Source organism: Phaethon aethereus (genome assembly GCF_964289735.1).
Source record: "Phaethon aethereus genome assembly, chromosome: 20".
In the NCBI taxonomy this organism is placed as follows: domain Eukaryota; kingdom Metazoa; phylum Chordata; class Aves; order Phaethontiformes; family Phaethontidae; genus Phaethon; species Phaethon aethereus.
Window position 1 is genome coordinate 8493410 of NC_138596.1, and position 284953 is coordinate 8778362.

At 51.4% G+C, this 284953-nt stretch overlaps 7 protein-coding genes across 12 annotated transcripts in view; 4 read left to right on the forward strand and 3 right to left on the reverse strand.

Annotated features, from left to right (window-relative positions):
- The window catches only part of DBH (dopamine beta-hydroxylase), a gene marked incomplete at its 3' end in the record, with an annotated part of 11924 nt that extends 5183 nt beyond the window's left edge, over positions 1 to 6741 (forward strand). Inside the window, exons 5-11 of the mRNA XM_082009144.1 lie at positions 330 to 496; positions 1230 to 1373; positions 1486 to 1524; positions 2539 to 2598; positions 3226 to 3353; positions 3980 to 4139; positions 6607 to 6741. Of these exons, the coding sequence (XP_081865270.1) occupies positions 330 to 496; positions 1230 to 1373; positions 1486 to 1524; positions 2539 to 2598; positions 3226 to 3353; positions 3980 to 4139; positions 6607 to 6741 (833 nt within the window). The remainder of the gene's footprint in view (positions 1 to 329; positions 497 to 1229; positions 1374 to 1485; positions 1525 to 2538; positions 2599 to 3225; positions 3354 to 3979; positions 4140 to 6606) is intronic.
- Positions 6742 to 9116: 2375 nt separating this feature from the next.
- Positions 9117 to 34775, reverse strand: SARDH (sarcosine dehydrogenase; the record flags this gene model as incomplete). The annotated part of the gene is made up of 20 exons (XM_082008929.1): positions 9117 to 9865; positions 12062 to 12197; positions 12663 to 12831; positions 13113 to 13275; positions 18167 to 18260; positions 18602 to 18749; positions 20305 to 20418; positions 21038 to 21176; positions 21728 to 21841; positions 22497 to 22580; positions 24254 to 24395; positions 26401 to 26491; positions 26619 to 26705; positions 29957 to 30086; positions 30535 to 30639; positions 32009 to 32109; positions 32299 to 32422; positions 32992 to 33171; positions 33684 to 33862; positions 34460 to 34775. The coding sequence occupies 20 exons, from the start codon at positions 34773 to 34775 to the stop codon at positions 9740 to 9742; spliced, it is 2742 nt and encodes a 913-aa protein (XP_081865055.1). The 3' UTR covers positions 9117 to 9739.
- A 6614-nt stretch (positions 34776 to 41389) lies between these two features.
- VAV2 (vav guanine nucleotide exchange factor 2) lies at positions 41390 to 187143 on the reverse strand (the record flags this gene model as incomplete). Of its 4 annotated transcripts, XM_082008841.1 has the most annotated exons (28): positions 41390 to 41616; positions 42156 to 42310; positions 44444 to 44530; positions 45547 to 45670; positions 45764 to 45851; positions 45951 to 46067; positions 46792 to 46844; positions 47473 to 47547; positions 47785 to 47912; positions 50206 to 50333; positions 50438 to 50539; positions 51152 to 51261; positions 51714 to 51728; positions 52439 to 52571; positions 52815 to 52900; positions 54687 to 54773; positions 57505 to 57573; positions 58074 to 58169; positions 59548 to 59647; positions 63144 to 63244; positions 63869 to 63937; positions 65435 to 65533; positions 66226 to 66240; positions 67979 to 68081; positions 77096 to 77164; positions 91341 to 91399; positions 154521 to 154637; positions 186940 to 187143. In XM_082008841.1, 28 exons carry the CDS (start codon positions 187141 to 187143, stop codon positions 41569 to 41571), a joined length of 2637 nt encoding a protein of 878 aa, XP_081864967.1. In that variant the 3' UTR covers positions 41390 to 41568. The 4 variants fall into 4 exon arrangements, with proteins under 4 accessions (XP_081864967.1, XP_081864970.1, XP_081864968.1 ...); XM_082008844.1 differs by lacking the exons at positions 44444 to 44530; positions 51714 to 51728; positions 66226 to 66240 and adding exons at positions 49205 to 49226; positions 49553 to 49569 and having other exon boundaries at positions 50245 to 50333; XM_082008842.1 differs by lacking the exons at positions 51714 to 51728; positions 66226 to 66240.
- Positions 187144 to 193443: 6300 nt separating this feature from the next.
- BRD3OS (BRD3 opposite strand) lies at positions 193444 to 193713 on the forward strand (the record flags this gene model as incomplete). The annotated part of the gene is made up of 1 exon (XM_082008962.1): positions 193444 to 193713. The coding sequence occupies one exon, from the start codon at positions 193444 to 193446 to the stop codon at positions 193711 to 193713; it is 270 nt and encodes an 89-aa protein (XP_081865088.1).
- Positions 193714 to 200891: 7178 nt separating this feature from the next.
- Positions 200892 to 222059, reverse strand: BRD3 (bromodomain containing 3; the record flags this gene model as incomplete). Its single annotated transcript, XM_082009170.1, has 11 exons — positions 200892 to 203224; positions 203752 to 203880; positions 205750 to 206042; positions 206536 to 206771; positions 207614 to 207805; positions 208227 to 208355; positions 214541 to 214912; positions 216586 to 216800; positions 218336 to 218483; positions 219472 to 219609; positions 221859 to 222059. 11 exons carry the CDS (start codon positions 222057 to 222059, stop codon positions 203109 to 203111), a joined length of 2169 nt encoding a protein of 722 aa, XP_081865296.1. The 3' UTR covers positions 200892 to 203108.
- Positions 222060 to 250057: 27998 nt separating this feature from the next.
- On the forward strand, positions 250058 to 263772 carry WDR5 (WD repeat domain 5; the record flags this gene model as incomplete). 3 transcript variants are annotated; one of them, XM_082009107.1, is made up of 13 exons in its annotated part: positions 250058 to 250138; positions 251022 to 251130; positions 252466 to 252539; positions 253488 to 253577; positions 254248 to 254337; positions 256435 to 256518; positions 257614 to 257669; positions 257824 to 257870; positions 258685 to 258760; positions 260148 to 260181; positions 260663 to 260737; positions 261333 to 261420; positions 262773 to 263772. In XM_082009107.1, 13 exons carry the CDS (start codon positions 250058 to 250060, stop codon positions 262871 to 262873), a joined length of 1005 nt encoding a protein of 334 aa, XP_081865233.1. In that variant the 3' UTR covers positions 262874 to 263772. The 3 variants fall into 3 exon arrangements, with proteins under 3 accessions (XP_081865233.1, XP_081865234.1, XP_081865235.1); XM_082009108.1 differs by having other exon boundaries at positions 256435 to 256515; XM_082009109.1 differs by having other exon boundaries at positions 253488 to 253568.
- Positions 263773 to 268078: 4306 nt separating this feature from the next.
- LOC309412077 (uncharacterized protein) lies at positions 268079 to 270901 on the forward strand. Its single transcript, XM_082008876.1, has 3 exons — positions 268079 to 268249; positions 269478 to 269618; positions 269783 to 270901. Exons 1-3 carry the CDS (start codon positions 268174 to 268176, stop codon positions 269977 to 269979), a joined length of 414 nt encoding a protein of 137 aa, XP_081865002.1. The 5' UTR covers positions 268079 to 268173; the 3' UTR covers positions 269980 to 270901.
- The last annotated feature ends 14052 nt before the right edge of the window (positions 270902 to 284953 follow it).

A 284953-nucleotide genomic window follows, 5' to 3' on the forward strand; every position in this document is an offset into this window, starting at 1 on the left:
CAAAGCACCCCATGATCTGTCCTCCTGCTTTGGGCTCTCCAAAGGCACTACTTACCTCTCCTGGGAACAATTCATCCTCCGGTCAGTGACCTCTCTAGGGGTCCTCTCTAGGCATGTGTTTGGGGCTGCTCAATAAAGACTTGCATGAAAATATCTAGGATTTTAAAACAATAAGAACTGCACACATGAAGAAAGCTGTGAGCGAGAGGACGGAGCACCTCTCCCCACACCCACTGCAGCACAGTGTTATTTTTCATGCCTGACCTTGTCCCAGCAGCCATCACTTCTTCTTCTACAGCGACTTGCAGCCTCATCCTCTCGCCCACCAGGTCGCCACGACTCCTCGGGAATCCGCCTCTACTACACAGCCACCCTGCGACGCTATGACGCCGGCATCATGGAGCTGGGCTTGGTTTACACGCCGGTGATGGCCATTCCCCCAGGCGAGGACGCTTTCATCCTCACGGGGTATTGCACTGACAAATGCACCCGGCTGGTGAGTGCCCATCCTCTCCGCCCTGGCGTCACCTCGGAGAAGAGAGGTTGCAAATGGCTTTTCCCAGGTCCCAGGCAGCGGTGATACGGCACCGAGCTTCGGGCTCCCAATTCCCTGTTTTAAACTCCCTGAACCCCTTACCATGATGTTGTGCTGGAGAGAAAAAATCTGCCGTGTACAGCAAAGAGCGAGCAGCTGGTTGGGACGTGCTGAATCCCCCTCAAAGCCGCTCTCCTGGGGAGCCATCTGCTCTGGCTCCCCGGGGTCCCATTCCCATAAAACTTACTGCCAAGCTGGCTGTGCCTCGGCGCTGCTTTCCCCCACGGAGGTGGGAAGATCGGCCTCTGCTTCCAAGGAGCTCGCCAAGAGCTCTCTCAAGTATGGTTTCAAAATGCCCACCTTGCTCCCAGGGAAGTTTTAGCGGATGTTTCCTACCCAAAAGGAATTATTTGTGCCACCACTAACAAATGCAAGGAAGCAAGCAGCGTCTGGCTCAGCTGCTCCCGCTGACTTAGGGCACGGCAGCGCATAAATTGGGTTTGGCAGCGGCCCGAGCGTCTGTCCCTCTGCAGGGAGCTCACTTCTAGCCTGCCCCAAGGGCACAGCAATCCCCAAAGCCCCGTGCGGGAGCCAGCGCAGGGACGGCTGGTCCCAAGCACGCAGCAAGGGGATGCGTGGGAGGGGAGAGGGATGATGGGGTCAGGCACAGGGGCTTGAGCCGTCCTTCCCCCAGGCTCTGCCCGCTGCTGGCATCCGCATCTTCGCCTCCCAGCTCCACACCCACCTGGCGGGAAGGAAAGTGGAGACGGTGCTGTCCCGGGACGGCAGAGAGAGGCAGGTCGTGAATGCCGACGGTCACTACAGCCCTCACTTCCAGGTATGGGGGTCTGCAGGGGCAGCGGGGGTCGCGGCTGGACGTCACCCACCGGCTGCCCCGGGCACAGCGGCCGTGGCGTGGCTCTGATGCGTCCCCTTTCCTTCCCTCCCAGGAGATCCGCATGCTGAAGGAGATGGTGGCAGTTTTTCCAGTGAGTAGCTCCAAAAACCGTGGTGGCTTCCAAACAACACGAGACCTTCCCCTGAGCCCGCAGCCCTGAGACCCCCGACTCCTTTACGCCACCTCCTCCCCTCCACCGCCGGCAGCGGTGCCCTGCGGGACTCGCCGGCAGCCCCTGCCCACGCGCAGGCGCTGCTGCCGTCTGAGACCTCCCGGGGGGCTGCACAGGAGGACACGCTCCCCGCGGTCCCCGGGTCATATCTGCCACCCCCGCGCAGATGCCTTGGGGTCACCGGGGCTCATCTAACACGGCACAAAACCAGCGTGTGGGCAACCAAACTGTGCCGGGTGCTAAATTAAGCACCCAATTTAGCTGGGCTTCCTCTAGCAGCGGGAGGCTCCTCGGGGGGTAAGGGCAAACGGCGCGCACTGGAGGTGCCCCCTCCCTCCTTTCTGGTGGAAGGAGGGGAAGAGATTCGGCAGCGAATGTGCTGGGAGTAGGTGGTAAAACAGAGGCTGAGCGTGCCCTGGGGCTGTACGGGTGAGGAAGGACCCGGCTGCAAAGCCGAGGGCACCTCCAGAAGCCATCGTGCCCCAAAAGGCTGCTCAGAAGCCTCAGCACGCGCTGAAACCGCACCCGCGGCTGTGCTCCAGGGTGTCCCCGCGGGCCCCGGCACCGACCGCGGAGGGGGAGGCAGTTGTGCCGTCAAGTTGGGTGTAGGTTTGGAACTTCAAAATGTTGCCTGAGCGCATTTTTTTTTTTAGGTGCTTCAGCCCTGTAGAAATTCTTAGAAAGTGAGGAAAGCGGGAAACCCCGTCCCTGGGGTGCGGCCCTAGGGAATCTCCCCAGGGGATGCAAGTTTAGCAAGTGCTCCGGCAGCACTGCGGCCGGTGCTGGCGGGGAAACAGGCTGCCTGCAGGCTGGCACCGCTACAGAGAGCAGAGATTTGCTACATCACAAACCCCCCAAACCCCAAATTTGCTGATTGGAAAGGGGAAACTCCGCGCTCTCACACCCACACGTGTCTGTGTTCGAAACCCCCAGGGCGACGAACTCATCACGACCTGCACATACAACACGGAGGACCGGAGCCGAGCTACGGTGGTGAGTGCTCGCGTGGGGCTGGTGTCTGTTTGCACCCCAGGGTGGGGGGCACCCACAAAGTGGGCACCCGCGTGAACACGCGCTGAATCGCAGCCAGAAACCGGAGGGAGGGTGGTGAAGAAGGGAGCCCGTGAGGCTCTGCTGCCTGCAGCGGGGCTGTTAAGGTGCTAATTGAGAAGTAGCGTGTGTCACCCTAACTCCCATCACAAACTGTTCCACCGGGGATTAATTGTAATTAAAGAGAAGTGGCATTTTTTGACAGTGCGTGTTATTTTCTTACATAGGCAGCAAAAAAAGAGCCTGTCAGAGGTACCATCAACAGGGACAAAGCTAAATATAGCAGAGGGATTATAGGAAATCTGCATTTTAATGTAAACCACACGATCTAGCCTGAAAATCTGTCTTTGCACAAAGGGCGGATGGGCATATGAGCAGAGCGCAGCCGATCCCGTGCAGCTGAAGGGGTGCACGTATATATACGTGTGTGTGCACGTATATATACGTGTGCGTGCACATACAGGCGTGAGCTTTGCGCCTTTGCAGCCCCTCTGCCCTCCCCGCTGCCTGTGCAGCTCCGGCAGGGCAGAGCCGGACCCCGCTGCCGACATGGCTGTGCGTGTGCCGCAGGGCGGGTTTGGCATCCTGGAGGAGATGTGCGTGAACTACGTGCACTACTACCCCCAGACGCAGCTGGAGCTGTGCAAAAGCGCTGTGGATCCGGGCTACCTGCACCGATACTTCAATCTCGTCAACAGGTACAGATCCTCTGCACGGAGGTGCTGAGGGGAGAGGGACCATCGCAGAGCAGATACTGGAAAAATACTGGAATAAAAGGTTTAATAGTAATACTGGAAAGAAAGATTTAAAAATGGGGTTTGAGGCGCTGGCTGTGCAGCGGGTGCGCGGGGCACTCGGGTGGTGCGGGCTCCAGGAGCCGTGGCTGCACGGTCCTGCCCTCCCCGTCCCCAGAGCTGGCGGCCAAAGCCAGGGCTTTGAGGACGGCTGTGCCGTGAGAGCCGCCGGGAAGGGAGAGCGCTCCGGGGGGCACTTCCCCGCGAGAGGCAGCGCGTGGCCGAGCGCTTATGTGCAAAATGCTTCTTATAACCCAAGGCAGACGCCAAGCATCCCTTCCAGGGAAACAGGCTGCAGCTCAGTCACCCACGAGGAGCGGGACGAGACGCCGACCTCGCACAGGGTGTCCTACTCACGGGCAGTCCAGCTGGCCCCAAATCTTCCCCCGTGGGTGCCGGCTGCTCTCCCTGCTCCCAGCGCTGACTTCGGAGCTGTTCCAGGCCGAGCTTTAGGTGGGGATGAGGCAGCCAGACTGAGAGGAGGCAGCACTTCCCTGATGCGATTCAGTGTGGCATTTCTCCTGCCCCAGGTTTAACGATGAGGAGGTTTGCACGTGTCCGCAGGTCTCCATCCCACAGCAGTTTTTCTCCGTCCCCTGGAACACGTTCAACAGAGACGTCCTGAAATCCCTCTACGGCTTCGCTCCGATCTCGATGCACTGCAACAAATCCTCGGCCACCCGCTTCCCGGTACGTATAGCTTCACAACCAAAGCTTCGCGGCAAAACTCCCGGCCGCAGGTAAAAAACAGCTCGGCAGAGCTGTGCCGCGGGGTGACCCAGTGAGACGGGTCAGGTCGCCGGTGCCCAGGACACGGCTGCACCCGGCGGGCTCAGGGCAGGGAGCTGGGGCTGCCTGGGGAAACCCTGCAATCGGCAGGACACCGAGGGCAGCCCAAACCTGGGGCTTAAAACAATACGGGACAAACCCACTGTGGATGTGCTCGGCCAGATTCAACTAGGAGATGCGTTTGCATAAAGCGATTTTGCGACTGCTTTCGCTGAGCGTTAAAAGCAGGGCTAGCTCCAGAACCCAGGAGAAACATGAGGTGATTTTTAGGATTTTGGCAAATGACATCAGGTCCCAGCAGAGCGAGCGTATTACAGACAGCATCTGTGCAGCCTCCTAACGTGGCTATCCAGCAAAACACGAAGGATAAAGGGCCGTGAGATCTTTAAAGAAAAACCAGGCCCTGCCATGATAGTCATGGCAGTGATGGGGATGGGGATTTAAAACCACCGATGGTCCCTATCGCCATCGGCTCCCGACACCGCGCCGTTTATCGGTGTAACGAACTCACATGAGACGTTTTTTCTGGATCCAGCGTTATCCACTGCAGCGCCGGAGGATGCCGAGCCCATTGCAGGGAAGACCATCAGCTCTCTGTCCCGGTAAAACAAACCCCTTTAGCAAAGTCTGCTCTGGAGGGGGCAGAAACCTTTCCAGTTCCCTGGAACTGGAGACCTGGCACCTCTCGGCCATGCTGCAGGGACGGAAATGGGGCAGAAGTTTTGTGCAGCAGCAGAATTGTGAATTAGGACTCTTAATTACGTTTCAGAGAAGTCTGGGCAGTGGCCAGAAAGAGACTTGAGCGGAGCAGAGCTGATGCCGGCACAAAGTGGGTCACGAGCATCACGGTGAGGGCGAAGGAGCCGCGGTGCCCCTCCTGCTCTGCCGGTGTTTTCAGAGCGAGCCTGATTTTAAGACATCTCATTTATCCCACACTCTTTCTGCCAAAAGAAAAGCACCAGCTTCTAATTAAGCTCGTGTTTTTGCAGTTCAGTGATCCCAAACTTGACGAGCTTTCTGGAAGGATTGAGTGCTGTTAATTATTGAGCAAAATCTCAAGGTAACGTTTGTGGGCGGCTGCGGGGATGTTGCTGTCCCCGAGTTCCCTGCACCTGCAAGGGCTCACAGCAAGCTCTCTGTACTACCTACATTCAGATTTCCACTCAAAAGCACTGAAAACAACTATCAAGGCACGCCAAATACCTTTGATCTACCCCAAAAGCCGGGTGCTGGTGAGGTGCCAGCACAGGGTTTGGGACATGTCGGCAGGGCAGGCTGCCGCGGCCGATGGGCTCAGGGCTGGGGCCGAGCCCGGGAGCAGGCGCACCCTGAACACGCTTATCTGCTCTCTTAAGCCGTCAGGGTACCCCTCTCCAGTCACTCCCTGGGTGCTTTGGGAGTGTCCCCCCACCCCCTCCACCTTTCCCCAGGGTTTTCTTGGTGCCGGTGCAGACTCTGGCCTGTTGCACTTCACATACTACAAGGAATTTCATCTGAAAACGTAAACTCAACTTTCATCTTCTCGCTGCTGACTCACAGCTCTACCTCTCCTCTCCAGACCCCCTCCTCCTGCTCACGCTGCAGCTCAGCCTCTCGCTGACGCTTCCGCACGAGCGCGCAGCTGGCAGCCAAACCGTTGCATTGCCAAACCAGAACTCGGCCCACGCCGAGCCCCCCTTCACCCTGCCCGCGTCTCACCCGGCCACGGACCCGCACCAACGCGCCACATCTGAGCTAGACCCTGCCCGGCGGGCTCAGCCCTCGGCGCTGACTCCAGCAGGTTGCTCCTTGCAGGGAGCATCCCCGAGACGAGGTGCCCCCATGCATACATGGAGCCGGGGACTTTGTCCCGGCTGTGGTCACCTTGAGCCCCGATGGCTGTGACAGCCCTTCCCCGGCTCTGCCCCACGGCACCTCATCCAGGCTGCCGCGTCCCTCCCGTTTCGCAGCAGCCGCACGTGGAATCCACGCTGGCACTCTGCAAACGTTGCCTCCAACCTACCTCCCTGCCAATACCTGGTACCGAGCGTTTTTCGGGGCTGGGCTGAGAGCGCAGCGGGTCGGTGGGTCTCCCTGGTTTGAGTTGTCTCCGTCTGATTTGGTGGGTCACGCTTTTTGGGACGGAAACTCCCTGACTGCGGTGGGTTTGTGCAACACGGGGCACCGCAGACGTCTGTGCCGCTAAGGGCGTGTGTAGGTGCTTCTGCAATACAAATAATTAGTAACGTCTCGTAAGAAAACATCCTGGTTTGGGCTAAAAACACTTCAATTACTAAAGGTCGTTTCATTTTTATAAGTAGAGAGAAACGTGGAGTCTCCAAGCACCCGAAACCCCGACTTGGTCTCACGGTGCCGATCTCTCTTGCAGGGCGAGTGGGAGAAGCAGCCGCTTCCCACCATCACCAAGAGGCTGCGGGAGCCCGTCCCTCGCTGCCCGCCCGCCCCGGGGCCTCGGCCTGCTGCCCCCGTCCCCCTCAACCTGGGCAAGCTCAGGAGGGACTGACCCGACGCCCGCTCCCTCCACCACGATGGGAAGCGCCTCCAGGCAGGAGCATCCGCAGGGAACGTCATCCCCTCGCTCTCCTGGCATCCCTGCCCACCCAGCGACGCTGGCCGGTGGCCTGGCCCCTGCCTCTGGAGGAGGTTAGGGCTTACAAGCTAGAGTTCAGAAAGTACTCTGGAGCTGGAAAGCGCTATATTTAGTGTGTTATTAGCAATCCTGGCTCTGAGTAATGCTGCTTTCCGCCCCCAGAATAATAACGTGGAGGTTTGCTATTGTGTCGAACCCAGCACGGCCCCGGGGAGCGGGGGAGAAGCCTGTTTTCCCGCAGGGAAACTGAGGCATGGAGCACAGACCTGCGTGGGAGCAGTGCACAAGCCTTCCCAGCGCCCCACGGTCCTGTCTAGCTCCGGGAGGCTCCGCAGGCGCTCTCCCACGCCGGCACCCGTGGCGGGGATGGAGGGAGGGGTGCCACGACACCCTCCCGGCGCTCACCTCCCCGCTGCAGGGACTGCGGCTCCCTGCCACGCTCCTCCTCCCACTCCCCCGTGCTGGGGATTATTTGTCTTGACACCACCAGATGCCCATGGCCGGGAACAAATGATACCTCTGTGGTGGGGTTTGGAAAGGGGGAGAGAAGAGGGGGAGGGACATGGGGGGAAAGACAAACCTTTTGACAGGAAGAATGACTCCATTAAATACCTACATGTTAAAAAAAAAAAAAAAAAAAAGGAAAGAAAAAATTGCTTTTTGCTGCTGAGCTCCAAAGGGAAAACACTCGGGAGTAGCGGAAAGGCTGGCGGTGCTGCGGGAGAGCCTGTCCATCCCAGCCAGGCGCCTGCCCCTCGCTGCCCGGGGGCGGGTGGGATCCAGGGCCGGGTGGCAGCCAAAATGCATCCTCCTGGCCACCTTGGATTTAAGGAAAAATCTCAGGTCAGAGCTCTGCGGATCAGAAAGGCCTTTTTGAAGCAAACCGTTATCTTCGCAGGCACACAGCAGATCCCAGGCTCGGCAGGGATGCAGCGTGCTTGCTCCCGCCTTTGTCCCCAGGACAAATGGACAGGACTGCAGCCACCCCCTGCTCTGCCCCCCTCCTGGGCAGCCTCAGGGAGTGCAATCACCTCCTATTCCAAGAAAAAATCATCCCAATCTTGTTTTTTAATGTTTCCACTAAAACCAAAGCATCTGAGAGTTCAAACTCTTGCCTGTGGTGCTTGATGCACGAGGAATTGAAATCAGCTCTAAAGAGGGTATAAACCAAGCAAAGCTAGTCAAGGGAAATAAAGTTAAAAGCGTGCAGTGTGATTATTTCTTCAGGCGGGTGAAAGCTTCAGCAGAGATCAGGCCTTTGCTGTGCTGCTGAAGATGGAGCCCAGCAAGGGGACCAGAGCAAGGGATGATCATGGGGACGGGCTGGGAGCATCTGCCCCTTCCCCTCTGCAGCGGGGGGCTCATGGGCTGCGTGGGCGCAATGAAAAACCTCCCCCGGTGCCTCCGAGGCCGGCTCTGCGCTGCCGGAGGCTGCGGGGCTGGCAGCACGCGGCTCAGCCCCCACGTGCATCCCCCTCTCCGGTGGGAGCTGAACGGAGCCACCCCCAAGGTGACCTTCAGGAAGGTGCCAGCAGAGCAGACGCGACCACGGAGCCGCTGGCAGCTGGGGCCAAAGGCAGCCCTGGTGTCAGTGAGCTTACACCACAGCACTGAGCTGGTCCTGCCCATACCGGGAGCAGCCCAGAGGACCCACAAACGGTACCGGCAAAGCAGCTGTGGGCCAAAACATTCTTCAAACTCTTTTTCCTCCTCCTCCAAATCCAGAGCCTACACACGCACGCGCGCGCGCGCGCAGCAAGGAGCCAGATTCCAGCAGCACTTGCCTTCGGGAGTTTCTTTTATTCCCTGGGGCACAGCATGCGAATCTCTCCCCCGCTCAGCACCAAGGGGCTGCACGGCACCACCGTCTTCCTCATTTCAAACCCAGGGGCCGGCAGCGCTCCCTGGGCACCAACGCGCTCCCATTGCCACGGCCAAAAACTGGGACTTGTCTTTACTCTCGCTCTCCCATGAGTGGACAAGGGCATCGTTCATGTCTGCGGAGGATCACCCTTCCCTGCCTTCCGCACAGCCATCGCCCACCGAGGCAGTACTTGAGCACCACAAACCAAACCGAAGCGGGCACTGAACGTTTCACACCCCAGGGTTGATTTTTTAAAGGGCCTTAGGTGCCAGTTGCCACCGAAGGCAAGAGAAGTTGGTGCTTAAACTTTGGAACCACCAGGAAGCATTTTGCCAAAGCAGGACCTGAAGCTCCAGCCGTGAGCGGGGTGAGATGGGATGGAGGGATGAACCCGTGCTTGCAGAGATGGGAAGAACATGCCTGGAACCCCCCCGGGCAAAGCCAATGATTTCACAGTGCAGAAGCACAGGGCAGAGCATCCACAGCGTGAGCCTTCCCTCCACGGCCCCCACGAGCGCTCCCACCCCAGCACCGGGTCCCCAGGGCGCAGCCGGGACGAGGTGACACCCATCAGAGCAGGGACAGACGCAGCAAGGGACCAGAGAAACGGCAGGTTTGGAGGTTACAGCTGTTATTAACAGCAGAGTTAGTTTAAAAAATTGATTTCCAGGCAGTGTGAAACTACATTTTGGGGGAAAGAGTTTCCAGCAAAGTCAAAAACTAAAACCACTTCATTTGCAGTCGAGCAAAACACTGTTTTCGGGCCAATTAACCCATGGAAAAGAATTATTGCTGTAGCGGTACTGCTTCAAACGTAGGAACAAAATCTTTGGACTTTTTGGAATCTCTTCCTCCTCTTCCCCTCTAATTTGAGCCAAATCTGCTTGATGAGTTCACTGCAGACATTTGCCCGGCTCTCCCAGCAGATCCCAGAGCCAGCTGGGGCACCCAGGGGCTGGGAATTTGGCCGGCAACTCCTAACGGTATCTTCCCCCTCCCCGTGCTGGTGCCGCAGCGCCCGCTCGCCGGCCCCAGGCTGCCGCGCTCTCAGTAAAAGCCCTTCACTCGCTGGTTGTCCGGGTCGAACGGGGACTTGGTGTGCGCGCGGGCAGGGTAGGTCACTCCCATCCGCTCCAGCTCGTAGCTGCCGCTCTTCACGAAATCCAGCGAGACCTGCAAGGCCATGGCGAAACCCCCGTTAGGTGCTGTGAGCTGCGAGGCACCGGTGGGGCACCGGTCCCCTGCCAGCGTCCCCGCTCTGTCACTGGGCTCTCCCAGCATGCTGGGCAAGCTCCCACACCACCCCCCAGACCTGCTTTCCACAGAAAACCCGGCTCTGCCCTCCCAGGAGGTTGCATGGAGAGGAGGAAAATAGATTTTTAAAAGCACTCAGCTAAAAAAAATAACAAGAATGCAGTATTTAATTTTTTTTTTAGCTTTTTTTTTTTTCTGGTGCATTTTTTCAGTGGCACCCAGTGCAAGGTGCACTTACAGCCAGGCTGTGGGACCTCACTGCCAGAGGAGTGAGAGCAACCAGGCTGGGTGGGGGACGGCACACCCGAGCGGGGTCAGCCCCAGCTGCAGGAAGGGACCACGGCGACAGCCAGGATGGCACCGCTTGCCGTGACAAGGGCGAGCTGTCCCCTTCACCGGCGGGGCGCACCCAGCGCCAGGCGGTGCCGGCGGCTGAGACACCCCGGCGCAGGGAAGGGCCGGGGGCTCTCGATGCTGGTGTGCTTTTGTCACCTTGGAAATTGTCCATGATTCAGCAACAAAGAGCGTTTTTGTTTCTCTCCTCTCCACCTCACCCCCTGTACCTCTTCCGCTCCTCTGGTCTGTAGCCCCGACGCCACGGAGACATCCCCATCCTGGATCCCCCTTCCCCAGCCCCAGCCGGGAGCGTCAGCTGAAGGGACGCACGCCCGGGAGGGAAAATAAAGGGCCACGTACCAACGCAGGTGGTACCCGAGCAGCCGCTGCGGGGGGCTGGGAAGAGGGGGGCTCTGTGTGCCCTCCTCCAAGGGCTCAGGCTTCGTGGGGGCTCTGGGACCAGCATCAAGCCCCCGATGGGCACGGCACGGGGCAGGGTCCCTGTGCAGATCCCCCGAGGGACCTGCCCTCCCACACAGCAAAGCTCTCCCCTCCTGCAATCACTGCCCAAACCAAGCGGGAACGATCCCAGGGAGCGGGGAGGTGAGGGCTGCACATTACCAGCTGCTTCCCCACTTCCGGAGCGGCCACGCAAGGGAGCTGGCAAGGGCCGGGGACCCCACGGCGTGACCACCCGTACGCGGTGCCTCTCCCCACAGCTGTCGTTTCGGCCCCCGCGAAGCCCAGCAGGCAGCTGCCCGCTGCCAGCCCCGCTGCGCGCTGCCGCGGCAGAGCTTTCCCTGCAGCGGGTGTGCGAGTGGGGAGAGCGGCGCAAGGGATGCACCCGGCGGGGATGCACTCAGTGCCGCTCTGCCCGCATCGGTGCCTCGCTGGAGGCGGGAGGGGACCGTCCCCACACCACCTCCATCCTGCTGCCTCCCTCACGCTGCCTGGGGCAGGCAGGGGCGGCCAGAGAGGGAGAGGTACCAGGGAGGAGAGGGAGAGGAAGAGGGAGAGGGAGACGGAGAGGGGAGAACGGAAAGGGAAAAGGGAAAGGGAAAGGGAAAGGGAAAGGGAAAAGGAAAAGGGAAAGGGAAAGGGAAAGAGAAGTCCAGGGGGGAAGATTCATGGGGAGAAAAGGTGGTCCCCAAGGGCTGAGGAGGCAACTGGAACACAAAACCACTTGACCTGGGAGTCTTACACTGATGCAGGATTAAAAGTCAAGGCAAGCAAGAGGATGAAAGCACGAGCGTACGCATTGCTCTTGGTTTGCAATGGGGGGGTCCCTGGGGACGTCATCCACAACCGCCTGTCCCCACATGGGTTCCCTGGCCTCTGCCTGCAGGACACTGCTTAATGAGGGCATCTGATTTACTATCCAGGCATCTCCCAGGGTTAATTAAGAGCCTGCTGTGCTCCTATTGGCCATTGCTCCCTATAACGTAAGTTAATTAATGCTGCAATTAAATACTCGGTTGCAATTAAATAGTCGGTTGCAATTAACATCCGAGGCAGCGCTTGAACCGGAGAGCATTGCAGGGACCACGCAGAGCGACAGCCGGTGAGGCCGACCTCGCCGCCGAGCCGTGGCATCCCTCACCCTCCGGCCTCCCACGGGGGAAGCACGAGGAGGGGTGCCCCATCTCGCTCCCCAGACGACAGCGGGTTTGCAGCGGGTTTGTGCCTACAGCTTCAAAACCAAACAAGTACTACGCTCCCCGCCAGCGAGCCCCCACCGCAGGGAAGGAGGCGCAGGCGTCCCCGGGGGTCTGTACTCACCGGGCCCCCCGTGGGGTCACGGATGTAGCCATAGGCAATTGTTTTGTCGATGGCAAATCCAAAGTCTGCCCGACGGATGTGGCCGACCACCTCACCGTTCCGCCAGACCGCCTCCAGGCCAAACATCGGCACCTTCCTGCAAAGCGAAGGCAGAGCTGCTGTCAGCAAAGCCCCACGTCGGGACCCCACGAGGGAGAAGGGCCTGGGGGCACTGGATCCCAGCTCTGCCCTGGGCCAGCCCACGTGCCAGCGCTCCCGCTGCCCACAGGTTCATTAACCTCCCCGTGCTGATCCCAGGTGCTGGCAAAGCCCCTCCAGACCCATTTGCAAAACCTCCCGCTGTTCTGGGTGAAACAAGATAAACCCACTCCCTGTCACACCGCTTCCAGCTCCCATTAAACATCCAGCAGGGAATTTGCAGTGGGAATTAAATTAGAGACGGAATTAGAGCATGGAAAACAGCCGAGCCGGCTTGCAACTGAGCTCCACGTGCGTGCCCGGGTGCAGGGGTGGGTGGGGGTGGGTGAAGGTGCTCGTCCCAGGGCAGCCACGGGCGCTGGGTGCTGCCCGGCGCCCAGCAGAGCCCAGCAGTGGTACTCACTCCTCGGTGGTGAAGCAGATGAGGCGGCGGAAGATGCCCTTGGCTTTCTGAGCCTCCACAGCCTCCCGGCCCAGGAATGGGATGCCTGACTTGAGCTTGCAGGTGAAGGCTAAGCCTGCTTCTAGCGGGGTATCATCGGGGCGCAGGTCTGCGTGCCAGTGCCTGTACCCTGCAGAGAACAAGCATGGCAGCAAGCCCAGGGTGAGCAGCATCAGGAGACCAAGACATCACCCCTGGTTCTTGGACACCCCTGTTGCCCTCGATTCACTTGGCCCTGGACAAAGCACCCTCGAGAGGAGCCCATACCGGGGAAGCCTCAGCAAGGAGTGCCAGGACCTGCCAAGACCTTCAGTCCCAGTAACCCGCCCTTGAAGCTGGGGAAAACTCATTTGCCCTGGTGCCCTGGCCAGAGGCAAAACAACGAGCGCTGCTGTAAGGAAAGCAAGAAACCTTTCTCGATGCTGAGGCTGTCGATGGCTCTGTAGCCGGCGTTGGTAATGCCGTGCCGGGCACCTGCCTGCATCACCGCCTGGTAAACCTTCACGCAGTCCGCCTTGGGTACGTGCAGCTCCCAGCCCATCTCGCCGACGAACGACAACCTCATGGCACGGACCTGCGAAACGCAAGAGGCCAAACACGCCTGCGGACACGGCCGGGCTGCACAGTGCGGGAGAGGCTGCGGAGCCACGTGCCGCCGTGGCGGGGGGAAAGCCGGCTTGCCCAGGAGCCTTGTGCAAACGCCCTGCTTTGGTGGAAGGCATTTCTTTGCTCTCCCTGGTGCACAAAGCCAGGGTCAGACTGAATTTCTCGTCTCTGGACAGCCTAAGCTTGGCACCTCAAAGCCAGCTGTGGTCGGCGCCCAGGAGGGGAGGCCAGCGGGCGGAGGGGGCTGCGTTCAGCATCCTCCGGCCACCGATCCCAGGGCTGTCGCACCAACCACGCTGGGCTTGGACATGACGCTCCGGCTCCAGCCGGGCTTTTGTCTCCCTCTGCTGATCCAGCGATGCCAGAAGAAATCCCACAGATACCCCCAGCCCTGTGTCTCCCCAGATCAGCCCGTCAGATGGGGAAGCTGGTCCCCAGCAGGACTCTCCTGCTTTGGGGCACTTCGTGGCTACTGTCGCCCGGGGATGTCCTCCACTTGGGATGGTGCTTCCACAGCAGAGGCACCCAAAGGCCCTACACACCCCCGGGGGATGCCCAGGTTTTCCCCAGTGGAAGCCGTGCCCGAAGCATTACTCTCCGCTGCCAAATTAGCTCCTCACCAAATGCATGAAGCTCCAAAGAGGAACGAGCAGATCAGCACAGGGGACTTGGCGCTTCTCGGGGGGAGCCTCATCCTCGGAGATATGCCTGCCCGCCGGCGCTCCGGGGGGCACACGCCTCCCGGCCGTGCTGGGACTGCCCTGCCCGATTCCCCCCTGCTTCTCACCCAGGCAGGCTTGCCTGCATCCTACTGTTGTCCCTACTGAAACAGTCTGCATTCCCAAAGCTTTCCAGGCCGGCTGGGGCCACCCCAGCTTGGGCACCTTCCCTGGAGATACCCCTTGATACCCCTTGAGTCTGAGCTGCATTTCCCTCTGCTTCATCCCTTTGGAGTTCTCCTACCCCACAAAAACCCCTCTGGTTCATCCTTCTGGAGGCACATCAATGGCAAATGCATACCTCAATTTGGGAGAGAGATTAACTCAAGAGTTTTACGACAGATTGCGATCTGCAGTCTTAATAAAGCAGTTTTCAGCTAGGGAGAGACTTCCACGCTGGTTCTGTTGGCCAGGCACGCTCAGGGGCTGTCTTGGGTGTCTTGCCCGTGCTGGCTCTGGACATCGTTGGGGCAGAAACTGCCTCTTGCCGTTTGCTGAGCTCTTACTACAACCGGGAGCTGGTCTCAGCTGTGCTCTCTAATCCCAGGGATAAGCAATGCCAGACAACAGCAGCCACTGCCCAAAACAGGCAGCAACAGGCACAAGCAGTACCAAAGGGGTGCCCGAGCTCTCGGCTGCGAGGACAGCCAGCGGGCAATGGCCGAGGACCCAAATCCATCCTTGCTTCCCCCAGCATCCTTGTGCTCTACCAGCACTGCAAAAGTAATGTCCTCAAGCAGAGTTTAAGGCAGCTTTTACAACGCCTTAACCTTTACAATAGAAGCGGAGAGGAGGAAGGAACACAACAGATATTGGGAATTCATTTTGAGCCTCACAAGAAGGTGTGCTGGGGAGCCAGCCCCTGCCCCAGCCGCACAGCGAAGCCCCAAGACTGGCAATCACCTTTCGAGGTGCGCAGACACAAGGGGCATGGAGGAGCTTTTCACTCTGCACAAAGGCGTCACCTCGTTAGGGAACAGGCAGAGGTCAAGCCGCTGCAGCCAGCTACAACCCTCATCGCGGCAGGAGATGCTCTAGGGATCGACAGGCAGCTTCCCGGCTCGCTAACCCTGCCTGCGATGCAGCAGTCCGTGCCACAGCTAAAGTGCACTTTACTTTCAGGAGCAAGTTACTCCCGGGAGAAACTTCCCCTCAAACCACTGCTGCTCGGGGAGCGATGGGCGGTGAGGCAGAGCAGGGCACCAGAGAAAACAGGTATCCTCAGGAAAAATGGGGTGCCAGTCATGAGCTTTGCACAGGCAAGGGTTGGGGGTTGCACCCACGCGTGCGTACCCCAGGCGGGGTGGGCACCCCACTGCAGAGGCCAAGGGGGATGTCAAGGGCTGGGCTCAGCTGCTCCAGCCGCCTTTCTGCTAAATTCCTCTAGGAACAGGTTTTCCTGTTAGATTTCAACCGGAGCTATGAAATAGCATCAATTCCTGGGTCTTTCAGCAGCAATTCAAAAGCATTTTAAGTATTCTAGAAAATGAAAACCTGAACTCTACCCTGTATCCAGCGGTGAAATTCAAAGGGGAACCTTCCTCTGCTGTTCAGTACAATGAGAGATGCTATATATAAACTCACAAACCAATCGGTAATTTCCAGAGTCATTAACTCTGCTTGAGCTCGCCTTTCATTCCAGCTGATTCTGTTCAACTACTGAGTTAATGCATCAAAATCTCAGTGATAACTTTTTAAAGATGTTGGGTTCAGTTTCATCCCCCTGGAAGGGGATAATATCAGCGAAGGCTTCAGCCTGCTGTCCTGAGAAACCCTCCTACTCTAATTTTGGCGTGGGATGGAGTCCCCTGTGCTCAGCGTGCAGTGAGGGCTTGAAGGAGACCTCCCGAAGGGTGGACCCAGCAGCAGGCAGGGAGTCCTCCCCCAGCCCAGAGCCCTCACACACTCAAGCTTTTTTCCTACAGTCAGAGTATTTACACCCAAAAGAAGCCACAAAATTTCTGCTAGCGATTTCTTCCTCACAGGACCGGCTTATTTTTTATAAACTTGAAGCAAAATGCAAATAAACTAATGACGCTCTTGAGGACGGGCACATTTATACACCTTTCCCGGGGGATAAGTACATTATTACGAGATGTTACCAGCTTGCCACAGCCGTGACAGGGGAGGACGTGGGGAGGCTTCTAACTCACCGGTGGACAACCTGCAACCATGGATTGGGTTTTGGGTCCCCTGTGCCCTTGTCCCCCCTCAAGGGACACTGGGCACACGGCGAGTTTTCGGTACCTGGAGCACAGGGCTCACTGATGGTGGTGGTTTGGAGAGTTAATCCGAGTTGGGCAAAATCTGCGGCTTAGTTAAACTGCCCTAAACCCTGGATAGGATCACAAATCAAGTAGCCTTAATTTGATTTAGCAGCAATCCCTTCAGCAGCCAGCTGCATTCGAATCAAAGCCACTTTAATTCCGAATGAAAAGTGTCCGCACGTGGCTTAACCCAATTTCACTAATATCCAGCCTGCCTCTGGCTGCCTGCTTTCCTGATGCCTTTTATAAGATTTACCACTGCACCTCCACCCACTTCGTCTCCCATCAGACACCGGCCCGAGAGCCAGAGCAAACGCTTGGCACGGTCCCTCCGGCCAGCCGGCTCCTCCGCGCGGGAGAGCAGTGCCAGGGACCACCGCCTGTTTTCCCAGGGGAAGGCTGGGGTACAATCTCTACCCCCTCTCCCAAAGGAGAGTTTTTGCAATGGAAAGAATATTTCCTGTGAGGCAAACATCAATAAGAAACCAAGGCAGAGCTTCTCAGGCAAACCCTGCAAAACTTCTCCCCGATACCAAAACTTGCCAGCAGCAGGTTTTCCAAGATGTTTCTCTTTTGACAAAACGACACTTTGCGGTCACCACGTCTTCTATTTAGGCTGTTTCAAGCAGGCTACATCAGCAGCTTCACACCTGACAAAACTCCCCAAAGAGCTGCCACCACCACCTTTTCCCCAGGGATAACCTCAGACCGTGTTGATCTTCACCGGGCGAGGCGGGGGAGAGATTTAAGGTGCTGCTCTCGCCCGCACCAGGCGGGACAGAGGAGCCCAGCCAGGCAGACAGCACTGCGGAACCTCACAGCAAAGCCCCGGGACTGATCCGCCTCTTTGCAGCACAGCAAAGGACACCAAACCGCTTTAGGCTGAGCCCTCCTCCCTCGACACCGCCGACCCGTGCCACACGATGTGTTAAACCCATCGCCGTGGGTCCCGGCAGAGGGGCCGGGCTGCCAGCCTGGGCAAGATGCATCTCCTGTGGCTTGCTGAGGACTGTCACACTCAGGACAGCATGCACGTGCCTGCCCCATGCTCTGCAGGCAGGGCTGCAGGCAGGCAGTGCAGGCAAAGTGAGCCCACCTCCGTCTGCAAAACGCCGCACCAGCGCTGCCTCCCCAGGCGACGCGTTGGGGTGCAGGAGCTGGCCAGCACCCCCCACCCATGACTCCCCACCAGGCACCCAAGCCAGGCAGCCGTGCTGGTTGCCACCATCAACCCAAAGGGCTTCTTGTCCCCTCGCTGTGACACCCGGGGGCTTAGCCCGAGGCGTTGGCGCGGGGCATTACGGTTTCTGCGCTTTTCTTGCATAACTGCTGACGTGAGCTCTGAAGTCTGGGCAAATGCAGGATCATCTGCGCTTGCACAGAAAGCTTAAGGTTGTCAGACTTCTCCTGTGATCAAATACAGCATCTCCACAGGCTGCCCAGCCCTCACCGCCAGTTCTTGGCATGCTGTACATTAAATCATCCCTATTTTTTTTATGAGCAGGGGGAGAAGGAGGGGATCCAGAGTGTCAGATAAACCTCTATCACCAGCGCTTGCCCCTAATCTGTCGGAGGTGTCTCTTGCTCTTCCGACAGCGCTGCAAAGCCGTAAGTCACCATGTCCCTTCCCCAAGTTCAGCCCAGGCTACGACACCCATGTGGGCTGGGAGAGCAGGTTGGCACCTGGCAAGCAAACGGGGAGGAAAATACCCCAGTTTTTGGCCTTTTCCAACAAAAAAACCCAACAAAACCTCCCAGTTGCCCGCTGCAGCAACGCTGAGGCAGACGGGTTCCTGGCAGAGGCTGCCGGGCTGCGCAGGTCGCCCCAGTGAACATACAGCCCTGGGGAGCTGGAGGGCCGGCCCCGTCCTACCGTGCATCCTGCGGCCGTGGCGAGTTTGTGGGTGGAGAAGGGAAAAGCCTCGTTGCTGAGGTCGGTGTCGAGCACTTCTTGGAGGACGACGCGGCTGTGGGGAAACAGCAAAGCGGCCGCGGTGAGAGGACGTAGCTTGCCAGCCTGCTCGGGCTATAGCTAAAATGCGCTTTCTCGTCGTGTTGGCAAGGCAGACCTCGCCCTCTGAATGGGCGCTGGCGTGGGTGATATGCCATGCTGTGAGAGCCTCGAAAGAGATGCCAATTCCCCAGCAAACGCAGCTCTGCTCCGGCCAGACCATTGCCTGGTGCTGTGAGGCTCACACCAGGACCTGGCATCCCTCCCTTCATCCCTCCCTGTATCCCTCCACCCATCTCCCCGTGGGCCAAGCATCAGGGTGCAAGGAGGGGGCTGCGGCGCTCTCCCCACACTCACCTCAGCGGGCCCTGGATGCTCATCATGCCCAGCTCCTCCGAGCAGTCGAGGAGTTGGCACTGGAGCTTCATGTCCTGCAGCACGGTGGTGATGTGCGACCAGTTGTGCTGGGCCACGGCCCCGCCGATAGCCAGGTAGTAGCCATCCCCTGGAAGACATCCCCCGGCAGCCCTTCAGGCTCGAGAGCGTTTGGCTGAGGGCGATGCCCAGCTCAGCTCAGGGCTGGTTTTGCTCTCCAGAGGCTGAGCTGAAGCCCTGAGCCCCTCCAGCTTTCACAGCCCAGGGCAGACCACCAAGAAAGGGGAGGGCTAAATAGTGCTGGGGCAGGGCAGGGCTTGGGGGCTCTGCTAACATTCATGCTGCCTTTTACTTGTGGGGCTCAGCACAATGAAAACCAAATGACCGTTAAAACCTGAAAGAAGAAAAGGTAGAAACAGCTGTCCCGAGCCCTGGAGGTGCCTCTGCATGCATGAGCACCACAGGAAGAGAAAAAACTCTTTGTCCCTTGAGACCAACAGCAAAAGCATCTGCTCTGTAGCCCCAGTACAGAGTGGATGCCAAAGTGCAGAGGGAGCCGGGAACTCCAGGTGGGAGCAGGGAGGGCTGCAGCGGCCGGGCCATAACCGGTGCAGGGGCTGCGCTGTATACGAGGAGAAATTTCATCTCGTCAGTAATCCTGGGTGGAAAAATCCTCAGGGATGGGGTTTGGGAGCTGATTAATATGTAATTAATCTTCCCTCTGTCTTTCGTGCCACTGCGAAATTGCTCTCTGATAATCTGTCATAACGATAATAAGTGCAGCCACCTACTGTAATTGGAAAAATAGACTTGCTGCGATTAAACTCCTCCGTCGCCCGACAAACCCTGCAGCTCTGCCATCCGCTTCCCATCACCCTTGTGACCCCGCGAGCGCCGCAGACGAGGGGGATGCAGGATTCTCCCACGGGAAGGTAAGAGCTCACCATCACCCGGCCACGCCGGGGCAAAGGGGGTGAGATCGCCCCCACAACACCCACCACCCCCGGCTGGCGCCGGGGCCGCACCGCCGCGGGGCTGGTCCCGCCCAAGCAGCACCGCCGGGGGTGACGCTGCGTGGGGACGGGGCTCCACGGGCGCTGGGCAGCTCAGTGCAAACCTCCCTTGGGGTGGCAGCCCCGGTGCTGCCGGGCACGGCGCTTGGCAGCGCTGCCGGAGACCAGCTCAGCGTCCTCTTCCTCTGCTGCCGCTGCCTAATGCCGTTTCTGCCCGCGGGGCTGACTGCTCTGCTCCCTTTCAATTCCTCTTTATTGCAGCTGATAAGGACTCGGGGAGAGGTCAGAGCCGCCAGCCAGGGCTGCACAAACCCAATAACGCCGATGAGCAGTGCAGGCCCCCGGGGACAAGGGGGATAATTGGGTTACGGGGACCGCGGGATGAAGGTGGAAAAAACCAGGTGGCTGCCATTAGGTAAACGCAATCACCCCCGCGCCTGCGGCCCCGCGCGTGGCAGGGGTGGAGGAGATGCTGGCAGGCCTCGGACCGAACCTGCCGCCACAGCTTCCCGGGACTGGGAAAGGTCTTTGCGTGCATTGACGCAGCTGGAAAAGGCAGTGGGAGAGGGAGAGGGAACTGCGGGAGGGTAAACCCACCCGGCGGTCCCCCTCAGCCCCACGGCGGCTGCAGGAATGCACCCGCCTCCAGCATCCCCGTGCTCAGGCTTTTACCTTCGAAGGTGGGGGCCAGCGGGGAGGCCGGGTCCCCGGGGCTGATCCGGCTGACGGTCAGGTCGCTCTCCACGCCGCCCTGCTTGTTCAGCATGCAGGTGTACACGGTCGAGCCTGGGGGAAGGAGATGGGCACCACTGCCCGTCAGCCGGCCCCGGCACAGAGCTGCGGCACGGGCCGGGGGAGAGGGGCAGCAGGAAAATTTGTCCTCATCATTACATCAGCTGCCACTGCCTGGGTATGCCCTGAAGGACGCTGGAGGTCCCAGCACCAGGAGAGGGACGGGAGCTGGGCTTTTTCCCCTTGAGATCTGTGTGAGGAGCTGGAGCTGCATCCTTGGAAATGCCATGAGCTGCCCCCAATCCCGGAGAAAGGGGCAGCTTCTCCCCGTGCGAACTGCGGCTGGCAAGGGTTGTGCTTGGTTTGCTCCAGTACCCATCGCATCTCCAGCTGTGAGCCACAGCTGGAGCCAGAGGGCCAGACCTGCCCTCCCTCAGGCCCCAGCTCAGAGCACATTTGGCCCCGTGTAGACGGGAGCAGAACCCAGCCTCTGGGGAAAGCAGTCGCTCTCACACGCTTCCCGTGCCCTCTGCAAAAGCAGCATTTAAAAGAAAAGCCAATTTGGGTCCACCCCGGTTTGTTCTGGTGGAAGATGTGATTTCCCAGGGCATCCCTCCAGGGCAGCGCTCGGCAAAGGCAGCGCGCAGACGAAATAAGGGAGCTGAGCCGGTACCTGGTGCTTTGCTCACATCGGCAGTAAACAGCCAGTTCGCCGCTTTGGTTGCTTCAGGACCGACCAGGTAGAATTTCCCGAAATAAGACATGTCGAAAAGAGCCAGGGCATTTCTGCATGTTAAGCATTCATTCTTGATCTGCAATTAAAGCAAAGAGACCGCTGAAGTTGAGCCGTATTCTTCACTCCACAAAGGGAGGAACACATTAGGACTATTTATGTAATCAGAAGCAATACCAGGACACATGCCTGGTGCCTTTAAAGGCTGTAAAGCTTCAAAACACTCCTGAAAAATCAGGTATTAAATGGAGTAAGTCTGACAGGCCATCCTGTATGCTCAATCCCATTCCTCAGCTCACCAACGCAGTGACAATTATCAATAATAATAGTTAAATTTTACCAGATTGAGTATTTTCCCCAAGCTGGTCTCAAGTCTTTCATTTGGGAAAGCAGCAGTAAAATTTCTGTGGCCGCTCTGCTGAGATTTCTGAGCAGGGACCACGCATTTCTCTTAATCTTTTTGGAATATTTTTCCCAGTTTTGGGCAAAGCTCTCTGCTTCCCTCCCTCTGAGCCTCACCAACTCCACCCAGAGTGGGCATGTGGCACGGGCTCTGCTGCCTCTAACCCCCCCAGGTCCAGATGTGCCCAGCAGTTTTGGCTGGGGGAGGCCTGCCCCCCCCCCACTCACGATGTCATGGTGGGGGGGGAAGTCAAAGGTGTACTCGTCCCGCAGCAGCCGGTTGTAGGTGTAGTCCCTGTGGCGCTCCTGGCCGTACGCACCGTAGTAGTCGTAATCCAGAACCTGGGAGGGGGTAAGTGGGAGGATGGGGGCGGTGAGGAAGACAGCGTGAGGCTGAAGCCAAGGGGCTGCTCCCAGTCACATTCACCCCATGCCAGGAGAGGAGCGGGTCCGTGCAAGACCTGCCCGCGGCGATGGGTCCCCACCCCGGTACCCCTGCCCGCGGCGATGGGTCCCCACCCCGGCACCCCTGCTCATGGCGATGGGTCCCCACCCCGGCACCCCTGCTTGTGGCGATGGGTCCCCATCCCAGTACCCCAGCTCGTGGCGATGGGTCCACACCCCGGCACCCCTGACCGCGGCGATGGGTCCACACCCCGGCACCCCTGCTTGCGGCGATGGGTCCCCACCCCGGCACCCCTGCTGGCTGCTTTTCAATATGTAAAAGTGAGATTGGTCTCTCATTTGGGGTGTTGCAGGCAGATGCTGCCTGTGGCAGAGGGACAGGCAGACAGACAGACACCACACGCACATACGGATCTCCCTCTTACTGCTGTTACAGTGAACTAAAACCCAGCAGCTTTTATGGATCCCCTTTGGGGACAGGCACCTGCTGGCAGCACATCGCACACCCTGCAGAGGCAGGATGCATTCTGCACGCAGCGGGCACGGCGGGTACCCTCCGGCTGAACGCCCCCAAAACGCACGCCGTGCTTACCGGGGCTGCTCCCCCGGGGCTGAACCAGCCAGGCCTCTCCCAGCCTTGCCGCTCCTGGAAAACGCAGCCCTGTCGCAGCAGCTCCTACGCAGGCAAAGCCGGGAAAAAAGCGAACAAACGGTTAAAAAAAAGCCTTTTTGCTGCTTTTTGAGCAGCGCCCACGTGCCCTCAGCTCGTGCTCAAGATCCAGTTTGTGACCCCTTGGCTTTGGCTATCAGCAGCTAAAATCAGCTCTGTGATTTGTCTTTTAAAATAGCAGCAAACTTCCAGCTGCCTGCAAATTGGCTGACGTTTCTGCCCCGCTAAGAAAGGTATTTGTCTCAACGAGAGCCGACGGGCAGGAGTCCGGCAGCCCAGGGGTGCACCCCACCAAAGCTTGCGCTACGGTGCGGGAATTGCTGACCGAGAGATGTTAAATCCAGAGAGCAAGATTCCCCCCGGCGTTTACAAAAGTAATTATATAATAACATTTAAGATTTATATGGCAACCTTCTCATTCCTCCTCTGTTCTCTCAGGAAAATCTCTCTGCACGCAATTAATTAGGGATCCATTAAGATATTTTTGTTTGGTGCCTCTGTTTGGAAAAGAATAGATTTTGTTGAACATTTCAGAAATGATTCAGTGCCTATTTATAAAACACAGCACATGTTCTGGAGCTGCACATATAAATACCAGGCTGTCAGTCAAATGGGCATCGCTTATTAGACATGCTATTAAAAAATAAATTGCATCCTCGGTGACAGAAAGCAACTGAGCTGTCAACCAAACACCGGGCGACGGCGGGGAGGGATGTCTGCTCTACTGCTTGAGCCTCTGCTCTCCGTCAGAAGAGGAACGGTGCGGTATGAATTAACGACCAGCAGAAATGGGCTCGAGAAATGTGGCTGGTCCTTGCTGGGCTGCGACTGGGGCTGGCAGCGACGGGGTGGGACGAGGCACCGGCCCCGGGTCACCCCGAGCACCTCGGCAGCGCTGGGTGTTTTGGGGGGCTCTCAGCCGCAGTTGCTGCAAAGCTGCTGGCGCAGCAAACCATTTGCAGCAAACCATTGGAAACTGGGGTGTTTTTTTTTCTCAAGTGCTGCATCTTGAAAGCGTTCACCTACAGAGATTTGTGCAAGGCAGCGGCTGGCGAAGGCGGGAGCAGGGAGGAGCCCTGGCCGGCAGCTACGGGGAGCAAAACCCGCAGGGACTGAGGTGGTGCCGGCAAAACCGCCGCCATGGAGCCACAGCTGCTCCCCGCTCTTCCCACGTCCCTCCCCGCGCCCCGGCCTTGCTCCGCACGGCGAGACGCCGTTTTGGGGAGGAAAAGCTGCTGCTGAGCTGTGAGCGAGGCACAGTGAGCAGGGGCAGGAGACCGCCGCGGGCATCCAACACCCCACAGCCCTCGCAACCGCCCCCGAGCCAGACTGGCAGGGAATGAAATAAGTCCCTGAGCCCTTCTTTCCACTTTTCCCTTGCCCAGCGACCATCACCGGGCTCTTAAGCCATATCTGAGTTAAAAGTTGTGGGAAAGCTTGGCATCTCTACCATTAAACTGTCCATGGCCCCAGCACCCTTGCAGCATGCACCTGGTGAGCTTTGGGATTCGGCAGGGATCTTCCCAGGGCGGATGGATGGGAGTAAGGATGCGGCACGCTCCTTCGGGGAGCGATACGGCTGCGGCCACCCCTTGCCACCCCTTTTTTGCTGCAAGGGTGCTGTGAGGGTCTCCCAGCGCCCCTCACAAGGCGGCCCGGGTCGGGCTGCGCATCCTCACCTGGTGCAGGGGGTCCGTCCTCGCGTTGCGCCCCGCCAGCGGCTCGTCGTGGGGGAAGACGACAGAGTAGTTCTTGGCGTAGGACTCGTGGCTCCGCTCCCGGATCCAGCGGTTGTTGTCGGTGAGGGAGTGGTGAAACCTCCTGGAAGGCAGGGAGAGGGCAGCCTCCGGGTGAGCCCACCCGCTCTCGGGGTGCCTCCTCCCCCGGGCCTGGCCCTCCTGGCCAGACTCAGATGCGGATGCAGCTGCCGTGGTGTAAAATGGCTATTCCTGCACCCGTTTCATGGGTGGGAGAGCAGAGGAGCCAAGTGGGGCTCGGTGCTGGCCGTGCCGCAGCCCCTCTTGCCCCCGCGGTGCTGCCCACCGGAGCCGAGCGCTCGCCGCAAGCCCCGCCGAGCTTCCCAGCCCGGCTCCAGCCGCACGTACCCCAGAGCAAGTGGGAGCAGAATACAGCCCTGCAGGGGGCTGGAAAGGTAGGAAAAAAGGAGAATGGAGGTTAATTCTGCTTCACTCCAGCGTGGGGCCGGCCTCGGAGCATGCCTTGTGCACAGCCCAGGTTTAAACACAGCCCTGACAAAGGAGCGAGCCCTGGACATTCCTTACATTTTTCATCCAATTCTCCCGAGGCTGAAAGATAAATAAAACCCCAAGCATTTTAAATTTGTTTGAAATATTTTCATCTTTCAAACAGAAAAGCTCCCTGAAGGAATGTGCCAGCTCAGCACATGCTCAGGTTATTATTACCAGAGACCTATAACTCACGGAGAGCAGCCCCGGGTGCCGGTGGCACCTTTCCCGTCCTCCAGCTTCAGCAGGCAGGGGAGCGTGGCTCTCCCAGTTACCACCAGCTCCTCCCCAGCCCAAAGCCCCCAGGTCAGGAGAAAGAAAGGCAAGCAGCGGGCGAAAGGCAAGACAAAATGTCATCTCTGGGGTCTTTTAAAACAGGATTTTCAGCTTCCCTCCCCGCTGCCTGGGTGCAGAGGAGGGTTGGGGTATGGGGGCTGAGCGCTGCGGCAGCGCAAACAGTGCAAGCAACGCTCCCCGAAAGCAGCGGTGGGCTGGCTGTGAGGGCAGCTGCCTCTTCTGCCGGCGCAGGACAGGCAGCAGGTGACACATGGCGTGTCACCGGCGCCCCGGCAGCCCCAGCCCCTTCACCGACGTGCTGAATTTTTGACAGCGGCAAGAGGAGCAACAGCTGCCCGATGAAATATTTACAAGCAAGTGTTTTGAGAGGATAAATATTTAAATGTGCAGAAAAGGGAGTTATATAAAAAGGACCTTAGCAATCGTCACCAAAAGAAAAAAACAAGGGATTGACACCAGCTTGATGGTGGGGCAGACGGGATACCGGGGATGCTCGGGAAATCCAGAAGCAAGGGCTGGAAAGCCCTCGGCCCGGGTCCCATGGCACAGGGGGGGTTGATGGTGCAGCCGTGCCTGCCCAGCCTGGGGATTTCTCCTTCCCGGCGGCGGGGCCGGTGGAGGAAGGCTGCTGGAGGCGTCTGACCCCTGCAGGCACCAGCACCCTCTTCCCTCTCCTCCTGCCCCGAGTCAATGGGGTGTTTACCAGCTTTGCCACTAAAGCAACACAATTTTAAAAGCTTTGTCCCTGACAAGGTGGTTGCTGTCGCTAGCAGCCCTGTAAGAAAGCCCAAACCCAATCAGATATAATCAAGCGAGTCAAAAGCAATTACAGAGCCAACATCTGCACAGCCGAAACTGCCAGCCCGTGTCGTACTGCAGACGGGGGGGGAAAGCTAATGTTTCTCCTGTTGAAATCATCACCCCCAATTATTAACTTAGAGGATTAGGCACGGCACTAATTGAAGAACAAAACCCAGATGTAATTACCCTGTCCTTTCCCATCACCGCAATCTCCTCGTGCCTGATGGAAGCTGTTTGCGTAGAAGTGGGATGAGGCAAATGAGATAAACTCCACGTGTAAATTCATTAAAGCTACTGAGCATAATTGATTCCAGCTCCTTGGAGGGACACAGGCTGCAGCACAAATGCTGCCTGGACACCCGCTCCCAACACCAGCACCCAGCCCTGCCTCGAAACCTGTCCCCAAGGACCACCCGAGGATGAGGGGTATCAGCGAAGGACCCCGCAGCCCGCGGGGATCTGGGGCAGCCGGGGTGACTCGCCTGATGTCGTAGCCGTACATGTCCTTCTCCGGCCGCCCGTGGATGATCCAGTGAGCCAGCTCCCTCCCGCAGCCGCCTCCCAGCATCATCCCTGAGGGAAGAGGCGAGGACCCAGATGAGGCCAGGAGGCCAAGCACGGCTGTGGATGCCGGGCTCTGCCCGGGATGCGATGCCCGCGCTGGGATGCCCGAGGTGTGACCCCTTCAGGTCTCTCCTACCGGCACTGTTGAAGCCACAGCCAAGGAAGAAGCCTCGGACTTCTGGGGCTTCCCCCATGAGCGGCTTGTGGTCAGCCGTGAACGACTCTGCAAGACAGAGAGGGGGGTGTGCCAGCAAGGCCAGGGCGGGCGTTTTGGGGACACATCACGCACTTTAGGAGCAGGGTTCCTACAACCTCCCTTGCAGGCCTGCTCCTGCTGCCAGAGAGCCAGAGTTGGACCCACACCGAGCACTTTCCAGCATCTCGGCTCGGGCATCCCCCAGCTGCGCCTCTCCAAGGGCACCCAGGCAGCAGAGGCCAAAGGGAAGGCTGCCCTGGTACTGGCATGCCCAGCACCAGGTCTTGTGCAGGCTCCTGCAGCAAATATACATAGGTATATATACATGTATTTGCTTCAGAAGCTTGCATGGGTATGCACGTACACACGCACACAGATACACAAGCACACAGATACACAACCACACTGCGCTGCTGGCGGTAGAGGTAGGTGCTGGGGGCACAAGGCAGCTCCTTTGCAGCCCTGTGTGTTGCACAGCCTGTCCCGGCACCGTCGAGACCCCCGGCTCGGGTTAACGGTGCCCTCCATGCCCCCCGGGAGCTCGGCAGCACTCGCTGCACGCCAGCGCTGCAGGTGGAGGACCTCGGGGTTAAGGTTTAGACTGAAAATTTGTGAAGTAGAATGAATCCCCAACCCGAAGGTGCACGAGGCACTGTGGTGGCTGAAGTAGCCTCTTTCTTTCTCCCACTCCGCCAGTCAAGGTTGCTGCACAGACCCATTCATTGCCTCTTCAACATCGGAGCTATATTTCATTTTCATGACTATTTTTCACCTTCATTGATTTCTGCTGGGAAATTTCATGAATTTAAGCTACTCTATTCAGCTGAAGGATTGCTGCTGATGTCGCCCAAGGCTCCTGTGCTAATGATGTCTCGTGCTGCCAGCTCCTGCTCCCCACAGGGCTATCAACCACGGCCCCCGTGCAAATCCCCGCTAGGGAGGAGAGAGCAAGACGCCCTGACAGCGGGAGCAATCTTCCTCCCTATTTTATGATGGCTCATCCATCCGTGTGAAAGGAGAGGGGGAAGACTGGGTTCAGTCTGGTCCTTCCCCCGCACAGCAATGCCCAGCTTGTTTCCCAAGACCTCTGTGCTCAGGAGAAGACAAAAGGAGACTCAGAAGATTATTGCATGCCAATATCCCCATACCAGTATGCCAGGCTACAAATTCACTGAGTTAATGGAGCAATGCCCAGAGCACCTCACCAGCAGTGCATCACCTCACCAACAGCGCACCACCTCACCAACAGCACACCACCTCACCAACAGCGCACCACCTCACCAACAGCGCACCACCTCACCAACAGCGCACCACCTCACCAACAGCACACCACCTCACCAACAGCGCACCACCTCACCAACAGCGCACCACCTCACCAACAGCGCACCACCTCACCAACAGCGCACCACCTCACCAACAGCGCACCACCTCACCAACAGCGCACCACCTCACCAACAGCGCACCACCTCACCAGCGGTGCATCACCTCACCAGCGGTGCACCATCTCACCAGCGGTGCACCATCTCACCAACAGCGCACCACCTCACCAGCGGTGCATCACCTCACCAACGGCGCACCACCTCACCAGCGGTGCATCACCTCACCAGCGGTGCACCATCTCACCAGCGGTGCACCATCTCACCAACAGCGCACCACCTCACCAGCGGTGCATCACCTCACCAACGGCGCACCACCTCACCAGCAGCGCACCACCTCACCAGTGGTGCATCACCTCACCAGTGGTGCACCATCTCACCAACAGCGCACCACCTCACCAGCGGCGCACCACCTCACCAACAGCACACCACCTCACCAACAGCGCACCACCTCACCAACAGCGCACCACCTCACCAGCGGTGCATCACCTCACCAGCGGTGCATCACCTCACCAGCGGTGCACCATCTCACCAACAGCGCACCACCTCACCAGCGGCGCACCACCTCACCAGCGGTGCATCACCTCACCAGCGGTGCACCATCTCACCAACAGCACACCACCTCACCAGCGGCGCACCACCTCACCAACAGCACACCACCTCACCAACAGCACACCACCTCACCAGCGGTGCATCACCCCACCAGTGGTGCACCATCTCACCAGCGGTGCACCATCTCACCAACGGCGCACCACCTCACCAGCGGCGCACCACCTCACCAACAGCACACCACCTCACTGGCAGAGCATCACCTCACCAGTGGTGCACACCAGCCCTGCCGCCTTTGCGCTGGGACGGATGCTGAGTGCTCAGACGGGACCTTGGCCCGCTCAGCTGCAGGGTTGGACCAGCAGCCGGAGCAGAAGCAGCGTAAACCACCGCGGTTCAGTCTGCTTTCACGCCTGCGCCTGAAGCACGGTGCCGTAGCTGCGCTGGCGGTGCAATATTCACCGGGCAGCAGAGAGGAGAAGTGTTTGCTGTTTGCTTCAGCCCAGCGTGACTCAGCTGTCGCGAACCAGCGGCTGGCTTAAACCAAGAAGCAGAAAAGGAGGAGAAGTGCTGACCCTTTGGAAATTACATTACTGTACTACAAATACTAGACACGTATCCATAAGCAGCCAGCTCCCCACCGGAGGCCACCGGCTCTGCTCACACCGCAGTTTCATCAACCCCGCCGTACGCGGGGCCGAGGTCTCCACCTTGTACGTGTCATGTCTTATCTGCTGCGGGGCAGGAGATGTGCCCTACTTTCCCCTTGTACAGCAGCACCGCTCCTTCCCCGAGGGCCTCGGGGGGTTCCCTTTAAGTGCTTCAGCAAAAAGGAATTTTTTTAGATTTTTTTTTTAGCATGCGGTGGATTTTAAGGCCAATCCAAGTGTGCAGGGCTTGGGTTCGACAGCTGGCATCACCTCCAGCTAACACTGCAGCCATGCTGCGGCCTTTAACTCCACACCAGACAGCCTGGGATGTAAATCTGGGTAAATCTGATGTTACCCACCCAGAAGCAATTATTAAAGATAATAAGATAACACTTGGTAAAACAGTGGCCACCGCTCGAAAAAAATCTGCCCCTTAATTCCCCAGCCCAGTGGCCACAACATAGGCTGTAAATCTGCTCTAGCCACCCCCCAGCTCGGACCAAGGCAATAAGGTCCCCGGTGTTTCTCCGGCAAGGCTGAGCCTGGGATGCCACCCCTCGGAAGAGGACACCATTGCAGCCCGACCACAGCCGCCGCCTCTGCCTTCAGCTTTCCTTCTCCCCAGGTTTATGAAGTTGCCCCTTGCCTCCAGCAAGATCCCTGGAGGAACGCAGCCGCCACGATGCCACCGCTGCCACATTACCTGGCCCGCAGACGGTGGATTTAATGCCCGTTTTCTCCAGCACCGGTACCCTGTTGATGGCACCTTCGATGTGTTGCATGAAAACATCCCAGTCCAGATCAAAGAGGCCAAAAGCAAATTTTTCAGATACCTGAATGCAGGAAACAGGAATTGGGACACAAGACAGGGTACAGCTGAGGGTGTAAGAACTTCTCAGCTCCGGCAGCCTCAGAGACTGTAGAAAATCGAGGCTGTTTTGGAGGCTCTGGTTTCTTTGGGTTTTTATGAACAGCTCAGCCCAACCAAAGGCCTGAGGCAGAGCCCGAATTAAGACACCTGCCCCTGGATAAAGGGATGATGCAGCAGGGCAGGGACTGCACGCTGGCCTCTAAATCCCCCCGGCCCAGCCTCTTCATCTCGTTCCTGCTGCCTCTGCACCTCGTGTCTGTGCCGCAGACAGACCCAAAGGGAAGATGCCGTCCTGTGCTTCCCCCCCAGACCCGGCCGGCCGGAGGTTGGTACCCGCAGGAACCGGGGGCTGAGGCAGGGTCCCTGGAAACCTGCCTCGTTCCCCCGGAAAACCTCCCAGCACTGCTCACCTCCTCCCAGAAGATGGGGTTTGACTCATATCCACCCACGGAAAGGGCATCGCCTTGGAGACGGAGATACACCGAGGCGTCATGATCGCGAACGTTTGGCATGTTCTGGAAAATGGGGAGGGGGAGCGGAGGGGTGAGAGGGGGCCGAGAGCCGCGGGGAGGCCCCAACATCACCCCGGCTGTGCCCCGGCGAGGATGAGCCGGGGGTCTGGGGCAACCTGATGAGGCTATGGATGCTCCCACAGCCCTGAAATTTGGGTGCCTGCGTTGTCCCAAGACGAAGGCACCCGAGTCGGCTCCAGCAAACCTGGCCAGACCGCGGGCGAAGCGCCTTACGCAGGCAGCGATGCCGCAGGCAACGCGCCCGTTCACCAGGCCTGAGCCCGGGCACCCGCGCTGGAAGTCCTGCGCAAACCCTGCCTAATCAGCAGCTGGCGAACTCCGGCGCCGCGGGCAAGGAGCCGTGCTGGGGGGGTTGCCCAGGCACCGGGGCAGCCGTGCCTCGGCTCTGCGGCTGCTCCCCCGCGGCACAGGCAGCACCGGCTGCAGTTGGTCCCAGCTTGGAAAGCATCACTCCTCCGCCACCCACCTCCGCAGGACGATGCGACAGCACGAGACGCGGGCAGCAGCGCGCAAAGAATGAGGGATTTGTTCTCGTGAATAATGGATAGAGAAACATTTAGATAGTGTGGAAGTATCGGTGTAGGGCTTCCTGCATTTCACATTGACGAGTGGAATTAAGTGGATTGAACGGGAGGCACCAGGGTCCCCAGGCTGCAGCCTCTTCTTTGAAAAGTCTCTTTCTCACTGTGTTTGTACAGCACAGTGGAGTTACTGGCATATAAACGTAATCCGTGACACCAGCACTTTTTAATATGAGGCACCTTGGACTGAAAATTCAAATGCAGACTGTGTCAGTGGGTTGGAAACTAAATACTGCGTCATCCTTAAAGCCCTGGCACCTGAGTGAAGGAAGTCTCCTTCGACTCGTGAACAATTCTCTGCAGCTGGATGGCAGGAACACGTTTCTTGGGAGAGTTTAGAAATGCTTGGAGAGCTACACCTCTGCCTGCAGGGGACTGGGGCTTGTTTGGCAAGTGTTCAGCATCTTTATGAATGCTGCTATCAGACACGAAACACATCAGAGACTTATAATAATTCTATCAAGAGGAAAAAAAAATTAAGAAAATTATCCTGCTAGTCACAACATTGTTAAATATTAAATATGACTCTATTAAAGGTAGTCGGGTAGCGCTACTAGGAGGAGAAGCTGCTGGGTGTGCACTTCTGTGGGTGCAGAGCCTGGTCTGGCAGTGCAGGCTCATGCTAAAGGCAGGAAGGGGGTGGGGGTGTCCCAAAGGTCTGGGAGTGCCGGGGGGGTCCCTCCCACCTCTCCCTGCTGCGCGCAGGGGGGGCAGGAGCCGGCGCTGCCCTCCAGAGCCGAGGAGCCGATCTGCCGCCGCGCAGGACTGACCTGAATGCCCTCGATGCGCTCAGTCACCACGTAGGCGTGATGCATGCCCACCAGCGGCACGTGCACGCCGGCCAGCCGGCCCAGGGCTCGCGCCCACACGCCTGCGGAGAGAGCAGCCCCGTGCTGAGCACCTCTCCGTCCTCCACACCCCACCGGAGAGCTGCGGTGGTCTGGGGGTGACAGCCAGTTGCGGGGGCCAAGGACTGATGCCGACCCTCCAGCTCACGGCATGCAAAGCCCACCCCCAGCCCCGGTCCCCCACCTTTCTTGCCGTGCTTTGCACCCCGTACCTGCGCAGTTCACCACGCAGGGAGTCTGGATGGTCCCGTGGGCCGTCTCCACCGCATACACCCTCTTCACCCCAAAGTCATCAGCTCTGACCTGGATGCCGGTGACCGGGCAGTTCTCGATGATCTGGTGGCAGAGGAAGGGCAGAAGAGTCGTGGCAGGGTCACAAGGGCGGTGGGACGACCCCCAGATCTGGAAAGGCGACTCTAACCCGCGGTCTGGCACTGGCCATCTCCCCTTCCCAGCTGCCGTTAATTACATGCCTCTCCTTAACTGCAGGCTTAAGCTGCTGCTCCGTGCGCCCGCAGCTGCGGAGGACCTTTATTATTTACATGCACATGAGCGGAGCAATGCCCCAAGGACAGGCTGGCAGTCCCTGCCTTGAGTGTGTTGTGCTACCTGACCCCAAAACCTCCGCTCTCCCAAGGAACCTGCTTTGGGCACTGCCTCGTCTTGCTCATAAAGGTCTTTTTTTCATCCTATGTTTTCCCTGGATCTCATGGCTCCTGCCAGCTTTGTCACTGTGACCCAAACGGCCATCAGAGCTGAAGAGGACAACACCCTTCTTGGGCAGAGACCTGATGCTGCAGGAGCAGCTCTGCTCTGGTGGGAAAGGAGGAGCTGGGGAAGGCAGAGGACGAAATCTCCTCCCAAGGTCAACAGGCAGTGATTAGTAATTACTAATTAGGAACTACCGTAGCGCCTCTGGCAGTTGCTGCTCTGGCAAGAGTTGAGCAGGTACCGGCTGGATCCATGGTGCCATCCTTGGGGACGTATAGCGTGCCGTACAGGTCGTCAATGTTCATCAGCGGGTACAGGTCCTTGGTCTGCGACGGGGACAGGACGTAGGACTCCACGCCGTACACCTTCCCCAGCTGCCAACCGGACAAGAAAACCAGGAACTCAAGTAGGCAACAAAAGCTTTGCTCATCACTTGCTGTTGGAGGAGGAGGAGACCCCCAGGACGTGTTCAGCTCCCAGATGATGCAACTGCTGCGCCAAGGTAAGCCCGAAACCCAGCGTGGGGTGGGATGGTCTGCACAGATTTCAGGGAGTATGGTTCCGTATTCGCATGCAAGCTGCCTGTGCAGCTGGAAAAATGATGCTACCACTATCTGAAAGGGCAAAAATCCACGGCTGGATTTAATTTTGCTGCTTTGCCAGCGTCTCGTCTGCTTCCAGCAGCCTTATGGAAGCCAGGAGGCTGCCCTGGAAGCCCACCCCAGGCCACCCGCAGCTCTCTGGGTGGGAAGGCAGGGAGCGATGGGCCATTTGGAGACCCGGGGGCTCCACTGCCTTGGGACCCCCCAACCCTGCTCCCGTGGGCTAAACACCACCTCCTGCAGCCCACCCAGCCAGGGGCAGAGGCCGAGGGGCTCCTCCCTACCGACATGAGCCTCTTGTACTCGTCGAGGCGCTGCTTGTTGGAGGCGATGAAGAGCCCCCCGTTCTCCACCCAGCCCGTGTGCAGCCCCGTCTCCGCCGGCAGCTCCCGGCTGACCACGTCCCGCGTGTGCGCCAGCAGCTCCACCTCCACGTCGCTGGGACGCAACTGCCACAGCAGACCTGGGGACACACACACACAGCCCGCGGGTGGGGCAGGCGGCTCCGCCACTCTTCCATCGCCCGAAGTGGGATGCGGAGGGGGCCCATGCTGGCCCACGCGTGGCGTGGTCACCCTGCCGCGGCTCTTGCCCCATCTCGTGGCGACGTGGGAGCGCTACAAAGCATCGGTTTCTATTTTCCTTGGGAATTAAATGAATGGGGAAAAAAGGGTTTCTGGAGCAGACTACCCCGAAAGAGACAACCCCTCAAAAAGCGTACGGAATTAACATCTTCTGGCTCCCCGCTCCCTGTCAAACAAAATCGGCTTAAAGAACAAAAAAAAAGGTGTGGAAATAAACTGTTTTGTTTTCCCATGGTCATGCAAAACTTTAAAAAACAGAAAATTGGAGGGGATGTTTTCTTAACAAAAAATTATGCCAAAAGGAAAAACAGAAATTCTGAAATTCTCCACATTTAAAGCCAAAACTCTCCAACGCATCCGGAGCCAGCCTGCACAACGGATCACCTCCACGGACAACGGCACATCCCAGGCCTTGGGCATCCCCGCGCCCGCTGCCCCCCGCCCAGGGAGCACCCAACCGGTGCCCAGCGCCTCACCGGCCGTGTGCCAGGTGGTCCCCGAGGTCAGGCGGTCCCTCTCCAGCAGCACGACGCTGCTGACACCCTGCTTGGCCAGGTGGTAGGTGGTCTGGCAGCCCAGGCTGCCCCCCCCGACCACCACCACCTCAGCTGAGAGCGGCGGGGGCCGGCTGGGCTCCCCGCTCCCGGAGCCTTCCTCCTTCAGCGTTGTCTGGTACGGGACGCTCTTCTTCGCCGTGGGGCCCGTCGCGCTGCTGAAGGGCCGGGGGCTTCTCCAAGGGGTTGGCAGGCGGTGGGGGGCGGCTGCCCGCAAGGCACAGCTTATGTAGGACATCTCCACCTGCAGATCCCAAAAACGCCTCGCTGGCACGGGCAGGGGACCCCCTGCGGAATCTGGAAACCGGCTTTTTTCCTTTTCTCCCTTGTGTTCAGGAGCCTGTTTGGCCGCCGTGAAGGTGCAAGGGCTTGCGCCCTGTCCGAAGAGGGTGGTGCAATGGCTGCTGGTGGGGGACGGGGACAGATCCCGCCTGCAGACACCCCAGCCCCTGCGTCCTGGGCTCCTGCCCGGGGACACGGCTCGGGGTTTGCTCCGGGCACGTGGTTTTGGGTGCAGAAGCAGGGGTGCGGCAGGGGCTCACAGGCCAACGCTACCCCCCACCATGTGAGCCATGGGCCATGGCTGGGAGCTCACCCCACCGAGACCCCGCACTCGCTGCCACGCGGCCTCCTAAAAACTCGCTGTCCCCCCGCTGCCCCCCGCCCCAGCCCAGCAAAGCTGCAAACTCCCGCTCGGGAAAGCCCACGACACCCACAGCAGTTTCTTAGACAGCCCACGGCAGGTTCCCACCCCCCGCGGCCACGACTTGCCGAGGCTCCGCTCAACCGGCGAGGCTCGCTCCGGGCTGGCTTTCCCTGCCGCGATGGCCGTGGGGCCCCTGCCTTCCTCCGATGCTCTCCTCCTCCTCCTCCTCCTCCTCCTCCTCTTCCGTGCACGGCTGTCCCTTCGGCCCCTGCTGCAAAAAACATTAACCAGTGCCGGAGGCGAGCAGAGCCAGCCCAGGCGGCCGGGGACGAGCTCCTACCCCTTCTCGTGGCTCTGCTGCTTCCCAACGAAGAAGAAAAGTCAGGCAGAGCGGAGAAACTCAAAACAGGGAGGAAAATGCTGCTTTTCTCCCTGGCTCAGTGCTCGGCGGAGAACAAACAGCCCAGCTGGGGCCAGCGGGGACTCGCAGCCTCCCGGGCTCGCTCGGCGCTGGCTGGAGCCGTCAGCTGGATGCCAGAAAGCAAACACGGCGAGGAAAGGCACCATCTGACCCTCCTGCCGGAGTTCCCAGCGGTTACATTTTAAGAGCAGAATTAAAATAAATTTACGCATTTCTTAAGCCAGACCCGAGAGCTCAAAGCGAAGGTGGGAACACCAAAAAAATTTAATTTAGAACGGGTAGGAGAATAAACGTTTGATTTAGATCTCCCAACCTGAAGGTTTATTGTTCCTCCCGCTCAGGACTCACCCCTGAAATTAGGGCCTGTTTGGGCAGGATACGCAGGCGATGCACGTTCTTTACAGGCAGCTCTGAAGGGCCGGATTCGGATACCTTGGGGAAGCAGAGGTTGGGGTGCAGCCGGCGTTTGGCCGGCGGTTGGTGGGCTCGGGGTCCGAGCAGCATCGTGGCCCCTGCAGTGTCCCCCAGGCAGCATCGCCCACCCGTGGCCCCAGGGAGCCCCGAGCAGCCCAGGGACGCTGATTCGGGGGGCTTTCAGCATTCAGCAGCACGGTGACCCCGGGAAGTGCTCCCCACCGCCCCACGCCTCTGCTCGTGATGCTGAACACACCACGGTACCCAGCCTGCATCCAAATTCCCCCAGTTTGGGAAGGGTTTGGACAGAAGCAGAGGGGTTCGCCTGTTCCAGCATTAGCCCCTGTGTCGGGCAGCATTTCTCTCCTTCTCCCAAAGATAAAATCGGTTTCTAAGTTTTAAAGAGGGAGCCCCAATTCCTCCAGACTTCTCCATGGACTAATTGCTCAAAATAACCACAGAGATGCAAACAAGTCTAAACTCCTGTTTGCAGTGGGGTGTTTCTGTTTGACAGGCCAGAAACATTTCATCAGCATGTACTAATTATAAATACGACCTTTGGGTTAGACCAGACCTAAAACAATACCAGCCCAAGGATGCATTCAGCAGCCCGAGCCGTTCCCCAACTCCCTGATGCAGCTCCAGAGCAGGAATGAGGACGGTTATCTTTATTGATGGTCGGTCCAACGTAGAGAGAGCCTAAGACAGTTCAATCTTTTCCCTGTAATACTTAGATTAATTATAAAATGAAGGAGCATGGCGGTTTGCATGCGCCAGCTGGAGTTTTCTAGGTCACAGAAAACATTATGGCCAACGCAGGAATGAACGAGCCAGGCGTGCCGCGGCCCCGCGGCTCATCATCGCACGCACCGGGCTGCAAGCGTGTGCCATCACCGTCCCCATCGCCGCCGGAGCCCGCGCGGCCGCGCGCACAGAGCCGGCTGCGTTCTCCCCTGCACGGCAGCCTGAATTTGCTCTCGGGAAAGCGCTACCAGTACGTGACCCCGGACCGAAAGCAGGCTCCATCTGGCACGGTCCTGCTGGCCAGAGCTCTTCTGCGCTCTGATTCCTGACAACCCCTTGCCTCAGTTTCCCCGTCCCGATCGCACAGCGGTTTGGGCCCTGGGTTTGTGGTCCACCGAGCTGGGCAGCGTGAGTGCTCGCGCCCAGCCAACGCGCCAGCCCGCGGCACGGACCAGCCGAGGCGGCAGAGGGAGGTGGCCACACGCTGGCCGGCCACAGGCCACTGGGGCCGCCGGGCGCGCTCAAGACCCAGCCGCAGGGACATCGCGGCGCGGCTGCCGCGCTCTGCGGCACGGAGCGGGAGCTGCTGTTTGCAGAGGGCAGGCAGCAAACACAACCACCCCCGGCGCCGTGTTTGCTCAGCGCGGCGGCAGCGCCCCGGCGAGCCCGGCTAGCGTGGGAGAGTGTGTCAGCAGCTGCTATTGCTGGGGGGGGAAAAAATCATAATAAATAAATAAAAAGAAAACCTGGGTCTGGTGTGTCCCCCCTCCTGGGGTGGGCCAGGGTCTGTGCAGGGCTGGAGCCAGCTGCGCTGCTGGGGCTGGAGATTTATCCTCCCGTTAATGCCCCGGGAATGCTGCTCCTGGTCTGGTTACAGCACCTGGCAGAGGCTGAGCACAGCGAATAAAGGCCCCACTTATCCCCAGGCCCTCATCGGTGCGAACCCCGGGGGAGGTTTAGACACGGAGCTGAGCAAAGCCGGCTGCCGAGGCTCCCAGCTGGCCGAGGCTGCCACGCCGCCGGCCCCAACCACCCCCCGAGGGTTCCATGTCGTCGGCTGCCACCAAGGAGCCAGCCCTGGGGTGGCAGGAACGTCCGCAGGGGCAGGACCTTGCGTGGAAGCAGATCTTTGCGTTTACCCTTTTTTTTGCAGCCACCAGCCGGTTCCCGGCTCCGGCGTGGCATTTGCCCACACCGTGGGCATCCAAGGGCGATGTCTGACCCGCTCAGGGCTGAGCCGATGCACCCCACAGCACCCAAGTACTGAAACCGAGTATTTCATGGTGCACGTCAGAGTTTCCCCCGGGCTGAACTGCCATGGTAGGGAAAGGGCTTATCCCAGGGAAGGGGTTGTCACCTTGGCCAAGGCTTGCTGAGCTGCATCCTTCCGAATCAGCATCCGAACGATAGCGCCCAGCCCATGTCCTGCTTCTCCGAGTAAAACGCCGCTGCTCATTGCTGCTGCCCCTTTCAGCTGACCCTGTGAAAGTTGAAGCGAGAAGAAGCAAGCACTGGGGACTCCAAGAGCAGAAAAAAATTATAAATTAAATGACATGGCAGCTCACAGTGGCATCTCATGTCTCTGCTCTGGTGTGAAACCTCCAGCAATACCTCAGGTATTTTTATAAACTGTGCAATTTCTTTTATTGCTCTGGAAAATGCCGCTGCGTGCAGGGGCGAGTGGGATTCCGGAATATGATACTCGGGAGCGACTAAAAGCTGTGAAAAATCATGCTCCTTTTCTCACCCCGCAGCGGTTCAGCTCGGGCGGGGAGAGGAGCCCCGGGAAATCCGCCCGGCAGGAGCGTGGGACAACTGCAGGCGAGCAGCTGCTCCAGAAACGAGAAGGAACTCGGCAAGCAAGCGGTCGGCTCGGCAAAGCACCGTGCCTGGCACTGCAGGAAGGATTTAGTTTTGGAAGGGGTACGAACACTTTCGGTTCATGGCAGGATCCATCCCCATGAGGACGCGTCTCCCCTGGCCTGGCCCAGCCACCCCTCCGGCCCCAGCGCGGCCAAGGGGGTTGCAGTGACAAGACCCAACCCTCCGGCACAGCAAAAACCAGGGCTGGAAAAAAACCTATCGGCAAAATTACACTTTATTTTTTCGTTGTGGAATTTACTTTGATGAACTGTAACTTAAAAAAAGTCTGGAAAAACCACATGCACAAGGGTTTCTAAGTAGCAGCTAAAGTTTCTATTCCAGCATTACAAGCTATTCCAAATGATTTCCAAATTCCCAGCTATAAACTATTCCATAAACAAACAGTTTTATCTTTAAACCCCCTCCACCCTACCCCAGTTAGTGCAGTGCAAAGGAAAAACCCAAGGAATTTACATATTATTTTCCAACGTATCCCATTGCAATTTTGAATGATCTGTGATGAACTAAAATATATATACAATTTTCTCGCCATCATAAAAAAACATTTCCCTTTCTTATTCACAGATATATATTGTGGCAAATGGCTGAATAATTACTTACAAACAAAACAATCTTTTTAACAAGTTTCTTACAACAGTAAACACACGAGGGAGAGCTCTCCGGAGGGAAGGGGGATTTGGCAGGGCCGGGCAGGGAGCGCAGGGGAGGTCGGGGATCCCTTTGGGGCGTCAGGGGCAGACGGTGCCGTGGTCCCCGCGACAGAGTACGTGCTCTTCCAGGGGGGATGCCCTCGCCGCCTTACAAAATCGGCCACGTTAAAGAGGAGGGTTGCGTAAGGCTTAGGGTCCGAGGCATAACACGAGCCGTCGTGCGTTCGTCTCGGGTGCGCGTGTCTCACCCCCCCTAAATACTCCCTGGGCTCCAGCACAGCTACCGGAATCCGAGTAGGGCACCGCCAGCTCCCCGCTGGCTGCTCCCCCCCGAGCGTACCCTGAGGGGCTGCCCGGGAGGGGTTAGCACCAAACAGTACCTTGGGGAAGCCCCGAGCCCCCTCCGCGTCCCCGTCACAGAGCAAGACCCCGGCTGCACCCACCCCGCTCCCCCCGTGGCACCGAGAGCGGGGGCACTCGTGGGGTTCCAGGAGGAACGGGCAGCAAAGTGGGGCGGCTCTGGGCTTGTCCCTGAGCAACAGGGAATTGCCAAGTTAGTATCTTCCCCTTTTCCTCGAGAGCCCCAAATTCTTCCGTTTTTTATCCTGAGCAGGGCATTGCTGCTCCGTCTGCGGCAAGGCTTCAGACGCAGCCGCGGCACCCCCGCGCCGGGGACCGAGGGCATCAGCACCGCTCGCCCGCCCAACGCTGGCGTCTCCCAGACCTCCGCCAGCGCGATGCCAAGAGCCCGCGCCGGGAACACGGTGCCCCGTGGCGGGACCACCCCAAGTCCCAGGGGAACAATGTCAGGGCATGGAAGCACCAGCTAAAATGTCACTTATTCAGAGAGGCTGGAGGGCATCTCCTGGGGCTCGGGTATCGGACAGAGGAACGTTGTTCCCTCTCACACACCCGCACACGTATTTGTTCGTATTTGCACTTTGGAAGGAAATTCTGGGGCTGGAGAGCAAAGCCAGTGCCTGGCAGAAGACAATGGCCGGGATTTGCACCCGGCAGCTCTGCCCACCAAGCACGGGGGCTGCACGTGGGAAAGAACAGCCTCGGACGGATGGTGCTCGGGACACAGCGGCAATGCCAAGACCTTTACTTGACAGCAGCAGCAGGAACAGCCTGTGGGAGGAAGGGAGGGGGCAACACTCACAGCCCCCAAAAGTGCACACAGCTGGGGAAGAAGAGATGCTTTCACAACTTGGCGAGAGGAATCAGGAGTTGATACCGTAGCCCTTAGGTGGGTTTGCCCCCCTGAGCTCAGCGAGGTGGGACATGTCATGGCTCCCAGAAAAACCAGCCTGGCTCGGGGGGGGGTCCTGCCCACAGCAGGACCAAGCTGGGAGCGAGGGCATGACAGACCCACGGACGCTCCCGTCCACTCCGTGTACCTGGTGCCTTGGTGGCCTCCAAAACCCTTGTGTGGCAAAGCACATCTGCAATGTGCAGAGACCTCCTGCTCACCAGTGGGACCAGTCCGCGCCCCGGACTCCGCTGCAGCAAGGCTGGTGGGACTGAACGTGGTTGTACAAAAAACAGGCTTGGGATGCCAAAACAGCTCTTTTCCCTCCTGCCTGACCTGGAAGTCCACTTCCAGCCTATGTCTGATGGTCAAAACAGGCTCCTGGTTTCACAGCCGGCATCCTTCGGAGATGAGCAACAGCAGTTTCCTCCTCCTGGGTCGGACGTCCCCGCTCTGCCCCTCGCCCCGGCCGCAGCGCGGTGCTGCCGGGCGATGCCGCACAGCTGCCCGGGAGGCTGCCGAAATCCTGACCCAGGGAGCACGCCCGCGCGGCGGGGGGTCCATGGTGTCTCCTCAGGGCTGAGTCGCTCCCTCCCCTTAGAAACCCGCACCAGCCCAGGCGCAAACCTCACCCTCCCACCACCATCGCCGCGGCGGCTTTTAAAACACCTTTACTAGAGGAGTTTGGACCCCACCCTCCGGTGGGCACCGCACAGAGTCTCTCGGCTCTGTCCATGCAGGGGAGCGCGGCTCTCCCGGGGCTCTCCTGCCGCTGCCACACGAACGTATGCGACAGACCGTCAATCTTCTATACACCTAAGAGGAGCGAGGCCGGCGGCGGCCCCGACGCGCGCGCACACACACACTGTACAGAGGAACGGATTGCTAAAGTCTGCGAGAGCAGTCCTGGGCGGCGTCCGGCCGCGTCTCACGGGGAGCCGCAGGCGTCGCGACCAGTGTGCACGGTCTGCAGCGGCTCGCTCTGGGCGCTCGACGACCTTCCATCAGACGTCCCCGCAGTCATTGCACCCCCTCCTCTTCCACGTACGTCGAGGGGAACCAGCCAACCTGCCGGGGAAGCGGAGAGGTGAGCTGGGCACCGGGGAGAGAAGGGACCTCCCGTCCCGCCCCGTCCCGGCCGCCGCGCGCTGCTCCCGGTGAGCCATCCCGACGCACGGTGGCGACGGGGGGGTGCCGCAGCTGTTACCCTCATTTGGGACAGAGCCAACGCCTATACGTTGCCCTGGCCGCATGGGCTGCCCGCAATGAGTAAGGGATCAGGGCGTCCCCGGTGCCCACTCCTGCGTAAATCCCCCACGTGCAGCTTTAAGGAAGGGCCGACTCAGAGAGCGCCCGAGCTGGCGCGCCCGCCGGCCCACCGCGTGCTCCCGTCCGCCTGCACGCGCCGGGCGTCGCGCGTCACTGTCACACACCCCGACGGGCAACACGGCGGCGGCTCCCGTGAGATGGCAGCCCACCCACCAGCCAGGAAAGAGCACGGGAGAGTGGGATGCGTCCCCCTGCCCTTGGCTGCGCTCCGGCTGGACACGTCCAGAGCGGGGAGGACCGCGCGCTGCAGAAACAGGACGTTATCTGGATGCACTCACTCTCCCGTTGGTTTCCCCCTTCCACCATCCCTGGTCCCCGCCGATCCTGCTGTAGATCTTCACCACATCGCCCTCTCGCAGCGAGAGCTCCCGCATGTCCCGCGCCGCGAAGTTGTATCGTGCCACTGCCGTCCCTATGACCCGTGGGGTGAACACTGCGAGGGGACACAGCAGAGGGAGTCGGGAGCTGCCCCACCGCGTGGGACCGGCCGAAGCCTGGGGAAAGCTTGGTGAGGTTCAACCTCGGTTCTCCGCCGCGGTGCTGGCTCCCATTGCAACACCACGACCTGGAGCAGCCGGGATGGCAGGGCTGGCCTCGTCCGAATTGCTCAGCCCTGCACAGACTGGGCTGGTTGGGGTTAAACTGGATTCCTGCTGGGCTTTAAACAGCTCCATGGGCTTGGGAAGCCCCTCTCTGCTGACCAGGAGTCCAGGAGGGGCTTGATGGGGATCGCTGGCGTGAGGGGCACTTTGGTGAGAAGGTGGTAAAAGATTTCGTAGGAATACACAATCATTAACCATGAAATCACCGAAAAATCCTGTTCCACTATCAATATCAGGTCTGGCTGCTGCACAGCTCCCAGCACCTGATGGGATCACCTTGTCAAAAGACTTCACAAATCAACTTCTATTTAAACTACTCCAAAAAATTGAGTTACTGGGAATGGATTCTCCCAGAGATGCTGAGCAACACCTGCATGTTTTGCCATGAGGAGGAACAAGCTGCTAGCCCAGTCTCCTCCCTGCTCCTCTCCCCGCCCGGGAGCAGGCAGGGGCCTTGGAAACCTGGTCCCGTAACAGCCTAAAATGTGCAAAAGCACCCTGCAAACCCTAATGCTGACCAACAGCTTGCGCTAAGAAGCACGGCCCCGCCGGCCGTCCCAGGTCCTGGCCTCCACCAGCACCGGCATGGCCCCAGCACCGCGGATCTCCATCGCTTCAGGCTGGGGATGCTCGGGGAAGGCACAAGGAGGAGCAGCAGTGACGGAGGGAAGGCAGCGGCAGGGCTCAGCTGCCCTGCCCCGGCACCTGGGCAGGGGGAAGGAGGGCTGGAGAGCAATGGTGGGAGGGCTGGGAAGGGCAGAGGAAGGAAAAAATGCACCTTCTCTGAAGTTTGCAAAAAAAAGGAAAAAAAACCCAAACCAAAGAATACAATTTAAACCCCCACCCGGAAGGGACACTGTATTTTGGCGAAGCTGCCCTTTTTGTCCCAGGAGTTTCGAGGATTCATTTCAATTTTAAAAGTTTGCAAACCAAGGTTGAAAAGCTTTGCCCAGGTTTTCAGCTCTCGAGATGGAAGGAGATGAGGATGGCGATGGAGATGGTCCGGACACACAACGTGCAATCACTGGAGGGCTCGTCCGTCCTCGCCAGGCAGCCAGGCTGAGGAACGGAGCGAGAATCACGGCAGCTTTGAACTCTTGTCATCAGGAGCTTGCTCAGAGCCCACTGCTGCACAAATGGATTTCTCCCGTAATTTTTACGCTGTTAGATCCCAAATTCTCAGAATTACATTCTAACACCTGAAAAGTTAAGCGTTCTTCCCAAACACGGCACTAAGGAAAGCACGGGCGCCTTTGCTGATCATTTTCCCCGCCCAGCCTAAAGAAAATACTAAAAGGTAAAAGCTTAATTAGGAAGAAGCGAACCGGCCCCTTTTTGCTGTGATCCCTGCCGAACAGCGAGGAAAACACCACTCTGTAACACATTTAATCGATGGGGTTCAAAGGCCGGAGCACCACTGCACTCTCTGCAGGGAGTCTGAGCCACGAAACGCATTTGGCAGCACAGGTTCCCCCCCACCTCCTCAGCGAGGGGCTCCCGAGCAGCTCAGACACCAGAGCTCAACGACTGCCGGACGCCGAGATGATCTCCTTGTACAGCAAGGAGAAGCGGTCTGGGAGACGGTGTGATGCCGATGCTCGTTTGGTGAAACACACGGGATAAGCAGGTCGAGCTTGAAGTACATCATGAGATCCCAATACGCTAGATTTGCTTTTTTTGTTAATTTTATCCCCCTTTCTCAAATAGCAACAACTCCACCTCCTCCCCACCTTGATTTCAGGGAGAGTGGGGAGTGCGTTTTGCTTCCAGCCAAAGCGTATGGTTAATAATAAACTTATTTCCAGGCTGCGCCCCAGGGCAGCGCTGGGGACCCCTTGAACTGCCTGCGGGTGACGGAGGGAGAGCGGGGACCCCGCAGGTCCCGCTGGCGATGGCTTTCAAGCTGGGGATGCTGCAGCCTGGGGGAGGCGGCAGGTCTCTCCGGCAGGGAGAGGCACTGGTACCTGACCAGAAGGGACTGGAGGAGCTCTGAGAAGAAAAGTTGAGGCCCTGAGGACTGAGAAAAGAAAAGTTGTAGGAAGCGCAGGAGGCTGCAAAGAGGTTAGAGAGAAACAGAAAAAGGCAGAACACGCATTAAATAGGAAATTAAAAAAAAAAATTATAATGCAGAATGCTTTAAAAGCCGATGGAGAAATACAGGGCAAAGCATACAGAAGGTCTTGCGCAGGGGCTCGGAGCTGGGACAACCAGTGGCGGGTCTGTCCGCAGCCCCACAGTCAGTGTGGGGGCTCAAAAGCCATCCTAGGGTTGTATTTTATTGGAAAAGGTATTTAACCAACGTTTAAAAACTATTTTCCTTTGGTATCCTTTTTAAAATGTACCATGGAAAAAGTTTTTTAAAAATGCATTTTTTCTCCACAACACAGTTCTTTCTGCACTCAGGCTTTTAGTGGCGTGGAACATTTTGCACTAATGCACATTTTGCTTTCATTTGTTCTGATTTTTTTTTTTTTTTTCGTTTTAGGCACGGACTTACCATTCCTACCATCATCTCCATTAAAGGAGTCCCACTGGGATTCAAACCATCACAAGTGACACCGGAGCTGGATCCGTTAAAACACATGCACAAACACTCAGGTGTGCAGGTAAGACTCGATAGATCCCGATAACAGAGCGTGGCATCTCTGCTCGCTACCCGCAGGCGGACGGGCTGCCCCTGCGGCCGCAGCCCCAACCCCGGCACGACCGGGGGTGACAAACCCCCCCGAGCACAGGGTGTAAAACCGCAGGAGGGAAACCAGCCTCCCCCAGCAAAAGCTCTCCCTGGGAGGCTGCACCCGCTCTGCGGAGCCGCGCAAGCCCCGGAGAGCAGCCTCAGGTAGCCCCAGCTCAGCCAGACACCCCTGGCCCCCGCCACCTCCCGCGAGACCCGTCCTCAAAATGCCACCGGCCCAGCAGGAGACTCATTTGCAAATTAGGGGGCTCAAGCCTTACAGCAAAGCTATAAATCCCTTCGTCCAGACGGTGCTCCTACGTGTTGCTGAAAGGGGGAGATTTTCCGTGGGGGGTTTAACGGCGCCCGCTCGCCGGCTGAGCTGGGTTTTACCTGGAGAGCGGGTGAAGGTCCTGGAGGTAGAGCGCTCCCGAGACTTATAGGGGTATTTCAGTGTTGTGTCCAGCTGCTTGAAGCTCTCCTTCAGCGAGTGGCTCTGGTAGTATTCGACCAGCTCCTGGGAAGGACGGAGAGGCACCCGGCTGCCTCCGCTGTCCTCTGCGTGACTTGCAGGGACGCACGCACGCTCAAAGGGGCTACAAAAACCTACCAGCAAGCTTTCAAACTTCTTGGCTTCTGTGATGTGAATCCAGTTGTCCTTCTCCACCACCTTGATGTGCTTCACCTCCTCGTTGAACCTGCAAATGGTAGCAAAGGGTCTCAAGAAAATGTAGCCGCGTGCTCCAGCCCCGTCTCACTCTCCACCTGCAGGTAATACTAAATTAAGTATTACTCACTTAATACTGATGGCAAAGCGCTCGGCCTCGGCCGGCCGCTCCCGGATCAGGTAGGTGCCGCTGACGTGAGACTTGAGCAAGTTGTCCGTCTGCTGCCGCTCCATGTTCCCTGCGAACCTGAGCCCAGAGGTTAATGAATTAAATTAACTATGAATTAACGTGTATCTTTAAAATAGTCACGGTTTAGACAAAAAGATACATTTTTTTAAAGGCATGAACGGTGGGCAAGTAGAGAAACAGGTCTCATCCAAAATTTCAGGGGCAGAAAGGAAAAGTGCCCAGAAATATAAAAGAAGCTGCTCAGCCACTAACAGAGAGGATGAGAGATGCAGAGCGCAACCTCTTCCCTTTGAAGTCTCTTACGTTTCCAGGGCACCTAGAAAATCCCAGTAACCAGGAACTGGTCCCCAGGTGAATGAGGCTTCAGCGAGAGCTGGGGAGCGTGGATAATTTAGACTCATGAATTTGCAAACCTGGATGGAGCTGGAGGGAAGGAGCAGGAGGCAAGCCATGGGCAACCTCTCCCTCCAAGGCAGGAATTCTTTCCTTCCTCCCAAAATGTTTTTCCGGGCACAGAAAACAGGAGGAGAAACCAGCATCTCTCCTTTTGCCTCTGACCCTGCAAGGGCTGCACCAGGTTTCAACACCCAAATACCGCTGCAGCGGCTGCCCCGTGGCGCTGGGGGAGGTGGGATGCAAAGCATGGCTAACCTGCATTCGTAATTCATTATTAGAGTGGATTCCTGACGAAGTAACAATTAAAAGGTAAGGTCGATACATCTTTCTGGCCAGAGAAAGGCCGTTTGCAGCACGCTGCCCAGCAGCGGGCAGGGCGACTCACCACGGGTACGCTGTGTAGTCTATCTCCCGCGAGGGCGGCCGGCTGTTGGGAGGCTGCAAAGAGAGCATCGCTTATTACTGACGGGCCAGCATCTCATCAGGCTACAGATCACAAGCGAGACGCTCCTCTCCGTGGGAGGGTTTTCATCTGCCGAGCCGTTTCTGAATTATTGGCTTCGGCGGCGGAGGGCAGGGTTGTAGCTGAGCGTTTCTCTCTCAGCCTCCCAGCTGTGGTGAGCATGCTGCATTTTCTCATTTATCTGAGCGTTTTTTAATTGGGAAGCAGCTGGCAGCATTACAAACACAGTAATAAATAAAAAAAAAAAAAAAGAAAAAAAAAGTGCAGTTTTCCCATACTGTGCCTGATCCTGAGTACTCTGCTCCCGAGTCAGCCCCGCAGAGGAGGAATGGAGTCCGGGCCTGGTCACACCAACCCCAACCTTGGGAATGGTGCCAAGACCAACCTGACCAGACATTTTGCAACCATGGGATGATGGATCCACTCCCTCGCTAATTGGGCCACAGTAAAAGGCCTCATTCAAGGTTCACAGACTTACTGGAAGGACCAAGATCTCAAGCAGAAGTCTGAGAAGAGCAACAGGCACTGCCGTGACAGCACCCACCCCGGTGCTCCCACAGCACCCGCAGGCGCTCCCGGCTCCACCTCCCCTTCAGCACTTACCCTCGCATCAACAGGGCAGGGCTTTACCGACGAGCTGGGAAAATAACCCGACTTCTTTGTCTGCAGCAGCCGCCCCTGCAAAGCCAAGCCTGGTATCAGACCGGGACGCGCATCGGGGCGCAGCATTTTTGCTGTGCAGGGATGGGGACGGTCCCCGCTGCAGCTCCCGGGCTCCACACCACCTCGCAGACCCCCCAGCTCCAAAGCCCCAGCACAGCCCTGCGCTCCGGGAAAGCCCACGAATAAAAGGGACGATGCAGAAGTCGTTGGCTTAAAACTTCCCGGGAATTTCCCGAGGGGAATCAGGCTCACCTCCCACCACGGTGAGTCGGGGTCCCCCCTCAGCAGCTCGATCACATCCCCAATTTGAAACGTCAGCACCGGCTTCCCGGGGGGTGCTGGGTTTCCGTGGTAATTCTGAACCGCCACCATTTTAGGACCTTGAACGGATGCAGAACAGTTTCACCACCTTGCCCCAATTAAGAAAAAGCAAAACAAAAATACCCTCTCCGAAGTCTGTTGTTCCTTTTCCTGTGAACCACAAACCTAAAGGCACCAGCAGGCTGGATTTTGGGGCAGAAAGCATGAAAGCAGAAAGAAACAGTGTCCACAGAGAACGGTCTTGGCTCCTGCAGTTACATGGATGGCTGAGTTCACTGAGCAAAAATAAACCCATGAAGGACCGAGCCAAGCCAAAGCTCCAACTCCCAGCCCTGCAGCTGGACTTGAACCTCGCCATGGCAGACCAGCTCTCGGTAGGCGATGCTGGCCAGCACCAAACCCTGCCGGGCTCAGCGGTGACACCTGCGATTGCCAAAGGGACCAGGGAATACTCGGCTGCCGCTGGATTTCAGCTGGACCTGGGACCCAAACGTCTCCGAAGCTTGCAGTCAAAGTCCAGTTGTCTCGCCAACAACTGCACATTAAATAAGCCTCCCCAACTGTACTAAAACCACAGTGTTTATCCTCAAAACGCTTTCCCACCTCTGCCTCTCCCTTCCCAGTGAGAGCATTCTGTGCTTTCTTTTTTTAACGACCAATTTGATTCAGGTTTTTTTTCCCAGGCTTGGCTTTCCCTTTAACAGAAAAAGCACAAAAACAAATTGTTCCTTCTCCTTTGAGCCAGAGCAGGGGCAGGGCAGGCCCGGCACTCTGTCAAGGCTAGTTTTAAGCAAAGGAAAATAAAAAATATTGCGGCAATCGTTACGACCAACAGCCCCATCAGAGGGCAGCGCCTGGAGCTGCACATCCCTGCAGCACACCGGACACGTGCCAGCAGTACGATGCTCCCCATCACCAACACGCCTCCCTGCCACGACGCGTTTGGTCTGCTTTCAAGGACGATCTGGCACAAGGGAATTCGCCAGGCTCTCCTCAGCCACCGGCATGACATGCCGAAGCCTCACCCGCACGGCAGAGCGGGCCGGGGCACGAACGTTCTTAAAGAAATGACGTGGTGCTGGTGGCCGCAGCAGCGAGGGCTGAGCCCAGGGAGGAGCCGGGTCTTCCCGCAGAAGACCCGACCTGCTGCTTTGGGGAGCAGGGCAAGGAGAGACCTCAGCACCCCCCCACTTGCTGTGCGGGTGGCACGGCACCCTTCTGCAGCTCCTAATGCCCCTTTCTGGCTTCGGAAAAAGCTTCTCCCTCCCACATGCTCAACGTTAGGGACACCTGCAGCCACAATCAAGACACCCTTTCTACTTGCCCTCCTGCAACACCGTAATGCCCTTACCAGGTCCACCACTCAGCGAATCCTGCAAAGAGAGAGGAAAAAGTCTCTGTGAGGACACGGTGGTCTCCTCTCCACGAGCGCCCGCCTGCAGCCATCGGGACAAGAAACCCTCTCCTGAAACCTCCCTGGCACCAGCTGGCACCCGCTGGGCGCCGACACCTCCCAAGGGCCATGGCACTGCCTGGGAGGAGAGGCCATCAGTCTCCAGTCCTGCCCCCCAGGTTACTGGAACTCCCCTGAGGCTGGTGCTGGCTCTTCCCATGAGCTGCCCACACCTGGATCGGGCAAGGATACAGGCTCTGCCCAAGGCAGAGGGGGATGGAGGAAAAGGGCCATCAAACAACGTACCTGGTCTGCTGAAGAACCTGCAAGAGAAATGGTGAAATAAGCGGTTAGTTTAACAGGCAACAAACCCCACTTTCTACCTCTCTTGACGCTGTGAGTATCAATAAACTGGCATCAGTGCTTGATCTTGATGGGGGAAGCACCAGGCAGAGGCTGGGGTCACTTGAGTCATCGCTCTGCACCGGGTGGGCAAGACCCGGCAAGGGACTGGAGCTGGACAAGGATGTTTTCTCACTCGCACCAAGTTCTGTGATTTCGCCCAATTTAGGCCAAGGACACAGATTTTTGCAGTGCTGTGGGGCTTTTGGGATCTGGAGATGAGGTCTCTCCTTCTCATCAGAAACGTGATTCCTGGCACGGACCCTCCTACTTTCATTAACCAACATCTTCTGATGAAGAAGTCATCATCTCTCTTGAATGCCCCCCCAGCACCAGGGCTGGGTGCATCCGCCTAGTACACAGAGCTGCTGCGATCCTCTGGCACACGTGGGATTCAGCTCTTTGGTTTGGGGGGTTTTGGGTGGTTGGTTTGTTTTTTAAACTACCGGCCATTGTGAATTACAGCCCTGGGAGGTGGGTGGGAGCGTACTCGGTGTTTTTGTGCAAACGTTAGTGCTTTATAGAGGCAATTTTTGAGATTGTTGACATGCATTCACCTCCTTGGCACAAGCTGCTCGTGATGGGAAATAACTCACCGATCTTGCAGGGAGGAATGATCTCCAAGCACTCCTTATGAGCACCCGCTCCACACTTGGGGCAAAGATATCCCTGGTAGAAGGTTCCTCTGTGCAAAAAAATTAGTCAGAAAGTCCTAATTCAGCCTCAGCTTTGGTATTTTCTTTCCGTGTTTTAACGCAGATGCAGAAATGCTGGACGGATGTTGCTCACCTCAGGAACATCCTGCAGGCTTTGCAGTTGGTAGTCTTTTCAAATGTGTACATCTGAAAGTTATGGTGATTTGCATTGGCTTTCTCTGGCTTTATGTTGGACCTAAGGAAAAGGACCAGGCGGTTATCGACCTGTCCCTGCGAGCCACGCCGCGCTCGTGACCCGTCACGGCAGCTGCTGTTTGCATTTCAGTCAAAGTCTGGAAACCGCACGGACTGATAAGAGATCAAGTGTGAAAGCTTGACCATGCAGAGGGAGGATTTTGCCCATCAACCTTCCCCAGGGACAACATTCATGGATTTGTCCCTTGCCCGAGTCAATCAGTAGCCCAGACCCGCCGGCGCGGGGCCGACCCCTGCTCTGCGCAGGACCAGGTCCCCGCTCAGGACCAGGTCCCCGCTCAGCAGCCCTCCTCCTGCAGCACCTCCTCCAGCCCCAGCCCAGCGCCTCACGCAGGGCCCGAGGCCGCGGCAGTCGCTGCGGGCGGCGTTTCAGAGATGCACCGCGGGTGCTTTGCTGCGGATGCTCGCGGTAGATGACTTCACGCCAGACCCAAGCTCCCGTTGCACAGGGACCCATCCAGGAAGCCCACGTGAGCCTCCCCAGCACAGGCTTTGCTATCGGAGCTGGTCTCCGGTGACCTGCTGGTCCAAGACGCTGTCCCCCCGTGCTTGGCGACTGCACGCCAGGGCTAGAACCGCCACTCGTGCTCACATTGCCATTTCAAACTGCTCCATCCACTTCCTCTTCATCTCCTCTGTCTTGCAGAAGAACTGGAAGCCCTGCTTCCCCTGAAGGTGAATTAGGTAGAAGCCGTAGGACCACTGCAAGAGAAAGCGAGAGAGCTGATGAGACCACTGAGCTGCCCACCCCGCCGCAGCAAAACGCACCACGCCTTCGCTCGGGCACCCTAAGAACCGCCCTCGGTGCCTGTCCCCCTCCCTGCTTCGGAAGCCCCGCTGAACCTTTGCAAAGGTAACAGCACGGAAGGAGGAAGAGCAGCGCCGTGTTTCGCTAACACATCACCACTAATGATGCCTGAATCAGCTTGGTACCGTGCACTAGGGCCAAACGGCATTTTATGGTGGCAGATGAGAGAACCCAGATTTTTCTGCTCCAGTGGATTTTCCCCAGCCATCTTTTTCTTTTATTTCTCCCTGACAGCAACTGACAGCCCAGGAGGAACATCTGACCTGCCCACTGCACATATGTTCTGCCTCTCTCTCTACAACATTGCACAGAAAAACACGAAGAGAAAATTGTGTGCTTTGCTTACCATTTTTCCATGAGACTAGAAAGCATAGGAGAGCAAAGTGGAAATATATTTCATTAAAACACAAAGCTAGCAGCATTTCTTCAGTATCCAAGTGGTAAAATTGGCTATTCTTACCCAAATGACACTTACCCCACCTGTACCATACCTCTTCCCATTGCATGTAAGTGGATTAAGCTAATGGGTCTCTGCTGAACTGGTAGCTGGGAGGTTATCCTTCACGGCTGCAGACTAAGCCCCAAACCACCAGCAAAATGATGTTCCCTCAGTGGCAACCGTGCTCCCAGTGCCAGTTTTGGCAGGCCGGTCGGCAGCACTCAACGCTGCCTTTCCAGGCTCCTCCACCCTGCCACTTGTGGGAGCGAGAGCATCCGGATGGACCTTCCCTCCCTGCCCTCCTCTCCGCCCGTCTGGCGCTGGCTCCCTGCCGGTCCCTCGCTGCGGGCAGGCCAGAAAGCAGGGAGCAGCTTCCTCTCTCCCAACTCCAATCATCCCAGCTTCTTCAGGGCTGTTTTGCAAGGACGGAGGTCAAGGATCAAGCCCAGCCCCACGTTAATGAACATCTCCCAAATCTCTGTAAGGCTGCCCTGAAAGCTAAGCATTTGTTTTCCAGCTTTTTTGCAAGCTCTGTTTCTATTTTAAAAGGCTAATGGGAACGTACTACCCAAGGACTGGCCCAAACAGCTCCAAAATGCTCGCCAGCAGAGCTACCCCCCCGGTCCACCTACCTTTTTAATGTCCTTGTTGTTCATAGGGTCGTCAGTCATCTTGTGGAAGAGCAGCTCAATAATTTCTTTCAGCTCATAATTGTATCCTTTCCTTTTGCAGACAATCACCACTTTATCAAATAAAAACAAATACCTGCCCAAAGCAAGCAAACAAACACGCAACCCAGTCAAACATCTCATGAAGGTCCCCATTCAAGGGGAAATATTCAGAAAGCTCTGCAGAGCTTCCCAGCCAGCACAAAATACAATTTCACATCGACAGTGATTTCTGTCAGTGCAACTCTTAGGCAATCGCTGAACAAATGAGCACAAGGGGAATCACCAAACGAAGGTACATTTAGTTTGGGAAAACTTTTAAGTGCCATTGCTCACTCACCTGTCCTGTTTGGTGTGGTTGACTATGGAGCGGACCTTCAGCTCGCCATCGATCTTCGGCCTCCCGAACTCCTCCAGCTTCACTTGCTACAGAAAGCAAAGCAGGGCTGAGATCCGCAGCCAGGGCTGGGACAATGCTTTGGCAAGGCGGAAACCCAAACCTGCCCGCATCACACGGTGTGCGGGGAGCATCCCCACCAGCCCCGTCTCGAGCTGCTGAAGCAGCATCGCCCTCACCCAGGGGAGCCTGCGCACGAGCGTGGGAACAGGACCACAGCAGATCCCTGGAGCTCCAGCACCAGCACCCCAGGGAAAGGCTCAGCAGTCAAAGCATTTTTGCAATGTTTGGGATCCAGAAAGCAAAATTCCCCTCCAAAAAAGCTATTTTCCAGGGCTTTCTGCAAAACCAGAACCAGGGCTTTTGTAGTTTTGATTCCCATCCTGAACCAAGGCTGGAGATTTTGGGGAGGCTGGCACCCAACCCAAGGGTTTGGTCAGTTTGCCTTTCAGCTCCAAAGCCCTCGCAAACATTGCTCAGCTGCCGGGCCACGGGAATCAGTCCCCTTGCACAGGACTTTCTTCTTACAGGAAAAAGATATTGTGAAGCATCACGGCTGGTCAGGAAAATTAAGTATTTCACGCAGCTGTGTGTATAACCCGTAATTATTTCCTTGCCATGCCACGCAGGCTCTGTACACGTAACACCAATCATTCCACAACACCCTGCCCGGGGCAAGGAAAGGAAACCCGGAGCAGAACACGCATGGGATCGATCTGCAGACAGCAGTGCCTGCTTTGCTAACATCTCATCTCCCACACGTCAAACCCGCTCTCTGGCTGCTGCAAAGAGGAGAGGTGGCTGCTTCATGCCTGTATTTACATTCCCATTTTTACGGAGCATGACGCCTGATTGTTCGCACAGATCGGGATTATCACGACTGCTTCAGTCAAAACCTGCGAGCTGCAACGGCCCACGGCCCACGGGAGGATTTTTGCAGGTTGCTCAAAAATTAAGGATTTTGTCTCCGTCTGTTAAATAACCATCAATTAAAAGTTCATTGCTTTCAAATGAAGTCAAGGCTTCAAGCCCCCAAACCCAGGACCCCTCCAGGAAGCCCTCGGGGTGGGCAGCCCCCAGCTTCTCCCTCCAGCAGCCCTTTTGAAGCATCTCAGGTGTCAGCCCCGGATTGCATTACCCCAGCGCAAAGCGTGACGGCGGAGCAGCTGCGCCCGCAGCTGACCAGCCCTCCCCGCCCGCCCCCCGCAAATGTGGGAAAAAGCTCATTAGCTTGAAGTTCTGCCAGTGAATATTAAATTAATGGGCTTCTTCAGGTCTCGGGTGATGGGTTGCACAGGGTCGGCTGACGCACAATAATGGGACCAAGTGTTTAACACCTCTGGAGTTCGGAGGATGAGATTCTCCTTAAAACATCTGGTTGAGATTTGGGGATTAGGTGCATATTACACGTGCCCTTCTCCTCCAAATGGTCCTTGGGACACTTTCAAGACGTGAAAGATATTCACTGCAAGAATATTCAGTTAACCTGTCTGTCCTCTTAATAGTAAAAGAAACCCCACTTTAAATTACAAATACCCTATTTGGGGAATTCTTGGGCCCTCTGTACATTAATAACACATGAGGAAAAGTTGGTGGAACATTTCTGGTGTAACATCACCAACAAAAGCCACCCTCCATCACAGCCAAATCGGTTTCGTACTGTCAGCAAAAACATTGTCCATGATCAGGGAGTGTCCAAACACGCAGGGATCTTTCTTGGGTAGCACATCAGATTCAGTAGTAATTGCACAGAAAAAGCAAATATGTTAATAATAATCAAATTAAAGTAGGGAGTGAGAGGATTTTCCAACTTACCAGATTCTCTATAGAGCTCTGAAATTCACTTATTTTCTTTAAAGTCTCTTTGTCCCGCTTTACTTCATTTATGTACATGGCCAAGTCCTTACAAGAAAAGTGAGTATTGATTTTTATGTTCCAGACGAAACTGGTACCTTATCAAAGAAGAAAACACACGATCCCGGCTCCCCAAAGCCGCGCTCCCCTCCGCCCTCGAGCAGGACTCACGCAGCAGCCCGGGGCACCACGAGCGCGGGCGGTTTTGGTTTGCGCTTGCCCCGCTGCACCGGGCAGGCGCTGCAATTTTTACCATTTCCCAGAAGAGGGCAACGCATGAATCCAGTGCAGCACAGCAAACCCAGCCCACGGCTTTCACCTGGCGAGAGCCCGGGCCAGCAGCCAGGCATCCCCTTCCTCCGCACCTCTGCCCTGGCAGCATCCTTCCCTCCCAGGTTTCAGCACCGTAATCCCCTTTACCCCCCGGATACAAGAGCCACGAGCCAGTCTCTGCTGGCGAAACATCACGTCCGTAAAACAACCGCTTCGGACACTCGGCTGCATGTCAGCAGTGAACAGCACTTGACCTGGCTCTGCCCCGCTTGCTTCCAGCTGACCTTCCCGGGTGCTCCGGATCGCACCCGAGCTGGGGCGAGCGCAGGGATGCTCACGCTCTGTCCTTCCCGGGGACACCCTGCGAGAGCATCCGCATCTCCAGCACCTCTGGGCCTGCACCATCTCCCACCGCGCAAAGGAGATGTTGTAAAATAAGGAGACGCTCGATGGAGCTTGTTCTGCCCTGAAAAATTCCCTGCTTACCTGCTTTTGACTCATCAGAGAGAAAGAACCTTATCCCTTCCACTAAAAGAACTTCTGACACACTTCAGAGGGTATTTTCTGTGCCTGTTTGCTTCGTATCTGCTCCCTGCCTTCTTGTCCCCAGCAATAGCTCTTGTCCACTTGGATTAAAGCTGAACGTGGGATTTTTTAAGACATCCCCTCCAGGTCAGACCTCCCTCAGCTTCCCAGCGTAAGAAGGGTTAATCACAGATGATAATCACAAATCTACGTGACAACACTTATAACATCACAAAATACCCCACCAGGCCGGTGGCAGGTTATGAAGAACGACAAAACCAAAAGCCTTATGAAGCGGCATCCTCCGTCACACGAGCGCTGAGCTCGGCTCCCTCCTCTGCACAGGCCGTCTCCTGCGCAAGGGGAAACACAATCCCAGGGTCGGCTGCGGCTCCAAACGGCGACGGCAACGTGCAAACCTGGGCTGTGGGATTTAACCGGGAACCTGCCCGGCCCCCACCCTCACCCCGGGGGCTCGGGTCTGCGCGCTCAGGTGGAGCGGTACCTGCACCAAATACCCCCACGTGCAACTTTTTGGTGCGAATCCTGCCCCTGCTTTGTGCAAACAACTACCTATGCAAAATAAGAGCGAGGTGAATCCCTTTGGGAGATGTAGCTCTAGCTGTAGATATTCACCCCCCGGCACGGCGCTCGCCCCAGACGGCAGCACCCTCCACCGCCCGCCGGCACAGCAGGCAGAAAGGCCGGATTCGCCATGAAAAACGTTACTTGCGAGTTAATCCTTGATTTACAGATCGCTTAAACCCAAGCTGCACGGCTTCCTACACCCCTGCCGAGCCCAGCGCGGTCTGACCTGCACCCACGCTCTCCTGGTGATGAAACAGAGAAACCTTGCTGATGGCTACGGGCAGCTTCCTGCAAAAAATGCCGAGTCTGCAGCGTAGCCAGAGCATATATACATTTATTTATTAGCAGTGGTGCTGGTGGGTGCCGTATTACAAGGCCATAAGCAGGGTTTAACAACTGTCACCAGGTTCAGTGTTCATTTGAGGCCACGGCCATGTGGTGTACAGCAGCGGGCTGCGAATGCAACGTCCTTCAACCAACCTTAACTTTAAAGTGACCTATATATCGGCTGTCGATCCCCAGGCTTGCAGGGATAATGGCCGACAAGGTCACCCAACTTACATAAGCGCTAGGACACGCAGCGCTGTTACAAAAGCTGTGGCCCAGAGGTAGAAAACGAAGTGACCTCAGAACATGGGAGCGAGCCCAGGGATGAATCCTGCAATGCTCTCCAGAGAGAAAACCTGGATTTAATGATCGTGCTCAAGTCAGATTCTGCTGACGATGCTCCTGCAGTGTGTGTGTGTGGACACACACGCACATATATCCAAGTCAGAAAACATTTAGATGATTTTATTTTTTGTTGCTGATGGTTTTCCTGAAATCTTTGGGGTTTCAGCTGAAAGCTCAAAAAAACCTCTAAACAAAGCAAAATTTTGACACCAGAAGTCTCCATTTGTGGAAAGCGCTTTTTTTCCTTAATTAGAAAAAAAAAACCCCTTGGATAAAAGGCTTCCCAGTCAGCACTCGGATAACAGCGCACAGGCAATGCTCCGCACAGACACGGGCTCCCACGTCTGCAATACTCCCTGACTTGCTGATATGCCTGGAGTTCTTCCAGATCCCTCCTAGCAAAAAGAAGAGGCAAATCCGGCACGGCCTCTTTACGCACAATAGTAATTAGTGAAAAGTCGTAACTTGTCAACAAATACCAGCTTCCCCAGCCGCTTAAGGAGGAAGATAACAGCACTCGACTACAGATCTGCTGCGAAGCAATCGCATCCAACGGCAATCAACACAAACACGCCTGTCCGAAAGGAGGAGACGCTGCCTTCTCTCGGGCTGCTGGATGGTTTTTCCATCTAATTTTTTGTTGCGCAGAAGCAGAGGGGTCCTGCACTCCGCTGCGCCCCGAGCCCGGCGCAACCCCGCCGCTGCTCTCGCCCTCCCGTACCTGCATCGCCTCCAGAGCCTCCTTCAGCTGTTGCTTCTCTGGCCGGTCTGACGAATGGCTGAGCAGCTCCTGAAAAAAAAATTTAAAAAAAAAAAAAAAAAAGAGTTTGGATGTGCTTGGAAAGCTGCCCGCACCCTGCCTGCACCAGGCAGGCTACGCCCCACGGGCGATGGCTGCCTGCTGCCAGGGCGGTGGCAGCGACGGTGGGGCCGGCGGCTGCGGCGTAGGAAGGGGAACACGCCGAATGGCTGGTGCTCGAGAGATCTGTTACAGCAAGTTGACGGGAGGAATTTCACACATAATCAGATTATATGCAAGCTTATTTTATATTCATTAACTGCCTCTTGTGGCTAACAAGTGCAGAATTACCCTAGGTCACCATACTTTAAGAGACAGCACAAATATTATGTCGTGTTAAGTAGCCCTGGTAATTATTTCATTTGAAGGGGAAAAAAAACCCAACAAACCTCACTCTGCATTCGGCAATGATTCACTCTCCACTGTAAAAGCTGAAAGATGCTACAGCGAGGATGGCAGCTGGAGAGCAACGCCAATGCTGAAACACTTACTTTTAACAGGAGATGGTATTTCAAAACTCTTTGCATCGGAACCACCAGCAGATCTTGCAATTTAAATTTCCCGTCCTGAACCTTTAGTGTGCATTCCTATTAAAGAGATCAATAAATCAGCAGTGAAGCAGCCGGGGGAAAACAACAGCTTCCCCCCAGAAAAAGCCTCCAGAGCCCCGTGGCTCTTACGTTTTGCTTCTGTAAACTTAAGTTTGGATGAGAAATGGCTCGTGGTCCCTGCATGCACCCAGCCGGTGCCAGGGCTCCCACCACGGAGGTTATCGAGGAGTAAAACCCAGGGGCTGGACCCTGAAATACCGACATTCTCATGGAACTGCGCCTCTCCAGCTTAATGAGATACTGCTCGTTAGGGGAGCACACGGATGCTCTCAGACCTCGGGAAATGTCAAATAAAGCGCATTAGCTCAAACTCGCCTCCTCGATGGTTTGAACTAATGCGTTTTATTTGCGAGGGGCCAGGAGCAAGCACGCAGACAGTTGCTGTGGCTTTGCTGATGAGCATTAAGTCATTAAGATGAGCTAACGTGATCGCAGGATCAGTTTTGCGACTGTTACCTTCGCCCAGACCCATTTAGATACGTGACTCCGCCGGCCGAGACCACCCGCGTGGCCCCCAGGAAGATGAGGGGAGCTGCCACGAGGGAGGGAGAAAGGAAAAGCACCGGAGCAACTGGATGCTACAGCAACTGGCCCTTCAGCAGAGGATGCAATTCAGATCACGATGGCTTGATGCAAAATCCAAGGAACGGGTTTTAAAAAAGTTATTAAATGCAGTTTTATCCCTGAATTGGGTTGCTACTTTTGCAGGGAAAATCAAAGAGCGTTTGCAGAAAATGAGGTAACATGTACAGACAGCCCAGCAAATTCAGATTAGCATCAAGACCAAAGCAGGAATTAAAGCTGGGTAAAAACAGCAGCTCAAACAATGCATCCCTTCTGGGGCTCCTTTGATTTACTTAATATCTGGATCAGCCCCTATTTACACTAAGCCTTTACACTGGGGAAGGAGGACGGGGAGCAATCCGGGCGATCGCCTGGGGACTTGGGTTCGCCTCTGACTGTCCCCGATGTTGCCTGTGACCTTGGAAAGCCACTCGGCTCCTGGCTCGGGGATGCTCGGCGCCTTTGGGTCTCAGTGCGTGACACGAAGATGAATTTGTCCACAACCAGTCCCAAAGAAAGTCACCCAGCTTGTTTTAACTTGTGTGAACTCAGGGGAGGAAGGACAGAGAGCGTGTTTGGGGCGGTGATGAAGGGGCAAGCAGGGGATCAGGACAAGATAACCCCCAGCTTTGCTCCCTGCCCGGGCAGCACAGACTCACCCCCGCACCCTTCCCCTCTCTCGCTAAATCAAACATTCCGGACACGCCGTTCTCAGCTCCAGCAAGTCCTTCCAAAACCCGTGCCAAGGAGGGCGGGCAGCTCTCAGCCCCGATGCCCCCGGCCCGCTCACCTCCACCTTCTGCCTGACGTCCTCCCTGTTGGCGAGGAGGTGGTTGAGCGTGTTCTGGGCGTACTCCATGTGGCTGCAGTACTTGCCGTAAATCAGCAGCCTGTAGAGGGGGAAATCACAGATTTAATCGGAAACACTTGCTGGCAGTTATAACCTGTTATAAAAGATATATATACTTATACACAGTGAAAGGACAAGGCAAACAGCTATTCCCCCATATAACTGCTTAGCAAAGTATTAACACTCTTTAACTGCATGGCTTTTTAAAATATAAATCTTTTGAAGTTTCCAGAGCTGGAGCCTGTGGGGGTGATTCAGCTCACGACGGGGTCGAGTGGCCAGAGGAGCCCGTTTTTGGAGGTACGATGGCTCATCCCTTCACTCCCGAGTGTGATGTATTTAACCACTGCTTCCCAAGAGCTGCGCTTTTGGAGCACCATGACAACAAAGGGAAACCCAGCTCCACACTAAAGAACCTTTCCTAGAGCAGGTTACGAAGTGGATCTATAAGAGGTACCCACATCCCAGGTACGACAGCCCAAATATAAAAAGAAACAGCAAGGAGCTGGGGCCCCATCCCTGCCCAAGGTGCCGGTCGCTGCTGGCGCTCGCCTCTCCCGGGGAGCAGCTCCGACCCCAGCGGACTAAAAACACGAGGAGGGGGCGAGTGCTGAACCCTTGCAATCCAACACTGTGGCTCCTTGGCTGCAAGTCGGCTTTTTCTCATGACTACACCATCGTCACAATTGCCCTGACATCTTGACAGGCACCGTGCCGCCCGACGGCCGCGCACCCGTTTTCCAGCTGTGGCATGTTAGCACCAGGGCTCACGAAGGCAGAGTGGGGATGTGCTTCAAGACCAAACGACAACGCAAATCCATTTCCTGAGAGCATTTCCAAACGCAGCTCGCTCAAGCCCATGTATTCACCTTCCAGAAAGCCTTCATTTCCCGAGTCACAGCTGCTCACAGCCCAAAAAATGATTGCCATCACCGTGGCTGATGTGTGCCCCTCTCCCTGAGGGTTTCTGGATGTTTCACCAAGTAAGGAGGGAAGTAAAGAGCTCTTGATTCTTGAGACATGCCCAGGTGGGATGGACGTGGTGATGATAATTTGCACCTCATCAGAGGATGAGGCTTCAAAACCTCTTAAAACCCAAGGACACATTTTAGAAAGCTCGCTGCTCCTTGCAGGATGGGCCACAGGGACCTAGAGATCAAGAGACTGGGTAATTTGGGAAAAGAAGGTTGTCACAGCCTTTAGAAACACACTGAAGCTCTGTACGGACACCGCGGGCTATACATTTAAACATCTGACACAAACAGAGCAGTTTTGCTGTGGATTGCCCCTTTTTCCTCCACTTCACTCATTAATCCTGCATGACAGGTTTGGGTTTTCCCCTCTTCCTTGCCGTTAACTGTACTGCTGCTGATAAGACACATATTCCATCACACATTGCAACTCATCAATTACTTCAGGGCCTCGTCTCTTGATGGAGACGATCTGGGAGCACCTGACCTGGTGCTGCTCCCTAAACGTGGGACTCCCAGACCCCGGCGGGGAACCGAATAGAGAGATTTATGGGAGCTGCAGTCCCCGGCAAAGCTGCAGTCAGCACAGATTATTCTTTTGCCTTTCCCCTTGACAACTTCTGAACGTGCACAATAATATCTACCTTGCCAGCACTTGGAGAGTTTCAAAGAGGCTTCAGGAGCATAAATTCAAACCTCTGGCTTTCAAAGAGAGAGATTTACAAACTATTTCCTTCCAAAAAAAGCCCAAACCTGCAAAGCGGAGAGGCAATACATCATTTTGCCAGGATGTCTCTGAGGATGCATAGGGAAGCGGGAGCTTTTGTCATGGATATGTTTGATGGAAGAAGGTCTTCTATACAGGGACCAAGCAGGGACTCCGGAGGTCCACATCCCCTTCTTGATGGGGCAACGCTGCGTCCCCAGGTGAGCTCACTTTCTCCTCCTGCACCTCCATTTCCTTGCTGTAAAATGTGGTATCGTCACCTTTCCTGACGCAGGAAAGGACCCTGTCTATTTAGATCAGGTTGTGCCATCACCTTCATCCCCAAGAGCTCGGTTTTAGGGTCTTCTCCAAGCCAAAACTCCCCGTGAGCAGCAGTTTCCCATGGCACTGAGGTCCCCGAGACCCCCACGGGCTGAACGCAGCTTCGGAGCTGCCTTTGCCACCTCGCCAGCCGTCGGTCTGGCTCCTTCATTCGCCTCTCAGGAAGGCTTTTGGGTCCCTTAAAAAGTTGCTTGCAAACTCCATTAGGAACTGGGTCAGTTTGTCCACCCACCTGCACGAAACCCCTCAGCTACAAGGTCTCTGCTGAGCTCCCACCAGCAAATTAACAGAAGCAAACATTTATTTAAAGGCTGTCAGCCCAAAAATGAGCCTCATGCTCCTTCATGGCCACGCAGATCTCCCTGGGGAGCAATGTCACCCCCACAACTCCTCCCAAGTCCCGTCCCCGCTCCTCACGTGCCCAGCTCTGTCCCGAGCACAGTCGGCAGCGGCTCGGGATCGCTGCCCGGGGACGGCACCGGCATGCGGGGAGCGGAGCCAGGAATTAGGAGATCAAAATCACCTAAGTGAGTTTTATGACTATTTTTAAATTATTTGCCTTCTTCTTTGGAAACTTTTTTTTATTTAATCCAGAAAACATTCCCTTTCTAAAACGAGGCACTGTGAATGATGGAATATCTGACCTTAAGGTGTATTATTAATGCAGATGGTATTTCTGGAGTTATTGACTTCTGAATGGCATTTCTGTGTCTAGACACTGGTTTAATCACAGTGAAATAACACCCTGGCATGATTCCACAATGAATCAGGCCTTTGATTAGTATTAAGGATATTAAAGGCTTTTATTAACCTTATCTTTGCGTTCTGGGGTACTCCTGCTTGCAGCTGCCAAAACGCAGAACCTATTACGTTTGCGAAAGCAACTTTTACATTTATTCATCATGCAGTAGGTGCGGGACAACACCGGTGCCAAATACCGATTTTTTAGAGTGAGCAATCACTTTGATCTAACCAGAGCAAAGCCTCCCCTGCAAAGGAGTCACCCTGCCACATCACAGCCCCCCAAAGCCCCGCTGCTGCTTGCAGGAGGAGATTACATTAAAGCCTTGCGGGCGAGTGAGGTTTCACTCCATTCTGGCTCGCCATAATCGTAGCGTTCCCACCTTTATCCTCTCCGGTACGGCCCTGTAAATGCATTGTAGGTTCAGCGTGCAAGACAGCCGATCTCACACGGGGGGCTGTGAGCCCAGCAAAACCCAGCTGCAGACGGGGGCTCGCAGGAACAGGCGTCCACGGGAGCCACACCGCTTTAGCCGGCTCGCTCAGAGAGATGCCCCAGCCCCTGCCCTGGGCAGCCCAGCACGGCCGTGGCTGGATTTGGCTGCTGAAGTGTCGGCACCGAGTGATGTTTCAGCCGGCCGAGAGCATCTACCTGCAGAGGATGCAAAGCTGGTCTGCTCCAACAGGCTTTTCCCAACTCTGAGACGGGCCCTGCAAATATTAACCCATGTCTGTTAAAACTGGAGCTGCCTGAAGACTGGCTTTCCTTTACTTACCTCTCTTTGAATTCCAGAAACACTTTTGCCAGGCTGCTTCCTCCAGACATCATAGAGACATCGATGGCTCTCAGGAAACTGAAGTGCACTTTAATTAGGTCCTAAAACAAAGAAACAATCAATGCTTCAAACGCATCCAAAATAAGTGGTCAAACAGAGCCTGAAGAAACGCACGTTCACTACTTAATCAGGCAGTCATTTTCTCTGCCTTTTTTTTTTTCTTTTCTCTTTTTAACTGTTTTGAAAATAAGTCATTCTAGTGAGATGCAGCCCTAAATGGCCAGGAGTGCAAGGGCTTAATTCCACCGGTGATACCGTGATAAATGCCCCAGGATTTCCATGTGTTAAAGTCACTTTTGCAGGCCTGGAGGGAGTGGAGGAGACAGGCAGGCTCCGACCCAGACCCTGTGCAAGCCACCATTGAAACAAACCCCTTCATCGGGGTGTGCCCAAACCTCTCAGTACAGCTAAAATACACAGTCTCAGCCCTGGAACATCTTCTGTGTAAAATTGTTTCCTTACCTAGAGCTCACATAACCCCCAACTCTAAAACTGAGCGTTAAGGAATATCTCCTAAACCCGTTCAAGCTCCGCAGCACATGAAGGACCGAACCTCTACAGGCGAACGCACAAATCTAACGTGAAATCTGAGTCTTTTAAGCAGGAAGGCAGCTGAGCTGTGGTGAAAAGAACAAAGATTTATGCCACAATGTCTACATCGTTACCTCCAAATTGATAAAAATAGCCTCCATGTCTTGGGGAGTCAGTACCAGCCTCAGTGGGTTCATATAGTTCTGCAAGAGGTAAATGGAAAAGGGATTGAAATACCGGCGAGGAGCGAGCAAGTGGGTTTTTTCTCCCTGCGTCACCAGCGGCATTTGCCTGGGCAGGGAGAAGCCGGGCTTTAATGGCTTTGAGCACGGCAAAGGCAGACGAACGGCAATGTGTTCGCCACGAGCGGGCGGTGCCGGGGAGCCAAGCGGGAGCCCGGGACCCCCGTGGGTGCATCCTCCCCCGAGCTCCCCTTGGCTCCTGCGGCACTTCCAGGCGCGGGAAGGCGCAAGACCCCCACCCACGGGTGGGCGCGGCCCCCTCTCCTGGCAAATCTGCAGGGAGGGGGATTCACCTGCACGGTTTCTTCACCACGCTGCAGTCCTTGCCTGCAGTCGGGAAGAGCTCTGAAAGCATTTTTTCAGCTCTTTGATTATCTCACTAGAATTTTGCCCTTGAAAAACCGCAGATGATGTGATTACATTGGAAATGCCTTTCTGAACAAATACATATTAATAGAAACATCTACATGACTTGTAACTACAAAAAAAAACCCCGGTGCAATGCACCGAAGACAGGACTCTCTACCCATAACACGCTGTCAGAACCTACTAAGCCTTTGGAAGCCTTTTTAATGGACATCAAAGCAATAATTCAACTCTTCCTTTAGACTGAACCAGAAGGGCTGTGGCTGTTGCCCAGGAGCAAGGGCTATTTACATAAACCACACGTACGTTAGGACATTTCCATGGAAAATGGGAAACGTTATTCTACCGTACGGGTTTTGCTCACAGCTTCTTTGCACGCACTTTCAGCAGACAGAGACAAATAATTGCAAAAGGGGAGGAAACAAAAGCGTTAGGGTTATTAGAAATGGCAGCTTGATTTTCATTATTGTTCTTCATTCCTGCCGCTTTCCTCGGAGCAGAAACCCACCTCCAGGCTCCAGCCGTATCCACGACTCCGCTGTCTTGCTGAGGTGTTCAGTTTTATTTTTATTTAAAAAGAAAGGCACAACAATAGTTTATCAAAACCAATTAAAACCCATGAATTCAAGCAGCAAAATGTTACTTTTAATCCAATTAATTTCAATGACAAGTCAGCACAGCCTCAGCACTTCTGAAAAACGCCCAGAATAAAGAAATTATTCCGTAGCAATCAAAGCGATAAGATATCTGCAAACACGGCTCTTATCAGTGAGACCGGCCTGGCTGAGCGAGGAGTGGGAGTCTCCTACCCCAGGGTAGGGGGGACACAGCAGGATGGTTTTCAGCCTATTTCCAATACGCAGCGATCAGAAAAAATATGGGTTTTGGCTCCTACAGTTACAAGCTGCACATTTGCGCTTGTCAGGATGGGTTTTCTGGATCCTCTTTCTCTCCAATTTTACATGTGAATGCATCGATCCTGCCTCGTCACATCTGCCAGCTCTCGCAGCGAGAACTAATACAGCAAGATGAACGCAAGACCGAGCGATGATGTGGAAGGCGATGGTATAGAAGAGATGGCTCAGTTCTTACCTTCTCTATATCTTCAAGTGTTTTGTAGTATTTGGCCTCAGTTTCTTGGATTTCTAGCAAACAGCAATTTCTTTTGTCATCTTCCGTCATTCCCATTTTCTAGAAAAAGGGAAAATAACGTGTGGTCAGATACTCTTAAGAGCGGTCCATCAACCTGCTCAGGCAGAGTGGAGCTCCAGTTCAGCCTTCAGTGACAGCAAACTCAGAACAAGCGCAAGTTTGGAAAGTCATGAGAGTACTGTTACTGGTTTGTGCTAGAGTAAACTATTTTTATCCCAAAAAATTAGGAAGGAACCCTGGCTGTACTATTCAATATGTTGCAACACGGTGAGCATTACATTTTTTGCATTTATTATAGCCACATCACCAAAGGCTATCAGCTAAAGAAGAATAAATAAGAAATAAATGCTGGTTTTCCCAATTTTTTTTGCTTAAGATGAAAGTCATAACGGAGCCTAAGTGGGTTATAAACAATACATTAGACTTATGCAGATCCCCTGCCAGGGTTGCCAATTCTCATGATTTTAGGTCAAATCTGATCATACGTGCTTTTCTCAAAGCCCCAACTCCTGGAGTCACTTCTCTTGCTCTCACATCTGTAAAGCGGAGCTGAAAACACGTCTCGGGAGGTGCTGCACTTCTCAGCGCAGTCTCTGACCTCGGGAGGTGATTCAGCCATCGGGTTTTAACGACCACGCACAGGAACGGACACCCCCTCTAACACCCCCTTCAACTCGCAGCTCGGACCTGTCAGCTGGATGGAAACCAGTATTTTAATCAACGCGTCTTACCTGCATATATCTAATCTGAAGCATGCAGAAATACAAGAAACCAATTAGCATTACACACTTGCTATTGCAACACATCTTTAAAAAAAGAAGTTATTTAGACAGATATGTGGATGCTTATATTAAATGCAGATTATTTTGCTCACGGAAGGGGAGGAAAGGGACTCGGCGCCATTGCCTCCATCACTGCTCAGCAGCGTCTGAGAAAACACAGAACTTTGTGGAGGGAACAGTGAAAAATTGCGAATTCCCGTTGACCCTAATCCTGCAGTACCCAGCTGTGGGGCACTCACACAGTGGGAGCTTTCCCCTGTTTTTGCCCTTTATGCAAGAAATTCCTACCAAAACCTTCCTAAGGGCCACTTCTTGAGCCAACTGCCTTCTGCAGCTGATGGCAACACGGTAGACACTGGTGGCCAACAAGCTGTGCTGACTTTGGCATTGCCACCAGTGTCTGTAAACAGCTCCAAGCGCTTTGGCAGGATCAGTGGGAATATTTTGTGCCCATCTCCTCGATCCAGGTGGGTTTTCGGTGTGCAGGGGCTCCTCAGGCTGCAGGCGAGGCGTGAAGGGATGAAATGCCTCAACCACCATCATGATGGTCTTGGTACCACTTGGAGCCAAGCCCGGGATGGGGGAGAAAACAGAATGCGGGCATCGCTGCCACATCGCTCGGCTCGTTTGCTGGGCTCCGTGGGGTGAAGCCCTGCCTTCCCAGCCTCCCAGCACCTCATCCAGCACAGCCACGCACCCCGCTCCGGGGATTGAACTGGTCAGTGAACGCGTCCGTTGGTCCCACTTTGTTATGGTGTGCACTGCTGTCAGCGCTGCCCGCAGCCAGGAGACAATAACTAACGCCTGCACAAAGCCTGAGGGTGGCAAATATCAGAGGGTGGGAGAAAATTTGGAAGGTCCCGCTCTGGTGGAAAGGTCCCTTCCAGCTCTGCATCAGCAGAAGCCGGGGCAGCCCACCTCTGCGGCGCCGGGGACACGGGCAGCGAGGGTGGCTGTGAGCACCTCCGGGGAGAGGCAAGGGCCACCAGCACCTCCCTGGCTCATCCGTGGAGCGTGGCGCTTGCACCAGAGCCCTTGGAGATAACGCAAGTCCCTCCTCCAGGCTGCGCGTGCTGCACACCCGGCTTTCCCCAGCGCCGAAAGGCTTTTCGAGATGGTGATGAACGGGGTTGGCTGCTTGTCCCTAAAGCCACATGGGTCCCCGCTGCCCCAGAAAGCTCCACTGTAAACCTCTACCTGCTCTGAGACACCCAGGCAGGAGCAACAACGGGCACAAACAAGCGCTGGATGCTCCACGCACAGATCCATCAGCGCTCGCCCGGATCTAAAAATACCCGTGGCAGACACGGCACGTTGGGCTGACGGAGCAGACAGCCGCCGCGCTCCCCCCTCCCCAGAAAGGGCTGAAGTGACACACTCTGCCTTGGCTCAGCGGCAAATTACTATTTTTAGTTTATCTTTTAGGGCTTATTAGCTCTCCCTTTCCCCTCCTCCTCCCCAAACTCCTTCAGGTGACAGGATGGGCTGGGAAACTCCTTGGAGAACCCCCTCTGGCCCAGCACCGTACCGGCTTGGCTTATTTTTACCTCTCACGAGGCAGCTGGGTTTCAAGGAAGGATGCAGAGCGAGTCGCTTCCCCACAGCATCACCTCTCACTGGCAGATACTTATTTATTTAATTGAATCCTCTCCTTTCCCCTCCCATCAAGGCACAGCTTTAAAAAATGCATATAAATTGTTACCATGGGCTGCTGAACTTCCACTCTGATGATATCTTCATAGATATCATCGCCTTCGTCTTCACAGGGGACGCAGTCATAAATATCCTCCCCCAGATCATGTTCGCTGCAACGACAAGGAGAGTGATTTAGCGACGATAAAGAGGGCACGTTTGCTCCCGCCTGACCACGCAAACCCACAACAGCTCTCGCGCCAAGGAGGGAGGATAACGCGACGGAAAGAAAACCCTCCTGGCCCGCAGCATTGACAGGTTCGGTCCACGTTCCCCGTTTGCATCAGGAAGCCATGTTTTCTCCCGGGTCGGCACCTGCTGCACATCTCCTCCCGCTCGCTGGAGGCTGGAAAAGGTGAAACGCCGCTCGGCATGAGCGGGGATGGCGGCCAAGAAGCCGCGGCGAGTGCCGTGCCAGGCACGTCCGCGGTGCCCGGTTCACCGTCGTCTGCCGGCTCTGCCCCTGCGGAGCTTTTGCCGGGCGCTAACGGGCCCGGCCGAGACGGACCCGCCGGCCAAGCACCCCAGCGGGACCATCTGAGCCACAACCAGGTCCAGCTCCGCCGGCCTCTGGAGATGCCCACAGCCTCCCGTTCACCTCCCGCCTCTCCTCTTTAGGACAAGGAGCAGCGCTTCTGTCAGTGACTTTAACCACATTATGCTTAGAGAACACATTTTAATGGGCTGGATTTCGCTGTGTCTAAAGCACTGCACTCGCTCTTGCTCCGCTGTTGCTTTTTCTGGTGAAAAGGCGTCCTTCACAGCAAAGAAACCATCTCCCTTCCCCGCTACTGGGCTGCAAACTGCCGTCGGAGCCCGTGTCCGTTCACAGCAGCGGGCAGGGACTAAATAATCTTCCGATGGCTCCGAGCAGTAGGTAGAAGCGTCCCAGTGCTGCCTCGCTGAGGGGGGAAGCGTGACGGGGCTGACCTGACCCCCTGGGCTGTGCAGGAACCCACAGCAACGCCCCGACCCACTGCCCCGTGCGGGATGGGCACTGCGACCGGCTTTAGAAGCTCTGGATGCAGTTTCACTGGGTGATGCACCGACCCCCATAAAGCACAATCCCTGCCTGGACGGGCAACCGGGTGATTTTTAACCCAACATGTCCCAGAGGATCACCGTGAGGCAGTCCCAGCAGGCGCTCAGCTCGGCGGTGCTCAGCCCCAATGCTGAGCGGAGACCAGTAATAATATTTACATCAGAGATGAATTAAGCAGCAAAAAAGTCACGTTTTCAGAACTGCCCACATCACTTAGGAGATGCCCCTGCAAGCACAGGCTCTAAAGGCATCACCGAGGCACGCTGCCCAACTTGTATTTAAAGGTGATGGTGTTAGGTACTTGATTGTCATCTGAGCCTTTACAACTCCCCCAGGGGCTCCTAAGTCTTAGAACGCTTTTGAAAATTCAACCCATAATAAATAGCAATTAACAGTAATAATCTTAGCGCTACAGGTGCCGATTGCTAACGGCTCCCACTGAAGTCAACCTCATGGGATCAGGACACTGTGAAATGCTGGAATAACAGCGTTCGCATATTTTACGAGCTGTCTCTTTCAACATGGGTATTAATTACATACAAATATATTTAGGTGTAAAACTGTGCTCAAACTGTAACACTCGACATCTCCATATTATATAGCATGGAACAGCAGAGCACATCTGCTTGCAAAACTGGGCGTTATTTCTCTTTTAAATACAGTTCTTTCTATTTTTAAAAACAGATTTATTTAATAAAAGTTTGGGGATTTTAAATAAATACACTGGCACGATGTATCCGTCCCATTCTTCCAGAGTGATGCATTGCAGCTGCTGTAATAATGCCCACTAATAGCTGGTGATCCATCTTCCCCTTCCCAAGCGTCGCCGTCACCGTTATTATCTGTACCAATATTTATATTCTCAGCTCTGCTCCTTATCCAGAGTGAGTAACTCCCGATTCCTGATTAATCTTCCCTTCCCGCCCACACCTCCCGGACTGGTGCCTGTCTCTCCATACATCATTTCCCCGGCTCGAGGGTTGTTAGGAAACGTACGGCTGGGTTAATGTCGCGAGCACGCGCCCGGCTGGGTCTGATACGACCGCGGCGGGTGCCGCGGCGGGTGCCGCCGGAGCGGAGCTCGGTTTGCGTGACGGCTGCTGATCACCAGCAACGCTTCGGGCTACGCGCAGAAGGAGAAGGCAGCGTCCTGGGGCGTCCCCGGGAAGCCCTGCACCCCGAGCATCCCCCGGGCGTCCTCTCCTCCGTGCGAGCGCAGCCGGGCGCCACGTCCAAGCCTCAGACCCCAGCCCGCTGCCGCACGCATCCTGGCGGGACCAGATGCCTCCGCTGCGGCCGGGCGTCTCCGTGAGGAACCCGGCGTGGGATGCTGACCTTTTGCTAAATCACGGGCTGCCTGCACCTGCAGAAGGACGGGTGCCCCACGGACCTGGAGCTCCTCTGGGCCACGAGGAAAGGGGTAGAAACACCTACCGAGGGCAAACACAGCATATTTGCCCACAGAACTGCCAAGAGCCATCTGACACAAACACTGTCCCCATCCGACAGTGCCTCGCCACTCCCACCACTCTACCCAAGGGGCCAAGACCATGCTCCTCCACTCCTTCCTGCCCATCAACACCAGTACAAGCCTTTCTCCTCTCCCATTTCTGGCCTGAGGCAAAAAATAGGGACAATTCCCTTGTCCCGGGGTCATCCAGAAAGGCACCTCCATTTCAGAGCTCAGGGGAGAGGCACTGGAGATGCTCAAACCCAGCAGCTGTGGTGGTATTAAAACGACGATACCTTTGTCCAACGGACCCTGATTTATCAAAGCCCATTCCTAGCACCTCTCTGAGAAACACCAGAGGCTGTCCGTCTTATGGAGAGCCGTAAACCGAGCAGATCAGCCTCTCCCGGAGCAGCCCGCGAGCGGCTGAGCTTTGCTGGTGCGTGTACGGATGTCGCTGCTTTGCGCGTATTGATTTTCACTTGTCTCCACATTTTGTCTGTCAAGAGTTGAAAATACACTCTCTCCCCATCATTAAAAAAGAGAACAGGCACTGGGATGATTTTAGACACTGGCAACCTGAGAACACAATACATTTTAAATGCCACAAGGGGAGAGAAAGCGGGGCAGGTATTTCCCGTGTTTAGCAGATCCCCGGCTGTGGGAGGCAATAAATTCACCATCCCAAGAGTGTCACGCTTAGGCTGAACAACTTGAGCAAGGAAGGCCAGATCCTCACCTTGTTCTTCACAAAGAAAAGCAATTTACTCCTTCAATAAAAGCAGCAGAGTCTGCAAGTTACCCACGGGTATCGGAGCCTACGATCTACTGCCTGGATTAGGAAATTCATTGACAGCTCAGGGTTTAGGAACGGGATTTTATCCACCCTTCGGCGTTAACACCAGCACTTGCAATTACCGTTATTAGGATGGATGTCGCCAGCTTTGGGCTGGCAGCGTCTTGCCTAGCCAGGAAAGCTCATTCAAGGCAAGGAGAATAAAGCTTTTCATAGCTACGGCAATTTCAGGCAAAGCAGTGCTTTCGGCCGAGCTCTTCCTCCCGGCAATGCCCACTCGGTGCAAATGCCCCCCAGCAGGCAGCAGCCATGCCAGAGGCACCGCTGCCAGGCTGCTGCCTTGGAGTAAGGGACAAAGAGGGAGATGGAAGGGGCAAGCTGGGGAAGGGCAGGGTCCCCCCGGGACCCCTGGCACCTCCAGGTGCCACCTCCCCAAATAGGATGCCAAAGTTAAGTTAGTTTGAGGAAGAACTTTGCTGCCCTGGAGGAAGGCACTGGTCCCAGTGTTCCCACCATGTTCCCACCATTATTTGTCCACCAGACAAATAAGCTGCAGCAGGCCCACTACACTAAAGGAACGCAGCACATCACGTTTGCAGTGACACCATGGATGAGGAGGGTAAGTGGGGAAGCTCTGAGGGACTCAAAGGCCACTGAAGGACATCTTCATCCATAAAAGCTGCTCCAGCGCTCTGGGAAGTTGATGTGCCTCAAAAATTCAAGGAGGAGCCCAAGCAAGTCCCTCAGGGCAAACCCACCATGCCAAAACCCCGTCCAAACCACGGCGCTGCTTTTGCTCCACTGATGAAAGAGCCAGAACCCACCAGGAAGAGCAAAAGAAAGAGGAGGAGGAGAGAGAAGGAGCTAAAATAAGACAACCAAAAGACAAACCCAAATTCCCAGCCCTGTGACTGAGGTTAAGAGCCAGAAGACCTCAGAGCCACTGCCGGGTCCAGGCTGGAAGTGCATTTGCAGGGTCCCTGAAACAGCTGCCCAGCAGCTGTGAGGCTCCAGTTCGTCCCAGTAATCCTCCACTTTCTCATTCTTACTCTGCACTTACAGCTATAAATAGACAGTTCATCCGACCAACCCCCTCATTCACGGTCTCCATCAGACGGGGACAGGCAGAGTCCTATATTTGCAGCACATCTGGCAGGCTTAAGTTTCAGGGTGAAGGAGTGCCAAATGTGCAGTTGTTGGACTCCAGACCTTGCAGGGTTTTAATTAGCCAGATTGCACGTGTCTGGAAATAGCAAGAGAAGTCTTTTGCCATCTATTCTACTCAGGTCTTACGTTCTCCATTCAAAGTGAAACATTATAATACCGAGAATGAGCCTCACACAGTTATAGCCACTAACACGATCCTAGAAATGGCACAAGCAGGACATATAAAAATCTTTACTGGTGACAAAAAAGAAAAGACACGTTTACAAGCGCTTGGCTCGAGTGCCTTGTACCACAGAGCCATTTATTTAACTGGCTGGCGTGCGTGGCTTTTCCAACACAGCAAAAATAATGAGAAAAGTGGCAGCTAACTTATCATCTCACCTTGGCTCCTCTATTTATTACTTTTTTTAATGCATTTGAGAAATTCTGCTGATCACATCACTATTTTGGAAGATACGAGGAGGCAACGCTCGTGACAGCAGTGAAAGAAGTAGGAGAAACTTCAGCAAGAAGCTCTTGGCAGGAGACAGGTTGTTGGCAGAGTCTGTGCCCAAAGTAGTTGCATCACTTGAGAAATTGAGGCCAGGCAGGAGGTCTCCCGCAACTCCCCTTCTCCACGATGAAAGGTTTGGAATACACCGCTCTCTCCAATGCTTTTGTTGGGGATAAATCCCTGGTGAGCTGCGGCTCAAAACAAGACGGGGGACACCGACCTGTGGGACAAAGCCCCCCCCGGGGGCAGCCACCAGCTCCAGCGCAAGGTTTGGTGGGGAGCTGCTTTGCTTAAAACACTTTCTTTGTCCTTTTTGCAATGCTACAACTTCTCCCCTCAAAGCAATTCACTTTTAAAGGAAAAAAAGGAGGTAAAAGATATGCAAATCAAATGCTTCCTGTCACATCATTCACAGCACTTCTGCCTGACTGAATTCTTCAAATAGCTACCAAACAGCCTAAAACCCACCCTATGTGTAATCCACCCTCGTGCCAGCGCAGAGGGACGGTGCCGTGAAGTGGAGAGGGTTCATGACAAAGAAGGTTCTGGTGCTGTGAAGAGGACCAGGATTAATTGCCGTCATAAATTTAATGAGACAAAATAAATGGAGAGAGCTTAAGTGGCAGAAGAGAAAATTTAGGTTAAATGTTAAGTATAACTTCTAAAGTACCAGAATGGTTTGAGGCAGCTGAAACGGCCATCAAGAGAGACGGGAAAGCGGTCGGTGGGGAAGATGCTCAGCAGCGAGGTGGAGAACCGCCTACTGCCGCCAGCGCCCAGCAGCGCGGGAGGCGGCGGCTCACGTCCCCGCAGACCCACGGGCACGTCCTCAGGACCAGGGTCGCTTTTTGGGGGGCAGGCGCCGGCACACGTGCCCGCGTGTTGCCGTCGCAAAGCCCTGCTTGTTTCCTGGGCAAACTCCCCAAAAGCTGGCTGCTGCTTGAGGGTCTGGCGTTAGGGCATGGAGAAATAAATCAGGCAGCAGAGGACAAACTTTTTGTTTGTCCCTTTACTGCTCCTCCCAGTATTGATCAGGCACCACTTGCAAACTGGCCAGCCCTCGCCATCTGCCCAGGCTCTCTGCAGGCAGCCATCTGGCCGACGGCAAAGCAAACCGAGGGGCCGGCGGGCTGAGGACAGGGAATTTGAGAACTTTCTAGTTCCTCTGATACCCTTTTAGTTTCCCTTCCCCTTTCCAGCACCAAATATTCTTTTGTTTTGGGGGGTTTCGCCTTTTTTTTTTTTTTTTTTTTAAATAAATAGCTGTTTCCAGGCAATTATCTGCCTTGATCTGCTGGATGGCTGACCCAGCGCTGGGGAGCTGCGTGCAGCCCAGCATAACCTCTGCGATAACCCAAAGGTGAAAGCACAATGGGTTCATCAAGGCATGAACATCCTTTATACACACCAGCACCCTGCGCTTCCACGCAGACAGCTTGTTTCTGCAGTCCTCGTGGCACTGCTATCGATCTGCTCCCAGCCCCGGCGCTGGCTTTTGTCCCCGGCTGCCGTGGCTCCTCCGCACCGCAAGGGACCGCGCTGCCCACCGGGATGAAGGTCCTCACTCTTCGGAGCACCACGGGGCCAACGGGGACAAAGCCTGGTTCCTTCTGCTTCCCAAATCTGCACATCCGTCACAAATACGCGTCTATTTTGAATGCTCTGCAGAACAGGAATTCACCCAAAATCTCAAATGGGGGACACCAAGCCACGCCGTTTAAGCACTTAAGGTTGAAATGAAGCATTTTGAAATTCTTCAAAAAAATCCACTTTTGCTAGCCCCCAAAGTGTCTTGTTAGAACCAGCTCGATGTCTATCCTGAGCTTTTTACGCCAGCAGCATAACAACCAAAGGGAGCTCCCTTTGGGAGACTCCTCTCTCCTGGGGGGTGGCTTGCTGGTGCTGAGCCCGGTGGGGTTGTGCCCCCCCGCCTGCACCCCAGCCCCTCCAGGCCAGCGGGGACAGCGGGCTGGGCCCTTGCAGCAGCACGTTTCACAGTGGTTTTATGGGCAGGACTGTGCACCCCTCCAAAATGATCCAAAGGGCAAAAATAATCACTCGGGTAGCTGCGCAGACGTAGCAAGTTAACGTGGAAAAAAACCACCCAGAGACGGAGGGGTCTCTCTTGAGAAAAGGAGGATTTGCTGCGCTCGGTTGTGCTGTTCGTCGCGGTCCCTTCCACGCGTTGGGCCACTTCACTGCTTGCTGCGAACGTCACTTCCTCGCCTCCAATAAAGCATTTCGGATGCACTCGGACCTCCCCAAGGCTGCTGGATCATCAGCAACATTAAATGCAAAGATGCTGGATGGACTGAATCATTCCCAGCTCGTGAATGATGCCCTTGTTCAGCTGTTTGGAGATCGGCAGCAGCTAAGAAAGAGCTTTCTCATGCGGTCCCAAGGTTTGCCAGCGCCCAGCGTCGGTGCCCAGTATGCACCATTGTGACCGGCAAATTTCCAATGAAAGTTTCCTTGTCAAGCACGGAGAGACGCTCCTTGTCAAAGGGAGAAAGGAGGACTATTGCTGATGTGTCTCCAGGCAGCCGGAGCGGCAACACTCCTGCTAAGGGGCTCTCCGGGGCATTTCTGGGGTTTTTACAGTTATGGGTGAATTATGTCTCCGTTTCGTAGGTTGGGTTTCCACGCACAACCTGGCTACACCGGGAGCAGATCTGGATGAAGGCACTTGCGCAATATCCCCACGCTGATTTACACACGCCCGTCCCCAGCGGTCCTAACTAAAGATGCAAAGAAGAGGATTTTGCAAAGAATGGGAAAAAAAGGAAAGTTAAAAGTTGGAGACAATCTGGGACAGAACAGGGCAATCAATAAGAAATAAACCTCTAAGTCATCTGAGCACAAGACTTGGGCATCTCAGCCCCTCTCACAGAGGGACCAACTCGCAGCCACGAGCAAAGAGACGAGGAACAGTTTTGGGAAGTTTCCAGCCGGAGAGGCTGCGGGAGCTGCACCGCCAGCAGCAGAGCAGTGAAAGCTGGGAACCCGTCTCCAACGCCAAATAACGAGCGCACCGCGCCGAAACCCCCATTTCTGGGAGAGGGCTGCCTGGAGCGCTGCCGTCCCCACCAGCACTCCCGTGCGAGTCCACACACAAACATTTCTTCAATTAAAAGCATGCCTATGTGTGAGAATCAGGAATTTTAAAACCTACTATTAAAGGGATTTTGAGAACTTGGGGGGGGGGGGGGTATTCTTGAAAGGATCCCTTTATAAGTTAAAATTTTATTAAATTGTAGCTGCTGGGAGCAAACTGGGAGCAGGGGATTCCAGGGTACTCCATTCCCTCGACTAGTAATTTATTATTTACTTTTGTAATAACTGAAACCATAAGGAACTCATTGGATTAAGAAATCTTATTATTTATATTGTGGAACAATAATATTTAACTGTATAAAGCTACATATCCACCCATACAGACCTTCCCTGCATATGAAACAGACTGCACTTCATAAGTAAAACCCCAGCCCCGCTGAAACCGATGGGAATGCTGCCACCGAATCCTGACAGTGCCCGTGTTTCACCATATACGTTGTAGTTCAAGGTTGCTTTTAAAAACGTTATATCATCGCCACGGGCAGCAAAACACAGACACCAGAGACCCAGATAAATATAGAAACAGAAATGCCGGCGGCATCACCCCGCATCCCACCGGCCGCAGGCAGGACAGGTCGCCTGCGAGGGACCGCGCTGGGGCCGGCTGGCGTGGTCCAAAATCACTCACGGGAGATGCAGACCCGCGTGCCAGCAGCCGCATGGCCCCAAAAATGCCATGGGGTGCGGGGGGTCCAGTGCTGAGTTAGGCAGTGGGTACCCCAGCCCCAGCGAGCGGCTCAGCTTTGGCCGGCTTGGAGGAGGAATTATGTCCTGGGGGTTTGCAGCTAGCGGCAGGACTGAGCAGGCGGAGGGCCTCCCCGTGGACCTGGACCCCTCGCCCTCCACCGAGCCACTCGTAAACTCAACCTGATTAAAAGTGATGTCTCCCAGGGCTGTACAAGGGAAAAGATGGACTATTGGAAGAGCACAAAGATCTCCTGGCAAGACGACCAAAGCAGCCGGCTCCCCGAGTCCCACTGTCACGTTTTATCCGCCTTTGCTGGGACTACACTGCAACTTTTCCCTTTTCGCATCCCCTCCCGGTGAGACGGCGAGGCCACTTACTCCGCCAGCTCCTCCAAGCTCCGATATACGTCGTCATCATTTTCCGTGGTCTCCTCTGATGGGAAGGGCCTGGGGAAGGAGAGGGATGACAGCATTATTGGTGTGTCTCACCCCTCACAGCAGATCCCCCGCAGCCCCAGCTGAACTCAGCCCAGCCCTGAGCAGCCCGTTGAGCAGAGGGTGTTTCGGAACAAAATATTCATTGCAAATACATTCTTTCCTATTGAGGCACTAGCTCCCAGGAGGACATCATCTCTGCTGCTTCCCGGGGGCAGCGCTGGCACGGCAGGACAAGAAACCAGGTGGTGAGGCTGGTTCACCGCGGGGCACCATGTGAGCACCGAAGCGAGAGCCGCATCGTCTAACAGCATCTCAGAGACCCCCCGTCTGAGCCGCTGCTCCCCGCTGTGCTGATGCTGCACAAACCACTCTGCAGAAACCTTCTTCAAGCCCGGTGCCGGACTCATGGAGACAGAGAAACACCCTCTCCTCCACCCGCCATGGAGCCTTTCTACCTGCGAGCTCCTGCCCCGCGCGGCCGGGGCACACCGAGCCACATCCCGTTGGCGTCTCCCACCGCTGCAAGCAGCCGATCCCAGCAGGATGAATGAGCCCTGACGAACCCTGGGCTTCCTCATCTTAACAACTTTGTGACAGCTGAAAAAAGTTAAAACCCTGGGGATGAGGGAAAGGACACCAAAAGGGCAAAAGGAAGCGGGGAGAAAGCAGATTAAAAGAGAAAGGGAGGGAATGGGGGGAATACAAGAATTCCTTGGCTCGCTCTGAAGTAATAACCAAATAATGTATGAAGGAGATGAAAAATACTGCTTTAATTAAACCCAACGTATTATTGCTGGCACGGGGCCACGGCTGGCTACGGCTCTGCCAGGGCTGGGTGCACCTTGCGACTACGGCTGCGTGGGGCTGGGGCTCCCGCGGTCACAGCAAGCCCTGCTCCAGCCGGCCGGGGCAGCTCGCCCAGCGGCATGGCAGCGAAGGCAGCCGGGGGTCCCCGGGCTACGAGCCGCACGGGATGGGGTGCTGACGCCGTGGGGGAACAAAACTGGACGCACGTGAACTTTTAACTGCCCCCAAGGGTAATTTCCTCCTCTCCCCTCCTGCCCTCCCTATTTCACAGTAGATTGCCTCTCCTGAAAGATTTAATACCTCGCCTGGCTAGCCCCCGAATTTGCTGGGTTTGGATCCCGTCTCTAGCGCTAATTTTTCTTCCCTCCTCCGCTATGGTTCACCCCTCCGTTGGTGAGCAGCTTCCGAGCAAGCGCTTTGAAACAGCGCTCAGACCTGCAGCCGATTCAATTCCAACCACAAGCAGGTGGTGAGACCACGAGGGAAAAGAGCGGCGGTGACCCCAGCCACAGAGCAGGGCCATCTCTCGCTCCACCAGCCGTCACGGCTGCCCTGCCCCGGCTCGAGACGCAAGCCCACGGCACCCCGAGGCAACCCTCAAGCTAAGCGGCAACGTGGGAGGGACGACAGCGATGGCTGGGGAGAGCGTGGCAGGTACCGTTGGGCGACCGTCCCAACACCCCAACATCTGGCACAAACAGCTGCCCGTGCATGAGCAAGATGGGTGGGGGGATGGACGTCCACGTTGGATAGAAGCTTCAAAGCATAAAGGTGCAGCGAGAAACCAGGCGGCACCCGGGACCTTTACAAAACGCACGCGTCTGCGTGCGTTTCCTCTCCCCTGCTGTCCCCTGGGGGTTAGTGACGAATACAAAGGCCATGTGAAGCTCAGACAAAAGAGCCACCAGCTCCTCCTGCACGTGGCTGAGCCGATTGCCGATCGCGGGAACCGGCCCCGCTCCCCGCTCAGACGGGCGAGGGGATGTGGCCACCGCTGCCGCAGGGCTACACCAGCCCACACAGCTCCGACAAGAAAGGAGAAATCGGCGGTGACCTCTGCTTAAACACCACTTGTTCAAATAATTCAAAAAATCCACCACAAGGCATGACCTCTTCTCTTTTACATGCATCTTCTGCTTTTAATCTCTATTTCCTTCTCCAGTGCTCACCATGCCAGAATGAAAGAAGTTAAAGAGCCATAAAGAATATTAAAATCACAAGCACACATTTCCAACCATAAATCTGGGCTCGAGGTGTAATCAGTTCCCGCGATAAACTCCCCCCCATGTAAGACAAGGAGGCAGCAAAGAGAGAAAAATATTTTCTAATGAGATTTTCATGGAGACAGCAGCTCCGTCAGCCCTCCCAGCTTCACCTTGACCATGGGCAAAGCACTGGAGTGAAAGTCAGGGCACAGGAGGAATTAATAACCTGTATCTCCGCAATAGCAGATAATGGCTAAATGAGGATGCACAGAATGCAATTAGCAGGGAAGTCACACCGAGGAGAGGATTCTAAATGGACCAGCTAAAATCTGGAGCTGAAGGACGACTTTTTGGAGAAAGCCTTGGGTTTGCCCTTTGTTCTTGCTTCTCTCCCCTGCTGCCCATGCCTCCAGAGAGGGTCCCCGTGTCCCCACGTCACCGCCGCGGGAGCAGAGCTGCCATCTCCCGCGGCTCCTCTCCCTTTCTCCAAAACAGGGTGCCAGCCCCCAGACTGCAGCACAAGTCACCCGGGACTGGGACCATGCCATGGGCTTCGGGCAGCTCTCGCCCAAAGGGTCCTCGCTTCTGCCCAAAAGCCCTTTGTGCAACAACATAATGTGATTTAGGCCGATTAATTATGGCTGCTGTTTAAAATCTCTCCCTACTTTTGGCTTATGTTCCCTTATATATCCATTTATGTTCTTTTTCTCCGCTGAACACCAGAAAACTTAATCCTCCAGCACTGAGCCGATGAGGATGAACCTCCAGCAGCCAGCTGTAGAAAAACACATTAAATACTCTTCTGCCTCGACTCCCACCCGGGTCAGGGTGGTGCTGGCAGGAGGCATGGGGTGCACTGCCCACCCCAGCTCTGTCCCATCCCTTATTCCCCATGTTACTGGTTTTGCCGCTTCCCATCAGATCACCTTCGTGGCTCCCCACCGCGGGCCGGGCTCCTCTCAGGGCAACATTTTCCACTTGAGCTGGCTGCAGAAACAGATTTGATGTAGTGGAGAGAGGCTGGGGAGGAGAGCTCTGCTCTCGGTCCTGCCCCACCAGATCCACTTCAAGGCAACTCTAAGAAGAGCCAACTGGGTGAACCTTTAACCCAGCGTGTCATGTCACTGGGGTTTCTCTTGTGCACATCCAGATCCACCACAGGACTTGCATTTTGACACCTTCATGTCAACTCAACCCCAGCCATGCTGGGAGAAGCATCTCCATCGGGTTGGGCAATGGTGCTGCAAGTCCTCCAGCCATGAGCTCCCCAAGAGCTACTGCACTCTTTGGGACCAGTTTGTACATCATTATTTAACAAAATAAAAAAAAAAAAAAAAAAAGCAGAAACACTGGAAGTAAAGGGGACTAAAAGCCAATGATTCCCTGAGAAATTCTTAGAGATCTCCAGGTGCATTGCAACTTCATACATAATAGTAAGTCTTACAGCTGGGAACGTCCAACAGTAACGAGTAAAATATTTTGAGTCCACAGAAACCCTACAGGTTTGCAGAGATCCCAGTTCATTTAAATTAATTTGAAAATATCTCTTATTTAATACCCTTAGTTAAGCACTAGACTTTGTTTTTCACTCCAGTGTCATGATAAACCACCGGCTGAGCCATTTATCCTCCCAGCTCGTGCCTGGGCGGCAGCAAGCTCAGTCCCGCTCAGATGAAGAGCAAAAGCCCCAGCAACATCAAACACTGCTGGAACAGGCTCTTAGAGATAATAAGCCTCCCAGAGTAGACTTCTTCACAGACAAACCCCTCAGCGTTCAACAGCATCGCTTCCAGAGATCAAAGAAGAGAATGAAAGTAGGATCGACCCGATGCGTTTGGTTTAGAGCCTAAAAGAGAAGGAAAGACCAAGCAATTTGTTAGGGAGTTTAGAGCGAGCTTCTCCTCTTGAGGACAAGACTTACGGCAGATGATCGCTCTCGACACGCGATGCAGAGCATCTCCTTGATCTTATAAAACATTTCAGCTACCTTCTGGGTTCGGAGAGCTTACACACGCACAGCACACCGTGCCCTGCAAAAGCAACGCGCTCTCGCAAGGAAAGGCAGGAGCAGTTCGCAGCCACAGCACATCGCACAGGGGATAATCAATTAATATTTCAGGAGGCACCTAATGCAAAAACCCTCCCTTGCTCTCAGCAGTTACCCCACGATCCATCGCCCCACACCGCATCCTCGCCAGCGCGCTCCCCTGCTGTAATCCTCTCTGTGGGGAGAAGGCGCAGCTCAATGCGCTGCCGGGCTGCTCTCTCCTCTGAATTATTTAATGGGAAGAGCCAGGTAGGCTGCAATTCTAACAGCAATAAGCAGAAAGATTTATTTATCTATGAACGTATTTCAGCATCTGGGTGCCCGGTTCTAGCGACTGAAGCCAGTTGTTCACCTCTGCGGGACCGTCACAGAGAATACAGAGGGTCGGGGATGGGTCAGCTTCAGTCTGGTAATTTCGTACAGTAGCATCTTAGCCTCAAATCCATCTGTGACAGAGCAGGGAGGATCCAGCATGATTTGTTTTCTATTTTCCCTGTCTCCATCCTGATTTCTCGGGATCAAATGCCAGCCCTGGGAACAGAAAGCCTGGTGAGAAGCAGGCGGGTGGAAGTGTCCCACTCTCTGCCCTCCGTCCCAAGGAGCTGATCCCGTCCGAGGCCGCTCTTGGTGGAGACCATCCATCAGGCAGATCTGCACGGAGGTTCTCAGGACTCGTGCAAACACCCGCAGGGCACTAAAGGAGGTGGCTCATCCCTCACCGGGAGCGGGACTCCAGCCTCCCAATGCCAGCATGATAATCTCCCCCCATTTTCCTGAGTCCAGCGATCGCACTTCAGTGTTTTAAAAAGCAGGTGGAGTATGTGACACTCGTGAAACCTGAGCTGCTCCCATCTGCTGCCCCTTCTGCGAGGGATTTCTTCATAAATGGAAAGGACTAGAGCCTCAAGCTGGTGCCAAGGAGCTTGTACAGCTCTGCTGGGACGGATGGGGCTGTGCCGAGTCTTCCTGGCTCAGGATCTGGCAGAAAACCATCTCCACACTATCTACAGGCGTAATTACACCTTGCAATAACTCACAAAACCCATATTGGGTGTACAGTTCCTCCGACAACCCCTTTTGAAGACAGCATCGTGGCAATGCAAAGAAAACCTACTGGAGTCTGCGATTTCACCAAGATTTTGGACTTCGGGCTGTGCTTTCCGTGCGAGTTTGGGTAGAGGGCTAGCAGCCGGCTTCAGCTCCCGTGCTTCCAGGGGAGTCCGTCTGTCCCACTGCCGAGGTTTAATGCTGCTTCAATCCCAAAATGTATTTCTCCAGGGGAAGCGCTCAGACTTCGGCTGTTTGTAGCACGTCATTTTGATAGCTCCAACCTTCCCCCCTTTTTGTTCACTCCTCTCTTTCTCCAGGATGGCAAGCCACTCCCTGAGCACGGGATCTCCCCACGGGTCCCCCATCAGCCATCGTTTCTGGCACCCGGGAGCTGTAGCGGGTCCCCTGGGCATGCCGTCATGAGCACAGCACTCCTGGAGCGTCCGAAGAAAGCCGTGTGGTTTTGCGAGACGTTTACATGCAACGGAAAATGCATCCATCACCGGCTTCGGTGGGACCAGGCAGATTAAAGCAGCATTTAAATTTACTGATGTACCAAGAGGTGGCTGTGAGCTGACCAGGGGCGAGCAAAGAGGTGACCTGAAGCTGCTTCTCCAGCCCCACTCTCAACCCGGGCAGCACCTCCAAGCTTTGGTTCCCATCTGTGAAATGGGAACAAATGTCGGGGAATGATTTTGGTAAAGTGCTACGAGATGGATAAAAACCATGCTACGAATGCCCAAGAGCCATTTTTATAAAGCAGAATGGAATCAGTTCTCTCCTTGCAGAACAAGACACATCGTAGCATACCAAAAGCTGCTGAATTTAATTAAAATCGTACTATTGTGTTACATTACTCATCTCTGGAAAGAAGCACCTCATGCTGTGCCAAATTTTAGACACATCCTCTAAAAAATTATGATTTGCTTTTATTTGTGGTCTGGAACTTGCAAAAATTCTCACAAGATTAATTCTGATAGAAATTCAGTGGGGAAACAGCAAGCTACATCATCAGATAACACAAAGATGATAATTTTGCAGAAGAGCACTTACAGCATTCAGCGCAGCGCACTGCGCAGTGCCCAAGGGTTAGCTGCATGCCCTGTTTTATCTTTAGCTCAAATCTGAACCAAATATTTCTGGAGACTGTAAGACAAGAAAATAACAGCTCGTATAATTTTATGTTTCAACACATTATCGCATTTTTAAAAAATTCTCATGTACCAATGCTTCACTCAAGAAAGTGATATGATTTTCTCCTCACTTCAGCTCCATGTTGACAATAACAGATGGATAAAATCAGAAGGGGAATCCAGAAACATCATTCTCAAAAAGAAAGGGAAAAAAAACCCCTCCTCTGGGGTAACAGTGCAACCAACCACGAGCAAACTATTTGGCCCAGGTCTCCGACTCAGAAGAAAACTAGATTTGAAAATGCTGTGGCTGAAAACCAACGTCAAGCAGGGGCACTGGCAGCCCTCCCTCCCAGCGGGACATCCCCGTGGCCCTGGTTCCTCCGCGGGCAGCAGGTCGGGAGGAGGGAAGATGCTCTTGCAGCTCACACACCGGCTTGAAACCGCAGCAGTGCCGCGCCGAGCCCGGCACCGGGGCGGGGGGCTGCACCCACCACGGAGGGAAAGGAGCCCTCGCCCCGGTGAGGCAGAGCTACTAACCCAAGCTCAGGGCACGCTCACCCTGGGCGGATGGCACCCATCTCCCGGGGAGCACAACTATCCGTCGCTGCCAGGACGTAAAGACCCGGGACGCACCCCGCGGTATTTAACAACGTCCCCACACGGCTCTGCAGTTGCCTAGCTTTGGAAACCACTCGTAAAAACCTTGAAACCCCCATTTTTAACTTGTAGCAAAGTAGCACAAAGAAATCTTTTAGCAGCCTGAGCCGCAGTTTCTCTGCTGTACCTGAGCAGCTGCAATCCTATGCAACGCATGCCAACAAAAACAAGTAACTACCTAAATATCTCTTTCTGCCTGCTTCCAGCTCAGTGCCGGCACTGCTGGCTGCGTGCACGAAAGCACTGCCAGCACGTCCCAGCCGAGCGCGGTCCTACCGTGCAATGTAAACCAGACCTAAAGAGACCACCTGGGCTGAGCAGCACCTTCTGTGGTCCACCCGGGATAGAGACCTGGGCTTTCCCCTCCCTGGTGGGGTGCAAAGAGATGCGGTTTGTCCCGGAGCAGCCGAGCACGCCCCTCTCCAGGCACAGCCCACGGCGGTGCCTCCAGCCCCGAGCCCCCCGTTTTGGCCAAGCCAAGCCTGAAGCCCTTCTCCATGCTTGGGGCCAGGGCTGCATTTTATAGAGACCTTTGAGGCACCCTTGATTGTCAAGCCGTGCGCTGACCCTGCACAGGAGAGAAAGCTGTTTATGCCTTGCTGTGGCACCCAGAGGGGAGACGGTGGCCAGGGAGGCAAGAGGGAGCCCCGAGGGAAACACCACACGGGCCAAGTCGATGAGTCGTGACAAGGCAGGTACACCCCCAAAACCAGCAACCCCCACACGTGACAATTAAGCAGAGCTGTGCACATCAGAACAGTATCTTCATTATGCAAACCTGCTGGGCGAGAGAAACTGCCTTTGCTTTTGTTAGCAGATGCTTACGGGGTGACCTCAGCATCTCCCAAGCCCACAAAGCAGCCGCGCAGGAAAACATGTCAATGATATTTTTCAGACTCTCTTAGGAGCAAGTCTGCGAGGACACAGACTTGCCAAAATAAATGTGTTACAAACGTTTTTAGCTGGAAAGGAACTGCTTTTAGACAAGGATCCTGCTTACTGACAAAGGATGGTCACTCCTAAAGAAGGTCTCTCCATATGTCACAGGAAACCATCTCCACTCGACCTCCCGCTGGTGGGGTTGGTGGCTGAACCCCTGTGGATTTGTGCTGGTCAGGACTGGTGGTCAGTCCCAGGACTGGTGCCAGTCCCAGGCTCCGGAGCACAGGAGAGCGCCGCACAACAACCGCACACATTTCCAGCTACGGGTTCCTTCCGCAGCCCTCTATACCCATTTTATAGCAACATTTACAGGGCGTACGACGGATACACACCACCAGTAAAAAACAAAAATAACGGGCAGAGCGCAATTAGAGAGAGCGCATCGGCAATGATTAAATCAGTCCTTGTAAAACCAACCTTACTGGAGAAGGGGTCCCATAACTACCTCCTCACCAGAAGACGCTCGGGACTTAATCGTTAGCAATTTTAATTGCTTGCCATTTTCACGCATGGCTGGATCCACTTCCCGTGTTGAGCTACTATCCCCAGGGGCAGGGCGACCAGAGACCAACTGCGACCAGCATGAAGCCTCTCCATCATGCTGGACAATCTTCGCAAATCCCATACAGGATTTCCCTTTTTCTCCCTTCTCTCCTCCAGCAACGTCTCCTTGATCAGCTACATCAGGGCTCGTGCCATCCCGTCTTTTGCAAGAAGTGGGTTTTGCTGGCAGGATCACAAAGTCTCCTTTACAGGGTCACCCCCACTGCAAACGTAAGGGTACCCCCACACCGTAACAGGGCTCAGGCAGACGGGGAAATGGATTAAAGTCATGAAATCCGGACAAAACTCTGTGTTTAATTCCGAACTGGTGAAGGAAGCGCGGAGGAGTTTCCAGATCAAACACAGCTGACCGGTGAGTGGCACACACCGGGAGCAGAGACGTGCCCGTCTCGCAGGGCAGGGGCTTCAGGCTGCCCGCGCAGGTCCAGCTCCCCTCGCCCCGCTCTGCCGCTCTCCCGCGGGCGCTGCGCGGAGGAACGCTGCTTGCTCAGCACGGTAACATTACAACCCCGTGAACGGCACAGGCAGGCCACTCGTGACTCTCCCCATCCCTCCTCCCTTTCGCCCACGCACACATCCTGATATTATTGGCAAGCCGCTAAGTACAGAAACTGCAGGGTTGATAACGCCGCAAACCCCATTTTGAGCAGATCAGTCTGTTTTAATAGTTTACCTGGGCAACGCTGAGCAATACCGAACCTCGTCAGCACGGCACGGGGTTTGCAGGCGAAGCAGGGTGGCAGGAAAGTCTCCTCTGGGCTAAGCCCCCGCTGAGGGGAGATGCTGCTACAGCTCATGTAGCTGCTTCAGCTTGCCCGGGAGGCGGCTCCAACCTGGGCTAATCCCAGCGTTGAGCTTCTCTCCTCTCAACTCACTATTTGCGTTGCAGGGATGGTCACAACAGAGACACGACGGCCCAGGTGGTGGTCTGCACTCAACAGGGTGCTGGTGGGCACCCCGGCCCCGACACCCGCTCGGCACTGGATCTGCGGGGGGGTGGAGGTCACCCAGGGGCTCGAGCGAGCATCAGGACCAGCACCAGCTCATCCCCTGGGGAGCAGGAGGGTTCCTCTACCGGCAAGTCCAGCCTCCCGTAAGCAAAACGGCAAATCCTGGCTCCTAATTCACAGGATTTTCAGGGGACTCGCAGGCACCCAAGGCACCGTCACCTCTCGCTGAGATCAAACCTGCCCGGCAGCCGCAGGCAGGCAACAGGCAGGTCCCAGCCAAGGGCTTGCCCTCGACTGCCAGCAAATCTGCTCTGTTGTCTCAGGGCATTGAAGTGCTGAGGTTAAATGCCAAGAAAATCAGCATTTTAGCTTGTATTTATTTATTCGTTTAAATGCAAGGTAAACCTCAGCCCAGAGCAGCAGGCTTGCCTCGCTGTGTTTGCCTGAAGGTAAAACTAATGTCACTTATTCTTCCAAGTAACTGTGCCACCGACCCGAGGGGGTCCTGCCTTGGCCCCCAGGATGGGGAAAACACAACCATCCCCTTCTCCTTCCCTCCGCCGCCCAGCCAAAGCACCGCCACTGCTCCCGCAGGAGCAAACCTCCTCTTGACAAACAGGATTCACCCCTCCACCCCATATGCAAATGTTTTTAAATCTATTTTATTAACATCAGTGCCTTCTGAAGAAAGTCACTGAGAGGTTCAGTTCATATATAAAGGATTTACTTGGATTAAGGGCCTCGGTAAAAGGCCTTTGAACACACTAACTCCTTCCCGTTTTCAGATGGTTTCACTGTGCACACATTAAAAATGCATGCAGGCAGCATGAGCCAATATTCCTTAACCTCCTGCTTTGCTTGCAAAACTCTGCTTCCAGGAAAAACATATATCTCGGGGAGATGAAAAAACACATGCCCCCTCCGCTCGCAGCTCCCATTCAGCCAGTGGAGCTCGCTCACACGAGGCGGACGACGGCCGGAGCCCAGAGCACGCCGGGATGTACCGTGGGCAATGGAGAACAGCCAGGGCTGCAGCAGGAAAGTCTTAAGGAAAAAAAAGTTTTAAGCAAAAAAAAAAAAAAAAAAAAAAAAAAAAAAAATCCTGATTTATTGGGACTTGCAGCAAGAAGTCCTGTTGTCCTCCAGAGAACTGAGTTTGCTCAAGAAAACTTGGAAAGGGAATGAAAAGCCACACTCCAGAGCACAGGGGAACCTTTGCACAGTACCCGTCAATGACCACGCTGCTTCCGTCCGCTACAAAATCCTCCCACCTAACTTGGAAGCTCAGTGCCAGCCACCGTGAGAAACGTGAGAAAAGGGACTCGACGGGCCGCGAGTCAAGTCTGCCGTGGAAACTCCTGCGTCCTGGCTGGGGGATAAAGGCTCCTTGTTCAGCGAGAGCCACGGACGGTGAGGAGCACGGCGGTAACTTCTCACCGCGACTGCCGACAGTCCTCCAGACAGATGGAGGGGAGGATAAGAAACAGTAACAATGAAAAAACCATCTTCTCTCCTCAGCTGACGGGCAATGCTACACAATGAGGCTTTTTCCTTCGTCCCCACATACGGCCCTGTAAAACGACGCAGGGATGACGAGCCCAGGAAAAGGGTATCACCACGTTACTGCAGAACCTGGGCTCCCAAACGAGATCAAAAGGCAGCGCTGCCGAAGGCTGCCCGCGCCCACGCGAGCCGGCAGGTCTCGTCTCCAACGAGCCAGGTGAACAAAGGTGTTTCTCACTTCCCCATTTCTGAGAGGGGAAAATAAGACGTATGACACTAAGGGATCTTCCGCGGGCCATGCGCGGCACCTGGAGCGGAGCCAAGATCCGAACACAGTTTCACGTATCCACTTTCCCTCCGGCACGTGTCTTTATCCACAAAAGCATCTTTCCTCTGAACGCCCTAAATTAAAGAGAGAAAATGTGCCTTTTTCTAGGAGGCACCAATAAGCATCTCGTCATCAAGGGGCTTGTTATGCACGGGGCACTACCCAAAAACTAACGCAGTGCGGTGGTGGGGGCCCTCCTAACTACGCCCTTGGTTAATTAGTGGGGAAACGTGGTCTGCGCTGTCTGCACAAACGGCCTCACGCAAGAGAAAAATCTATTTTCGCCATCATTTGGGACCGTCGCCCGCGAGGAGGTAGGTCGGCGATGCGTCGCGCTGGAGGGTGACACTGTTGGCTGCGGGACGTCTCAAACCTGCAACTGGGACTAGGACAGAGCAGGAGGAGGGAAGACGCTGCACGGGCTGTAGCTACAGCTGCAACAGATTAAGCCCAGCCTTAGCACTGTGCTGCAAACAAAACATTGCATTCAAGACCATTTTTTGCCATGTTTTGCTGCTTGTAGCTTGTTCCTTGGAAGAAACACTCTGTCATCTCAACATAGCTATCCTGATAGCTATCTGATTTACTCTGTGAAACAGGGTTTCTCTGGCAAGGTTCATGTATCCAGAAATTATTAGACATAAAGACTTTTTTTCTTCCCACTGAATAGCATACAAGATTGATTTTTATTTTTCTACCCTACATGCCATGAAACTTATTTAAGGACAATTAATAGGCTTGGGATTTATTTCATCCTTAATTTGCGTGATCCTGAAGTCTTAGACCCAAAATAGGGGTTGGAACAGAGCCACATTCATGCTATGGGGCTAAAGACCACACAATTCATCTACCATCCTAATTGCACTGTATTTACTATGTTTTTGAGCACCGTGCCTTCGCCAACAAGACATTTCCCATTTATTTCAAGGCAGCATCTTCACTGGGGGAGGGAAGGGTGTGGACTCCACTCATCGGTGGGCACACCAGTGAGCTGAGGGGCAGTGGCGGCCGATGTGGCCAGTCCCTTTGGGGACCCAGAACTGCTGCTGGTTCCCACAGATTAAATTAATACATCTGAGATTAGTTTCTGTCATTGAGGCTTTTGTGATGGTGTAGCAAGAAATCATCTAATTAAAAGGAAAAAACATGCAGCAGTGGACAAAGCGAGGGCTCTCTGCCTGCAGGGGACAGTGGTGATGAGAAGGGACAACCCCGGGGGGGGGTATTTTCCAGCTAACGGAGCAACAGCATTTTCTGTTCTTGCAGAGCTGGCAATGGGGAGGAGAAGCAGGGTTAATGCGCAGGAAAACAGAGTTAGAAGCAAAGACCCACTAAGCTCTGTGCTATTCTTGTGTAATTATGGTGCCAAAGGCTTCCAAGATAAGGGATTTTAGTGGGAACCGTAAATGCTGCTCGTAAAATGAATGAGAAAAAGCCACATATCCACAAGAATAGCAAAGCCTCCCTGCTCCTGGCTCCCAGCTATCGCCCAGCCCTGGCAGCAGCAGACCTCAACAGAAAACAGTGATTCAGCCAAAGCCTTCCCAGAGGACAGCCAGCTCATCCATCCTCTGAACTGACACCAGGACCTCCCTGTCTAGGCAGGGCTTTGCCAGGCATGAGGCATTGCAACCTCCTCCAGTGATGCCCCGAGACTTAAACCCAGCCCTTGCAAAGGCTGGCACACGTGGGTTCCTCCCTTACTCCCTGCCTCCAAACGCCTCGGATGTTCTTTTCCCTTAAAATAATAATCACTGCAGGCTTCTCCAGGACTCAGGGCTAACCTTAATAATAAATAGTCCCTAACTTACACAACGTCTTTACTCCTCAATGTGCTTTATAAACCTTCGCCCCCTTAATCTCCCCCCAGCCCTGGTGGGATCTGTCAGATTCCTGTTTAACAGTTTGTTTTACGCGTGAAAAGCTGTTCCCCTCCAGCAATATCAGTGCGGTTAAAGCAGCGAAAATAAGTTCAAACAGTGGAAATCGCGGTGTAGGGTGGTGGGCATGGGCGGCAGGGCTAGAAGTAGAGCATGGTGCCATCCAGCACCCAGCCGGTGCCCCCACACCCTGGCTGTGGCTGGCCCCGGGGTGCAGCCGCAGACCGATGCCATGCTACGCCCTGCCCAAAACAGCAGCAAGACAAGTTCTGCGGAGAAAAGCAAATGTGTCCTCTCGCTGGGGAAAAAAACCACAACCCAAAAAATCGCACAAAAATGCAGGGAAGGTACTTCAGGCTGAGAACTCTTCCCAGTTGTATCTGTGGTCCTAATGAGAAGATGCTGCCAATTTGTAATAAAAATGCACACTAACAAGAAAACCAATCGCAAACCAATTTTGCAGGGAATTGAACAAAAACCAGGATAAGAGCTCTGCTTAATAGGGTTCGCTGCTGGTTTTAATGCCTTCCCCATTGCTCCTTCAATTAGCAGAGGAGGAGTCCCCCCCCCCCGCCCCGGCAGCTGGGCAGCCCACCCTGCGTGCCAGGGCCGGGTTACTAATTAACCCCCGTTACTAATTAACCCCCATTACCCAGCCACCAGTGACCGAAAGGCCACCTGGGCCCTTCTGCAGGGTGAAACGGTGCCGAAACCCTGCTGTGGGAGCGGGGTGGGCGGCGGGGCCGGCAGCGCAGCTCCCCACGCCGGCGGGCACGGCAAGGGGCATCGCGGGGCCGCCCATCCTCAGCCCCTGCGGAGGGCACCGGCGCAGAGCCTGCAGCCGGCGACGCTAAAACCCGCCCGGCTATCCTCCCCAGCCGGCGTGCTGCACCGGCTCCTCACGTTTTCCCACTTACTTTATCTGTAAACTATTCCTCAGCAGCCGGCAAGGTGCTTTTACAAGGACCCTGCCCACATCCCGAAGGCATCCTGTTTAGCCCTAATACATCCGAGCCACATTAACGCTTCTAAAGAGTCTGATGTGATTAAACACTAGGCATAGAGATAGGGAGAGAGAAAAACATTATTTAAAGTATCATATGGAAAGGATCTTACCTAATTCCTTTGGTTTGAGCAATACTGTGGAAGGAGAGTCTGGATACTGCAGAGATCACCTGGAAACGAGAGAAAAAGATGCTGGTGTGCTTACTGAGGACAGAGGAAGGCTTGGGGGGGAACTCGAGGACCCACAGCCTGTATTTGGACCTGAACATGCACTGAAATGGATGTGCTCCAGTCCCCCCATCAGTGCCACTGTACATCACCATCAGGGCTTGGATGACACTATCACTGCAAACACCGCTTTTGGTGTTACCGCTTTTAGCATAAAAGACATTTAACCCTCAGCTATACAGATCCCCACTCAGCAGCATCATCCTAGGAAACTCCATCCCATTGCTCATACAATACAGACCTGCCTCAATGGGTTTTTATGCAACACTGAGAACCACGGAAAAAACCCTCTTACTTTGTATTTTATTACAAAAGGTTTATAACTCCTTTCCCCCCTCCCCACACAAAATGATCTTACTGAGGCAAATTTGCCAAGACTAAACAGTTTTGACTTTTTGCATTTCAATAAAGATGCATCATCAGTTTGTCAGAGGTGAGTGCAGACCATCGCCCTTTTCTGGCAGAAAATGGCCAGAAATGATTCAACAACAAAATATTTTCATCAGCATCGCAATCAGGAACGGTAAAGCCACGAGCTTCTTCTGAAAACTCCCATTTTTGATGGAAGTTTTAGTTGCGCAGAATTTTTCAATGAAGACACAGAATGGTTTTAGTCCCTTATAGATATAAAACATGTTTTAGTCTCGCTCATATTCATCAATTCAAAAAAACCAAACCTATTATTTTTGGACTGGTTTCCCACCCACTGGAATGAAGAGAGATGCCTGCGTCCAGGACACAGATAAAGGGCTTCTTGAGTGGTCCCTGCTGCCCAGGGCCCCCAGCCGCAGGCTCTCCTCCAGGCATACGAACCCAAACACCGTGGGGGCTGTTGCTGCCTGGAGCCGCCCCGCGCCCAAGCTAGCCATGAGGCACCCATCAGCACGGCTCTCTCTGGGGACCGCGTGCCCCCGCTGAGGGATGCTTCCCCGGCTTGCTAAGTCGCCTTCAGAGCCGTCACCCGGAGGAGCGCGTGCCTGACTTTTCTCTCCCGGGACTGCCGTTGGTACTCGAAGCCTCTCTCCCTCCCACCGTATTGTCCCAGAACGTCAGAGCCGCGTTGCGGATCCTCACGCAAATCCTTCCCGCTGCAAGAGCCATGCAAGCGCCGGGCTCATTTTGGGGGATGCACGCACACAGCTCCCGGCAGCTGCCCCCGAGCCCGTCCCGCTGTGGCAGATCCTGCTCCAAACCCTGTCTTCTCCTCCACGCTTTTGCGATCTCCATCCCTCTAATTTTTCTTTTCTTTTACCATTACGACGAATTCCAGCCCGGCTGTCAGCTGCCGGTGCCCCATGCGGGGACCCGAAGCTGGGGCAGCAACAAAGGAGCTGCCACTGTTTGGCGTTCAGCGGTTGACTCTCACACGGGGAACAGAGATGCTGAATTATTCAACAAGGCCAACGAGACTCTGTGAACGTCAAAACTTGGTCAAGTTTCTCCCTGGTATAAAATGTCACTAGCGGGAGTTCAACACAGAAAGCAGCTCCAGAGCATGAGGGAATTTTCCTCGCACCTCAGACTCTTTATTGCCCATGTGCAGCGCTTCCAGAAAAAAACAGCATTAGCAAAGCATCCTTCCACATCTTTCTTTTAAGGTGTTGCCTCTGACACAGTTCCCTCTAAGCAGAGGATGTGGGTAAGGAATTTTTTAAATTAGGCAAAGTATTACTTTTGCTACTGCTGTCATGGGCATATTTTGGCCTATTTCTCACCCTCAAGAGCCCATCTGGGTCCCTACCAGACCACCATCCCTGGCACGCCTGGTTTTACAGGGATGCCCTGGAGCCGCTCATTACGGACCATAATTACTGTGCAACTAGAAGAGAAACTGTAAACCTTCTCAAGCAGAAATTTAGTGCCACAAACATAAATGCAGTAAAGTTCCTCATTTTACTGTAATCTAACAAAAAAACAGCACAGAGAAAGGTCGGTGGCTTCTGGAAAGGTGCTTCAGCCACGTGCTGTCCTGCCAGCGAGCTGCAAGCTCCCAGCACCAGCCGGCGAGATTCCTGCCTCCATTTCGGAGAGGTGTTAAGCAAGCCTGGCTCTCGGAGTCCCTCTCGCACCCCCACCTCTGGCTGGGTCTCTCTGGCTTTGAGGAGCGTCAAGCCAAGACCTGGCTTCTGGTAACACCACGTTTCAGTGGCAAAACCTGCTCTGGAGGAAGCAAAAGGGGCTGAGCCCCCTCGGAAGGAGAAGGCAGCCCTGCCTGCGAGCTCCACGCAAACCATGTCCCTCCCAGCGCTCTGAAGTACACGCTGTCATCTCAGTCTGCGTTTTTTAAAGAAGGTTGGCTTTGCCTTTAGAAATGACACGAGCAGCAACAGGACAGAGACGGTTAAAACTGGGAGTCAAAGAAATCAGGTCTTGCTCACAAAATTGTTGGCAACTTAAAAGACCACTCCAGGCATGTTACTAAATCTCTCTGCGCCGCAGTCTCCTGCCTCCAAAATTCTCCCCAGTTTGGGAGAGGAGGTGGGACTGAGTTCATTAGCATCCATGACAGGCTCCGGGGCTCGTCAAGGCAGAGCTGCGGTGCGGAGCATCGCTGCCGGCGAGCCCTACCTGCAAACGCCGAGCCCAAACGGGGCATGGAGGCTGGAGAGACCGCTGGCACCCCCGGCCCCGCTCCACAGGGCTTAAAATAGTTCTAGGGAAGTCCTAGGCAGATTGAACAAGTCTCTTCTGTGGCCTATTATTAGACTTACAAAGTACAAAAATCAGTTTATGAATCAGACAGTTATACCACAGGGTTTGACATCCAGGGAAATTTAAGAGAAAAGCTCACTGTTCTCTATGCCAACAGTTTTTGCTTTGTTCTTTTATGAGAAGGCCCAAGTGCTGAACATCCGGGCACATCAAAGCCCGGGACCTGGCTCCAGCAACGAGCCAGCACGCACCGACACGCTTGCCTACGCGTAGGCTCCCAAATCGATGCTCGGGTACATAAGCAAAGCAACCCACTTGGAGGGATCAGGTACAAAAGCCTCCACAAAGCTCGGCATCTCCAAAAACAAGACAAGTAACTGTCCCAATATCAGGGAGTGTTTTTCCAACAACTCCTGCTAAGGCAGTAGCCAAGGGCGAGAAAAGCCAAGTGCAGCCCCAGCTCCTCTTCCAGCTCCTGCGCTCCAGCCTGCCAGACCCGCAGCCAGGGAAGCGCTTAAGCCTGCGTTTAACGGCAAGTAATCCTCGCAATTTCAACAGGATTAAACCACATTCTTAAAAGTAAGTCAATCTTTAAGTTGTTTGCTAAACTACGTCTCATTTTCCCTGTAAAGCAGCTACGTATTTGCAGAGAAACCCAGTAACGTTTCCTGCCACTCCCGGCTATCGGTTTCTGTCGGGCCAGGCGGGACCCGCGCTGTTACGCGCCCACGCAGCGGTTGGCACGAGGGGTCCCTGATCTCATCCAAGGCTTTTCCTTGCTCCTGCAATACAAGGACATATTAATACCACCAGTCCGGGTGTGACGCTAAGTAGAACTATAGCTGACTGGCTATTTATACCTTCCCTTTCTCCCATGGCAGCCTGGAGCGAGAATAGCTTCCAAACCTGCCGGTGCCTCGAACCACGCTCGAAAAGGCTACGGCCGCCCCAACGGCCTCGCGCCCGCGTGCCGCTGCCCCGGGCCGGTCGGTGGGGTAGCGCCGGGGGCTCTCCCGGCCCCATCCCGGGGGACAGCGCCCTGCTCAGCAAAGTCACTTCAACGTGTTGCTTGGAAAAACTAGACTTTTATCTGCGTGTCTGTCTTCCAGGAGCAGGAGGGCTGTGGGCTGAAATGACAGGGGCTTATGCAGTTTATTGTTATTACTTCTTCACCCATTTCTCAATGCATTCAGCATGTAAACATTACCATAAAAGCTCTATATAACATCCCACTGACAATAAGATGCCAGAAAAGGAGCTATAAAGGTATGCAGCACGTTCAGATAGACCTTCTCTACAGCCGACCTGCAAAGGGTTAGTGGGAAATTCCTGGTTCCACCATGCAAGGCGAGGGATGCCCTTCATGCTTCTCGCATTCCCGTTAGCCTGGTATTTTTAGACATGAGCTAAATCCAACCACCCAGTTGATTGTTTACCGGCCAGCACGCCACATGGGATGAGAACGTTGCTGTGAGTCAACAGAAGCAGAAGTGGAGTACGAGGGCCGTGCACGTGATTTCAGAGGCTGAGCATCAGAAGCCTCGTGGAGATCCCGGTTTTATAACGCACCAAGTTCTATACTTGGAGAGGAGAGGAGAACAGAGAGGATCAAGTCTCAAACTGGGTTCCTCACAGTTCACTGGTCACTTTGTAAGAAACCTGGCTGAGTAAAGAAATGGGATTTTTTAAAAGAAAAAAAAAAAACAAAAAAAACCAAACACAAAACCCCTACAGTACCACCTTAAGAAATCCATCACTTTTCTTCTTCCTTACTACCAACACTTTCTTTCAGGAATTACGGATTTAAAAATAAACTAAAGCAAAACAAAAAATAAATTATTGTGCTTACTGCTCTTCTATTTCCTCCAGCATTGTTTATTGCCGATGGTATCTCTGTGCATCTAGAAAACTCTCAAATAAACCCTCTCCTCATTTGAAAACAACAAACTGACCCCGCTGGGCTGGAGAACACTTTGCACACAAGGAACTCCGAGCGAGCTGCAGGGGTTACAGCCAGGCTCGCAGCCCTCGCCGAGCCCCAGCAAAGTCGTGCGTTCCCAGAACAAATGAATATTTGCTTCTAAGCAAATCGGGAGCTCTGCACAGCGGTGATAAGGCTGGGTAGAGACCTCGCTGCTGCCACCTCTGCACATACTCTTTCTTCTGAGGGGGGAGGTGGTTTCAGAGCCTGATATGACACGGAGTAATTTTCTGGTTTGCCCCAGAAGTCATGAAGGCCAAAAGAAATCCTCAGGCCAAACATCCACAGCCTCTGTGGGGGTAGAAACCTGGCCCCACATTGAGAGACAAGCTGTTTAAATTATCTCCAAGTTGGATAACGGCATCCAACAGCAAAAACACTGATGTGGAGAGCGTCAGGGACAAGGCTGCTAAAATATAAAGCGGCCACGAGAGCAAGCAGGATTTGACCCAGCCGCCTCCAGCGTGTGCTGCTGGGGAACCCCGTATTTTCTCCCGCTGGTGCACGTGGCCGTGGCCGGTCAGCTTGTGTTTGCTCTCCTCCGCCTGCTGCGGAGCACCGCTGCCCAGCGGGGGCATCTCCCGGCGCACTCCACGCAGCTGCACACGCACCCGGGGCTGTGCACGACCAGGACCTGGTATTTGCAAACCAAAGCGTCCCCAGCAGTTTCCAGCCTCCCACCTCCTCCGTTTGCATACGCCTCTCCCGTGACTTGCACCTCGGCTGGACCAGCCCTGGAAAGCCAGCATAGCCAAGCCCCAAGTGCGAGAGCCAACACCAAACACGACCTGCTCGCTTGGGATCAATCATTTGTGTTCCATACGTGACATTGCCTCATGCATAAACCTGCAAGACCTTATAGCACGAGTGCAGCGAGCACAGCAAATATTAAACCTTCAGCTGCCTTCCAGCCATCTCCCTGGACACCTCGCAGCCGGGGCTGCTGCCGCTGGAGCATCCCACAGATGTTGCTGGGAATTCCTTAAACCACCGTCTCCTGATGCAGCCTGGCTCCTGAGAAGAGCATCGCTGTACGTGGCTGCGGCAGGAGAGCGGCAGCCCCCGGCCGGGCAGGAGGAAATCAGACCACGGTGCATTATTTCCTGAGGATGCCATGGCTGGGCAGAGCCCCGTGAAGGGATCAAATCAGTTTGATTTTCCTACACCCAGGGCTCTCCCTCCCCTCAGCTGGACCTCATCCACCCAGCTGGCTGCTGAGGACGAGGGATATTAAATAATAATCCATTTGGACAACCGGCTTGAGCCTTTCCAGTGCCTGCCTGAGCAGTTTCTCCCCGCGGCTCCCCTCCGCCCGCCCGGCGATGCCGCGGCTTCGCCCCCCCCGCCCGCTCGTGCCGGGCGGAAAGGCAATGCGCCGGGGAAGCGTGGGGTTTGCTGGCGTGCAGCGCTTGGAGAGGTGCCAGCTGGGCGGATTCCGGCTGATACGTATTCGATAAGGATTTTAAATCAAAGCCAGGGAAGTTGTCCCGTGATGGTGTGTCCAGGCTTCTCTCCCCATATTTCACTGCAAGGACCACCAAACAGACGGGGAACTCTGAGTCTCTTCCCTCCTCCACCAAACACCCATCCCAGGGACCCGTGACTGCCACTCCCTTTCGGTTTATTGAAATGTCGGCTTGCGACATCGCTACGGAGCTGCAGATGAGCTTCAGAGCACCCGTCAAGCCACAGGAGATGGAAGAACCAGAAATGTAGAACAGAGCAGGTGGGGAACAGCAGAACTGCTCAGTGTCCAGCACCCCTCTGGGTTTGCTGCTCCCTTGGCCTCAAAGACGTGTCTGCAGCATTAAGCGCCGTTCTCAGGGAAGTAGTTAAGTATCATCCTAAAGCCCAAAGAGTTTGGTGGAGAGCTGGCCAGGGATGCTAGGACTGCATGCCTCACCGGGACCCGACTGCTGGGCTGGACTTCCGATCTGCAAACTGGACACTGGAAAACCAGGTACAAGCTGGATTTTGCCTCTGAAACTCTGCAAAAGGAAGGCTGCACGTACACGCTCCTTCCTTTTCTCAAGGGATCCTTGGTCATGGAAGTAGCAAAGGGTTAAAATAATCTCAAGTGAACATCAGACACAGATTGTCCCCGGGACCTCTTAGCCACAGTTCAGAGCGCCTGTGTCAGGCTGCGTTATGCTTATTGCTGCATTACAGCGACGAGCGATTACACCTCTCAAGATAACGAGGTTAAGCCCTCTAACGAGGGCCCATCATCAGAGATGCGCTTTCCAGGCGGAAGCATCTTTACCAAACCCAAAAACTCGTCTGAGAAAGCACAAGAAACACGCACCAGTTTTGCATTATTTCCTCACAAAGCGGCTGAGGAGGGAGCGACTCCGCAGTGAGGCTGCCCTCCCAGGAGCACTGACCGATGAAAAGCTGGAGGACATAGAGCAGCTTTTACAGACTTGGCTTAAAAAGGCCCAGAACGCACCCCCAGCCAGCCCAGCGGCCCGCGCAGCGCCGGGCACCGGCAGCGTTCCCATACCCACCGCCCTGCTCCCCGGGGCCCCAGCGCCGAGCCCCGCCGGCAGCACGGGGCATGGGCGAGCCTCGCCACGCTGGGGACACGGATGCCTGGAGCATCCCTGTCCCAGACCAGAAATGCTTTGCAGTCGCAGTCTGCGGCTGCCGTGTCCTCGGGGGACCCGTACAAACCCATGTTTGATATGCGCCGGATTACACTGCTATATTATGAGGCTGTAAGTGCGCTCAATGCCTTTAACCCCCTCCCATCCCCGAGGCTTCAAGAGGGGGAAAGGGGCAACGTGGCCGGGGGAGCACCCGTACCGCCCGCAAGTGCAGCAACCGCAAACGCAACAAGCCCAAAGCTCCCCAGGGAGCAGGAGCAGTTGGGCAAAAATTGAGCTGATGCAGAATGGTCATCTCCAAACAGAAGGGAGAACATCCCCAAGGGAGCAGAGAGGGAGCAAAAGGGAGAAGCAGATTTTTCTCCCAGCCCCTGTGCTCCCTGTGTTGCCGCTGGCACTGCCAGCAGCTCTCCAGGGAGCAAGCTCCGTCTACAGATCAATCCCGGATGATAAATTATATCAGAAACTGGGAGAGGAACAGAACCCTGGGAAGAGAAAGGGAAGGGAGTTTCTGGACCCGATCCTCAGCCACTGTAAAATCACCCCCACTCCCACCAGCTGCTCCGGTTCGCAGCCCAGACCCTGCCTGTACCAGGGCTCTGGTAACTCGGCTGGTCCCAGTGCTCCGGGCAGCTCCGCTGCTTCCAGAGCGCCGCTGCCCGCGAAGCCCGTTAGCTGTAACGTGCTGCTCTGAGCACCGCTGCCGTTCCGCTGTGTGTGTTTGGCTGGGTGTTTAAAACAAGGTTATTAAACCCAGAGTTATTTTGCATTAAACCCATGATCTGGCCGCATTACATGTTCGGGGTTGCAAATATTAAGTCACTGGCACAGCCTTTGCTGATTTGCAGTGGAAACGGGACTTGTATCATTTTAACACATTTATTTTGAGCTCTTTGGGGCTGGCATAACGTCTGCTATCATGGAGCCTTACAACAGCGGGCAGTCATTGCAAAATCAGCAACGTCCCCTCACAAGGAGGAAAAAAAAGAGCAACTCAGTGGATTTACAGCTACTGGTAGAAAAGCTCTGCACCATATCACACCGTCGTAAGCTTCCCAGGCGCACACAGCCCCTCTCCCGTATTTAAGACGCCAACTCGTCTCTATTACGGAGCAGCCGAGTGCCGGAGCGAACGCGGTCGCAGGTCTCCTGGGGGACCCTCCACCCCGAGGTCTGTCCGTACGGAGGCGTCTGTGCTCCTGCGTGTCCCCTTTGCCATACCGCTGTCCCCATCCCACAGCAAACGCACCGAGCCAGGACCAAGGCGGAGCGGGGTCCCTTGCCTCCGGGGGACACGGAGACGACGCAACGGCACGAGAGGGCAGAAGCGAAGCAACCCGGCGCGCGGAAGCGCCGAGCGCTGCAAACAAGCCCGAGCGCGGCCTCGCTGCGCCGCTCCCCACGCCGCCCACGACTGCCAAGCACAGAAATTAATGCCCTGAAACTACAGCGCTTGCTTTATGCTGCCGAGTGCCTTTAATGCAACAGCAATAAATACTTATTCTGCTACTTAATGGCCTCTCTCCCCCGACACAGACGCTGAGCTGCCGTCTCCTTCGGTTTCTTTTACCATCACCATCTGATAGCCTGGCAACGACTGGAGCGAGGAGCTGGCTTTGGTAGGGCTTGGAAAGCCTGGGGGCAGGGAGAGGAACCCAAGCGGTTTCTCAAGTGAGCGAACACCAAAGCCCGCGGACATGAACCCAGAAAGCGCCTGCTGCTGCCGCCTCCAGCAGAACGTGGGAGTAAAGATTTTCTTTGACGGCCCCAAAACACTTGAAGCAGCAAGTTCAGCCCTTAGGGAGAGCTCAGGAGCACCCATGGGCGCTGGTAAGAGTTCAGGGCACAGGGTGAGAGGACGGTGAGGGCTACACTCGGCAAAGCCACTAGTTTGGGGGAAACTCAAGAGCACGGCAGGTGCCCCCACGCCGCGTGCCACAGACACCCCGGGCTTGGCAGGCGCAAAGCCAAGGCAAGGGCACGGCCCGGAGGAAGCTCCGGGTGAAACAAAGCAACCGGCTTCCTGTAAACGGCCGGGGATTCACGGGGCGCGGATGAGCTGTGCCTGCCGCAAGCACATCCCAGCTGCCCTCCTGCCTGGGACAGCCGTCCCCCGCTCCAGGGTGAGGCTGAGCGTACCCCGAAGGAGGGCTTGGAGAGACGCCGCCTCTGCAAACGTCTCAGCCAGAGAGGAGAAAAAACCAGAAGAGACGGTGAAATCGCATCTTTACGCATCCAGCACCGGACCTGAGCAAGGGAGACCAGGGACTCGGCGCTGTTGCAAGGTCCTGGCCAAGGACGGGCCGAGTGATGAGCTTGCCCACGGCAGCAGACCGTGAGAGGGTCCCCGGACCTCCGGGAGCTGCCGCGTTCGTCTGGTCCTCTAACACCCGGCACTGCTACTAAACAGAAAAAAATGGAGTGCTCGGCGGGAGGTGCAGGGGTGTGTGACCACACAATTGCACATCCTCCTCCCCCAAAATGCCCCCCCGCATCTCCACTGCTTTCCCTGGCTCAGCTTGGCCCCATCAATTTGCACGGAACTTGCAAATAACGGGAAATAAGACAACTGTTAAACGCTAGCATAAGAAAGGAAGGAAAATGAAAAGCCTTGATATCCAAAAACTATTTACGAGGAAAGCTTGTTAGCACCTCCGAATGCTGATTTGGAAATGAGTCGTTAGCCTGTGCCACAACTGTGGGGTTTAAGGTAACACCAGCCAATCTCACATTGCTGCGTGATATGGAACAGCATTAATTAAATATTAAGCTAGACTATTTTAACACCGGTGTGCAGCAGTGCGTGAAACTGAAACCGAGGATCAGAGGGATGGGTGATGAAGCACTGGGCTGGCTGGGTGCTCCGGCTCTCCGTGGCACACCACGCACGAAGGCAGAAAGCACGTTCTTTGGTTGTCAAAGATGGCAATCAAACACCCCTGTGGGACAGACCACAGGAGATTCACACCAGACCGATTTTAACAGAGGAATTGTCCTGTCTTAGGTTTCAGAAGGTGGAGGAAAAGGATGCAACGTTTTACACGTGTTGAGATTTTAATTTCACTCCCACACTTGCGCATCTCAGCGACTCCCAGGGCGTTCTGCAGAGCTGCCCTTGTATTTCTCTCCCTCTGGGAGTATCTCCCCATCTGGAGTCCTCCCGGGGCTCCAAGGTGTCACCACTGCCCGGGGGTGCTGCGTCACCTCCTTGCCCAGCATCGTGACCCCTCGTTTCTCATGCAATCCCAGTGCCTCCCAGCATACTCCGGCTATACAGACCTGTGAAGCACAAGTCAGTCAAACTTTGCCTTTGCTTAGAGCAATAATGGAATATATTTGGGGAAATGAATCCAGTGGGGAGGAGAAACTAAGAGCTTCATTTTTACTGCAGCTGGGATTTCAGCATCCTCCCGACGGATGCCCAGAATCAAGGATTCCCAGAAAAGCCTGAGCGCAGGGAGTCTGCGCCAGCTGAGGGCTGGCTGCCTTCCTGCACACCGAGGGTATTACAAAATTGTCTCTTCAGAAAAAACGTGGTGTGTAACTGGAGAGGGCTCGTTTGCATAGCTTTGTAAGAGTTACAAAAGCTGCCTATAAAAGCGCGTCCCTCGGGAAACAAAGGTAATGAAACCAGGGAACTGTGCTTGCCTGGAAATTAGAGGGCGGAAAAAAAGCCACAAATAAACTGGCTAAAGCAGGAGTTTGGTTTAGGTCCCTGGAGCAGACACTCAGGTAAGTGCACAGCCCCCGAGCGACCTCCCCGGCCGGCCGCAACGGCTCCATCGGCACCAGCATGGCACCGGCATGGCACTGGCACGCGCCGCAGCTCACCTCCACACCCCAACGCGGCTCTCCGCTCCGTCCGGCCAAGCTGGCTCCTTCCCTCCGCCCCCGATTAACACCGCAGCGGATCCCAACCCCCGGACCGGTGCAGAGCAGAAGATGGAGCCGAGGGTGGTGTGGGGGGAGGCAGGGTGCTGGGCATTAGCTTACCCCGAAAGCACAAATCGATCCACTTTTAAAGAAGAAAGGGAAAAAGAGTGGCTAGCTGGGCGTAAGGAGGGCACGCAAAGCCAGGACAGTCCTTTTCTCCCTAAATCTAACCCAGCGTCCCAAACGGCAGAGAGCAGGTTTGCCCCGACATGCCTCCTTGTTGCACAGCCCCCCGTGTTCCACGATGCACGCTGTCATACTATGCGCAGATAAACGCCCGCCCTTCGATTTGCGCATACGCGACGTTACTGATGTCCTCGCCACACCCCAGATCCCACTGATGCATCTGCCCCTGTAGAACAGCCCTGTGGATACAAGCGGCGTGGGCTGACCTTGGGACAGCCCTGTGGATACAAGCGGCGTGGGCTGACCTTGGGACAGCCCTGTGGATACAAGCGGCGTGGGCTGACCTTGGGACAGCTCTGTGGATACAAGCGGCGTGGGCTGACCTTGGGACAGCCCTGTGGATACAAGCGGCGTGGGCTGACCTTGGGACAGCTCTGTGGATACAAGCGGCGTGGGCTGACCTTGGGACACCGCAAGAGGCTCCTGCAGCGTTCCTGGAACATTACAGTCGCCTCTGAGCAACAGCGAGGTGCCCGAAGGGAACGCAGCAGCTCTGCCCAGTTTTGACGCACGGAAAGCAGCAGTCAGAAAGCGTGGCTGTACCATCCTGCACCGCATGTGAAGCCCCCAAAAGTAGTGGGGAGAAATGCAATTACACTTCTAAACAAAAAAAAAAAGTGCCTAAAAGCAAGACTGGGGAACCCAACCAAGTCCCAAGTCAGGCCTCAAGCGCCAGGTCGAGCGGTCAATGTTTCGAAAGAACTTTCCCACAGCGTCCTCACGCCTCCCTTCTAAAGATCCTTCTGCTTTTTCCAGAAGGAGGATCCTTGCTCAGAGGCCATGAAATGCCCTTGTGCTCTGCAGAGCAGACACCCAGGCTCCAGCCCGCACTGCAGGTTTGCAGCGTTTTGCAAGGGATCTGCTGCCAGGCAGATGCCTTCCCTCCCCGCCGCCACCTCCGGGGAGACGTGACAATCACGTAGGGTAATTTTGAAGGAATTAGCTCAAGCGTGGGAAGATGTGAAACACGTAGGAGGACGTGGGTGCTAACAGCCCCGACCTCAGCTTGTGCAAACTGGTAGAGTCTCTGCTGAAAGCTGTGCTGACTTACACCTGCTGGGCACTTGGCCCTTCGTGCTTTAAAGAGGAGCAGGAACAGAGGAAGAAGGCGGGGGGGGGGGGGAACCTTAAATGCTAATTAGCTTAAAAAGCTGGTAAAGAGATTTACACAGGCGGTCTGCAAAGCCCTGACCGCAGCGGCTAACTGGGGCACACGGGGCTGCCGGCAAAGTTCAGCTCGCGTCGCCTCGCGCCGTCACGTGGGACCGAGCCACCACAAAGCCGCATCGTGCCAAGGTACTTGAGCACGGGGGAAAAAACACCAGCAGAATCATTTCCATGCAGGGGAGGGGGGGATGTCACCGGCATTCATCGTGCCTTCGTGTGTCCAGGCAGTCCAAACCCTGGCCCTGCTGCTCTGTATCTCTACAGGCGTTGGAGATCCTAGAAAAGCATCTCTGTGCTGCGCCCGGGGCTCGGAGCCCACCTGGTGCTAAGCGGGGTGCTTGTAATTACCACATCTCTGCTATGCACGGATATAATTATCAGGAAAATTCAAGGGGAAGAGTCTCAGAGCCAACTCCTGACTCCAGAGCACTGATGCGAGTATCAGAAATGACAGGACAACCAAGCCATCAGGCTACAAAAAGCGGCCCCAGGCAGAGAGGTGTTTGTCTTATATCGTGGGGAACACCAGGACAGGCTGAACTTTGGCCAGAAACTAGCTGCTCCTGCGAAATATTTTAATTCAGGCAGTTTTAGTTAAGTTTCCTCCCCAGCTTGCAGGGTACCTGCTCCACAACCTCATCTTCTCCTCGTGCTTAAGGGTTCCGGGACCTTTTTCTGACCCCAGCCCATAACTTATGATGTGCAAAGTCATGCATCCAAGCAAAATCCCTCATCTGGTGACTCAAAAAGAGCTACTGGGGTGTCCTCACGAGGCATCCCCAGACCTGACGTTTTCTTTGGACTGGACTCTAAATTAAAGAGCCGCAAGCCAGGCAAACACGCAGACGCGTGGTAGCAGAGCGATGTGGTCTTGGGTCTTGCCTTGAGGCACCTGAGTGACCCAGGGAGATTGCGAAGGGCTCCTGCAGCCCCGGGGAGGGACGGTGGCTTTGCACAGCGCGCTGCAAGGAGAGGCTCTCCCGCAAAAGCATCGCTCCTCCCCCAGTATCGATTGGATTTGTCAAAACAGATGGAAAAAACAGCTAGTCAGCTGCAAAACACAGATATCCAAACCTGCTTCCGAGAAACTGGCTTAAGTCTGTATTAAGTTTAATCCCCTTTGATCAAGGCCTTGGATGTAAGCAGAAAATACTACAGATTTTCACATACCTTTAAGTTCCCATTTCTGCTCTGCTCTGAAATGGAGTTGGGCGGTCAGAGAAAAACATATGGAGCACAGAAAGAGAGGTTTAGGAACATTTTGCACATAGGAGAAATCAGAAGCATCCATATGAAACCAATCCATGGTATTTTACCTACTGAAGAGAGAGGGCTTGACATTCTCCTTGGCTTATTTCCTTCATCTTTAATCCAGCTGCTAAAGAAAAAAATGCAGCGGTATAAAAACAACACTCCATAAAGTGCTAAAAAGCCCGTCCTTTGCATTTTGCAGAGCCACCTGACTTCTGGCATAGCCATGGCATCTAGACACACGTTTAAATCCCTCCCAGCCCCAGAGCAGGAGCTGCCCACGCCAGGAGCCGGGTACGGAGGAGCAGTTGCAAAGCCCATCTGCAGACTGGCAGACCACGGACAGGTTTGTCCCTCCCCACCACATCGAGGGTTTTTGGCTCAGCGGGTCAGGCCACAGCATCTTGGAGCAGCCGGGGGGGGCTCCGCTCGGGCAGGGTCCCCACGCTACCGGAAAGCATCAGGCTCTGCCCCAGGGAGCTTCACGGAAGCAAAGCCCTTCGTAAAGCCCTTCTGCAGCAGCATGACCAGCAGCTTAACCGTCACAAGCTGTTGGAGACTAGCTGCGTTTTGCAAACTGGTAGAAAACTCGTTTAAGCTCAAAGAAATTCCCATAATACTAAAATACACAAAGGAGGTAGGAATCGGTAAGAGTTTTTCAAGTGCATAGTTAAAGGCAGATTTTTGAATTTGGTTTGGAATTGCTGCTTTGATTCGTTCGAAGCTGGAACTGTGTATTTGCCGGGATGCGGGACCTCTCCCACCAGAGCTGCTTTTCCGGCAGCCACACGGACTTGGGACGCGTAACAAGAATCCCATTTGGGTTGACAGATCTGTGGGCTGCTCCAAGGTTTCCACGCAGGCACACGTCCACCTGGATGAAACGTTTTTTAAACTTAAAACCTGTGAAAGTAAAAAATGGGCAAAAAAAGCCCAGAAGAGAAGGAAGCTGCAGAACTTGATGTGCTGGGGAAAAAAAAGCCGCCGACCTCCTGAGCCACGTGCTCCGGGAACGCACAACCTGCTGGGTTCAGCCCTGGGTGCTGATGTGGCAGAGGGCCGGGGCTCCGCGCTGCCCGCACCCCTGCCTGCGGACCTCGAAACACAAACTAACCTCAAGCAGAAACAATCCGGAGAAAGGGAGAACGGTAGGAAGCGAAGCACAGGAAAGCAAGCATAAACTTTATTTCATGAACCCTAATCTCCTCCTGGACTCCAGAGAGGAGGCAAGCACCTTGTAAACTTTGGGGTTTTGTTATTACCAAGGCTGGCTTGCCAAGCAAAATTCCCCAAAGCCACCCCGGTCTCAGCAGTAACGTGCCTGTTAAACATCTCCGATTCTCCAGCCGCTGGCGACACTCGGACTCGCGGCCGAAGCCCACCACGTTACCAGGAGCTGCTCCATGACCCTGAAAACGGCTCTGCAAGCTGCGATACCGCTCGCCGCTACTGAGCTCCCGGCTGCATCTTAGGTTATGTGTGAACACAAGACCCTGGTTTTGTACGTTAACTAATAACCTTTGAAAAGATCGCCTCGAGCACGCTGCAACAGTTCAAGTGTGGGGCACAAGGAAGCAAACTTCTCCCTTTCTAGACTCATGAAACATTAATTCAGGTTATGACTTTGTGTTCAAGCGAGAGCAGCCACCCCTTCCTCATGAAAGCATTGCCTTCAGTGAGCTTGAAGAGGCTCTCAAATCCAACAAATCCAGGTTTAGGCACATAAGCAAAGAGGGAATCGTTCCCCTGGCGCCTGTACCGCTCTGCGAATCTCTGCAAAGCATCCGGCAAGTCTGGAAAAGACGACACATGAGCTTCAGCCCTCCAGTATTGCAACTTTGGCCGCTGTTATCTCCCCTTTCCAAAGTTTCTCTACGGAACGGAAGGAGCGATGCAGGACGCCGCTCACAGAGGCAGGCAGGAGAACATGCCCATCGCTCCCTCCTCCCATGCGGAGGGCATGGAAGATTTCACATCAGAAACAAACGCCTAATTTTCCCAGGCTATTAAGAATCAATTAAAAGCACCACGAGCACAGTTTCCAATACAGAGCTGTCCGGTTCCGCGCTAAAGCCACGACAAGGAATTTGCTGCTCTTGAAATAGAAGAAAAAAAAATGCAAAGCTGCTGGACGCTCTGCTCTGGTCGAATCTCTAGATGCTCAGCACCAGGCACTAAGGAGAAATCCCTCGCAGGCGTGTGCCCGCCTGTCTCTATCCACTGATTTCCCCCGTCCCTCCCTGTCCCGCACGCCTCAGCCGGAGACAAGACGTGCCAACGGCACGCGCTGGCCTGACCCTTCAGCCGGTGTTTAGCCGGTCGGACATCTCAGTCACTTCTTGTATGCCGCCAGAGCCTCACCTCTGGGTCTCCTCGCAGACACAGAAAACAACTGCGTGAAATTCCCCATTCCTAGAAGAACAGGCAGCCACCAGGAATTAAACCGAGTTGTTCAGAAGAGCAAAGGCCGGGAGGACGCAAGGCTCTGGGCACCATGTCCCTGCTGCCCCGCGACGCAGGGCAAGAGCGGAAGAAATACTCCAAAAAAGCTATTTGGCTGACGTTTGTAGCACCAGCAGCACGGGAAGCAGAAATGCACCGTTCCCTTCTACCTTCTCAAGATAAAACATTATTCCCCCCCCAGTTATTTTGCATTCACGGCGCTGAAACCAAACCAGGACGACTCCAAGAAATTCAAGAGCAGCAAGAAGAAACACCCAGCTCCTGATGCGAGGTCAGTGATGACACCTTTTGCTGTTGGTTCGTGTCATTCGGGGAGGGGGAATTACAAATGTTTGAACTCTTATTCTGTAAACCTGAGAGCCACACCCAGCGCTGAGTATCGGAGCGAGGGATGCGCTCCTGGTTTCGGCAGTTTTCTCTTCCTCGCTGCAAAATTCCTGCCCAACTTCCCAAGGAACTGCAAGAACCATTTCAAAAGAGAGAGGCTACCCTGGGAAAGCACAGCTTTACCGGGCTTACCAATACTACCAAGAGCTTCTCTCTTTGCAATTATTAGATGGTTTATACAGGTGAAGACTCTTAAGATTGTGCAATGCGGTAGGAAAGCCAAGAAAGCCGTGCGCAGTAAGGATGCTACTTCTCCTCTTCCCTGCCCTCCCCAGAACGAGAGAAAAGGTTTCCTTTTTATTTTTGTGTGTGTTCTGTTTCGCTCCTGAGAAGTTGCTGGTGAAACACCTTCCAGAAATAAATGTTGGTTTAGAAATAAAAAAAGGGTTTCCACCAACAGTATTCTGACCGCAGGAATAACCCTCGGTTTCCCTCCGATTTGTTACTCAAAGGATGGTTCTCAAAATAGCAAACACCGACTTCCCCAAAACCCTAACTAACCAGAAACATCAGCCGTGGTTTTCGAACGCGACCGGCCATTCGGAGCACCCTCCCACCCCTCGGGCAGAGCAGTTTCCGTGCTGGGCTCTCCAGAAGAGCCCAGTGCATCCCTGGAGAGGATGGCACCGCACACGCCGGCTGTGTCACTGGATAAAGACCTCTGACACTTACAGCCACATTTTTTCCATGGCTTAATTCCATTATGTCCATTAATCTACTCACACCTGCAGAAAGGCAGAAGCCTGGGGCTGATGGAGAAGGAAACCACAAGGTAGCTTTCCAGAAACTCTGATAGTCAGAAACTCCCTCCCCTCCCTCGCACATTGTAACGGTGGATAAATATACCCATAAAGTGCTTTGATTTGACCGAGTATGTTAAATTTAGTCTTTGCTCTGCCTCTGCAGACAGCACATTTACTGCTACGTGGGTGACTGAAACATGCATCACTCACAGCATACTGCAAACTGGCGTATGAAAGAACTGCAGTAAAAGATACCCAAAATATTGGCTCCCTTAGCAGGGTGTGCACGGTCACAGCTCACAGGGCGGAAGGGAAGCTGGATGCATTTCCACGGTCACTACTGTACAGAGGGTGAGACAAGATGATCTAAGGGTCCCTTCAGACCTAACAAATCCATGCAGCTGGGGGAAAAAAAAAAAAAAATCATAGATTAGATCTTGGCTGCCTCCAAGAAAAAAAAAGGAAAGAAAGAGTCAGGCATGATGTTTTCAGGCCATGATTCAAGGAATGTAAATAGCTTTGTTAAAGATGCTCAGGCAGCTTCCCCAGCTGGATCCTCCACCAAGAAGAGTTCAGTTTCGCTCTTAGGACCTGCACAGTGTATCAGGATGGTTTAAAATAGCAGGAAAAGCAAACGGGTGGCTGAGGAACCCCAGCTCCACAGGAAATGGGCGGGAAGCATCCCGCAGGGAGCACATGCACCCCAAGGGAACAAGATCCCAATGGCCCCGGTGCAGCCGCCGCTTTCCCCAGCTCGGTGCTGGGAGAATTACGTTGGCTCCACGGATGATATAGCGCAACTCTGAAAGCGTCACCAGCTGTTTATCTACTGCTAAAATGTGAATGTTTAAAAATTAATAGGAACAGATTGAGCAAGTGTGGAACACAGAAACCAGAAGCTTCGAGGAATTTCAACATGCAATGTTAAAATCGCATAGGCTGTAAAGAGCGAGCTCCAGTCCCCTTAAGGAAAGAAATGCCGAAGACACCCACACGTAATCACACGTTCATCCAGAGAGAGGGAAACACAGCTCTAACCGCCACATGCTCTTTCTTCCAGCCCTTTCATCAGGCATTAGAGACAAAGAGCAGCTGGAGAGCACTGTGGTCAGCCTTGGGTTGCAGGGGGAGGGAGAAAAAAGGTCTCTCCCTGCATTAATAATACAGGCTCACTTCAACATGGACTGAAGTGAGTATTAAGGGATCAGGTTTTGAACAAATGATGTTGACAAAGGTCATCAATTTTGCAGCAAGATGGATGTGCGCCCTTGACGATGTCCTGCGCAAGAGGGAATGGAGGGTCCCCAGCAGCCACGCCGAGGAGAGGTACAGCCCCACCGTGTGTTTACTAACGGGCTGAGATGGGAGAAAAACCAGAAAAAAAGGAACAGGAATTGCTGGTCCCAGAAGGGCAGGTCTGCAGAGCTCTGGACAGCATTATAAATAAAAGCCAACACCTAAAACTGCATCCCAACAGCCACCCGTGCAAATCTGAAGATGAGATCAGAGCAACCATGAGAGGAGTAACGGCTATCACGTTAGGTGTGAGCAGGTCGGTAACAAAGGGTCAAGAAAACTGCTCCTGCAGCTCCTGTCCAGAATAGAGATACTTTGCAATAAAACAGGTGAAGCTGGTTTCCATCCAGTGAAGCTCCTGGAAATGTCTGACACCAATTTACTTATAGTAAGGGATGGGAACAGGAATCTAATATTAATTTGTTCTTAGTTGGCTCTCCTGACAGTTTCCTACTGGTAGTAAGACCAGCGAGAGCAGATTTAATTTGGAGATTGAAGTATTACTGGCTTCACCGCAGCTCACAAGCGCAGCGACTGTGGTTACCGCTGCCCACGGCATTTTACGCAGCATGAAACCAAAGCAAGCCCGGGTCAGGGTGAGACCCTGCTCAGGTGCCTCATGCGGGGCTGAGACAGTGGCCAGAAGCCACACGCCATGAAAAGCCACACTGCAAACTCATGCTTAATGGCAGCAACTTCTGAAATTCTCAGAGGAGAAGCTCAGCCTGGCATAAATCTCAAAATTCAGGAGTGGGACAGCAAAAAGAAGAAATTGCTTCCTGCTGATAAGCATTTTGGTTTTGTCCAATAAGAAAAGAAAAAAGGCAATGTTTCCTTTGAATCCACAAACATTCAAATGAAGTCTTTTCCATTTTTGGACAAAAAGGCCCAAAAATGTCCCTGAAAATTGAGTTTTAATGACTTTTTCCCCATCTGCTACAAGGGATGTTTTCTTGTTCAAAACATCTTTTTTCCGTGACACATTTTGGCCAGATGTAGGTGATGTGCCTAGACTGCAGAAAAGAGCATTTGATAGCACTACCAAAAAGATAACCAGCTCAGACTAACCCTTGCAAAAGAAAACCTTTCATTTAACGTCAGGTCCTCTGCACTGAGCTGCACCAGTATCATTTCATCAGCCTGCGGGAGCAAACCGGTCCACAGGGACGGATCTGAAAGGTTTTAATAATTCCGCATCAAAATGAACTGTACTTGGATGAGACTTCCACCAAAGCATCGAGACGGTACAAGACAGGCTGCGAGAGGAAAGAGGGAAAATATATTCCTGTCAAAATGACATTCCCCGTAGGAGTACAATCTCCACAAAAGCGTTTACCCACGCGCATTGTGTTGGATTTCAGATTCTGCGCTTCTGAAACGCATTATGCTGGGTACTTGAATAATTACGTTTGACTTATTTAACAATTTAACATTCGCGTGCTTGGCTTTACAGCTGGAGGAATAAAATCACATGTTTGAGTGACTAAAAGGAAAAAAGACGGTTAGACAATATATGTATACTTATGCAAGCATTCCCCGCTCTGAAATTACATTCGCAAAGAAAACGTTAAACTGGGCAAATCCTCTCCCTTGCTGGCAGTAAATGAGGTTTTAAGCAGTACAACTGGCCAGCGAACAGCCGCAGGCGCGGATGTGGAAAAGCGAGGGCAGCAGCTGGACGCAGGCAGGACGAGCAGCTGCCCGAGTCTGCCTGCGCTTCAGCTGCTCCAGCATCAAACCTCTGTCTTCCCACCACGGCGGGACTGTGGTGCAGGCTGGCTGAGCAGGACCCCATCCGTCCAACCCCACCTCCAGACACACCTCAAAGGGAAAACCACCCCGTGGGGTGATGCGTGTCAACGCATAAACCGAACGGGGACCTGGGCTCTCCTCGGGGTGTTCGTGGGCACCCTGAAGGTCAAACAAGAGTTGAGTTTCTTTTCATCAGCAGGGTCCAGACGCGGTGGTGCCTCTCAAATGCCGTGGAGGAACCTCACGTGTGGCGGCTTGTGGCCTTCAGCCAACAAGACTCATTTGTCAGCTGGGGCGTGCAATGAAACACAGCTCTTCTGAGCAAGCAAGGTGTGCCAGGAACGCGGGAGCCGTGAACGGGGCTCTCCATCGCTTAGCCGACCCAGATCGGGGCTTTCTCCTCTACACCACTCGCTGGACCTCAAGAAGGGCAATCGGTTTAACACTTACCCCGAGGATGCTCCTGGCAATAGTCTGGGCTGTCCCTCTCTACCTACCGAGAAACCCACACCGACACGGCCCCGCACCAGCTCCTCCGCAATATTTATCGCAGGATCTTCGTTACACCGCCCGGTACTTGACACCAAGCGGGACGATGAGTAAGCACGTGCACGGAGAAGAGGGCAGAAGGAAGGGAACAAATGGGCTTAAATGGGAAAAAAAAAAAAAGCCTTCCAAAACATCCAATCAGCGCAACATGGGTAAATTTGCCACCCGAGCCACGCACCCCATAACTTGCCAGGATCTCCCACGAGATGCCCACTGCATGCCCAGAAACTACAGCCCTTCCCTGGCCGGTATGGCCCAGTCCCGTCCCCCCAGACCCCGCTTTGCTCCAAGCCTGGCTGCAACAGCAGCCCTGCCCGGGACACACGAGCTACGAGAGGAGGGAGCTGCCGGGTTGAGAGAGGGAGAGAAATACGGAACCGTGATTGCGGCACCGTCAAGGGAAAACCCAGTGAAATGCCCCTGCCAGTTACCGCGGCGGGGAACACCAGGGCAATGCTCTGCTAACAAAGGCCCCACTAATGTATTTTTCATAAAGTGCTTTATTCAGCTGCAGACATGGAGCACTATCAGTAATAAATGTTCGCACGTGTGATAGTGGGTGGTGGCAGTGACATCTGTAAAGCCCTGGATAAAAGCTGATGGGCCATATACCAAAACAATTCAGCCTTTATTAAGACTTCTATTAATCGGCTATCCAAGCTATTTATATTGGAACCCCTCCCAGCTTGCTGCATCTCGCCCTCTTTCTTCACATCTAACGGCATGTTGTGAGCGGGTTTGAGCCAGGGTTATCCCAGTTTGCCCCCAGTGACACCCAGCATGGGCAGCATGTCATCCTGTCCTGGGACCAGCACGGGCTGTGCATCGCATGTAACGTCTAACAAACATATAACAGGTATAAAACACGGGATCTCTCCATCACAGCCCTGGACAGGGGTCACGGCATGCCAGCCCCAAGCAGAAAATTCTTCCATGGTGCATGAGCAAAGGACGGGACTCGTCTAAAGCGATTAGACCCACAGACCTGGAGATGTTTCAATGACTCTGCTGAGCGCAGCCATCGATGTCTTTGCTCCCTCACGGCTCCGCAGCTGCTCTCCCACTGATCCCTGGGGATATCCCGATGGGAAATTCCTGCGAGGACCACATACCGCCCGGTGCAGGTGACGGTGTGGGCACCGCCGGGCTGGCACCTTGCCAGCCTCCGGCAGAGCTACCAGGGCCAACCGCCGATAACTTCATGATACAAACGATCTAAATTAATTAAACATCCATCTGGCAGAGGGAATATCCCCTCCCATTTCCTTACCTAGTGCAGGAGCGGGGGTGTTCGGAGCGATGCTGGCAGAGGAGACTGCCGCAGCTATCAGGTATGGCCAGGATTTTCTGGAAAACCACCTCGGGGCTGAGGAAGAACGGACATCTCAGCACCCATGGGTGCCCACAGCCGCCAGATGCTCTCAGCATGCTGCGGGAGTCACTTGATACAACATGAGAAGAGAGCGGCAGGAAAGGGGGATATCCTTTATAGAGGAAACGAGACACAGATAAATGAGCCAGCTCAGCTACGTGTGTTGGGCCAGCTTCAGCTTAACCAGTTAGAGCTGCACTGGTTTCCAGCAGCGTGACCCAGCCGGTGTCAGGGGAAGCAGCAAATCCAGCACCATTTCTGTGCGTGGCTGCACGGCCACGTCCATCTGTGCCGGCTACGGAGACGAGGGTGCTCAGATCCACCTCTGCTGCTACCGACAGCCCTCCCAGCAGGTTTTGCACAACTGCTGCCAAACGTTCCCAGAGGGGCTCCAGGGGACAGGGAGGTCCCAGCCCTCCTCTGGACCCTCACAGACCACCCTTGCAAGAAGAGCTGTCTGGTGCCCTCGGCCCCTTCCCCGCCTGGACCTGCTCACAGGAGCCCTCGCGGCACGCCGGTTTGCGTACAAGGACCCATCCTAAGAAACCGCCGCACCTTTTCCGTATGAGAAGTAAGGCTGAACATGCCAGCTCTCGTGCCACCCCACAGCCACCCCACACTATGGCGAGGGGTCTCAGCTGGTGTCACCTGGACCAGCACAGACTCTGCTGGGTTTCATCCCAAACACAAATGCACATCCCAGAGCTTACGAGAGAATTTTAAATGAAGTATTAGAAGAGGAAGCTCAGCCAGGCCCGCCTGTGCATCTCACAAAGCCAGCAGACATCCTACCCATGCCTTTCCAAGAGCATCTCCCAAACGATTCTGGACCGCCCAGGGCTGCTCACCAGCCACCTCCGTCCCCAGCGTGGGCTCTGGCCCACGGAGACGCGGGTGAATGCACATCTCTCCGTATCTCCTCCTCTGGCTGCTGTCTAACAGTTCATCTGTGCTTCTACCTTTCTTCGCGCTGCCATGTGCCTGGGGACACATCTGTCCGAGCGCGGCCGCGGCAGCGTCTCCTGCACGGTGCTGTGCGGTGCAATTAGGCTGTAACTGATACTGCACTCCAGGACAAAGTTAAAATAAATAAAATTACAAACAAATTAACAAGGATGTGCAACCTGTGGTGTCGCAAGCCTGTTCGTTACCACAATTTTAACTTCAGAGCATTTTGCTACCTGGACAGAGTCAAGCCACTTGTGAATTTGCATCTGCGATACAAATACGGAGCACTCTGCTGCTCCATGTGCCATTCCCCTTCTCCCGCCCAAGCCCAATGTAAAGCTGCGTGACAGTAAGACAACAGAGTGGAAAAGATAAGCTTTGATGGGGAAAAACTATGCAGAAAACGAACCAGAACTGTATCAAACTATATTAAAAAGCTGGCATGGAAACAAGTTCAAACAGCTCCCTGTAAAGCAGCTCAGCTCTCTGGGGCTCCGTTTAACAGACATCCTTTTATTAGAAAGTCACTGACGATGACTGTTTAGCAGTTCCAATAAAGAATAGGTGGATGGGGAGGGAGGATTTTTTTTTCCGTTAAGATTACAGAAGGGCCTAAGGCAGACAGAAAGGAAAACCTCCAGATCCAGGATTTGGTTTCTGCCCCGTTCATTAACCCACTCAGTGAGCACCAGGACCTCAACTGGTTGCAGGCTGGAGGGCTGCTTTCACTTGGAGGGTCCACCGGGCGCCAGGGTGGGAACCGCAATCATCCAGGTGGTTTTAGCTGAAACGAGGAATAGGCACACAGGTGATGCAAATGAAAAAGCCAAATGTCAAAGAAAAAAAAGACATGAAAAGTGAGACTCCATGGCCAGCATGGCATCTTCTCTCCATGTGCACCTCTTAACAGAACTGGGTTGATGGCCATGACTCCTTTCATTGCAGAAACACCAAAACAAGAGCCTGGAAGAAGCCTCCAGCTATGCCATTCTGCAGAAAAATCTTTCAGATCTTTTCGTGACTTCTCCCTCCCCTCCCAGCTGAGAGCAGGAATTGCCCCCGTCCCACCAAGCAGCAGGGAAGCAGCATCTTCCCACGAGAGCCGGGTGCAGAGCGAGGCAGTGGCTCCCGTGCTCTTCGTCACCAACGAGCTGCCAGTAAGGATTCCTCCCGCGGCTGCAGTCCTTCCCGCTACACCTTGGGTCTGCTCCAAATTTATCATTGCGGCACGTTACGAACCCTCATTGTTGTCAAGCTCTTGGTGTGCAAGCACAGATCAAGGTGCCTTAAGTTGATACGGTGCCTATTTACCCATTGAGCTTGCTCTGCGCTGCCACATCCCCTTTCCACAGGGGGTAACTCCGATTTCTCAAACGCAGCGCAGGCAACGGAGGAGCTGGTGTAAGACTGCTCCAACCACCACAGTAAAGAAGGGAGAGGACAAATGCCTGGAAAGCAGCAAATAATAATCTATGTGATGATAGAAATAATCTAAGGGGCTTTAAAGACCATAACCATTGCCAGCACCATGGGATGCCCAGCCGCCGAGTAAGCAAACATCAACCTCCACTCCAGTTTTTCATTAAAACGTTAAATGCCAATGCAACATGGTCTTTGGTATCAGAGAAAGACGACCAGAGAGACCATCTGTTTGAACCATCTGATGGTTTCTAACCATACCCCTGTCTCCAGGGCAGACCCTTAGACGTGTTGCATTATCTAATCCCAAACACGGCAAAAACAGGCTGGAGATTTTAGTAACGACAATCATATTGCTCGTCTTTTTCCACTTTGAATACAAAGAGAACAGGAGCTGTGACATGTAAAAAAACTGCACTGTTAAAAATAATATTAAAAATGCATCTATTTTGGCCCTAAGATCCACAGAGAAAGATGTTTCATTATCCAAGTCTAAGAACATAATTATGCTTTAATAATTTGTTCAATACAAAAGGGAAGTCTTTTTGGCTTGCTTTGCTCTTCCAAAGCTGCACTTGCATGGGAACCCCAAGACGAGCACCGCTCAAGCCTGTTCATCTGCTCCAGGATCCAATCCAGGGCGCGCTGCCGCATCACGGGCGATCCCCCGGCGCCGCGGGGGCCCTGGGCGCAGCCTCCCCCAGCTCTCCGCCCCTCCGCATCCCACGCACGTTTATAAATGGAGCATCAGGATTCCCTGCGTGTGGATGACAGCCCAAGGCATCTCCTCTTCCCCTCCCGGCAGAGGCGAGATCCTCGTTTCAGCAAAAAAATAACCTGATTACCAGCCTTTAGGAGATCCGACCGGTTCAGCATCACCCCAGCAAGCCGTAACCCCCTTAATTTGGCTTCTCCAGGCATCAGGGCGAGCGTGCCGTGAGCCCCCCCGGACTCGCGGTGGGTTTTATTGCCGCTCGGGCCGGTGTGCAGCCGGAGCCGAGCGGTGCCGAATCCAAGCAGCTCGCTTGGCACTAAAATCTGGTTTCCATAGAAACAGGTAGATAGCGCACAGGAGCTAAATCTTATTTACTCAGTTAAAGAAAAGGGCTTTCCAAGCTGTAATTTAGACCTAGGGGTAAGCGCAACATTACTGGCCATACAAAGATTTCACGATGGCAAAGAACATGGCTTTTAACTAAACAACGCCCGTTTTTCTCTTTAATATCAATTATTACAATGAGACTAGCAAATTGACACACGCCCCCTTTAGAAAGTCCAATGGCCCATTTGCTTTCTTAACAGATAACTTAATTTTTCTATTAAATTATGGTGTTTTTTGGAAGATTAATTTCGTTTCCGCTGCTCCCCCAATCAGAAATAATCCCACTAAAAAATAAGGAATCTGCAGCATTAGTAACCGGTTGGTTATTCACAGTAACTTGGGCATAACCATCATTTAAAGCAAGTATCTTGACCTCAAGTCCAACAAGATACCCTCAAACTCTAACCTCTCACCTTTTTATCAACAGATATATTTAGACCAGACCAGAATTGGTGCAACACGCACAAACCACTTATTTCTCCTGTTAAAAGCAAAGAGATACTGAACACCCGAGCAGCTTCGCTGCGGCGAAACGCTGCATTACTTGTTTGCCAAACATTTAATTTTGGGTGCATCCCTTGCTCTCTGCTAAGAGGAACGGTTGCTTGTGTACCCCCAGAGACACAGGCACATAAAATCTGTTACTGCTTTGAATGTTAAGCTTTGGAGGTTGGAAATATCCTTAAAATGACTCTGCCTTGCACAATTGCAGAGTTAGAATATGTATTATTTCAGATGAATAATACATGACGGTACCATAAATCTAGTCCCAGCTGAGAACGTGCTCTCCAGCAAGGAGCCGGGAAGGTTTCTGGGACTGCACTGTGCTGTCTGAAGGTAGCGTTTAGCTCTTTGCTAATGAAGGGAGTTGCTGCTCCAGCATGGAAAAGGGGTTGCAAAACTCTAATTAATTAATGGTATTCAAAAACCACGCACATCAGTCTCCATGGCAGCCCAAATCTCTTCCCACCAGAGACCCTGGGGCTAACTCCAGCCCTTGCTACTGGGAACTGGGGTCAATGTAAAATAAATGAAGCACTTACAAACATTTCCTCGCTGGGGAGGAATGGGGGGCGAAGCGCATCACTTAAGAAAAGGTCACTGAATAAAGATGACCTGCAAAACTTGGGGAAGGATTACGTTTAATCCCGTTTCATGGGGCTCGGCCATACCCCTGCAAAAGGCATAGATTTGGCCGAGTCCAGAGGACAGTGGGGGCTGCCCCCGGTCCAGCCCCGTCCCAGGATGTGCCACCTCGGGTGGCCACGTTTCCCGTGCCACATCAGCCATCTCACCCGCACAGCCAAGCCACCACACCAGACCGGCTCCCCCTCAGGCCGGCGTTTCTCCATGCTGGACCGGCTCCCCGGGAAAGCGTCGCAGCTCTGGACAGACATCGCAAACAGTTATTTTTAAAATGACCCCTGGAAGTGAATTTTCAAGCCGGACTGAGAGCATCTGATGTTTGCCCATTAGCTGAGCCTGGGATGACATTGCTCATGGCTCTGCCTGGGTAATAAAGGAACCAGCTAGCAACCAGCAAACAAAGCAAAAATCAGTATGGATGAGTGTAATATTTTTCATAATGTCTTTATTGTGCACAGCCTTCCTCATGCAGCTATTATTAAGCACACTTTTTCTTTCACAGGGTATGAAGAGATGGGAAATGTTCTTATTCACAACTGTCACATCAGAAAATCCTACATGGTTTTCATCATCCCTGAAGAGTTTATAAATTAAAGCCAAATAACAGACTAAATCAAATACCCATCCTAAAGTGGTGGAGCCGGTTTCCCAGACCCACCCTGAAGCCCCGGGTCCCGCTGCTGATGCTGGCAGGGGCCGGGCAGCCGGGGACATCCACGTGATGCCGGGTACCCCCGAGTTACGGAGGAGGAAACGGGCTCAGCCCCTGGCTGCTCGCGGTACGAGAAAAGGAAGAAAAACTACACTCGACAGGAAGCTTTGCTAGCAAGCACAGCAGAATCACATCCTTTCCAAAGGCATCCTCTCCGAAAGCCATGACCCCAAATGACCGATGCTGAAGGGAGGTGGGGTTTTGCTGAGCGTGGGGCGTGAAGGCTCGAGGCCAGAAGCGAAAGCGCGCTGGGCGACCGGGAACCGCGCTGTGTCTGGGCAGGGAGGACCGGTGACTTGCAACAAGCGTCATCCTGCCCCAAAAGAGCCGACAGGCAGGGATGAGCACGACCGGCTCGGGGAAACACTTCCAGGCTTCCACTGCCACCAACCTCAACCGGAGGCTGATGCCCCAGACACCACCTCCCTGCAGCCTGGCCTTCCGCATCGAGGAGCGCAGCACGGGCAGCTGGTGCCCCAGTTTCGGGGGGCTGTGCACCCCCAGATCTGCTGTGCACCAGCCTTCGCTGCAGATTTGTATTTATTTGAGCTCAGAGGTCTGCTCTGCCCTGGCTGGTCCCAGTCTGGCATTATCCGTGGGGCCACTCCAGTTGGCATTTGTTTATTGCAATAGTGCTGCAGGATAAGCATGGGAACGTCACGATTCCCACGCAGGAACACTGGACAGCGGAGTTGCCGCCGCTGCAGCCATCTCCCCATCCCTGCCGGGGACTCCCACCATGCCGAGTAGGATCAATGTCTCCTGATATCGATTAGGTACAGTGAAAATTACCTTAATTACCCACACTGAGCCAATGCCCCGCCAAGGTTAGAGTCAGCTGCGCTTTCAGGCTTGGTGCATGAAAAGCTCTTGGACATGAAGGTGAAACCCCTGACAGCAAAAGCTTTGATGCAAAGCAACAGTAGTTACCTGCCAGGCCGAAAAGTCACCGCCACCCTCTTTTGTCCCCTGTGTCACCAGCCAACAGCCCCACTCCAATTGCTTTGTCTATTTTCTGGTGCGTTGCGCTGAAGAACAGCAATGCCCAATCCTTCAATCGATGAGCCTAAACCCACCCTGATGCCCACCCAGGGCATCTGGACACTTAATGGCACCTGGCTGGGTATGCAGACGGGGCTCTTACATTTTAAGACGATCTTGCCCTTTTGCTGCCAGGACGGCGGGGGGCTGAGCTCGCCAAAGTGAACCAGAGGTGCGGCTGCAGAGCCCCAGCCCCGCTCGCAGCCGGGTGTCAGCCAGCACCAGAAACCTCACCAGAAACGCACCTCGCTGCCGCCGTTTAATTTTACTTTGTGCTGGTAACGGTGCAGCTGGCCGCCTCCAAGGGCAGCCCCGCACGGAAATCATTGCAACCGGTTGGTTTTTGGTACCTGCACCAGGGCTGTTGAATTTAACAGGGGACAAAAGGAAAAGAAATTATTCTTCTGTGGCCTCGCTCTTGGTGAGTAAGCAGAAACCATTGATTAAAAATGAGAAATGAGAAGAGGAAGTGCCTCTCTGCTTCATAAACAGCTCGGGACACAATGGTTTATACTGTACATAAATTTAAACAGCAGAATAAATAGCCTCTTCTTGGATACTGGCCTAAGCAAAATGATGGCAGGATGGGAGCAGTGCTGCAGGAACGGACCGTCTGCACTAAACCCGGGCAGTAAGATCTAAATGAGAAAGACAGACAGGAAGATTTTACCTCTCTCCGAATTAGGCTCAACTCAAGGTACCCAGCCAGGCTAGCGGAGCAGCTGCCCTGGCCGAGCGCTCCGCTCGGGCTTCGGCCGTGGCAGCTGCAGCCAGACAACCTGGCACCTGTAAGACAAGGCCCGAAAAGCAAACGGCACACACCGACCAGAGCGTTGCAGTGGGAAATCTGTAAAAAACATCCATCAGGGCTGTTACACCAGCATTTGGGGGTTTTCCAGCCCTGCGTTCCGACCCCTGCGGCACACACTGATGTGCTTTTGCCTGCAGAAAAGCCTCAGCACAGAAGTTAGGGGGAATGGGTGGGCTGCCCCGTAAGAGCAAACCCACTTTTGTAAAGATCCCTCAAAGTTGGTGCACGGAAGCAAAAAGCAACCTGCTTCCAACCCGGAGCGCAGCAAGCTGCCCCGCTTTCAGTGTAGAAAGAAATGAAGATTCTGCGCAGCGAGAGATCCTACACACACCCTGCTCAGTCCCGCGCGCCGCTGGCTCCGCCGTTCCCAGCAATCGGACAACGTACAGCCGTTAACGAATCCTCGCAAAACCCCTGCAAACCGTCAGTGCCGTCTTTCATAATGGAAAACCTGAGACCCAAAGATGCTTGCGCGATTTGGCTGAGAGAAAAACGGGAGGATCACGCCCGGGCTGCGTTTCGCACGCGCCGCGCTGGAAGCCCCGAGGCAGGGAGGAAGCCAAGCCGTTCCTGGAGCGGCCAAGAAAAACCGAGCTGTATTTATATGCATGAGCACTGAACAGCAGGTATAAAAGCTCTGTACAAAGGGGAAATGGGGGTTATATATAGCCGTATATTTAAGCGATATATATTATACTCAGCGCTCACGGGACGGTGTGAAGCGCCGCGGGCTTTGCAGCCAGTGGCCCCACGGCCGTGCTAAATTGAAGTGGGCAGCTCTGCGCACCCGTGCCAGGCGAAGGGGAAATAAAAGCTCAAGCACAAGACACAACCTGTTACAGATATTTTCTCCTGTGCCCTCGTCCAGATTCCCACTGGGAAAACACGGGTGCATTAATTCATTGCACCGTCAGGTCCATAGGGGAAGCCACTCTCAGAGGTTGAAGAGCACTTGCTTTTGGCAATCCCGCCTTCACCACTGTGCCAACCACTCAAGCCTAGCACCACGGCCGGGATCCCGGTGGTATTCTTGTTGGAGAAGGCAGAAAAGATCTCCAAGGGCATTGCTGGAGAAAGGGGGGAATAAAATGTTTTAAGTCTTCAGGGGGAAAAAGTGATTGAAAATAAACTTGAGGACCCAGAGCGTTAACTCGGCTCCGTCCCTCCTCTGCGCCCGCTCCTCCCTTCGCTTTCCCCAGCAAAATGTGCACAAACACATCCTGTGGCCAGGGCTTTTCATCTGCTGCCAGGGAGATAAAGCGAATTCCTGCTGGCTCGGGGTGGGAGCAGCGCCTGGTGCGAGGCAGCGCCGGCCCCGGCCAGGACCGAGGCGGGTTGGAAAACACAGCAGCAGCAGCCGCACGCCCCGCTCTGTGCCGCGAGGGGACAAGGGGTCCTGCCGCTGGCCCCACGCTGCAAGGGGGGACAGTCACTGGCCTGGAGATTCGGGCACAGACTCAAACCATCGCACTCGTAGATGGGCCACGGGAAAAAGCCACGCAGGCCTGAACCCTGCCCGGCACGCTTGCGCAAATGACGGGAGGAAAACACAGCAGCACGTCAGGGCTAAAGTCCGGGTACGCGGCCGAGGGACAACGCAGGGACAGCACACCACGCTGGGACCGTCAGCTCGTGGGTGTGGATGCTCCAGCTTTTGGCACGGGGCCACGAACAAGCCCCCAGGCAAGAGCCAGCCGGGGAGGCTGGGGCAGAGGAGAGGTAGGAGCACTGCGGGGACGCAAGAGCCCAGGAAGGCATCCTGCAGGGTCTGGTTCGCACGGCGAGAGCGGCAGCTGCCGGCAGGTACCAACACAAAACTCGACGTGGATTGAAGGCGTGGGGTCAGGTTTGGGGAAGGGTCCAGCAGCGCCAAACCCTGAAGACTCTTCCCAAGGGGACCACCACCCCACACACCCGGGACGGTGTGGCTGCTGGTCTCCGGACGAGAAACAGCTGGAAGCTTTATGGGATTTTGTCTGGAAGCAGCACGTGACGGAGGCAGGCACCGCGCCTGGGGGGAGCAAAGGACATGTAATGAGAGGACAAAGCAGACGGACAGGAAAGACAGAAGGGATGGGAAAAGGCAGGAGCCCAGTGCATTTAAGCCTAAAACGTCCTCTTCAGGATTTACCTCGAAGTAGCTAATCTGCACTAACAGGAGTAAAACAAAGGGTGATGTCACCAACTCCATCTGCTTCAAATTTGCTCTAAGCTTACATTCCCTAATTAAAAAAAAAAAATTGCTAAGTGAACCCAAAGCGAAGCGAACACCCCCACGCATACACAAAATGCCTTTCTTCCTAATCAGCTAAAAATATTGGCACTAATAATCTCACAGACTTGCTGGCTGGTTATAAATACCAGCGGAGCGGGAGATGTGGCAGGACTGCAGAGGTTGGGGCTCCGGTGGCAACCTGCTGTCATTGGAGATAGCCAGCCCCCCCACGATGCCGCACCAGCGATCGCCATACAGGAGAGAAAATGGGCTGCGTTAATGGTTGGAGCCGATGCTCTCCGCTGCTGTTGGCCTTTTAATGACTGCGCAAATGGAAAAACCAATGGAGTTGAAATCACTTTGTCACCTTCTGTGAGGTTTTGCGTCGAGTTAAAAATACTTTTTCCAGTGAACTCAGAGAGCAGAAACGGGCTCCCATGAAGGTCGTTAGCTATCGCAGCACTGCAGCCCATGGCCATCAGCCCATCCAGTCCAAGCTTTGGGGACCATGGGGTCCCCCGGGAACACCAATGGAAGCAGGATCACCCCAGCAGCGCCCGGCAGAGGGGCAGATCCGCTGAGGTTTTGCTGTATGACAATCCCAGCCTTCAGCTCAGTCCTCAAGCCTGGCTTTGCTGGCCCGCTGGCAGGAACAAAGCTAACGTGGTGACGGCAACGAGATCCCGATGTCAAAAGGTGGAGAAGGCGGCCAGGACGGGCCAGGCAGCACTAACGAGCCTGTAACGGGCAGGAAAGCCCGGTTCCGTGAACCCTACCCCACGGTGGCTCTGGATTCCCGTGATGCACCCAGCGTGCCCCCAGCATCCAGCAGCGGCACCCATGCTTTACTGGGAGGAGCACCCGCTCTTAACCACATCTAAAAGGTTTCCCACAGGCTCCCCACAACATCATGGAAAATTTAATGAGGGCCCAAATGACCGACTTCAAAGCCCAGGAAAGGACACGAGCACCGGGGTTTGCCAGGGCTGCCAGACTCGCCGGCAATCTGGCCCGAGGGTACTATCTCTGTCCATTTCAAGTAAAGCTGGAAAATTTCCTAAGCACCACGAGCACTGCTTCAAGTTAATGACCAGCTCAAACCCAGGGAGCCAAACCAAAATTTCAACACAAATAGGAGAAACGCTGATAAAATCCAGGGCGCTGCGCTGGGACCCTCCTGCAGTCCAGGGTAAGACAGGAGCAGGTTCCCCAGGGAGTCAGGATTTGTCCCTCGCACCGTGCACAGGGGAAACAGGAGCCGGGGATGAGTGCTCCCTCCATCGCTGCCCCCGCAAAACTCGTGTGGCTGTTCATATGAACAGGATTTGATGTCCCTTTGCTGTTCCAGGGCCCCGCAGGTCCGTAAGGACCAAACCTGGAGCCACTGCAGCCTGTGCCGGGTTCAGCGGGGCTGGTCCCGAGGGGAATCCCAGGAGGCAGCGGCAGCCCCGCACGCTCCCAGAGCAGCGCCAGAGCTCGGGCTGCCAACCAGGCCGGGTCTGGCAAACAAACATTTATCACGGGTCTGGCTACAGGGAAAAAAAGCACTCATTTCTGCCTCAGTCTGAGGATTTCTCTCACGTGGCAGTTCCCGAGAGCTCTTTTCCTGAGAGTTTCTTACTTTAAAATCAACAACTTGCCTCGAAGCTTGCCTGGCAGACAGGTATCCACATGTGTCCATGCTGTGAAAGGCAGCAGGTATAAATGGGAAGCTGGTGCAGATGGAAACCTCAAAATCAGGGGAGATGCGCAGCCCTGGAGAGGATACCGCACTGGCAGACCAGCACCTTCCCAAACTATAGCCCAGGCTCCCTAAGAAAACCTGAGCTCTGTATTGCAACCCTGCCCTGCGTTGCAGTTTCTGCTCGTTAAAGAGAAAGGAAAATTGTTTTTCCCTTCTTCACAAGGTGTTCTGGCATGTACAGATTCATTACAGCAAACCAGCACAGCGTGAATGCCAGGGATCTCCACAGTAACTCCATAAACACAGGGCTAATGTATCTCGTCTTGAATGAGGTTTTCTCAGCCAAGCAGAAGGAATCACTTATCTGGAAGATGAAGGAGGCAGAGGACATGGGAGGTTTCTAGGAAAGGATTCTGGGGTCCACAGAAAGCTCGGGGGCAGCAGGTCCTTTGTATGGGTCTATATTAGCTCCATTAATGTTTCAATTAAGGCACAAAAATGGAAGAAAAAGCAGGGAGTCACGCAAGCGTGCGGCAAATGTCTGGTGTGTGCGAGGGAAGCTGTCAAGGCACCTGAGCTGGGGGAGACAGACGGCGGAGCAGCGAGAATTAAAGACAGGAACTACAATTCAAAACGTCAAGACGTAAAAACGATATTGCAGTCAACGGAGCTTGAACTAAGTTTAGCCCAGCAGCAATCTGGCACAGCGGGCAAGACAGGCAGGTAAGGGCTCCCACGCACCCACAAACGCATCCGTTCGTCTACATTTCCATAAGCTGAAACCCAACATCTGGACACGGGTGCGGGGAGCGTGGTGCTGCCGCGTCCCCAGCCCGGAGAGCAGCCGCTGCTCCCGGCATCGCTCCTGCTCCTTCCCCCAGCACCGCTCGCCGCCGTGGCGTGGCCAACCTTCCGCTGAGCAGCTAAGGGGTTGCCAAAATCACACAACTTGGCTGTGTAGCACAGCAGAAGGTGATGAAGGGACAGTTTTCCTTATAATTCCCCGTGTTTCTGTACACTCTGTTAACCACCTCTCCACTTACAATCAATAGCACCCAGCAAGCGCTTGGCGAGGAGCTACCGCGATGTTTGCCCACAGAGGTTCCCGCATCTGACTCCACAGCACGTCAAATCAAACCATTTGAAACTCCAGCTGAAAGGTGGATTTCCTCCCTTCCGATCCTCCCTCCAGCACTTTTGCACATCAGCCGTCCCAGAGCGTGCCCCGGGAGCGCTCACATGCATTAGCTGCTCACACCGGGCGAACGCTCCCAGTGCTGAGATGCCAAGTCCAAACAACCCAAAATTTCCCAAACCGTCAGTGGTTTCACAGCCTGAGGCAAGTCCTCGTAGAGTTCTGCTAGCTGGGAAGTGCTGAGGCATCGATATTCTCCAAAAAACTCAGTGTGGGGCTTGTTTCCTTAAATCACAAGCCATTTCAGACCCTTATCTTCCTAAAAGCTTGAACTTATTTAATTTTTTAACTGATGTACTAAGGATACGGTTGTACTTTAGCAGCTGGTTCTTCTCCCCAGCCTAAAGACCCTTCCCTGAATGCATCCCACGCAAACCGTCTGTGCATCAGCACTCGCCCAGCCCCGCATCCGTACACCGGAGAGGAGCCCCATAATAAAGCTCCATCAGCAAGGCAGCGATACAGGGCTGCTGCTTGACTACTTTAATTTCCCAGACTCACACAGCTCCTTGGGAACTGATTTATAAGTATAGTTTAAAACCTTATTTGAATCAAAACTAATTTATAGACTCGAGAGGAAAAAAATTGACATTTTGTAGATCACACACCATCGCCGTAAATCAATTCCCATTTTGCGCCCCTGGTGCAAGCTGCTTCCAGCCTTGGTAAATAAACGCCAAGGGTAATGAGTTTTGAAACAACCAGCCTGAAGTAACAAAGAAAATGACAGTCACTGAAAAAAATCCTCATATTGCCAGGAAACCCTAACTGTAGATTAAAATGATTACCAAAACACAAGTGACGAGGCAGAGGAGATCAAAAATTTCAGCAAGGAGCTGATTTTCTGTCTTTGCTTATTTTATCTTCCTCCTGCAACCAAAGTCACGGAAGATGAGCGGTCCTCTCCTCGTCAGTGGCTGCTCCACAGGAGGTCATCGCTCATCGGAGAAGGATGCGCTGCGCAGCCTGCACAGCGACTTTCTCATGTGGACAACGAACCTCCAACTGATTTTGGGCAGCGAGGCTCTTGGAAAGCAGGAGGAGGGGGCGAGTGCCAGCCCTCTGCTAGGAAGGGGGTTTACACGGGAAGCAAACGCAGCTGCCAAGAGCCACACGAACCGGCAACGCAGCCGCCACTTGCAAACCCACCACGGGGTCAATTATCAAACTGCAAACTGTAATTTTCTAAAGGGTAACTGTTTCCTCCGGTGTTGTTTCTGCCCTGAAAGGCCTGTATTACCGCAGTCGTGCGAGTCCGAGTTTAAAGACCCCCTTCATCACGGGTGCGATACCCTGCCTCGAGATTTGGGATTTGCGGGTGGCAAATGCCATTTCACAAGAGAATTGTACCTACTCATCCAGCTGGAGAAAAAACGGGCTTGGTAGCACCACAGTGGGACATTAAATACACAACACTAACCTCCTTACACACCAGCAGCCCTGGAAACACCACAAACGGGCACCCTTTTCCAACACGTTAACCCAGAAAAGGCACTGGGTAAAGCGCAGAGGAACCGATGGACCACGGATAAGTCGTTTCGCTGTGCTGCATCCGGGAGCACCATCATCTGCTAAACACGATTTGCAAACCACCCTCCCCGGCAGCCCTGGCTCGCTGTGCGGTAACAACGCGTGCGCGAAGCCGCCTTTCCACGGGGTCCCTGCCCGCTGCTTGACTTCGGGAGCCCTTTCCACCTAAGCGGGAAAGTGAGAAGCTGTCGGCAGGAGATGCCTGGGAGGAACAGCGACATTTCAATGAACACTTGAGAAACAACTCAAACCAGAGCCGATACCCTCTGCCAGCTCACATTAAACAAAAAGGAAGGGCGAGAAACGCTTTCGGAGGGAACAAAAACCTCCGAGAGACGCCACGCGAAGCGCCGGCATCGCCCCGCGAGAACATTGGGACCGCACAGGACGAGGCAGGAGATGTGTGTGACCGAGGTCCCGGGTTTTGCACCCAGAAAGAGAGGCAGTCTTTAAAAAAACTGAAAATCATCCAGGACCGACTGCGCACCCATCAAGTGTGACCTCCCGTGTTTTATCAGCTCTGCAGCAAACCTGGCTGTCAACAGGGGGGATGCTTTAAATGCCATCTGCTCCTCTCATTTTGCAGGCTCAACTCCACGGGGAGAGGCAAGCCTCTTTGTTCATCAAACGTGAGGGCGTTCACGTGTTTCTCAAAGCATCTTCTGGCGCTCGGGAGCATCCCTCGCGCAGAGCAGCAGCAGCCCCGGCCTCTCGGGCCATGCGCTCCCTTCGCAGACATCAACCGCTCGTACGACGCTTTAGGATACGCGAGGATGAAAGGCGAGGGGCTGTGAAGTCACTAATTTTTATTATTACGAAAGAGTAAAAGCCAACAGTAAAGTGCTGACAGCAATCAATCGCTCAGTAGCCGCCAGATGTTGTCACGTTCAAAGAAAACAGTGAAATAGTATTTGAACAAACTAACAAGAAGGTGCAATTACTGATGAAAGCGGCTCCCAGGTGAGACTTCACACGCACTCCCTCACCCCGCAGCTTCAGAGCCGCAGGGCGGGGGGATCAAACACCTCCCACTGGAGACGAGGTGTCCCCGGTGGCTGAGGACGCAGCTGCTTCCGGAGGTGCACGTCGCACTCGGCGTTGGGTGTTTTTTGTTTTGGGTTTTGTTTGGTTTTTTTGGTTTTGGTTTTTTTTTTTTTTTAATTGTTTGCAAAGGAGCTGGCAGCTGCAGCCCGGCCGGGGTCAGGAGCCAGCGCGTCTCCCCAGGCCCTGCCGCCGAGCATCCGAACACCCCCGGTAAGAAGCGATCCTCTGGCCAGTGAAACCACTTGATGTATGAAAGTAATTTGAATTTATGTAGCAGTAAAAGCAAATTCAACCCTGAGGCCGTTCTCCTGGATGCGGCCTGGGAGCCTCCCGGCACACGTGCGCATCAGAGGTGAGTTACCGGGAGAATAGGAGCGAAGCTAATTACCAGTGCCAGAGCTCTAACACCTTTGCTACGGTTCAGAAGGAAAAGAAACAAAAAAAGACCGACACAGAAAAAAACCAGAGTGACTCACGTTTGTCTTGTTTTAAGAAAAGCCCGGGTAAGACAGATCTTCGGCATTCAGAGAAGCGAAAGGCAAGGCCCAGTCCCATTTGTCCTCGTCGGGCAGCAGACGCACCATGCAGGACGCCAAAGCGCCCGCCGGGTCCTCACACCGCAGCTCTCCCCAGCCCCGAGGGGCCTGCCTGGGGCTGGGGACCGGTGCCCTGGGATTTATAAAATCCCAACGTGTAAAGAATTAGGAGAATTTCTGGGAGGCGAAGCAGCCGGGCTGCTCAAAACAGACGGGCAGGAATGGCAGGGGGTTATCCCCAGTGCTGGTCCCTGCTCTCTGCACCAGGCACACGGCACGTGCCAGAGCCAGCCCAGACCGCTGCACGCGCCGGAAGAAGGGGTAAAAGACGCAGAGCTGACGTAAAACCCTGGTGAGACTCCCAGCAGAACAGCCATCGGGCAGAGCAAGCAAGTCGAGCCGAGCGCGAGCACCATCCCAGGGTGACGTTTCCGTGCGGGAGGTGATGCTTCCCGAGGGGACGGCAGCCGCCCATCGAGGCGCGGGGGCTTCCTGCAAGGCGGCCGCAGGGTGCGGCCTCGGCGCCTCGCCGGGCGGGAGAGGAGCGAGGGCTGCCTGCGCCTTCCCGGAGGGCCCCGCGCTTCACCGGCCGACCCTCGCGGCATTAGCAGCTTCGTAACAATTAACCGGCTCCTTAGGCATGGCTTCACCATAAGACGGCCGGTATTTAGCAGTTAAGTTCGGGTCCTACTAAACGAAGCCGGTATCTTTGCATCCCTTGACTCGTTTCAGCTCCCTTAAACCGGCCGTCGCGGTCGGTCACCCGGAATCTCGGGGGATCCAGCCTGAGAGATCAAGAGCAGGAGCAGCGAAAGGCTGCCCAGGGCGGTGGTGGAGTCACCATCACTGGGGGTGTTCAAAAAACGTGTAGACATTGCACTTAGGGACATAGTTTAGTGGGCTCAGTGGTGTTGGGTTGACGGTTGGACTTGATCATCTTAAAGGTCTTCTCCAACCTTAACGATTCAGTGATAGGATGTGGAGCAAGATCAGCACGCTGCGTTCTCCCAGAGGGTGAACTGCATCCCCGGCCGCGCGACCACAAGCTCCATCGTCTCCTAGCGCAGGCGATGGGGATGGAGCACCCCGCACTCACCCTCCCTCCCCGCTGCGCCGCTCCTGGAAAGGCACCGCCGCTGGCAAGGGCTGCAGCATCCAAGGCCGGAGCTGCGGAAACGAAGTTGGGCCACGGAAAAAGAAAAGCGTTTGCAACCAGAAGCTTAACAGGGATGATTCACACTTCCCCGCTACAAAGAGATGTCCCTCTTTGCCAAGTATTTCACCTTGGCTTGGCAACGGACCGTCAGGCAAAGGCACCTAAGTCACATAACCTCACCATGAGAGCCCCAGCACAGAGTAAGAGCAGTATTTAGGTGTCCCGCTCAAAAAGGGGCCAAGAGAGAAATGGAAACTCCACACGGCTGCTTTACATATCCAGCAGCTTTATATATTTAGCCAGCTGCAAAGGGAAACGTGCAGCTCTTGAGAACAATGATACCAGTTCCTGACGCCGCTCCGTGCCCCAGGAGAGAGCTGTTTACAGGAAAGAGCCTCTGCCCAGCGGAGGAAGCGAGCCGCTGGCCGGCAGCCCGCGGCGGGCACCGACACGCACCCCGGCCACGCGGCACCTGGGAAACAGCAGCCCCAGCTTTGGCGAGGCTGTCGGAGCGCGGCCCGATTTGGCAAAGGCTTTAAGGCAGTGAGCCCCGATAACTTTGCGGGGTGCTCTTGGCACAAGTGGAGAGGATTGTGGCTGCAGTGCCGGGGCCGGGCGGGGTGGGGAATCGGGGACCCTGCATCGCTCTGGAGCTGCCAGCGGAGTGCCGAGGGTTGGTAGCTCCAGCAGCGTTGCTGACACGGGACGATCCGAACTACCGGCGCTTAACTGGGCCTCCACCTCGAGCAGGTGAGCAAGGGAGGAAAGGCAGCAGCAGAGCAGCGTTTCCACAAAGCCCAAATACGTGCACGCGAGGTGTGCGGCGCCCGGCTCCCACCGCCCCGGCCACGCTCAGCGCCCTGCACGCAGCCACGTGCCAACTGATGGACAGACGGACTTTTGGACTTCTAGCAGTACGTTTGCTCACGTCCAAAGCCCATCTGCGGAGCGGCGCAGGGAGGAAAACCGCCGGGCGAAAGCGAGAGGAAGTGGAAAGGGAAAGGAAAGCGTCTTTCACTCTTGTGAACAAAACAAAAGCCACAAACGATTGAAAACACACCACAACGTCCAGCCTACAAACAAGGTTACGTCGAATCTTGCTCAGGAACTTGCTGTGAAGCGACAAAAGCTGCTTTATCCGGGCGCTGCAAACACCCTGGCACCTGCAGCATTCTTGTGGCTTCCTCCTGGGATAAAACCCCAGCCCCTTCCCTCCTTCCCGAGCCCACCACGGACCAGAGGACCAGCCTCGAGGTCCGCCCGAGCCAGCGCTGTCGGCAGCGAGCCTTGCGGCATCCTCGCATCGCCAGCGCTGGAGCAGGGAACCAAGCGCTCCAAGCAACGCCCTAGGGTCAGCTTGCAAACCCGCAATGCTCCCGTCGAGTGCGTCATCCGCGCGCTGCTGAAACGGAGCTGTGGCTGGGACCCGCAACGAACGCGTGAACAGAGAGCTCGTGCCTGGGGAAGGCACTTCATGCTGCGCTTTAGCTCCAGGCTCCAACAGCGTCCGAGAAGCACGGAGCAAACTGCAAGCGGTGAGACTCAAGGCTCGCCGCTCCCACTGCCTCCACGCCCAGGCTTCCAATATTTGGCAAAGAGATGAACAGGCACAGCCCCCGCACCCCGGTTTTATGGGCGCAGCGCTCTCTCGGGGACCTGCCGGCGGGGGCGAGCTCGGAAACCACAGAATGCTGGAGACTTTGCATCTCCCCCCTCTTCAGCCCCTGCTAATGAAGCTGGGTCACTTAGCACGCACAAACCTTATCGTGCCTAATCTAGCGGAGTTAACGTCCCTAAACACACCGTGACTTTTTACAGTATGTATGCAACATGCTTAACATCCCTAAACACACCGTGACTTTTTACAGTATATATGCAACATGCTAGCACGAGGAATTCGATATAATATACCACGTGTGCACATAGCAGAGGAGAAAGTAAGGACCCTTCTCCTTGCTGCCCTGTTTGATAGACCAACATATCACCTAGGTTCAGCTACAGGATGAGAACACACACTAACTTGCATTACTACTACCTCTCAAGTCTAAACATTGATAAAATATTCCAATTTTTTTATTTTTCAATATATTTTTTATTAAAAAGCTACTGCCCCCGATGCTTCTTTGTTTGAATGAAGGAAAAAACAGGTCTATGCAAAGCCTGGCAGAAGTGAAAAGATGTTTTCCACGTGATTGACAAGATAAAGCCTCCAAATGATTGACAGGACAAAAGACTTTTGTTTTCAGTTGATAGGCAATGCAGTAATTTTCTTTAAATGGCATCTTTTCTCCCCGGGTCTTTCTGGAAAAGGAATAAACTGCAAGATGAACCCCCGTATTGAGCTGTATTGATGCCCTGTCCGGGCGAGGTGGCTGAAGGCTGATTATCACCATCTTTTCCATGGCCCAGAGCCTGAAGAACCCGAGTAAATCAAAGACAGGCTTGAGAGCCAACCCTGCTCCCGTAACAGGGATGGTCACTGGGCAAACGGGCGGCAGCCGTGATGCACGGTGCCAAGGAACACCGTACATCAGCACTTTCTGGGTAGGGAGTGCCTTCCCTGAAGGCAAATCCCGTTGCATCACTGCCTTTCCTCTTTTCCCAAGCTCCTACCCTCGCTAGCTTTCCCTTCCCCAGCAAAAGTAAAAATCAATGCACATCACGTGCATTATAGAGGCAAAACATAAGTTATGTTAGATGTGCTGCACTAACAGGCATCTTGCAGGGAGTCGGGTTTAGCCCTTCTAGAGGAGCCGGGATGCTCCGCGAGACAGGCAGATTAGCTCAGGGAACCCCCACAGTCACCGCTGCCACCGGCACCCCTCCTTCGGCACCCCTCACGGTGACCACGCCACGGGCTTGCGTTCAGCCCCCAGAAACACTCGCCTGACTACGCAGGTTACTTCCAGCACCAGGGCTTTTCACACCCAGTGCGTTCCCAGCGCGCACCCAAAACACCAGCAGACTTACTCCTGCGAACACTTGCATGGCGATGGCCACGCGGAGCAAGAAAATCATCCCCCGGGGCGCAACTCTTGCCTTCACGTGTCATCTTTGCTCGCACAGGGCAACGGCACGCTGTGAAATCGAAGGGATGCTAAAAAGTGGGTGTCACCTCATTTATGTGACCTTCGCAGCAGATATCTGGCTGCAAGGGACATCCTCGCTGCGCTGTGACCAACACCTGAATAATTCATTTTGGGGGGAATGTGATGGCTGCACAAAGGGGACGGAAGGAGAAGGCAACCCGAGGGGCGTTTGCTTTTGCTGTTCCTCTCTGTACAGTCCCCAGGGCTGAGTGGATCAGGTCTCAGAAAAAACTAACCCTAGGTTAGATATAACTTTGTTTTTAAATGAAGAAAAAGCACAATGCGTGAAAATACTGAAATGAATCTTCTCAAAAATTCACTTTTCAGACAAAACAATTAGTTGTATTTCAGCCAAAATTAAAAGTGTTTTCAGTTAACAGTTTGTTTGCGGGAGAAAAATAAATTTGAAAAAATAAAGATGAGAAAATCCACGCTACCAGGACCATTTTGCCCTGCTGTAACCCGCTGGCTGCCAGCGCTGTCGCGACAGCCAGAAAGATGCTTTGCTGTTGTGAGCGCACCAGGCGGCCTGTGCTGGGGTCCGTCCCCGGCACGGCTAATCCGCACATCTCCCCGGATGCCTCCAGAATTACCTGCAGAGCAGAGCTCGTTCCCGTACACCTCCGCTGTTTATGCCAGTATTTGGGAATAACACAGTCATTTATCCACAAAGCAAAGCGCGAATGGAAGTAACTCGGAGTATCCGCCCCGCGTCTCGGCGAAAGCCTCGCTGCATTCAGCTGGAGGAACAAAAACGATGGAGATGGAGCAGACCCGTTCCACTCTCAGAAGGCAAACCTGACCACCACAACAAATATATCTGTATGTGCAGGTCTGTCGCAAAAACCACCATATCCCACAGAGACCATTTTACTGAGTCACCTTCCAGAGTGACCCCAGCAAGAGGCAGAAAGCATCTTTGTTCACCGGTAGCAAAAACCCAGCAAGCCAGAGGTAGGAACTGCACGATCAGCTTTCTGTGGTATAATCACAGCTGTGTCCCAGATACAGCCCTCTTAAAAAAAGAAAAATTCTATACTTGAAAAGAACAGAAACATTATGCTTTGCCTATGAATAATGAGTTAGGACACCAGGAAAAAAAAACCCCACGCATGTCAGATGATGGCTGAGAGACCATCTCGCATCTGTTATCTGCCTCTGTTGCTCCTTATTTCTCCCGCTTTCCTGAGAAGTTCATACATATTTAAAAAGGCCAATAGCTCCATTACTCCTCACTTCTTATAATACTGGAAGATTAGAGTCCATAAGGGAGCGAAATGAAAAGAAAGCATCACGGGGAAAAATATCACAGTAGTACTACACCACTATTTATGCCTAATCCTGTGTCTAAGGTAGTTTTTAGTCAGAGGAGGGCTGCCCGGGCAGGAGGCACAGATCCGGGAGCATAAACGAAGGGGACTCGGAGCAGGCACGAGGCTCAGGCTCGCTCAGCAGCCGCCGCGCAGCGCGGCCAGCACAGACCCGCTCTCAATGTCCTTGTTGTTCTCCCAGCAGAAACAGGCTGGAAAGCTATTAATTATGAACCAGAGTTGGCATGCTCCCTTCACAGCAACGGCGATGGAGGAAAAGATATCCCAGCCCGCTCTGCTGGCTTGGGTTTGCTCTGGCAGCAGAGGTGCAATCAGAGCAGTGGGCAGCACCGGTGATTTTGACTTTTTTGGGTGGTTTTTCCTTTTTGCTTTTGCTGACAACTAATTTCTTAAAAAAAAAAAAAAAAGGCAAAACTCCTCAAAGGGCGAAGGGGAAAAAAAAAACCTGACGCTTCAGTTTGTGACTCAGAAAAGAGCAGGCACTGAGTTTTGGTAACTTCCCCCATGAAGTCAGAGCCGTAAGAGCTTCGAGCCCGCACCCTCCGGGAGGGCTTGGCTTCCCTCTGTAATCCTGAACCCGTGCAGAGAAACCCAAGGCCAGCAGAAATCTCATGCTCAGACTTTGATCCGACCGTAAGCATTTTATCACTGTTTCAAAGACGGCTCAGGCTTCCAAAGCTGGTTCCCGGGGCAGACAAAGCAGCCAGGGCATCGCTTTGCGTTTTGGCTGCCGGAGAGCAGGATGGGCCTGAGGGATCTTCTGTGCCCGAGTGAAGGCAACGGCACTCCTGGGGAAAAGCGAGCGCAGAGGCAGGCGGCCGTGGCTGCGGAGACCCCGCCGGGGAAGCACGTTCTCACCGAAACGCCGTCCCGAGCAGCCCGGCACCACAGACACCTTCCCTGTGTCAGCCCATCCCTCCTGGCAACTATTTTTATATATAGTTCACTGTATTATTTTTCTTCCTGTCCACGCTGTAATGATGCGGTTCTGTGGAAGCTTGGTGTTTACGTATGTTTTCACCATGAAAAACGTAGGGAGGAAAACGAAATTCCTGAAATGCCTCACAGGCTGCCATCCAAAAACGAACCGCCCAGCAATGAACCCAGCCAAGGCGAGCAGCGCTGCCGTGGTGCGCCAGAGCCCAGCGCCCGCCCGACCACCTGCACCTGACGAGGCGTTTAAGGGAAGAACGAGCAGAGGGTTAAGCGCAGCTCTAACCCCGCGGCCAGCCCGGCCCCAGCACTTCCCTGCCTCCAGCTCCCTCGCCACAAAGCGCCCGGCGCTCTGCCGAGCTCTCAGCCCCTCTCGTCCTTCCCCAGCCGACAGTCCTGAAGTCCGTATCCTTCATTACCAACTCTTTTGCCTCATATTTCCATGCAGGAACCACAAAGCTCCGCAGCACAGCAACTAAAATATTAAAGCAATAAATAATTGCATATTTATATAAATCTTCACATAAATATTTTGGTCACAACCTGCATCGATTATTTTTTTTTCTCCCCTTCTTGCTTCACTTAGGCAATACTGATGTGATGATATTTTGGTGCACGACAGGAACATTTTTTCCTGCCAGAAGGAAACAGATGAAGAAAGTCAGGCCCAGCCACGAGCACGCCAACAGCCACACCGTGAGTACAGACTTCTCCCAAAGACTGAAGACTGACAATTTCATGTGACCGCCGCATAATTTTAATCTTCTTTTATTTCCTTGATTTTGGGACAGGTTCAGAGTAGCCAGCGAGACTCGCTGGAAGGTAAAGACGCTCTCCACGCGGCTTTTCGTGGGTACGTGTGCGTGCAGCAGTGCCTGCTCGGGATCCACCTAAACATTTCCACAACACCGTTACTAAAAAACTCTGTTCCTCACCTTGCCTAGGGCTGACAATTACTGTAAACCACAGCTCCTCTCCCAGCCCCTCGAAGCACACTCGCTAGCATCCACATGTTGCAAAGGAGGACTTGCAGATGACAAAGTACTCATTAACCCCAGTTTGCACTGGAAATCTTGCACATAAATCTTCCTTTTGGGGCTTCTGCAAGATAGGTGCAGATCGTACAAAAGGACACGGCTTGAGGACATCCACAAGGCTTGCGATGCTGAAAAATCACGAAAATAAATGGTACTACCCACCGCTCATCACCAGTGTCCTGCGGGACAGAAGGAGCTCCTTCGTGGAGGTGACGAAGGCAACATTGCAGCAGAGCTCTCATCAGACCCATCTTCAGACCAAGAAGCAGGAATGCAAGCAAAGCATGACCACCACTACAGCTGGGCAAGCCTGGCCGCAGCCCTTCTAGCGCACAGGGAGGCACATAAATTTATCAACATCAACTCTTTTTTGACCAAGGAACAGCCAGCTGGAGAAGGAAGGGACAAAAACACTGATTCTACATTAATTTTAAAGCTGTTCAGAAAGTTACTGCTCCACACTCTTGTGCATCCATACGCAGCATGTGCAGCTCTTTGCTCATTGCTATGCTTCAGTGGCTCTTCTGTCTTTAGCAGCTGGGGTCCTAACACTGCTAACCGGGATTTAATTTGCTCTTGCTAATATTTTATCCATGGTATTAGGTCATGTTTCCCCTTCCACTTGGAAGGCATCTTCAGCTTACTGGCGGCAGTGAAATTAATAGAGAAATCATTAGAAACCATAAGGCTAGGGCCGTGCAAATCACACACCACAGAAGATTATTTCCAAACAATAAAATTAATTGGTGTCATCAGCCACTAGCAGAAACACAGAGAGAGTTTGCATTAAAAAACATAGAGGATTATTGACAGCACGTGCCTCCTCATACATAAAACATTTGATGGCATAATTTTATTTTATTATTTTCTATGCATGAAGGCTTTCCCTGCATGGAGCTGTGGAGGAGAGTTGAACCAGACAGCGAGAGGCATCTGGGGCAGTGATACCACAGCAACACTCCAGCTCTCGCCCACACAAGACAGCTAGAAATCATTTAAAGACCTGGTGGATTTGGGTGCATGGCTTGAGGCAGTATCAACCACACCAATTTTCAGAAGACATGCACTCAACACCTTTTGCAAGTCAAGCTCTACAAAGATGGGCTGTCTGGACACAAATTTACTTGTTTCTTTTGGAGACCTGGGACACAAGGACTTGCCAGCTGCAGACACTTCCAGGGAGCAAATCCCACAGCAAAGTACTTAGCCCTAGCACGGCCGTGTTCAGCTCCAGGACCCCGAAGCAAACACCCTCCTGATCCTCCAAAGTTCAGGTTTGGGTTCACATCATCTTCCTGGGCTCTCACATCACACAGCGGTCTGGTCCATTGGCGACCCATGGAAGCCACGCAAGCAAGAGCAGAGGGACTTGGCCCTGGCTACAGTATTTCCCCCCTAGTATTCAAAAAAGGCTGCAAAACAGTAAAACCCATACACTTGAGACAGACAGAGAAGATCACCATCCAAGCAAAGCAAAGTAAATACTATAGTGCTGCCATTGCCATGGCGGGGGGAAGAACAATTAATTCCAGGTCTCAAGAAGGCATGTATGAATTTGTTTTGTTTCGGAAGAAAAAGAATAAATAGTAGCCTCAAGTCAGGATAATATTTATTCACATGCTTCACTTTGAAGTTCAGCCCCTGTCGACTTCACGTGGTGTGTGCACACACTACATCTCCTCGAGAGCGTTCCGAAACCGCAGCCCTGAGCAAGGAAAGGAAGAAAGAAAAAACTGTTCAAACCCAGGTATGAACGAAGCAAAATAAGCCTTGGCACCCGGGGAATTAAATCACTGTCCCTCCAAAAGACAAAGGAAAATTTAAACAGTCTTATTACCTCCCCCAGATGGTGCAGACCAGTAGAGCAACCTCTTAGATTCAGGGACCTGAATTTCATGGCAGGAAAAGCAAAACGAGAAAAGCCCAGTTCATCTCCAAGATAAATCCCCATCCACTTCATTCCTGCCATAAGGAGGGATTTCCCTATACTGCCATTTCTTCCTGACATCATTTGGATGCATTTCCACACTTGCATGAATACCTGAAGAGCAGGTATTCTATATATATTCTATATGATATATAGAATACATATTATATAGAATATATGTTATTTATAATATATAAATAATATATGATAGATAATAATAATTATAAATAAATAATAATTCTACATATAATATATATAGAATATATATTCTCTATACATTAGGCAGGAAAATGGGCACGAGCAGAGACATCGACAGGCAGAAACATGCTGGTGCTGCGGGCAACTCACCCCCGTGCACAGCAAAGCCTTGAAAGGCACCGTTACGTCCAACACCCCACTGAAAACTCCTTCCCAGCCCCACGTAGTAGGAGCTGCCTTACCGAGACATGAGCTTGTCTGCACGGCATTTGCTTTCTTAAGTAACTCTGGATATTCTCCTTCTTCGTGCGTGTGCCTCGAGCAGAAACCACCGACCCTGGGCTGGGCGATGGGGCGGTTTTCTGCACCCAGCCTCAGCACGTGAACTCCAAATTTCAGGTCAGGCTCCAGATTGCACAGGGGTGAAAAACTTTCACGTGCTTTGCAAACATTTTGGTGCAGGTTTGCTCAGCACATGCCAAGGAGCAGAAAAGCAAACAGTCCTGCCTTCTCCAAACAGAAGCACCACGAGGGTCACGCTGCAAAAAGCCGTTGTTCAGCTCCCTCCTTTCCCCCGCAAAGCAAGGAATACTTTTTTCCCCCCAAATACTAAGCGCACCACAGCTAACCATCGGTATCAAAATCCCTCTTCCACTTCACCCGCTGTATAGAAATGCAGAATGGAAACACATGGGAAAGGAAAGTTTCCCTCTACATCTCTTACCTCTCTCCACAGGTTCTCTGACCGGCTTTACTAAACACACAGGTAAACCGGGAAGCTAAATTACACCCCCATACCCCTCCTTAATGAACACTACTGGGTAACGTCTCGTATCTGACCTTTCTTTTAGTTGGGTCACTCATATTTATAGTCACACTTCATTTTTCCTTAAGTGTGCCCTTGTTACGGCGTTTACTCGTTTATCTTTCAGAGGAGAAGAGGGTAAAAATGGATTTAATGGAGCTAGAAATAGAACAGAGCAAAACCACAAAAATCTAAAGACCGGCTCATCCTTTAGACAGCTTACATGAACAGGAACTTGCTGCAACTAATTCTAATCAATTGCTACCTCTTTACAAGCCTTTCTGTGGCAAGACAGAGCTGGAGAAGTATCTGTGCGGAGCAAAGTGCCTGAAGTTAAATGTGGTTTTGGCTGTTTTACACCCCTGTAACACCCGGTGCAAACAGAAACGCCTGCTGCAGATCGGGGCGCGTGGAATCGCGACTTCACAGAACCCAACAGCTCCTGGGAGCAGCACAGCAAGAACCTGCTTCCAAAAAGCTTTCTCCAGCAACACCACCTGCCAGCGTCCGATCATCCGCTTCCAGGGCTTTTGGCACTGCCCTTTCCCTGCGTTTCGAAGGTCCCTGCCGCTGCGAAAACAAGAAGCCCGAAGCCGACCACCCCCGGCCACAGACCACCCCCCCCGCTGCATCCCCGGCCAGCTTCTCCTTAGCCTAGCCCAGAGCAGGTTTTCTTCACCTTCCCCTGCTCTTCAAATTCCACCCCATCAAGGTCAAAACCGATGAGCTGCCGAAACAGCGCGATAAGGTGCTGAGCGTCCAGGCTCTGTCGCTCCTCTGAAGGACAACCGCGCTTCCGTGAGCCGCTGACCAAGAGGAGGCACATTAGGAGAAGCCGGAGGGGGGGTGCCGAGAGCTCCTGCAAGGGACAGTTAAACCCCTCTATGTGCCAGAAAACGGCTGTGGAGGTGGGAGAGGCTGCCCACAGTCCTGGTGAGCCCCAGCGCATCTGCGGAGGGGAGCTGGGCAGCACAGACCGAGGCCGGGGCACCCCCCGCCGGGGCACCCACCAAGGAGTGAGAGGGCCGGGCTGGGGTCGCACCCTGCCCTGTCCTCTCCCCTGCCCAGCCCGGCCGCCGGGCCGGGTCCCGCGCAGGGCTGACGGCCACGCCAACAGCGGTGCAGAGCTGTTGGGATGAATTGTGATTCCCCACTGGTTCAGTTCCTCTGACAAAGTCAACCGGGACCCAGTCAAATGCCTCTGCGGCCCATCGTCTATCCTGCAGGGAGGGCTCCTGGGAGGTTTCATGATAAAGGAGGAGACTTCATGGTAGCCAAAAACCCTAGCGCTTCAGGCCAGCCCAGCCCCCAGGTCCCTTGCTGCGGGGATCACAACCCACGCACAGCTCCGGGGAAAACCACCTCTCCAGCCCCCCTGCTCCCCTCTCCAGGACCTGCTGGTCCAGCTCCCAGGCTGCAAGCCCAGGGATGAGGGAAACCCGGCCAGACGCAGCCTGTAATTTCGCAGCGCGAGTCTGCTGCGTGGACCTACCGCAAGTGCTCTGGAATCAGGAGATGGTCCAAAGCTGCCCAGTCTCTAGCTTTATGAAGAAAACCTCCTCTTTGGTATTTTTCTTAAAGCCTCAGTCCTGGGAACCTTGCAATTACTTGCGAACTGAGCTTTCAGTTTTATCTTTCAGGTTTCTAGCCCCTCGCAACTGCGGAAAAAGCCCAAAGCACTACTCAAGTGCTCCCTACTCACTTAACACAAGACCTCTAGAAACAACCCTTTAGGTTAGTCGTTTTTAAAAGAAATATCCCACTTTGAGAGCACGTCAGCCATACACCCCGAATTCTCTGCACCATCAACAGATGACTGCATGGGCACCAGTCCGCTGCAAGCCCACGCACTCAGCCAGGGAGCAGAAGGTCCAAGCAGCACCAGCAAGCCCCTTCCTCACGGGACAGCTATCATGAGAAAGGAAAGACCACGACCTCCACCTCCCCAAAATCCTCAGCCCCACAACCCTCCTGCAAGCCCTTTGCTAAGCCACCAACTGAGCTTCTGCTCTCAGAGACTTGCACCCACAGCCATCGCTGGCTGCCCCAGTTTACCCAGTCAATGCTTGCAGTGCTGCACTGAGGCAGGGATGGCTGCAAGGCCAAAAGGCCACCCCAAAAATTACATCTGGCAGCTCATCAGGAGAAACAGCACTGAGAAAACACGCACCGGCGGGACCCTGGCAGGCAAGTGTTAACCCTTCATCCTCCCCAAATCCCTCACTTTCTTCCCTGTTTTATCTCCCGTTGACATTTGTGATCTCTGACCAACGTGGTACCTAGCGTGTCCCAGTTTTCCCAGGAAGGGTGGAGGAGAACTTTTGATCTGAGGATGGGCAGAACGCGGCCGGTGCTAATGGCGGGACTGCAGCGAGGGGAAATTTCATCAATGCACAAATGGAATTTGCCAAGAGGCATTTTAAGAGTCAATTCTTCACACTCCAGTAATTAGAACAATATTATGAAAAAAGGCGAGGGGGAGGGCGGGAGGCAGCGCACATGCTGGGACTTGGCTGATGGAGGCAACGGGCTGAGCAAACAGTCAAGTGAGGCCTCAAGGCAAGAGTCCTTCACATGGTTCCCTGCAGGTTGGATTTAAACCAAAAGTTTATCCGTTTCACAACTGTAGATTTTTGTACGCATCCGTGTTTTTAAATTAAATTTCATACTTCGATCAAATACGGGCTAACGACCCTGACCCAACTTCCTTCTTTACCTCAAAAATACCAGGTCAACAGGGGTTTTTTTTTCCCCTTCCAGGCCAATACATTCAATTCAAGGTCCTGCTATAGACTCTCCTAGTGACTAATAAATCTCTGTGCATGATCTAAGACATCATAAAACCCTAATCTCACTGAGCACTCTGTCCCAAAAATCAGATCCCCACAGAGGAGCTGTCATCTAGGTCTACAAAAAATCAAAACATCCCCATCTGTTGCATTAGCTGAAAATGCTTAAAACAGGCTTCCCATCCAGCATCTCCTATAATGGGATCAAATATCCCAGCTGAAAAGTGAAACAAAACCGAACAGACCTACAAGCTGCTGGATCCATATCCAACACCTCCCCGGCCGCCGGAGCCACCTCGCCGGGGAACTGGTGGACTCTGTCTGCTGCTGCTCTCCAGTGTCCCACATTGGTGTGCCCATACGCAAAGCCCTCACAGCCAGCTTCACCGTGTTATTTCCAGGAGCCAGAAAATTCGTTTTAAAACAAAAATTAATTTGCTGTGCAAATCTAGCTTCTGCAAAGACAGCCTGGGAGCAGAACTGATGTGTGGGGTTGAAGAGAGACTGACGCTGTATAATGGTTATTTCATATCTGCTGAAAGCGGGACTCTGCCAGTTCAACCCGCATCTGCAATGAACTGTGATCTCAGCTCTGCTTCTGGAGCACAGAGATCCTTTTGATAAATCTCTATGTACAGGAACTAAAGCACTATTTCCACATGAAAGAAGTATATTCAATTTTTTCAATAATCTTTACCGTCCACTGGCTTGGAAGACCGAGTTTCTCCTTCCCATCGGAGAGCTGCTGCACCCCATCAGGCTCTGGTGCGTCGCTGGGATGGCAGACAGCAACGCTCCGGAGCCCGCTGTCTCGCACCCTGGCTCTCCAAGCACTTCCTTCAAATTAATCCTCCAGCACAACCTCCAGATGCTTTGTCTTTTGCATGTACCCAGAAGAGACCAAGGTGCCACAGGAACATTCCCGATATCACACCCAGCGCTTGCACCCAAAACCCTCCCAGGATCCCCAGCTCTGTTAGCTAGTGCACACTCATAGCACCGACACAGAAACATCTTTCTACAAAAGACCTTGTAGAGTTTTTCCTCAAAGAAAAAACGTGAGCAAAGCTTTTCTTTGTCAAAGCTCCACTTTTGCACCAGTTCTCTCCAGATAGATTTTAAATTAGATGCACAAAGCTGAGAGAGAGAGAAGAGTACACCTTTTGGAAAGCCATTACTCTAAGTGACATCCATCCATTGGATCTTCAAGGACCATACAATGCCAATATCTGTGCAACTACCTCCCTACTCGTATAAGTAATTCAACTGTCTTCAACAAGATGTCTCTCAAAGGATGTGGGACAGTAGCACAGCACTACCGGCTCTGTCACTGCTCCTCTGCCACCATTCTGCAGGGCCTGGACAAACTGCTGCTTCTTGGGCCACATCTACACCGACTCTTCAGACAACACAGAATCCACAGGTTGTAGAAGCTGTTGTCGCTGCTCCATCACACTCAGGCTTCAGCCTGTGGCAGAGCAACCGAGCATCATGGTGCAGCTTTGAGACCTTTCATGTGCTTCAAGTCAGACAGATGCTCCAGAGCTGCCCAAAGTCAGAGCGACCTTGGAAATGGCAAACAGAAGAGGAGGACAGCTGGAAATAAGCTCTCCCACATGGCAGAGTCGCAGAGAAGGTGCTTTTCATCAGTAGCTGGCATCAACATTAAGGTAAAAAGATGAAGCCTTGTCCTAGGATTAGGATGGGAAACATCATCATCCCAAGCCCCAGAAGAACATGCGAACTGCTGGCTCCGATTTATGTGTTACTTCCAACCCATTTGCACATCACTCCTTCCCCTGAAGTATTAACCACCTTTTTCAAAACTTAAGTAACAGACTGTGAAATCCCCACCATCTGTCAGCCAAGGACAAAAATCCACCACAGCTAAATCGGCTTCTCCCACACAAGCCTTACTCATCAGTAGGAACGACTGCAAACATTTACCAAGTCCACACTGGCTCAAAAATTCCAAAAACGACAAACAAGAGGCCTGGAATAGGAAACCTTGACAAATGTCACGAGGTGCAGTGTATCCACATCATTAGCTTTACCCAGGGTGCATTAAGGCTGCTTTCTTGCTACCATGATTATGCTTTAAGACGCAATTAGTAGGAAGAGGAGAACGTCTCACTTCCATGCACACCATTAAGACTGAGAGCGTAAATGAACTAGCCACAGCATCACCATCTGAGGCTCCTTAACTCGAGCAGCAAGGCTACGAGAATGAGCAAGCATTTGCTGTCCCACAGCAGGTACAACCAAAGGCAAAGGGCTGCGCAGCCACGCTTGCCACAGTGGCCCCATCTCCCCTCCTGCACCGGGTCTGGAGCCAGGCAAGGAGAAGTCTGCAAGAACTGGAAAATACAAAGGGATCTTTCCCCAAGACGAACGCTCACGCTTTTCCAAAGGGAAATGCGTACTCAAGGTAATTGTACAACCCTTACAGATGGTTTTCAGATGTCTCTGTCATCCTGGCCTCACCTGTGATGTTTAGAGAGATGCTTTTAAAAAACTACTCAAAGCAACTTGCTCCCTACCAGCACTGCAGCTGCAGCCCAGCCCCCTGACCCTGCGCGGCTCCGGCTGCTGCGCCCAGCGCAGCCCCTGCGTCCAGACCGCCCGCCCTGAGCTCCGGGATACTTCTCACCAAGTTTTCCAGCCCGTTCTCTCTTGTGCGTGCACACCAACAGCCAGCCCGCCAGCGGGCGGAATCCCGAAAGCACAGGGAGTTTTTGAAGGAATATTTCATTTCTGAAGGAAAAGAAAAACACCCTATCTGGAAGCCTGCCAAGGACAAACAAGCAGCCCATTCTGACAGCCAGCAGAACAAAATAGTCTAAGATGCTTCCCAGCTTTAAGAAGTGTGGGAGGGAGACAAAAAGCCTCCCCATCATCCCTGGGCAAGGGCAGCCCTCGTTTCTAAAGCTGTCCTTGCAGATGTGCAGGACCCACCGGTCACAGCTCCAGGGACCTGAAGTCTACCAGACACAGGAGACTCAGAAGAGACAGAGACCGGGAAAGAAATGGGGGTGCGAGCAGCAACCCTCGCCGAAACCACGCTCTGCTGAGACACGGAGGCTTCGACGCATGTTTTTTGTGCACAGTTTATTTGCTGGGAAACCTTCACATTTCTCCTCCAGTAAACGCCTGTCCGCGGGCACGGTACGGATCTAGCAGGAGCGTGCAGGGCCCCAGGCTTGCCGACCGAAGGCTGTCCCCCACTGAGCACCCTGGTCCTGGCCCCTCTCCCGGGGTGCGCTGGAGAAGGGGCACGGGACACCCAGGCTCCTCTCGGCATCAGGACAGTCATGTCCAGGGGTGGTATTTCAATGTGCTAACTTGTACCCGCTCTCCCCTGCCCCACGAGAAATTGCAATTTCCTACAGAAGCTTCTTCTCCCCCATTTTTCTTTCCGGTTCACGGGGAAGATGCTGTGCGGAAGGACCCTGAGTACTGGTGCTTGTGGAGTTCAGCTGTGCTAGTACTTTCAGGCTGAGTTTCACTTTTTGCCCGTTCTGCTAAACTATGGTTACACCCACATGTTAATCTTTTTCAAGAAACGTTAATTATTATTTGTGACCAAAGCATTTGGCCTTGGGACAGTCACATCATCAGATGCTGCAGTTCCAAGAGGCTGAGAAATCCGCAGAAGATTTTGATGAAGAAATAGAAGAGCTCGTTATGGAATAAAAAATTCCTTTTATTCCAAGACTCCCCTAAGTGATATTACCTGGGATGTATTTCCTTCCTTTCCCAAAGCACGCACACACCGAACAGTTAAGCTCAAGTGACAGAAGCTGCACCAGTTGAGCACCAAGACATAAAACGACTGACTTTGCCTGTTGACATCTTTCAGTCACGATGATGCTCGCTGTATCATTAAATCTCAAATGTCAGATGACATAATAAAGGAAAAACACCTTGAGGGGTTCATATGAAACCAGGCATTTTTCAAGCAATATACAAAAACTGTTGGGTCACCCGAAAGAGCCTGGCTTCTTCCCCCTCCCCTTTTTGGAGACACAGACTGGTAAATGTTTACCACTCGCAGGATTTTAAAGGATAAAAAAAATGAATCTTCTTCCCAGTCTTGTCTAAAATTACCACAAAGAGACTTCAGACAAATCAAGAAGGTAAAGGAAAATCAATTTGATGCACATTAAGGATATGCATTTATCCATGTCCTAATCAATACCTTGGATTCCTTGCACATTAAAGCACTTCAATTGCTACCTAAGGCCCAACAGCGGAATTCTCCCATCCAGACTATGGGAGTTACGAAAGATCCTGCCCATACTTGTTTGATCTGAAACATAACACCCCTTAATGTGACCCCTTGGAAAAATACTGGGGAAAGCAGCCAAGAAGGGGGAAGAAAAAAAAAAGGCAAAGCTTCCCAGAATGAACATTTCTGGCCATTTCAGTTCCACCGAGAAGCTGCATGCCTATAAACAGACCAGATTTGTACGTAGGGGAGAGAGGAAGGGGGAAAAAGCTGAGGGAATTTGCCGCAGCACAGCTAAAAGCTTCTGCTGCAGCGGATGCAAAAGGCCAGCAGCGCTGGTGCCCAGCTCCGGCTCCAGCCCCGGGGCACTGCGTTTTCACCTGCCCCGTTCGGACACCGCGCTCCCGAGCCCACGGACGGTGCAAGCCTCGCGATCCCACGAGCCACAGACCTTGCAGCACCTCTCCTCCGCGCTCCCAAAAATCAGAGTAGCTTTGCTAACAGGGGTAATTCCCACCGCAGTGCTTACGGGTGCTGGCCCTCACCTGCTCCGCGACGCACAAAGCCCTCGGCAAGGAGCCGAGCTTTTCCCCAGGAAAGGCTCCCTGCCGCACCAGCCAACCCGCGCCGAAGGCTGCTCTGGGCCAAGGCACCGCAGGAGCGGGTCTGATGCCACAAAGCATTTCTTGGCAGAGAACGCAGCCCCCGTAACCAGAGATCTCGGGCCAACGGGGGTGCCCGCTTTCAGCCGTGCAACGTCTCACCAGCCCTACCCCGAGCAGAGCAAGCCGGCTGTAAGCGGAGCCTCTCCTCCCGCCGCGCTGGCGGCAGCCCAGCGTGCTCCCTCTCATTTCGGCCGGCAGGGCAGGACGGGACACCGGGGCCACTGCTTGGCGGTCCAGCTCCCAGCTGCCCTGCCTGGGCTGGTAAAGCCCGGCTGTTTCACCGAGGGGCTCGCTTTAGGGTGCAGCAAAAGACTAGCTGCATTTTATCAGCGACTTGTTGCCCACGCGCGATTGAAGGCTGCGGTGCTGTTACTGGCACCTTGAAGACCACAAAATAATGCCAGCGTGGCACTTTTGACAAGAACTGCGCCAGGCAGCTGGGAAGATTCACGGTCCACCAGGTATTTCACGGCAATACTCATAGCAGGGCAGGAAGAAATCGCCAGGATTTTAAGCCTAAAAACATACATTGCTAGAGGTGTGGCAGCACCTACCACATCTGTCAGGGCAAACGCCGTCCGGGCAACAGTCGGGCGTGCAGCACGGTGCTACGCAGCAGGAAACGCTGGCTGAAACACGCTTCACTAGCCGCAGAAATCTGTAATTCATTTGCCCTGTGTCCCAGGGAAGTTCAGCGTCAGGGTTTCCTGTACGTACTTTCAGCGTTGCGGCTGAAAACCTCTGCCGGACACACCGCACCTGCTAAGGCAGCGCCCCACGAACTGCAGCCAACCTCCTCACCGTGCCCGGCAGCAGGAGGGTCCCTGTATCACCCCGCGTCCGGCAGCATCACCCGAGACCAGCCGCCACCACGGGGGGGTCACAGGCAATACAGAGCTCAGTACGTATGGAGCGCGAGACAAGCAGCCCGCAAGCCCAAATGAACCCTCAAAGGGGAAAAACCCCCCGAACCCACAACCTATGCTGCTCCAGCCTGCTTTTCCCTTTAGTAGCGTTTATCCCAATATCCAGATCTCCAGTACGGTTCCAGCAAGGCCATTTAAAACACGGGTGGCTGAACGCTGGCTGACCTAACGCCAGCCAAGCAACGCACCTGCCAGCGCGGAAGGGACCAAACATCACCCACGGCTCCTGCGAGCAACAGGGGGGTTAACCATCAACCGGCAGGCAGTGAGGTCCCTGCGCAGGCGCGCCGCAAGCTGCCACGGCAGGGCTGCCTTCCCCATGCTCTCACACGCTTCCCAGAGCCGTGGCTTCTCCCTCAGGCAAGGGCTGCAGTACCCGAGGGCTCTGGGCAAAACGCTGTGGGCAGCGCCAGAGTCACACGTGAATTTTCAACTTGTCAGCGAAGCACTTCAGTCGCTTCCGAAAAGCGTGGCGGTGGTCCGTAAAGCACAATATTGCCCTGCAGGACCTGTGCTGCTCTGCACAGGCACGCGGAGGGCAGCGCGGGCTCAGGGTGCACCCCGGCTCCTTCTTTGGTGGAGACACGGTCACGGCAAGCGCCAGGCTGGCAAGGGGTTAAGCGGGTTCCTGGTTTCTTGCACGCAATCACACACACAATTCTCTTTGCGGGCTAGTTACTCTACTGCTCTCTGGGGAATCTAAAAAAAAAAAATAGAAAAATACACACACCCTTCTTTTGGAGAATTCTTCTCACTTCCCACCCCACCCACTGCACGCGCACTGTGCGAGTTATATGGCAATTAGAAGCGCCGTCATCTGCGATAGCATCACTTTCTTGACACACATCCAACCACCACGTTGCAGCCATCTGAGTAACTGGCACAGAGGAACACTACACGGGAAGGTCTGGCTGGCTGCCGGGTCCTCCCGGGGGTTTGTAAAGAACCGGGATGCGAGGCCCAGCCACCGGCCCCAGCATCGCAGTGCCGTGCATGGGATGCTTCGCTTGGCTGCCTGTAGCACTGCCAAGCGCTCCTCTCCATCCCGGCCGCTGTCACTTCATGCGTACAGAAAAACGCACCGCTCTTCATTTGCTCTTGGCTACAAGAGTTCAGAAAAAAAATCCCAAAACCTCAAGAATGGGAGAAGGAGAGCTGCTCCCACCGCCAGCAGGTCAGTTTGGACCTTGGGCTTGCTTTGTTACGGCACCAAAATGCAACCGTTTATCTGAAAGCCTTGCAACTCTCAACTTCCTATATTATTTCATATAAATCTCGCCCTTCCTCCCCTTTACATGCCCAAACTATGTTAAAAAGGCACCTTTAAAATACTGCTCCAGGGATACTGACTCGTACGTGAAGTTAGAGATGATGGAGGGAGGGGACTTCTCAGCAGAGAAACAGGGAGAAACACAAACCACCAACTCAGTTATTAATCCCTTAAATAATTCTGACAATGCTCCCCACCCTCCTATCTGAAACCATGCAGAAAACTCAGTTTTCTGACGCTCTGGAAGGGCGGGGTGTGAGGGGTGTGGGTGTGTTTGTGTCAGAGAGGGATGGGGGGATGATGGCAGTCAAGCCCCTTCGCGGCTCTCCCAGCACCCTGTCCTGGGTGGGACCCCTCCTTTTGCAGACTCTCCAACCGCAGGGTGCCGGTGATGAAGCTGGAGACAAATCTGCAACGGCATCCAGATCCCCCTGGGGCTTTCCAAGAGTTCTCCACGCTGGCTCCTTGGCATAAGGAAGGGGAATGATGCAAATGCTTTATACAGGGCATCCATCAGTAACTTCGGTAGTACCAGCACGTCCCCTCTTTGGCAGCTCCCCTGTCCTCCCCCACCACCAAGGCAGCTCTCGCTGTGCCGTGCTCAGGGCCACCCTCCCCATCACGCATGTCTCCTCCCCGGCACTTCAGAAGTGCAAGACAAGCCATGCACGAGTCCTCCGCCAGCTGCCCATGAGGCACACACACCAGCAAACCTCGGTGGATTCCGTTCACTGAGCAGGAGGATCGACCCAGACTCCCCTCCGCTGAGCCCTGCTCGAGCTGCGAGGCTGGGGCAGCTCTCACCAAGCTCTGGACCAGAACCAACAGAGTGAAACACACTGCTTTAATCTCAGTGTCACCATCTCCTCATTTTTTCGGCTGACCTGTGAGCTGCCTCCCTTTTTCATTTTTGGAACAGCATCGTTTTGCATCCATGGGCCAGGGCTGGAAAGGCGCCTACCTTGCAAAAAAGCTTTTTTTCAAACAGCGCAGGAACTTCAAAAGAAGTTCAGGACAATTAAATACATGTCAGGAGAGCAGAGAGGAGTGGGAGGCTAATAAATGGCATGCTCCACAGGTTTATGAATATTTGAACTATATTTCTCAAAAAGAAGTACATTACTGGAAGTTACTGAAAATGAGTAACTCCCTTTAATGAACCTTGCTACCATCATGCTGACTAATAGAGTGATAAAGAGTTTAATACGTATTTATGTACATTTTATCTCATTATAGTTGGTGCCAATAAATTAGCAAGTCCAATAAGAGTTACATTTTATACCATCACTGCTATTAAATGTGCATGAAGTACTGTGCAACAGCACACCACACATGAGCACCAGCTTTTTATTTTATTTCTTTTTTAGGAGCCAGGCTGTACTAGCAAAGACTGGGCACAGCACCCCTGCAGAGGACCCCAGTGCTCGCTCCTGCAAGATCAGACCCTAATTAGGGACGAGGCAATATTACCGGGGGGTCTTCCTTCTCAGAGTACCGCACGCTGCGCTGCTTCTGCATCCTACAGCAAAGACACAGCCACGGAGAAACATTTCTGCAGATGCTACTAGTGATTACAGGGAGCTTTTGAGCCACCTTAAAAGGATAACATTTTTTAAAAATATATAAATTAAAAATTTAAGAGCCAATTCGTAGAAAACAATGTGACAATATATTCTTTTAAGGCGCCTCTGTCATGAAACACAGTGCATCCCTTGTCACAGTAGGATTGCTTAACAACTGGACACTGGGGAAAAACCACTGGCTGTGAGCAATTTAAACTGGCCTTTCGACTCCCCTGGGTGACGGAAACACCGCCGCCAGGGTTACAAGAAACATGACGCATTTATTTGGCGAAAGCCTGCACTTGCCAGTTACCCGACATCCCACGAAGGCAGAGATGGAGCTTTTCAGCTCCACAGGGATTTCGGCCAGAGAAGCCCACATGGTTCACGATCCCAGTTCACCAGCTGGTATCCTGGCGACAGTAAGGAAAAAGTAACTTCCCGAGCTTGAAACTCAAGGAAGTAGCAAAACCAGGGATAAAACCTCACGTTCCTGGACTCTAGCAACCCCCAACCACACTCGCTCCTTTGGAGGAGGCTCCATCGATCCTATGGCAGCTCCTCCTTGCTGAAGCCCTGGCTCAGGAGCCAAAGGGAGCTGTGGAACCTCTCCGAGCGTAACAGCTGGTCAAGGCAAGTCTGAAGAACCTCATTTTTCTCCCTTTTCTGAAGCACTAGTGTTTTTCTTACACTGAGAAACTCTGAAGGACCCTGCAGATTCCAAAGGACAAGCCCTTTACGTACAGGTTGGCACCACATCAACGCAAGCCCCTGCCTTTCTGCTCGGTAACTGCACTGCAGCAAACCCAAATGCTATTAGTAACTGCTGTCTCACTGGCCTTCTGGTTTGGCGGAAAGAAATCACTACTTACGTGGCATCCAGAGAGGAAACACCCAACACCACTCCAAGGTTTCTATGTAATTAATTGGTTGACTGTTACTGTGTTCCGTTCAGGAAAGTCTCCTATACGGTGAAAGTGTCTCGTAACCGAAAAACGCTATTGATCTAAGGAATGAGTAGCTCCAGGAAGAATTTTGTGTGTGTGAAGTCTGTGTTTGGCCAGTGGGAACGTGGATTAGAGACTCCTTTTGCTCTCACTGTGACTCAAAACAGAAAGGCACTTTGGTCAACAGCGGATTTTTCCCTGTTTATTTGCTTTGCCACTGTTGAACGCAGATCTGAGGACAACGTGGGAATGAAAGGTGGCAAAGACAATGGGAATGTTTTGACAGGCTTCCAGAGGGATTTAGGGTGGTGCAGACCTGAACAGCTGATATCCCCACCACGCTGATAAAAAAACTGCATTGGAAAAAAAAAATCAGTGGGGTTTTTGTATAGACAATCTGTGCCTCCCAAATCTTATAAGGTTGTTTGAAGATGACAATGCACATGAAAATAAGCAAGATCCAGGCAATTTCCCAGAAGTTTGTGACAAGTTTCTTTTCCTAAAAACCTAAATTGTCATGGGGTAACAGGGAATGGCAAAGCATCCCCCCTTTCCTAAGTCACAAACCTGAACGTCTCCCCAGAAAGTGAACAGGAGGAGGGAGTAGCTGTTCCCTAACCAGACCAAAAAGGAAACCAGACTGTGTTCAGCTGACATGCTCCAGCAGCCTTTAACGGCAGGCTCTATTAACAGGCATCTTAGGCAATTTGAAACAGCACAAAGCAGCAGACAATGTGACAATAAAGCAGCATTTTAATTAGCAGCGGTTCTTTCCCCAGCCCAAAAGGTTCCTTCTGTGCATTCATACTCCCAGAACAACAAAAGCTTTCTTGTATTTCATAAATCAAAAAAACTCATAAAACAAGCCCCTGCGATTGCACATTCCAGATAATGGTCCAGAAATAAATTAGGCAATAAATATCAAATAATATATCCCCATCAGCAGCGCAAATCTACTCTTTGGATAATCACAAGAGAAGATGCCTTCCAGCAGCTTATGGCTGGTACCTCAAAATAGGTGAAACAATAGAGAGCTTTAATAAATCTTTTAACACCTTTTCCACTAAAGAATATAGCAATTGTCCTGCATAACAGCTTCCCCGAGCCCAGTATCCATCAGAACAACGCACAGCCCTGACTGTTCGCGTCAAAAGCCGGGTATCAGAACAACAGCCGCTTGCCGAAATCTGTAGGATTTTCCCCCCTCGCAGCTGGTCCCGCTCAGCATTCGGTGCCACACATTAACTGCAGCGAGACACAAAAACGCGCTCTAGGTGACACACGGCACAAACACAGCCAGCACCCAGGAACTGCTGGGAGGAAGAACCTCCGAACACAGTTTTCGGAAACTCAGGGGACTCGTTTCACCCTGACATGAACCCTCCTGCCCGCCCCCGGGAACTCACTAGCCACGTTACAAAACCGAGGGTGATTTTGGCGACGGGATTCTGCTGGCGGCCGCGCGCAGAGGCAGCGGCAGTGGGGGAAGGACTGGGCGAGGTCTGCGCCCACACCCAGGCAAAACCAGAAGCGCTTGTGGACGAAGCGTCCTGTGCCACAGTGCTGGTACAAACCTGGGGCCAGGCTTGTAATCGTAGAATCATTAAGGTTGGAAAAGTCATCAAGTCCAACCGTCAACCCAACACCACCATGCTCACTAAACCATGTCCTGAAGTGCCACGTCTACACGTTTCTTGAACGCCACCAGGGACGGCGACTCCACCACCGCCCTGGGCAGCCTGTTCCAATGCCTGACCGCTCTTTCAGTAAAGAAATTTTTCCTAATATCCAGTCTAAACCTTCCCTGGTGCAACTTGAGGCCATTTCCCCTCATCCTGTCACTAGTTACTTGGGAGAAGAGACCAACACCCCCACACACAACCCCCTTTCAGGTAGTTGTAGAGAGTGACAAGGTCTCCCTGCTGCTATAGGGAAACGTGCTGCTGGCGTTGCAGGGTTCAGTCCCCCAGGCTGGTTTACAAGGAGCAGGGACAATGCTTAACACCGGTTTGAATGCGCTGTGCTTACGGGGAGCCCACAGGTCAGAGGATGGTGCGGCTTTGCCCCAGTCACCTAGCGAGGCAGCTGGAGCTGGAAGAGGATCCAGCGTCCCCAGGGCTACAGCCTCTTCCGACTGCTCTTGTGAACAAACAGGTACAATGTTATGATCCCCCCCGAGACGACATTTCTCATGTACTTTAGAGACTGATCCCAAGAGGCTTTGTAACCTAAAGCAGAAAGCTTGAATGCTTGATCTCCCTTCACTAAGGACACTGCAAAAACCAACCCCTAGATACGGAGGCTGCCACGAGCACAGGGGAGCAGCTGCCCAGTGCATGGGTTAAGGGTGCAGAAGTCGCTCAGGAAACAAGAAATCCTTTGTATTTTCCTCTAAAACCTGCAGCACAGATCTGGAGAACCGCCCGGTGCCAGCAGTGCCAGAACCATCACTTCCCAAGAGGTCAGTAGTAATTCTTACCTTTCCAAAATCCCGTACATCGAAGAGGTCAAAGGGATCAAAGAGATCGCTGTTTCTTAACCCAAATTTGTCATGACACACTTTTAGGAAGGTTCGGATGTTCTTCAAACAGAGAAACTGGGGGAAACAAAAGAAAGGGAGAGAAAAAATGAGCGAGACAGGCACAACACTTTAACTGACATTTACTGAGTTAAATTCACATGCGAGAGAAGTTAACGGGAACTTAGAAACTTGCACTGAAGAGCCATGCATTAGTTTATTTGTTGTTACTGAAGATGTCAGAGTCCTGGTGCCCTGTGAGGACTCCTGTGTGCTCAGCTGCGTGCCAGAAACAAACGTCCTTTTGAAAAACAAGTTTCACATAAGGTAACATTGCAGAAGGGCTGGAAAACTCAAGCCAGGACGTTTCCCTTTCAAGGTCGAAGCCAAATATAAATTACAGCTGATGTTCTACAGAAGCAGTCTCTTGAACTTTTAACCCTTTCCAGCATGATCCCATTTGGTTTCCTACAGAAAGGACACACGTTGCATCCCTTGCTGTACACCCGCGTGCATACACACATCCCAAACAAAAGATTGGGATGTTGAAAATTAGGGGTTTTTTTGCTTTGGGGGTCTGAAGTAATTGACAGCTTATTCAGGTAACATTCGCTCCCTTATCCTTGCACCTCGCAGATGCTGCAGGCACCACGAACACAAACAGAGCCATGAAACATCAGCCAAGCCCCGTACGGCCCATTTCCAGCAGGCAGCTGCCAGTCCTGAGGCTCAGCCACAGGAGCTGCTCCTGACCCAGCTCAGATCCCATTCCCAAAACCAGGGCAACCCCTGGGACTGTTCCCACAAAGCTTTGCTCATCTTTAATCTTAGCCTATTTGAAGAGGCAGAAATCTCACCCATCTAGGGACCACCCTCGGTTATTCAGATAGCTCAACTGGCAGAGCAACATTATGTTTCTCCCTCAAGAAAAATCTTGTCTTTGGCTATAGCAATAATTGGTCATTTGTTTGCCAGCATCGGGGATTTTGAAGTCTGGGGACTCCAGACGGTCTTGTTCCAATGGTGACGCCTGGCAGCACAGGGGCTGAGATGAGAAGAATAAAAATCTGCTTCATTCTTGCAGCTGCATCACCTTCACCAGGATGGGCTGACTGCTGAGCTGACTGAGAAGTTCACTTCTTTCTGCATCCTCATGCTATTCCACAAAATACCTTCCATTTACTACTGTATTTTTAAACAACTCTTCTTTTTCTCAGCCAATTCCTCGCAAATACTTATCACTGACACATTTGTCGCATAAACCCATTAGCGAAGTGACTCATCCCCACGTGACGAACAAGCGCGGGACGCAAGCTGCCTTTGGGTGGGTTTGCACGGAGTCGGTCAGTGTGGTTTTGTCGCATGGCGCTATTTCTGCTCCCCAAGTTGCCGTCAAACCAACATCATGCAAAAACACTGCTTGCCAACTTCACCAAGAGTTCAAAACAAAATAGTTAAATTTTCTTTTAATTAAAAGAATCAAAGCAGAGTCTTTGGGGCCACCATATCTCCGTAGAAATGACTGCGACGCAGCTCGGTGTCATCGCATGTGGGACTATACGTGCGGTTTGTGGCGACGGATTAGCAAGACCACCTCATTAACAACAGGCTGATTGATCTACACAAGGATAGAAATAACCTTTTACCCTTCTCCCCCATTCCAGCTCCCTCTACGTGGAGCCGCCGGGCGACAGCAGAGCTCCCCCGGCACAGGACATTCCCGTCACATCAGAGCCTTCTCATTAGACAAGCAAGTGCCAGAGGCGGAAATTGAAAACAATTCTGTTTTTCTAGGGCATTCCTCTATCTCACATAAACACTGCAGTAAATATAATCCGTCTAGACTGAGAGGTTTTTTTGGAATTGCTTTACAACCTTTCTCGCCGATACGGGTTATTTCATAACTTTATCTTCTGGGTCTCTGCAAGAATTTACACCCTTGCCAACTGCTTGCAGCAGGGGCGTATTTTCTGTTGCACTGCAGTCTCATTGATTTCCAATTTCCAGCACATGTTTACTTTGAACCCTTTTAAGCCTCCAGTTTTCAAAGTTAAGGACGCAGGTTATAGCCGTAATTACACACAGCGGGAGGCAAGCTGCCTCCGCACGACCGCCCTGCCTTTCTGCAGCATTCGCAGCCCACCGCCCGCTCGCCCCAAGGCTGGGGCGGCAACAAAGGCGGAGGGGCTCCAGAAAGATGGACTTTCACAGCACCGATGTTCAGCCAAGCGAGAGACACCCGACGGGGGTGAAAACCTGAACCCTCTGCACGATGCATTTGTGGTTCAAATTCCCGAAAGGCTCCACGTTCACACTGCCGTGTTTCTGAAGGACGGCAGAGAGATCACACCATCCGAGCAAATGAATGCCTCGTCCTGACAGCGTTTCCAACGGGGAGCGAGCCCCGGCTCCATCGTGGGGGGTAGCTCAGCCTGATCTAAACCATCACAGCTTGGCCCCGGTGAGAAAGCCAGACCAACCACGCTGTTCAACGTTAGCCGTATCCAACCGTCTTCGCTCACCCAAGTCAACTCTGGAAGACACCTCGCCACCAGCTGCTGAGCGAGCAGTGCCACGGCCCTGCCCGCAGCCCCAGGTGATGCCTGCGGAAAGCCACCGGGCACTGCCGCCACACAGCCGACCGCCGAGTGCGGGCAGACGACCGGCATCAAGGAAGAATCCGATAATCCATTTACAGAGCTGCTGAAACGGCCGGATGTAAACCACAATACACCCAGGCAGCAGCACCATGGTCCCGCTCCACCAGCGAGGAGCTGACAGCAAAGTGAGGCCACCACGTTGCCCACAAGAAAAGCCACCGCTTGGGATGACAGCGGCCGGTAGGTTTTAGCCCCGCTCCTCAGGCACAAGCAGCGGGTGGTAGGGGCACAGTCGGCTCCTGCGCTATTTCCCTCTTGCCAACCTGCAAAATATCTTCTTGCGCTTTTGCTGACGGGTGTTTCGAGACTGGTTTGCCGTTGATGGAAGAGGAGGAATTGTTGGCTTGATAGCATTACTCAGCGGCCACACGTGAAAATTCGCTACAACTGAGTATGAGCTGTGCCGAGGCCATTTTATTTACCAGTCAATCACACCTTTGGACGAGTAAACAGTCCACAGGAGAAAGAGAGAGAAATCGATGTTCTCCATAGGGCGCATTCACCACCTGCCAGGCCCAAAATCAATGGTGTCATTTATATGCTTGAGCAAGGCCCGTGCTGAAGCAGAGTCCTGCGACCTCCTTCAGTGTGAGGGCCAGAAGGACGGCACTGCACGTCCCGAGTCACGCCATCACCCTCCTCTGCCACCGAAACAACCTCGGGACCCACCAGCCATCGCTTCCGAGGACAGACGCCACCAGCAACCAGGACGCTGTTTTGGAAACAGGCCCCAGAGACCACGGCATCTTCTGGGGATGCCAGCATCTCCCACCACACCCCCGTCCGAGCTCCGAAAGCAGCCACGGCCCAAATCCTCGGCGTGGGGAGAGCTGCCCGGGCACAGCAAAGCGCGTCCAAGGCGCTTTGGAGGGGGAAGCTCTTAAAGCCAGAGCAAAGAGGCGACGAGAGCAGGGGTGGGACCGTACCACAGGGAGCAAGAAATTCATCTGGTAAAACAAAACACCTTAAAGCCCGCCAACAGACGAGGGAAGACTGTCGTCAGCTCTGACCCGGTGCTCCGAGGGTTGCAAGGAGCCAGCACTAGAGAGAGGCAGCGGTGACAGCGCGGCTCCTGCCCTCGGCACGGCAGAAGGGCCCCACCACCTGCACGCCGCGCGTTTCGGAACAGCTTCGCTTATTTTTAAACACTCTGCAACACTGTAAGATGACTAAACTGCTCTCAGCCACCGCCTGTCCTGCCCCAGCCCGGCAGAAACCCGCTTCGCAAAGCGGGGAGGCTGCGGTTTCGGCAGCGTTGCCTGTGCCCTGGCCGAGGCAGCACGGCAGCCGCCCTGGTGCACGCAGGATGGCGAGCAGCCCCCAGCCCCAGGACACGCTGGGAACTCCTCAGTAGCTTCTAGGATGTTTTTAAAGAGGGTTTTCTTTATATTGTTCATTTTATTAAACACGGTAAGTTCAGAGACTCCTTGGACGATCGCGGCACACGTAGAGGGTATTGCTGCCAAGTTTTCAACGCAACTCAAACTCGTCCTGCAAACTGATAAATGCATTGGAGAAGCCTTCAGCGGAGATCAAGAACGGAACGATTTGCTTCTTACAGCAACTCCACTTTGCACGGGGACGCTGGGAGCTTCGCGGGGACGTGCCCAGCCACCCCAAAGCTCTGCCCCTGCACCCCGGGGCAGGAAGGGCAGATCGGGTGTTTGTGAATAGGAAACTACAGCTGCGCGGGGAGGAGGGGAGCCCGCGGGAGGGTGCACGGCAGCTCAGCACCCTGCTCCTCCCCACACCCCCGTTTTAGTCACCACCGCCCCTCCCTGCGGTCCCCATATGACTGGGCGCCCGTAGCACCTGCGCTGACTAGACAGCAGCCATCGCTGATGCAAATTCGTCAGAAAATATCCGACTGCCGGAGCACATTGGGGTTAGGTTGGAAACCATCTCCCAGCCTCGGCAGAGACGATCGCAGGCTGGAAAGCGGCGTGTGTTCCCTGCCTCCCGCCAGAGCCGCTTTGCTAAAGGGAGACGGGGAAGGGGCAAACAAAAAGCCAGAGGATGCAGCAGCGTTTGCTCAGCAACCAACCTGCCCGAGGTGGGATCTGGAGGATGCTCATGCGAGCACTGGAGCAGTCCCCAGTTCCTGCACTTGGGACGGCACAGGGGAGGAGGTGCAAGGCTTGGGAGTCCCCAACAGACTTTTAATAACGTGATAAAACGTAGGGAAAGGAAGGAAAGGGGACAACTGGGTTGTCTGGCAGGGCAGGACCATGCAACAGCTCACAGCTTTTCAGAAAGGGCCTTTCAGAGAGGCTGCGACCGCCGGCGGCTGGGGTTCGCGCTCCAGAGGAGCGGGGCTGCACACAATAGCACCGGGCAGGCAGCCACGCGCTGATCCCCAGCCAAAGCCGTGGGTTTGACATGGGCCCTGCAGCATGCAAGGAATGCTGCAGCTTTGCCGTTTGAGATAACCCACTGACGAATGACGAAAGTAACTTTCTTTAGCGCTTCCTGACCGTGATGTCAGATTTCCTCTTATCTTGCTGCCGGCACAGCTCGAAAGCATCAGGTGAAAAGTAAGTCCCTGACAGGCAGCTGACAGCATCTGCTTATCACAGCCCTCGCAAACGGGGAAGGGAGGGTCTCCATTGAGAAAATACATCATTTGCAACGATCAATGGGGAAACGGGTATCCTATGACGTAAACCTCCCGAGAAAGCCAAAGGGTGCATCTCCGAGTCACGTCGAGTTCCCCTTGCACTACTCTGGCATTGCAAAGGGGCATCAAAGCTCCCTGCGCTCGCTCCAAGCTCAAAAGCGGAGAGAAAGTCCAAAAGCATCTACGACCCCAGCAGGGACCACGGGGCTGCAAGCCAGCGTCACTGTGCGTTTAGAAGTGTGCAAATCACAATCTTTACCTAATCTCCCCAAAGGGCTCTGCCTGATCTAGCTCGCCTCCACGTCAAGGTATTACCGGGAGAGTTTCAGGAGCAGTAATGAGAGTCAAAAGCACAACCGGAGCTTGCGTCACCCTCCACCAAGCAGCACCAAAGTCTCCCACAGCTTTGTTCCTTCTCGTGCTTCACCCCATTGTCTCTGGTGGAAAGAGGCAGCCACAGAAACGATATAAAACATCTCTGCCAAAAACTTCCCTTCCCATTCACATTTGGATTCAAGTCGCAGCTCATCAATTATTTTAGATGGACAGATTAAATTTCAGGTTGTTGGACAGCAGATTTATCTACTGAGAAGCAGAGAATGAAATTATTCCTCAAACAATTTAGTGCTATTATTTCCCCCCATTTCAAAGACATTCCTATCACAGAGCGCTCATGGGCTGGACAAATTCCACTTAGCAAGACTGATTAATAAGCCCGAAACGCTGATGAGCGCCGACCTCCCCACAGCTTCTCTTCCTCCTCACATCCACCGAAAAGCAAGGATTAGCCCTAGGAGAGTACCTGAGGGAGAACAGCCATTTATTTCAGCAAACACCCATAGCTCGTCACTGGGAGGACCTGGGGACAGCCAACCTGCAGCAAGCAAAGGTCCTTCCCAGCAAGGAGCATCAGCCAGGAGCTTCTACCTTGCCCCGCAGAAGCACGGCACGGAGCCGGGCAGCACCGCCGGGAGGCTGCACCGGTGGCAAGCCCAGCGCCGCGGCACGCCGCGGGCAGGCTGCCAAGCCCCGCTCCGGTTCCCGCTCATCCTTGCTCACACACGGGTCAAGGGGACAAAGATCTCCCAGTTACCTTACAAGAACATCCCAGCACGACGTATGGGCTCTCAAAGGGACGAGGTCTCTCAGATAACAGTATTAGGCTCATGAACTGGAAACCAGAATACACATAAAACTGTAAAAACAGCTGAAAACAAACCAAGGGGAGGTCCTCGAGCAACCTATTAAACACACCGAAGGCAAAAGCCTCAGCCCCAGAGGAATGGTTTTCCGCAGTGCTCAAGTCAGAGTGGGCTCAAGCATTAACCAGAGCTCCTGGATTTCATACAAAACACGAACTACCGAAACAAGGCGAGGACTGGAGGCAAATGCCCCTGAGGTGGCAGACGTTAGGAGGATGTAGGAAAAGCGAGAGATGGAGCCGAGGGTCAAATGATTAAGTGCAAATTAGTCAGAGATGCGAAAGAAATGCTCAGTGACATACTGAAGTATACACTGAAGGTATGTAGGATCGGGTTATATCTGTGCTCTCTCTGCTTGCAGGAGCCCGTGCGCGGGGCAGCGGCATCGTCCCCCCTGGGGCTGCTGTCACCCCACCAAGCAGAGCTGCACCGGCCAAGACCAGCGCTGCAGGAGCTCATCTTATTTTATCCGAGGAAAGTTTTGCCGACCCCTGAACTCCCCCCGAGGACTGCCAGGCTCATTTCCTCCATTACATATGCTCCTTCAGTGAAAAAAATGAAGTCCAGAAACGTGGATAAAACCCCCAGCAGGCAGCTGACGAGTCCAAGATAACAACATGGGGCTGGAGTAGGGGACAAGGATCGAGTAACATCCCCCAATTCAGAGGAGGGAAAAAAAATGACAGGAAAGCCCAGGTCCTCGGGTCCTCCAAGGGAAACCCCCAACAGCAGCTATGACCTCCCCGAAGCTTATAGACATGGGCTGAGCCCTCCCAGGCAGCACAGCAGGAGAGGTTCATTAAAGCCCATGCAACGAGCCAGCAGACCCCATCGCGTGGCAGGCAGCCCCGCCGGGAGCGCTTGGCGTCCATCCGTCCATCCCACCGTCGGAGGGTCACCCAGCAGCGCGCAAGGGCTTTAAATGAGCGGAAGGAAGCTGCAACTTCCCAGAGAAAACAGCGGAGCTGCAGCCGATGACAGTACTTCCCTCCTTTGTGGAGCCCACCGAGGTCTATGAACGCAGGGCTCTGCTGAGAAAGCAGGAATCGTTAAGGTGAGGGTTTTAATTGCAATGCCTCGGAGCATTTTATCAGAGATGCTTACAGGGTCTGAAATTCTCTGCTCACACACCTAGGGTCTGGACAGCCCAGAGCTTTTGCCCCGAACACCCGAGATCCAGTGGGTCCAACGGGTTCAGCGCAGGTCCAAACCCCAACCACAGGTTTGAGCAACCAAAACCTTGCTGCTGAGGTTTTAGGAAACCCTAATCAAATACCCTGCATCGCATCAGGCAGCCGACTGTACTTCAGAGATTTGTCTCTTAGGATGTCTCTAAGAAAGAGGTCTGCAGAGCCATTCCCAGGAATAACAACAGCTTCTTGCAAAACCAGGTGGGCGCAACCCTCTCTGAAGGCCCTGGTCTTCACCAGCTCCTCCTCTAAGAGAGGGGATTTTAGGTTTCCCTGTAGGAAGGACAACACTGCTTTGAGCCGTGTGCCTTCTTGCTGTTACAAAATGAATGCCTGAGAAGCAATACTCCCTTCTCCCTTGCTACCTACCCCAACAGTGACCCGTTTCAGGGGCTGGATGGAGAACGCAGACTCCCAGACTACATGCAGGAAAGGCAAGTGGATAGTGGGACAACCAACACATCCCTTACGACCCTGGACAACCTCTTGTGCTATCCCCAAGCAGCATCTACTGATGTGAAAACCCCTCCTCAGACGCTCTCCTGCTCCAGTGATCCGCCCGGAGGGTAGCGGTGTGCCGCATCCTCGGCAGCGCTGTGGCGACAGCCGGGAGAGACCCATGTTACATCTCCACATCCCTTGGACGAGACCAAACCAGACGAAGCCAGACCGTGTGCCTGCTCTTCCAAACACGGTCTCCATAACCATACGCATGGGACGGGGGCTGACAGGGCAGAGAGCAGAGGCTGTTTGCAGCCCAGGCTATGCCTAAGGGAGGACCGCCAGGTATCACCACCATGCTTTAGACAAGGACCCCAGCTGGACCTCTTGAGGCTCATGGGTATCACAGGCAAATACAACAAAGAGGTTTCTTTTCGACTTTCCCACACAATCCGGGGTCAGAGTCTCTGGCTCCCGCATCCCAGATCTGCGCTGTCTCCACGGTGTATTTACCAGCAGACTGCCAAATCCAGGCTTGGCTTTAGTGAGCAACAAGATCTGAGACTACATAAAGCTTGGGAGCTGGAAAGCTTGGAAGGATTGCTCAATCTGCCCACATTTGGCATCCTTAATAGAGAGTCCCCTTCAACGCTCATTAAATCCTGCCTTTTTCTCCTCTCACTGGAGGACATGCAGCTTGGCTTTTACTATTGACATGAAGTCCTAAACTCATGTTTGCCTCACCAGGGCTCACACTTCATCACTCATAAAACACGACCATAGGTAAAAGATGGGATATGTACAAAAAAACCCCACTATGATTATAGCTGATGAAGAAATGGGACACCTTCCCACACACTGAGTTTTCAGCAAGGAAAATTCAAAACATTTTGGCCAACCCAAAGCTTTAAGACAGGACTTGACCTGAACCATGACAATCAAATTATAAACACAAAATTCAGCTGCTGTTAAATAAAATGAGTAATTGTGTAACCATATATAGCATTACACTGTAATGATACGCTTACAGAAGACTTTCCAAGCAGTCATTGTTCTGCTGCTCTTCAGGCTGGTGCAGGGAATCGGACCGTGATGAACTTTTGACAGGACAACGATGAGAACAGCTATCGGAGACGAGTACCTAGCAGCCAAGTCAGGAAATCAAGCCTTGTCACGTCAAGTATTTGGGCCAGACCCAGGAGAGGAAGCTCCAGGCAGTAGCCGGCAAGCCTGAGCTAGCTCCAGAAATTCACGGAACTTATTTTTGTCTCTTTAAAACCAAGCTGTGCTGTATAAATGCTGAAGAGACAAGCTCTGGCTTTGGAGGCAGAAGTGAACCATGGGGTGGGATCTGAGGTAGGTGCCTACAATAGCTGACTCCAACACCATTTACGCAGAACTGACAAAACAGACTATTATTAAATAACCAAACATGTATGCTGAATTCAAGACCTGTACATCAATTTTATAAGAGCCCCATATGAACCTGTTGATGACTCCAGACCATCCCCGAGCTGATCATACCACAGGCTGCCACTGTTAGACAGAGGCACATCCTCATTTCACACCAGTCTCACTGCAGGCACCGCACACTCTTCTTTCTTAAAACACCCCAAGAAATCTTATCTCAGAAGTTCTGCCATCAGATCAACGGCACGCAATCTTGCCAATTCCAAAAGACTCTTCTGGCAAGAGCTTGTACAGATGCCGTTGCATTATTCATGCATCACGGGTATATGCAATTTTTCTCCATACAGTCATGGTTTTGGGTGACCCACTTCAATTAGACTCACTTCACTTCCAGAAAGGCTTGGAAATTACAACCAAATGTGTTCCTTTCCTCACTGCACGGAGTGCCAGGTTACCAGCCAGGAAGCAGAAGTGCTGAACAAATGAACCTCCCGGTACATTCATCCCACCGAGCCGAAGCAGCACAGCACACAGAGGGAAAGCACGACCGAAAAGCAAAAACTCAGCCATGAAAAATATTTGTAACGCTCCATTTGTTGCGGCTTTTACCTTTGAAACCGACGATGGAGGAAATAATGGCCTAGAACAATCGCAAACGTCTGTCATTTGGGGATTTGAACAGCCTTGCGAGAGCCTGACAAGATCTGGAGATGATAGTTCAGCTTCCAGACCAGCACTGAAGGACACGAAGCTGTAGCTGGTGCTGGCAGAAGAGTTATGCATCCCAGAAGATGGAGATAGCCTGCTCGCAGTGACGGCTGCTGACACACACCCTGACACCGTTACACCCGGGCTCTGTTACACCCTCCTGGACCGTTGCCCAAGTTGCTGTCTACCTGCAAAGCCTTGCTAAAAAGCAGGCTACTGGCTCACAACAGGTTCGGTGAAAAACGGTTCCCAAATGTCACACCAGGGACTGGGATGGCATTATTAGAAGCAGAAAACAAACACTCAGAAAACTCCGCTTAATGGCACCAGGTAATGATGCTGAAAGATATCCCCCAGCTTCTTCCTGCAGAAGTAATTAAAACCAGAACACTACTTTTCACATTACGGATAACTGATGCAGACTTGCATATGATATCAAGCTGCATTTTGCAAGATTAAGCCCACAATCTGCTTTTAATAGGTCTCTCAATGCTCCTCTGCCTCGTGGCAGCACGCTGGGGCTCTGCACCAGCATCAGCTCCTCAGCACAGAGATGGGGCCATCTCGGAGCAGCTCAGCACCTTCTTCACCCCAAAAAGCAAGAGAAACGTGGTCATGGAGGGTGCTCCTGGGCCAGCCGGCCCATGCATCAGCAGCAGGAGCTGAACCCGGTGCTGCCAGAGCCGAGAGAAGGGGCCTGGGCTGCCTCTGCCAGCTGGGGATGGAGGCTCCTTGTCCGTGGGGACAAAGAACGGACAGGCAGCCCCGAGGCCCCAAGACTCACTCAGGGCTTCTTCCTCTCCTCGGGTTTAAATAATAAATGTTTTGTTGCATTTCAGTGTCGGGAAGAACCAAGGACATGAACAGACAGTGCGAGCTGGAGAACAGGAAAGGCTTTTGTTTCTACCCACGGTTTAACTGAGGCTCATCAAGTTCTCTAGCTCCAAATTTCTTCTGCAGAAAATAAAGCTGAAGCAGAGCAGCAAAAGCGGGAGTAGGGAGTATCACTGGCTGCGAGGCGACAGCCTACCAAGAGTGATTCTAGCACATGTGCAATGCATAGAAACCGGCTCTGGGTAAGCAGGCTACTAAAATAAAAAAATCTTAATGGAAGGAAAATAAAAGGTTTTATAGCTTAAGTGCTTAGTGCTTGTGTTTCAGATCCAGGGAGCAAGGCTAGACACACGCGCAGACACACATCAGTCCCTCTCTGCCGAGCATCCGTGCCTGCAGGACAGCCGAGCCAGAGCCGGGGCTCCGCGCGCACGCTGCCCGTAAGGAGCAATTTCCATAATGCCCGTGAGACGAGAGGCAGGACATCTCCCAACGAGGAGCAGCAACTTTCGGTAGTGCTGGCAGACTGACCCCAGCCCACGTGGCTTGGATTACACGGAGCCTCCGTTATCGCCAAAATGAGGCGAGATGGAAGAGGACACCTCAGGCTTCGTGCATTCCGCAACTGCCTGCAGGCTTCTGATTGAGATATTCGTTAGGAGTACAGCCCACCACATATTAAGCCCATCTTTAAGAACAAGGGAACTACAAGCTCAGGAGCCGCACCTCCATCCTGAGGCGTGCCCCTCTCGGGATCCCTGGGAGATCCAAGAAGATGGTAAAGCAGGAACAGTCACCACAGGCGTAGCAACAGCAAGCCTTGCTCGTCCAACCCGACCGCCTTCCACAGAGAAACACGGTGGCCGGCGGGCGAGGCTGGAGCCACGGAGGTGACCCACCACCTCCCTTCCACGCTGCTGGCAGAGCCCCTGCTGTCCCGTATCGCCTGCCTACCACCGTGCCCAGGAGAACGCAGCTAACAAATTACCTGTTTTAATATGTAGAGGGGAAGTGGAGGTGGAGAGAGACTAGCTGGGATGAACCCCCCTGCATTATAGCTTCTCCCCCACCCAGTAACAGAAAATGGCACAAAAAGTTTCAAATGATAAAACCACAACTGGGTACTCAGAACTTCCCAGGCATCAGGAGAAGCCTCCATGAGTCTTCAATAGACATCAGTAGGCTTCAGAGTACGTCCCAAAATCCTACTTGGTGTTCTCGTATCGGCTCTGAATCCATTTCTGTGTATCGGGAAAGGAAAAACCCATCCACACGGACATTAACAGACATTTTTCTTACTACCTAAAGCACTTGTACTGCCTTCTGTGATTTGCATTCAGGGTATCAGTTCCTCTCCCTTTCAACACTGCAAGGAAATTAATTAACTGAATAGTCACTGTGAGTATCACAAAGCTTGGGAGGCTGAGACAGGAAATCTGAAGGTTAACCATCATATTTAATGTATGCACGAGATAAAAATCAGAAGGAACTTTGATTAGGGGAAGGGTGGGGAGGCCATTGGCATTACTGTGATGTTGGTTGTTCCGCTGTTTGGGTTTTTTTAAAGATTAGAGCCTATATTTTATCTTTATGATTTCAATTAAGTTTTCTTCTCCCTTCTGGAGAGACGAGAGGGGTGTAATTCCTTACTGCAAAATATCAAGCATCATTCCAAATCACTCAAGCATTGTAATGAAAGCCAGGTGAAAAGCAGAAGAAAAGCCATCCCCCCTCAGTCCTGGCATTTTAACTAAAGGAAAGCCCCGTCCTGGAGAGGATGCTCTGCTCCGAGCCGCAGCAGATGCGGACCCGTCCTAACCAGCGCCATGCGTGGGTCTGCGCACCGTGCCTCGCCACGCAGTACATGCACGCGCCGCGGCGACCGTCCTCCGACAGCACCACAGGAGCGCGGGGAGACGGCACGTGGCCGGTATTCTACACGCCCTGCTTCAATCCTGCCTGGCAGATACTCGAATACTTCACCAACCACCGTCCCAACAGCCATGGACACTTGGTCACATCCGTATTTTTACCCCTTTCACCACAAGAGTGGAAGGCTTGAAACCAAACTGCTCTGATCTACCCTGAAGTGAGGGAAGATTCCAGTCCATGGATAAAACTGAGATTTTTGCCTTTTTTTAAAAAAAAAAAAAAACAAAGCCCCTCAACACATCCAGTGGACACAGCACACAAAGACAATTAAAACTCCCAACTTAAAAACCCTGCAGCAGGAGCCAGATCCCTTAAATCCATTAGCACACACAGAACCCACAGCCCTTCTAATCCGTATTTTGACCCACGCAACAAGCAGGACTTACTAGTTACAGGATCCTGGGACACGTGGATAAAAACCGGCGTGGGAGGTGCCAGCCGCTGCCGCGCTCCCCGGCTGGGGACACCCCAGCGCGTCCCCCCCCAGGCGCCTTCGGGCCGATGCTCCGGCCCCGCCAGCGCGTGCCGAGGCGATGCCAAGCGATCCAGGTGCTTCCCGGCGTGACCCACCCGCGGAGCTCAGGAGAGCCCCTGTTAACACCAGCCCCCCAGCCTCCCTCCGCAACAGGCGATCTCCTAAAGAATCAAACCGTGGCGGGGGGTATTGGCTCTTCCTTAACCAGGGTCACGTTAAGAAGAAAACAAGAAAATCCCTTTGCCCGACGTCCAGAGCTGCCTTTCTTCTGCGACCGTCTCCCCTTCTTGCAACAGATTACACAGAGCAGATTTTTTTTTTCTCCCCCTAATTTCAGTGTCTACCTGAGCACCGGGGTAGGCTTGGGTTTGGATTTCCAGGTGGACACCCAGCAAAACAACCAACCATGTGTGTACACTTTGGGAAAGTAGAATTTGGACTTTTTTCTGGGAGAAAGGAGGGAGAAGGCAAGTGCTGTGAAAGCCACCTTTTATTTTGCTTCAGTTTCGCAGCTCATCAGTTACCCCAATTCACACAACGGGAAGAAAACACGCCACAAAAAAAAATTCACTTTCCATTTCAAGTTATTTTTGCAGAGTGGAATTTAATAAGATACTCCAAAGCCCAAATTAATGCTGTGCCGTAAAGTTTCTCAAAGGGTAAAAAGATTTGGTGCCAGAATGGACTAAAGACATCTTTCTGCAGTGAGTAGTGCCTGACATTTCAAACACGTGTTTGCATCAAACGTTGGCAACCACGGCCCAGGCTCCAAACCTTTCTGGATTTGGGTGCATCCCCATCCGTGACCTTCGCTTCAGGGCAAGGCTTAAGCTGAATTAAATGAAGAGTAGCTTCATTTCTGACCCAGTTTATTTTAAATCTCTCACTGAGGATGTCCTTATTTTACTTTATCTGGAATATATGACCCTCCCTCCCAAGTCAGAGAGGCAAAATTTTACTGTCGTAGCACAGTTCCCACAGCAATCCTGTACAGTCCCTCTTCTGCACGCTGAAAACAGGCTACAGAAAATTAATCTGCTGGCTACTTAACTTGTAAAGCTGCTTAAAAAGGTCCGATAAAGGTCCGATTCCCAGCTCATAAGAACCACCACCGAGAACAGATCCCAGAGATTATGGGAAATAAGGCTCTGGGTATTTATATAAATTAATACTTAGGGAGCATAACAGGATCAACGGGACCCTCTAATCTAATACCTACATCGCACTCCCTGCGGCTCGTGACACTTGCGTGTCTATCACGGTAACATGACGGGGCTGTAGTCAAAACTGGCACCTGAGAGCAGGGGGTTTAGAAATCTTCCCAAAATCTCCTGTATATTTTGACTGAGCAGCTTCCAGCTTTGGCTGAGTATTTTTTAAGGCAGGTCCTCCTTTCTAAGACTAACAGGGACTAACATGCACTAGCACAGGTATATTTTAGTCTGACAAAAATATGGAAGAACACCATTTTGTTTGTTTTGGGTTTGTTTGTTTTTTTTATGAATGATGGTCTGTTGAATTATTTAGTAGAAAGTTTAGCATGTATATGTAATCACAAGCACCAACACTCCTGCGATTCCGCAGTTATCCCCAATTTATACTCGCTTAAACAAGAAAACCAAACTGGAATTTCTCAAGACAGTAAGAAAAGCCAATTATCTCCGTGATATCTCTGACTTTTCCTCTCTCCATCCCTGCGTTGACTTGGGTCTAGTCAAACGCAGGGGTTTTCCTAGGACAAGCATTTCCCCTGGAAACAGAATTTTAACAATATATTTACCAGCCAGACATGAACAATTACACCAGACAGCGTATGTGAGCAAAGCTTCCTCTCCTAATTGGAATATCTAAAATAAACTCCGTATAACAGCGTAATTGCATTTGCAGAGCAGGGAGTGTTAGGGAAGGTTGCGTTGCTTTTGCTGTGCTGGTCTAATTAATTTGGTACAACATCAGCATGGAGATAAGGCCCCAGGGATGTGTTGGGCTGGACCACTGATGTTGTATTTCGGCAGGAGGGGTTAGGAGGGGAACGGGAAGCAGCACCCGATTCCTTTCTCAGCTCTTCATCCCCTTCCAAAGCCACCCACTCCGCTTTAGCGGGTTCAAAATGATCTGGACACAGAAGGACAATACTCCAGGCTTCTAACGGGAGAGGATCAATACATCTAAATAGGCAGGGGCACTAAAAAAAAAGCTCGCTGACCCGTAAATTAAAGTTACTTTATTGACATGGTTAAGACAGTGTCAACGTGCAGTTAAATGCAGAGTCTTCATTTCCCCCTTTTTGGCAGCAACCCTGTTCTATTTTCCTAAGTGCCACCCATTTAAGTTAAGTTTTACTACTTCAGCTGCATATATAACTGAAAAGTGATCTTTCTTCCGCTTTAAATTAATCCTTCTCTTAGCAACTGCCTCAACACATACACAATGTAAAATGTATAGAGAATTTTTAAGCACAGAATCAAGGTGCAAGAACAAGCACGCAGATTTTTGTCAGACTAATGTACGCTTAGTTCTGTGCAGCCCAATGCAGAAGTTAAGAACATTTCATTAGAAGCCAGCACAATACTTTTAAAAAAGTCATGCAGCAAACATTAAGACAGGTCTGGCTCCTGTGAAAATGGCTACGGCACATACTAGGCTGAGCTGTTAGAAATAAATTGCTCCTCTACATAATGCAATCGAGACTGTACAAAAAAAAATGAAGGCTATGTAGTATTTTACAGGGCCATAAACACCAGGGGAAATAAAACATCCTTCTTTAAGGTGTATCTTCCAATGCAAAAAAAGCTTTTATTCAAAACAGCATTTCCTCAAGCTCCACAGAGGAAAGGAGCTTTTCCAGCTGCCTCTTTGGGAGGGGAGCATAAATAACAATTCATGTAAAGTCATCATGACCCATCGCTTCTGGTTCCATCCAAGCAGCAGACCGAGACTTTTTCTGGACCACACTCCATCACAAATAGCATTCCCTCGCCAGGACCCGAGGAGTGACCAACATCTGTCTGACGGACATCTGGCAGGGTGCTCACATGCTGGAGAGGATAGGAAAGCCAAGGCGTTGCACAGCCTCCCTTGCTATGGGATGAGTAACGGAGCCTTCCAAGGAACAAAGCCTTTCACCTTCGGTTTTGTAACTTGACTCAAATGCACAAGTAGGCCACCCCAAGTCAGCCCATGGTGGCTCTCCCTAGACATTCACACACTCAGACCCCAAACCACTCAGTCAAATTGTGCGCTACCAGCCAAGGAGAACAGACCAAGACCCTACGTACAGCTGAACCCCTCTGCGTGCCTGGCCTTGTGCAACCAGGGAGGTACACACGCTTCCCATGCGTTATTCCGCAGCTAGGCAGAAGGGAACAAAGAGATTTAAGTGAGGTTTTAGTCCTCCTCTGCTCCCATGTACAAACTCCTTCAATCCTAAGAAACTTTCTTAATATTGCCTTGAATAAACCAACAAACATCAAATGAAAGTGATGCAAATCCATCCACGATCTGAAAATAAAGCGCAGATCCAGTTTTGGTTTCCAGCCACCTCAGCCCGCCCTTGGTGTCAAGCTCCTGGTCTAACTCAGATGGTCAACCTTTGAACTTTTGTCTCTGCTCCTCACCACGAGGAATGAGCTCTCAAACTGCTTCATTCCAAGCCATAGAGTCTGGTCAACCACGCATCCATATCTGTAGAGGAGGACTTCATGGTTACACAATCGCTGGGATCACATCCTCCTTCCCCATCGCCCAGAGCCCACGTGACGCAGATATGGTGACGTGAGAGCTGACAATGCCACCGCTCACGTTTGGCCATGGACAACACAAGCTCCCAGGAAAACAGCAGTGTTTTTGATTACCATCCACAGAGACTGAGGACAGTCTGTAAATTTTACCTTGCACCACTTCTTTCTTTAACAAGACCATTTCCTCTATCAGAAGCTCAAAGGTCCCACTCCAGGTCAGTGCCTCCCATAGACCAAACCAGCTGCAAATCAGCCTGTAAAGCCTTTGGAGGGCTGAGAAAACAGCTCAGCTCTCTTCTAGCAGCCAGAACCTCCTCTCCAGCTGCCACCTCCGTTATACTATGAAGTTAGGGAGCGACCACGCAACCAGCTCAGCGGGCAAGCCTGAAGAAGGGGCAGCACCCCAGGGGATGCCGCACGGCAATCCCAGGCTCTTGGAGGCTGGAAGAGGACGCGTGTCGTTAGCCTGGGGCTTTTGCTCACACACAAGTGTCATTAAAGACCAGCAAGACTTCCGAGGGCAGACCAGATGCAAGTCAGACCCGTGCCCTGCCTTGTCCTTGTGCAACGGTCCCTGGCAGAGGGAAGCGAAGCATCGCACCGCGCCGGAGCGGGGAGGGACCCAGCACCATCCAAGCCCAAGCTCATCAGCCCCCGGAGCTCGGCAGAGACAAAAGAGGAGCACATGCTGCCATCCCCTCCCCTTCATGCCGCCACACACGAAAAGCACGGCTTCGGCCGGAGAAGTAACTATAAACCAAGCAATACAGTCCTTTTTGAGGAAAACTAATACTTGATGACAAAATCACAGCCCAGCCACCCCTGCTCGCAGGCAGCAGCAGCGAGCCACCCTGCCCCGCGGTTCTCCTCAGCTATAATGAGATTTCAGCGCTTTGGATTCCCAAATTTTCTGGATAACCTGTTGCCCAGGATTAGGGCCCTTGTTTGCAAAGGGGCCGGTACCAGCTGGAGCTTGGACCTGGAAGTCCGTGAGTTAACAACAGTAATGCAAACAACAACATCCGGGGTTTTTTTTTCCAGCATTCACATCCACTGCTAAAGGAGATTCCTGCAGACCCAGGGTCTGGGAGCAGCCCACAGCACACACAGTCCTGCAGCACTAACAGAGCACTGGGGTTTTTTTTAACGGTTGCCTTAAACCCACAGAATTGTATTACCAACACCTCATTTCTGCGTGCGAGGGTTTTTTGGGGGGTTTTTTTTTTTTGGTAAGCCACCCACAGAAAAGTTCTGCAAAAGTTTTTCCCGAAGAACAACAGGAATAACGATGCCAGAACACCCGGGGAGAGCACTCGAAGCTGCAGCGGCGACACCGGCCCCAGCTCCATCAGTTCTCATCACGCCGCGATCTCCCAGGGCGCGGCCGCGAGGGTGTCCGGGAGCCAAGGAGAACGGGGCGGGAAGCTGAGAAACCGAAATGTTTCTCCAGCCTAACGGACACTGAGAACATTAAGCCCCAAAGAAAGAAACGAGCCAGAAGGCGTTTTGCGGCTCTCACCTCTGCGCCGTCCCGGGCTGCGGGGCGGGATGGCCAGCCATCGCCAAAAGGCATTTTTTCCAAGTTTTGAGTAAAACACTAAGTGGGTGGAGGGAGGAGACGTTCTACATTTATTCTTCAGCACTCAAATACATGACAAAGCCTGGCTGCTAACATGACAAAGACAAAACCAAGCCGTTATGTTACCTTGAGCATGGAGACAAGTTAAATACCCCTTTTCGTCTCCGGTTTCTTCCTGTGCTCTGTCAGAGGGAGTTCCTCCTGCTCCTGCGCTACCCACATCAGACTAATAACAGCCCTGCTTGGGTGAATAACGGGTTTCTATGGAGCAATAACACTACCTGATGCTGCGTCTTTATTCACACAGGATCTTCACACCACGACACTGTTATAAGAGAGCCATCTCAAAAAAAACCCAACCGACTCTAAATCATAGGAAAAAAAAACCCTCAGTAAGGGGATTGGAGCAGCTCCTCCTTCCATGGCTGCACAAGAGCGGCGCTCAGCAAAGCACAGCTTTTCTTCTCATCCCCAGGACGAGAACATGCAAAACCTGATGGCTACGGGGGAGAAGTCCTTCCCTCTGCCCCGGGCTCAGGAGGTTTAATACCCATGCAAACACACAGCCTCATCTTTGGCAATTCCTCTCTGCCCCCATGGAATTATGAGGCAGTTTTACACCTCCTGAAGTTTTACTCTCGCTCCTTTTATTTACACCTAGTTAAACCGGATGTTTAACCCTGCTTAAGATTATTTTTCTCCACGTATGTAAAAGATAATGCTGTTGACTTAGCTTTTGTTAGCGGGACCCAAAGCTAAACGCAGGCTGGTTTTGGGTTTATTTTTTTATTATTTTACAAAGACGGGAATTCAGAATATCACCTACTTGGTCATCAGTAATAATTCTGCTTTATAAATTTTAAAACTTGGGTATTTTAAATTCGCTTTCAAGTCTATGAGGCTTCAGAGAGCACTTCAGTTGTGGTTTTATGCATTTCCCCAAAGTAAGGAAAGCAACAACTTCCACGTCTCTTCGTCTGACTTCCCTTAGGGAAAAATTAAATTCTCACATCACAGGACTCCAGGAGCTGGGTCTTCAGGAAACACACAGGAGAAGAAAAGTCACAGAAATACTGAACACCACCGCCGATACCTGCTGGTACCCCAAAGCTGCAGGTCAGGACCCTGTCTGGGAGAGACAGCGGGCGAGCGGGACCCCGATCCCCGGGTCTGGCGGGGGATGGCGAGGAAGCGGGGCGGGCGAGCGCGCCCCAGCAGCGCCGAACGCAGACCTGCACCCCCCCACGACCCCGGCGAGAGCCCCGTTATGACAAAGCGACCTTTATGAACAACCCCCAGACGCTCGGCGGGACGGGCTGAGGTGTCGCAGCCAGTTTGGGTCCCCCTCCCCGCTTCACCCCGAGCATCCGCCGTCGTTCCTCTGGGTCTCCGCATCCGCTCCGGCCACGACGGAGCTGCTGTCCCAGGCGACACCGCCCGCGCCTCAGGGGGACGGAGGGGGAGCAGGGGTAGCGCACGTCTCCCCGTCACCAGCCAGGCGAGCGTCTCTCCTGCTTTGCGGGTCCCAGGGCGCACCCCTCCCGCCGGTTTAACGACGCGCGTCGAGCTGGTCCTCGCCCACCAGCCCAGCAGGAGAGAGGCGCGAGCCGAACCATGGCCCCGCGCGGAGGTAGTGGCCTGAAAAACACAACAGGGCTGAGCCACCCCGCATCACAACAGCCCACTGAGAGATGCTCCCGCGCGCGGAGCATCCCCGCGAGGGGCTTTGGCTGCGGATCCTGCGTGCGGAGCATCCTCCATCCAGGAAAGCAGAGCTGTTTCCAGCAGATATTAAATATTCAACCCCACACAGCGAGCCCGGCTCCACCCAGGCAATAGGACTCATCTGGCAGATTTAACCATGCCAGAAACTCAAAGACTTCAAAAAGGACAAAAAGCAGGCAGAAGTACTCTTGGCTTTGGATGAGGGCTGAAATGATAAAACAAAGGACGCTCAAGTCTTAAACATACATCAGAGTCCCATATCACAGCACCGTCCTTTCCCATTGCAAAGAACAGATTTTGCTCACACTGCCAAAAACCACCAGGAACTATGAAAATGCAATGAGGCTTCATCTTCCATCAATAAATTCATTTTTTCCTCTATAGAGACTTTCACCCACCCTGGCAGCTGTATGCTAATTCCCCCTCAGCACTGCTTTATTATCACTTGGAACAGATGTTCCAGCCGCTCCAAAATCTGGAGGTTACAAAAACTATTAACCTAATCTGGGCACCAGGCTGAGGGTTTGTCGCGGGGTGTTTAGCACCGAGGGGAACGGCTCAGCCCCATCCTTCTGCCGTGGCGGCCGGCGGTCCCCAGCAGCGGCACGGCCGGCAAGGCGGACCGGGCTCTGCTCTCCCTGCAGCTAGAGACGGCCGCTCCTCCACTGCAGTGCCCCAAACAATCAATGGCAATGACGGGATCGAAAGCTAATTGATAAAAATACCCTCCAATGTTGTAAAACAAAGATGGAGAGATCAAGGGAGAAGATGCGATTTACAGGCTTGTTCCAAAAACTCAGGGAAATTAGCTACAAGATCCCCACGGGTTTTAAAAGCTTGGGCACTAATGTGGATGCAATAACCTTCTTTTTTGGGGGGGGTGGGGGGGTGGGGGGGGTGGGGGTGGTGTGTCTGTCTTTTTTGGGGGGGAGGTGGTGCAAACAAAATCACTTCAACCACAGATAAATCCAACTGCAAAAGATTTAGCATTCCCCGTGGAGTTGATTTCTCCAGTGCAGCCCAGTGTGGCTCCTGGAGTAATTAATGCCAGAATCTATTTATGACCTTTGAATAAGTTATTCTTTTCTGAAGGGAAAGCTGTTAAACACATTAGCAAATATAATTAAGAGGGAAGGGGGGATGACAAAAATCTGGAATTAAATCTCTCTCTAATTAGAAATGCTCCTTGTGACAACCTGGCTTTAAAAAAGCCACTCTCAAGCAGATACTGTAGCTTCATTAAAGCTTCCTCATTACCCTTCCCGAGATAACCAAGCTGTCAATACAAGGGAAAATAGACTTCTAACCTTTGTCACCCCTCAAAAAAAAATGTTTAAGTGTTCCTCCGTGCGGGTGAGGCTTGGCGACGTGCACCCGAACACGCCAAGGCTGTAAAGCCTTCCAGCAAGGGATGAGCAAAACTTCTGTACGGCCCCGCTGGCCCTTTCCAGCCAGGGCTGCTTTATCACGGCTGCATCGCTCCTTCGCCACCCTCCCAGCCACAGCCACTGATCCTGTTGCAAGGAACAGGTTTTGCTGCCAAGAGCTCCGGCCATTTGACCGCGTTTGCTGTATCACAGACCAAGTTCTCATCAGGGAGACACTGACTACACCATGCAGAAAGGTGTCGGGCAAAGCAGGTGGGAAGCAGCAGCGATTAAAGCCGGGAAGGCCCTTGAAAATGTCCTCACTCCATCAGCATGAACATCCCTACCCCTGGAGAAACCAGAACTCAACCGATGTATGAGAAAGGGTTAAAGTTAAATCTGCAGTGCTAGCCAGCACCCAGCCCTCGCCACTGTAACCTGAAAACGCAGAGGACAGGTCGATCCACGTCTGGCAAGATGCTAGATTTATTTTATTTTTAGTTATTTTCGAAGGCCCATCAAAAGCTCCAGTTTTACGTAAAAATATTTGCGCTCAGGTGATGCATTCCCCTACACCTCCGGTTGGTTTCCCAACCAAAAGATGACTTACGCAGCGAGATGCTCGGTGAGTCACGGTCACGGGGAGAGATGAGCACGGGCAGACAGTGCAGGGAGTATTGGCTCCCAGCACAGACCAGTCCGGGATGGACAGGGCGAGTCAGCAAACCTCAGAGCAACATTCGCATTTCAGGTTCTGCAACTTCACACAGAAAAATCCACCCTTTTGGAGGGAGCCCGCAGCTGGGCAGGCAGACCGCACGCCCAGCCTTCTTCCCAGGCTGCTCGCCACCATCCCAGCCGGCTCCACGCTCCCAGTCCCTTGGTGACATGACGCTCTTAGGTCCGTTTCGTTGCTTAAAAACTGACAGTTTTGCTAAAACACACGTGTCTGCCTGCAAGATTGCATGTCTCCACAGGAGCGGAAGCCCCAGCTGGTCCTGCAAGCATCACCTGAGAGCTGGAAGCCTCAGGCTGCCACCAGCACCGTGATAATTCTTAGTCCCCAAAAAACCAGAGCTCTGTGATCACCATGGCCATCCTGCTCAGGACCTTGTGGGCTCTGCCCAACACGGCTTAGTTTGGTGCCAGATCACCAGTTACAAAGCCACATTTCACTGCGCGGAGCGAGCAGCCGCTTACAGAAGAGGCATTGAAGGAAAGCCCTGCGCCCAGTTCGCCCACCCCGAGGGCAGCGCGCTGAGCCTGAAGCCACGCTGCGCTGAGCGGCTGCTGCTCCAGCAGCAATTCCCAGGAAACAGCCCAAAACCCTGCAGCAGCTTTAGAAAAGAGACACAGAAGTTGATCTATAAAGGGGACAAGCACACCCCATAAAACTCTTCAAAGTAACGTACCAGGTTTACTAGCAAAGTTTTTGTTTTATTTGCTGTTTAAAGTCACAATTCTCCCACAGCTAACGTGAGACTTTTTTTTGTCTCCTCCCCTCTCTGAGGCTTACAAGCAACTTTCTTGGAAGATCACTCACATGAGAAAGTGCTTCCCATGAACGCAAAGGGTCTCGATATGCACACAAGCCTGGCCCCGATGCTGCACACATTTCCTGTCCTGGGGACACGCCATTCAGCCTGGGGTTTCCAGCACTCTGCACACTCCAGCTCTTAAAAAAAAGTAAGTTTTATAAATATATATATCCCATTACATATCAACCTATCTCCCATTCTTGATGCTCTGCCACAGAGATGAGCCCAATCTCTCAGGAACAGGCTCTGCTTTAGGGAAAACCCGTATCCTTGCATGAACTCGGATGCTCCCAGCCCAGCTGAGAACACTCCAAGTACCTGATAAACCCAGAGGGGGCAAACAGCCTGTCCTAGAAAGCAAAAACAGTTTATACAGCACATCTCGCTCCAGAGCAGTCTGGGGGACGCGTGCTCACCACGGACACGCCGACAGGTCCTGCACAAGGCACTGCCATGGGGCTTTCCCGCAGGGACGGCAGAGCTTGTCCCATGTGCCGGTCTCACCCCGCACCAGCCTCGTCGCTCCTGGCTGCTCGCGGCATGGGCGAACGCTTGTTTTCCACGCAGACGAATACTTTCGTCATGCACATGAGTTCAGCGGATTTCACAGATAATTCTGTGTTTGCAGCAGTAAACACAAATCGCTTCTCCCGCTCCTCCCCTTCTTGATCTACAAGCCTCCTCTGTTCCCTCCTCAGCCCCTTTCAAATACCAGATGTTCCATTTAGCTGTAAACTACTATAAAACACAACAAAAGATATGAATGCTCTAAAAGGGCCAATTTACTCCCCCCTTCATCAGTGCTAAAGCATACGCTTGAAGAGAAAGAGTAAATTTCCTCTGTGGGAACCTTTTAACCTTCCCCCTCTCCCTGTTTATCAAACCCCGCGCGTTTGCAGGCAGTGCTAAGGCCCCGATGCGGGCAGGCGCAGGCAGCTGCCCCACGCCGCGGTCCCCGATGGAGCACGGCCCAGAGGCGCGAACCCCTCCCGGCCTCCCCACCACCATCACATCCAAAGGCAGCCGTCGGCATCTCCCTTGGCCGAACCGGGTTCGCCGCCCAGTCAGCTGCCAGACGGACCGGGAGAGAGCACGGAGCCGATGCCGCCCCTGGCAAGGAGGTCACCCTGCAAGATGGGAGATGCTCCCCAGGTCCAGCAAGCCCAGCAAACTCAATCTTGAGAAGTCAAACGGCATCACAGCCAATAAAAGCCCATTTACAACTGGGTCTCTACCACAGGCAACGCTACAGAGTCTACTGACGGGGCAGTTTGCTAGATCGCACCACCGAGGAGCCAAAGGAGCAGAGCGAGTCAGGATATGACTCAGGCTGGTGGCTTTCCAAGGAGGCGAAGGAGGACCTTCCAGCTGAATCCTTGCTGTCCAGACAGGGCAGGCCCACGGGTTACGAAACAAGAGCAACAGATTTCACATTACCTCTTGCGGAAGGGAGACAACGGGCAGGCGGCATCCTTCGTCCTGTGACGGGAAGGGCTTGCAGCCCTCACATCAGGTTGAAACAACTGTTTCGGGGACTTCAGAAGAAAAGGGCTCTTAAAACTAAAGATGTTCCAAAACTTTTGTTAGAGAGGCTGGGAAATTTGATGGCCAAACTACTACACTTCAGTGGCCTCTCCTGAGGATAACTGATTTTTTTTTTTTTTTAAGAGTAACAGGGCTTTGAGCCTATGCACAGGCTGGCAACCTGACCTATCCACAGCTGTACTTTTTCCAGTTCCTTCTATGATAGAGCCCTTCTGGCTTTTGCTAGAGCAAGAACACCTTCTGACAAAAGAGGAGCGGACTCAGGGGGTCCAGTTACCTGCTCTAGGCGTACCCCTGTGAAAACCTTTCAGGTTAGGACATCTTAGCTAAACCTTACCATTAACATGGACTAGACTCAACAGGGCTGAGCTAGTCCAGAATGGGATCTCAGTCAAGTACTCCCAGAAGCAGCAGCAGTACCAAACGCCCACGTACTGAGAACAAGCAGATCACAATCACAGGGCTCAGCAGTCACAAGGTCACAGATAAAGCCAAGGGTATGAGACCTGGGCAGCAGGTGCTCAAGCGGCACAGTTTTGTTATAAACACAGCTATGTACCTGGCTCGCTGGTTTGGCCAACCTCCACCTGCACTGAACTGCAGCCAGGCAGGAGAGTCCCAGCCCTGCCTGCCCCTCCGCTGCAAACACAGGAGGCTCCGAGCCACCACGGAGGGTGGAGGGCAAGGAGCGGTTGTGTTCGAGTTGTATCATCGCATGAAGCACAGCCCTGAGCTGCAACCAAAGAAAACATAAGGGGGGGAAAAAAAGTCAGTGTTATTAGAAACAGACCTTTTTCCAGGCTTTTTCTTGAAAGGAATATACAACACTGGGAAAAGTAACTTCAGCAACACTGAGTTTGGAGTTGTCAAATGCAGACTGCAACTAATAGTTGCCCTGAAAAAGAAGGTCTTTCCCCCTCCTTATAAAAGGAGCATCGGAGGGCACACAGCTTAAAGTAAGCAGGACACGTCGTGGGGGTGGCAGGCAAACCCAGGAGGCTGTTGTACCATAAGGCACGAGTCACCCCAAGGACTTGCCCAAATTGGAGCCCTCGGGCTAATACCAACAGGAGAGCTGGGGCTGACCCACTGCAGGCTGGCAGCAGGGACAAGTCCAGGCTTTGCCTGGGGCCAGCACTCAAAGCGGCATCGGTGAGTCCCACAGGTCCTGGGGTGCTGCACCAGCCCCTGGGCAGACAGATGGACTCAGCACTAACACAAGTGCGGGTCACCCTGATGGGGTGCCGAGCAAGTCCTCTCCACCCCAACACGCACACCTTACACGTGCGGTGAGCCCTCCACCCCCTCACTGGCGCTGCGCCCAAAATCGATGGGATCCTGGTGCTCCCACCCCAGCTCTGCCCAGAGCACCCCGGCGGCCCCAGCCCCTGGGACACGTGGGATGAGCGTTTCTGAGAAACTACCAAACGCAGGCTTAGGGGGAAGTCAAATGGAGAAGCATTGCATGGAAAAAGCTCCAACATTGGAAAAAAGGTTTGTCTCTTTAAGAAGGGACAAAGAAGCAGATCAAAAATTTGCCCTCAGGTCAGTCTGAAGCAATATTTCTGTCAGCGCCAAAAATCAGGTCCCTTCTGGCTCCAGATAAGCCAAAGAAAGCAAAGGGTCCTCAGACCGACAAGCCATGACACAGGGTGATGGTCAACACCATCCGCCAGGACATGGGTGAGGTGGCGATGCTCAGCCCTTCAATATAACCACAGCCCCAGCACACACCTTGCTTGATCTAGCCTGAATTTCTGCAGCCCTAATTCCTCACCCAAACACAGCCACGGCAGTTAAGTATCACAAGTGCCATTGCCAAAAAATTGCCTCTTTCTCCCTGGAGGGACGAAGAAACAAGGTACCCGTTTTCTTGGCACTACACCCAGCACGAAGGATCTCCACCAAGAAGGATGGGCAAGTCAAGCGTTTTTTACAGCTCATCAACATGCTGTTGAGATAGAAGGCAGCTTCCAAGTCCAACCTGAAAAGCGACCAAATTGACTGTTTTTTTGGCTTTCTTTTGTTTTTAAAGGCATCTATTCATTCAAGACTCTGTTCCTGCTAGGTATTTAATGCAGGTATTTAACTCTCATCAATCATTCACGGGGGGGGGGGGGGGGGGGCGGGGGGAGAAGTTGGGAAGTTTTCACTGCTTTTCATGCTTCTTGGCACAGTCAACAGGATCCATCTAACACTTTCCGCCTTCTTCTGCCCCAACAGAATACATATGAGCCTTCAGCTGCAGGTTCAGTTCTATCTTACAACCTCGCCAAACAGCAAAAAGAGAGGGTACTACCTCTAGCTAACACAAGGGTTTAGGGTGCTATTTGACATGCAGGAGGCACAAAGTGGGGCAGGGAAGAAAGACTGCAATCGGTTTCTATTTACAAGGAGCTCACGAGTTCGGCCGTACAAGACAGAGCACCTTTTTTCCCTTTGTAAAGCTCAGCACATCCGAACGGGAAGTCACTGAGACACAGTAAACAGTGATATGTAATGAGGCCATTTTTTATAGCCTTTTTTTGGAACAGAACTCAATTTCAAGCAGCAGAGAGTAAATAAAAAGCCAGAGGACCTGAGCAGGGTAAATCAGAGTAGCTACACAGACCTTGCTCAAGCATCACACCTACCCAGGCAGCTCTGATAGTAGTTAAATGTAATTCAGTATTATCATGACATATGGAAGTAATTACAAGCATTGTAGCTATAAAGCCTTCAAGTGGCACGTTAAAAACCCCAAAGCCTTGTGAATAACTACTGGTACCAAATGCGCCAACGTGCCTTTGTCTCCCACATACCTGGGGGAAGCAGTCGGTACAAGCCACCTGCTCCCAGTTGTCATGGCAAACGAGTGCCTCCATCCTCAATAAACAGGACTTTGATACCCAATTATTGCCATCCTCCAGAAAAAACAGCCATCTGACAGCTCAGTCGGGTGTAGGGCGTTACACCCATCCATCATGGGAAGTCTGTTGTTTGCGTGGTTCCTTAACAGGAGCAAAACAGAGCGGTGGGCAGCCAAGTCATCGCACCAATGACGTTTGCTGCGTCTTGTCAATCTCAAGAGCCCTAATAAAACCTCCCAGCACTGCACACCGAGATGGATTATCTCCAGAGAGATGTCAATATGCTTCAAAATAAGAATCCTTAATGAGCTGACCATTACTGCTAACTTGAAGTCTGTGCACACACAAATACGCACATTAGATACGTGGCTGCTTCATTTCAACTAGCCAGGAGATTTTGAAGCAGGAAGAAAGATACTCAGCAGCATCCAGGCCAACTTTAAAGGAAGGATGAACGCAACGCAGTATCAACAGGAGTCTTTACGTTAAAAGAAATCGCATGATCAAGCCCTAGAAGTGCACAACTGCTTTGATGTAGGTAGCAGTTTCCATCTGTCTTAATATATGGAGGAATGTCAATGTTGCGGTAGATAACACTGCCAACAGCATGCTCAGACAGCCAGGACGGGGCAATAGGAAGATGGGGCAGGAATTTGGGGTTATTGCTTTTTCCTTAGTTGTTCTCCCTTGAAGGAACCCGTATTTCCTTCAGCTGCCGAGATTTAGGAGCAGAAACACTCCCGCAGCAGGGCTGGAGGGCAGAGCGCAGGCTGAGACCCCTCGGACACGCTGGGCGATGGTGTCAGCCCCCAGGGCACCTTGCTCGCCCTCCCTTGCTGCTTCTCAGGTGCCCACGATACAAACGCCTTGCCAAGAGGTGTATGTTCAGGGATAATTCCTCACCACCTGCACAGCTGATCCAGCCCCCAAGAGGTCTCTGCCTGGAGACCTGCCTGCACAAAGCGCATTGCCCAAGAGGGAGCAGCCTGCAGCAGAGCTCACCCAAGCACTCCTACCAATGTCGGTACACATTCAAGTCCCTGTCAGGAAGGATTAATTTCATCTAAAGCAAATGCAAAAAAAAAAATTAAAAACCAAAACCCACACCACCAAATATTAACCTCACCCAAATGTGCAATTTTTTGTTGCACATTTTTATGCCTCACCATACAGAAAGGCAAGTGAAGAGTCATTTAATTTGTACTTGACCAGAGACTTAACAAAATTACGATTCAAACCTAATTACTGATGAAAATCCAAAGCTCGGAGATCTCCATCTTACTCACAAAAGGAGCCTGGGATGCAAAAGATCTCAGAAGAGAACTGGGCTTTAAGACTTTTTCCTGATTATTTTGTTAGTCTCTGTGGAGGTTCAGTAGCTTTGGGTCATCCCATCCTGCCAGGCACCACCAAGCCCTGGGCTCAGGTCTCTGGAATTCAGCATGAAAAGTAAAGCAAACTTGAGATTGCAACCTCATGAGGAGATTTCAGTCTTTTTTTTTTAAACATCAAGTAGTAAACCACTGCTGTGTGGCCAGCCCGGCCGTTTCACCAGCCTGGTTTCCCTGCTGAAGCAGCATGGGAAGGTTTCGGGAGGACGGAGACACCAGTCCATCTCCCCGTGGCAGGGAGCACAAGTCCCCGCAGCCTCACCCAGGGCTGGCCTCGCTGCGCTGCCAGCGGGTCCCGATGCTCTAACCTCACCGCACAGCACACCTTCAACGGCTGCAAGGGAACACAGATCAGCATGGAAGGGGATTAAAAACAACCAAACCACTAAACACACACACAACAGTGCCTGGATCTTAAAGCATTTCTCTGCAGAGAGATGTGATTTCACCTCTGGCCTTTGAAACGATGCTCACCTGGGGCAAAAAGCTGTTTCTCATTACACACCTGCACAACCCCATTTAATTCACTGAGAAAGGTGGATGACAGAATATTACTGGGTGTTTCAAGTCTAGCAGAAGTGTCTTGTCCCCTGGCATTTTGACTGATTAATAAAAGAGAAGAGAAACCTCTGTAGTAAGGCAGACGGCTGGTTAGCCAGCCCAGCCAGTCAGGCAAAATGTGCCTTTATCATCAAAAACAACCCCTGAAGTTTCTAGGCATACTCCATCATGCACATCCCTACCCCTGTGTCCGAACACATCACAGCTGTGTGACAAAGAGGAGCTCCTACACTCTTGTGCTGGAATCTGGCCTGGAGAGACTGAACTGCTGACCGACAGCTGAGGCACTGCAGGGACCTTTGCGTCCCCCTCGCCCCTCTCCTCCTGGGCTGCCAGCACCGCGGGCACACAGAGGGTAAAAAGCAGCAAGATGCCTCCTGTCTTTGGCTACCCTGGGGGAGAAGCCAGATTCCCAGATTCGAGAACTGTCAGAGAGACACCAAATACCTGAGAGCAAGTATAAAGACTCAAGTCTAGATTGATTTGGGTCTCACCCTGGCCCAGGACAAGCATCAGCTGAGCCTCGCCGCAGCATCCACTCCCACGCCAGGCAACGGCTCTGCACATCCCCACGGGCTCAGCTTCGGCCAGGCTGTGCCGGTCCGCTCCGACGGGTGGGCTCTCGCAGCGGCGACCACCAAAGCCATCCGATCCAGCCAGTTCCCTTCACACTCCTCCTTACAGCCAGGAAAGCAACGGGGCAGGGCAGGCAGAAAGCAATTTCATTAAGGACAGCTGGGCTGTAAACTCTCACCTCCCCAAGCCATACCTGCCAGGGCAAGGGTGGCAAGAGCCTCCTTTCCAAACTACCACTGGGAGCTTCCCTAGACCGCAGCCACTATTCTGAAACCCATCCTTAATTCCCCACAGGGCAAATACTGAACTGAAATTAAGTTTGTAGGGCTGTAATATTTCCTTAAAAGAAAAAAGCATAGTATGTCATTCTCAGCATGTTCCAAGAAAGCACTAGTCCCTGCACATCTAGAGCACGACAGTTTATATTTGGAAACATCAGTTTGTACGGAAGACAGTTTGATCAGTTTATAGCCTGGAAAGCCAAGAGGAAATCTCACAGCGTTGTTCCACCCTGGGAAGAGGCACCAGTATGTGTTATTTACTCCGCGCCAGCGCGAGAGCTGACACGGGCTGGTTTTCACCATACGGCTGGGGCTTCCCACCCCGGTGCTTTGCAGGATCAAGGCCTCCGACTCTGCAAGCGAGCGGCGACATCCTCGCGTTCACGTGCGCGCAGCAAAACGCACTTTGCTCCCCAAAGAGCGGCTCCCAAGTTTTGGGCCTGAACCCCTCATGGGGGAGCTCACGGCTACGGGTGTCCTTGACCGCGGCAGCTCCCCCCAGCACGCAGGGTTACGTCTTGCTGGGTGAGGAGGCCGAAAGGCCGAAAAACCCCGTTGCCGTGGAACAAAACTCTTGACGGAAGAAGGCAAATACACTTGCCGGATAAGCAGCGTGCTTGCACAGCACGTAGCCAGAGCTCACCTTAGCTTTACACGTTATTTATCTTTGAATACTTCAGTAAAGTTAAACAGAGTCTCGCCTTCGCTACCAGGAATTTCCCTTCCTTTTTACCAATAAAATCCGTTGTTACTCAAAGATAAAAGACAACAGTTCACCGTCCGCTCGTCCACACAGGGGCTGCCGGGCAGGGAGGACAAAGTGCCCCGTTTGGGTTGTTTCGCATTGATTTCACTTCCCGATTCCCATGCAAATACGGCGCAGCTCAGCTTGCAAAAACACACAAGCAGAGAAGCAGAGCGTTTAAAGCTCGAACGACCAGAGCAGATAGATTTATTTATTTATTTTCGTTTGTTTAAGCCTCCTTCCACCAAAACAACTAGAAATTGGAAACATTTCCGAGGAGGGAGCCCCAAAGCTTTCTAAGTTCCCGGAGCCGAAAGCGGCGGTGCTGGCGGGGGAGCCGGGCGGGCCGGGGCGCAGCTGGGGTCGCTGAACCGAGGCCTTAAAATTACCCGTTGCCCCGGGGCCGCGGCACCGGGAGCACCGCGGGGGGGAAGGCGGGGATGGGCACCGCGTGGCCGCGCTCCCCGCGTAACCCGGCTTAGGACGGGCTTGCCGAGCACCAGGGGTTGGGTTTTTTTTTTTACTTATATATATTTGCTTATTTTGCTTTTAGTCTTCCCGGCCAAAGTTCCGCCCTCACGGCCAGCGGGCTCCGCCAGCACAACTAGACACCCCGGTGTAACCCCCACCTCCTCCTCCCCGCCGTACGACTTGCTTTTGTTTCGCGACTGTAAACAGAAAGGGGGGAACGTTTCCCTCTTTCCCGGGCTGTTTCGCCCCGCTCCCACCGGCGCTGTCCCCCGGCCACGGGGCTGAGCCTGCCGGGGCCCGACCGGCGAGACCCCCAGGAGCTGAAGACCGGGGTGGGGGGCTGAAGGACAGTCGGGGGGGGGGGGGGGGGGGCCGAGGACGGACAGACGACACGACGACGCTGAAGCAGACGGTCTCCCACGCATCCCCTCCCCAAACCCGCTCGCATTCACGCATCCCACCAAGTTTTGCGACAGCAACACCCGCATCCCGGGACGGGCGTGCTCGTGAGGGTCCCTCACCCACCCACCCGTTCCCTCCTACCTGGGACATCTGGGGCCTGAAGTTGATGTCCTTGAGGTCGATAGAGCCGGGGGAGAGGTTGTGGAGCAGCTGGCAGAGCAGCACCCCATCCCGCAGCGCCTGGGCCAGGTCGAAGACCACCGCCGAGGGCCAGACCACCCGGTGGTTGGGGGGCAAAACTTTGCAGTCGATGAGCCAGCGGCCGCACTGCCGCCACTCCTCCATGGCCGCGGTCCCGCTCACACACCCGGCCTTCCTCCTCCTCCTCCTCTTCCTCCTCGCCGCTCAAGGGCAGCGGGCGGCCGCCCGGGGGGCTGCTCTGCACGGCGGGGCCGCGCTACCGCCCCGCTCCATCGCCGCCCGCCGCCCGGGGAAGCATCGCTCCGCGCCGGGGCTCTGCGGAGGAGGAGGAGGAAGGGGGGCGGCGCGGAGTTTTCCGGCGGAGGGCTGCCCCTGCCCCTCTGCGGCCCCACCGCCTCGGCGGGGGCTAGGCGCGCCGCATCCTCCCGGGAACAAAGCGGGGCACGGCGGGGCCGCCCCCGCGCAGCTTCGCCCCCCGCCCCGAGGAACAGCGTCGCCGCCGAGGCCCCACCTGCGCGGCCGCGGAGCCGGGCCCAGCTGCCCTGGGCCGGGCGGAGCTGTGGGCCCCCCCCGCCCTTTGTCTGCGGGAGCGGGGGGCGGAGGCGCTCCGCGCCGCTGTGCCTCTTTTCCCAATTAATTTTTTTTTTCCCCTCTTTTTTTTTTTCCTTCCTCCTCCCCTGTTTGCATCCCCCGTTCCGGGGAAACCGCTCCGAGCCGCGGAGCTGCTTCACCTCCCCGCGGGGCCGCCGGCTGCGATCCCCCCTGCGCAGCCGGGGTCTCCCCCCGAGACTCCCCACCGCCGCCGGCCCCAGCTCGCCGGGGGAGACCCGGGGCTCCTGCACCCTCCCCCTGCCCCCCCAGACCCCGCTTTGTCCGACGGCACGCTCCCACTCTTAATCTCATGTTTGGGTTGCAAAATACTGCAGGGGAGATGTTTAACCCAAACAAGCTATCGTATTCCTTGACTTTCAAACATGAGGACAACTACTATAATTAATTACCAGTGTTATTTATTAAAAACCTCAGCTCTCAGCCATTAACTCCCTGGCAGCAAACTCTTGAAAAATCTCTAATTTTCACTGGTGGCTTCTATCCAAATCAGCACAGCTTAGAACAGCTTCTTTTCAAATCTGTTCTGAGTTTTCTTCCGAGATCCTCTCCCCAGAGTTGGTCGATTAATTTCCAGCCTGGCTTTCCAGATCGCCAAAACCGGAAGCCGAGACTGGGACGAGGGGAAGCTATTAACCTGGATGTCAAACAAATGCAACGCTAATCTCTTCCAAATGTAGCCGAGCGGAGATAAAGAAGAAAGAGCAACTCTACTGGCATGATCCTTCGTTTTCAATGTAGGAAGGAGGATCCCTCCAAAGAATGAAAAACAGTTGTTTAATATTCCAGGGAAAGTTTGGTAGGTTTTTCGTGGGGTTTGTTTTTTTTTTTTTTTAAGAAGGCACTTCTTTTACCCTGATGTGCACTCAATCACTTTCGGGTCCGGCTGTGTGCAATGCCCGTGGTACCCTGGCAGGGCAAGGTAAGTGTAGTATGAGCCGAGCAGGAGCACCCATATGCCCAGCCTCATGATCGGAGCTACACCCTGCCCTGGGTGTATTCAGGAGGACGCAGGTTTCAGTCCACAGTTCTCCATACCCTGCAGAGGTGATTTCTCGGAATAACTTTCTCATTCTTTTAGTTTTTCAAGGAGCTTTTCTTTCTGGTCTCCTGCTAGGTCTCCAACAGCACCCACTGGGCAGGAATCACAAGGCTACTGAAAGGAGTGGAGTCCTGCCAGGGATAATTTTGGTTGACTCTGTACTAGTCTGCCTTGTGAGGTCAGGTCTGTAGGTAGAGGCCAACACAGGAGTTTATTATATGTGTGTAATTAAAGCCGCTAGCTACAGCCTGGCTTTCTCACTGCATAATAAACAGCGTACTTGGCCCCTGGACACTTAGGAACGATCACTGCAGCTGCAAAGCCAGCCTCTGCGCAGGAGGTGTTGAAGCAAGTACGCTTTTCACCTACCTCTGCAACAATCAAAACGGTTGATGGCAGAGGTATTTCTGAGAGCAGAAAAAAAAAAATAAAAAACCCCCTGTAAGGCAAGGCTCAGTGAAAAGAGCGTGTATCCAGCACACGGGCTAGTGGGCTGCGAGTTGCAGATTGTACAAATGTCCTGAAACAGGACAGGATACATGGAGAGGACCTAGACACTGTGTTCAGGGTGTACTTAAAGCTAAAAGGGAGCTTGCATAAAGGAAAGAGGTTGAATTTTGTGCTAGAGCTGGTGCTCCCCCCTCCTGCCCCTTGGCACTGCTGGGAATGACAGCCAGGGAAGGACAGCCTGCCAGGGAAGGACAGACTGCCAGGGCTGAGGCCGCTGACCCACAGGCAGAGGCTGACACTACCCTCTGCTGGGGACCGAGCGCGGAGCTTCTCTCCGCTGACGGGCTTCGCTGTTTGTGCTTTTATTATTGGGAACATCACAGTCCAGCATGGAATAGGCAAAACTAGGGAGGGAGGGAGGGAGGGAGGGAGGGAGGGAGGGAGGAAGGAAGGAAGGAAGGAAGGAAGGAAGGAAGGAAACTTAAATGCACAAGCGTGCAAGGAGATTGTACCCTACAAATCAATCAAAACACACCTGGGAAATGGCCACATTTCACAGCAAAGTGTATTTTCTGTAATGTTTGGTATTGCTCCTGGGAGCAGAGCTGACTCCCTGGTCAGCGCATGCAGAGAAGCAGTCACCACGCTGCCTCTTTGGAGTAGCCACCTGAAAATATCCCTTAAATACAGGGGCCATGCCGCCAGGAAATCCCCGTTTCCAAGCCAGTCAGTGTCTATGGATTGCCATTGCCACCTTCTGGATTAGACCAAGTGTGCACCAGCCTGTCCCAAACCCGCTGCCGGCTGCCAGCAGCCCAGTGGACATCTGTCTGCAGCTGGATCCAGGGTCCCCAGAGCAGGAGCCGCCACGGCTGCTGTCACAGCAGAGCTCGGCAGCGCCAGCAGCTGTCGGCCGTTACCCGCACAGCCTACGTGCCTTTTACATCACGCCCTTAGATTTCGTGATCTCCTTTCACCAACTATTTTAGGAAACCTGTGCAAGTCACAACTCGGCAAAGACACTGTCAGCAGCAGCCCTTGCTCGGTCAGCAGTGAGGGACAGATCACACAACTATTGAAGTGCTGCTGGGTTAAACTACTAACATTCACTGGGTACAGGCTATACTTCTCTGGCTCATCTACTGCTGTAAACAGCTGATTACCTGCCCAGACAACTTGTACCCTGGAATAATCATTGCAATTATCCTCCCCACTAATGGCCCTGCACTCCTGCCAGGAGAGCCCATGTCTTCCCCCCAACCCCCCGGCATGCTGCCTCCATGAGCAGGCAATGTCGGTTACTGCCTGCCACCCCATGAAGGGAGAGCTGGAAAATTAGCCTGGCACAGCTGGCAGGAGGGATGAACTGGATTCTCTTCTTGTATTGCTGCAATGGGGGCAGTCAGCCAAAAATATTCTTTGTTCAGCCTGGAAAACGCTAACACTGGTGGGTAGCGCCTGAGAGTGCAGCTCCACGGGAAAAGGGCTCTCAACCTGGGTACCGAGCGGGTGGAGGCAGCGCTTTCCTGGGCATTTCTCCGTGGAAGAGTCTCATTCCTGGGGCCCAAGATGCCTCAGCTGTGCCGAATACAAGTGACACCCTCTTCCCAACACCATCATCGCACTGCCGGGACAGCCTTCCCCCGCCCCCACCACTTTCCCACCAAAATCAAATAGACCCAAAGCGTATCACAGTCCTAAGGAGCTGAGTAAGGAGAAAATCGCCTGGCCCTGCACTGCAGCCGTGGTTTACAGGAGAGGTAAAGGCCTGAGGCAGCTCGTGGGGAAAGCAAAGCAAAGCAGACACCGAGATTTCCTTGGAGGAAGGAGGAGAGGAACTAACCATTGGCTGGGCAGCACCGGGGTTTCACCTCATCCATTCCACTGCTGCTGCTTCCAAGGTTTATTTGGGAAGGGTCCTGTTGGCAGATGCCTCGGGGACTCACGGCGAAGGGTCAAGTGGACAGTCAGAGACAGTTGCTGGCTTTCAGAGTCCAGTTTCCAGTCCTTCTTCTTGCCTTCTCTTGGTAACGTAACCACTGCACTTACTGGCTGCTTCTGCTATGCTCTGAGTTTGATGATAACAGAACTGGTAGTTTTTCAGAGAGGACCAAGACACTTCATCTGTGCCAAAAAACTAAATCTGGTTCCACTAAACAGTTTTGCATTTTGCTCTGCAGCTTCCACAAGGTGGGGCCTGGGCTGGCTCCTCCATGCTGGCGGGAGGCGGATTAAGCAGCAAAGTCAGGACAGTTCTGATAGTAAACATTTTAATAGTGTATTCATTCTGTGTTTGGGTTGTTTTTTTTTTCTTTCTTTCTTTCTTCCCTTTTCTTTGTGTTTGGTCTAAATCTTCTGGGAACAGGGACTTGCGGCGTGCCTTCTATCTGACGGAAGTGAACCACCGCGTCTTGTTTGCATCCATGAAGGGCAGCAGCGTCCAGAGTAGCTCTGCAACAGATAAGTGTCTCGGGTCCTTAACGGGAGATTAGATGGCACTGCATTCACGGGAGATAAGAAGATTGAGAGTTTAAATTTAGCATCATCAGAAAAAGAATAAGCCCCAAAGCTCTCTTCAAAACATATTTCTTACTGCGCTTGCCAGGGGACAGTCGGGCTAAGGACACGTGCTGGAGCAGACAGCGATGACGAGCGGAGGTAGAGGAGGTGCCGCTCAGTCACACTCCTTTTCCACGCAGGCCACCCCATAGATGTACCGGCGCGGCTGCCGCAGCGAGGGTCAGGCGAGGCTGTGGGCACCCGTCAGGGTGTCCCCGGCCTGCCCTCAGCCCGCGGTGGGCACGCGCTGGGGAGCCTGAGAAAGCTGAAGGGGTGTAAAGGGCATCACGCACCCTCCCAGCGCAAACAGCTGCTACCCCAGTCGCCCACCAGAAGGGAGAGTGGGCAGCAACTTGCCCTGCCCTGGCTGTACACCCCGCGGCTGGGCCAGCGCGGCGCCTTCGGCAGCGAGGAGAGCCGCTCTGCCACGGGCAGTGCCGGGCGGGGTGGGCAGCAGCAGGGACCCCGGTTCAGCCCTCGTGCTCCCGTGTACGGTGCCACGGGCCCAGCGCACCCAGGCCTGGGTGTCCCTTTAAAACGCTCCGTGCATCCAGAGGGTGCCGACACCCGTGGGGCCAGCGTGGGGAGCCCCACCGCCGTGCCCCGGACCCAGCCGCCCCACTCGGAGTGCTTCGCTGCCATACCCCGAGCCCACGCAGCCCGCCCGGGGAGCCCCACCGCCGCGCCCCGGGCCCACGCAGCCCGCGCCGGCCCGCGGCCCCCCCGGCGGCGGCGCTGGCTCCTCCCGCCGTGATGCGCTCGGGAGGCGCCTCCGCGGCTGCTGCGCCGAGCGGCGCCGGGGCCGGGCCGGGCCGCGCGGGCACGGTGGGCCCGGGCAGCGTCGGCGCGGAGCCGGGGGGCACGGGCGGGGGGTGCAGGGAGCCGTCGGGGGGAGCGTAGGGGTGGGGGTAGGGGCGCGCAGGGGCAGGAGGGTGCAGGAAACCCCCGTGGGGCCGTGGGCGGGTGCGCGGTGCCGATGGAAGGGGGCGGGGGGCTCGGTGTGGGGGGGTGGGTCTGGTGGGAGGTGGGGGGCACGGTGGTGCCGGGAAAGGGGCCCTCGCAGGGCGGGGACCCCCGCTGCCAGGCCTCGGGGTGACTCTCGCCGTGCCCCCCAGGTTGAAGCCCTGAAGTGGTGCCGTCGGGAAGCGACGGGCGCCCCAGCTCGGGTGCCATAACCGGGGCTGGAGGCAGCATCTTCCTCTGCATCCCTGAGTACGTGGCTCGCCAAGCTCCCGTCCGGCTGTCGGGTGTCAACGTGAAACGCAGGTGGAGAGCTCACACATGGGCCTGGGTGCTGGCGACCTCTTAGGTCTGCCCTCTTAGGTCTGCCCTACAGCTTCGGGATCCAGTCTTCAGGGAAGCAAAATTCATCCAGAGCTGCTCAGCCCATCCTGCCCGGCTGCGGAGCGAGCCCACCGCTGTGGAGCCATCACTCGCGCCTGCCGAGGTTCTTATGGACTCAACAAGAAGCAGCTAGCGTGCCTGCGGTCCCGTCGCAAGATGAAACACATGGTGGCATCAGCACTGGATAAGCTTTTGGAACTCATGGATTGTTATTTAAGCAAAGCCAGGCTGCCTGTTGTGATTTTTGGGCACGTATATCCCTGCACCCTCTCCTAAGTGGTGCTTACGCCGACAAACGGCTCGTGGGTCCCGAGAGCCGTGCTGCTGGGGATGTTCTCCCCTGAGCTCAAAGCAGCAGCCGTCGACCCGGACCGGCCCAGCGGGGTGTATTTCGGAGCTGCCAAGAAGGAGCTCTGGTCTTTGGAGCTATCCTTGAGCAGATGACTGACAAAGTAATGAACGGGAGGGTGCCCCTGCCCGAAAAAGCCTTGTCCGAGGGCTACGCCCGGCTGCGGTACAGGGACACCTCTCTGCTCATCTGGCAGCAGCAGCAGCAGAAGCTGGAGTCGGCCCCCCCCAACACCTACCTGAGCCGGAGTCGGAGTATGTGGTACTCGCAGTACGGCAACGAAGCCATCCTGGTGCGGGACAAAAACAAGCTGGATGTCTCCAGGGACACTGGGCAATCAAAGTTTTGTGCTATTATGTAATTTTGGTGGTTTTGCACTGGAAATCCGCACGTGGAGACAAACCAGACTTGCATCAAGCTGGGGGAGATGGGTTTGCACCACCCTCACGACAGACCCGCGGCTAAAGCAGTGTGTGCAGGATAGGCCTGTCTGAAGTTTTTGTTTATTTTCACTGTTGGTAGCATCAGGTTTTGCATGTCATTGAGTGTGTGTAACACAACCAGGCTCGCTCGGGAGCTGATGGGCCTGTGTTGGCTGCCTAGCGCCTTGGCAGGGTCCGTGCTGGACCATGTGTTGCTTGTAAGTGGCTTGTGTACCGTGAGAAACACCCGCTGTCATTTGGGAACCATCAGGCACTTTTACTTGCCAGTCCTTACGTGTCGCCAAAGCTCTGCGAAAGCTGGTGGGAGAGAGGCGAGCGCAGACCCGTTTCCATCTGCAAGGTGATCTGCAAAATTCCCCATTACTTTTTACTGCTTGCCCTGTCGCCCTTTAATTACTGCCCTGGAAGTTGTCTTTTACAGCCAGGTAATGAAGTGATTTATTGTGGAGGGAAAGAGGAAAAAAATGTATGGAAAATTTAAACTGAGTCTTCGAAACACCTGGCAGGAAAGGTGCGCTGCAGTTTCATCCTGGGCAAAGCAAAGGGCCGTCCCTGATGCCGCAGTCGGGTATTACGGAAGGAACAGGCAGGATTTCTGGCGGAGCTGACTCCCTTCACACAGCTCATAGCCCCCCAGCCCATGCCTTGGGAACGGATCACCAAGTGAACCACCCGAAAGAGAGGGACAGGACCCCGAAAGCAACAGGAAGAAAGCTGCTGTAAATACACACACACCTCCTGCTAAGGGACATAAGGAAACTCCTACACAGCAGGTAGCTGCCCCCAGAGATCAGCTACAGGAGAAAACAGTCTACTGAAAGTTTGCTTTGCATTTATGTTCTAATGCAAACAGTAGCTTGGAAGGGTTTATCTTCTAATTCAGGTTGGATAGTAGATTTGGTGCATGCATTTTAAAAGTTGTGTCTGGGAGTGTTTGTTTCGACTAACTGGAGGGTTTTGGGAGGGAAAAATACTACAGTTGCACTTCTTGGGAATAGAGACTGCTTTCAGGTTGTTTCTGTTAGACCTGAATCCCTGACTTGCCCAAGGCAAGATCAAGCTGAGAAACTCAACCCAGCAAGCACCAAAATCTTTATTAACAACAACGCAGTACCACTTCCAGGGGTGCTAATTATGTGCCCAGGGTTCAGCATTAAATTATAACACTGGGCTTAAGTTACAGACTCCCTTTAGGGCCTGCCTAGGACATTCTCTTGCAGACCTGTGTGCCAATTCCAGCAATGCTTAAGTATAGGCTTAACTTCAAGCAAATCAGTATTTGATGTTGACTTCAGTATGGGTTATTTACCGGCCTAACATTAGGCGCAGTCGTTACTTATATTTATCTAAAACCTCTTTTGCATTTTTCAAGCACTTTATTTTTTTTTTTTAATACAGTGAAGAACCACCTTCTCCACGTCTGCCGTGTGGGTTAAATGCTACAACACACGCACTCAAGTTTGCTGAACTCAACGTGCTGAGAACAGACATGTTTTAACATGAGATCGTAGAGGTTTGCTGTACTCAGCCCTGATCCTGATCCATAGCACATGTATGCACTGTGAAGTATAAACAGCTAATTTTTTTTTTTTTAAGTACCATTTATGCATGTGTTGATGTTTGGTACCTTATGTGTGTGCTCGTAAAACTAAACCTGCTGAGGGACCTCAGTGCTTTGCAGACCTGTGCATCACTCTGCACACTCAAATAGTCCTCTTGATCGTGCCAGGACTAGTTCTAGCTGAGAAATACTTTGGTGAATAAATGTTTTTCACCTGGGGAAAAAAAGCATTCAGCAAGATTCACAAAACTAGCGAGACTCGGAAAGCTGCAGGCAGAGCATCACCTGGGCTGCGGGACCCACCCAGGGCTCCAGTTCTCAGCTGAGGGTTATTTACAGCCACGGGCAGGAGGCTGCTCCGGGAGCCACCCTGCAAACCACAGGGGGAAGCGAGCTGGAGAGGGGGGTTCAGGGCCTTTCTGGCAGCCCTGGGGCAGCATGTGAACTCTGGGAGTTTAAGGAACAGCACATCGTCTTTACTTTTCTTATAGAAAAAACCACATAGTTTGGAGTTTCTTTTAATTTCAGTCAGGAAGTTGGTTATTTTGGATCTAATCACTCTCTGTTTGTGTGGCTGGTAAACCAAAATTCAGTTCTTTGCAGAGTGTTAATTGGACTACACAAGAATAAAAATTTATGTATGTGCATAAATTCTTCCAGGATGGAGGCTGGACATGACTGTACAGGAAGAGCGTGACTTGATCTTCCATCTCTCTGGGGATGTGACTGTACTATATTTTCCATCTCTGTGTGTCCTTGTTAATGACAGCAGGTTTGTGGAGCGGCTGCTATGAGCGGGCATTTCTGTGAGCCAGTTGTGTAGCATTGATGCACTTGTTTAAAATGCTGTTGTAGCCTCTTTTGATAAAGTGCATTAAAGTGATTTGAATGCATCATCGCGAGCCGTTGTTTTTCTTCTGCATGTTAATCACTTTGGCACATGTGAGGATTACAGCTATTATCACTCCCAATCCCCACCCAGGCAGACGAGGGGAAGCTCAACAGACAGGCAGTTCCTCCCAGATGGGAATTAGGGTAGTTACTGGCGGAGGTGTGGGTAACGTCCCTCCCCAAAGTCACCCCACTTTACCTGTGATGACTGGCCGTGTGCGGAGGGGGCTCCTGCAGGCTCCCAAGCCCAACGGCCCTTGTCAAGTCCTAGTGGTGCGTTCAGGGATGAGGACAGCCTCTGGCTGCCTCGATAACCTCTATCAATACAGAGATCGGTGCCAGTCGAACCTCAGCTGTGTTCCACCTCTCCTCCAAGTCTGTGAGAAGCAGCACTGCTTGATGCACCTAGAAATAACTCGCTAGTAAAGGCTAAAGAACAGCACCCTGCTGTGGGGCAACTGCCTCACAGGAGTGTTTCAGAGAACAGGTTGAACAAACATTTCCTTTGCGGGCATCATTGATACAACACACAGCTACACTGCTACAGCAGCTAAGCAAAACAGGTTTGCTGTGAAACCTTAGGGAGATCAAGGCTTTTAAATGCAGTGAGCAGGAACAGGGTTAGAGAAAGATTAACCCTGGGGAAACCTGGCTGTTGTACCCCTTACTGTATAAACAAACCATCAGGCATGCATCTTTGAAACCTAACAGCAAAGCCAACCTGAACCCTCTCCACAGTGACCAAAATAGATTTTGGCCACCATACAATAATGTCAAGACTCTGCTGTGAATGTGACCAGCCCCACCAGCCCCTCCTCTCCCAGCTGCATCTCCCACATCCCAGTCACCCTGGGATCGCCAACTGTGGGGCCAGCACTGGCTGGCAGAGCAGGTCCTGCTGCCAAGTGCCGGTGAGAAATGCCCTGTTTCCTTCAGGTCTTGGTGGCTTGAAAGTAGTTAGCATTAAAGCTGGGCGAAATTTCCATCTCCTCTTTTTCAGCTGAACTTACCTCAATCCGATGCAATTTTCACATTAACTAAGACCCCTTCAGATTGTAGGCTTACGAGGAAGAGTGGGAGTCCTGCCTTGTCTGTCCTGGTGCACTGCCGCAGCCTAAGTGTTTCCCTCCCCAACAGAAAGGTATTTTTTGAGCACGTCTAGGCCAGGTACTGAACTGTGAGTCGGAAAGCCCAGGCCAAGCCGGCAGCACCTCAGACTTGCCCCCTGCTCTGAAGGCAGTTTGCCCCATTGCTGTGGCACTCCATCGGCTCCAAGAGCTGGACTTGCTAAATGACTTTCAAATTATTTCAGTGCTCGTGGCATTTCTCCCAGTGTATTTCTGTTTGTCTCTTAGCAATGCTACTCAACTGGCGGCTCAATCAAAGCCCTACAGGTTTTCACTGCAGCAAGTGCAACACCTGAAAAAGGAGATGAGAGGGAGAGGGGAAAATACAGTATCAAGCTGCACGCACAAAACAATTTTTCTTTTTATTATGAAAACAAAACAAATGCCCCAGGACCAGGGTCCATGATTACCAGTAACATCAAAGATTACTTTCTAACTCCTTTTTTAATTCTGTTGTGTTTGAGGCCAGCAATTTGCAATAAACAAGCTAAACTACTTACATTGACTCATTTCTTTTCAGTAACTGACATTTACAGGAATATACTAGAAATGGCACTAAAAAGTTTTAAGAAAAAGAGTTACGGTAAATTTGCATGCACATCATACAGAAAAGTAACATTTTTGTTTTTAAATATTAAAAAAAAACCCAAAGAAAAATACAACGAATCCTCCTGGATTGGTTATGCCAGTATCGGGGTAAGTTCTAAGTGGCCTGTGTCAAATCCTAGCTGGTGGTTTATTTCTTTTTAAAAATGACTTTGTAAAAGATACGCAAATACCCTTTATTTTTTTTTAAAAAATGCATTTCATTGTTTTACAAGCAAGATAATGCTGCTATGAATCCTCGCCCTAAATTTATCTTCAACAGTGCAGAGCCTGCCCACAGTTAGCCCTAGTGGTAACTGCTCATGTTGGAGAATACGTCTTTTTAAAATCCAGTATTAAAAAGGTTGTGTTTTTTCTTCATCATGCCCCAATCCCTTCCCCCTAGCTCCAACCCCAACTTTTAAAAAACATCATTCCTTTCAAAACAAGGAAAAAATTAAAAACTGGTCTAAGAGTCCCCAAAACAGAGAAAGAACTAGATTAGGTAACTGCAGTCTGCTTCTACCACACAGAGAACATGGAAAGAGACCTCACTGGGTAACTACCTTGCGTATATCCACGCACACGTGCTTGTGTTTGTGTGTGGGGAGGTGCGTGCATCTATTATACACACACTCACAAACAACAGCTATGTAGTCCTGAAATATCAGTTCTACAGTTACAAACCCTGTCGGTAGGAAAGCTTAAAATCACAGCAATACAAAACTGAAATGCTTCTGTAGAGACATTTGGTTAGCAGAAAACTGTCGTACGCCAACAGATTCCTTCAGTAGATGGCTCGGGGCCTGAGCCCGAGGGATGCAGATCTCGCTCTGGTCCCACTGAGCCTGCATCTGATGGTATGCCAAGAAACAGGCTGACTTTACAATCCGATAAAGTTTAACGAAGTTTTTAAAGGTGCAGTAACGCTGGTTGATTGACAATAGGTCTGGTCAGATATTGTTTTCTCAAAACAGGAATTCCTCAGAAAAAAACCCAGTTTCAATAAAACTATTTGTGTGTATGCATACATATGAAATCGTACTGATTTCAGTGAAGTTTCCCCTGGAAAACAAAGTTAAACTTTGTTCAAGAAAAATTCTACCATAAAAATTTCAATCTTTTTTTATTCTTAAGTTTAAAAATGTTATTACCAATGTCGTATGTTTGATCATTTATAAAGTTATTTCATGACATCTGTACTGACATGTCATGCAATACAAACTCAGTTAAATAAATGCTCTATTGTTTCAGTTTCCAACTCATTACGGGCTGCTTATGCTACTTACTATGGACTGAAAACATCTCTTCTTTCCCGGAGACACTCTGATCTGGAGATACAAGAGGCACCATTACTGACATGTCGGGAGATAATGAGTGCTACAAACAATACGAAAATGAAAAAGTGTAAGAACAACAGTTTGAAATGAAAAGTCACCAATTTCCTCCCTGAAATTAAGGTCATGCCAAAATGGATTTCTCCTGTGAACAGCCATTTCATAGGGAACACCTTACTTTCCATGAAAACAAAGTTTCCCACTGAAGAGTAGCCCAAGTTGCAGATGGGTATATCAAAGATACGCAGGTGGTTCTTCATCTTCCTTGTTGGTTTTGGTTGCTTGTTTTCCTTGCAAATCCCCAAGCTAGGACAGGTTCGCCAACTACAATAGGGATCCTCCTCCAGCGCCGCGGACAGTCACAAGCCTGGCCCCTTTCCATCACCTCATGCTTGGTCCCCAACCCTTTGGCCCTAACCCTTCCACTGATTTCAGTGGGACAGACCTACGCATCCTAGAGGAATGTCTTGTACCCTGGCCGTGGTCCACGGGGGTGTCCCTGCTGTCGGAGGACGATGGCGTGCTGCAGAGCCGGGTTCCCGGGCTTTGCGTGGCGGTGATGCTGGCGAGAGTGGCTGCCATTGCCTCCAACACCAGCTGCAGTTTGTTCTCTGCACAGGAGCCACCACCACATTGCAGCAATGGCACAGCTCAGGTTAAAACACACAGGGAAAAGGTTTCAAGCAGGCAAAACTGGGATCTTGTTTATCCAAGCTGTCATGGTATTGAATGGGCTGCAATTGTTTTAATTAAAATACTAGTTGGTTTTGGTAACACAAGTCTCAGACAATAGGAGAAACAGATGAAACCCATCCCCATTAAAAAAAAAAAACAAACAAGCTTTTAATTAGGTGTATATTACATTTCCTCATAGTAAATTCTGAAAATATATTACTAAGGATCTGTCTAGGGGAAGATTTTTTTAAGGGCAGAATTTAAAAAAAAAAAATATAGGAACTAAAAATAACTCCATCTTTAATGGAAAAGCAAAATCATTCATTTCAGTAAGAATCAGAATACCCGAGTTCATCCACTTTCAAATACTATGGGAAACTATCTGCAAAGACTTGAGAGCCTCCTGCCAACAGGCCAAGCACCCTAGTGATTGCAAAATGAGCCAAGGGTGCCCAGCAACTTACGGAAGGAACTCAGTGCCTCACAGCAACACAGCATCGCGCTCTCCGCCCTTAGCAAAAAAAAAAGGGAATTCTTTTCTACAGCAAACTGTGGAGAGTGTGTTATTTGTCACTATACAGATAAGACATGGGCAGAGGCACGTCAGCTGTATGAGACACAGATCTGAACACTCTGAAATGCTGTTCTTTGAAAGACAGATTTTTAAAGACAAAATGCAAGAATAGAATTATTGATAATTCCCATCTCACAGAATCACAGAATCACTAGGTTGGAAAGGACCTTTAAGATCATCTCCTATGTGTCCAAGCGTTTTAGTGTCTAAAACCTCAGCTGATGGGCACTAAGTGACTGGCAGCTGAGCGTGGATGCAGTTAGAAGTGCAAACCATGGAGTGCTAATCACAGGCTGGCCCTGCGCTTACCCAGCCTTCCAGCAAAGGGACATCACCCAGACACCACGCATCCCAGCACGCGATCTCCTGTCCTAGCTCTGGGAGGCTGAGCATGCAATGAAAATTGTGTGCTGGGGCTGAGGAGCCCACCAGGGCCGTTCACCTACGTGAAAAATAAAAGCTGGTGCAATCTGCACCACGGGGTCTCTGGCAAACCATTATTAGAGACCACAGAAGGGTGAATTTTAGGGCTACCCCACAGCAGAGAGGCAGCCTTAGGGGTTGGTGCTGGGAGAAGGAAAGGCATAACTTTCTGTTAAACTCTGTATATTTTTTCTTTACAATAAAAAGTTAAGAATTTACAATAAATTTCTGCCCCTCAGATTACAAGTTTTATATAATTATAGAACTGGTGTTTTCCTAAAATTGGATTATAAAAGAAAAAAAAAAACATTGTTCTACCAAAAAAGGGGAGGGGAAAGACCTCTGGAAATATTACAGAGAAAATAATAATGTGCTGCATCAAGAAACTGTGTCTACCTGTATGTCTCCAAAATCTGTACAAAACAGGAAAAAAGGAGGCTGGGGTGAAAAGATAAAGAGGAGAGAAAACAAAACCAAAAATGAACACACCAAACATGACAGAGGACCAGACACACAATAGACTGGACTGTAGCACCTGTAGGTATAAAGTCCATTGGATTTAAATAAAGTCTCATTTTTATTTGCTGTTTTGTTGTTGGTTTTGTTGGTTTGTTTTTTGTTTGGTTGGGTTTTTTTTAATCTGGTTCAAACCACATTAAAAGTCTGCATTTCTGCTGGTTTGCATAATGCAGATTTTTTGTTTGTTTGTTTTTATTAAGTTTTAAAGGACCAATGGTGTTTAATAAATAAAGTACTTGTATATACATGAAATTAGGGGCAGTGAAAAGAGTGTATTGCAGTAGTGCAGTTCAAAACATCAGGCTGGACTCAAAAAATTGCAAACATTAAGAAAATTATCTTTTTTTTTTTCTCCCTCCTCTCTTTTTTCTTTTTATTGAGGTAAGCATTTCAGTGTCTGAAAAACCTGCACCCTGCATGACACGAAAGTAGCATTCCCTTTCTAGGAGCTCACTACTGAAATGATAAGGGAAAAAAAGGAAAAAAAAAAAAACCAAACCCAAACACACACAACATCCCTCTCCAATTCCCCTGCCAGCTCAGCCTCAGCTGGAGCTCAAGTGCTCCTTTATTTTAAGCCCAGACTAAGGTGTTTGTCATGGAGAAAGTACTTAAGCATGTGTTTAATAACGAGCACATGACTTGCCTTGGTCACTCTGCAGGCATCACACTCTGAGGTCCAGCTGAGACCTTTCAGCCAAAAACTGTTTTCAATTAAAAGAAAACTTTCATAGAGAGTGTCCATTTCCTGGAAGTTATCTATGTGATGTTAAAAATAACATTCCCAAGAAACTTGAGTGTCCCTTGCTCCCTTCTTCCCAACGTATCCCCAAGAAAAATTAAAATGTTCAGTGGAAAAAGAAGAAATGCAATCACTGATATTACTCGTGTGCTTAAAGTTAAATTCATGCTTAAATACCTTCCTGAACAGGTGCCTATGCCTCTACTAAGAATTAAAAAAAAAAAAAAAAGCATGTTAGCAATCCACAGTACATGAGAATTTTTTTGTTTTGTTTTTATGTAAAAAGATGATAGCATCTGACATTTTCATCACACCGTAGACTTCAAGATTAAGAATACTAGTGCTAATAACAAATACACCAACTAGTTCAAAAGCTAACATCTTTCAGATACAGTACCATTTTACAGAGAATTCTTTAAAAAAAGATTTTTTTACCTTGTGTGAGCCAGGCAGGCTTATTAAAAGGGAACATTCTGGGGAGAGGGAAGGGGCAGAAGGGAAATGTACTACAAACCTTGCAGAACTTTCTATTTATTTCCTGCTAAGAGTTCAAAGTTCTTCCATTTTCAACCAACCTTCTTCAGTTAAAATGTATTTTAGAGACTTTATGCAAAGGGAACTATTTGTCATAAAGTCTAGTCACACACACACGCACACGCAAAGATCTTTGACCTATTAAAAGAGCGCCCCCCAAAAAAATGGAAGATACCTTTTATAACACTGAATTAAAAAATAAAATTAAAAAAAGTCAGAGAAAGAGAGAGGAAAAAAACCTGACCACCGTGGAACAAGAGCAGTATATTAAGGAGAGAAAGGAACACTGCAGATGATCGGTGAGGGTGATGTCCATTTTGTGTTTTGTGTGTAAGTGTCCGTAACTCATTCCGAATCGCTGCTGTCCGAGCTGGAGCCGCTGGAGCTGCTGCTCCCAGACTCGGAGGAGCTGCTGCTGCTGAGCCGGGAAGGGCCTCCGGAGGGAGCTGAGCCAGATTTCTCTGCGGGGAAGAAAGCAGCGAGGTGATTACTTGCAAAGAACTGAACTAGCGAAGGTTTCCCCACAGCCTTCACCCTCCATGGCTTCATTCATAACTGTCTGGAAGGGGACGTTCAGAGTGACGGCGTTTGTCTTCCCAAGTCACCATTACACATGATGGAGCCCTGCTTTCCTGCAGATGGCTGAACGCCAGCCTAAACGCCTGACAAAGGGAAGTAATGAATGAATTCCTTGTTTTGTTTTGCTTGCGTGCACAGCTTTTGCTTCACCTATTAAAACCGCTTTTATCTCAATCTACGAGTTTTCTCACTTTTACCATTCTGATTCTCTCCCCCATCCTGCTGCGGGGGGTTGAGCGAGCAGCTGCGTGGGGCTTAGTTGCCGGCTGGAGTTAAACCACGACATCCTACACTAGTGACCAGCTAGGATAACTGTCAGAGATAAAACTAAGGCTACAAGGCGGCAGTAGTTTTGCCTCAGCAAGGAGCATTTTGGGCATTGTTAGCACAGTAAAACCAATGCCATTACCTTTCTTTGCAGGTTTCTTGTTGTTGTTTAGCTGCCCACTGACGTCCTGTAACCGCTTTTCTAATTCTTTCTTCTTTTCCTGAGCTAACTCTTCTTTTGACTTTGCTGCTTGCTTTTTTCCACTTGCAGCTGTGGAGGAGGAACGCACAATTTCTGAAACTGCATGGTTGCAGGCAATAAAGAGTGGACATCACTATTTTACAGGGCATGTAAATCTGTGCAACCACTCTGCAGTGACACTGCTAAGATCAAGTGACTACACAGCAACTATACATCCCAGATAGAGGACAACATATGAAGTTGTCTAGATCATCCAATCACCATCATTCTTTAACATGCACTTTTTAAGAGAGACCTTCCGGAAAGTATTTTAGAAGATAGAAATATCCATGTAATAACCTTGTAGTTACAGGTTACTTACCAGCCAGTTATATGGTCAATAGTTACACATTTGTAATTACAGAATTGTTACATGGGTTTTCTGCCCTGTAAAATAAAGTGTCCTATTAATGGTTGTCAGAAGTAAGCATCTGCCATTAATACTTAAGATACTTCACGCAAGAAACTACTGTGTTTTATGTTGCTTTAAATATAAAACCAAAAAGGACAAAGTAAAAACCAACTGAGGCAAAGGCTGGCAGACAAGAAGAACGTAGCCGCACCAGTTTGGATGGAAATGATGAGAAGTACCAGAATATTCATACTTCTGAGCAGAAGAAATATCCCTCCAAAGAAGTAATTGAACACAGGTGTTGGCCAGTATCAGAAGCACAAAACAGGGGCCAGATATTTTGCTCGATCCAGCAAGGCAATACCTACAGTTCTGTGCGCTGTTTTAAAGCAATGATTGTAAAAAAAGAAAACTGGAAAGCACAGTCCTAAGAGGGTGCACCCCTGAACACTAAGCACTGCAATATACAGCCGACAGCAGGAGAGTCGGGCTGGGCTCAGGCACGCCAGCCTGCCAGCCCAGGGTGTACCAGTCTCAGAGGAGTGGATGAACGGACATCTGAGGTCATCTGCATTACTCTATGCTTTGGTTCCAAAACAGAAGGATGCCTCTTGTTCCTATCCACTCTGGAAAAATCTTTTCCTGGGCTATTCCAACAGTAAAGGACTTGGTGGGGGGAGGGGGTGAGGCAGGAATCAAAGCAGTGTATTAAAAAGCAAAAAAAAAGGGTCAAAGTCTGAGCTTTGCTTAGGCCTACCTGGAAGTCCTGTGGTGAGGAAATGGAGGTGCTCTGCAAGCGTTGTGAGTAGCTATTGTGTTATACTCTTAACAGGACAACTCCCTCTTAACCAACAAGCAGATGGACAGATCCAGGACCACTTCAGGTTAAGTGACCCTACTACTATTCAGCTGGAGCTAAAGTCTCAAGGGGCCGCAACAATTCACTCTCTGTGGATGAGGCACAGAAAAAAGTCTGTCCCATGCTGAACCGTACACTCAGCACCGCATTAACATTAATCCTCTGATAAGAGACTGAGGGCAATATGGTGATCAAGCCACCTAGGAAGAGCAGTTTTGGGGTGAATATACAACTCGGGACACTTACACTCAGAATCCACAGGTTGCCCAGGTAACTTTGTGCAAGTTACTTACTCCCTTGGTGTTTTGGATCCCAACCACGCTTTTTGTTTCCTTCCTAATTAGATGCTAAACTATTCAGGATAAGAAACTGATCCTTCCAGATGTGTGCACGTAACACCTACCACAGTGAGACTGAAACCTTTGTAGTGCCTTCTAGATTCTAGATAAGTAATAAAGGTATCACACAAGTCTTGTAGAGGAACACAGTAGTCCTCCGGGTCTCCATGTCATGACATCATGGGAAGAAAGAACAGAAAAAGTGGAAAGTTTCTGTACATTTTCTTAGGAGAAAATCCCCGTCATCACATACCCAACAGCTGGATAAGAGAATCCCAACACACATGCCCTGACTCCAAAGCCGAGCCCAAGAGCTTGTGAGGGAACATGTGCCCCAGGAGGTAACTTACAAAACGGTTTCCTCTGTTTTTTCTGTAAACAAGATTTCACGTATCTCTCCAGTTCTCGTAAAGTTGTGGGCTTCAATGTTTCAAAATCTATTTCTATCTCGTCAGGATTGGAGTCTCTGAGGGAAGGTTCCCGTGACTGGATGATGTGCACCACCCTGCCTAGCTTCTCCCCGGGCAGGCGGTTGATGTCCAAGCTGAGTTGTCGTTTCTCATCATAGGTCATGGGCAGACCTTCCTCCTCCTCGTCTGAATCATAGGTTGCAGATGCCTGTTTGCCTCCTTTCTTGGGCTGCCTGGGGGGGTTGGCAAGCATGGAAACATTCACAGGTATATAGAAGCAATAAACTCTTTCTTTCTAGCCAGATGGCTTGAACAAGCATCACAACTTCTGAAAAGATTCAGAAAAAAATTCAGAAATCTGACATCCACTGTTCTACTCCTATTAGATTTTAGCCCTGTGAGGCATGCCCATGTAGCAGCAGGGGGGCAGCAATGAAATGGCACACTCTTGCTGGCTGTACAAAAGGCAAAAAGCAAAACCTTATCTGAGAGCTGTAAGGCAGGGATTCTAAGAGTTGGACAGTGGAAATACGATGGTTTCACCGCCAGCTCTAACTGAAAGACTCCATGGAGTTGTCTGGGAATGGGAACACTATTCAACAGCAAATTAACTACTCTGACAACTAAGCTTCACCAGGAATTGAACAGGGACAGGAGGGACAGTAGAACTGGGCTGGAAGCTCTTGGCATACCCCTTAAAGCAATTTGCAGAAGACAGGCTCTTACCTGCTAGCTGTGGTTGTGCTGTTTGCTTTCTTAGCTGGGGCTTTCTTCTGTTGAGTTTGTTTTGGTGGTTGAGCCACCTTGGGTTTCTTCTCCTCCTCAGCTTTTACTTTGTGCTTTTCTTTTTCCTTCTCTTTATCTTTCTTTTTCTTCTCTTTTTCCTTTTTCTCTTTTTTTTTCTTTGGTTTGTTCACTGGCGCTTGTGACAATGCTGCTAGCTGCTCATGCACGGCCTTTAGCTGGGGGAGAACAGTGAAAAAATTAATCAGGCTTCAAGGCAAGATGACTGATGCCTCCACATACCTCTACATCCCACCATATAAGTATATCCCAAAGTCAGTGATCAAGCAGTCCAGTGACTGAACTCAGGAGACTTTACTCAGTATGAAATTCTTTTAAAAAAGCAGTGCAAGTATGCAGAAGCTGACTCAAATGAAAACATCATTCTTGTTTTATTGGGGCAAATAAAAATTAAGTTTAATAGCTCTGTCTCGAGTGCTGACAACGTGGCCTCTGGAATCCTGGGTTCACTTCTTGGCTCTCCTACTAGCTTGCTTTGAGACACCAGATAAGCTATTTTATTAATGCTTTGTTGTACTGCAGTAGCACATGTAAGCACTGTAGCATCTGGCACTGTATATCTGCATAATAAGAAAGGCCACAGCTTAAGTGTTTGCAACCACAACAGTCAAAACAGCTCATTTCTACAGATGGGGTTCAGCAGGACAATATCCCACTGGAAACTTGTGACAGATTTTGTTATGCCTGAGCTCTCACACAAAATGGGTCTCTCTGTTCTCCCCAGATCCCTAGTATTACATGTATTACCTTCATCCACACTCTGGGATTACAGAAGGAAGCGCAGAGCATCAGCGCAGAGAATGGCTATCTCTAAGAAAATTAACACTACATCAAACACACGCTTGTTTCACAGCTGAGTGTTCTTCCCCTTCAGCTGGCAGAAGGGGAGATTGCTTTGCTGCATCCCAGCCTAGATGTGATTTTTTTTAAGAACAAAATTAAACCCTTCCTCCTGCTATGCCCTTTCCACTGCACAGACACAGCTTGGCCATTGCAATACCTGCTCCTGGAGCTCTGCCAGCCGAGTTGCTCTCTCTTCTTCTGAGTCTGAGCTATCGGAGTCAGAAGAGCTCTCCTCACTGCTATGACTGCTCTCTGTGCTTTTGCTCACCACTGGTGCTGTTGGTGGAGGGGGAGGTGGGGCCTCCGCAGGCTCATCAGGCATCTTCGCGAACCTCATCTCAAAGACATCCTACAAAAACCGGGGAAAAACTGGTGACAAAAGGAGCCTCAGCCACCAAGTCCACATTTGGGCCTTTTAAACACACCAGATACCCCACCATGGGTCACGGTCTCACTGCACTACACGAGGTGCTGTACAAGTAAATAATAATGTACAGATGGGCACACATATTCTGTAGGCCCAAGAAAATGCTCCCATTACTTCATATAGCAACGATTACGACATTTTAGGAGCAGAACGTGGTGTTGGGCCATGCTATGTGAAGAGCTCAACAGTTCTGCAGCAGAGCACATGGCTCTTTCCAAGGGCTGGAGGAATCACTAACTCTCCCTTGTTGGTGCCAAGAGCAGATCCATGCTTGGATCTCTGAATAGACACCTTGTAGCTGAACTAAGTGTACTCTGGAAGACTCATTTGCCAACACCTTTACCTGGAGCTTCCTGGCCATCGCTACCACTTCGTGGTCTGGAGGATTGTACTTGTAACAATTAGAGAACATTAACCGAATATCTGCTGCAAAACCTTGTGCATCCTGGTATTCCCGACTGTCCATTTTTTTCTGCAAACAAACAAGCCAAAGGGAAAGGGGAGAAAAAGCCATAAGCAAAAGGCGTTTGTAGCAACTGCACGGAAGACACGTGCATCTTTGAGACAGCTCAGAGCAGCCTCAAAAATCACATTTTTCTAAGAGAACAGTAGTTTAATCTGGCTTATTGGTTCCTAAATAACATTCAAAGTTTCTGGTTTTTACAACAAGCAAGCAAACAAAGACCAGGCAACTAAATAAGTTGATATTGCTCTGTAACAGTTTAAACACTTCAAGATTCTAAATTTGGGTCTTTTTCTTTTTCTAAGTAGTACTACATAAATCTGTCAGGGTCCACATTCTACTAGAAAATAGAGTCATTTAGAAAGAGGGCTTGCTGGATCAGAAACTAGTGCAAACAAGGATCACGGGTGAAAAGGGCAGGAGTCAACAAACAACCAAGCTATAATTACAGGATTACCTTAAGCATGTATTTCTATGTGCTGCTTGGGTATATTTGCCCTATAAATCTGAAAGGGCAGAGGAGATCATGACCACCTAACTCTGACTTCCCGCTAACACAGGGCATGAATTTTGCTCAGCGATTCCTACAGCAAAATAGGCATTTACAGTTGAACTACATCTACTCTTGATTTAAAAGTTTAACTGATAGAGAATGGATACAGAATTCACCCTTTATGAACCTATTCATAATGTTATTTCCTAGTGTAGTGAGGGTAAGTATCAGGAGCCAAATATTTGCACCTTGTTCCTTTCCCTTATTTTTCAGCTTCCACTTTCATCCATTTCTCATGCTGTTTGGGACTGAATAACTTGGGTTTAGAGAACAGTTTACAGATTTCCTAGAACTTAATGGATTTTATGAATATATTACTACTACATGTAAAACCTTAGCTCCAATTACTCCTACCGAAAGGAAGAAGGTAACAGTAGATTCCATTTGCATTTAAAAGACCTGGGTTTAAAGAAATTATCTATTTTCCAAGTGCTTGCAGGCCTCTCTTTTGCACATCTTGTACACCTGTATCCCCCAGTGAAGACAGGCTGCAAACGTGATGGGGGAAGAGATGTCCCCCATCTGAGCAGAAAGCAGGGCTGCTCAGTGTCGGGAACCCACACTAGAAACCTTAACGCGAGCAAAATTCCCATTTTTTCAATGGAAGCTACAGATATTTCACAGCTACACGGTACACCTTGTAACTATCTTGAAACACTGCACTGACTCCTAAAACTGCTGCTGTTCTGAGTAGGACAGAACTTCACCTCCAAGGATGCAGCGTCAGAGGGACCTGCACGCAGTGACATGCCTGCAGCCTCACTCCCTGCTATGCTGCAGCCAGACATCTGTCAAACTTTTGTCACAAAACCTCATTCTCTTAATGAATAAACTAGAAGAAAGCCTCTGAGCCACAGCACAAAGACAGAAAGGGAAATAGGTTTGTGCGTCTCCTGTCTGAAGGAGAGCTGGCCTTATTCGAAAAGCGTCTCGGGCCAATTCCAAAGCAAAACTCACGTTCAAATGAAAGGGCCCATTTATTTTAAAATACGTCTTACTACATGAAAGGCCTTTTTGATGCACTTATCTTTGTTTGGCACACTCAATGGCTGATTACTGCCTATGAAATACATTCCAGTGTCTGAGGCTTTGCTTTCATCCGACCCAACAGTTTTCTAGCCCAGCAGTTTTAATCTGTGGATTTTTGTTTTGTTTTCTTGTAAAAAACAATTAACTTAACAAAAGAAAAAGGACTTTAAATTGGGGGGCTGGAGTATCTTTGGTTACAAATTCACTTTGAGATACCCATCTGCTTAAAAATAGTTATTATATTTACAACTGCAAATCAGGAGTCATAGACAAGCAGGACTGGCAGAGGTGCTGTGAGGCCAGTTAGCCCATTCTCTGCCCTGTGCAATAGTTTACCAGAGCAATCTCATTTTTCCCTCAGTAATAAATTCAATCGTTTAATATTCTTTAACATTCAGAAATTTGTTCTTAATGTCTAATGTGTCTTGTGCTCTAAGGTAAGCCTTGTCCTGCCCAGAGAGGATGCAGAGAAAACTTTGTTCCCTCCCTTTCTGCAGCAACCTTTTACATGTTTAACATGTCACCTTTCCATTTTTGCCTCTCCAAGACTAAACTGGACATCAATCTGTGCTCAAAGCACGTGCCTGGGGCATGGCATCAGGGCAAGTGCTGACGAGGGACAGGGCCACACAGGTCCAGCAATTTTAGCAGAGAAAATGCCATTCTTATCAGCTAATGAGGACTCAGCCTGATTTCTGGGGGCCTAATGCACCTTACAGAAACTGCCTCAACAAGGGCAGCTGCTGTGTGAAGCTGCATTTGTACTCTCAAATAGGTGCAACTAAAGAAATCTTTAAAAATTCCCCCAAAGGATGTCTCCTCACTTTCAAGACCCTAAACGCAGCTGCTCCGAAACCACAGCAATTCACTGCAACAAAATTAACTAGTGAGCATAGTTAGATCCCTGGAGGTAGCACTTTATTCCAAAAGTAAACACCTTGTAGAAATCCTCTTGCATAGCAAGGACTTGTTCACGTTGCTTGTTCATGACTGAGTAAACCAAGGGCAGAGACATCCGCATCGTTGCTCCTGTGACCTAGCAGCCAGAGGATGGAGCAAGGGAAGAGGTGCTCCAGTTCCACCCAGCTCCATCACAGGCACAGCGCCCTGCTTCCCCATGCCGAAGCTCCCCAGCATCAGAGAGGGGGACATGAACATACTGCAAGTGGGCCCCGTCTGCCTGTGGACAGGGCAGCAGAAGCACAGTGCTGCTACAGCTTCACAGTAAGCGTTTCACCTACAACGGGGAATGAGGGCTGCTGACTCGTAGTTTGTAAAGCGTAACGCATGCCTCTGCCTCCCTCTCTCCCCATGCTTTCATCCTTTCCTCTCTCTACTCCAAGCAGTTCTGCTCTTTCCCCCTCTGTGACGACTGAGAATTGAGGTGGAGATGAGCTCACTGATCTTGTCCCTTCGGCTCTTCCCGCTCTCCGTCCTTGCTCCAGCAGGGCACTCCAGCACATCCCTCTGCTCCTGGCTGCAACAAGCTCAGCTACAGCCCCTCCACCTCTCACAGGCACAGTCACAGTCACAACAGCCAACCTGCCTCCTCCACCACACACACACAGAGAAAACAATCTCCAAATCCTTCTGAAGCACACCTCTGCTGCATGCACAGCCTGAAAAAAAATGCTCCTGGACATGAAGGATATTCTCTGAAGAAAATCAAACCTCATATAACCAGACAACCAAAGTGACAAGCAACCAGGTATTGGGGAATCTATTATAGCTACAGCAAGGCTTACATTTTACTTTCTCACAGAATTCCTTCAAGATTAGTTTGAAGGCCATTAGCTGCGCTGCTTTACCACAGCCGTTGTCGCTTTTGAAGAATTAAATCTAAAACCTTTCAGAGCCACAGAGAAAGCCCCTGACACTGGCGAATTATACTGCCTGCAAATGGCACATTTCTGTCCCATGCAGTTAATGTATTATAGACTGCATCTCAGAAAAGTCACTCTACGATCTAAAGGCCAAGAGCAATGATGATAAAACACTCCATAAAAAAAACAATACCAGACAGCACTTCAAACAAGTTTATTAAGAAAAACACTACCACGTGGAAAGACAAATCCACAGTCTTTACATGCAAAAGACTCCATGGGTCTCCAGTGGAGACCAGTTTTCCGTCCTACACTAGTCTCGAGTTTTCTATCCTACACTAGTAAGGTACAGTATCACCTGCACTTGCAGAGAAAGTGCAGTCAGAGGTGTACACTTTTTAAAAGAATAAAGTTAGGACTATAAAGAGATTTAAGTGTGAAGAAGTCACCAATCCAAGAAATCACAGTTTTGCACCTAGATTTTGCAGAATACAGCACAGAATCCCTTGCAATAAAAAGCCACCTAACCAGACATGGAAATACCAGCTTTGAGAGAGTCAGGATTTCACTCTCTCCATCTCTAATCTTACTGCATTCAGCTAGAGCTTGATCTACCAGGCTGCAGGAGACTCACAGCATCTCCAGAAGTCAAGTGAATATGACTGAGCTGAGAACAGGTCTGAAAGGACTAGGTTTACAAGCAGTCCCACTAAAGTCCATACAGTAACTGAATGAGTTCATCTAAGACATGATCATCCAGTGACTTGTGTTCACAAGACTAGCAGAGAAAAGGCTATCAATAACACTTCATCACTCTGATCTGACTTACAGAAGAACACCAAAAACCTAATTTGCAACCTGTTCCTGCTCCCAACGCACTCACTGGCATCAGAGGAGCAAGGTTAGATCCACTCAGCTGAGAAGGTGGCGACCCCTGGAAGGGAGCAGACCAGAGTGTGTAAGTGACCCTGTTTTGAGCAGGAGGCAAGCCTCCTGACCAACCTGAATTATCCATTAGGCTATGACTGAAGCCATGTGGATGGACCTCCAAGCTGATGGAGAAGAGCAACTCCAATGCAAAGTGAGCAGACCTTGACAGCAAGTCATATAATTAAAACAACATACAAGGATTAAGTAGGCCTTCAGCACTGAGCATCCAAAATCAGCAGGATGGCAAATGCACTGCAGTACCAAAACTGAGGGCAGCTTCCTCCTTCCTCATCCAAACTCAAGAGCAAGGGAAAATGGAAACTTACCCAAGAAAACACCGGGACCTTCCTCTGTCAGCAGAACATTACAGAGAGACACCAGCGCTCCAGCTTTGCAGACTACCATGTTCAACCCATCCCTTTCTCCTGCTTTTACCACTGTGTTTCAGGCTCCCTCTTCTTGCCTGCAGCTCAACTCACCCTTTGTCTTGTCCTCCCCTTCTCCTCTCAGGAAATTGCTGCAGGCCTTCAACACAGCTCAGTTTAACTGCAAGTCAAAAATACTGCATGCTGGCACCATTTTTTGACAACAACGCAAGGGCACTGCAAGCTCAGGAGGAGAATGGTCTCCAAGCCTAGCTCCACCACAGCCCACTTCCAATGCTTTTGCCAACTCAAGAGACAGTCTTTTCTGTACAAACCCAATCAATAATAGTAATTAGTAATTAGATAGTGCCTTCCAGATAACCTACCTCACAGGGCTGTTGTGAGGACAGCTAAGTATTATTATCTCCATTTTATGAGTGGGAAAACTACGGCACAGAGCTGCATAGAGCTATGGGGAAACTTGCCCAGGACCAACACTTAAAAACTCAGACACTGGTAACTCTGGTCTAATCCTCAATGCACAGACCATGACAACTATTCTCTCGCCACCAAATAATGCAATTAAGATACTCATAAAAATACTGCAGCTGTAGTAAGAGCCCTTGCACCACCATGGCTGAATGGCATGGCTCATCAGAGCACAACATACTACTTTCAGGTACTACGTAGGATTTGCCAAGGAACACAAAAGGAATCACGAACACAGCTGCACTTTTGTCACCTGGGCATTCAGACAATCCCAGACGTCGGCTCAGATGGCAGCAAAACACTTCTGGCATGCTAGTGAAAGCTGGCAGATATACTTTCCTGCACAGGGAAGAAAGTCTCACCTCCACCAACACCAATTCCAATGGCCAGCTGACAAGCAGAAGATGAGAACTAGAAAAAACCCACAGCTTTGCTCCATGGATATTTAGGAGGGATTCAGAGAAACCTGCCAGTCTACTGAGAGAAACACCCTGAATAGTGGACCAGACTAAGCTATGCTTTTGAAGACCCAAGATTGAACTGCACAAGCATCATGGTATTTCCTCCCCTTCTCAAGTATCGGGCAATCATCACATTCCAGTTGGAATTGCTCAGCGTAAGCCTATCTGGACCCCACACCATGACAACAAGTAGGCAGGCAGCAGTTCCTGGAAATGGGATACTATCAATCGAATCCTATGATATGGCACCTCTTCTTCTCAGAGTGCAACACAATCCCAAGGACACAAGTTTAAATAGCTGGACTATCCACAAAGAGGAGAGGATGCCGTTGTACAGTCTACTTTGCAGGGCAGAAAAAAAGACGTCCCAGGTTACGGGAAAAAAAGAAGAGGGGAATGAAAGAAAATATAAAAATATCCAGATGATATCCAAACAGGTTCAGTTTTCCACCCTTGTCCCTTCCCCCTCCCCCAGAAGGAGCCAGCCCCCTGCAACCAGAGGGCTGTGAACACCCTGCAAAAGAGGTGGTAAATGTGGACATACTTTAACAGTACTGAGATCCATGGGGTGTTTGATAATATCATGATAGTCATGTAATTCCAAGGCCTCTGCATCAACAGGCTTGTAAAAGGGCCATGCATAGGCTGCATGCTTCTTCGAGAGCATCTCCTTGAGAATGCTGTCACAGTACTTGAGGTGCTCAGAGAGTTTGCCCTTCTTCCCTGCATGCTGGGGGACCTCTCCATCTTCAAGGTCTTTCTTTGGTGGTTTGATGGGCCGGCCGCCGCTCTCCCGTCGAGCAATGATTTTGGCCTGCTTGGGGTCTGAGAGGGGTGTGGGTGACTCGCTTCGGCTGGCAGTGATCGCAGAGGTGGTGGGGGTTGTCGTGTCTGCTTTCCGCTTCACTCCCTTTTTCTGAAACAGCAGATGGACAGACTTCATGAGTATGTGCCCAGCTCTCATGGTATGCTAGCAGAAAGCTAGCACAAGTCATCCTTATTTTTGAGATCTGCCTGTCCTCTGACAGAAAATACAATTACTTCACTGGGATAAACGGGACTTGCGACTAGAGGCTTCAACACACAATTCAGTGACTACAACATGATGTATTACTACATGTCATCTGAGCCACAGTAACCAGCCATTTGCACATCTCCAACCCAACCCCAAACATGATGCAAAATGTGTTAGCTCTATGTATTTCACTGAGATTTAAACTAAGGACTCTTACCTCATGTTTGCCAAGGGAAAGGAGTGCGCCCAGTCGATTACTGCAGCTCAGCTGATGCATCGTGACTTAGTAAGTGTCAGTAACTTAACCACATGTCTGAGTCCCCAGTGGCAGGATCAGGCTATAAGTTCTGAACCAAAGCATATTAATCACCAAAGACCCAAGAGCCCTCACTCCCTTGTATTTAGTCGGTGTGCTAGGGTAGGTTGCTTATTATGGACAAGAGCAAGAATTTACTGATTTTGCCTTAAGCAAATGAAACCTATCTCACATAAATTCCAGCTGTGACTGTCCAGTCAGTGCTCTCATGCTCCTATAAAAGAATTTATTTCTCTGGACAGAGAGAAAGGGGAAAAGGTTCCTTAGGGAAATCTTAAGTAAATCTCAAGCAGGATTAATTTTGCAGCAAGTATTTGGAAAACTCACTTCTGGATTCATCCTTCAGTTTTAAAATTAAACTGATTCTCAGAAGCAAGTTATTTGGACAGAAAATCAAGTATGAGACAGGCTTCTGAGGAGGACAGCTTAGTTGCCGTAAAATGTGACTTACAATCTCTCTAGTAATTCCCAAGCTATAGGGTTAAATAAGCAAAACAATTCTGTGGCTCTGCTGGCCCATGCAACCTCACATCAGAGAACACCAATACTGTTGCAGTTAATGTCCCAGTGGGGGGGGGGAGTAGCTTTCTCTGAGCTATACTTTCATCATTTTTAATGCAATACACAGCTGGCTAGGAAAATTCCCATTATTATAGCAATGTTTTCATTTACCCATAAATTAACATAGTAAATAGCAAAATACCAATGGCAACTCCCAGAAAATTCCTTAGTAAAGAAGACAGAACTAATGCACCCAAAACCTGCAGGCAACACCAGTCTCCTCCAACTGGAGTGACAGGCTTGTCTTGAACTGGTTTATGGCAGAAAGGTACATTCCTAGTGCTGAAGTCTACAAACCTTAAAGGAATAGGCCCAGTAAAACCAGGGGGCGAGTTACAGAAGGAAGAGATGCTTTGGGCTATATGGTGCAAAATGGGGGAAACAGCCTTCTGGTTCATGGAGCATCAGCACTGGCTAAGGCTATGGTCAGATGAGAGCTTGTAACTGAGTTGGGGCAATTACAGGTGACATCACCTTAGCTGGGGTGCAGTAAAACTGGCAAAACTTTCCCCAATCCTCTCAAACTCAACAGCAAGCACTTGTCTGAGCATACCCCAAGGGGACGATGATGACCAGAGAGGCAAGCAGTCAAATGCAAAGAGAAGGAATGTACATAACCAGCAGTGAGGGGATGAAAATAAAGCACTGCTTAGCAATATTGCCTTCTGAAAAGGGAGGGGTCGAGTTCTCCATTTACCTTGACTACTGGTGGCGTAGGAGGCACCACGGGCATTATCGGAGCAGCAGGCGGAGGGGGAGCAGCGGCGGGAGGGGCAGTGACAGGCGGGACATTAGCAGTGATGGTTGGCACAGGGGTGGCAGCAATGACGGGCGTCTGAGACACAGCTGGAGGGACGTTCTGGAACGGGGCCGGCGGGGAGACGGAAGACACGGCCACTGCTTGCTGCGCTCCTTTCAAACGACAAAGTGAAAATGCACTGCAATGTATTGATGGTTACAAGTGCTGACAAGACACTGGGAACAAAGTGACACTAGTGCCACAGGACTGTGCAATCATGGGCTTGGCAAAAGGCTCCCAGTCCAGGGATGCAGAAGAGCATAAAGGACACAGTGCGATTTGCTTGGTGCTGTTACCCAGGGGTCAACAAAAAATGAGAAATGACTGGCCTAAGTCCTCAGACCATGAGCTTTAGGTCAACCACATGCAACCAAAATACTTCAAGCTTTGCACATCGGCTGTGTGTTGCTCTGGGACAGTCTTCACCCCCCTCATGCTCTCAGAGCTACCCTGCGCTCAGCATAAGAGCAGGAGCTCAAGGAAAGGGAATGGAGGGAGAGGGCTCTTTTGGACAACTGCTGTCCTGCACAGACCTCAGTCTGGGAGTGTTTTTACGATGTATGACAAATGGTAGCAACCACTCCTCTACTGCCAGCTAAACAGTCAAGAGTCCAAAGCACTTCAGATTTGCCCCAAGTTATATAGCAAAAGAAACACAGCTGGGAGTAGAGCCTAAGTCTCCTCATAGCCAGGCAAATGACTCTTATGCTAGACCTGCCTACTTGTGTAAAGTTAAGGGGAACAAATCTAGGAACTAATAACCAAAGCAGCAATACTCCTCTATGTTTTTATAGCAGCTTTTATCAAAGGATGCTGAAAAGACACATCACCACAAATTTATCTGAGCTTGGATGAAGTTGTAGCTCCATTTAGCACCTGAGGTGTAGGAAAACAAAGAGGAACAGTTGACTTTGCCAGAGCAACAATTAGACCTTGTTTACAGAAAAAAAATTTCCAACAGTTTAATTCAGCCCACACAAGCTCCTTTATGAACTGTTTTACCATGCTTACAGACGTTTTAGTCCTAAATCCATTTAAAAACAACTCTGCATAAGCTGAGCTGAACTTAGTTTCTACTGATATGCAATGGTCTACACAGCCTTTTGCACAGGCTTAATAAATCCTTTCTGTTGATCAAACTTCATTCTATGTTGTTTCAACCGTGTGCGCAAAACAAAAATGTTACACACAATTTAGAGGATTGGCAAGATTTAAGTAGAAGCCTCTGTTGTGTCAGACGTCTGCCAGGACCTTGGGTGAGCTGTATAAACCCAGGTCTATAAAGGCATTCCACACCACGGTCTGCTACTAGCAGCAGACTGGCACATCTAACTACCTTGCTGCTTCTTGCCTTTGTTTCTTCTTTGCATACAGGAAGCAACAGCATTTCCCTCCCTCACTGAAATGCTGCGTGGATGGGTAAGTCACAGATGGTATGATGTCTGTACGACAAACGCAGCGTGGCCTTAAGACAGACAAAGCCCTGAAACACTGGGTGAACACTGTCTAGACATCTCGCACTTTCCTCCACTGCTTTAACCATCGGACTACATGCTCCCTTCCGAGCCCCTTCACCATTTGCAAAGCCAGGCAGCTTGGAATGTGGGTCAGGCTCATAACATTTACTGTCACTGGATCGGGTTAATACCTGCATTCTGTGTGCCTGCTGATGGCTTGCGACCTTTGCCTTTAGGAACTGGGGGTAGTAACTCGACTTCCTCCTGAGGCATCTGGGCCACCTTCTGCAGAAATATCTTCTCCAGGGCTTGGGCCATTAGGACAATGTCATCTGTGGGCTGCATAAAGAAGAATAGAAACGCATGCTGTATCATCCACATATTAGAAGCAGAGAGGTTCAAGATCAGGTTTTGAAATCCCCAGTGATAAAATCCCTTCAAATAAATGACGGTATCCAAGCTCCAACAAAAACGGACTGGCTCTTCTCCCTCCTTGCATGCTACCCTCCTGCTCTTCTATTCTGGTCTAGTGTACAATAATTACTGCCTCTAAGTACGCTGCATTCAGAGAGTTATCAGGACTTCCAGTAAGAGCGTGATAACTAGCATCCTGTGCATCAGTGTGGAAGCAGCAAACTGGAACAGATGAGCTGTCCTCCCCTGCTTGCCAGCAGGTCCAAGCAAAGAGTGTAAACACATATTCTGTGGCTCAAACTAATTAATTTGTTTATTTCAACTTGTTCTCCAGTATGGGTCAATGACGACAAACCATTGTAGAAAACATAATACAAAGAATATACACTTTCAACAACCTAACAAAACAGCAAAGCAGCCAAACACAAAATAATAAGCAGCAATCTAAAGGTGTGCAAGTATGGACGAGACACAGGCAGAGAACAGAGTTATACTTCCTGAACTGCTCTCTGCTGCTGAGAGATACTATTTACTGCTACACAGCCAGTGTAACACACAGCACTAACACCCCACGTAACACCTGCAAAGCACTGCATAAACTTTATCTCACCTTAAAGAATTCCTAATTGGAAATAAAAGGAGTAAAAACTTGCTACATAACCCCAAAGCAGAAATCTACCTATAATTAAAAGGCACACTTGCCATTTTAACTAGTCTGGGGGAAGAAAGACACAGCACAAAGACAGCTTTGTGCATTTCAAGTAACGTGGTTGCAATTAGTGGCATTTCAAATCCTTGCAAGGAGGGCCCGGAGCACAGCAGAGCTGACCCTGTCCAAAACCTCCACCATAACAGTTGTAGGTGGGTCTTTTCTAGGCAGTGCCCCAGCTAAATGCTTGTTTGGGCTCTTTACCTTGTTATAAATGTAACAATTTGTAAACATGGTGTTGAAATCCTGCATACATTCACTGGCACTCCAGTAATAGTTATGTTCCAGGCGCTTCTTGATCGTCCCCATGTCCATGGGGTTTTTTATTATTTTGTGATAATCCTGTTGGAGAAACAGGAAAGACATTACATCTCCTGATACACGGAGCACGTTGTTCACATCTCTCTCTAGTCCCAGCTTTCTCCTCATTCCCCCTCCCAAAAAACACATCCCCAAGTTTTTGTGGAAATGGCAAATACCACCTTTCATTTATCTTCCAATTTGTAGCCTTTTAGTCTATCATTATTTTGAACTTGACGAAAAAGCACAGGAACTCCTTCCACATCCACCAACCTTCCACAACTCCCACCAATACATGCTCAAACACACACACAAATGGCTACTGGGACATTACCAGCTTTTTACAAATACAGTTGGACTGGGAAGGCACCAAGAGTAACGTGGAAGAAAAAGTGCTTTCTGAGCAGCTTTCTCTGGAAGCTGTTTGCAGCCTTGATACCCCTCACGAGGCTGTAGGTGCCATTTTGGATTGTGCCGCAGCGTGGAAGGGTGCCACACTTGACAGCTAGATTAACATGGCACTTCGGGATATGGTTTAGTGGGCACGATGGGTGTTGGGTTGACGGTTGGACTTGATGATCTCGGAGGTCTTTTCCAACCTTAATGATTCTATGAACGCTGCAGCGATGTGCTTCATGCTTGCGTGGGACCAGATGTCGGGGGCAGCAGGGGCAGCACTCGCTTTGGCAGGGTGTTCAGTTTAATGGTGGACTGGCTGCAATTTGGGAAACAGCATTTCTGCCTCCCTTTTTAAAAAACTGCCTCTGGCACTTACATAAGTTTGTAAGTGTCAGCACTGGCTAAGACTATGCTAAAAGTTTCAGTCTCTCTTTTACGGGCATTTCAGCCTTTAAAAGGCTTCCACAGGTTAACCCAGTTTCTCTCTGGGCTGGTCTGAAGCATCTGTAGAGGCTGTGATTAGTCCGGAGACGCTCTAGGCATGCAAGGTTATATGCTGTAATTTTCTCATTCTGGAGAAGAGCAGCAAGCCCTCTCGCTGCACGTGCACATGAAGCCCTGTACAGCCACTGGCCACTCTCCGAGCCTGTACAGCCACTGGCCACTCTCCGAGCCCAACCCTTAAGCACGACCCAAGACACCACTATTTCCAGGCAAGGCATGCTAAGGCAGAAAAGGCAGTCCTGCTGGCTACTGGGCTTGTGCAGATTTTGGCTGCACGTGAAAAACAACTATTCTTCCAACTGATGACTCCTTTAAATTTTCTGGTAACCTGCCCCAAAACTACTTCAAAATGCCTGAGAGACTAAATTCACAAAAAGACGACACAAAGGAGCACAGACCTAGAGAAATACTACACTGGTGTTAAGTGTTTTACTCTTTTGGCTAGCACTTTAAATAGTACCCATCAACAACATATAGAGTTCAGAAGGCTCCTGATCCAGGCCATAAAATTTGGTTATAACCTGCAGTAACTGGAGCTCTCCTGACCTTACATCCCAGATCCATGCTCCCTCAAACCCTACACGCAACCCTCTCACTCAAAGCAGCCGGAGCTCATTTGCAATGGGCTGCCCAGCTGAGCAGAGAGCACGGTGGATGGGGGAGTGGTGGTGTCCATGTTTAAGTGAAGCAGGCGGGTAGGGGTATGCCTCCACTGCTGAGTTTTTACAACTACAGGACCCCTTTGAATAGATGAAGAGTGAGTGGCTCTGTTCCCTGGAAGAAAGCAGCTAGTAAACTTTGGTCATTTATGAATAACTGGGCTATATCTTGTACAATGTGGTCTGATAAAGACAGGGTATACATCCTCAGTCACAGGAGGCAGATGAGTAAATGCAGCTGTTCTGTTATTTCTGCTTCCATACAGCGTTTGAAAATGTCTAGCTCCAATTAGCTTCTCCTGTCTTCCTCAACACTGAAGTCAGTGGCAAATCCAGGAGAGCCTATTGAAAACACAAGTTACATTGAGCCCAATGCCAAACGCTCAGAAGAGCGTGGGCTTAAAGACTCTCTCACATTGGACAGAGGTGCAACAAGGGATGAAGACACATAGAAGTAAACAGAGGTAAGCTACAAAGGAAGTGCTACACTTCAGTTGCTCTCAGACAGCTTGCCTGTGTGCTCTTCTCTTCCCTCACTAAGTGAGAAGCAGTTTTCTCTTTCAGAGACCAGCTCTGAAAGACATCATCTTCTAATTCACGGAGTCTAAGAGCATTCAAGGAAATCCCCAAACGCAACCTAATCATTCTGATCCAGTGATCAGAAAACTGATATCACTAACACAAAACTTTCTAAGAACAGAATATGAGCAGAAGAAGAGATACACGTACCGGCAAATTCAATTTAATTGCATCAACAGGTTGGTAGAAAGGCCAAGCAAACTGATGCTTCCACAAAGTCTTTACCACAACATTTTGCATATATTGCAATTGGTTGGTCTTCCGGCCAGGCTTATTAGGATTAGTGACCTCCGGAGGCGGTGGATTCACAGGGCCCTGAGGAGCCTGGATTGCTGATGTGACTGTCGACATTTTCCTGCTCTTGCTCTCACTCGCTGTCACAGCAGCAGCAACTGGGAGAGTCTCTTTCTTCCTTTATGCTCCCTGAATGGGACTGACATCCCATTTCCAGGATCCAACCATATAACCTAGATCAAATGAGAGGAAGAGGACAATGTGTAAATACAAATACTTACTTGAAGTAGGCATGTTCAATCAACAGCAGAAGTGTCTTAACTCAGGCTCTTTACCCCATCTGCTTTGTTCCCTTGTAACACACTTTATTTTATGGTGGGCACAGTTCAAGATCGAACAGACAGTGGAACAGCAATTCCCAAATTCAAAGCCTGCAGATAGCCAATAAGCTTCACAGGACTAGTTCTTGCTGTATCTGGCTCAAAGAGCATCTTCATGCAAAGAAAACACATGGGGTAGCATAGGGAACTTAGGGAACACAGGGTGTAATGCAGATATTCCCACAAATGTTCTGATCCAAGCTCCATGTAAACTTAATTGCATTGTCTCTAGACCCATGCTGGCTGGCACTGAGAAAGATCACAAGTCTCTACACTGGTGCAATGGTTAGTCTAAAATCACATAATCAAGAGCAGTCAACAGCTGTCAGAGGACCTTGATCCAAAGAAATAAAAGAAGGGGCAAAGGGAAGTGCTGCGAACAGCTGTGAATTAAAGGTGTAACCAGAAATGTCCTATCTTGAAGTGATCTGCATTTGAATCTCATAAATGTGTTACTATTACCCTTACTACATGTACCTGACTGGGCCCTCCACTTCGTATGGAAGTGTCAAAATACAGGCTCAATATAAATAATAATTAATATTATACCTATATCCCATGAGCTGCCTAAGAGAGCACTGTCATGAACTCTCTTATAGGCACATATGAAATACAGAAGAATACACAAATTGCATTACTGTATTCTACTTTTTCCCCGGCAAACTCCAGGGGAAAAAAAATGGTCTAGTATCACTGTGTCTTGTATACCATGTGGTAAACAGCTTTGCTATGTCATCTTTCACAACCATTTGGTATTTCAATTCACATCAGGACTGCAGCTACTCTTCTGATGGCAAACAGACCACAATCACTTTCTACAGGCAAATTATTTCAAATCCGTTCAGAAAGCCATACAAATACGCTCACTGACATACGCTTCTTGGTTGTACAGAGAAACATGAGCAGAGACAGAAGCTCCAGTAATACAGGAAGGAGAAAGCATTAAGAAATCCTAGGGGAAAAAAACCAAAACTCTTCTTTGATACATCCCTAACCATCTCCACTGAGTATCTGGACTAAATACAGAACATTGTCTTACCCTTTGAGTTGCTGATTAGATGATGGCAGAAAGTGAACACATACCTAACTGGGGAGAATTTTACAAAAATGGATGTGTACAAACATAAACAGATCTGCAGCAGAGAGGGATGTTTAAATATCAGTCTTCTCAGGCTTGCCAGGTAGCAGAGGTATTTGCATTCCAGAGGCCAGCTGCTGCCCCAGCAGCTCCGTAACTAGGAGAACGCTCCAGCACACCAGTGATGTTGTGGCACAGGGCACCACGCCATAAAGCGGATGGTGCTCTGGGTGCCACAGCCATCACAGACACCCAAGAGCTCTGGGTGCCACAGCTGCTGGGTACACCTTGCCATGGACCAGTATGGCTTGGCTCACAGGAGTCCCTGGCTCCAGAAACCTGATCTTTTTTTTCTTTTAGTTAATTGTGTAGTTAATTTTTTTACAGTGCTTCTATGGAAAATGAAATCATTAAAAACCTCAACCAAACCTGTTTGTGAGTGTGTGTGCTTATATGTGCAGGGACCAGACAAGACCAGTTATGGCTCTGCTACCATCCATTCACAAGACCCATTATATTCCAAGGATGTAGAAAAAGCAGAGGTGACAGTAAGACTTTCTTGTGCCATGTATATGGCACAAGTATAGATCCAGAATTGGGCCTCTGGTCCCTATTCTTTGATAACTCAAGAGCCCAGCTTCGTAATTCAAAAAGGAGTAGTTTCTGCTCCCCAGCCCTCTCATCTGATCATGCTGGTTGTGCTGCTGTTAGCAGGCAGGGTGACCACCAAGCAGCCAAGACGGATGCTGGCATTCTTGGGGCAAGGAATTTCAAAACTAGGGTGTTACTTGAGATTTCATATTTGGAAAAAACTGTGGAAACATTTTCTCCTGATGTTTCACCAACTCAAAGCAGCAGCAGAAATATTGCTAAATACAATCTTCAGGCAAAGAGGGGGAAATAGACAAAGAATTAAAAAGAATAAAGAAAGATAATTGGGAATTTTCAGTCAGTCTCTTTCTGGGCAGCGCTCTGCACGGATTTCAGACCCCAGGGCTTCCAAGTGTATGCAACACTGACTGCAAGCCCCTGGTGACCACCATTGAAGCATTTCCTTTGCCGTCTTCTTGATTAACAAAGTGAATCCAATGCAAGGATTGACAGGAAATAAAACACTGACAGAGAGCAATTCCTACTGCTATAGAGCATTTCAGTCATAAGTTTGGAACTATGCAATGTAACTTAAGTCTTCCCTTTAAATAACATAAGGTTAAATACAACAATTCTCTTTTCATTTGAATTTAATTATTTCCTCCTACCCCTCAAACTCCATTTGCTAAGGATTTTTTTAAACTAGTTTTTATTAAATTCCAGAACTGTAGTTCAAACACAGATGTAGCTCCTGCCTCTCGCAAACTCCCTCTCTGACCTTAGCCAAGGCCCTCAGAATCTTTGCACCACAGCTCCTCATTTGTGCCATGCAGATAGCAATAGATCCTTTCTGTCTTCATTTGCTCCACCCAGCCAGCCTGCAAACTCTCTGGGACATGCACTGCCTCTTCACATGCATGTTTTCATCATCAAGCTTAAACAAGGCTTGTACAGTCCACATAAGACAAGCAGGTAACAGTCACCAGTGACACAACTCAGAAAGGATTTTAGTTAAGAACATTACCAAAAGTAGGAGGGGCAGAATCATGACAGCCAACTCAGCTAGTTCTCTGACAGCTGATCCTCTTTAACTTGCATGCTCCAACTCATTGGTTATTACAACCAAAAGTGTCTACAAACCTCAAACCTCTTAGCAGCACTGTCATTTAAATGCTGGATCCCGGCAGGAATAGCTACCTGGACTATCTCAGCAGCAATGGAAGTATCTGTCCCTGGTATAAATGCAGCTCCAATGTGCACGTGCCTCACTGCACCCTTCTAACCCTTGGTCCATCAGCTTCCTCATCATTTGCTGGGGAAGCTCCTTTGAGATCAGATTGTGCCTTAATTTTTAAAACTAAAAATTTGTTTCTACATCCATTTATTTCCTTCTAAAGTTTCAAAATAATATTCTTTTTAAAAACAAACAAAACTCCCACCAGTATTATGAAGAATCTGGAAGCTGCAGGAAGCTTTGGAAATGCCCAAAAGTGTATGATACTGAATTCAGGGAGGCCATGGCCCTGCCTGAGAAATCTCCTAGTTGTCAGATCTCATTTATCAAATGAGAAAAATGAGAGACATGACCACCTGACATCCCAACTTACCATACAAATCATCCAGTGCAACAGATAAGTAGACGCACACACACAAAAAAAGCAAGCTTACACAAATTGTCCCATAACTACAAGTAGAATCAAAACACACAGCTCTAGTCTAAGCACTTCAGCATCTACTGAAATTGCACCAGTATCAATAATTACTTGAACTATTAGGGAGACCAGTTGTAAGCCACGACATCACTGTACAAGGTACAGTACAAACCTGGAACAAAGACTGCCAGCCTTGGCATAGACATGATGTGCACCTTCCAGTGAGGGCCTAAGGTTGGACTTCTTTTAGCCCTGGAGTAGTAACTTCTTAAGTTTAAATTTTTAAATTACTACTTATCCTGTTCCCCAGACCTGTAATATTCAAGTAACAGAAGCTGTCTTGATTTTCCTGGCTGCACATGTACAGTTTTGATATTACAAACTTAAAAGTACACCCTTTTGCTGTCATACATGAAGAGTGTAAACTGCTTCCCACATTGGGAGCATTTCTCCTCCTTCTTACTCATCCCAGTCTGAGACGATAATTAAAAGCAAAACCCAAACCCAAACTCTCAAATAAATCTTGCTTCTCTGGAGTTCAAGTCTATCATTTTGTGCTAAGTTGCAAGCTCAGTGTGGCATCCAGCAAAGCTACAGGGTTTGGCTTATCCCTCAGCCAAACTAGTCATCAAAAAAGCCCAGCTAGGTTGGACGGATTTTTTAAAAAAAGCTGTTCTTTCACTGAGTTGCTTGCATGGGTCAGTCAGCAGAGAGACAGCTGGCATGGAGAAAAGATGTTAATAATTCCCTGTACTAGCAGGATAACATTTTACTCAGCTGATGCAGCCCGCAGACTGTCTGCAGTTGTGGAGACTATTTTAAAAGAAGCTATAAAGCCCCACGAAATGTGCACTGTGCCAGTAAGCCTGCTGCTTCAGCTAACGGTTCTGCCACTTCCTTTGGCAGTGCTGAACATTTAACGGACGGCTCACTCCCTTGCTGCTGTTCTTGCAGTACAGGATGGTATTTGTTTTGATTGCAAAATTAGAAGGTAGCAAGCTTTATGTTAGCATGTGAGCCCAGCAACTTCTTTTTTTCCCCTCTTTGGTATAGTATTTCTGCATGGTTACTTGGACACTGATCAAAAACTGGCACAATTCCAGCGCAGCCAGAAACAGCAATATAAATCTTCCCATCAGGGAAAATTATCAAGTTTAAGAGATGTTCCTTGACCTCATCTTTTATCTCCACATTATTATTTACATTACAGTAGCACACAGAGGCTGTGCAGAGACCAAGGTCCCTCAGCACTTACCACTATACGCACAGTAAGATCCTTTGGAGGTTCCTACCTCAAAGAGCTGGTACTCACAACTCACACTATGGTGAGGTGACCTGCCCAGGGCTACCCAGTGAGCCTGTGGCAGAGCCAAGAGCAGAGCCCTGAACCCCAGCCAGTGCCTGGCCCCAGTTCTGTCAGTCAGACAGTCAGAGAAATAGCACCTCCAAAGTAGCGCCGCTCACACAAGCGTGAAAGGCAGCGGCTGAGCCTTTCTGAAGGTAGGATGGAGCCAGCAGCTAGAACCACACAGAGACAGAAGGGCAGCTGGAGCAGGCATCCTCACACTGCTGCTCCAAGCATTACTCCCCCACATAGGCTCCCTGCAGCCACCAAAGCAGATGCTTGGTCCCTTTTTCCTGACAGCAGCAATAGCTGGAAGCTTATGCCACCATATGCTACTCCCCATCTCAGAGAAGCAGCAGGCCCATGATCATCTTGCCCAGACTTTCTTACAACTGCAGGAGAGGTTTAGTGCGCTACTACTACATCTCAACACAACCTTAAAAGTCAGACAAGGTTATTAATAGAGGATTGTACCCATTTTATTCTATGGCTATAGAAAGTAAGGGCTACACCACCACTTCTCCAGGCTCCTCAGAAGGAAACAAAGCTGGTAGATGTCCTCCTTTCCCTCCTACCTTGCCTTCCTTTCCCTTCACACTCCTATATAGGAATTGAACTTCAGGCAGCTTTCACAACTTCCTAACTCCATGTGAGCAGGCATGTTCTCTTCAAATGCAAGGCATGTGTGATTTGAGACCAACGCTTGAGGACAGATGAGTTGCTTTATCAGCCAACACTGCCCTGGCAGACACACACAAGCTGTATGCAATATGCCAACCCCTCAAGACCTGGGGATGAAGCATTTGCACCTGGCTTCACTGCAGGAAATGGGAACTTGGCTTGCGAGCGCCCTTATGGCACACTGCAACTTTCACTCTGAAAGTCCATTCAGCTGTTCTCATTGTCTCCCACATCATTAATTCCACACATCAGAGATTTGCTTTTCATGCATATTATTTTGAGCACAGCCTCAGTAACTGGGAGATGGCAACTGTGTCCTTAACGTACCTCTGCATGAGGGAGGGAAAAAGAAGATTAAGTGAGTTCCTTGGCTTTTGACTTGGTTAGTTTAATGCTCACCAGATTATGTGGATGGATTGCCCACCCCTGGTCTCCCCTGGGCTATTATAAGAGCAGGTGTTTCCTCAGTAAGGAGCCTGTGGGTTCCTACCCAGTAGATAAGAATCAGCCAAAAGTAACTGGTAATTTCAAGGGCCTTCAGTTTGGATACATACTCAGTGCTCCCTGCAAATCAGGCTGCTTTAAGTTGTCTCACATTATGCCTTCAAACTCAGGGATACCCAAAAGTCACTTTATCTTGACTATAAGAGCACTGGGGTCTTTTTTAAGTATTACTCTAGGCACTTAGATGGTCTTTCAAGGAAACGATGGTCTTTCTGATAACTACAGGCCAGAGTATTTCTCTCCACTAAGTTGCTAACACCACAGGAAGCCCCTTCTGATCAAGTCTGCGCAAGAATTATATGCATGTCACATACCTCCTGCAACATAAAAATCATATGGGGCTCAGCAGCTTCAAGTGCAGGGAGTGATGTTTCACACTAAGAAGTTCATTTTCGTAGCCTTGAATTTGCTTTTGAGAACAGTTTAAGTAACTGGTCTCAGTAACAGATTAGGCATGGTTGACCTTGTTTTGGAGTGGGGAGGACAGAATGACCCCTGGACACTTCTTGCAGCCCTACTTTTTGTAGTCCTCTGAAAACATCGAGGCAAATTTTAACTCAGACTTGAGTTGGTTTTGTGCAATCCCTTGAGTTACAGACAGTTTTGTTAACAAGGCTCCAAGAAGGAAAAGTGTGAGTGGTTAAAGAGCTTACTCTGTGTTGAATTCCTGACTGGAGGAGTTCATCCAGCTTTGAGACCTGACTCTGCAGTAAGGATTGGACTGAGATTTCTGTAATAAAGTGGACTGCACTTGCAAAAAATCTTCCAGGAAGTACTTCAGCAAATTAACCAGGTGACCTACGATGAAAACGTTAACAAATGCTTAGTTGTAGCAGTGGAAATAAGTATCTATGAACAGGTTTCAGAGTATGTAAAGCAGCTGGTGGCTTGCACATCAACACTCTGCGAAGACAGAGTCAAATCAACAGGATAGGAATGGGTAGGCGCTTCACAGGAAAATGCTAGTGGTTGTGTCTCTCACAGGAAGATACATGAATTATACCCTTGTGGCAATGGGGAAAAAAAAAAGTGTTGGGTTGTTTCAGCCTTCATTTTCATAACAGAGACCTGGCACAGAAAGGAAAGTGTTTAGGAGAATTGCATGCCTGAGCAGAGCCTGCTCATGCCATTTCCTCCTAGAGGGGAAAGGTGGAGATGCAATGAAATTACCTTGCATGACCCACAGGGTTGAACCCACACCACCTCATAATCAGGGGCAGAGCCAGAGAGAAGCCAGACAGCAGGCAGTCAACGTTTACAGAGAAAGGAGAGACAGTGAACCTGCTTCTGAGCATATGCTCTCTCCTACCTAGAGCACTGCAACAAGCTGAATGCTTATTTGACAATGTCTAGCTCTTGTAGGGGTTACTGCAGTCCCCCAGAAGCCCATGTGCGGCAGAAGCCCTGCAGCCTTGGACATTAGGTGAAAAGGAAGCACTGGGAAGATGCTGGCATGTGGCCACATACCATACGAGCTCCCAACATGTCAAGAGCAGAATGGGGACGGGGGGGCAGGGGCGGGGGACCTAGGGGAGGCAGGAACATGGCTGAAGGTACATCGGAAGCATGGCATAAACCACAACACAGAGAGCAACTCAGTCCTCCTCTGTGATTCAGTAACCACTTCAAGCCCCATCCTGCAAAGTGCGAAGCAACTTTCCCCTCTCGGTAAGGTGCGCAGTTTCTGTGGCTCAGCACCACTCCACAGAGGGTTTTGCAGACTTATCACCTACAAGACACAACTAATTGGTCGATCAAGATAAATCTCTTTCTAAGGAAGGTTTAGAAAAAGGTAGAAACAAACTCAAGCTCTCCACACTTTTTGGCCCTTCCACTTGGGCCAACCCCTTCTCTAGCTGTCCATTCGGGAGAGGCAGACTGACAAAGGTGGTTAAGTGCTAGGTGTCTGGGGCTGGAGAGTCTATTCAGACTGATCAGACTTGTGGGTGCTCCCACTGTTGTAGTTACAACAGCTATGATAGCTATCTAGTCAATGCTACCCAGCCCTGAAGATACATCCTCTCACTGCAGGACTGCTGCGGAACATGATCGCAGCTAGAGAGGTCCCATTGTACAAGCATAAGGAGCGCAAGGGCATGGAGATCTTGTTCTCTTTCATCAGGTTTCCAAAAGCACCACAAAAATAAGTCACAGCCTAATCAAGAAGGGGAATCTCCATGTTAATGTGAAAGTTGGCCAAGGAGCAGGGGACAAAGTTTGATAATCCCAAATTCAAACCTTGCTGATGGGCATAGCAAAATACTCTACAGACTCAGCCACAATTTCTTCAGACTGGCCAATTCTGCAAATTTAGAACTGGAATAAATACTGTTTTCTAGGTGTCTCCTTTGTTGTTCCACCTCTCAATGTTTCTAGTATTATTATCACTTTAGACTTCACAGATGGACAGAATCTACTGTTCCACCTCTACTCACCCTTGCTTGTGCACTCAAATTCATACTTCAAGATGAAACAGAATTACAAATCCATTTCTTCACTTGGGTTTGAACCGCATTTATTAGCATCCTTCATGTCAGCATTCCCAACTGCTCTGTAAGTGGGAGACAAACTGCGTGACGGCACAATGTCAGGCTCAGTGGCAGGCATCTTTGGATTCCTGCTTGCCCAGCCATCAGGCGATACCGCCACAGCACACAAGGAGCAAAGGAGGAAAATCTCACTTGCTGAGAGCTGCTAAGAAGAAAATATAGATCTAAAAGTCCAGGAGCAATAGGCCTGTCCTGGACACACCACCAAAGTGACAAGCAAGCAGGCCGAAGCATTAATCATTTCAGTACTAGATGATGATGCTGAACAGTCTTAACCTGATACTCACTGGCTTCAGAAGAAGTCCGCCTAGCGTTCCTTTTGCTTACTTTCCTTCAGGAAGCAAAACTGGTGGAAAGAAACAGATACAAATACTATAAATCCCAGATAAGCTGGAAGAAGCAGGCAGCTAACATACACCCTGTGGGAGAAATCAAAATGTAGAAAAAGTGAGGAAAAGAAATGAGGAGTGACTAGAGTGAGGAGTTAGGAAGTTAACGCTTCCCATTTCATGCAGTTTGAAACTGTGATTGACCACTATCTGCTGTTAAATATACATTATATATATGCATATACCCATCCACTCTACTTTTCTGAACTACAGACTAGAGCAGGGGGAGAGAAGCCCTGGTGACCATCCAGGCTTGGTCACCGTTACTGCTGTCATGCAGCAACACACAGAAAGGACAACCACGAACCAGACTCAGTATGAGGACAGTACACATTGTAGGAGACTCCAGCCTCTGCTCATGACCAGACATTGCAATTGGGATGGGGAGATGGAATAAAAGCTGAAGCCTGACTGTTTGCTAGGGCAATGAATTGACAGGTTAAACACCTCAACTTAACCGTGTTTCATCAGGATGTGCCTAGACACCAACTGCACTATGACCAAGAGGCTCCACGGCCCTGACTAGGATCAAGCATAGTGCAGCATGCACAGAGTCTCTGCACTAGGGAGTGAGCAGTCTAGACAGGCCAGGGAAGAGGCACAAATTGGCACGATGTAATGGTCTTAAGAAGAAAAGCTACAACTAAAAAACAAATTTTTTTAAAATCACAGTGCAGGTCAGTACCACAACCCACCTCCTTCAAGGCTCTGTCTCCTAATTCCCCCCTGTTCATCTATTACTTTACAGCCTGCCTTCTCCAAAGCATGACTTATCCAACACATGATCATACTGCATCCTCTGACTCCAGAAATCAGTTCTGCCAATTTCAGGTCAGCAAACACTATTTCAGTTAAATTATTTAAAAAACAAACAAACAAAAAACCCCATACTCTGGCACTGACCCAAGTTTCAGACGATACGTATATAACAGAAGCATTTAGGTACACCCATTAAAGTATAATGTGGCAACACCCGCACAGGCTTCAGAACTCCTAATGGGATTATTGTACGTCTACAATACGTCTTTCTGCTTTTTAGAGGATGTGATCTGCACAGTTGAACGTTTGTGTTCTGAAAAAGTGTCTGCCTTTCCCCTTTTTAATCAGCATATGGTGCCCTATGTACTTTTACACTATAAGGAAAAAACCTCAAACTCACTTAGTTTGATTCAGCATACAGTGAATAAATTACACCAAGTCTTTCCAGAAACGGTTTTGTCATGATTGTTTCTTTTTCTGCTCTTTGATTTCCAAGAAGAAAGATTATTGGACACAAAACATTTTTAAGAAACAGTGAAAAATAAAAACAAAAAAATCCAAGAGCTTGGGTTTGCTGGGCAGACTCCCCAAGCTTCTGCTATACCTGCAAAGAATTACAAAAAAGACAGCAACAGAAGAGCATGCTGACACCAGCTCGGTCCTTGAGATCCCTTGCTGTAAGCTTGTCAGTTCCCCATTTGCCAAATGGGTATATGAGTATTTCCACTACCATCTACAACTAAAGTCATTGTTCTTTTCCCACTAATTTATACATTAATTCCTTCTCAGTGTTATGGTTATACCAAAATTTAAGGGAAAAAGCAAAACACACAGAGGAGCCTATATTTACAAGGTGTTCAAATACCATAACTTAGGTTTCTGGAAACAACTGTTCTTTACTAACTACAACACTAATTGTCATTTGAAGTAACTGCAAAGCTAAAACTGCCATCTGCTTTATCCCTTTCCCCATACTGCAGCACTCTTTAAACACATTTCTAAAAGATAAACCACAACACCCAAGAAGTCCTTTCTGACACCTGTTAGGGAGGGGGGTTTAGATACAGCCAAATTCCATTTCCAACAGAATTCAAAGAAGCTACATGTAACAGGAAGATTACCTCCGCTTCAAAAAACTAAGTACAAAAAGTATCCTGAGCAAAGTGAAATACAGAGCCCTTGCAAATAGCATTCAATTCCTATGTATTGCCTATTTAAAGGATTGTTTTCTGCTCTGTGTACCTAATAACCTACAGTCCAATTTTCCCTTACATCATCAGTACTGCATGGCCATATATCAGCATTATTAATATCATTTACAAGTGCTACAGATGTTATTCTTAGGGGCAGCTCCACACAAACATCAACAGAGAAGACAAACATCTGATAAACAGACACAGATTGTATGTTAACTTGTTAGAGGCATTTCACTGTACATAGCAGAACCATCAAAGTCATTCATTAAAGAAAATACCTTCATCAACAGACCTCCATTGTGCACTTCTTGTGCTCCAACGCTTTCTCCTACTCAAGTGTAAAATTTATTTTTATGTATTAACATGTTTAAATTTACTATTTTGAAAAAGAACAGATTTGGTTTAGTACAAAAAGCATTACAAATGTAGCAAGAACGGATGAGCTGCCACTGGTTTAAATCATGCTCCGGATTTACAGCTACATTGCAACTTTCCCATGCAAAGTCTACCTAAATCAATATATGACAATCAAGTCAGTTTAAGGGGATGAACAATGAAATGAAAGTGATTGAATTACCATGACATAAATATACTACTCGTTAGCTGAGCCACAGTAACATTATACTTGGTAATGGGGCAGAGCAAGTACACCCACCCACCAAGTTAATTATTGCAGCTTAACTGACAGAGGAGCAGTAACTTGTTATGCTGCAGTAGCCCTCCCTTCTGTGACCACCACTCAACCTCTATGTATGTTCCCCTAAACGAGCTGCATGGACCTAGCTTTATCTGTTTCCAAACCACTTTAAGTGCCTTGTCTTTGAACAAGCATGTTGTTCCAGAAAAACTCGAAGTATTAAAGCAAACATAGCCAAACAAGTGCAAAAGGCTGTATGCGGTCCTATTTCAGGTGAAAAGTCCCTCGCTGATTTTGCTAAGGTTGAGTAGATCCATAAATTTGCTCAACTATGCAAGGAAGTTGCAGGTCAGCTAAGGTGTGAATAAACTGTGATAGCCAAGCTGCTGTCACTCCCTGAGAGGGCATCAATGCAGTTCCCACTGCCTGAGCTTACACATCTGATTTAAACTCACAAACAGCATGTGAGAAAGGGAAAAATTTGGATCTTAGCGTCTATTACCCCTCCCTATGCAGGGAGCAGAGGCTGGTAGTTCGGGTGAAGAGGGAAAGGTGCTTCCCACTGCCTAACACACCCAAGGGAGGAAAGTGGTCTCCCTCAGCACACCCAGAGGAACACTGCTCTCCCCAGAAGCTGCTCAAGGCGGACAGACAGGCTCCTAACAGGAGGAGCTAAGCTTCCCCATGCACAGCTCCTGCTGAAATCACCCACGGCTTAGCTTCCTGCGCAGTGAGACAAGCCCTAAGCCTCTCCTAAAGCTCCTGCATATGGATGAAGTTCAAGTCAGAGGAAGTACGACCACAACAGTGTGCACCAAATTTATTCCCATGTGGCTTATTCCTGTCCAGGAAAGGAACACACTTTCAGCACACTGGCTGATGCACAGTACCCACACTCAGACAAGTACTCCAGCAAAAACTTCAACACGATTTCACAGACCCCAGACAGAACTGTAGCACCAACAGAAAAGTTGCAAGAAGGCAATGCTTTCCAAAAAGGAATAGCATTCTCCATTATACCTCACACACAATTCTTGCACGTACAGTACAGAACACACACATGCTCACTATAGTTTCACTATAGGCCACAGTACAGCACAGATCCTAAACCAGCCTTGGTAAGCAAAAAGGCCACTACGTCCTGCATCCCCTCCCAGCAAAACAGCACAGTACTGCAAACTCCGCACTTGCTTATAGCCAAACCCATCGACCAGTGCAGTTTTAGAAAATACATTTCTCTCGGCATGGCCATATTGGTGGGTTGCAATAAAGTGAAATCCCCAACCAGGCACCCTCCGTAATGTTACACATGGTTAAGTCAAGCAGTTCAAAAGACAAAGTTACACAAGGAAAAATGTGCCTTTCCTTCAACACAGGCTGGGTTTGGTTATGACAGGCGAGCCAGTCACACAAAGTGCTTATACATGCTCATGTATTTATGTCAGTGCATGAAGTCCTCTGCAAGGATATCAGTGAAGCTGTATCAGTAAAGTGGCCCAAGTGTACGTTTCAAGAGTGACACAGCTCTTAAGGCCAGGAAAGCAAACTGCAACCCTTTTCTGTCTCTGCCTCCCTCTTTTTAAAGGAAAGAGAGGAGCAAACAGGATCATTCCCACAGCAAACCAGAGCCAATCAGAAATGAACCTACATCTCAAAATTTGAAGCTAAATGGAATCAGTTCCGTCAGGGCATTTTGTTCCAAGTTGGTCCCCCATGCATAGAAATTCCACCTCAAGATTGTCTGTGACACCTGTTGCATTGCTGGTAGAGAGGAGAATGTCAAGCCCAGGTCCCACCAAAGTAGCAAGACAAACAAATCACACACACACACACAGAATCACTAGGTTGGAAAGGACATTCAAGATATCAAGTCCAACCATTAATCCAGAACCACCGTGACCCCTAAACCATGTCCTGAAGCGCCACATCCACACGTTTTTTGAACACTTCCAGAGATGGTGACTCCACCACCTCCCTGGGCAGCCTGTTCCAATGCCTGACCACTCTCTCAGTGAAGAAATTTTTCTTAATATCCAATCTAAACCTCCCTTGGCGCAACTTGAGGCCATTTCCTCTTGTCCTATCACTAGTTACTTGGGAGAAGAGACCAACACCCTTGTCGCTTGTTCAACTCCAACAAGCACTAATGATTGACAAAAACACACTAATTTCACAGTAAGATACTGTGGAATTAAAAGCTTGAGATGCACGCAACCTTCCAAAATGTCCTGACAGCTCACTGAGCAGCACAGCAAAAAATGGCTCCTTCCTAATTCCCAGAACTCTACTGCTATTACAATGGTCTTCTGGGCTATTACTGGAGAATAATGTGGCAATTTAAAAACAAAACAAAACAAACCCACCAAAAACAACACAGACAACAAAACAAAACATACGGTTCATGGTAATGATTGGGAAACTCACTGCGGATTAATGAATTTTGCAAATTAGCAAAGAAGCAGCAACCAGGATTAAAGAGAAACAATCAACAACACTGAAATGCAAAACACTCTTTGTTCATTTATTTAGCAAAGTGTAGTTCTGTCTGTGTAGAAAGCACCTGATAGCTTACTAAAGTAGACAGAGAGTAATATATTTTGTAAAAGTAATTAAGCCTTTGAAACATGAGACCTCACTACATCATTCAGCTGCTGCTGAGGAGAGGGATTTGACTCCCTAGTTGTTTGTGCTGTCAACGAGAGCGATCAGGCTCCCAGATTACTCCAGGGAGAAGGAGCAAGATTCTAGGAGTGCAGCAGGGCTTGGCTGGAAAGCCACAACACACTGCACCAGTGCCGCCCGACCCCCAGTTAAGAGGTTAATATTAAACAGCATCTTTCAGAACTTGTACCAACTAAAAGATGCATCTGTAAAAACTGCAGGAAGCCCCAGCCTTCACCAGGGCGAACTGCTTTATCTGTGTGCATGGCCTTCGGCTCCCCAAGGCTCAGTGGGGGAAGAGACCCTCAGGTCAGGCAGGCTGGATCCCAGGCCTGCAGACACGGTTTGTGGATACCAAGACCCTCTGTTAAGACTCCCCACCATTTCAGGAGATGACTAAATGATAAAGTTTTAAACACACAGTTCTTAACTCAGGAAAGAAGTATTTTGCAGGATTATTAAGAACTGCAGTTACAACAGTGCAAAGAAACAGCAGCTATGAAGCCTACTGAAATACCTGCATTTGCAGACACTGATGAAGCCAGCCTTCGTAGGAGACCGACAGCAAAAGAGCACTGCTGCTTAGCATGCTGGAACACCAGACTTCTTCAATATACTTTTCTTCTAAATACTTTTTAAATTATGAGAACTAAGGTTTTTTAAAGCACCTCAGTGCTTAAATGACAGAAGTTTTCTTTCCAGAAGCAATGGAGCCTAGTTTCTATTTGAAGTTAATAGAACTAACACTCCAGTGTTAGTTTTGAGTCAGTTTTGAGAACAAACCCCAGACACTTTACATTGCACATGCATTCTTTCTTAATTTAAGCTCTGAATGCATAGGTCACTAAAATTAAAAAGCCTTTCATTGGAATAGCTACTGTCTCACCACTGAGCGCTACATAGGCAGTGAGTATAAAAGACAGTATTGCAATCAAGCTCATGCCAAGCACTGAACACGACTGTTATCCTCTGCCCAACACTTTTATTAAGCACTAAATACATGCACGAGTGAGTATTTTTAACCAATGTGGACTAAAGAGAAAGAAATACACAATCTTAGCATTTATTCTTTCTGAAAAGGAAGGCTTTGAGGTCAGGAATTACTCTGTTCTAGCAAGAGCCTCCCAGTGTATTACTAAAAACTCCCCAAACTTCTGCACTAACAAAATTAGACACACAGCAGTCTGCTAGTGCTGTGATCTGCAGATCAGGACGCAGGACTTTGCATTTACAGTACACTCGAGCCGTTGGGGAGTTGTAAGCAATACAGATCAGGGTTTTTTTGCTTGTAAAGTAACCAGACTGCTTTGGAGATTTGTTTGGTTTGGTTGATGCATTTATTCTGCACTTCTCACCCATATACTGCAGCACATATGGTAGACTCCAAGTCCTCTAATACCTTGACTTATCACTGTGTGAATTAAAGACAATAGCATCAGCTTTAAACCAAAATTTGCAGCTTAATTTTCAGACACCCCCTCAGCACACTCGCATATACTGAATGCATTAAAAATACTAACAAACGTAATAAAAAAACACTTCTCTATTCCCAGCAAGGACCAGCAGGTGTGCTTTGCTATTTGTGTTACACCCTAAGCTACTATTTACTACTGTCAAGGAACTTAAGTCGTGGGAAAAAAAAAAAAAAATAAAAATGTTCGAAGTATTAGTGAAGCCATCATATTTGCTTATCCAAAGAAGTTTATTTTAGCAACTTTTGATTCCTGAAGACATCAACAGAAAGGTATATCCACACTACAGAATTGTCACAGAACATTTAGCATGAATCTTACAGAATGCATGCTCCAAGTTGTCAGCATTTCTGTAGAAAACACATTTCCTATTAACACGCTATAAGACAACCATGTACCTTAAAGACGCGCACAGATCTGCGCCCTGAACACAACAGCTTTGTTTGAAAGTGAAACCAAGCAGGCTACAAATAATGCTCTATCCCCAGCGCCCTGGGAGGTGCAAAAAGCAAACAAGTAGTATAAACGGAGAAGTACGACTCAGTTTTGAAGTTTTCCATTTTATTATCGGTAGCATTATTTATAGCGTAATACTTCTATATATAAATCTGTGATCTACGTTTCTTTTTACACCTATAAAGTATATCAAGCTTAGGCAACGAACTTAGCTTAGGTTTCCATTTATTTGCAAAAGTTCGGTAAACACCAGATATTTACTCGAGCGAAGATGCTGTAGATGTACACGTATACACAAACATACGCATACGGACGCGGACACCACGCGAAAGGCGCACTTTTCAGCGCATCATACGCCTCCTGCTCAGACCTTTCTGCAGCTCAAAAGCCAGCGACCCAGGCGGCGGCGGGGGCAGAGGGAAATGGCCGGGAGCAGCGCGGAGCTCGCTCAGGGCGCGGGGCCTCCGCCGCGCTCCGCTCCACCGGGGAGCCGCGCACCACCGGGAGCGGGTGCTTGCTGCTGCCGTGCCCCTCCGCCACACACTTTTTTTTTTTTTTACGCTTCCCCCCTCTCTTCTTTCTCTCTCTTTTTTTTTTTTCTCTTGTTTTTAAAGGCGCCTGCAGCCCTCCTTTTCTTCGCCCCTAATTTTCCCCTTCAAAAAGATGGCGGGCAGAGAGAGCGAGCGAGCGAGGGAAAGCGAGCGAGCGAGGGGGAAGAAGAAGAAGAAGAAAAACAACAACAACAACAAAAAAAAAAAAAGAAAGAAAGAAAGAAAGAAAGAAAACCCCCTCCTGCGCGGGGCTCCGCGGGGCCGGGGCTGCGCCCGTCCGGGGCGCCTTCGGGCGCTCGGCGAGAAGGGGAGGGGGGGCAGAAGATGGAGAAGAAGCGGCAGAAGAAGAAGAAGAAGAAGAAGAAAAGGGTGGGCAGGAGCGGCGGGGCCGGGAGGAAATCAATGGCCAGGCTGCAGCCAGCCCCGCCGCGCTTTGTTGCATTGTCGCGGCGCACAAAGGCTGCGGGGCCGCGGGGAGCAACGCGGGGCTCTCGCAAGAAGGAGCAAAAGAAGAGAGGAGGGGAGAAAGAAGAAAAAAAAAAAAAATCAGCATTGGCCTTTCCCAAGTGGGTTTTGCTTTCCTCCCCCTTCTTCCCCGGCCCCCCCTCCCTCCAGAAACCATGGCCCAATGCTAGCAACGCACACCCAAGCAATCTAACAAATAAAGGGAAAGATTAAATAGATTACTTTGCCCCAGCAGCTCCAGCAACGTTTGCCTTACAGTCCCTCCAGTTGCTCTTCTTTTTATGCTCGGCAAGGCAGTATAATAGATGCGCTAAAGCGCCCGAGCGCGCATGCGCCGGGGCGCAAGGCCTTGTGGGGACGGTAGTCCCGGCCCGGGCGGGGGGAGAGGCGGCCGCTGGCCCCCGGACTACATGTCCCAGGAGCGGGCAGGTCCCGTCGTGTCCGTGGGTGTCCCCCCCCACGAGCCCCACTCCCTCCCCGGACCGGCGGGCAGGGGTGATGCCCCGGTCAGCGGGGGCAGGTAAACACGCGGGGAAACCCTGTGGGTTCGTGAGGGGGGGGACACGCGGGGACACCCCGCGATAAAACCCCGCAGGGAGGTGGCGGCTGGCGGGTCCCCGCTGGGCGGACGTTGCCCCTCTCTGGGGCTCTGATGGTACACGGGGAGCCCTTAAAAGTGCAACTGGAAAGGTGCAGGTCCCCCGTGGCTGAAACCCACGCAGGGTCACGCGTGCTGCGGGAGACCGGGTTTTAAATCATAACACTCTTCCCCACCCCCACCCCCCCCTTTTTTTTTTCTTTTTAAATCGCGGTTTGCATTGGGTAATGCACACTCACATTTATTATGCAACAACTAATATGAGCCACAATAAAAACAGAATGCCGCCAGTGCAAGCTGTAGTAGTAAGTGGCAAAAAAAAATCCATCAAGAAAACCCACAACCTGATGTAGTCTGCATTGGTTAGTGCATTCCGTAATATTGTCAACTGCTGAAAACAAGAAAAATAATGTCTACAATAAAAACAGAATATGAATATTACGAACACACCCACTATAAAAGCGTCAACAAACAGAGCACTGTTACAAACACTTCCAAATAACAGACCAACACAGCCTATGTCCTGAAGCAAATCTACAAATGCAAACAGAAGTTAAAAAAAAAAAAATATGCTGCTGTTATAATCCCAAATATGATTGAATTGCTGCAGCACAAAAAGAAAGAAAAAATAGAACTGTTGGAAAATAAGCGAGTCCAGGGGAAACATTTGAGCACTGACATAAAATAAGTAGTTATGGGATTTCTCTGTGGACACATACGCCAGCAGAGGCTGCCACGCTGCTTGTTACACAGACAGCCATGCAATGATGCCAATTAATAAGTCAGTTTATTGTAACCATAAGGTGAAGGCAGTTTTACTGGAAGACCTTATTTCCAGAAGATTAGCTTTTGAAAGATGTGACCAATGGGACTGAAATTTCTCAGGAGGTCTGATATAATCAGCAAGACTGAGTTTTGTACAGGCAAGAGGACAGATGCTTAGGAAAATTCCACCTAGCCAGGCTTGTGGCTGCCTCAGGATGAAACCAAAGTTGTGCATATGCTTTAACCAAACCCAAGACAAAGTGCTTTCTTTTTTTTGAATCAATTTCAAGGTTTGTGCAAATTCAGGAACTAGAAATTTGCTCACAGCTGTACCACTCTGTACTTACTTTGTAAGACAGCATTTGCAGTTGCATCTGCATCTACAGCCAAACCCCACACTTGGTCAATGTGTCCCTTGGGCTTCCCTCGGCCACAGGCACCTGCAAGTTGACCTTTTTGACTTGCCCATCAGGTACCCGAAAGCCACTTCAGTGCCCTCTGCACCCAGAGCATGTGGCCTCTGCAGGAACACGGAGCATGCAAGCAGTAAGAAAAAAGCACATTCTGCGTCTTCTTAAGGGGAACAGCCACACTTCACAAGCTGGTGTTCACTAAACCTGGCCTGCACCAGGTCATCATCTGTTCCCCATTGCCAGAGTGAGGAAATGCCTTTGAAACACCACCTGAACTTTGCCTTACCTAAAAGTGTCCTGGACAATGGGTATCAAGGGTACAGAGAAGGACTAGATTTTGAAAACAGGGCACTTTTTCCCATGTATTCCCATTTTCAAGGCAATTCTAAAAGCATACATGTGTATGAAAGCTTTTGAGAGCTGAAGAGCACCAGGTCAGGTCTTTTGAATGCACTGTCCTGTGCCAGTACGTGCCCAATCCACATGGATAAGCAGGGTATAAATTTATGACTGCCACAGTATACAGAGACACCAAATCATGAGCATGACCAAAGAGCCCTAAATGAAAACTGCTGCAGCTCTAGGCATGGGGGCTGGGAAAAGTTGGCAGCCTGAAGCTTTCCAAGGGAGGGGGGGCAGGGAGTAATCAGCTGAGTATTCATTATGATCACTTTGGAAAAATGTATGCCTTTCACTCTAAAGACTCATTTTCATTTGAACCAGAGTCTGAAAGCTTAAGTTTTAAATGTATTTATATTTTAGTTCAAGACAAACTCCTGCAACAAAAAGAAGTGTATTGGCTGACATGTAAGACTGGGCAGAGTCATAAGCAGCTGAACATGGGTTCTCATAATGCAAAGTGTTCAGCAACCTCAGCAACACACAGAACATGCAACAGGAGGGCTGAGCAAAATGGGTGAGTGCAGGCAAAAGGGCAGAGACAGAAGCTAGGCAAGCACAAAGCCCTTCAAACTGGCAGGGCAGAGTCACCTCACGGTGAATAGGCACAAGATAAAAATTGGAGTTTGATCGTCACTGTAAATCCACTTTCAAGAGCAGCTTAGTGATGGAGGGTGTGACAAAACTGCAACCCAAAAGCAGTCTCCAGCTACACCTTATACTTCCTTATCTCACCCAGGGTGAGTGTAAGACAGTTTCATCCCAAATTGTGATGTTCACTACGCATCAGGCTAAGCAGGAAAAACAATTCACATAGGAAACTGTCCCCAGAGATTTCACCACTATCAGCTTTCAACCTGGAACATACAAGTCACTCACACACCTACCTGTAGGTCTGCAAACTTGCATTTGAAGAACCCAGTTGCATCCTCCAAGAGAATAGGAAAGCAAATGTATTCTTGGGATCCTTAAAGCCTTCTTTATGCAAGGCAGTGAGGTTAGAGAATGCTTTAGCCAAACAGGCACAGGCTGAATCAGCTTGAATAAGCCACATAGGAGGTACAATGAAATAAAATCAGAATGATTCAAGTACAAGATATCTAGCCCAAAGTAAAACAATTTCAACTCGGGAGAAGATAGTTGCAATCTGTGAATGATTCTCTAAATCGATTTTGTCATACTAGCTTTACATACAAGATGCAACAGTCCACCTCTTCCATGATACCTTAACTCCAGCTTTTCCATAAAACACAAGACTACAGCAGTAGCTTTTGACTGTCTCCTCCCCAAGCTCAGAGGAGCATTCTAGATTCACCCAAAGCCTCCTGATTAGCCTCTGTGGTCTCTTACGTTGCACCTCCAGTTACCCAATTAGTACCTTGTTAACTAACACCTGCAGTGTATTTATTCCTTACCATTGCGCTACTTTTAACCCTTAATATACAGTAGAACCTACATCCTTCTAGGAGCTTTGTGCATAGGCTTTGACAAGAAAAAACTTACAGGTGCAAAGCCAGAGTGTGGTGGGTTTTTTTGGCTTCTCTGCTCTCGCTGTCCAGACTTGAGTCTTTTGAAAACCAAAATTGGTCTCTGTGGGACCGATGAGTTTTGTGACAACTGGCAACGCTCAGTGCCTTGCATGACTGCACCCAACAGTATCTAATAGTAATCAGGGACTGCTGGGAACACTAACCCAGAGCACCAATTTTTCTGACTTTTGTTATAGGTACTAACTGTAAACTTCTGATTCTTTACCTCACCCTTCAGTGCCTGTTTCACCATCAAAACCATAGCTCCCCACTGCAAGGGAGTTCTTTATTAGTATTTGTACTTGGGTACTACCAAGAGATTAAAAGTGGAGAAGGCTGCTGAAAGGGTATGAGTACCACGTTGGCAATGCATTCTGTCCTCCATCTCTCGGCACATCCATAGGCACACTGTACACACATGTACATGCATGTGAAAGGCTGATGAGAGCTCCACATGCCTCAAGGCAGGCAAATTTGGCCGTTGGGACCATTTTGTCAGCCATCAGCTACCATGGGCTTCAAGAGACCTCACATGTCAGCAGACTCACAGCAGAGCCTATTACCAGCAGCTGCTATCTCTAGAGTGGATGTTGTTATACGTTACAAAAAGAGAATTTATTCAATAATGCTCATGTTTGGGATAAAGAAATAGCAGCACCCAAATAGAAGATTGCTTAAAGAGCGTGTAGTAAATGCCTGGGATTATATGACTTCGATCATCCCAGTGTCAAAGAGAAGGGTGTTGAATACAAGGGGATAAATGCTCTTATTGCAACAGAGAGTCATCTTTACCAATGATTGTCTTCACTGTAGTGGCAGGATTTCCTCAACTGAGTAAGCGTTATTCAGTAAGTTAAGGATGACAGGACTAGGGCAGAGGTTTGAAATAATTGCAGTTTGTTCTTCTGTAGTACCTTTCATCTGTGGAATTCACAACAATGCAATAATCCTCCTAACAGCTTTTGTAGGTAAGGAAATAATATTATGAGCTGTGTTTTTCAACTGAGGAAGCTGAGAGGGAATATGATGATGCAGAGAATCACGGGCAGAGCCAGAACTGGGTCTCAGCTCTTCTGACTCATACTTTGTAGTTCTGAGAGCCTGGACACACCAGTTGGTGATGCCACCCTGGCTACTCAGTGCCTACAGGACCTTTGTCTCTTCAGTGTTTGCTTTTTATCTGGGAAAGGATGAGCAGAGCCTACAAACAGGGAACCCAGAAGCCGGGATGTCTACAAGCCCCAAAAGGCACAGCACTATGGTAATTGATGGGAAGGCAGGAAAGAATTGAGCTGTCCAAGACCCAAAGGATCTTCTAAGTGTTCATCTGCAAATACAAGCTTTGATTATGATCTAAATGCTGGCCTGGAGACAGCCAATATCCAGTGGAGGGTCCGGAGTGGATTTTAATAACGTCCTTTCAGATTGGCAGTTCTCAAACCAGAGAAACAGAGATGAATGGCTTCCCCTGCAATGGAGAGGAAGGGAATGAAGAGCCCATAAAATATTCTGTCTGACCTTGTTGTCTTTTATCAGGATGTCGCAAGAAGCATTACTTGGAGAAGCTGGAGGCTGGGATACAGCAGGCTAAGATTTATATGTATGAAAAGAAGCAGAGCAAAGGCCAAAACTATTGTGGGACAGAGAAAGGGACATGACCAATGAATTTGAGAACTGAAGAGAAACTGCCCAGCCAACATGGATACGTATCTTTGGCCACAGTAAATATATTTCTTTGGAAATGAGCTGCATCTAAATGGTTTTGTTACACATTCAGTGTGATGTAGACCTAGCACCTGCTGTTAACACAGTGGTTTGCACAGGTAAGCAAGCTTGTGAATAGTGTGTGCTACTGAGTTGGCAGTTTAAACTAACAGATGCTAGAACATGCTAGATTTCAGCTGGCTAAAGCCCAATGGATTCCTGTGTGTTTTCTTACTTTTCCTCCTGCCCTCTTACAAAGACCGGAGAGAATGGTAAAGAGATGCTCTAACCAAATAGCAACACTTTCAAACATCTTGATTTCTAAATTACAATGAGTAATAAGTATATTCAGATTTCACCAAAACTTTCTCAGGGGTATGAGTTAATCGTATTGAACTGTCCGTTCATTGGAGTTGCAACCATTTGCACCAGCCAAGAACAAAGCTCCTGATTCACAGAAGTGCTGAGAACCTGGTGCTCCAGTTGAAGTGGCTGGGAGAGGCAGGCTGTCATCACGTCTGGCAGTCAGACCGTGTGTGATTCAGTCTGGGGCTCTCAAATCAGTGGCATTTATGCATAAACTTGGCTGTGACTTGCTTTGGGGGGGAATCTGCTTTGAATGATACACTATAGCACATTGCTGGACTTCAATCCTGCATAAAGTCGTACCTTCTCTCAAAAAACATGGACTATTTCTTAACAGGTCTTTACTAACATGGAGCTCTATACACGCAGTGTTCAATGATCTTACTTTGGAAGAAGTTCTTCAACTTCCATAGGCCCCTTGTGCCCAGGCTAAGTGTTTGTACACATCCCTCTGAGGGCAGAATGAATCAAATCCTACCTGCTCTCCACTGGGGTAAGACTTCCTAGTTTTAAAAGAACAAATGTTGGCAGTGATGCAAGCAAAGTTCATACTGTAGTGGGGGATGTAGAAATACCAGCCTGGAAAAGGTTCAGTGTTTGTTTTTAAATGCTGGAAGAAACACATGAATGCAATGTAGCTGGGATTTTGAAAAAAACAGAGCAGCATATTAGCAACTACACAGAAACAGCTATATGTCAGAGATCAGCTGCTCTTTAAAAAGCCTAAAAGATGCAGCAAGTCTCTTGAGTTCTTCCTTCCTCTGTTTCTTGTGCAGCATATAACACACGGTAAGCTTGTTCTTGTGCTTCCTCTGTCTCCTGAGAGACCCAAGCAAATAAAAGTCCTGAGATCGCTAGTTGTGCCAAAACATAAACGTGGGCTTACACAGCTTGTAAGCTTAGTGCCTTATTACTCACCATTGCAAATGTAAGCATGAGCTTGTTTGCAGCAGTCGGGTCTAAAGAGCAGATCCAGCATGTACTGAAGTTAGTGGGAGCTCTTCCACAAACATTAACGTCATTTGGATCAAATCTGCAGGACTGGATTAGTTCTGGTCTCGGTGGAACCTGCGACAAAATTGTACACATTAGTCATAGCAGGACCCATGGCCTCAGCTCTGTTCCCGACACCCTTAAAGCCATCCAAACGGATCCCAGCAGCACTGAAAGTGGTCACTTCCATATAATCTGAGCCATTCATGGACTTTTCTTTCCCTTTCATCATTATGGGAAGCTGCTTTCCCCCAAAAAAACCTCAGACAGGTGTCTCTTCCAGTGTACTTGGCAGGTCACCAAGTTCAGGCTATTTTGAACCAAACGGAATGAAAGATTTTGTGAGGGAGAAGCCTGCCAAGCCCCACTCTTTTTCCAGAGAGGGAATTTGGACAGATCCCACATCCTGCTGATCCCAGCTGTGGCAGCATGACTGGGTGAGCAAGACCCTCACAAATGACTCATAACCAACACATATTTCATCCAAAGACAATGGACTGTCCATGCAAATCCTCAGGTACTCACGTTATGCAGTCCCAAAGGAATGCCCTTGCTGGCTGAGCTCCCTTTTTCTGCAACAGTCATGCTGTCAAAAATCCAATCTAGCATGTGACTGAGAACTTTGCCAAATGGAGTTTATCATACTTTAAACTTGTTTAAAAAAAATCCAGGACACTTAGAGGCTAAGGGATTGTTTAGGATTATGATTAATTTGTAGTTGAGGCTACAGTTTTCAGGTTCCAGAGAGGCATTATTGACTCTAAGTAAGAATTTTTATACAAACATATATATGTATTTTATACACACATATATATGGCAGAAACTTCCAAAGCGGAGACTGAGGAGAGAGATAAAATACAACCTTTTACCTCTAACATGAAAGAAACAAACCCACCCTATAACAGGAAAGTTATATCAATACATAATATTATACTGCCAATTTGATTTGTGCTCCCTTTTTTTTCGTATTTATTTTTTAAAAGACTTTAAAAAACTTTAAGCCAAAACCATCTGGAAGAATCGGCAACAAACTTAACTGGATTTGTTTCCTAATACTGTTCTGGGGACTGTGCAGCACTTATAACTGTCTGTGTTTTATCTGAGTTTAGGCAGCAGGGTTAATTCTCCAGACTTCTGCTGCGGGTTTCCAGGCTGGAGGAGAAGGGCCTTGGCTTCACTGTACCACAGTTGGTTTTTTTTTTTTCCTTTCTCAACTGCCACTAGAATTTTTGGAGCCCAAAAATCTTCCTGTGTTAAAGGGCCAGTAAATGACACGTGTCTCCTTTTCTTCCCACTTAACTGAAAGCAGACTGTAATGTGTTTTGTGTGGTGCTGGGTTGTGGTTCAGAAAAAAACTGCTCTCCAAAAAAGTGCTTAAACACATGCTTAACTTTAAGTGGGCTGTTTGGCCTTAATGAATCAAGTTAAATGCTTTTCTGAGTCAGAAACACTGGTACACTGGGAACCGCCTTAGATATACTCTCACCCAGGCAAATAGTAGAGTGTTAAATGGTTCATACATCAGCCTCATACATTATATACATTACAGCCTTGTTAATTAGCTTGGTCTTTTCATAACGGGGCTGGCCTGTGTGTTACAACCCAATGACATCTACCCCCACTGCAGCCAGGTTCAACGGGTTTTGAACAACTGCAGCACATGAACAGAGCTGTGTCCACGTGTTTGGTGGCTGTGTACCTGACCGCCCGTGCCCAGCACGATCCGTCCCATGTGGGAAAGCCACGCAGGGCTGGATGGGGCCCTGACGAAACCTGCTCCATGCCACATGCCAAGTGGGGCCGGCTGCTTCTGCCCTCGACGCCCACTCCCCACAGAGCCACCCAGAGAAAGGACAGCAGCTCAGGAGCCTTACCCTGAGGCGGAGGGAGAGCACAACAGGTAGTTCGAAGCCTCCTCCCCGGCTGACCGCTGCCACTCAGCACAGGGAAGTGAAGGAGGGGAGGGCGAGAGAAAGGCCAAAGCGAAGGCGGCGCCTGGCCCTTTAAGGCACCACCCGAGCGCGCAAGCGCTTCTTTTTGGCTCTCGGGCCTTGCCGTAGCGCTCCCGGGAGAGAGCGGCATTGTGCAGCCTTTGGCCTGGACCGCGCATGCGCCGTCCTACATTCCCCCGCCTGGCGGCCCCGGAGCTGCCGCCGCCGCGTCCCCCCTCCCCTCCCGCGGCCGCGCTCCTCCTCGCCGCGGAGGAGGTGGCGGCGCCGCCGCCGGCCCCCCTTCCCTCCCCCTTCCCCCGGTAAGTCACCGAGAGGCGCGGGGGCGGGCTGGCTCCCCGCCCGTCTCCTCACCGCCGGCCGCCTGCACCGCCGTTTCCCCGCGCGCGGCGCCGCCTCCCCTCAGGCAGCGCGCGGAGTCCCCGTGCCCGCCTCGCCTCGAGAGGGGGGCGCGCGCCGAGCCCGGCCCTGCCTCGCGTCGCCACCCTGCCGCGCGGGGACCCCCGGGCCGGCGCGCGCTGCGGGCCGTACAGGCGCGCGTGCATGCGGGCGGCTCCGCAGCCGTGCGGGGCTGCAGCGGGCGGGCCGGGGAGCTGCACACCCCGCCCCCCCAGCGCCGTCCCCCGAAAGTTCAGGCTCCCCGCAGGGAACTTCCACCTTTCTCCGCACCCGCGGCGTGGCGAGGCGAGGCAGGGGCGTTGGTGGCCGGCGGCCGCGGCGCTGGGGGCCGGTGGGTGTGCCGCTACCGCGTGCCCGGCGCGGCGGGGGCCGTGCCGGTGCTGGGCGTTTGCAGGGGAACCCGCGTCGCCCCGCGGGCGTGGGAGCCGGGTGCCGGCGAGCTGCTGGCGCCCGGGTTTGTGCGGGAGGATGCCGCGGTGCAGGCGGGGCTGAGCGCTGGCGGCAGGATGCGTGCTCGCCAAAGTGCCCAGATTAGTTCCAGATGAAAAGAATCTGATCTGCATTAGAAAACTTTAATTTCTTATTGCTGCCACCGGTGATTTATCCACGCTGTGGAGAGGGTTTATTAAAGCAGACAGGAGACGGGTAGCGCTTCGCTCTGCGCCCTCCCTTCCCGTTCCGAGAAGGAGACGCTTAAAACGCCAGTAAGTCGCTGGAAGAGCAAATGCTGATTGCTCCCAAACCTGCTGCCACCGGCAAAAAGAACGGTAGCGGTGGTGGGATGTTGCGAGCGTACTTTGAAGACAAATCCTGCCCGTGTGAGCTGGGGGTTGTTCTGTTCCTAAGCTGACATGTAGCTGAGCCGCAGTGGAGATTGTTCCCTCTGCGGCATCGGCCCTGATTACCAGCTACTGGCACAGCGCTTTATTGGGTTTTGTTACAGAAGGCAAGTCTGGTGAGGCTAACGCAAGGCTGGCTTTTGGTCAGGTATGGGTATGATTTGATGCTGAAACCGTTTAGGAGGGAAGTATGAGATGGAAGTACTTGAATTCCGAGAGTAAATGAATCAAGGAGGGTTTTAAGCTTGGGAAATGCCTGTTACTTTTTGTGTTCGTTATGATCTTGTATTCTGTACCTTAATAAATCTGAAAAAAAGGCCTTGGACTGTTCCTTCCACCTCTTGTACAAACTGTTGTATTTGCTCTGTACTAAGTACTTCTAAGAAGTATTTTGGGGAATATGATATGAAAACCCTGCCACACCTAAAAGCTATTCTGCTTTATTACTATTTGGAATGGAGCAGAGTGGGGAAAAAAGCTTTCCAAGAAGTGATAAAAGGTCATGGCTTGGGTTCTTGGTCTTGCACATTACTAGGTCTGAAGGCCTAAAATACTGCTGTGTTGCTAAACAGATACAGAATATGGCTTTTCATACTGGCTTCTGGCAACCTGCAGTTAGGCTAGTCTCATTCTTCTAGCTGCCGAGAATCTTTTTGACAGCTAATGAGAATATTTTGTTTTTCTTCCAGGTTTTCATTTCAGTGCGGTTCTCTCTGTGGCAAGAGCTGCCTTTTGAAGCAGCACATTCATTCTCCCCTTCAAGCACCGTAAGGCTCATTTGCCAGCTTCAGAACCATGGCAACAGAAGAAAAGAAGCCAGATGCAGAATCCACCAAAACACAATCTACTCCTTCCTCCTCCACCAATCAGAGCAAGGTGTGTGTGGGGCTCTGAACAATATCCGTGTAAATGCACATGGCAACTACCTGCGTGTTCAACAGGCAAACCAGAATGAGAGTATTGAATTCTCATCTAGATTAAGAACTTCATCGCATTTCTGCTTCTGCTGTTGTCTCGAACTGAAAACGTGCTGAGGATTTTATGGGAAAAGCGAATGGAGTACAGCCTCTTTTGTCGTGCTAGAGGGTGTTTTTTTTTCTTGTTTAGTGGAAATTCTTGCTAACGAAATACTTGTTGCTTTGAGCATTAGAGAAGCAAGCGGTTTGTATCTTTGGAATGCCTAGAGGTGACTGGAGGATTGGTAAATCTGTAATTTTAGTTGGAAAGTGAGAAGCAGTCATTATTCAGATTCTTTGAAGCCTGCAGATGCTCAAAGGACATGTTATTGTCTAACCATGAAGCCTTCACTAAGGGTGAAAAGGGGAAAAAAAATGGGATTTTAGGGATATGGAGGAGTTGGCCTGTGATATAATTCATGATAAGGATGAAAACTGCAAACTCTTAAAAGAACTACACAGATCAGTACCAAGAGTATTGCCTTGACCTACCAAGCACTTTATGGTTGGACTGTTGGATTCCTCTCAACTGTTTGTTATTGGCTTGGATGAAATTCATACCAAGGATGAGCTGGTGTTGTGCATGCGACAGTAAAGCTCTCCTGGCCCCAGACAGCAAGGGTGTTTGTTTTGTTGTTTCTTTGAATTTGGAGGGGGGGGGGGAATGTAAATGCTGGATTCTCTATTATGATGAACGTTCATGCAGGCCATTACTGCGTACTGACCCAGTCTGATACGGAGCTTGTCGTTGAGATGCTACATTTGGAATTTATTCAACTCATTCATATATATTTTTCTTACAGCCTGCACCAGTAAAACCAAACTATGCTCTAAAGTTCACGTTAGCGGGACATACAAAGGCAGTTTCGTCAGTAAAATTTAGTCCGAATGGAGAGTGGCTAGCCAGCTCCTGTAAGTATTGCTTTCTTTTTCTCTCAGCTACAACGTGCAAATGTGGGCCTTGGAGAACTGCCTGTCTTTTGTGATACTTCGTCAGATGGAGGAGGGGTGTAACGTCATGGTTTTTCTTAAAAGGAGCAGTACCAAAGCTGTCAGTCTTTGAGATAATCTGCTTCAAGCTTTTTAAGTTCTGTTACTTTGAACGCTGGATCTTCTGTGCATTGCCAAGTTGGAGAGTCCTCATCTGTTCAGCTTTCTTTACTGAGCAAATGGGCAAAACCAAATGCAGGATTCTTTCCCTGTGCAAAGGAAACCCTTGTGCTTTTCTGTATTGCTGAAGACATAGCTTAAGCTTTTAAATTAGGCTTTGTGTGCAGTATCTGCAAGCAAAAGCTTAGCTCTGGGAAATAAGGTAGCTTTGCGCTACTACATTGGACTGTAAAGTGTGGCCAGGTGCTTTTGTCTTGTGTGCATGTGGTGTTTAATAAGTCAGAGCATTTGATTAGCCCAGTGAAATGTGCAGAAAGTTATTATAGTGTTTCACTACTTGGTGTCTTAAGTGATAGATCAAGTCCTCTTCCTGTCACCTTTGGCATTGCCTAAAATTTTTTTTGGTAGTCAACATTGCGTGACAGCTTCCCTTTGAAAATGTGTTTATATGACTCTCAGTAATCCAGAGAGGATCCATTCCATGTATAAGGAAAGGGCAATTAAAATGAACATTGTTGAGTATAATGGTGAGGGCCACTCGAACATCTTCTGAGTGTGGGAATGACTTAGGTCTTTGGCTTGACTGCAAATAGCTTTAAGACCAGTGCAGTGTACTATATTTAAATAATTTTTATGTTCAAGGGTCCTCATGAAAGTCCCCCCTGCCCAGGTTTTCCAACGTCTACCTCTAGCAAATATCAACCTTTTTCTCTGGTGTGTTTTGCTAGTTAACATGGATAATATGTTTGGGTTTTTGCAGGCATTAATTCAGTCCAGCTTGTGGTGTAATTTTTGTTCTTTTTCGGCAAAAGCATTTGAGCATTCCTCATGGAATGGCACTACTTTTACCACTGGCAATCTAAAACAAAAGTAGAAACCCAAGTTGTCATCAGAGAAACTAAAGCGGCTGGAGACTCTGTGCATTCCAGGCAGTTTATGTAATCTCAGCTGCTGCAGCTTGGCGTGTACAAAACTGTTCTTTACCAATTACATACTACCTTATACACTTAAGTCTGCTTGGGGAAAGAGAACTACCCAGTGTTTGCAGAGATGTAGTTAACATATTTCTTCCCACCTGGAAAGGACAGCTGTATCTGTTGGTGCTGTTAATCTCTTAACTGGCCCATTCTTTTCCAGCTGCTGACAAACTCATTAAAATTTGGGGAGCATATGATGGCAAGTTTGAAAAAACAATCTCTGGTCATAAACTGGTGAGTATGAGGAGATTACTGTGCACTTAAGTATGAATTTACTTGTAAAGAATTTTGCTTTCTTTTCCTTGTCCAGAAATTTACATTCTTGGTTAGTTTGACTTGTGTAGAAGGCTTGTTCTTCAGTGTCGTTTTGTACTTTGTTTATACAGTCCTGTGCAACAGCCTGGGACTGGAATTGCTGAAGTAATACCAGGTCAGGCTGGAAATATGGATGAAGTGCAGGCTGATAATGGATTACCTGCATGCACATTGTCTAGCTGTTTTCTTGAGTCCCTCCATTTCAGGGACACCAACCTCAGACGTGGGGCAGTGCATTCTTGGGGGAAAATCCCTGTAAACTGTTAAAACTGTGCCCTGTTCCATCTTTCCTTTGTATATGGAGCAGAATGGCTTGCCTTTTAAGGAGATTGAATTTTTCTTGTGGGTTTGCCTACATAAACACAACACTTACTCATTCTGCAAAGTTCTAAAGAAAACACAAACTCCCAAACCCTTTGGTGGTGTTTTCTAAAGTTTCTTACATGCTGAAGTTTCATAAGCAAAAATGAAGATTGACCAAAAGAAAAACCAGTAGAATCTTGTTCTTCTCCAGCCTTTAGAGACTCAAGCAGCAAAGAGCAAGCCATTTGTCATGAAGAGAAGTTACTTATCCAGATTAGTTTATATAGCATAGTGTTTATGAATTCCAAGAAAGGGTGTTAGTGGCCACAGTAAGAGCTATGTGAACAAGCCATTGATGTTTCTGGAGTATATGGCTCAGCTTGAAATGAACAACTGTCAAAGAAGCTCGTATCTTAATCCAGTCAAATCAATGAATTCCCAGCTCTCAGTGCTGAATTTTCTTTCAAGCTTCAGCTGTGAATATAACACATAGTCTGTGTTTTCCATTTTCCTGTGTCAGTGAACGAACAGAGCTGAGAAGAGGATTGTTTTCCTTTGTTTTAGGGTATCTCTGATGTTGCTTGGTCATCAGATTCCAACCTTCTTGTCTCTGCCTCCGATGATAAAACTCTCAAAATATGGGATGTAAGCTCGGTAAGGGCAGAAACTTATTTACCTTCTTTCTCCCCAGCATTGGCATCTTAACTTATGTTCTTCTGAGAGTCAGCCTTGATGTGCTATGATGAGAGAAGGAGAGTTTTAAGCACTGGCTCTTCTTTGTGTAATACTCACTCTTTCCTGCTTATGATGAGCTGCTGGTTGAAGGGGCTGTGAGGATGAGCGAGTTATGCTGTCAGCTTTTGGAAAGAGGAGGACGCTTATGGGTACCATGAGGAGTCTGGCTATCTTCTGAGAGTGCTTAAGCCTTATGGTGGCAATGGAACCGCAGGCTTCATTTCTGAAAGCAGCCTCTCAGATGAAACCTTTTTGTAATTTCTTATCATAGTTTCACTTGGTTTTGCTTCTTTCCCCCTTGTTTTTCTGCGATTACTATGAGAACTGGATAATTTGATTGAATTTTGATTAGGTATGTTAAACTGCTTGCTTCTCCTGAGTTGCCCAAAGGGTTTGCAACTTAGCTGCAGTCATTAAAAGTGTGGTTTTTTTCCTTTCCTGTTTTGCTGTAGCTGGTCCTCTGCCCATCTAAATCTGGGGTTAGAGATGGTTTCTTTGTGTGCTGCACATAACCTTAATGCAGCTCATCTGAATGCATTTATGGTGCTGAAGGATGCTGTATATTTAACTCTGCTAAATCTTATTTCAGGGTAAGTGCTTGAAGACATTGAAAGGGCACAGTAACTACGTTTTCTGCTGCAACTTCAACCCTCAATCAAACCTCATTGTTTCTGGATCAGTAAGTGAATTTTTTTTTCTCTTTGTGCAAAGCAAGTACTGCACACGCCTGTCACCTGACACTAAGGGGACAGACAGGTTCTTTTAGAGATCCTTGGCAGAATGATGATGGCACTAAATTGTAGTTACAGTTAAAGCTTTATTTTCTTAACAGGGTATTGTAATTAGTATAGCACAGTATTTATGATTAGAATGGCACAGGATTTCTACAAGCAAAATCAATGTAATACAGTCTATAGGTAGCATAATACAGAATTTATAATACAACTTAATTTATAATTTCTAATCACCTAGATTCTAACTTAACTCAAAGTATGACTTCTAATCACCTGGACCCTTTGCAGATCAGATCAGATCTTAATACATCCTTTGCTGTATCAATATAACAATCATAATCTAGACTCAAAATTCATATAAAAGAATATGAGTCACTCAATCCTCAGAGGAAGCAGATGATGGTGGGGTCATGGTCTCACTGTCCAGCAGCAGTTCTAGTCCAGGTTCCCTGCTTAGGACTTGTAACTGCTTGATTTTGTAGACAGTGCTCTGTGTGCTGTTACTCTTCCCTGTTCTGGGATAGGGTGATCAACACCACCGGGTTGGCTGGGTGCCTGGGACCTTCAAGGCTGGCAAGGAAGGGAGTAACCAGCCTGGTGCCCAGGAATCTTGAGGCCGGTAGGGAGGGGAAGAAGAAATCTGGTTTGTCTGCTTGATTCATAGGACCTCCAGGGCCTGATAATGAGGGAAAGGGAAGAAATTAGTGACTCAGTCACAGGAATGGCTGCTTGCCTTATAAAATGGTGTTAGTTATGCTAACCACATCACCAGCAGTCAGGAGCAGGGGGTACTGGTCACAGCCCCTTACCATTTCAGTTCTCTGTCTTCCATCACAAACACGCTTGTAGTCAGATGAACTGTACAGTGTCACTGCTGTCTCTGCTTGGGGACACAGTCAAGCCCTTAAACCCATCCTCAATCATCAAATTGTTTAGAGTGGAAAGGACCCTTAAGATCATTGAGTCCAACCGTTAACCTAGCACTGCCAAGTCCACCACTAAGCCATGTCCCTAAGCACCACATCTACACTTTGAAATAACTCCAGGGATGGTGACTCTACCACTTCCCCGTGCAGCCTGTTCCAGTTCTTGACAACCCTTTTGGTGAAGAGATTTTTCCTAATATCCAATCTAAACCTCCCCTGGTGCAACTTGAGGCTGTTTCCTCTTGTCCTATTGCTTGTTACCTGGGAGAAGAGCCCAACACCCACCTCACCACAGCCCCCTTTCAGGTAGTTGTAGAGAGCGATAAGGTCTCCCCTCGGCCTCTTCTTCTCCAGACTGAACAACCCCAGTTCCCTCAGCCGCTCCTCATCAGACTTGTGCTCCAGACCCCTCACCAGCTTCGTGGCCGCCTCTGGACACGCTGCAGCACCTCAACGTCCTTCTTGTAGTGAGAGGCCCAACACTGAACACAGGATTTGAGGTGCGGCCTCACCAGTGCTGAGTACAGGGGCACAATCCCTGCCCTGCTCCTGCTGGCCACTCTGTTGCTGATGCAGGCCAGGATGCTGTTGGCTGCTTTGGCCACCTGTGCACACTGCCGGCTCATGTTCAGCTGGCTGTTGACCAACACCCCCAGGTCCTTTCCCACCAGGCAGCTCTCCAGCTACTCCTCCCCAAGCCTGTAGAGTTGTGTGGGGTTGTTGTGACCCCGGTGCAGGACCCAGCACTGAGCCTTGTTGAGCCTTGGCCCATTGATCCAGCCTGTCCAGATCTCTCTCCAGAGCCTTCCTGCCCTCAAACAGATCTTGCCCAGCTTGGTGTTTCCTACAGACTTACCGAGGGTGTGCTCGATACCTTCGTCCAGATGATTGATAAAGATATTAAACAGAACTGGTTTCCTGCATGGAGAGGAAGAGTTCAGGGAGCTGCATTCCCAGTCTGTTATTTTTGCCCTGTGTGGTGCTTCTGTCTTAGGCTTTCTGACGCAGCTGCAGTGCAGCTGGAGGAAGGCATGTGCGTCTAGTCAAGCTGTAACACCTTGCATGCCTCGAATAGGTGCATCATTAAACCACCTTGTGCATTTCTTCAATCTTCAGTTTGACGAAAGCGTGAGGATATGGGATGTGAAAACAGGGAAGTGCCTCAAGACGTTGCCTGCTCATTCTGACCCAGTTTCAGCTGTAAGTCCCTTCTGATAAATGAACGCATTAAAATGCTTATTTTGTTTAGCAGAGCTCCTACTCTGCCTCTGCAGAGTGTTTTTGTGCTTTAACTCTTTATTATCAAGCCCTTGTACAGTGTAGTGGATGGGCTGTGGTTGATTTGCCAGCGGTTGTTGCTCAAAGAGAATGAAATGAACAGTGTTTTCTGTAAGATTGGTGTGGATTTTGGTCCTGGGTGTTAATGTGGGGAGCAGTGAGTAGTGGTGTGCCAGTTGTGCCTGAATCTATCAGTCTGATGCTGGGGCACAGATTTGTGGTCACTTGAGAATCAGAGAACAGCCTGCATATACATCTCTTGCTTTCATGTTGTTCGAAGTTATTACCGAAGTCCAGAGTAGGGTAGTTCCATAGTACGCTCTGTTTCAAATCTCATTCATTTAATATGTGAAAGGAGCTTGGAATACAGCAATATCTATTCAAATGAAGGGAAAACAGAAGGTGTTCAACACTTAATATTTTCGAAATAAAGGAAACTGAAAAAATTTTGAGCCTTGGATGTGCTAAACCATGGCTGTTGCAACATGATACCTGTATTTCACCCTTAAAAATGTACATTAGTAGTAATTGTTCTTTAAAATAGCAGTATTTTGAGGTGTAATTCAAGAGAATAAATGGACCTTAAAACATGTGTGTGGCTGTGTATGAGGTTAAATTCCATGCCCTTAAAATTATAAGGTACTATCCCCAGGTTTGGTACTACTACTATTGAAGCAGCTAATGCTGTCTGAACGGAGTATCTGTGTGTTCATATGTTCTTCTCAACTTCTGAAGAAACATGTATTCCAGTCCCTGATGCTTGAATAAACAGCTGTAGTTAATATCCATTCCTCTTTATAATTAAGCCAGACAAGCTGCAGGGGGAAAAGAATCTTGGTTTTGATCATGTTACCCATCTAAACTCATGTCTATTGTTTGGATGTTGTGTTGACTTTCTGATTCTATCCACATGAATTGCAGTGGCAGTAATGGAAGATAGGTACTTCCAGTGGGACTTAAAAATTTGGTCTTTGTGAACATCAGTAAAGCTATTTTTTCTCTTCTATAATATTACAGGTGCATTTTAATCGTGATGGATCCCTGATAGTGTCGAGTAGCTATGATGGGCTCTGGTAAGCTGTTACTTCTTGTCTGTGGCACTGTTCAAACCTTTTGCATTTAAAAAAAAAAAAAGGACTTTAAAAAAAAAAAGCTTGTATTTGTAATGTTAAAATCGTGACAAAGACTTCAAAACCAATAGTAATGATTCTCATGTGTTTTTAATAGTCGAATCTGGGATACAGCATCAGGCCAGTGCTTGAAAACACTGATTGGTAAGTAGGAATATTTCTTGTTTGTGCTCTATTTTTTGCTGGTAAGTTGTGATGCAGATATTCTGCATCATTGCTGTGAACAGTGGCTTCCTTAAGCTCTATTTTACTGTCTTCCTACCATTCTGTTAGTACACTGTTGCCCTATCTTACTGCAATAACGGGAACTATCCTCTCACAGGAATGGAAACTTGCTTAAGCTTTGAGTGCTGTGTAGTATAGATGGACAGATGAGAGTTTTCCAAGGTTTTCTATCATTCAGCTGTGCAGTGCTTGCAGTGCAGCAGTTCAAAACTGCAATGACAAAGTTTTTTGTGCTGTTGCATGTGATGGAAACAGGTACTTCTGTGATTACACAAGCTGCCTTTTTATTGCAAGATGCATGAAGGCATGTTGTGAACATAGCTAATAAAAGGAAACCACCTGTTGGGCATATGTTCCCTAGTCCTTCATGCTCTTATAAAGCATTATACAGACAAATTACATGGCACTGCAAATTAGTGGCATGTATTCTAATGATTTTTAAAAGGTAGAGATATGGTCTTGCTCTGATAAATGTTGATGCAAGGAAGGAAAGTTCAGTTACAAAGGGTTATTTAAAATGTTAATGAGCAAAACGCTTAATATCCTGTTCTTAAATTAATGAAAACAATCACTTTTCCTACATCTATCTTTTACTTGAAGTACCAAGGGATAACCAAACGTAACGTTTGTTTCAGTGAAACAGTTAACAGCAAATGATTGTCAAAAGAAGCTCTCTGTCAATGAGACAATACGACTGTGCACTGTTTGATACCACTTTTATTTTTCACTGTAGATGATGATAACCCTCCTGTGTCTTTTGTGAAATTCTCTCCAAATGGCAAATACATACTAGCTGCAACTTTGGACAAGTAAGTATTTAAAAAAAAGAAAAACCCACAGGCTTTGAAGTGTTTGAGTGCCACGTAAAACTTCATTTTGCTTCTCTTTATCTACCATAGTAATGCTACTACACAAGTTCATATACACTGTCAAACTTAAAGCCTGTGTGGTGTTGTGCTTTGCTAATGGCATAGGCAGGACTTGGGTCTTTTTAAAGTCTTGGCACTGCTTAGCGACTGCCACACCCATTCATTCCTTCTCGTACCTTTCAAAACCTCAGCACTTCCTTGCATTAATCATATGATTCTTTTGTAACATCAAGAGACAGAAAATCTAGCCTATAAAAGGCTGCAATATAAAAATAACTTTGTGTGTAAGGCATAAAAGCAGTGCAGGTGGGTTAATTGAGAATGATTCACCTGGAGAATTTCCATGCAGCTGCTAAGAAGGGATTAGCTGGTCTGTCATCTCCATTCACAGGTAGTAATGATGCTGTTGCTTTCGTGAGACCTTCCTTTCCTAAGGTTGTGAGGTTGATGCCTTCTCTGTCTGAGCATCTTTGTACAACCACAGAATGTTGCCTTCTTTTTTCAGCTAGTTAGTGAAAGGCAGAGAAAAACCAGGTTAGGCTCCCTGGGGAAGAGAAAGGAGACTCTCTTGCAAGCTCTGGCAGTAGCCTGGGTATCAGTACAAATGGTCTGTATCTGGACATGCGTGGGGCTGGCTTAGCCTGTGGCAGAGTCTGTGGAAGCTTGCCTCAAACCAGTGACTCGCTTCATGTCCAAATTGTATTCCGTAGCGTGCTTATTCACTTGCTCTGCACTGGGTTAGGCTTGAGCAGCTGAGGATGCCTCAGTGCAGCGTTTAGTCCCCTGAAACCTCCTGATGCAGGAGTGCAAGTTGAAAAATTAGTGCAGTACGTGTGGATTTTGGTCCGTATCTACTTTCATCAGGATTTGATTTTTAAAACAGCTTGGGGAAAGGGCTGTTTGTAGGGCCATCCCTGATTCTGGTGGGTTTCTCACCCTGAGAAAGATGATGTCTAATGAAACCTGTATGAATATTTTGGATGCACTGGGAGTTGGGGGTGCATGCCAAACCACCTTATCCTCTCTCACTGTAACTTGTCTGTTATCCTACCCATCGTTTTCTTAGTTGTCCGTTCATTATTTATAAAGAAACTTGCCGGTGTGGGGAAATATTTAAATACACCCTTTTTTTATGGAGGAGAACATGAATGGCATGGCAGTAAAACTGATACTTTGGAGTTAACCAATGCTGCATTCCAAAGCCAGGCTGAAGCGATCCATGTAGATTTAAGAACACTGGTGTGGAGAAACTTTTTCTGCTGCTTGGAAATTGTCAGGTGAAAAAAATCCCAAGAACTAAAATTTTTGTTTTTCTGTTGTTTTCTAGCACTCTTAAACTTTGGGACTACAGCAAAGGAAAGGTAAATCTAATCCTGTCTCACTCTGTGGACTTAACTAAGCTTACAGGGGAATCTAGATTTCATATGTGCTTTTTAAACTTGCTTAACATTTTATGAATACTATAGAAAAAAGTGTTAGTACCCCTTTGTAGGAGAGGACTAAAGATGCCTTTGGAAAAAAAAAAAAGTGATTTGGCTTCTGCATAGCCCTAAGACATTAAGTAAAGCTATATTTCTCTGTTTTTTCTCTTTATGAAGAATAAATTTCTGTTGCTCTCTTTGTCTGTAGTAATATGAGAAATTTAAGGATGCTTCTTTTTTTTTCCCCTCCTCAAAATTGTTTAGTGTCCTAGGGCAGAGATACCCTCTGCATCCTCTAGATAAGTTGGCAGGGTGAGAAACACAGGCAGATATATTTAGTCTGTTCTGCCACAAGAGTTTGTCCTTGACTGAGAAAGCTACCTCCCAGCTGTACTTATGTCTTGTGGCTCCTCGCTTTCAGTGCCTGAAGACGTACACCGGACACAAAAATGAGAAGTACTGCATATTTGCAAATTTCTCCGTTACTGGTGGAAAGGTTAGTGTTTATTTGAGATCCTTTTTACCGATGTGTGGCTTTTACTGCTTTTCTCTGTAGAAGAAACAGTAGTTTGGGGATAGAAACCTCCGCAGGCGGGTGCTGGATGCAGGTGCTGTAGTGCAGTGGGAGAGGAGGGTGTCCTGGGAAGGTCCCTCTGAGCACCTCTGGTGTCTCTGTCTGTAGGTGGCCCCGCTGTCCCATTGCAGCGGAAAAGGACTTTCCCGCACCAGGAGCGCGGCTGCTTGTGTATGGGTTTGCCACAGCCACGCAGCAGCGGGCCATCCCGTCATGGGTTGGTGTGTTCTGGTTGAGACGACAGAACAAGTCGACAGAGATTAAATCCTAGGGCGGAACCACCTTAGCACCTTTTTCTCCTTTAGTTTTCCTCCTCCAGTACACACAGGGTGGAACAAAGCTTTCTGCTGCCGGTAGGCACTGAATAGAGGCCGAGAAAGAATGAACCACATCAAGCAGTCACCACGTTGGAAGTTCCCTTTCATATGGTGACGATGAAATGTTTGCTGAATAGTAGCAGTTGGGTATAGATGAGGAGAAAGGTTAAAGTAACTGTATTTTTTCTCTGCCCCTCCAGTGGATCGTGTCTGGTTCAGAAGACAACCTGGTTTATATTTGGAACCTTCAGACAAAAGAGATTGTACAGAAATTACAAGGACACACAGGTGTGGAAGAGGATTTTGTTTCTGTTGATGGAATATCCCTTATGTCAGCTTGTAATGGGGGCTTAGCTTGAGCATTTTCTCTCTAAGGGGAGACCTTATCGCTCTCTACAACTACCTGAAAGGGGGTTGTGGCGACGAGGGTGTTGGTCTCTTCTCCCAAGTAACCAGCAATAGGACGAGAGGAAATGGCCTCAAGTTGCGCCAGGGGAGGTTTAGATTGGATATTAGGAAAAATCTCTTCACCGAGAGGGTGGTCAGGCAATGGAACAGGCTGCCCAGGGAGGTGGTGGAGTCGCCATCTCTGGAAGTGTTCAAAAAACGTGTGGATGTGGCACTTTAGGACATGGTTTAGGGGACATGGTGGCGCTGGATTAATGGTTGGACTTGACGATCTTGAAGTTCCAACTTTCCAACCTTAGTGATTCTGTGATTCTGATGTTTAGTTTTGACGATCAGACCCATAAATTCTTGACTGGCTGAAGCTTAGTTGAACCCTAGGGTTTGCTCCTTTTTATGAAGGGCTTTTTATGGGTATTGCAAGCATTTATTCTTTCACTGTGAGAACTTTGACATCAGCTTACAAAAGAGATTTCCTTGAGTTTGGAACTGGTTGAGATATTTGACTTGTAATATTAGTGACTTTGAATTGCCTATTAACACCTTCCAAAGCTGCAGCCCTTGAAAGGATAAGGACTGATGTGGTCCTGCTGTTGGTAAATGTCTGTATGCCTGTTCTGGAAGGCAGGGTTGAGCATGTATTGATATGTCACCTGATGGATACTTCAGTCTGAATCCCATAAGAGAGCAGCACTTCCACTGTACCAGCTAGAAGGAACTGTGCTGTGAAGTCTAAGCATGATTATTCTTTTGCAGGACCATTGATTTGGACTGTAAATGGGGGCAGTGGCAGCAGGTTTTCATTTCCAGGCTAGGGCAAGGCTCTGAAGATGAAGTGCTATCCAAGGATTGAATAGGATGTTGGAAATATCTTACATGGAAAATAAAAACTGAGCTGGCTTTTTGTTAGCTGTGTCTGACATAATATGCCAAGAGCTTTGCCTGTGAAGTAAGCAAGAATTAGAACCTAGAGAGTTCTCTCATTTTGAAACCCATGAAATACTTTCCAACTACTACTCTCAATTCTTTTTTTGCTGGTATTTCCTCTCACAGAGAAATAGTAGTTGGAAAATTTATGAATAATGTGTTTGTAATTCTTCTACAAGGGAATAGTAACTTGGCTATGCTGTTTTAAAATGCAGTAGCAATACACATTCATTTTCAGCAATGTCTGCTATGAACCAGATTTCCTTGCTGTAAATAATGATATTTATGTATCTTTTCTTTTTTCTCAGATGTTGTAATCTCAACAGCTTGTCACCCAACAGAAAACATCATTGCATCAGCGGCACTAGAAAACGACAAAACAATTAAACTGTGGAAGAGTGACTGTTAAACGTTCCAGTATCACTTTAGAGACTGTCAGGAAAAAATGTTTTTAAAAAAAATATTAAAAAACCACATGAGAATAATAAATCCAGTTTGGCAGGAAACCTGAAGAATATTTGATAAAGTGGTTTCTGTTAGTCTTGGCCCAAAGAAAACGTCTTAGCTCTTTGCTAGAACCGGGCAACGTGGTGGAAAAAAAAAACACAGATGCAGTTGTCTCCTTTTCTTGCCTAATGGCAGACAAATGGATCATTCTGACATCGTGTTAGAAGTGTCAGCCTTGTATTGGACACCCCAAAGATACTGTACTTTATGGTGGCGTTACTTCTGGGCACTGTTGCTGCTTAAGGAAGAGCTGCCAGTCTACTTTGTAACAGTAAGTTAAGTCACGAGCCTAGAGGTGTGCGGAATTTTTTTTAAATGTCTCATTTTTTTTTTTTTTCCCAGAATGTAGGTTCTAGTCTCTTGGGAAGTTTCTGTATTGTTTTAAATAGGAGTACTGCATCTTTAAGGGTGCTTCATTTTAAACACTCAGCTCAAACTTTGTGACCAAATAAAACCATGCGGTTCCAGATTTCCCTCTTCCTGCCCCTGACTTGACTCCTGTGGTGAAATCTCCTCTTACCTTCTGTATAGTTGCTTACCTCTTGTTACGTGTGTTTAATAGATGCTGTTCTAGAGCAAAGTTACAGTTCTTCTGTTAACCATTAAAATGAATTCTGCTTGTAGTTGTTCTCAGCATATTTTAATTTTTTTCTCTTCTGGTTATAAAGCAAGCTCACAGAACACTGTAAAGTTATTTCAATGTAAAAAGAAAAAACCCAGACTTTTGTATCTTGAAAATCCATCGTATGAAACTGTATTGATAATGGCATGACTCTGTATCTATTTCAGCGTTGGTATTTCTTTCCCTTTTTGTCATACCCATGTGGTATTTACACATCCAAAAAATACCATATGCCATAATAAAAAGGTGGGATTTTATGTGTATGCTTGTGGTAGGAGTGTACTGATGTGATGTGTCTGTGTCCAAAGAAGCCTCCCTTAAAAACACCTTTGGAAGGCAGTTTTTCTGTAGAAGCTCCTTTGAGTGAGGAGGGGAGGAGGAAGACAGGAGGAGCAGCGTGGTGCTTTACATCTCTGTGGAGAAAGAAAAGAGAAGCAGAACTCAAGTCAGAATTTGTTTAAAGAAGGTAAGAAGATTGAACTGAAGGTGTCCTCAGCAGAGGCAACATTAGTACAAACCCTGACAGAGACCTTTAGCTAAGGGGAAAGGAATCCTGCGGCCCTCTCCATGCAGAAGGAGCAGGGCAGGCTGAGCGATGATCCAGGATTTAGCTTGTGTTGGTGAAGAATTGTGTTGAGGCACAAGTTTTATTGCACCCAGAGGGTTCTGCTGTAAGGGGATGTTTTGTTCCTGGTGAAGTAAAAATCCATTTTTTTGGTATCGACCTCATGTGCTTGATAATTGAAAATCAATCGGTACAAACCTCTCCTCTAGAGGCTGCTCGGAGACTGCCTTGCTTTACTCTTGGAGAAGACGACAGCTGCAAGACATGAGGTATAGCTTTTCTCTTTAAAATATAAAAATAGAGTTCATGTTGAGCTGGTGCTAAAATGACTATTGATAATATCACTGTCTTTTGAAGTTTGTCATTGCCCCCAGGAAAGGACACTATGTCTCTAGACTTAGTGAGTGTCACGGCTGAAATAATCAATTTCTTAACTTCGTGTTCTCCCCCCAGTTTTTTTTCTCACAGGCTAATGAAATTTTTCAATTGCAGGATGTGGCTGTGCTGCTTTACCAGTGTGGAGAAGCTGGTGCATGACTCCAGCAAAGCATATTCATGTAGCTTTAGTGGTGTTCTGTAGCGCAGTACTTCCCATGTAACTCGGTGGTGTGAGTGGCTTTGCTTGCCCGGCTATGGCTGCGTCTTGAGTCAGAGCTACGACGAAGGGAGATGGTTTCCCTTCTGCCAGGAGGAAATCTCTCCAACAGGGCTATTCTCCCAGACTGAAGAGCCCTGTTGTAAAGGTTCTACTCTTTTAGCTATCCTTCGTAAAGGTTGTGTTTAAGTCCCTAGTACTGCACCTGGGAATAATGCTGGGGCCTGTCAGCATGAGCTCTACTTAGCTGTGCTTATATCCAGCCTGGCATGTCAGTGGTGGGTTGATGGCCAGGATTAGCTAATCTTGTGAAGCACGGTGCTGAAAACAAGGTTTGTGCAATGGCTGGGCTGGCTTGTCCTGTGGTCGCAGAGGTGTGGGTGCGGGCTGGTAGGGGTTGAGGCATGTTGCAACCTGCTGAGAGAAAGAGCTCTACCCCTGGGGCTCAGCTGGGCACTTCTCAGGCTGGGACAAAAGGAGGATCCGGGTGAAGTAGAGGAGTGGCCGGGAGCTGGGTTTTTTAAGGGTTCCCCCTGGGGGAAAAAAAAAAAAAAAACCAAAACATGGTTAGATGCCACGAAGTAGGTGGCAGTGCCTTAACCGTATGCGTGTTGTATAGGCCACGAGGGCCTCTTCCATCCTTATCAAGGGGAGTGCTAACCTTCTCTCCTTTCATACAACACACCAACGGGCCTGTGTCCTTCGGTATTTAAGCCTCCGTCGAGCTGCTTTTGTTATATTAGGGTGAGGAAACACTCACGTTTTCTTTCTTGTCTATTTGACATCCCTTGCTGCTTCCGATACAATTTTTTAGTTAAGCTCGCCATATGAGTAAATAAGAACGCCGAAAACCCCGTTAAAATAGCGACGACGCGCGCTTTAGTGCAGCCTGCTTAATATATTCTTCGCCTTTAGCCAATCAGAACGTAGCGCCCGGATCTTTGGCTGCCTCCTGCCGTTGGGGCCGAGCCCCCACCCAGATGAAGGGGAGCGCTCCCAATCAGCGAGCGCGTGTACCGGTGGGAGGGCACTTCTGCTTCCGCCTCGCTAAGGGCGGCAGGAGGGTCTGAAAACGCCGGTTCGAGTCCCGGCTCGGGCGGGTGCGGCCCCTGGCTGGGGTGTGGGGTGGGGGTGGGTGCCGTGCGCGGAGCTCTGACTGCCGTAGGGATGAGCTCTAAAGCAGGATTTGCAGGCGCACCCGTCTAATCTGCGCAGGGTTTAGCCGTCTTTCTGGGTATCCCGAAGGTTTAAGTGGAAACACGAGTGTACCGGGGGATTTGCTAATCAATTTTTTCTCAGGCCCTTTCCTAACGTGCTCCCAGTGCCCCTGGGCTGATAAATCTCTGAATTTCGTCAGACCTAGTGACAATTTAAAAGAAACGTACAGTGTTCTAGGTGTGGAAGCGGTCAAAGAGGTTGGTTTCCCCCCCCCCGCCTTTTCTAAAGGTCTTTGCCTTCTGCATCCTAAGGGAATAAACCCAAAACAAACGCCTGGCTACATCAGCACCGACAGCACCTCAGGCTGGCCCCGGGAGATGGTTTGGGGCCGGAGTGATGCTCCCACCGCAGCATCCTGCCGCCGGTCCCACCGACACTGAGTTCAGTGCACCGTGCTGTTCCCTGGCCCCACCGGCTCTCCCGGGGCTTGCTGCCCGGTTCCCTGCGGGAAGGGCCAGCCGGTGCCGCACGCCGCTCACGGAGGAGCCGCGTTGCCGGATGAGGCCGTGGAGCTGGGTGCTGCGCCCAGAGGCGCGCGTGGCCCCGGACCCACCAGCTGCCAGAGCTGCTGCATCGCTGCAGCAGGGCCCAGGCTGCTCCTGGCCGCCCCTTCTAGATACCGATGAGTTTATTAAGAGATTAAAAGTTAGTTTCCCCTCCTTATTGAATGCTCTGATTTATGCACGTGTTTAGATCAATCCCATTTCCTGCGGTTTATCCCTTCTCCCTGAGGCTTTCAGCCTTTGCTGTGTTAGACGTTTGTTATAATCACACTGTTTTGAGGCAAGTGAGACACCGTGGGTGGTTTAAGCGATTTGAATAAATGAGCTGCGTTACTTAGGCACTTCTCCCAGGTGCTAATTGCCCCTCCTGTGCTGTAGGTGCCCATACTTGGACAAGTTTGTGCTGCCTCACAATGAAATATTAATGAGCGTTCTTGCTAATGAAGATGCTGCGTGGAGATCAGGCCTAAGCCCCTGCCCGGCTGGGAGCTGCGTCTAGCAGATGAGGTGCCCGGCGGGCTGGGGTGCCCAGGATGGGGGATTTCAGGTGCCGCTACCAGGCGGTTGCTGGATGCGCTACATAAGCAGCTTATTTTGTCATTTTAATTTTTTAATCCCATGCATTCGGTTGTGCTCTCTTATTAGTAAGCATTAGCTCTCTAAGTCCCGTTAGCTCCGCTGAGAACTGGGGCTTTGCTTGTGGGAACACCGGTGGCAGAGCCAGCAGGGGTCTGGGGGCCTGATCCTGCAGCCGGTGATGCCCATGATGCCCCACGTGCCTGCAGTTCCGATCCTGGCCCCAGAGGATCGGAGCCATCACAGCTCAATCCTTTCCTCTGTTGTTGGCCCGGCCCCTTTCTCAAAACCCAGACAGCCCCGGCTGAGCTCCCTCCAGAGCTGATGCAAACCGGGGCTCGCGCCGTTTGGCCTCTTGCTGCTTTATTAAGGCAACTATTTTCTTGTGTGCAGATGCATATGACACGTGCAAGCCCACCTCTCCCTCCGTCACGTTTTCCCTTTAACCCTATGGCCATCCCCAGGGCTGTACTTTCTTAGAGAATCTTGAGCCTTGGATTTAAAATTAGTTGACTGCTTCTCTTTAATAAAATTATTCCTGCCTTCTTTAAATAGCACAATATGTCACAGAAAGCCAGTGGGTCTGTTCGTGAAGATGAGGCAGCTCAGGGAGGAAAAAGAGGAGGGGAAAAAAAAAGTAAAACCACACATCTCCCCAAACCCCTTCTGCCTAATCCAACTGAATTAGAGGATTTCGAAGTGGATTTAAAACTAAATCTTGATTAGGGAGAATTTCTCTCCAAGAGCTGCTGCACAGTAGTATTAATGGGAAGTGATCGTGGACAGAGGAAATAGGACAGAAATAACCAAGGGTAGCACATATGCACTCACGTCTGTGCATGAACTGAACGAGTCGGAGAATTTCTCAAGAGGAAAAGGGAGAAATTAAGCACCGACAGAACAAGACTAGGGGCCACGGGGCTGGCTGGAGGAGCGGGGAGCGGCCAGATCTCTGCTGCACCGACAGCCTCTCCCTTTATTCTGGTGGAGGGTTTCGCAGGTGCAAAGCAAGCGGTGTGCACGGCCGGGGGGAAGAGCCGGGAGGAGAGACGATCTCTGCCCGCTCCCCCGGACACCGGTGTTTGTCCTCCGAGTGCCGGGCGGGCTCTGGGAGCCGACCCCCATGCTCTTAGGACACATGCCTGGAGGTGCCCATGGGATCCTTTCTCTGATGACCGTGGTCTTCGTCCTCCCAGAGGGTAAGTGCTGCTGTCCCCGGGGTGCGGAGCGTGCCCGTGGTTTGGAGGTATGGTTGGTTGTATCCTCCCCAAACCTTGGTTGCTAAGGTGCGATTTATCCTCAGCATGAATTGGGGGGCATTCCTGCCCCAAGCGACGTAGCTGCGTGTCGCCCCGTGTTGGTGGTTGTAGGAAGGCATTGATGTCATCGCATTTAGTACAAAATGAGGGCATGCGGGTAAGGAGCATGGGCCAGGAGCCAGGTTTGCCTGGGCTCCCCTTTCCCTGTGCCGCCAGGGCGGGCACTCCCCTCGCTGTGCCTGCTGTGCGAGGGTGCTCACCCGGCTCCCAAAAACCGCGTGGGAGCAGACCAGGTTGGGAGCTGCAAGGGCTCCGGGTCGGCATTCAGAGGCAGGGAAAGGTAACGGCAACAGTAAGTGCAACGTGATTTCTGTTGCTGTCATTAATCAATACAGTTATCAGGTACTGCATTTGCCTTGAACTCTGTGGATGATGTAAATGAATATCCTTTGAAGGCTTTTTTTTAAAAAGAAACCTGAGAAATGGCTTAATTCCCGTTCTGGTTTAGGGCAAGCAATTCTCAGACGCAGCCGCTGACCCTGCAGGGAAGGACCGAGCTGCTACCAGCGTGCAAAGATCTGGGGACGCACACCGATGCCGCTGCCGCGGGGTCACGGACAGGCAGGCTCTCAGTCACCCTGAACAAGGATTTCCCTTCTGTTCCCGAGTCGTTTTGCCTCCCTGATAGACCCTGCGATAAAAGCAGGGCAACCTTCAGGGTGAAAACCAAACCGCGCCGATGAAACCATCCCTCTGGTGTGAATGACCCGAACGCCGGCATGGCTGAAACTGGAGGAATTTGGTGAAACAGGCAAAAGCTGTTTCCAAGAGTGGCCAAGCCCGGGCTTGGTGATGTCTGTGGTTGGGAGATTGCACCTACTCTTTACAAATCCTGTTTCAAAGCTCCCTTGTTCCCAGTATTTGATCCCAGCTCAACTCTCCGGCTAATCTCTGATTTCGCACTGACCTCTAGCGGGAGATGCTTTTATATTTTTTGTGCCCACTTGGGTAAACAAGCGGCAGGCAGCTTCGGTCTCTGGCTCAGTGCTTAATGCGACTTGGCAAGGCAGAACACGCTGCAAAGCCGTCGTTAGAGAGCAGCTAGGAAGGAGTTGAAGTATTTTACCTCTGGAAAAATCCAGTTGTGTTTCATATGGTTTTTGCTTAGTGTCCGGACTCCAGTGTTATGGCTGCAACATCATCGTTGGCACCAAAAACGTGGACATGGGGTGCTCTAACCCAGAGGTGATCACCTGCTCCCACTCCCACCAGGGCTTCAAACACCGGTTCTGCATTAAGACAGAGAGCGGTGAGTCTGCCCGGAGGGGCTGGAGTCGCAGGGGGTGCCTGACGCTCGCACCCCAAAGCAAACCTTGCAGCCTTCAGAGGGGGCCTGGCCCTGGTGGAGGCTGGCAGAGCATCACCCTCCTCCCGGCCGTCACCCTGATGTCCCGCGCTGTGCTTGCTTTGCAGTGGTCCTGGGCATCCTGCTGACCAGCGGCTGTGCCACCTCCCGTCACTGCCAGCAGCAGGAGCTGCCGGGGGTCCGCATCCACTGCTGCGACACCGACCTCTGCAACGGCTCCCCCAGAGCCCCCCGGCCGCCCCCCGGCCTCGCCAGCGGCTGCCTCCTGCTGCCCTGCATCCTTGCTGCCCTGTTCCTCTCCTGAGGCCCCGGGGCTGGGGGGCCGTGGGACCCTCGCGGGGGGCTGGGAGCAGGGGTGCTGCCGTCCCTGCTCTCACAGGTGGGCAGGACGCCCGCCTCTCCCCCCTCCTCAATAAAAGGTGCCGAACGCTTTGCCGTGGGAAGGTGCCGGTGATGCTCCGGCGGCGGGGCTGCACCCCCGGCGGGATGGGGGGCGTTCCTCCGGGCCCGGGGGGCCGGGGTACCCGCACCAGCCTGGGACGGGGGGAGCGCAGGCCCGGGAGGGAGCTCTGCCCACGTCCCCGCGGGGCGCCGGGGGCCGGCCGAGCCCGGCTCTTCCCACGAGAGGGCAACCTCGGCCGTGGCTCCGCCGCGCGGGAGCACGGGTGGGCTTCGGGGAGTGGGGATGGAGCACCCACGCAGGGCAGCACTTCCAGTGGGGTCCCGTGGGATGGGGAACAGGGTGCCCGTGTGAAATGAACGGGTGTTTTGTTGTTTTTTTTTTTTTCAGACGTTATCCCAACCTGAGAGGACAAACGGGAGCTTTAACAAAAATCTCATCCCGTACGGATTGGAGCCTAAGTGGCTTGTTCAAGGTCACCGCGGGGGTTTGTGGTGGAGCTGGGAATTAAATACATATGTCCCAAGATCCAGCCTTGTGCTTTTATCTCCAGGGAAATAGAATAAACCTCACTGGTGAGAAATGAATGAAATATTTTTATTCTAATTTTTTTTTCTTTAGATAAAAAAAGAAATTCAAACGACCTTTTCCATGCAAAACATCAGCTTTTGATGACATTTATCAGACGTGTGTCAGAAAACAAGTCAAAACTCTACTAAAAATATTATCTGAGGCACCTTCCCAGCAGAAGCACCTTGGGACCGATACCAAACATTTTCAGATTCTGAAGACTAAAAATAAAAGGAAATCAGAAAACAAATCCTGTGAAAATGACAAGAACAGCAACACTAACCAGTTCCCCCGCTTTCCCCTTAAAATGTTCCTTACGACTTTCAGGGGAGCAAGAAACATTTCCTGGGCAGCTGGAGTTATTCCCGCTACCAGTTACTTGTCTGCCCGGATGAGCGCCGTGCCAGGCTCTTGCACCGAAACCTCCGCGGCATCAGCCCGCCCCGATAGAAATTCCCACTTATCGGCCGAAGCTGGGGACAGGCTCCCGGCGGAGGGGACAGAGCTGGCGGCCGGGCGTCCCGATGTGGCACGGGCCACCTTGCCATCCAGCAGCATCTTTGGGGCGCGGAGCTGCCGTGGTCCCCTCGGCCGCGGTCCCCCGTCCCCCTGCGTGCCTCCGGCTGGTGCTGCTGCTGGCCGCGCTCTGCCCCCCTTGCCCGGCTTGAGTCATCCATCTTGCGCCGTGTAAGAGGCCTGTTGCAATTAAGTAGGCTGAAGTGCTCCTGAACTCTTTAACCTTTGCCCTGGGATTGCTCCTTTTGCCCCAGGGCTGTGGATCAGCTCCATTGCACTCTCCAAACAGCGCCTGCTACTTAGCTGACATTTCTTTCTCCTGCTGGATCCTATTAGCACCCTGAGGTTGAAAATGCTACTTTGGAGTGTTGTAAGGAATGTGATTTATACTGGAAAGTAGCGGCAATCTATCTTGCCCTATACACACACTACACACGAGGCTGGAGAGCTAAATCCACATCGCCTGAACAAACAGCAACGGGGATAATTGTAGAGGAGGCTTCAGACACCTAACAGGGAGAAGGGACTCCATGGGACGGCACAGGCAGGGCAGGCGCTGGGGATGCCGACAGCGGGGCTGCGCAGGAAACCTGCTCCCCGAGGGGGTCCCATCCCCAGACCAGTGCAAACTGGTGGTGGGCACTGCTGGTTTCCAGGCAATGATTGAAGGTCTTATTGGGAGCTGCATGGGCTGGTTGCAAGGGCTCTGGTGGTGGGGTCCATCGTGTACTTCTTCACACTTTTCCCCTGCCTGTTGGTCTTGTGTCAAGGGACGACCAGAGCTGAGCAGAATTTGCACTGGTTTGCTTGCATGTGAGTACATATCATAGATAACGCAATATGCATGGGAGGCAGATGAAAATAAGAATTGAATGGTGCCTGAAGGAGGGCTGATTAGCCTTTATCAGATGTGACACACTAACCACGGAGGCTCCTTGCTGGAATACCGGGTTAAAATCTCTGCAGTGTCAAGTTTCATCCTCCTAAGCAAAGAGACACTTTCCATAGTGTTTGTGTGAATCTTCTGGATAAGCCCCGGAGACTGAAACCGTCTAAGCTTCGTCTGGGCATTAAAAGTCCCACCCACGTGTTTAAAAAAAGCCCCAAACCCAGAAACGCAAAAGCTGACATTTACTCTAAAATGTCTTCTTCCTGCACTGCTGCATGGCATCCCGTGTGAGCGGCGCGTCCTCCCTCCTCGTCGGGGCTGCATTTTAGCAGGGCTGCGGGCACCCTCATGGGCATTCACACGAAACAGCCCAGTCGAAAGCCAAGAGATTATTTTGCACACGTGAAAGTGTACGCACAAACACGCACACGGACACTAGCGCAGTGTTTTCTGAGAGAAAAACTAACTACAGAAAAACAAAAAATCCAACCCTAAGCAGCCTCTGTGTCAAAAGCCCTTTTATAAAAGCCCCAGTAGCTGAAGAATTGCCATTGTTTCAGTCTCCAGTGAGTGCTAGTCTTAAAATATTTCCAGCTCAGAGCAGGCTTTGACATTCTGCCCAGACCCAGGAGAGGGAACAAACATGAGTTCAGAAACGTTTCTACAAGGCACAGATCCTTCTTCTTTTTGGAGAACCACGTTCAGCATCTTGCGTCCTGTGGTTAACGTCCCCACAAAGTGGGGGAAACGCCCCAAAGCACCCCCGAAAACAGGGAGGTGGGAACTTCTCGGGGGCCGCTGGTAAGGCAGGGAGAGCCGACGCTGGGGTTTATTTTTTGTGCCTTCACTCAGACTTTCCCTTGCGAGCAACAAAACCATCTTTCCCCCCAAGAAATCCAGCGCTCCAGGCTCCTCTTCTTGCTTGAACGCCGATGGCTGTGCAGACCTAACTCCCCACCCCGCTGGGTGCCAGCAGATGGTCCAAAAGTGCAGGCTGTTTAGACCCTGGAAATCAAAGACGACAGAAAGAATGCAGTGGTAGTGACCCCTCAGCCTTCTGTGTGTGTTCACCAGTTACCCTGCGTGTGCCAGAGCGCAAGTTCGGGAGGAGGAAGCTCTCGGTGCTTCACTTTCCCCGTCGCTGCCTGCAGGAAGGGCAGGCGAGGGACGGACCACGGCACAGGCACCCACCGCAGCGCTCGCTCCGTGTGGCGGTGGGAGCTGGGGTAGGAGCACGTCGGGACGCGGCTGTTCCCCGGGACTTGACTTGGTGGGGAGTGACAGCACAGCGCTCTGGCCAGCGCTCATGTTTTCTCACCCTTTCCCTTTCCATAATGTAAAATGAGGAGGACAGGAGCCGAGACCTCCGTTACTGGCTCAGCTACACTTCCTCAGACCAAGGTCATCCCTACCTTCTTGCAAACAAATTTTTGGCAGAAAAGTGCAGAAAAACGTCAGAGGTCTGCAGGCAAGCGGGAGCGATCCGGCTGCCCCGGGGTCTGGGTGCTGCGCTGATGCCCAGGGCTGCCTCGGGACCGCTGCTGAGAGGCTGCGTGCTCCGGAGAGCACAAGCTAACCTGTGCTTATCTCTGCTGCGAGCACTCCTCGCGTTGGAGAACGGGCAGTGTTTACCCAAGAACAATGTGGGGTTAAAATTTAGTAAGTGCTTGTGCAACTCTTTATAGAGAGGCAGTGAGGACAAATAAACATCTCTTAAAACACAGTCAGAACTCAGGCTCGCTGTTTAATTCATTCTCCGGAAATGCGTGTTGTTTATAGCCATTCATCGCAGGAGCTCGGAACAGCAGGGGTTTGATCCACTCCAAATTTCAGGCAAAATAATATGATCCTCGTTCTCTTGTTTGTTCCTAGGAGAGAACACAAGGTCAAATCTTCAGCTAGCGCAAAGATTGCTCTAAACTACAGAATATTTTTTATTTGAGAATGGTTCTTCTCTGCTTGCTCGCTCTTTCACTGTGCCTCCCCCTCCCTCCAGCTAGCGAGCCCAGGAGCAGCCCAAGTTGCCAGAGGATTTGGGTTTTCTCCTTGAGTGATAAAGGCTTCTGGGGGGAAGCAAAACTGGGTGGCCGAAACCAGAGGTCCCAGGGTTGAAGGCTGGATGTTGCTCTTTTATCCGCCCCCCTCCGATGGAGAGACAAGCAGGGGAAAAACCACACGTGGGACATCCAGCTCCCTCCTCCTTGGGGCTGCGCAGCCTGCCCCGGGGGATGCTGCGGCGGGCCCCAGCAGAGAAATCCCCCTTCTCTGGGAGCTGCTTCAGCCCCATCCGTTTCACACAGCCGAGAGGGAGCAGTGCCAGCCGTATTGACGGAAAAACCATGAACTGGGTCATGTTGCCCGTTCCCCTCCCAGCGCAGAGCTCTCCTCATGCACAGACAAACAGGGAGCGCATGGCTCAGGGGGATGTACAGGGCACAGCGTCCGTACTGGTCCAGGAGCTGCACACACGCTGGCTTTGCTCAAATGAGCCCAAAGCCTCAAAGAAATGCTCTTCTTCTCTAGGACGAGAGCCAAGGCTGTCCTCTGCCAAGGGCTGGGCGCTGGGGGGGTTGAATGGAGGGAGAAGGGGGGATCCTCGTTCATTTTAATAACCCCATGGCAGTGCGGGAGCCAGCGATGTGCCTGACCTACATACGCAGCCCAGAACTCTCTGAACACAATTGATCCATTGGCAAGGGAGCAAACGCAGTGGTGGGGGGAGGACCTGCCCCTCTGTACCCAACCGGCATCACTCCCCGGTCAGCCGGCAGACGGCGGCACCGTGGCCGCGTCGTGGTACCTGACTGCCGGCACGAAGCCACACAGCCGCAGCTTGTCCTCCATCCCGGGCGCCACGTGCATCCCACAGCCCCAGCATCCCTGCCCCGTACCCTCCATGCTCAACAGCCCCAGCACAGACCCACTGGACCTATGGACATGTATTTTGAGATGTTGTCCTACAGCAGACTTTCCTTTTGAGAAACTGGCTTCTGGTAGGGAAAGGCGTTGGTTTGTACCTGCCCCTGGGACACCTCTAAGTAATGCACACGAGGTTCTGGCTGCTATTAAGTCAAAAGGTGTGCTCTTTGGCTCAGAAGCTAGATTCACATCCCCTTACAGAGCCTGCTAATGGATCATCAGTGGATTCGAGTGTCCTTGCTTCCCAGTTGTCTGGTTTATCCAGCCTGGCAAAAACACCCTTTTCCTATGACCCTGTTGTTTTAGCATCTTACACCCTTGGGCCACTCTTACCGACCTCACAGGTTCTGCTGCAAAGGATGGATGGATATTTCTGTCACAGTTTGCTCTCTTCTGTCCCTCAGCAAAGGTGGTTGGTAGGATGGCAGGAATATGATGGCAAACAAGGGCAGGAAAGGGAAGACACAAAGCTGCTAGGTGATTTTTTTCTCCACGTCCCCAAATTCTTGCTAATGAAGAGCTAGGGGGAATAAAATACACCATCTGGTGACACCGTGGGCCTAATCTGGTCGTCTGCCTCTCCCCAGGCACGTGGACACAAATTCACTCGCCTGGCTGCTGGTGGCATTAGCCAGGGAGTGTTGATTCGGGGAGGATGGAGGAACACCCAGAACGAGACGCTGCGGCGTGGGAGCAGCGTGGAGGAGGAGGGAGAGACGTGGCTGACGGACAAGAGGATGCGTCCTCGCAGTGGGTAACTCTTGGGACAAAAGCCAGGTCTGCTGGATGTCAGTGTCATGTCCCTCCCCTTGGGTTATATCTTCTTTATTAGTGCTGGAGCAGCAGACTTTATCTCTGACAGTAATTACAGAGCTCGTTAAACACAGAAAACCAAGCCCTGGTGCAGAATATGGAAAAATAAGGCATATTAAAAGGTGGGCAGAGTCTGGCGGTGCCTCTTCCCGGCAGCGTCGCGTTGCTCCCGGGCAAGCGCCGTGCCAAGTTTCAGTTTTACACGGCAGAAATGAATCACAGCAAATTGCTGACGGAGGCTCTGCCGCCGTCAAACACCAACTGCTTGGGTATAAAAGGAAAGCGCTGCTGGTCCCCGCTCCCGCCGTCTGAGCACAAGGCTGCTAATTAGTAAATAAGGGATAATCCGATCAATTAAGTGCTCAGCCTGGAGGCTGGAGAGGAGGGCACACCTCTGCTGGAGAGGTGGCTGGGAAGGGGCGGCCGTGCAGGGCTGGCATGGGGCTGGGGCAGCTCTGGGTGTGCGGGGGGCTGGCGGAGGCTGCCGGGGGTCTCTGCCGCAGGATCCTCCTCGAAACCCAGCAAGCGATGCCTCTCTCACTGAACGCTTCTCCCTGCCGGTGGATGTGTGGTTCATCGGGATGCAGGGAATTTGGCTCAGCGTGTCCCGTGCCCGCCAAGACGTGCTGGGCTCTCCTCGGGCGGGCAGGCGTGATGCCGGGGGTGGTTACTACAAGGCAGAGGGGGTTTTAAGCCCTGAGTTCATGGGCAGGCTCTGTCCCTCCTCCGGCCAAGCCTCCAGGGATGGAGGGGCTGGAGCTTGTCCAGACCGTGCCCTGTCCTCACCCAGGCCACCCCCTTAGAGATCCCAGTGCCACCCCGGCGGGTAAAGAGTGGCTGCCCGCACCCCTGGGGTCTGGCACCTCGTCGGCGCGCGAGGCAAAGGCAAGCTGCAGGAATCGCCGACTATTTCCAGCCTTGCAAATTCAACCTCAGGAGAGCAGCACAAGGAAATTAAATGCTCACTCGATGATGGCAAGCAGGGCTCTCCCGCAGCTCTGCAGCAGCGGGGGCGGCTCACCTGCGGAGCCCAGGCCGGGCAGCCCCGGCCGTGGGTCCCGCTCCCGCCGCCGTCCCTGTGCCAGCCCTCCCGGGCAGCCCCGTGCCCCTGCAGCTCAGCCCTCACCCGGCAGATCCCTCGTACGGGGGTTTTCTGAGCGTCCCTTGCTGCTTCCCCCCAGCCGGCTTCAGCACTATTAAAACGTTTTCCACCAGCACCGATTTCAATTACGTGTTTTTAAAAAGTCATTAAAGAGAATTCCCCATGAAATTATTTTTATTTCCCACCTCTCCTCCCTGCCTTCCCGCCCCTCTGTCTGCTTCCAAACTAATGAGATTAATTGAGAACTACAAACATCTTCCAAGGGCCCAAGGCAAATGCAACGGCAAACAAATACAACTCTTCCCAAGCTGCGCAGGATCGCGTCGACCCTCCCTCCTGCTCGCCGCTCAGGGCATCCCTCCCGACAAGGGGCTGCATTTTGCAGACTCAGAAGGTGCTCAGGTTTTGAAACCTTTGATTTTTTTTTTCCCCCCCCCTCCTTTGAGGAAGGAAAAAGAAAGTGCCTGAGGAATGAGAGTTGTCAGATGCAATAATGTGAAATCTTACTTTTGGCTGGCAGGCGGGGGGGGGGTCTCTCCGGCGTGCGGCGTTAACTGGGGAAGTTGAAACAGGGAAGCAGGGAGGAATATTAGAAAAGTTATTCTGCTTTTTCTCAGCCCCGCAGGTAGGAAAAGAAAAATAAAATCCCCCAAACCCAATAACCTGCAAACCAAACCTGACAATAGTCTTATTCACCTCCCAGGCTTTTATCCACTCCCCGTGTTTGATTCCTCTCATCCCGGCGCTGGGTTAATCAATAGAACAAATCTCCGGTGTCGCACCTCTCCCGGCCCCCACGGGCTCCTCCGCGACGGATGAAAGCAAACAGCCGTTTGCAGGGCTGCACGCCTCGGAACACAGCAGGCTTTTTCAGGCTGCCTTGCTACCGCCCGCTCAGGATAAATTACGGAGAGGGAACAATATGGGAGTTTTGTTACTTGCTGGAGCAACCGCTCAGCGTCACCTTCCCTCCGGCGCTGCTTTAAGCACTGCGAAGGAAAGCCTCAAATTAAAGCCCCAAACCCCGCTGAATTACATGGGATCATATATTTACACACACATACACACACAGCGGGGAGGAAGACGGCAACGATGGTTTTGGAATTGGAGAAAACAAAGTTATTTGCACGGAACACCCCCCCGACGCCCAGTTTGTGCAAACCCCGGGCGCTGATGGTGGCAGAGATCGTTAGGGCTGCGGAACCGACTTGCTCCTTTGCCATGATGCCTTGAGCCTCCCTTCACAGCTCACATGTGCTGCCAGCCCCTCTCCTTGCATGGGTGTGGGTGGATTTCGGTGGGAAGGTGCTGTGAGGTGCCCGGGGAGGGTCTGGCGAGTCACCCCTTGTCGGAGCGCGGGGTGCCTGGGAGCGGAGGGCGCGTGGAGAGCACCGGGCGCCGCACCGGCCCGGCGCGGGCAGGGCACCGGCGCGGGCAGGGCACCGGCGCAGCCGTGGGATGACCTGCCCTGCTGCCGATGCAACGGCCAGGCCAAAAAAGACGGCGGCGGATCCAATCCCCAGCACCCTCTGACAAGTTAAAAGCCTCCAGTTTATTAAAGATACATTCCTACGCTAATAAAAGGCGCGTTGTCTGGTGGCGGAGAGGCTGCAGGATGTTATGGTTGGAATGTTCCTTGGCCCTTGTGTAATTAAAAGCCCCACCAGCTGTGGATCTGCAAGAAGCTATTTTTCCCCCCCAGACAGACAGACTTGATGTTTTCTGTGATCTCCATGATGTCACCAGCTCCCCTTTGATGTGTGCAAGCGAGGAACCGCCGAGGCTCACAGCTCCGGGGGGATATTTGTCTGAGTATCGCTCATTAGATGACCCAGTAGGATGGAGGCAAGATTAATTACAGAAGGGAAGAGACCGATCCCTGCACCCATATTCATTAGCGCATTAGGGCTCGGTGGTCATTGCGGTGAGCCAAATGCAAAAATAATAATAGGACGAAGTCACTTCCCTGAAGATTTCAATAACGGGACAAAAGGATGGATTGTTTTCCCCACTGCATGTGGGGCGGATGGAGACGGAGCGCAATTAACGGGCTGCCTTAACGTGATAAACAGACTATCCCGCAAGGGGTGTGCAGTGAAGCCAGACCCGGAGCAGATCCCTCCGTGATCCCCCTCGTGCTTTCACATTTGTGTCACACGACGAACCAGATTTGCAGTGGTTTCCTTATGCAAGTCCTCCTCTTGGACTGGCTGGTGGCAAGTAACGTTGCAGGGGTGGCCATGGGTACTTGGAGCGGCAATGCTGAACGCTGCTGCGGCCGGCAATGATGGACCGGCCCCCGGGGTCTGTGGGGCACGAATGAACTCGGGTCCGAGCAAATGGCCTCAGGAGCGCAGCCCTCCCCGTGCTGAGTCTTCTGACTCCATAGCATGCAGACCGACCTCCTAAAACCGCTGGAAAATGCTTTGTTCCTATTCTCTTGCCGACACACTCGCTCCCATCGGCACATTAGATGCTGCAGACAAACGGCTCTCCCGTGGCATGGCTCGGATGCTCCCCAGGGACTCCTGGCCCCTCTCTAGTGACCAGGATTTTCCAGAGACAGAAGAAGCTGGAGGCGAAATCCTGCTGCCCATTACAAAAACATAAAGGAACATATTTTATGCAAGCCCAAGATGTGTCCTCTTTGGGCTCCGGGGGTCCGCAGAGGACCGCTGGAGCCCACCCTTCTGCCCAAGCTCGGTAGACTGTTACGCTGGCAGCTTCTGAGATATTATTCTGGGTTAGATGAAAACCAGCCCCATTGCAGCAGAGAGGGCACAGCACAGGTTGTGGGGACAGTACGTGCCCTGCGCTCACACCCTGACCGCTGGCTGGGGCAAATACCGGTCCCAAGGCTCCGCGTGACCATTTCTGCAGGTATTTACCCTGCAAGCAGCCCAGAACTGGATTAAGATAAGGTGAGCGCTGGGACGATGTGGAAATGCCTGTCAGGCCTACAAACCTGCAGGGCAAATTAAGCAATCATGTTCCCAGGACATACATAAAAATAAGTAAAAAACACTATTAATCCATAGCAACAAAAGGAGATAGCATGGCAACAGCGGCAACTGCTGCAAAACAAAACGGTAACAAGAAGAGAGGAGGGGAGAGAGGAAATAAAGCTCTGCTCTGTTCTTCGGGGGTTTCTAAGGTAAAATGGGATGTTGCATCCCAGGGCGGTGGGAGCTGGCACGTGGAGAGGGTGCTGGTGCCGGGGCTGGCCGCGTGGTCCCGCATGGACCTGTGCACAGGTCCGCCTGGCTGCTGGGGTCCCGGGGGCTCCCGGGGTGCCTGGTTTGGCCTCCGGAGCTGGGAAGGGGCGGCACCGGGGCAGCGGCCGTGGCACGGGGCGCTGGCGGCGGCACTTCCCGGGCTGACTGCTGTGGTTCTCTGGGGCTAGCTGGGCCTGTGCTCGGGCTAGCAAAGGTGCCAGCTTCTGAGGGTGGCCAGCAAAGCAGGGCTGGGAGCTGAGGGTACCAAATCCATCGTGTTTTTTAATTTTCTAATTCTCTGCAGAGAAAATTGAAGCAAAAAAATGTCCAGCACAGGAGGAACTCAATAGCAGCTCACGATCACTTCACATAGATGAGCTGCTCATGGCTGTTGGCACTGCAGAGGAAAAAGAGCCTCTTACTGCTTAGGACTGATGTGCCGTGGACTTGCTGTGTTAAATAACTGAGCCCCGGAGCAGAGCTGCTCCTCAGAGGCAGCCCTGCTGTGCTCCCACCCTCCAAAACGATGCTTTCAGCTCCGACGAGGGCACCCCCCAAAAAAACCAGAACTGGGATAAACTCAGCATCAAAACAAGGCTCAAACCCTGTTTTGAACCCAGGTAATGCTCTGCCGTGGGTGCGTAGGACGAGCGTGATGGAAATAAGCCCTAATGGGTGCTAATTGCAAGCGGCAAGTTTGTGAGTCAGGCAGGGGGGTGCAGGGGAGGAGGGGGCAGGCGGCACGATGCGGGGATGAGAAGCGTGGCCGCTGCCGCTGCATGCGGAAAGGCGTTACGTACGCGCCTGGCGCGGCGGGCGACGCGAGGTGGGCTTGGGGCTTGGAAGGGGAAGGGGAGCTGCGTGGAGGGTAGAGAGGGGAATGCCCAAAGCTGAGTTACAGGCTTTATGGGAAGCCACGTTCAACGGATCGTGGTTAAAAGGAGGAGATTTTCCATGCTGTGAGAGCCAAAGCAAATACAGTGAAACTTAATTAAATGCTTGCCTGTTAAAATAATAATTTTCTTACGAATTGAGGAAGGTAAAGTACAATGAGAGATGGACTTGATAAAGGAACAATGATTCTCCAGTGTGCCTGGCAGAAATGCACAGGTCCAGAACACAATAAAGGCAGTTTTCTTGGTGGGGAAGGTTCTCCACTTTTTTCTTGTACAGGTCCATGGGTAGGATGTCCTCCACGGCTGAGCCGGCTGCCAAAGCCCTCATGTGCTACCTGCCTCCGCCACAAAACAGGAATGTACGCTCTAGTGCTGCTGCACACAAGCTCCAGGATGGTAGTGTCTGCATTACTGGCAGTGACTGGAAACACTAATGCTTGTCCAGAAGTAAGAGAAGGAAAAAAAAAAATCTGTGCATAACTGTGATTTTAATTCTGCTCTTGCTTGCCGGGGCTGGGGAGATGGGAGGCACCTCATCTGCTGGGCCTGGGGCCACTTCTGCCCTCCGAGAACTTGTTCGCTAGGGCTCTGGACAGAGAAAAATGTCAGTGAACGGTAATATCATCATCGTACGAAGAACCTGGGAGAACGGTTTCAAGAGGGAAAGCTGGGAGAAAAAAAAAAAAAAAGAAAAAAAAGAGGGTCTTGAGCCGTGCACGTGCCGGAGCTGCCCCTGAGCGTGCGGAGCGTGCCTGTGGCACAGCCGGAGCGCGCGCTCCCGGATCTGCAAAAATTGCAGGCGTGGAGGCCAGGCAGAGCTTTTGAGACTTTCTCTCTAAATGTTATTTCCATTTAGAAAGAACAAAATTTAGGATGGCTTTCGCCTTTAAAGGGCTGCCCACCGCCAGCACGCTGCGGGCAGGACCGCTGCCGGCTCGCCCCGCTCCGCCGCTCCTCCCAGCCCTGGGGCTTCAGCATCTTCTAGCAGCCCGAACGAGATGCTTCCCCGCTCTTCCTGCGCTGCGGGAGGCGTCAGGGCACCCGTGGGACATAGCAAAATGGGGAGAATAGAAGAGATTTGGAATTTTTCTCTCTTTTTTCGGCGGTTGGCTTCATCTGGGCACCGCCCGCTCCGGCCCATGCATTTGACTAGTTCGGTTTGACTCGGGGTTCAGGCTTCAATATTTTTATATTGAGGCCTCAAACCATGGGGCAAGGCTTACATGAAAACCTTGGTTTTGCATTTTTTTAATAAAAGTGATAATTTTAGAAAAGCCTAGTTTTCTAGTCTCCTCCAAATGCAGATATTCTTTCTCTTTTTCTCCCCTCGCCCCAACTGAATTTAGACCCTATATCATTTAGCATTGACTCTTTTAGATACATTGAACATTACTTCGTGGCTGAAATTGCAGAAATAAACCTGCTAATAAAATAGAAACAAATAACTTTTACCCCTTTGTCTTTCTATGGGAGTCAGGAACGGCTTAGTCTGTACAATAATTATACAGTATGCAGAGCAAAAAAAGTTCTTCACTCCTGCCATTCCCACTCCTCCCCCACCAAAGGAAAAAAAAAGTTGGCAATAAATTTAAAACAGTTTTATTTACCTTGAACTACTCAGCCAAGAATGCACATTATTTAGGGACGGGAATAAAAAGGCATTCACTCTAGTTCAATTGGCCATTTAGTTCAATTTGTGTGTGTTACTGCAGGTAATTACTATGGTAATAATGTACTGTAATCTGCGCTGATTTGGAACTTGTCCTGTTTCTGTATTAATAATAAGTGCCATATATGTACTAATTACCAGTTTGTTACCATGGTTATTTGCGTAGATGCCATGTTAATGATACCCTGGAAACATAAAGCAATCACATTTTTGAATTAAATCTTTGTGGTCTCTTTAGTGCTAAAAGCCCAATTCACATAAAATAATGATGAAGAAAATGAGATCATCGTCGCTGACTCGCCAGCAAGCTGATTAGCTGCACTGCATAAATATACGATTTTACCATACTGAAAAATTAGAGCCTCCAAAACATTTTCCATGGTTGCTAAGTAACTTCCCAAAGATTACATCACTTACAGGAATACGCGGTGCCAAATCTGTCATGCACACGTATTTATAGAGCATAGAGTGCGGGGAACGGGTGCTCGGCGGAGAGGGCTCCGGCGCTGCCATAGGTGTAAGCTGCTGGCTCCCCGCCAGAGGAGGGGGTAAATAAACGGGCATCCCTCCCCTTCCCCAACAAACTCGCAGACGCACCCCTTCCTCCTTGGAAGGAGCCAGGATGCGATCCAGAGACATCTTTTTTTTTTGAGGATTATTTAAAGCCAGAAGGGACCTTTGCTATCCCTCCTCTACAATAACTTCATGCTGCGAGTCCTGCGGCGGCTTGCGTCTCTTCTCCCCTTTCAACTGAACCAAGCAGTGGATTTTTGGGGATGATTTGTTGGAAATGGGTACTAGGAGGGACAGGGCTGGCTACCGCTGCCTCCCGGTCTGAGCGAGCGCTGCCGTGCGTCACCGCGCGCTGGGCGCGCGCTTGCGCGGGGCAGCCGTGTCAGGGTTTTGCTGCGGGACGACGACTGTCCCTGCAAAGCTTCTCCCTGCAGTCCGCCATCCAACTTGTTCTGCAAACATCCAGCTATTCCCACACGGCAGCTACTTTGCTGGCCATGCTGGATCTACATTACAATTAAAAATAGTTCATTGGCAGCAAAAACATTCCCTTTCCCCTGATCGCACAGTAAACAATGGGTCTTTCCTACCCTAAAATTAATGGCAATTCCTTAACCAGATGACACCGGTGCAGGGGCTGGGGATGGGGAAAGCTGGAACAGGGAAGCTGTGTGTCCCTGCAGACAGCAACGGATAAGGCAGGGAAACCTGTAGGTCCCAGCCCTGCAGTAAAGTGTGATCCCTCCTGCTGTGGGAGAAGTCCCATGGATCTGGAGCCCTTGCAGGTCCATCAGGAGCAGCGGGACCCAGAGGCTGCAGGAGGCAGCAGGTTTGGGCACCCCGGGTCAGCCGAAGGATGGAGCTGGGGCTCTCCTCTCGCGCTGGCAGGGTTTGTCCAGGAGATGAACGAGGAGGTGGGAAAGAGCGTCCTGGTGAGTCTGCCCGAGCGAAACCGGTGTCCTGCACTGCACGTGTCCGGGCGGCTCCCCAGGAGGACCAACAGCCGCCGCAACTCCGCCAAAAGCCCCGGGAAAATCACAGCATCGATTTGCCGAGCGAAGTGCAGGGTCTGCTCTGCTCCGAGCTGACCCTCGGCACCTCGCGGAGGGGCTGGCTGTGGCCCCGGCTGGAAGATGCCCCCGGCTCTCAGCCGGTGAGGGGCCGCTGGAGCACGGCCGTGCTGGGAACGGGGTTTCTCTCTGTTACCCTCCCTCCACCTCGGCCCAAGGCCATCGCAGCGTTTCCCTCCCCGCTCCTGTGAAACCCAGTCCCGCGCAGCGGATGCCATGTCATTTGAAAAGCTACTTAGTGCTCTTTATTATCTGGTCATTATTTTTCCACTGAAGCCTGAGATAAGCAAAGCATAAATCAAACGAGAACAGGAGCCACTTGGAGCAGGTAAAGGATGGAAAAGATTTTAATCAGCGAATCTGGGCAAGAAAAGCCAAAAGAGGGAGAGGGAGGGAGGAAAGGGGGGTGAGAAACAAAGAAAGGGAGAGAAACACCACTTGTTTGTGGGATGAAGACAAATGTTTCCAAAGCCACATTTTCCACATGACTCCCAGTAAAAGCTCTTGGTTTGATTATTAATCACAGGGCGTCCTCCATCCATCACTCCATCCCTCCATGCCTCCGAGCTGTTTGATGTGCTACCCTCCGCTCTCCCATCCCGCATCCTCCCCATCGGGTGGCTCTGACAGGGGAAAGCCCGGGAAGTTATTCCAATAAAGAAAACGCAATCAAATAAATAGAGGAGGAAATAAATAAGACTATCAG

Excerpts from the sequence above, each read along its gene's own strand:
- LOC309412077 (XM_082008876.1), top strand. The coding sequence starts at position 268,174 with ATGCTCTTAGGACACATGCCTGGAGGTGCCCATGGGATCCTTTCTCTG. Across the intron at positions 268,250-269,477 it reads GGTCTTCGTCCTCCCAGAGG|TGTCCGGACTCCAGTGTTAT; the intron begins GTAAGTGCTGCT and ends GTTTTTGCTTAG. Across the intron at positions 269,619-269,782 it reads CTGCATTAAGACAGAGAGCG|TGGTCCTGGGCATCCTGCTG; the intron begins GTGAGTCTGCCC and ends CTTGCTTTGCAG.